Raw genomic sequence first — 285,950 nt, 5'->3', positions numbered from 1 at the left:
ACCCACAGCGCCACCTGCATCCCTATATTCTCAATAACTAAGGGCAGGCATCCTCTTTGCAGCTGCAGGGTAACCCAGTCAAAAATTGGTTGCCTCCTGGGATTTGGCCCTCCCCTTTGCCTCATTGCTCAGGGCTCAGAGGTGGGAACCACTTTTTCTGGGCTACCCTTTCCCCCCCTGCTGCATCACACGGCTGTCTCATGTTAAGCTTGTGGGTCTACTAAGACCCCCTAGGCCCTTCTCCTACGGACTACTTGTAAGTCAGGTGCCCCCTCCCCCGCCAATCTTATATTTGTGCTGCTGGTTCTTCCTGCCTAAGTGCAGGACCATACATTTGACCCTATTGGAATCCCGATTCATACTGGGTCTTAGTAATCACAGCATCCTTTTCTAAATGCTCACAGACTGACTGACCTAGGACCTTTCCTGGTATCAATGTCAAGTTCACCGGTCAGTGCAGCTCATCAGCCCCTGGAGATTTGAATTCATTTAAAGTAGCTATGTGTTCCCTTACCCCCTCTTTCACCATCTTGGACTGCAGCTCCCTCCTTGCATCATTTATGCTGTTATCACCAGATGGGTGATAGCTTTCCCTTTGGATGAAGACAGAGGCAAATAGCATTTCTCCATCCTTTCCACGCAAGGGACCTACTACTCGCTTGCCCCTCCTCTTGGCTTTTAAACATAGCCGAAGAAACCTTTTAAAATTATTTTTAACCTCTTGCAAGCCTGAGCTTATTCTGAGATATGGCCCATCTGGCCTCCTCCCTGCAAATTTTGGCTGCTTGCGTAGGCTCTTCCTTTGGGATTCCCCATTTTTCCATTTCTTACGCAGCTCAGTTCATCTGCAAGCTCATTATGCAGTTTCTTCAGGTGCCTCCCACTTTTCTTTCTTGTTGGAATTGTCTGCTTTTGTGCCTTCAGTATTTCCCCTTTAAGAAACTCCCATCCATCTTGGACTCCTTCCCCCCAGGATGATGAGGACAAGAGGGGAAAGAATCAATTCTAGGCGGGCTCTCCTTGCTCTGTGTGCAGAGTGGTGGGTTGTATTGAATGTGCAGCAGCTTCATTGCGCAGTATAGAAACCATTGGGGCTTGAAGGTTTTTTTTAGCACATCAGAAGGGGGGTGCAGCACCTACTGATGCAGCAGTCTTGATATAAGCACAATAAAAATTGGTATAAGCCCATAATTCTCTCCAAGCTGTACTGCTAAGTGATGACCTTTCCCCATGTCTTGCAGGACTAGCGGAATTATTATTAAAAGATATACGCTGCCCTTCGTTAAGAGATCATGCGGCGCTTTACAACAAAGTGCACAAAATACATAACATGGCAACCATACCCTGAAATAAATCTAGAAAACTTAGCTGCGTATGATCGTTGCATGGTTAGCATTCTATTGCAGAAGTGCATTACGACCTTGCTGCTATTGCTCAGCTGAGTGCCTTTGCTGCAGTTTCATAATCCACAGGCCCACCACTCCCTCTTACAGTGAACTCAGGTGGTCGAGCGCCAACAGAACTGGAACCAAAACTGAGCCGCTGAGAAACTGGAAGGAGCTATTGGCATCCTTGGGAGAAAGCCTCGGGTTTGCAGAAGGAAACCTGGTTGAGGAACGGAATGGAGTACTCTGGCCTGCTGGTTGGAACTCAAAACAAGGAGCTCTCCTGTTAGGAGGGGACAGTGAACTGCCAGTGGCGTAGCAAGGGGGGGCGATGGGGGCGGGTCGCCCCAGGTACCACCCTGGAGGGGGGTGACACTCGGCGCCCCCCACTGGGGAACATTTTTTTTTATTTTCTGTTGCATGAATTTTTTCAACTGTTCTTATATGTTCTTTCAATGCTGATTTCATATCTGAAGTCGGTTTTGTTCTGTAAGCTCTAGGTTTTTTTTTGCAATTCTTGTTTTTCACCAGAGTCAGAGCCGCGGGGGGGGGGTGTTTGACAAAAAAAATTCCGCACCGGGTACCACCTGGGCTTGCTACGCCTCTGTGCACTGCAACATTTTGTAGTGGAGCCTGCTTGCTCAGTCCTGGAGCTGAGCTCCTAACATGCACATCTGCCAGCGCTTAGTCTACATGCAGCCTCTGGACCTTGCTGCCACTACTATTTTAAGTGGATCCTCTCCCTTGATTCGGGAGTACATAAACACCTTAATTTTTACCCACTTGCCCCACAGCGAGGGAGCAAAGAGCCTGGTGGTCACACATGGGGAGGCATGCCCGGAATATTCTCCTACCTACACCTGCTGCCCCAGCGCTTGCCACGAGTGTGCCCTTGGCACCGGCAGCATCGTGATCAACAGTCTCCATAGTTACACAGGCCAGGTTGCCATGGAGACGACTGGAGAAAGGCAGGTAGGCACCAGCTCAAGGTGTAGCAGTGAGTCACTGTGGGGAGCAGAAGCAGGAGCAATCCTTAGGAGGGAGCAGGAGAACAGGACGTGTGTTCAGTAGGTGAACTGGGCGGATTATTGATGCTGATTTGAAAAACGAAAATAAACGTAGGGTTTCCCCCTTCACCACCTTAGAGCAGAAAGGAACTGCATTCTGTGATCAGATCACATTGTAAGGATAGGACCAGAGGGAAATCTCTCATGGGAGCTTTGGGTAATCAAGTGGGCTCTCCTTTTTCTCTCTGCCCTGGCCCTTTTCCTTCCAGGGACTGTAGACAAGGCAGCTCGCCTGCGGATGCTATACAGGAAGAAATAAAAAAGGATGTGAAGGAGTTCCATAGAAAAGAAACCCGATTGGGTGTTTTGGGAAAAGATATTCCACAAGAAAAGAAAGCAAACTTCCTGTATGCTACGGCAGCAGCCAAAACAGTGCTAGTTTTAACTCTACTGAATGAGTTAAACGAGCTTTGAGGCTGACACTTCAGACGTGTGTGTGTGTGTGTGTGTGTGTTGGCTGTCGCACTGAACTCTTCACCCCCAGGATCCTCTTAACATATGGAGAGCCTATTGGATCAGGCCAGTAGCATCCTGTTCATACAGCGGCCAACTGTGGGAAACCAGCAAGCAGGATTCGAACGCAAGAGGTCCCTTCCCTGTTGCGGTTTCCAGTAATTCCAGTACAGTATTCAGAAGCATTGCTGCCGCCAACTGAGCACAGAGCACAGCCATCATGGCTATAGTAGCCCTCGATAGGTCCTCCTCCTCCTCCATGAATTTGTCTAATCCTCTTTTAAAGCCATCCAACTCGGCTGCCCTCACTGCCTCCTGTAGGAGGGAGTTCCATAGTTGTAACTATCAGCAGTCGTGATGGGTCAGCATCCAGCTATCCCTGAGGGCAGCAGGGGAGCAGTGCTCTGTTCTTCCCCCAACAAGGTGCTTGCTGGGCCTGCCCCCCTCCCCCCCCCAGCACTTGCCATTTGAAGCAGCTGTCTTGCTCTGCCCTTATTTTTATACTAAATAAAGCAGGTTTGGGGAACTGTTAGCTCCCTTGACATTGCCCAACTCCCAAGTCCCTCCCATCGGTCTCGGCAGGCACTGCCGGGTGCCAAGGAGGATGGGAGTTAGAATTATAGGGTTGGAAGGGACCCCAGGGCCCATCTGGTCCAACAATGCAGCAATGCAAGAATCTGGTCCAGCAATGCAGGAATCTTTAGATCAGCAATGTCGGGGGGGGGGGGCAAAACGTCCCCCAGACCTCTACTAAAGCATGCAGTGGCGGTGATTCCACTTCCCCACCTGTTCTTCCCTTACTCGCATTAAACGTTCTCTCCATTTGTGCCCACTAAAGTTTATCAGAAGAGGCCTTGCTCTGTCCATTCATGTAGCTGAAAAAGACAGCGATACCACTTGAGGTTGCGATGGATCCCGTAGTTCTTGAAAGAGACTCACCTCTGTAGCAGGGCTTTCAATAAAGCTTTTTCCTGGTTTGTTATATTGTGTGATTGGGATACTAGGGATTTGCTGCATGCTTTTGTGCTGCTTGCTTATGGTTGTATTTTTTTAAAAAAATATTATGTTTTCTGTTTGCTCACTTAACACCAAACGGGGGAATCTCAGGATAGATTTGCATTGTATGGAACCATGTCAACAAGAGTGGAAATGTCAGGTGTGAGGATGAATAAATAAATGTTTTTCTGCATTTAAGTGCAAGAGCAGAACTGGAATGCCATTATGGCAATTGTGTGGATTTAATGGACAGCTTGATAAATGTGAAATAAAAATCCCTGAGCGATTGCAACTGCACAATGGTGAGCTCTCCAGATTTCCTCCCAAGACAGCAGGAAACTGGCCATTCGCTGGCATTCACCAAGCACCTACCTGGGTGTGGAAGGTGTAGCTCCAATTCTGCTCCAAGCCAAGTGAAGCAAACATTTATGGCTTCATCTAATTTTTCAGTCTCTGAAGTTTCTGTCAAAGGCTCAGTGCAATGAAAGCCCTTTGGTTTAACATGCCTGTTTGGTGTTCTTTGTCACATCGTGACGCCTCACTTAAAGCCTGAGATATAGGAATGAAATTTAGTATGCATTTTTCAGGGCACACATCTCTCCTTCGGGTTTTGAACAGCTATTTTCAACCAAAGGGGAAGAAGGTCTAGCAAGTGAGAGAGGAGAGGTGCAAAGGACCTCGTAAGTAATGTCTCCCTTGAGCAAGGACTAATCTCAGTGACACTTGGTGTGAGGGCAAGAATTCCCCAAACTGCAGCTCCACCTGTTGTTGTTGTTGTTGTTGTTGTTGTTGTTGTTAAGGGGCAAGGCAAGAGACAAAATACACTGAATTGTGATAACCAAAGTGGCACTTCTACAACACTGATCAGTGTTCCCCATGCCATTTCTCTCTCACGTGTACCTACCTACCTTCAGGAAAATAAAAATCTGTAAGCAAGTCTACCCATCCAGACCATCCTCTTCCCAGAATCAGTGGCATACATATCCTATCTCCTTGCCTAGGCCCGTGTGGCTTATACTCGGCACTTGGGACAAACTAATTCAGATTAACTAATTTACCGAATAAATTCAAAAACCCAAGAATTAAACCCGAAAAGAGTTTCTATAATTTCTGGGTGGGCTTTATATTGACCTGTGTTTGCGACGTTTTATCCCCTGTTCACCCAGATCTTCCAGGAGCTCTTGGCATGTTGCCTTCACCATCCTGAATAATTTGTCGGTACCTGCAAACTTGGCTGCCTCTCTGTTCGCCTGTAACTTCAGATCACTTATGAACAATGTAAATAAATTATAAGCCCCAATACAAATTGGGGGGGGGGGCAGGGCTGACTCCTCTGGGCTGGATGAGGAGTTCCCAGCAGAAGCTGAGCTAAGCCCAACTCTTTTACTACAGGCTGGCTTCTGGAGCCTACGCCTGCACTGGAAAAGGAGGCGACTTCATCACTGCTTATAAATCGACAGGGCTACTGCTGACAGTGGGAGCATGTACAAAGTATGGACGGAGGTTTTGATTGAAAGGCTGACAGGAGATGTGGTATTTCCCCAACCACCCCTCAAACATTACTGGCAATAATATAAAGAGAGCCCCACTTGAAATGACCAAAGGCCCATCTAGTTTGTTAAGGGTGTTGGGAACTGTAGCTTTCTGAGGGGTAGACAGCTGAATGGGTGTTCTCCTTCCCCAAACAGTTTAATTTATGTTTAGAGTGGTACCTCGGGTTACAAACTCTTCGGGTTACAAACTCCACTAACCCGGAGGTAGTAGAATCATAGAGTTGGAAGAGACCACAAGGGCCATCCAGTCCAACCCCCTGCCAAGCAGGAAACACCATCAAAGCATTCCTGACAGATGACTGTCAAGCCTCTGCTTAAAGACCTCCAAAGAAGGAGACTCCACCACACTCCTTGGCAGCAAATTCCACTGCCGAACAGCTCTTACTGTCAGGAAGTTCTTCCTAATGTTGAGGTGGAATCTTCTTTCTTGTAGTTTGAATCCATTGCTCTGTGTCTGCTTCTCTGGAGCAGCAGGAAACAACCTTTCTCCCTCCTCTATATGGCATCCTTTTATATATTTGAACATGGTTATCATATCACCCCTTAACCTTCTCTTCTCCAGGCGTCCAGATGTCTGTGGGAAGCCCATAAGCAGGGCAAGAGTACAAGAACCTTCTCTTGCTCGTGGTTCCTGTAACTGGTATTCAGAGATACACTACCTCTGATACGGGACGTAATACACAGCCATCATCACTAAGCCGTCATGGATGTGTTTTACTTACTGATCCATAAGAGGGTCTCTCCTCTTATTCTACAATGACAAAGTGTGCTCCAGGAACCTTTGCTGAGGGCCATTGTCAAAAACATTTTGGGAGTCCAAATATACGATGTTAACTTCGACCCAGATGTTTGGACACATTAACACTCTATTAGTGCCAGATTAAACATACCTTTTCTCCTAGGGCATCTGAGGGAATGTGATCACCATGCTTATTGCTGTGTCAGATGTATGCGTGTCGTATTTTACTGTGAAATTTGATGGCTGTTTTTAGTTGTATGTGGAAGCAGCCTAGAGATGTTCTGTATTAGCAATAAATAAATCAAATTATTATTAGAATCAATAGAACAATAGACAATCTCAAATAATTCTAATAGGTTTAACGGTGCAGAAACCTCCCTCTGCAGAAGCCATGCCTATTCTTCATAAGCAAGGCTTATTCCTCCATAATATCCTTGATCATTTTATCTTTAAAAGCTACAGTGTATAGCACATGGGCAGATGTACTGCACCTCCAGGATTCCCTTCAATGTACACCCTTCCCTTATTCACTCATCATGATGATTTTAGGATTAGGCTCTTAACATCTACAGATGCAAAGAAAACCCTTATGTACTGTTATACTTTTTCTTGCAGTCCCTGCCTCAATGCCAGTTCATACAATCTAACTGCCATGACAAGAAAGACTGAGTGGATCCATGCAGAATTCTGCGCGTGGTGAAGAAGCCAGTTCATTAAGTGGCTAATTTATTCCCATTGAGCGTGTTGCTGCTGAAATCTGGCTGAGTGGCGACAGCTGGTAAATGTAAATTAAAAATGGTGAACTGGGAGCTATACAGGCTCTCATAACCTGCCCATGCACCAATTGTTTCACCCTTGTATAATGCCCGAGTGGTGATGGTGAGATTTTCTCAGCTAGCCTCTTTCAAAGACTGGCTCTGATCACCCATTCTTACATATTCCTAAGTGTTTCCTTGCAAATCCATAGTCTGCGACTGGTTAGATCCCCCTCCTCCCCACCTCCAAATCCCAAGGCAAAAAAACCCCGAATAAATCGTGTTGCTCCCCAGTGACGCGACAGGGTTCTGATCCGATCCAATCCAGCTTGAATTTTTATGTTTTCCGGTTAAGGTTTTGTGAAACACTGTATCAAACTTTTTTTTTTTTTGGTACTAAAATACAGATATATATTACAGCTACTGTATTCCCTTCTCCACCAATCTTGCCATTTCCGTCGATCCCATTCCTCCCGCGCATGTCACGTAACGGGCGTAAGGGCACATCTCGCCCTCCCTGCCGCTCCCCCCCCCCAAACATAGGGTAAACTTCCTCTGGTGGCTGACTCAGTATGATCACGAACCCTAGTGGCTTGGGGAGTTGCAGGCTAATGCTGCTCCTTCGCTCCAAGCTACTAGATAACCTTTACCGATTATATTTTGGACTTTCCTAGAACGGCCGATGGGAAAGTTGGGCTGAGAATATTAAGGGTGCATGTGCCTGGGCCTACATGGCTGGGCAAGCCTTTAATCTAGTTTGGCTCTGTCCCTCTCTCTCGCTGAGATTCCCTTATGTTGTGGAGAGCTGAGATTTAAAGGCCGATTGTATCAGTGTTTACTCAGAAGTCAGTTCTACGGAGCTCGGTGAAGTTTACTGCCCAATACATTGAGGCCTGTCACTTTAAAGAGTGGCGTCTGAAGGGCTATATATATATATATATATATATATATATATATATATATATATATATGTGTGTGTGTGTGTGTCATTCCTCCCCTCATAATTTGGCTGCGGCTTTTCTGAGGTCATAGTCACGGAAGGGAGGATTGCTCTCCACAGAGGTTTGTCAAATGAGCCAGCCATTTCCTTTGGCACTTCTGCATAAACCACAATACTCGAGGGCTGGTTATTGGTGCACTTAAGCATAACAAGATGCAACAGCACAACCCTTTTGCTTCCCGTGTTGGCAATGTTTGAGTGGCCTCTTAAGTGTTAAATATTTGGCAAACATAAGTGACATGACCATGCGATGTCGTGCGCTACATCTCCCACACCGGTGAATCTTCCCTCTGTTTCTTATCGTGTTTCCCCACAGTGATTTGTTTCAAACTCTTGTTTTAATTTTAATTTTTAGCGGCTGGGTGGGGCGCATCCAGTTGAGCTCATGGGTGCTGGGGTGGTTAACCCTCTCCTCCGATGTCATTTTTTCTGATGAATATCAACACACCCACCCCCTTACAAAAGCTTCAAATTACTATAGGAAAGGGGGTAAAAGGCGTATTCCCCCAGCGGGACAAAAAACACCTTTGGAGGGAGGAATTGTCACCAGGAAAATAGTATTGGGGAAAGAGTTAGCCGTCCGCTAGAGCCACAGTCATAACTTGTTTCGATCCTGGTTGCTATTAAATAGCTGGAGATCCATTCACAGGCTTCCTGCTGTCCTTTCCTAACCCTCACCCCCAACCCCTGGCCCTTCATTGCCCACCAGCTTTTTGAGCCCATGCACTCCTTCCTACATGCTCTTTTTGCTTGTTTCCAACTGGGTCCCTCATGCCACTAATTCAGGCCCGGCCCTAACATTAGGCAAGGTGATGCAGCCTTCCCCAAGCAGCAGATCTTGGGAGCACCGTTACAGGGCAGGCAAAAAGTCGATTGTTTTATCTTTTTTCACTACTACGCAGGGTGCCATTTTGGATTTTCTTAGGCCCTCCCTCTAGACTTTTTTCTTTGATTTTTAAAATCCAGCCTCCTTTTCTTCTCGCCTTCCTCTTGACCCTCTTGCCCAAAGCAGATTCTTTCTGCTTCTTCAGGCCCTCGGTTCTTTGTGAGGCTGCTCTAAGCTCGCTTCACGGCCCTACAGGCTCCTTATCACGTCAATAGCTGCTGCTGGTGGGCTGTGTGAAAGGAAGGGGCCGGGGGGGGGCTTTTGCACAGGCTGAAATGGCGCGTCCGTCCATGTCACCACCCGGGGACCCCTCTTTGGCTCGCGAGGCAGGGTTTGGCTTCGGCCTGCTCTCTGCGGGTCCCTCTTCCTGGTAGGTTTGAGGCCTAGCTCTGCCCTGAAGCCTGCTTCCACTTCAGCCAGCGAGAGGCATGGAGGTGCATTTTATAGTTCTTCAATGGCTACGCTGGACAGGGCAAGAATAGCTGCACCGGTGGAACTACCTCTCCATTCAGCTCAAACCGCAGGGACTGGGTTAGCTGCTACACTGATGTCTGGATGGTGGGGGCGGCGGGTGGGGGCACAGTTGTCCGAACATCTAAGAAGACCCATTTCTGTCCTAGTCTTCAGCTGCCACCGAGAGCGGGGGGGGGGGGAATGTGAATGGAGGCTCACAGTCAGGGCCGGCTCTACGTAGACCCCCGGTGGCGCGGTGCACCAGGGCGCCGGGCCGGTAGGCTGGGCGCTGCGCGGAAACCATGCTGCGCCCTGCGAGGGCAGGGGCGCTGGAGCGATCTCCACCCCTCAGCGCCAGGGCGCGCGACCTGCCCAAGACTGCCCTGCTCACAGTTCTGGTGGGGGGGTGTTGTGAGGTTGTTTGCTGGCATTACAACGCAGAATACCAATACCAGAGCGGGGTGGGGTGGGGTGGGGGGCTGGGCACTAATTCCTGCAGCCAGAAATTCCTCCCTGCCTATGGGATTATATCCCGAGTTAGGGGAGCTGAAATTCTGCTCTGACCCACTTCCTGCTTTGCCTCGCCCTCCCGAGTTGTAATATTGGTTCCAGCCAGGGAAGTAAAGCATTGCCCCCCGCCCCAAGCAGACACCATGTTCGAGGAAAATGCTCTTTGGCACGAACCTCAGAACTCAACTGGAAAGGTGCCGACCCTGCTGGCAAGCAAGAGGGGAGTTTTGCTTCCCACCCTTGCTGCCACTGGCTGTGAACCCCCTTCCACCTCTCGCTCTCCCGGCCCAAGGGTTACATTCAGTGTTAAGAGGAGTCACCCTACAGGCGGAGATGTTGTCGCACCCCACGACGGCGGCTGGAGAGAGAAGCCAGCTAGCCAACCCCAAATTCCCCCACCCCAGTCCCCCCCTTCGGCGGCACCCTTCGTGGTACGGCTGCATTACCTGGGCAGGATGAGTGGAGAATGCAAAAGTTTTCTGGTGGCTGAAATCCCCAAAGGGAAACGGGGTGGGGATTCGGGCTCACCTTACCCTGTTCAGAGACAATTTAAATTTACATGTACAAGTATCAAATGGGCCAGTCTCAGGCGCCGGGTGGCCCCCTGTGGGCCGGAGGGCAGGCAAAGTTGCTGAAAGGTTTAAAATGGAGAAAGACTTGGCAAGGAGGTGGCCCTGGCAGAGTCTGTTGCAGCAGTAGCGTCTTGGCACCAGTTCTTGGTTGGTTCTTGGGAAGGAGGGTACCGGGAAACGCCCTGGAAGCTTTTCCCGGAAAGGCTGGGATCCCTTTGAAAAGAACGCGTTAAAAAGTCCCAGGGGCGTAACTTCTTTGAAACACCAGGTCAGAGTGCGTGCATCGCCTCGTCCCCCGAAGTGGTAGGTTTGGGGTAAGGTTAGGGGTACCAGTGTCACACTCTCCTCCATCGGCAGCCAATCAGCAGAGGGGGCAGAGGCCAAAGCTGGCAAATCATGAGGGATGGACATGTCTCCGGAAGTGGCACGCAGGTGAGGTCTGCAGATTCTGAGGCTTCGAGTTGGACGTTTCCCCCCCATTGGCAGCAGTGAAGGAAAGGCAGTGAGGGAGGTGGGGAGGGAGGAGGAAGGATGAGAGAGTTCAATCCAGATACCAATGAGAGAAGGGCCCTCCTGCCTCTTCTACATTATATCCTCTGCGGGGGAGAAAACACAAGAATGTCACCAATATAAACAAGACTGCACAAAAGCCGGCAATAGGAGTGCTGTATGGACTCTTGCTTGGGGCGGGCGGTGGAGAGAACAGCTAAAATTCTGCATCCAACAATTTTAAAAAGCTCTGGGTGACTTCAGGATCCCCCCAGCAGCTGTCGTTGGGCCATAACTGGACTTCGTGGGCTCCGTGAAACCCATGGGGCTGTCTCAGACGGTCCTTGGTCCATCCTATCCGGCCTGGTATAGTCTTTACCCCGGGGCTGGTTCACATTCTGAGCACTGTATGTGTGCAGATAGCCTGGGGAACAGGGCTTGCAGCAACACAAAGAGCCCGCGAATCTGCCTACCTGTAACTCGCATTTCCCCAGACAAAGAGGAGAGGGGTAGACGTGTGAGACAGCATGGAACATAAATGTGTGTCCATACACTCAACTCTCGCACTCTCGCTCTCATTCTCTTAAGACAAAAAGTGGGGTAGTCTCCTCCTAACACAGTACAGATATGTGGACAGGGACATGACAGAACTAGGCTAGGCCTCCACTAACAGGTGTAGCACAGACCAGGCCGTGAGGCCACACTGACACACAGAACTTACCGCAGTGCCAACAAAATCTGTTGAAAATATAAAAAGAGAAGGTTAGGGTTGAGCGCTGGCTTCCAGGGGTTCCCTAGCAGACTTATTTCATCACTCAAAAGCTTCCTCGGCTGCTCTGATTGCCTTATGGGGTGTGACGGAGCAATTGTCACAAGAAGCACCCCTTGGATGCTCTGCAACTTTCAGCCTAATCATGGGCTATAAATGTTCAGAAACAGGCACCATTGAGTTCAATGGGATTTTCAGTTTATTATTATTATTATTATTACTATTACTACTTCCACTCTGTTTTAAATAATTCTGCCGTTTGTGTTTTAGTGTTGAGGCTTTCTGTTTCTGTTTTATTACTTATTATTAAGATTAATTTAATTTTTCATTTGGGAATACTTTTCTGGGGGAGACTTTATTCTGCTCTATAACTCCAGCACGGAAGTGTGCAGCTATTCCTTAAAAAAAAAAAAGCAGGGGGACAGCAGAAAGGACATCACCTGTCTTCCTGCTGCTGCAGCAATATTTATTTTTCTTTTCTCCCTTGCCCCATGGCATGTGAGGTTGGACAAAGGTTGCCAGCTCTTCCAACCAGCTCTTGCAAGCCCTGCCTTTAAAAGCCACTTGATCTGCTGGAGAAGCAGCCTTGCAAATTATTGCTGGCTTATTGCTGATAAACGCTTGGGAATAAGAAGTCAGCTGCAAAGCTAGCGAACAAAGGAAAGGATATGGGGCTGCTTAATTTGGATTGGGAAAGGGTTATCTCCCACTTGGACTACTGCAATGCGCTCTACGTGGGGCTACCATTGAAGGTGACCCGGAAACTGCTATTAATCCAGAATGTGGCAGCTAGACTAGTGACTGGGAGTGGCCGCCAGGACCACATAACACCGGTCCTGAGAGATCTACACTGGCTCCCAGTACGTTTCCGAGCACAATTCAAAGTGTTGGTACTGACCTTTAAAGCCCTAAATGGCCTCGCTCCTGTATACCTGAAGGAGCGTCTCCACCCCCATCATTCAGCCCGGACACTGAGATCCAGCACCGAGGGCCTTCTGGCAGTTCCCTCATTGCGAGAAGTGAGGTTACAAGGAACCAGACAGGGCCTTCTCGGTAGCGGCACCTGCCCTGCGGAACGCCCTTCCATCAGATGTCAAGGCAATAAGCAACTATTTTACTTTTAAAAGACAACTGAAGGCGGCCCTGTTTAGGGAAGTTTTTAATATTTGATGCTGTACTGTTTTTAATATTTGGTTGGAAGCCGCCCAGAGTGGCTAGGGAAACCCAGCCAGATGGGCGGGGTATAAATAATAAATTGTTGTTGTTGTTGTTGTTGTGACTATAATGTGGCTTATTCATCCCTTGTTTGAAAAAGACCTGGGGAAGGTAATTGTTCTTGGCAGCCATCACTGTGGGGCCACAGAGGACAGGGCCGAGGAGTGGCGGGTTGCTGCAGGATCAGGACAAGTGTGCACGAGGAATATTTTGCTTTTTCTCTCTGTGCATCAACAAAAAGCAGGGATTTGCTTGGCTCGCGGTTCCCTCCCAGCATCACTGAGTGCTGCTCAAGCACTTGGGTTCCGGCTGGCGAGACTGCCTTGTCTTGATTCGAACAGATGGACCAAGCCCGGAGGCCAGGAGATTTATTATGATTAATTACATTTCCAATTAGGCACCTTCGGTTTCCCTGGCTTCCACCCAAGCCTCGGCAAGGCCAGGGGAAGCAGAAGCAGAAACAGAAGGTGGCCGCTGTTTTCCCTCCATGGCCTAAAGGACGCAGAGTGGCAGAGGCAGAACCATGGAGCTGGAATGCACCTTGGTCCAAAAGTGGAGGGTTTAAAGAGCACAAATGGTCTGTGTGTGAGAGAGAGATCCTAAGTCTGTATATAGCGATGGGGAAGTCCGTCGATTTCAGTTTCTCGATTTTCTCTAGTCTTAATTGAGATCTCACATTTCCACATCAGTTTGTTATATATATAAATCAGGGCCGGATTTAGGTTTGATGAGGCCCTAAGCTACTGAAGGTAATGGGGCCCTTTATATGTCCAGCTGCCCTTTGTCAACAACAAATTGTCACTGTTTTTTTGTGTTGAATATATGCTATAGCAGGGGGAATCAGCCCTGAGTGCTCATTGGAAGGACAGATCGTGAAGCTGAGGCTCCAATACTTTGGCCACCTCATGAGAAGAGAAGACTCCCTGGAAAAGACCCTGATGTTGGGAAAGATGGAGGGCACTAGGAGAAGGGGACGACAGAGGACGAGATGGTTGAACAGTGTTCTCGAAGCTACGAACATGAGTTTGACCAAACTGCGGGAGGCAGTGCAAGACAGGAGTGCCTGGCGTGCTATGGTCCATGGGGTCACAAAGAGTCGGACACGACTAAACGACTAAACAACAACAAGCAGGGTACCCAAACTAAGGCCCGTGGGCCGGATGCGGCCCAATCACCTCCTAAATCCGGCACGCGGACGGTCCGGGAATCAGCATGGTTTTACATGAGTAGAATGTGTCCTTTTATTTCAAATGCATCTCTGGGTTATTTGTGGGGCCTGCCTGGTGTTTTTACATGAGTAGAATGTGCGCTTTTATTTAAAATGCATCTCTGGGTTATTTGTGGGGCATAGGAATTTGTTCATATATTTTTTTCAAAATATAGTCTGGCCCCCCACAAGGTCTGAAGGACAGTGGGCCGGCCGCCTGCTGAAAAAGTTTGCCGACCCCTGTGCTGTAGGGTAATTTATGGACCTAATAGGTATCTAAAGCCATTTGCCACCATTGCTGTATGTGGGTTTTATTTTATTTGTTTTTTATCTTATATTTTGGAAATGTACATTCAGGTTTTTCTCCCTTAATTTTTTTTTTGGGGGGGCCCAATAGAGTGGGGCCCTAAGCTATAGCTTGTTTAGCATATACGCAAATCTGGCACTGATACTAATACAGTCGTACCTTGGATCCCGAACGCCTTGTGACTTGAACGTTTTGGCTCCCGAATGCCGCAAACCCGGAACTGAGTGTTCCAGTTTGCAAACCTTCTTTGGAAGCCAAATGTCTGACGTGGCTTCCGCGGCTTCCGATTGAGTGCAAGAAATCTCCTGCAGCCGATCGGAAGCCACGCTCCTTGGTTGTCAAACCATTTTCGGAAGTTGAACGGATTTTCCGGAATGGATCCTGTTCGGCAACCGAGGTACGGCTGTAACGAAAACTCAAAAGCATTTTAGCAGGGGTTTTCTCCTGATACACACGTTTGTATACAGTTTTACAACTCTGCACACGTTTTTGCAAAGCGTTTTTGCCTTGTAATGCATTTCTAAAGGGTTATTTTCAGGAATATGTGCATTTTATGCATGCTTCACATTTTTGTAAATGTAATAGAGCACCTTCTCCTGCTGTTCCAGCCCTTGCAGCAGTTACTTCCTTGGGAAGTGGGAGCAGCATTGGATGAAAATGAAAGTTAGTCTGGCCTTCATCATGAAGGTGTGTGTGTGTGTGTGTGTGTGTGTGTGTGTGTGTCAGGCATAGGCAAACTCAGCCCTCCAGCTGTTTTGGGACTACAACTCCCATCATCCCTAGCTAACAGGACCAGTGGTCAGGGATGATGGGAGTTGTAGTCCCAAAACATCTGGAGGGCCGAGTTTGCCTTTGATGTTCCACATGTCGCTGAACTACAACTCCCACCATCCCCGAACGCTGGCCATATTTGCTGTGGCTCAGCAACATTTGGAGGGCCAAAGGTTTCCCAAATCTGGTATATATAATGAACTGCTTCTGTTTGGTGTAAAAAGTATTTCACTTATTGAAGGCACACTTTAATCTGCTATATGCATGATTAAATAAAATCATGCAGCACAGTTCTCTGATCTGAACAGATCGCACATACTAAACAAACATGCCTCTGGTTTCCTCCATGTAGGTCTCCTTCTGCTTATGGGGAGGGGCAATGAGGGGTGCAACTCCTGAAACCCACCCCCTTGCTAGTGTGTATTGGGTGGGTTGTTCTCTTCAGACACCCCGATGCCTTTTGAGATTCCACAAACTACCCCTGGGCTGTCTTTAAAATTATCTATAGCCATGGGAGGCAGAAAGGCGTTCCTTAAAAAATTAGCAGAATTCTCGGCATGCTGAATTCTGTGCTAGATATCAATTTGCAAACTTGCAAAGAAAACGGCACGCAACAACAACTTCTGCCAACCTGATGAGGTGGATAGGGAACCCTCGCGAGCACCAGGTTTTGCGAGGTTGGTCATGTGGCAGGGTGAGGATGATGCCCTTCTTGGACCAGGGATGGAGAAGGTTTGTGCCCTTCCTCACCTCTTTGGACTGTGCTTCACCAGAGCATAAAGGTGAACTTAGAGAAGTTATTTCTCAGGAAAGGTAGGCTCTTTCTATCTAAGGGCAGCCCAACCGTTCATAGCAAGTGGGCCGCAAGAGTACGTCTACACACAACTCATGGGCCACACCCTGCCCTTACCTTCCAAGTCCCGGACTGCAGAATCCAGGACTGGCAGCCATGTGACACCGGAAGTTGCGTCAACATAACTTCCGGTGTCGCTTTGCCCTTCTATGGGCACCAAAAATGGCCACCGCAGACACCGGAAGTCGCGTCTATGCACTTCCGGACATGCGTAGATGCGACTTTTGAAGCCGGCGGCGGCCATTTTTGGTGCCCATAGAAGGGCAAATCGGAAAGAAAAAAAATGGCTGCCGGCAGGAGAAAATAACGGAGAAAAACGGGAGACGAAGTGATAACGGGGGACCACCGGGAAAAGGTAAGTAAAAACGGGGGTTTCCCGGGGAAAACGGGGTACTTGGCAGCTATGATGCCTTGTCACTCTCCCACTTCCTCCTAAAAGCTGGGGAAGCCCTAACTATGCTTTGGGAAGGAGGCAGGAGGACTCAGAGCCCTCCCACCTCCTTTCCAAAGCTCTACCTCCCGATATCTGCTTCATGGCTTGAGGCGGGCAAGCAGAAGGCTGGCACTCACCTTTGTTCTCTGTTTTGAGCTCCTCGTGAAGCAGGTCGTTCTGCCGGTTGCCGAGGACAAAGGCCAGGAAGGAGAGGATGAGGGCATTCAAGATGCCAATGATGGCTAGGATGTAAGCCCAGCGCACGGAGCAGTCGCCCAGCGAGTACTTGCCCGTCTTCTCCCCGCACATGTCCCTGACGGTCTCTGAATCCCAGCCATCTGGGAATATCATGCAGCCCAGCACCAGGCAGAGAGCTGGATGGAACAAAGAAATAAACGGGGGGTGGGGGTGGGGGAAGGCATGTGGTTAACACAACAGGAGGGCTGAAATCAATTGCTCTGCTTTGCAGTCTGGAAAGGAGCAGGGACCTTTCTGTAAGACGTATAACGGGTATATATACAGGTAGGATTCCCCCACAAACCATGTTCCAAGGAGTTCGGCGCTTTACCCAGGTTTGGTTCCCCTTCATACAAGGAGGTTGCTGGAGGCTTTTTCGGCATTCTGCAACGTTTAAGTTTATTTGCAAATATACAGGCTGGACATAGGTGGAGGTGCAGCTGAAAGACTCCCAACAGACAGCTGCAATTCACTGCTTCCACATCACATCTCTAGCAGGAGGGCGAGGCTGCATCCTAAGATAACTCACAGAGCCCAGAGGCAGATCCCTGCTTATCTTTCTCAAAATCATCCCTTGCCCGTTGTTTCCTCTGTAGGTGCATGGAAGGCACCCTCCTTAGTTCTAAGGATTGCACAGACCCTTTTCCTAGTCGTCCTGGACCATTTACCTGTTGTTTTCATGACGAAGGAGGTACCGTACTTGACAGCTTTGCCAAGGGACAGGCTCTAGCCCAGCCGTTCAACCTCCGACTCTCACAACAAGACTTTGTTCTATATAAATTCTCAAGCTCTCTTACATAACCCAAATTCTGCACTGTATCTGCAACTTGCACTACTATATTATGCACTTTTAAGTTTGTCGTGCATGTCTGCATCTATTCTGCCCAATGCTAGGGGGGGGGTGCCAGGAGCTTGGCAAAGAATTCACATCCTGCCCTCTGACCACTGAAAGCCTTATTCAGCTGCCATCCAAGGGTTCAGGTATTGCTCACATGTTTTCAGGTTCCATCCTTACATCCATAAGGCATAGCTGTCAAGTTTTCCCTTTTCTCGTGAGGAAGCCTATTCAGCATAAGGGAATTTCCCTGAAAAAAAGGGGAGAACTTGACAGCTATGTCATAAGGTCTAGAAACTTTTTTTGTTAAGACAGAGTCTAAGCTTCTCAGGATGTCGTTGGTCTGTAGGATATACATAAAATCCTTAGCGCTGGTGGAAAAATGTATGATGAAAGACTAAAATAGGTGCGTTAAGCTATTTAGCAGGAGATATTGAAAGGAGCTAGGACAACAGTCTCCTAATATTTTAAAGGGTCCCCGGAAAGGAGATGTGGCTTTGACCCTCTCCATCAAGACCAGCCCAAGAGGAAAATCCTTTTAAACTACAGTATAGGAAGGCAGGTTTAGACTAAATACCAGGGGAAAGGGGACGGTGACAAGATAGATTCTCCTTCCTTGGATTGCTGCTGCATTTCTGAAGAATGAGGAGCTGAACCCACACTCGAAGCAGACCCCACTTTCCCCATAGAAACCCTCTTGTATGGCAATGAACCACGGCTACTCATTTGCAAAGGAAATGCACTCTCTGTGTGCTTAGGGGCACTTAGTTTTTAATTACTTCTGCAGATTGCGGACCAGCAGCCCCGATCTTGGTGGATTGCAGGAGGAAAAGGTGGGGTGATTTGCATAGGCATCTGTCAAGAGATGCTGCAGGTATAGAATATTCTGTCTCCCGGACCACGCTTTTGTCTGCATAATCTGATTTGCCTGTTTCCACTGTGTGGGATCCTACAGCCAGAGGCTTTTTTCCCTTGCATGACAGCAGCCAAAGAGTTCCTTTTTGTTCATTCATATCGAGGTGCTTGATTGACTCCAACTCATTTGCAGCTGTCGGTCAGACTGTGTCACGGGGTTGAGGATAAAGAAGAGAGGAGGCTGCAGTTTCCCCATCCTGTGAGGTGTTGTGTATACACCTTCCTCTGTAGACCACCCTCTGCTTTTGCAGCACAACATAGGTTGTGGGACCTCTGCCTGGGCTGAATGTGGAGGGAGGAACAAGCCTGGTTGGAGACATATGAAACATGCACTGGGTGAAGGGAAGGATGCTCATTAGATAGAACCAGACAGGAATGTGAGTCATCATCCCAGCTTTTCTTACCTTGACAAGATGCTTTTATACACACACACACATACCCAGGTACAACACAGAGCAAGGGGAGGAGGGGAATTCTTTTAAAATCTCAGCTAAGAAGGTGCGGGTGGAGGCTTGGGTGGGAGAGGATGGGAGAGGTTTAAAAACCTATAACTAAAGAAGACACTGTATTTTCCACTTTTAAGTCGACCTAAATGGCTCTATGGGACGCAGGTGGCGCTGTGGGTTAAACCACAGAGCCTAGGGTTTGCTGATCAGAAGGTTGGCGGTTCGAATCCCTGCGATGGGGTGAGCTCCTGTTGCTTGGTCCCAGCTCCTGCCAACCTAGCAGTTTGAAAGCACGTCAAAATGCAAGTAGATAAATAGGTACTGCTACAGTGGGAAGGAGGAGCCAGGTGGCGCTGTGGGTTAAACCACTGAGCCTAGGGCTTGCTGATCAGAAGGTCGGCGGTTCGAATCCCTGTGATGGGGTGAGCTCCCGTTGCTCGGTCCCAGCTCCTGCCAACCTAGCAGTTTGAAAGCACGTCAAAATGCAAGTAGATAAATAGGAACTGCTACAGCGGGAAGGTAAACGGCGTTTCCATGTGCTGCTCTGGTTTGCCAGAAGCGGCTTTGTCATGCTGGCCACATGACCTGGAAGCTATACGCCGGCTCCCTCAGCCAATAATGCGAGATGAGCGCGCAACCCCAGAGTCAGTCACGACTGGACCTAATGGTCAGGGGTCCCTTTACCTTTAAATGGCTCTATCCCACCCATCTAGCTCCGTTTCCCCAGCTACCCAGCCACTCTGGGTGGCTTACAGCATATATAAAGACACAGCTACTCTATTCCGAACCTTAAAATGCTAAGCATAATGCTGGTGGTCAACAAAAGAGGTTCAAAGACTCTCTCAGGGCAAATCTTTAAAAATGTAGTATAAACACTGACAACTGGGAAACACTGGCCTGCGAGCGCTCCAATTGGAGAACAGCCTTTACCAAAGGTGTCATAGGCTTCAAAGACGCTCAAACTCAGGACACAAGGGAGAAACGTGCTAAGAGGAAGGCACGCTTGGCAAATCCACACCATGATCAACTCCCACCCAGAAACCAATGTCCCCACTGTGGAAGGATGTGTGGATCCAGAATTGGCCTCCACAGTCACTGTTAAACCCGGAAGACAATCTTACTCGGCTACGAGTTAGCCAAAGAATAATAATAATATAAAAACACAACAAAACATCAGACATTAAGAAACAGAATATCATTTTAGCCAACAAACAAACCAATAAAGCAGGGGTCAGCAAACTTTTTCAGCAGGGGGCTGGTCACTGTCCCTCAGGCCTTGTGGGGGGCCGAACTATATTTTGAAAAATATATATGAATGAATTCCTATGCCCCACAAATAACCCAGAGATGCATTTTAAATAAAAGGACACATTCTACTCATGTAAAAACATGCTGATTCCCAGACCTTCCGCGGGCCAGATTGAGAAGGCAATTGGGCTGCATCCGGCCCCCGGGCCTTAGTTTGGGGACCCCTGCAATAAAGCAACAGAAACCAATAAAATAATAATAAAAATAAATTACCTAAGCAAGCAAACAAATCAATATGGATGCTATTTTCCACAGTGCTGCTATTTTGGGTTGCAAATTGAGGTGCAATGGTAGCTGACTTGGGAGGTCTAGTGTAACAAAACCTTTTTTCTCAAAGGTTGGACGTTTTGCACGAAGGGAAGTGAGAGGAAAATGCATTAAAAAGCGTGGGAAGGCACTCGCCGTGACTTAACGTTGCTTGAATTTTCCACAAACCCATTGGGATGAATGCTCAACAAACAGGTTGTCTACTAGAAGCAATGCCATTTCATCCAAGCCCACTGTTGTACAGCACCCCCTTCTCTTAACTTAGCTGTTCTCACTCTACGTGGGGCTGCCCTTGAAACTGACCCAGAAACTCCAGCGGGTGCAGAATGCCACGGCAAGACTCCTACGGGGTCCTTACCGCAGGATCACATTCACCTGGTGCTATACCAGCTGCACTGGCTCCCGGTGGAGTACAGGATCAGGTTTAAGGTGCTGGTTTTAACCTTTAAAGCCCATACGGCCTAGGGCCCTCGTACCTACAGGACCGCCTCTCCTGGTATGTCCCACAGAGGACCCTACGGTCTTCAAATAAAAACATCTTGGAGATCCCGGGCTACAGGGAGGTTAGGCTGGCCTCGAGCAGAGCCAGGGCTTTTTCAGCCATGGCCCCGATCTGGTGGAACACTCTGTCACAAGAGACTAGGGCCCTGCGGGACTTGACATCTTTCCGCAGGGCTTGCAAGATGGAGCTGTTCCGCCAGGCCTATGGCCAAGGCACAGTCTGACCCCATCTCTCCTTCTGCAATCCTCACAAAACTCTAGCCCAGTGGTTGCCATTAATTTGATTCTGAATTGATTTTAGAATGTATTTAATTAATTGACTGTATGATTTTATGTACACTGTGCTATTTTTACTTGTTGTTAGCCGCTCTGAGCCCGGCTTTGGCGGGGAGGGCGGGATATAAATAAATTATTATTATTATTATTATTATTATTATTATTATTATTGCTACATTTTACAGATGAGGACGACTCTGAACTCCAGCCGCAACTACATGCCTATCCTAAGTCCAACTACAGGTAGGTAGCCGTGTTGGTCTGATGTGGTCGAAACAAAATAAAAAAATTCCTTCCAGTAGCAGGTTAGAGACCAACTAAGTTTGTCACTGGTATGAGCTTTGTGTACATGGCATCTGAAGAAGTGTGCATGCACACGAACGCTCATACCAATGACAAACTTAGTTGGTCTCTAAGGTTCTGCTGGAAGGAAATTTTTGTATTTTGTTTCGACTAAGTCCAACTTCTTAGAGCAGGCATCCCCAAACTTTGGCCCTCCAGATTTTTTGGACTACAATTCCCATCTTCCCTGACCACTGGCCCTGTTAGCTAGGGATCATGGGAGTTGTAGGCCAAAACATCTGGAGGTCTGCAGTTTGGGGATGCCTGGCATAGAGTAAAACCAACCCAACCGACAGTCAGACCGGCACCCACCCACCCACCCCTCTATGAAAAACCAGCCTCTGCCCTTTCATTTCTCATTTCTCACATCCCTGCAGGTGCCGAGATCTTGTTGGGACCAACCGCCCGAGTTCATCTCCTTAATCGTATTATGTCCAGCTCAGCTGAGCCATAATATCAATCTCAGGGCTTATCCGGAGAGAGGCTCTTAGAGTCCTCCTATTCCGTCCTGATGGTATGTTCCAGGCCTGTGCTGCTATAGCTGAACATTACATGCTGGCCTCGAGGTGACACCAGGACTTAAAAATCAACAAGATTTAGGAAAGCTCAAGATCTGAAAATAAAAAGAAACAAACAACGGAAAGGGAAACAACTAAAACAAGTCACCTGCTTATCACCAGCCATTATAGGTGTGTAGGGTTGTCGTCACCTTCCTGCACATTTAAAATCTGTGGGGCATGTAGAAACCCAGCCAGTGACCTGTGGTGATTGGAGAAGCTCACGAGGTGAATTACTGTTCTTGGAGAACAGGGGTTGGGGTGTGTGGGGGACTTCCTGGTCCTGAATGGGGTAACCGTGCCCCTAAAAGACCAGGTGCGCAGCCCTGGGAGTCATTTTGGACTCACAGCTGTCCGTGGAGGCGGAGGTCAATTCTGTGTCCAGGGCAGCTGTTTACCAGCTCCATCTGGTACGCAGGCTGAGACCCTACCTGCCTGCAGACTGTCTTGCCAGAGTGGTGCATGCCCTGGTTATCTCCCGCTTGGACCACTACAATGTGCTCTATGTGGGGCTACCTTTGAAGGTGACTCAGAAACTATAATTAATCCAGAATGCGGCAGCTAGACTGGTGACCAGGAGTGGCCGCTGGGACCTAAAGGACCTTTACTGGCTCCCAGTATGTTTCCAAGCACAATTCAAAGTGTTGGTGCTGACAGGGCCGGTGCGTCCATTTAGGCCAACTAGGTAGTTGCTTAGGGCGCGAAAATGGAGGGGGTGCTGGCCAGCCTGCCCCGCAAAACCCCCGTGCCACCGCCGCCCTCCCACGTCGCGTGCTCACGCTCGTCCTGCCTATGGAGGGGACGCTGTGAGCTCCTCAGCGGCTGCAGTGAGCGAGCGGTGGCGGTGGCAGCGCCCGTAGCTGAAGCCTTCAGCTATGGGCGCTACTGCTGCCTCCGCCGCTCACTCGCTACAGCCACTGAGGAGCTCACAGCGTCCCCTCCATAGGCGGGAGGAGCGCGAGCCAAAAGGAGAGCTCAGCGTCCTTCCGCCTATGGAGGGGATGCTGTGAGCTCCTCAGCGGCGGCAGCGAGGAGCGCTGAGCTCTCCTTTTGGCTTGCGCTCCTCCCACCTATGGAGGGGACACAGGGGTGTCAGCGATGTTGTGTGTGCGTCATGACACATGCGTCTGGGGGGGGGCGCGCCAGAAGGTGATTTTGCCTAGGGCGCAAAAAGCCCTAGCACTGGCCCTGGGTGCTGACCTTTAAAGCCCTAAACAACCTCGCCCCAGTATACCTGAGGGAGCATCTCCACCCCCAGCGTTCAGCTCGGACACTGAGGTCCAGCGCCGAGGGCCTTCTGGCTGTTCCCTCCCTGCAAGAAGTGAAGTTACAGGGAACCAAGCGCCCTCCCCGTGGAACGCCTTCCCTTCAGATATCAAGGAAATAAACAACTATCTGACTTTTAGAAGACACCTGAAGGCAGCCCTGTTTAGGGGAGTTTTTAATGTTTGATATTTTATTGTGTTTTTAATTTTCTTTTGGAGTCAGCCAGATGGGAGGGGTATAAATAATAAAATTATGTTGATGTTGATAGCTATATTGCAAGCAGGAGATCTTCCCCTGCTCTCCTGCTACCAGGGGTGCCCGCCGTATATTATCAGCATCTCTTCAAGCGAAGCGGGGAAACCGAGAACATTTGGGCAAAACAAAAACGTGAGCTTTTCACGGGCAAAGCTTCTCCTCCTCCTCCTCGCAAGTTTGTCTGTCAAAGGTGTCCTTCCACCTATCCTCCTCTCTGCGAGGTGTTGTGAGAGAGACACCTTTGGCTCGACTTCTTGATGATTCAGCACATTCCGCTTGCAGGAGAGCTGCGTGCAAATGACTAGATAGATCTCCCTCTCCTCTCTCTCTCTCTCTCCTTTTCAGCGGGCAGCAGCCAATTTAGAATCCAGAGCTGTGCAAGCCTCACGGGGGTTCGTTTCCCTATCCGCATCCATCGTTTCCAGTTCCCTATATTCCACCCACCCCCACTTCTTTCTCAAGCTTGGTTCTCTCACTGGGGAGAGTTGAGATGTGCTGGGGAGACAGAGAGACAGACGAGAGAGAGAGAGAGAGAGAGAGAGAGAGAGAGAGAGAGAGAGAGAGAGAGAGAGAGAGAGAGAGAGGAGAGAGAGGAGAGAGAGAGAGAGAGAGAGAGAGAGAGAGAGAGAGAGAGGAGAGAGAGAGAGAGAGAGAGAGAGAGAGAGAGAGAGAGAGAGAGAGAGAGAGAGAGAGAGAGAGAGAGAGAGAGAGAGAGAGAGAGAGAGAGAGAGAGAGAGAGAGAGAGAGAGAGAGAGAGAGAGAGAGAGAGAGAGAGAGAGAGATTGAATGCTGAGGTCTCTGGGTTGGCTGTAGCCAGCGCTGTGTCCTGGAAAACACTCTCCCAGCTCCCTGCAGGAAGGAGTGACATTTACAGAAACGCAGAGCAGAAGTGATGTGGAACTCCTGCCCGGACTTGGCCCAGGACGGTGGCAGAGAGAGGGAAGGCCGCAGCTGGGCTCAAGGAGGAGGGCAGCATGGAGATGAAGGGATGTTGTGCCTGGAGGCCTCAACGCTCTCCCCTCCCCACCTCCTTCCACTCCTTCAATGAGCACATGAGTGACTCAAAATTCACCAACAGCATCCACAGAGCCTGGCACTATAGACACAAACCAGCACCGGGCAATGAGGATCTGGGTTTGAATCCTAATGCAGAAAGGTTGCCAGGTTAAGAAGAGCAAAGCTCTCTCTCCCCTTTTCTTTAAAAGAGCCAATTAAAACGTTCAAGCTGTAAATGACAAAGCTGTTCCTGTCCCATCCTGCTATTCCATCCCTGCCCTATCATCATCATCATTAATGCTACTACTACTAATTTATTCATATGCCACCCATAATGACTGGGTTGCCCCAGCCACTCTGGATGGCTTGGAACAAATAATAAAACCACATTAGTAGTAGTTGTAGTCACAGTAGTAATAGCTATTATTGTTGTTGTTGTTGTTGTTGTTGTTGTTGTTGTTGTTGTTGTTGTTGTTGTTGTTGTTGTTATTACCCTGCCCACCTGGGCAGCTTCCAACAGAATACAGTGGTACCTTGGTTTAAGTACACAATTGGTTCTGGAAGTCGTACTTAACCTGAAGCGTACTTAACCTGAAGCAAACTTTCCCATTGAAAGTAATGGAAAGTGGATTAATCCATTCCAAACGGTCCGCGGAGTACTTAAACTGAAGCGTACTTAACCTGAAGTGAACTTTCCCATTGAAAGTAATGGAAAGTGGATTAATTCATTCCAGATGGGTCCGCAAGAGCACCGGTACTTAAACTGAAAGTACTCAAACCGAAGCGTACTTAAACCGAGGTATGACTGTATTAAAAAACACAACAAAACATCAAACATTAAAAACTTCTCTAAACAGGTCTGCTTTCAGATGCCTTCTAAAAGTCAGATAGTTGTTTCTTTCCTTGACATCTGGTGGGAGGCGTTCCACAGGGCGGGCGCCACAACCGAGAAGGCCCTCTGCCTGGTTCCCTGTAACCTCACTTCTTGCAGGAGGGAACCGCCAAAAGGCCCTCGGAGCTAGACCTCAGTGTCCGGGCTGAGCAATGTGAGTGGAGATGCTCCTTCACGTATACTGGACCGAAGTCGTTTAGGGCTTTAAAGGTCAGCACTAACACATTGAATTGTGCTCAAAATCGTACTGGCCCTCCCAGAACTCTCCTTGTCTGCATGCCTTATTTAGGTTGTGTACGCCTGCAGGCAGGAAATTGCCTTCTGTTTTATTTTTGTACACTAGCAAGTAGATTTTAGGTGCTGTAGAACGGAGATAGGTACTCTGACTCCCCAGGTGTTTTGAGACTCCCATCAGCTCCAGCCAGAATTGCCAATGGTCAGGGATGATGGGGGTCCAATGGCATCTGGAGGGCCAGTGCTTGCCCATCTAGAATATAGTATGAAAGGGTGATTTATAAATAGATTTAAACTAGTGAAAAGGCTCTCCCCTTTCAGCACCCTTAACAAACTACAGCTCCCAGGATTCTCGGCTGCAAAGAGCACGTTCCCCTCCTGTTGCCTCCAGCAACATTCAGAAGCAGGGACGTGGGTGATGCTGTGGTCTAAACCACTGAGCCTCTTGGGCTTGCTGATAGGAAGGTCGGCGCTTCGAATCCCCGCAACAGGGTGCGCTCCCGTTGCTCCGTCCTGGCTCCTGCCACCCTAGCAGTTCGAAAGCACACCAGTGCAAGTAGATAAATAGGTACCGCTGTGGCGGGAAGGTAAACGGCATTTCCGTGTGCTCTGGCTTCTGTCACGGTGTCCCGTTGTGCCGGAAGCGGTTTAGTCCTGCTGGCCACATGACCCGGAAAACTCTCCGTGGATAAACGGCGGCTCCCTCGGCCTGAAAGCGAGATGAGCGCTGCAACCCCACAGTCGCCTTTGACTGGACTTAACCACCCAGGGGAACTTGACCTTTGACCTATTCAGAAGCATCACTGCCTTTAACTGTAGTCAGAGCAGAACTATCATGGCTGGGGACCATCCTGCAGTCTCTCTCTCTCTCTCGGACTTAGGGAGGCTGGAAATGGTTCCCGAGCCCTATGCTACAACCTGAAATTCCAGGAAGTACAGCTGAGGTTTTATGCATGCAAATCACATGCTCCATGACCAAGCTATTATTCCCTCCCCCTCCCAAAAAACTATCCCTGCTCCTCTCTATAAAGCAGAGATGCTGAGCAAAGGCAGGCTATTGAGATACTCTGCATGGCTGCTCTTATACTGGAACGTATTGTCAAACTCCTCCCCCCCCCCCCCCGCACTGTGTACAGGCACAGGATCACCTTCAGGAAGAGATCCGTAGCAAAAGGGGCAAAAGAGAGAAGGATCACAACACAACCCTGTTCTTTAGTTAATCTCCACTGCCTGGTCATTCCTAACTCATCCCTAACTCCCTACAAAGGCACACACCTTCCTTCCACCTCTTATCAGTCTCTCTCAGGATTCTGTTCTGCTCTTGAAGCTGCCCCTCCCCACCAAAAGACCAAATTCATTTGCATTCAAATTGCCTGGTACACCAAGGTTGAGGCTGATGCAGGTGGAGACCTCTCTGCTCAGGAATGTCTGGAATGGTTAATGATATGATATGGAGAGCGGAAGGCATGAGATGAAAGGTCTTCTCTCTCTCTCTCTCTCTCTCTCTCTCTCTCTCTCTCACACACACACACACACACACACACACACACAGGCAGACAAACAGAGGCAGATGGGCACAATGCCTTTCTCCAAAACAAACCAGAACGGAGATAAAATATAATTGACTGTGCACCAGAAACAAAGAACACAGACCACAAATGTCAAGGTAAAAAAAAAAAGGGGGGGGAAGCTTAGATGAAAAATATATTGCATTTTTTTCACCCTCTTATAAAGTCAACTTAACAGCTGCATTGCAAAAAGAAGAAGAAATGCATTTGCAATGTTTATATAAGCATGTGACGAGAGCGGAATTTAAATTGCTCATGAATGCAAGAATTAAAAACGAGGCTAAATTCAACTAACCGGTCCTGCTAGGAGAAGCACATATGGGGATTTCTGCTAGCACCCATGAAGCTTTCCGTCCTCTTTCACCACATTGGCTTGGGGGAGGGGGTTCAGAAGAACCCCCAGAACAGTGCATGGTGGGGAGCGCATCAATGTATGTGGAACTAAGCAAGAGGGTTAGGAGAATAACTAGGCTGCTGATCTATCTATGCTGTAGATCAGCATAATTGGGGCAATTATGTCTGTAGATCAGCATAATTGGGGCAATTATGTCTTTTGCTTGTAGACTAGCCAGTTCCAGCTTCAGTGGTTCTGCCAGGCTATTGGTACCCTTCTTTTGGGAGTTCTCGCCAGCTCCATATTGGAGTCTATCTCAAGTTTAAATTTAATGACACAGAGAGGGAAGGCGCAGGTTAAGGGAACAGCTGCCAAGAAGTCATTCGGCCCAGAAAGTATGTAGACAAAGAGCAGGAGGATCGGAGAGAGTTAGGAGTTAAATAAAGTTCTGAACGATAATTAAGAGAGGAGAGGGTAGATTGGTCTGTTTGCACCAACAACATGTCGAGTTCCTCCCTTAGGTATAAAAATCTAAAACTTAGAAGATACAACCTTGCACAAAACCAGCACAATTCAGAAACTTCGGCTTGTTGAATCCAGGAACTAAAAGATTGTCATAATTGCCATGTATCAACAACATGTATACAAACATGAAGAAAGTGAAGTCAAATATAATCCATGTTCTTCAGTGAAAGTCTATGAACCTCTCACATGCCAGATGTAGAATGGTCATCTTTCCTCCTTGGTCATCCCTTCTTCTGCAGAACACTCTGATTCATGAGTTCTAAATGCCCAAAATTTCAAAAATAGTTCTTAGCAGGTGATTTTGCAACCCTCGGAAGATGGACGACATTGCCTCTTTCACCTTGCTTTCAGCAAGAGCAATAGTTTGAGACATTGGTTGATGAGCATCATATCATTTGAAGTCACACAAAAACGGAAGATGCACCAATGATTAAAACTCTTTTGTTTAGAAAAGAACATTGACGAATACTGACATGTATGCTGCCCTGAACTCCTTGGTGGGATGAAAGTGAAATCATAGGTTACATGTACGACTCGAAAGCACACTTAGTTCAAAGTATGGTTGGAAGAAGAGAACACTTCAAAGTCCTTTTTGTTCAAATCCACTTAGGAGTGGGGCAGAGCAGGCAGGCATTTCTGAGATTGTGATGCGCACAGGCAGTGTGCCTCTAAGAGCCGGTTAATTAGGGGGAGGGCTTGATTTGCATATGTTAATTCATTTGCATAGATTGCCCTGCTGCTGAGCTACAACCAAAAAGTCAGGTTTAAAGCAAACCACACACACACAGAAAGAGAGAGAAAGAAAGAAATGGGGGGGAACCTGATAATAATAATAATAATAATAATAATAATAATAATAATAATAAATTATTTATACTCCGCCCCTCCGTCGGAGTTTCTCCAGCCACTCTGGGTGGCTCCCAACAGAATATGAAAAACACGATAAAACATCAAACAGGGCTGCCTTCAGGTGCCTTCTAAAAGTCGGAAAGTTGTTTCCTTGACATCTGATGGGAGGGCGTTCCACAGGGTGGATGCCACCACTGAGAAGGCCCTCTGCCTGGTTCCCTGCAACCTCACTTCTCCCAGGGAGGGAACTCGCAGAAGGCCCTTGGCGCTGGACCTCAGTGTCTGGGCTGAATGATGGGGGGTGGAGACGCTCCTTCAGGTATACTGGGCTGAGGCCATTTAAGGCTTTAAAGGTCAGCATCAGCATCCTGAATTGTGCTCAGAAACGTACTGGGAGCCAGTGTAGGTAGCCTTTCTCCACAATCTGTACTCTTCCCCCATGCAAAAGGTGGCGTTGGCTTCCCGATTCCAAAAGGAGAAGAGAGTGAGTTTGGGTCACAGGCAAAATGCCTCTTAATCTCCTTCTCCATGGCAACAGCATGTAGGCAGCACGGCCACTTTCATATGAAGCGCCCCCCCCCCCGGTTAACAGGTGTTTCTGCCCGCAGTTGCACTCCGGTCCCCTGGCATGGGAATCTGGAAACATCTGGGAAAGCCACAGGCTCATCGCCAATGCCACATGGAGAGTCCTGCTGGATCAGGCTAAAGGGCCTTCAGAATCCAGAATCCAATATCAGTGGCCAACTAGATGCCTGTGGGAAGCCCACAAACAGATGCCACAGCACCCTCCCAGTAACAGATATTCAGAGGTGTACAGGTAGGGTTGCCATCTGTCCTGTATAATACGGGATCGTCCCATATTTCAATACAGGATGCAGAGTGCCAGGCTCTGTCCCTCAGAGAGCAGCAGGTTTCAGGGCTCTAGGAACAAGGGGGTTTGTGTCAGTGTGGCCTAGAAGCCCCCTAGAAGTTCTGAACATAGTTACCTGCATGGTATTTGAGAGAGGAGGGTGGGGGAGAAGTAGCTCCACACAAGGCTTGCCTTACCCCATTGTTTCCTCTATCTTTCAAACATCTAACATGTGGAACAGGCATAGGCAAACTCCGGCCCTCCAGATGTTTGGGACTACAATTCCCATCATCCCTGACCACTGGTCCTGTTAGCTAGGGATGATGGGATTTGTAGTCTCACACATCTGAAGGGCCAGAGTTTGCCTATGCCTGATGTGGAATAAAGCTTGCCCCCTCATCGGAATGTTGTTGTTGTTGTTTAGTCGTTTAGTCGTGTCCGACTCTTCGTGACCCCATAGACCATAGCACGCCAGGCACTCCTGTCTTCCACTGCCTCCCGCAGTTTGGTCAAACTCATGTTCGTAGCTTCGAGAACACTGTCCAACCATCTCGTCCTCTGTCGTCCCCTTCTCCTAGTGCCCTCAATCTTTCCCAACATCAGGGTCTTTTCCAAGAATTCTTCTCTTCTCATGAGGTGGCCAAAGTATTGGAGCCTCAGCTTCACGATCTGTCCTTCCAGTGAGTCTCATCGGAATAAGACCCCCTATTTATTTATTTATTTTGCCCTGGCCTGTATGTACCTCGGGTTACAGACGCTTCAGGTTACAGACTCTGCTAACCCAGAAATAGTACCTCGGGTTAAGAACTTTGCTTCAGGATGAGAACAGAAATCGTGCGGCGGCAGCGCGAGGCCCCATTAGCTAAAGTGGTACCTCTGGTTAAGAACAGTTCCAGGTTAAGAACGGACCTCCAGAACAAATTAAGTTCTTAACCTGAGGTACCACTGTATTGCATATGTCTGAAATGTCGTACATTTGAGCTCTGGGTAACAAAGTACAGATAGATTTACGTGTGTGTGTGTGTGTGTGTGTGAGAGAGAGAGAGAGAGAGAGAGAGAGGCTATCTGGTTAGGCTGCCATGTATTGTAAAGGATTGCTTTGAAGTCATTTCAGCACTAGGTGGAAAAAATTTTTGGTTCCTAATCCCCCTCCCCTGTATTTTGCCAGAACAAATATGGCAACCCTACAGGGGAGATACAACATCACAATCCTTGACTGTTCCTGTCTGCCCTTCTCTTTGGCTGGAGTTCTGCACAACTTCTTTGGCCTCTGTTGAAACTTGCTTTAAGGAGGAAGACCCAAACCAGGAAACTATTTAGCCTTCCGGATGTTGCTGAACTACAACTCCCATCAGGAAGCATGGCCAATGACCAGGGATGGGGGGGAGCTGCAGTTTGGTGGCGCATGGTGGGCCACACCTGGGCGAGAGGCTATGAACGGGTGTTTCCTTCTGAGACAAGGGCCCCGTCCACATTATGCGTTTAAGGCGCTATTGTGCCACTCTGAACAGCCATTGCTGTTGTTGTTGTTTAGTCATTTAGTCATGCCCGACTCTTTGTGACCCCATGGACCAGAGCACGCCAGGCACTCCTGTCTTCCACTGCCTCCCGCAGTTTGGTCAGACTCATGTTGGTAGCTTTGAGAACACTGTCCAACCATCTCGTCCTCTGTTGTCCCCTTCTCCTAGTGCCCTCAATCTTTCCCAACATCAGGGTCTTTTCCAGGGAGTCTTCTCTTCTCATGAGGTGGCCAAAGTATTGGAGCCTCAGCTTCACGATCTGTCCTTCCAGTGAGCACTCAGGGCTGATTTCCTTCAGGATGGATAGGTTTGATCTTCTTGCAGTCCATGGGACTCTCAAGAGTCTCCTCCAGCACACCACAGCCGTAGCTTCCCCCAAATAACCCTGATAACTGCAGAGTTACAATTCCCAGAGTGGAACCCTCTTCATAGGGAACTCCGGGAATTGTGGGTCCCGAAATCGTAATAGCAGAGGCGGGCCCTGGGTGCAGGGGCCAATGGTGTGCCTACCTAGTAAGTGCTGGGCTTTGGGAAGGAGGTGTGAGGGCTCCGACAGGGTCCTAGAGTCCTCCTCCTCGCTTCCCAAAGCCTAGCTAGCACTTGACCAGCTTTGGGAAGGCTGGAGGGAGGAGGGCAGCGTCAAATTATGGCCTTTCACAACTGGGCACATGAGAAAGGTCTGTCCCTGGTAACAGGGGGGCTCCTAACAACTCACAGCACACTTGCAGTTCTCAGGATTCTTTGGGGGAAGCCACGACTGTTTAAGGTGGTCACGGAATCACAGCACAGTGGCACCTTGGTTCTCAAAAGCCTTGGTACTCGAACAACTTTGAACCCAAGCGCTGCAAACCCAGAAGTTAAGTGTTCCAGCTTGCGAACTTTCCGCGGAAGCCGAATATGCTCCGTTTTGAGTGTTATGCTTCCGTTTTGAGTGGCACTCTTCCTTTTTGAGTGTTATGTTGAGGTCTGTCTGTTTTTGATATTTATTTTGCATTTTTGTTTTTGCAGCTTTTTTGTTTAATAATAATAATAATATATTTTTATGTGTATCCTGCCCTCCCCGGCCAAAACCTGGCTCAGGGCGGCTAACATCATAAAAACAACACAATATGCATAAACACAGATATCAATTAATTAAAATACATCTCAAAATTAATTCAGACAAGTTTTGTTTTAGTGACTGTATGGAACCCAGTTCAGCTACTGATTGATTGTGTGACTGCAGCACATTCTTTATTGCTTTCATTTTATGGATCAATGGTCTCATTAGATAGCGAAATTCATGTTAAATTGCTGTTTTAAGGGTTGTTCGGAAAAGTCTGGAATGGATTAATCAATTTTGCACTACTTTCTATGGGAAAGCGCGCCTTGGTTTTGGAATGCTTTGGTTTTGGAACGGACTTCCGGAACGTATTAAGTCTGAGAACCAAGGTACCACTGTGATCATAGAATCATAGAGTTGGAAGGGAACCCTGAGGGTCATCTAGTCCAACCCCCTGCAATGCAGGAATCCTGCCCAAAGCCATCCCTGGGTGGGCTTGAACCACCAACCTTCTGGCTAACATCCAGACGCACTGATCCATCGTGCCACAGGAGGGCTGATAAGATTTTGCTTTGAATACAGATGGGGCCGGAATCCGACTGCGCTGGGATGAGAAATCAAACCCAAGGTATCTCAGCTGGATTGAGCAAAGCCAGCTGAGCCATGACAGGGTGAAAATTCGCAGCATGAAATCCTCCTCCCCCTTCATCCCTTTAGGGCTCTTTTCTTTAATGCACTGTTGCTCAGCCCACAATCGGATCTCTCCGATGTCCCTTCTGTGACACAGGGTGGCAGCTGCCTCTTAATGAGCGCAGAGCTAACCACACAGAATCATAGAATCATAGAATCATAGAATCATAGAGTTGGAAGAGACCACAAGGGCCATCCAGTCCAACCCCCTGCCAAGCAGGAAACACCATCAAAGCATTCCTGACAGATGGCTGTCAAGCCTCTGCTTAAAGACCTCCAAAGAAGGAGACTCCACCACACTCCTTGGCAGCAAATTCCACTGCCGAACAGCTCTCACTGTCAGGAAGTTCTTCCTAATGTTTAGGTGGAATTTTCTTTCTTGTAGTTTGAATCCGTTGCTCCGTGTCCGCTTCTCTGGAGCAGCAGAAAACAACCTTTCTCCCTCCTTTATATGACATCCTTTTATATATTTGAACATGGTTATCATATCACCCCTTAACCTTCTCTTCTCCAGGCTAAACATACCCAGCTCCCTAAGCCGTTCCTCATAAGGCATCGTTTCCAGGCCTTTGACCATTTTGGTTGCCCTCTTCTGGACACGTTCCAGCTTATCAGTATCCTTCTTGAACTGTGGTGCCCAGAACTGGACACAATACTCCAGGTGAGGTCTGACCAGAGCAGAATACAGTGGTACTATTACTTCCCTTGATCTAGATGCTATACTCCTATTGATGCAGCCCAGAATTGCATTGGCTTTTTTAGCTGCTGCATCACACTGCTGACTCATGTCAAGTTTGTGGTCAACCAAAACTCCTAGATCCTTTTCACATGTACTGCTCTCAAGCCAGGTGTCTCCCATCCTGTATTTGTGCCTTTCATTTTTTTTGCCCAAGTGTAGTACTTTACATTTCTCCTTGTTAAAATTCATCTTGTTTGCTTTGGCCCAGTTGTCTAATCTGTTAAGGTCATTCTGAAGTGTGATCCTGTCCTCTGGGGTGTTAGCCACCCCTCCCAACTTGGTGTCATCTGCAAACTTGCTCAGGATTCCCTCAAGCCCATCATCCAAGTCATTGATAAAGATGTTGAACAAGACTGGGCCCAAGACAGAACCCTGTGGCACCCCACTAGTCACTACTCTCCAGGATGAGGAGGAGCCATTGATGAGCACCCTTTGGGTTCGGTCAGTAATCCAGCTACAAATCCACTGAATGGTAGCATTGTCTAGCCCACATTTTACCAGCTTCTTTACAAGAATATCATGGGGCACCTTGTCAAAGGCCTTGCTGAAATCAAGATAGGCTACATCCACAGCGTTACCTTCATCTACCAGGCTTGTAATTCTGTCAAAAAATGAGATCAGATTAGTCTGACATGACTTATTTTTCAGGAACCCATGCTGACTTTTAGTGATCACAGAGTTTCTTTCTAGGTGCTCACAGACTGTTTGCTTAATGATCTGCTCTAGAATCTTTCCTGGTATTGATGTCAGGCTGACTGGGCGGTAATTGTTTGGGTCCTCTCTTTTCCCCTTTTTGAAAATAGGGACAACATTTGCCCTCCTCCAGTCTGCTGGAACTTCGCCTGTTCTCCAGGAATTTTCAAAGATTATTGCCAGTGGTTCTGAAATCACCTCTGCCAGTTCTTTTAATACTCTTGGATGTAGTTCATCTGGCCCTGGAGACTTGAATACATCTAAACTAGCCAAGTATTCTTGTACTACCTCCTTACTTATTCTGGGCTGTGTTTCCCCTGCTGAATCATCTGCTCCATATTCTTCAGGTCGGGCGTTGTTTTCTTTCTTGGAGAAGACTGAGGCAAAGAAGGCATTGAGGAGTTCTGCCCTTTCTCTGTCCCCTGTTTGCATTTCACCATGTTCTCCTCTGAGTGACCCCACTGTTTCCTTGTTTTTCCTTTTGCTACGGACATACCCATAAAAGCCCTTTTTGTTGCTTTTAACCTCTCTGGCGAGCCTGAGTTCATTCTGTGCTTTAGCTTTTCTGACTTTGTTTCTACACGTGCTGGCTATATGTTTGAATTCCTCTCTGGAGATTTCCCCCCTTTTCCATTTTTTGTACATATCCCTTTTAAATCTTAACTCAGTCAAGAGTTCTTTAGATAGCCAGCCTGGCTTCTTTAGGCACCTTCCATGTTTCCGTCTCATTGGTATTGCCTGAAGTTGTGCTTTTAATATCTCCCTTTTAACAAACTCCCAACCATCATGAACTCCCTTCCCTTTTAGTATTACTGTCCATGGGATTTCACCCAGCGTTTCCCTAAGTTTTCTGAAGTCGGCTTTCTTAAAGTCTAGAATTTGGACCTTAGTATGCTTGGTTGCTCCTTTCCGCTGGATAATAAACTCCAGAAGAGCATGGTCACTCCCACCTAATGATCCTGCCACTTCTACCCCACCAACCAAGTCATCACTATTGGTTAGGACCAGATCTAAAATGGCTGATCCTCTTGTTGCTTCTCCCACTTTCTGGACAATGAAGTTGTCTGCAAGGCCAGTGAGGAATCTGTTCGACCTTATGCTCTTGGCTGAGTTTGACATCCAACAAATATCAGGATAGTTGAAATCCCCCATTACTACTATCTCACTTCCTTTGGAATGCTTGGCCATCTGTTCCAGGAAGGCATCATCTGTGTCCTCAGTTTGGCTTGGGGATCTATAGTAAACTCCCACAATGAGATCACTGTTGTTTTTCTCTCCCTTAATTTTGACCCAGATACTCTCAATTTGGCTTTGAAGTTTTAAATCCTGGATCTCTTCACAGGTATACATATCCCTAACATATAAAGCTACTCCTCCTCCTTTCCTGTTTGGTCTATTTCTCTTAAATAGATTGTATCCCTCTATTACTACATTCCAGTCATGAGACTCATCCCACCAGGTTTCAGTGATGCCTATTATGTCATATTTAGTTTGCTGTACCAAGAGCTCAAGTTCATCTTGTTTATTTCCCATGCTCTGTGCATTAGTATACAGACATTGAAGACCGTTGATCATTCCCCCATGTCTCTTATTTAAGGATATTTTCGTCCCACCACTAGGTCTGCATGCTGCTTGCTCCATTTGGTCCTTGACATTTGGATGATCATCTTCAGCATTTGATAGACTCCTACCTTCAGGACCACTGTCTCCCTCCCCCACCCACATAAGTCAGTTTAAAGCCCTCCTGATGAGGTTTTTGAGTTTTGTGGCAAAAACATTCCTCCCAACTTTTGTGAGGTGCAGTCCATCACTTGCCAGAAGTCCATCTTCAAGAAACTGCAGACCGTGATCTAGGAATCCAAACCGTTCCTGTTTGCACCATTTGCGAAGCCAGTTGTTCACTTCCCCTATTTTTCTCTCTCTCCCTGGGCCATGTCGTTCAACTGGGAGGACAGAAGAGATGACAATTTGTGCATCTAATTGCTTCAACTTCCTGCCCAGAGCCTCATAATCATTTTTGATCTTCTGTAAGCTATGGCTTGCAGTGTCATTGGTTCCCACATGCACCAAAAGGAAGGGGTATTTGTCGGTGGGTTTTATGATTCCTTGCAGCCGTTCTGTTACATCTTTGATCTTGGCCCCAGGTAGACAGCACACCTCTCGAGACATCTTGTCAGGCCCACAGATCACTGCTTCTGTACCCCTCAGTAGGGAATCCCCAATCACCACTACACGCCTCTTCATGGGCTTGGTTGGGATTCTTCTATGTGCTGTCCCTTCCAAGGTTACCTGCATATTTCCAGAGGACTGACTTGGTTGCTCGTCTTCATATTCCTCATCAACTGTGATGAGGGAGAGATCCTCAGGTGGAGTCTGTTCCTCGTCTTCCATGAGCACTTCAAAACGGTTGTGTAATTCTAAGCACTCAGAGCGATCCCTGGGCCTTCTACTTCTATGAGTCACGTTCCTCCATACATCTGGCTGCTGTGTTGGGGAACTGTCCTCCTCCTCAGGGAGATCCCCTGTCTCCTCCTTGGTGCAGACAGTGTGCTCTGCTGCATCCAAGAAAAGCTCCAGCTTTTCTTGGGTTGGGTTTGGGCAGCTGTGGGCAATGGCTGGGAAAACGCCAAGTCCTCATCTGCACCTGGCCACCTAATAGAATCATAGAATAGAATCATAGAATCGTAGAGTTGGAAGAGACCACAAGGGCCATCCAGTCCGACCCCCTGCCAAGCAGGAAACACCATCAAAGCATTATTGACATATGCCTGCCAAGCCTCTGCTTAAAGACCTCCAAAGAAGGAGACTCCACCACACTCCTTGGCAGCAAATTCCACTGCCGAACAGCTCTTACTGTCAGGAAGTTCTTCCTAATGTTTACCGTAGGTGGAATCTTCTCTCTTGTAGCTTGAATAGAGACAGTAGCCATGTGAAATTCTCCCCGTGAAAACGAAGAGGGCCTTAGCTAAGCCCGAAAGCTTGCTCATGGTTTGGCAATGCTTCCCCCCTCCCCCCCAGTTGGTCCTAATAATAGTGTTGCTTTGATGTGCATTTTGAAATAAACTAATAATCTGGACTGTGTGGAACATGCAGCAAGAATCCTTTAAAAAAAAAGATGCCCCTAAACTAGATGTATTATTTTTATTTATTGTCAAGCCGTTTTGAGACTTTTCCTTTTGTATAAAGCAGGTTTTCCCAAACATGGGTCTCCAGATTTTGGACTACAACTCCTATCAGCCGTAGCTGGCAGGACCAGTGGTCAACTCCCTAGTCCAAAAACAGCTGGAGACCCAAACAGTGGTATAAAGCGACCAATAAATGGCATTAGTTAATAATTATTATTGAATTGTGTGTGTGTGTGTGTGTGTGTGTGTGTGTGTGTGTAATATTTATTTATTGATCTATTTAAATTTGTATACCACCCTTCATCCAAAGATCACAGGGTGTTTCACAACATAAACATACAAAATGAACACACATTTTACATTCTCATAGTTTATGCTGTGAACCGCCCTGAGGTCTGCGGATGAAGGGCTGTGTGTGTTTGTATACAAATTAATTAAATAAATAAACAATAGTGGCTAACAATCACGTAAAACAGCCAATAAGAAGAAGATACTTCGAAAAGGATGGCGTAAGAAGAAGCAGACTTTTGTGTTTAAACGACGTGCACCCAAAGCCGGCGAAATTAAAAACGAACGAAATCAAAAGACCGGGCAGATAAAATATCTTCACCCGGCACCATGGAGGTAACAGGTAGGGTAGACAGAGGGGGAAGGGGAGAAAGGGGCTTCTGCAACTCGAACAGGTATATAGAAGAGAGAATTTCAGCAGGTGCAGCTTGTCAAGTGTTCAATGCGTGCAAAAAAAACATGCTTCTTCTTTGGCGGTCACTCGTAGCCGAGTAAGATTGTCTTCCATAAACACGATTTTAACAGTGAGTCTGTAAGTGACTGTGGAGGCCAATTCTGGATCCACACGTCCTTCCACAGTGGGGACATTGGTTTCCAGGCGGGAGTTGATCACGGTGTGGATTTGCCAAGCGTGGCTCCCTCCTAGCACGTTTCTCCCTTTCCTCTTGAGTTCGAGTGTCTTCAAAGCCCATGACACCTTTGGTAAAGCCTGTTCTCCGATTGGAGTGCTCTCAGTGTTTCCCAATTGTTGGTGTTTATACTACATTTTTTAAAGATTTGCCTTGAGACAAGTTTTTAAACCTTTTTTGTTGACCACCAGCATTACGCTTTCCATTTTTAAGTTCGGAAAAGAGTAGTTGCTTTGGAAGGAATAATCAGGCATCCGAACAACATGACCAGTCCAGCGAAGTTGATGTTGCAGAATTATTGCTTCGACACTGGTGGATCTTTACTTCTTCCAGTACACTGGCATTAGTTTGCTTTTCTTCCCAAGTGATGTGTAACGTTTTTCGGAGACACCGTTGATGGAATCTTTCGAGGAGCTGGAGATGGTGTTTATAAGTGGTCCATGTTTCACAAACATACAGTAAGGTTGTGGGTTAAACCACAGAGCCTAGGGCTTGCCGATCAGAAGGTCGGCGGTTCGAATCCCCATGATGGGGTGAGCTCCTGTTGTCCAGTCCCTGCTCTTGCCAACCTAGCAGTTCGAAAGCATGTCAAAGTGCAAGTAGATAAATAGGTGGGAAGGTAAACGGTGTTCCCTACAGTGGGAAGGTAAACGGTGTTTCTGTGTGCTGCTCTGGTTCGCCAGAAGCGGCTTTGTCATGCTGGCCACGTGACCTGGAAGCTGTACGCCGGCTCCCTTGGCTAATAACGCGAGATGAGTGCCGCAACCCCAGAGTCGGTCACGACTGGACGTAATGGTCAGGGGTCCCTTTACCTTTGTAAACAAGCATCTTGGTTTCACTGCTTGGAGGACTGGGGGCAGGTGGGGCAGGGTGAGAAATAAGGGGGGGGTTTCCTAGGCAGACATCCGTGATGGGCCCTGCTCTGTTGTTGCTGGAGCTGTCCAAGAATACTGGGTGCTGACACCAGCCCTGATCACTTGCCCCGCTTCAATCCCCTTTCAGTGCAAGCGAAAACCAAGTGTGCCACTCCTATAGCATTGACTTCTATATATATTGGGAACGTACAGTCAGAATCTGAGCCTGGCTTTCCTACCTCCAAAACCTGAGTCTACATCCCTGCTCTAGAGCTGAAAGGTGTTCTCCCACAGCAAGCTTGCGGAAACCACTAGAAGACCATTTCCGCCCTGCGGCTGACAATCACGCAGGAGGAAGAAAGGAATGGGAGGGAGGAGGAAAAAAGCAAGCTCAACTTCGTAAGGTTCCCATCCTTGTCCTGCAGTCATGCAGCCCCGTCCACGCAGGTTCACCCACCAGCTCCCACACCAGGCAGCAGGGGGGGGGGGAGGCAAAGGTTGTCCAGAAAGGTTTTGAAGGAGGCAGTGGGCTCTAAGGCCCAGGAGGCAAAGGCAGGGACAGGATTATCTGTGTCAGCCCCTGTGGGCTGCAGCTTTTCCTGCTGGAGTCTCTCAAGGCTGCTTTGGTGTGGGAAGAAGCTCAGTCTCGGCTATCTTTCCTGCCCCCCCCCCACTGCCATTCCCTCGCCACCTTCTCAGAGTCCCCTCGGCAAGGAGACCAGCGCACCTCCCTCGAGGGCTTATCTTTTCCTTCCTCGACAAAAAACAAATTAATTGGAGGGGAATGCATCGGCGTCGTATGAGTCAGGCGCAAACAATGGGGGCACCACAAAATAGAAGCAGGGAGGTTCTCTGCGACAAGGTGCCAATTCTGTGATGGAAGGGGTAAAGGTAAAGGGACCCCTGACCATTAGATCCAGTTGCGACAGACTCTTAGGTTGCGGCGCTCATCTCGCGTTGTTGGCCGAGGGAGCCGGCGTACAGCTTCCAGGTCATGTGGCCAGCCATTTACCACGTGCAAATGCCGTTTACCTTTCCGCCGGAGCGGTACCTATTTATCTACTTGCGCTTTGATGGGCCTTTGAACTGCTAGGTTGGCAGGAGCTGGGATCGAGCAACGGGAGCTCACCCCGTCGCGGGGATTCGAACCGCCGACCTTCTGGTCGGCAAGCCCTCTAGGCTCTGTGGTTTAACCCACAGCGCCACCCGTGTCCCATTATGGAACCCCATTATGGAAGGGGTACTTTTTGCTAATTTGGAGCATCTGAGAGGCGTTTGGAGCAATGCAGCTGGAGGCCAGAGCTGAGGAGCAGCAGCTGCACAGAGTGCAGGGAATAAACAAAGATTCCCCGCCTTGAGTCAGAGGACACAAGGGCATAAGGAAAGCCCTGCCAGATCAGGTCGAAGTGCTACCTAGAAAAACAACAAAACAATAGCTCCCCCCCCCACAAACACACTTAAAAGGCCATAGAATGTTAATCAGGCAAAGGCCTGATTGAAGAAGAACATTTTTCGCCTGGTGCCTAAAGCTATACAAGCAAGGTGCCAGCTGAACCTCCCCGGGCAGAGGATTCCACAAATGGGGAGCCACCACAGAAAAGACACCGTTCTTGTGTTGCCGCCCTCCAGGCCTCTTGTGGAGGAGGCATACAAAGAAGGGCTTCAGATTATGAACACAGAGTCTGGATTGGTTCATAGGAGGAGAAGCAGGCCTTGAGGTGTTAGGAGTCTCCTAACAGTTCTTAACACCATTAACAAACTACACTTCCTAGGATTTTTTGGGGGGTGGGGTAGAGCCACAACTTTTAAAAGTGGTATGATACTCTTTAAAATGTTTAGTGCAGATGGGATCAAAATACCTGAAACTGACTTGGGAGTCGGTTTACATATTCACAACAGGAGTAAGTCCATTAAAAACGCGACGGGATTTACTTCTGAGTAGGCATGCATAGGATCAATTGCTAACCTCAGTCTGGAGGGTAAGAAGCGCTAACTCCTAGGAATAATAATAATTACCATCATTAGCAGGGTTATCTGAAGATTTGTAAGATGAAATTGCTGCCTATTTAGGTTGAGTAAAATAATATTTTAGGTAATGATATAACAAGGATAGGAAATGAAGTGAATTGTAAAGGGAGGCTTTTAATGTTTAATAGATTATTGTGTTTTATTCTTCTGTTTATTCTTCTGCTTTATTCTTTTATTCTTCTGTTGGAAGCCGCCCAGAGTGGCTGGGGAGACCCAGCCAGATGGGCGGGGTATAAATAAATTATTATTATTATTATTATTATTATTATTATTATTATTATTATTATCATTAAGATGTAAAGTTTAAAGGGAGGGAAGTTGTTAGGCTCAGTTGAGCCAAAGAGATAAAATAAGAGGGAACGGTGTTACGTAATGTGATTATATGTAAAACCAATAAAAATCACACACACACACACACACACACACACACACACACACACACACAATATAAAGGAATAATAATACTAATAATTTTATTACTTATACCCTGCCCATCTGGCTGGGTTTCCCCAGCCACTCTGGCCGGCTTCCAGCCAAATATAAAAACGTAATAAAACGCCAAAAATTAAAAAAATTCCCAATAGTAGCCAGTATTTGTTGTGGATCAGACCTGTTTTGGATTGTGCTGTAAACCCAGTACAGCTTTCGCCAGCTTCATGCTCTCCCCAAATGTTTTGAACTACAAGTCCCATCAACCCAAGCTGAGTGGCCCCCAGTTGCGACAGCTGGAGGATGATGGGAGTTGTAGTCCACAAACCCCTGAAGAGAGCAGAAGTTGTTGAAGGCAAGTCCAGTAGGCAATGTGTGCTTATTTCCGCACCTCCATAATCTCTGCTCCATCTGAACATTTGCGAAGGGGGGAAATTATCACAATGACACCGCAGATGTTTGTTCTCTGAAGAAACCTTCTCCTGAACTCTCCACGCACCTTTCCCTTGGCGAAAGAGAGAGCACAAAACAGCAAACGGATGCAGCCGTGTTTTTGCCTGGGGGCACGAGTGCCATTTTTTGGGGGGGGGAGACGACCCCACACACAAGCTCAAATGTGCCTTTCCCTGTATGTTCAGACCACATGCCCTTATACCTCAGGGGAACCCATGTCTCTGTTTGTTAGGCATCCTGAAACGTAACCAAAAAAACCCACCCCAGCCGTCTCCTGAGGTAAAAGAAGGGGAGGGAGGGTTCTGTGTGTGGGCGACAGGAGCAGCTTGGGGAGAGGGACTAAGCTGTAGGGAAATGACATTCCGTGGGAGAAAGTGACTTTAGGTTCCAGATGTTGCCAGCCTGCCGAATTAACAGATGTGTCATTAAAAAGGACTAAAGCCTCTGTGTGACGCATTTTAACCCCATCCTAATAGGGCGAGGATTAAAAGCCCAGTTTGGCAGTATGCAGAAAGGGCAGAGGAAAAGGGGGGGACACACACACGATATGGGAGGTGATGGGGAGGAAGAGCCCAGCTCACTAAGACTCTTGGGGGGGGTGGTACTTGGATCGGAGAGTACCCTGATGTGACCTTCCTTCAGTAATAATCACAGCGTCTTTCTTGGCTAGTTTGAGCCCAGCACTGCCACGCAGGACACAGCTCAGCTGGGTAGAGCGTGGTGCTGATTGTGCCAAGGCCGCAGGTTCGATCCCCCTATCGATCCCCCTATCGATCGACATTCCTGCATTGCAGGGGGTTGGACTAGATGATCCTCAGGGTCCCTTCCGACTCTACAATTCTATGAACTCGTATCAAAAGCAGTGCTTATTTAATAGCAGTGGTATCTCTCCCCCCCCATTTTCCTTTTATTTGTGCACAGGCTGTTGATCTTAGAACCACGGGATCAAACAGTTGGAAGGGACCCTGAGATTCATTTAGTCCAACCGTCTGCAATGCAGGAATGATGATGGTAATTATGACTATTTATTTATTTATTTATTTATCTCCCGCCCATCTGGCTAACCCCAAAAGAATATTAAAAACACAATAAAATATCAAACATTAACAACTTCCCCCAAACAGGGCTGCCTTCAGGTGTCTTCTAAAAGTCAGATAGTTGTTTATCTCCTTGACATCTGATAGGAGGGCATTCCACAGGGTGGGCGCCACTACCAAGAAGGCCCTCTGCCTGGTTCCCTGTAACCTCTCTTCTCGCAGTGAGGGAACCGCCAGAAGGCCCTCAGCGCTGGACCTCAGTGTCCGGGCTGAACGATGGGGGTGGAGTCCCTCCTTCAGGTATACTGGACCGAGGCCGTTTAGGGCTTTAAAGGTCAGCACCAATACTTTGAACTGTGCTTGGAAACATACTGGGAACCAATGTATGCAGTTGTACCTTACAGGGATGGATCCTGCAACCTTGGCGTTATCAGCACCACGCTCTAACCAACTGAGCTATCCAGCTGATGAGGCATAGGATTCCTGTGAAGCATACTGGGTGACCTTCAGCCAGCCCCAACCTCACAGGGTTGTTGTGAGAGTAAGCGCAGGGTGCGTGAGATTCCTTACAGGAAAGATCGGAACATAGGAAGCTGCTTTACCCTGAGTCAGACCACCAATCCATTTCATATAATCATAGAGTTGGAAGGGACCATGAGTGGCGGGGACATTTCCAAACCTACCCAGAGATGCCAGAGATTAAACCTGGAACCTTTGGCATGCAAAGCAAATGCCCTACCACTGAGCTATGGCCCTTTCCCAGAAATAAATAAATAAGATAACAAATGGGGGCTGGCAACAAATCCCTGGCAAGCGGCAGGGATGTAGGAGCCTGGAATCTCTCCAGATGTTTATCATCGGACTCCAACCCCCATCTGGGGAGAAGAGGGGCTACTCAGAAGAGTCTCTCACACCCCTACCGGTATGTTGCCCAGCTGCTGTACAACAGCCCTGCATTCTGCCCAGACACTGAGGTCCAGCACCGAGGGCCTTCTGGCGGTTCCCTCGTTGCGAGAAGCCAAGTTGCAGGGAACTAGGCAGAGGGCCTTCTCGGTGGTGGCGCCTGCCCTATGGAATGCCCTCCCATCAGATGTCAAAGAGAAAAATAGCTACCAGATTTTTAGAAGACATCTGAAGGCAGCCCTGTTTAGGGAGGCTTTTAATGTTTAATAGATTATTATGTTTTATTTTTCTGTTGGAAGCCGCCCAGAGTGGCTGGGGAAACCCAGCCAGATGGGCGGGGTATAAATAATATATTATTATTATTATTATTATTATTATTATTATTATTATTATTATTATTATTATTGGTGAGTCTTACCCTGTGGCAGTGGGGAAACTGGGAACACCCAAAGAACTGGTAAATACTGGGATCCCGGATGAGCACACCTCCTGCTTCCAGTCAACCCCTTGCAATTTACACAGAGCCCTCTGCTTCTCCCCAAGGACAGGCTAATTCCTGGCTTTACCCACTGTAGCTGTGGTCTTAAGGCTCCCAATAGCGTGAAACTCAAAAGCGATGTGGACACCTAGGGATTCTCGAATCCCAAAGGTTGCAATCACACACCCCGACTCTAATTGTAAAACTGTACTAGGGATATGTTAGGAAGAGGGCAATTGGGTCCAACAGAAACCATCAAAGCAAAAAGAGCCCAAGGACTCCAAAACCCAACTACTTAGATTCATAAAATTGTAGAGTTGGGCGCTGAGGGTCACCTGGCCCAACCCCTTGAAATGCAGGCATCTCAACTAGATCATCCATGACAGGTGGCCAAACAACCTCTGCCCCCACCTTTCGTGGGAGTCTGTTCTACTGTCCAGCATCTTCCTGATGGCTAGTGTGAACTTCCTTTCTTGTAACTTGAAGCCGTTGGTTTTGGGTTTCTGGAGGAAAAAACAAGTTTGCCCAATCCTCCATGTGACAGCCCTTCAGATACTTGACAATGGCTACCATATCTCCTCTCAGTCTCTAGCTTACTTACCATACTTCTAGGCTACTTACTAACAACACAATGGTCTCTGTCTACTTGTGAGTAGGCAGCAAAAGTGGCCAGCCTCCGCCCAGTTGGTCTAGAACAGGGGTGGCCAACTCCCAAGAGACTGCGATCTACTCAGAGTTAAAAACTGGCAGTGATCTACCCCCTTTTGGGGGGTTCAGGGCAAAGTTGTTGAGTTTTTTCAGGGAGGTAAAATGTTGAGCTTTTTTTAGGGGAGCCACAGTTGTTCAGCTTCTCTGGGGGGAGTAGATCTACCAGTGATCTATTGCAAACGTCCAGTGATCTATCGGTAGATCATGATCTACCTGTTGGACATGCCTGGTCTAGAAGATCTGGCCCAGGTCCCTGATGATGATTTTATTTTATTTATTCAATTTGTATACCATCCTATACCCACAGATCTCAGGGCAGTTCACAATATTAATGATGACAGAGAGAGTTACAGCTTCAAGAGCATCGCACCTTTTAAAGGCTGCCTCCCCTTTCCTAGAGCAAGAGACCCCTGGCTCTTTCTGACCAATGAGAGCCATGGTCTGGGCACCAGGTGGGCACTTAAACACCCCTTTCACATTTTAATAGAACAGGAGGGAGATATGTGACAGTCTGGCTTGGAGAAATGGTGGAGATTAAGAAACCAGGGTCCTGCTTTACCCAGTCAGACCCAGCATGCATCACCAGCTGTGAGGGATTCTGGGAGCTGTAGTCCAGCCGCATCTGGAGGGCCACACATTTCCCACTGGGGATCATAGCTGCCAAGTTATCCCTTGTTTTAAGGGATTTTCCCTTATGCTGAATAGGCTTCCTTGCAAGAAAAGGGAAAACTTGGCAGCTATGCTGGGGATGAGTAAAGACAGTGTGATTGACCCAGGGACCGGCAGCTTAAAGGCAAAGGGAGAAGCAAGCAGCACAGTTCCTAGAAGTGAATCTGTGCGTCAGCTGCAGCACCAGGACATGAAGGGAGCAATTAAGGGGAGAGGCAGACTTATTTGGAGAATGATTGCTTTGCCTTGAGCCACCAAGGACACAGGAGCAAAATGCTGTGCTTTTGTTTTCATTCTCTCCCTGCTTCTCTTCTCCCCCTCCGGTGTTAAAGATGAGGTGCTGTCATAGAACGAAGCATCAAAGCCAATGCTGGACAAATGAGGAATAAGCAAGCTATAAGCCACAAGGGCCGGGGTGGAGGGGAAGCCCAAAAGCAGTGCAATCTGGAGGAATGCAAGAACGTGGCAGGCAGCCATTCTGATTACTGTTCCTGGCTGCTGACCCCTAAACAGGCTCCTGTGGCATTAGCGGCCACACGACAGGATGAGGTTCAGCAGGTAAAAGTAAAGGGACCCCTGACCATTAGGTCCAGTCGCGGACGACTCTGGGGTTGCAGCGCTCATCTCGCTATATTGGCCGAGGGAGCCGGCGTACAGCTTCTAGGTCATGTGGCCAGGATGACTAAGCCGCTTCTGGCGAACCAGAGCAGCACACGGAAACGCCGTTTACCTTCCCACCACAGTGGTACCTATTTATCTACTTGCACTTTGATGTGCTTTCAAACTGCCAGCAGGGACCAAGCAACGGGAGCTCACCCCGTCGTGGGGATTTGAACCGCCGACCTTCTGATCGCCAAGCCCTAGGCTCAGTGGTTTAACCCACAGCACCACCAGCAGGTAAGGCCTGACGTCTAAAGCCCTGGTGCAATACTAAGAGGGGAAAGCAGTTACTGTATTGTCATTCAGGCTTCCTCACCCTTCCTGATTAGGAGCTCCCTTGGAGACCAAGCAGTGCCCATTGCCTAGTATGTTCCACCTTCTCTGTCGGAGGCAGTAGGCCTCTGAATGCCAGATGCCGGGGGAATCACAAACAGGGAGAGTGGCTGCTGCACCCTGGTCCTTCTGGCAGCTTCCCATTGGCCTCTGGCTGGCCACTCTAATGCCAGGGACTGGTTGACGCAGAGGAAAGAGGGAGAATGGTGGAGACTGGTTGGGGGTTGGAGATGAGGGGTCGGGGGAGAAGTCTGGGAGGAGGAGGTATCAAAAGAGGAGAGGTAACAGAGCTTAGTGAGCAGGGGGAGTCTGTGGCAGAGAGGAGTCCAGAATCAGAGGGGGCAGAATCAGGGAGGAGGGAGACTGCCAAGAGGCAAGAGATGAGTCTGGCTAGTGAAGAGTCACAGGTGTCTGTCTCCCCGTCCTGCTACAACAAGCTCCCCTCCCTGCCTCATCTCCCAGAACCAGGAGAGGCATGAAGAGGGCAGAGGAAAAGCTAACGTCATGCAGGCGCTGTCTCAGATTGCTTGGGGGGAAACCCTGGATTGGAGGGGACAGGCAACTGTGGGGAGGAGGGGACCTTCAGTTTCAGCATTGGGGCAAGATCTGCAGGAGATGAGTTGCTGTGCTCATTAGGCCCAACATTCCTGTGCAGATCCTATGGTGGTACGGTCAACTCTGACACCTCAGGGCTATACCAGCTCATTTCTGCTGCATGTGGGAACCGGGGCTTGCAGTCAAAACTTTTACTCAGATGAGTCCTGTTAAAATTAATGGCTCTGACTAACTTGGCCATTTTAGTGGGCCCACCCTGAGTAAAAGCTAGCTGAATACAACCCCAGGTCTTATTGTCCCCCACTAAAAGGATGAGCTCAGATGGAAAGGAAGACAGAGAACCTGGGGAACAGCGTAGGTTACGGTTTTTCTCACTAAAGGTGCCAACTGATCTGGGGGCGCATGACTAGCCTCGCCTGCCCCCAGAGGCTTCAGCCTGATGCACAGACAACAGTAGCGCAACATGGGGATAAATGCCACTGCCTCCTAAAATCTCCACACACCCCTGATGGCTATTGGCGGCACAGCTGCAGAAGCTGCTGGGAAAGCTGAGAGTTCCCCAGAGACACATGATGAGCTGCACCTGTTGAAATGGCTGCTTTTGCCCAACTACGAAGAAAAAGAGATTTGTCCTCTTTTGTATCAGGTCATCCAGTCCGGCTGTCCTTGCTAGGACATTTCCCTCCCGAAAGTAAAACCTCCAGATAACATAGGATGTCATATAGAGGAGGGAGAAAGGTTGTTTTCTGCTGCTCCAGAGCAGCGGACACGGAGCAATGGATTCAAACTACAAGAAAGAAGATTCCACCTGAACATTAGGAAGAACTTCCTGACAGTAAGAGCCGTTCGGCAGTGGAATTTGCTGCCAAGGAGTGTGGTGGAGTCTCCTTCTTTGGAGGTCTTTAAGCAGAGGCTTGACAGGCATATGTCAAGAATGCTTTGATGGTGTTTCCTGCTCGGCAGGGGGTTGGATTGGATGGCCCTTGTGGTCTCTTCCAACTCTATGATTCTATACTGTAGGGCAGTATAAATAATGGTGATTAAGGTATTCCAAGCGTAGCCCTTGGCTTTTCCCAGCATACAGAATAGAGACCCACCCACCCGCCCAGCTACCTGGCAGGCAAGCGCAGTATACTGTATACAGCAGCAATGTGTAATGATCTGGAGCCCCTCCAGGGTAGAATAACCTAGAAGCAAGGGAATGCTGCCTTGCAACCAGTCAGGCTGCTCTAAATCAGTTCCTGACTCTCCCTTCGTCCTGCACACCTGATAATCTTCCTCAGGCCAGCTTTCCCCATAACCAACAGGCATCAATGACTATGTGTGAGTGAGTGTGCATGCTAGGAACCTTTAATACAGTGGTACCTCGGGTTACAGACACTTCAGGTTACAGACGCTTCAGGTTACAGACTCTGCTAACCCAGAAATAGTACCTCGGGTTAAGAACTTTGCTTCAGGGTGAGAACAGAAATTGTGCGGCGGCGGCAGCAGGAGGCCCCATTAGCTAAAGTGGTACCTCAGGTTAAGAACAGTTTCAGGTTAGGAACAGACCTCCAGAAGGAATTAAGTTCTTAACCTGAGGTACCACTGTACTTAAGACTCTCACCAAACAACAATTCCCAGGATTCTTTGTGGCAAGCCATGATAAGTTAAACATGGAACTGAAAGCAACAATACATTTATTATGAAGATATGCCCTCCCTTGGGACCAAACTAGGAGACTGATTTTTTTATTTAATTACCACATTTTGCCCAAACAGGACTCATGGTGGCTCACTGCTTAAAAGAAAAGAAAAGAAAGAAACCTCTAAGAATCTAGTCTTCTAGTCCAACCCCCCCCCCTGCAGTGCAGGAATCTTTTGCCCAGCAATGGGGATCCCTGACATTAAGAGTCTCATATATATAATAAATGCATGTATACATTGAATGCAGGGACCCTGTGATGGGGTGAGCTCCCGTTGCTCGATCCCAGCTCCTGCCAACCTAGCAGTTTGAAAGCACATCAAAATGCAAGTAGATAAATAGGAACCGCTATAGCGGGAAGGTAAACGGCGTTTCCATGTGCTGCTCTGGTTTGCCAGAAGCGGCTTTGTCATGCTGGCCACATGACCTGGAAGCTATACGCCAGCTCCCTCGGCCTATAGAGCGAGATGAGCACCGCAACCCCAGAGTCGGTCACGACTGGACCTAATGGTCAGGGGTCCCTTTACCTTTACCTTTACATTGAATGCATTGGTCGGGAACTTGGCTGAACTCCATCACCCCTCAGGTCCAGTCAGGGGTGATGGGAGTTTGTAGTCTAACTACAGACAATTTGATCCCTCAGATTCCCTACCCTTGGTTTAACATGTTTTGTTTTTACTTAATAAAAGCCCAGGGATGGTGGAGAATAGTGGATCAAAAGTAGTGTGTGTGTGTGTGTGTGTAGGGGGGTGGGGTGGGGGAAGAGAAAGAGAAAAAGAGAGAGAGAGAGAGAGCACTTGGGAGTGGAGGGGGGTAACATTTCACGCCATGCCATAACCACCTGGTGCAGATACCCCACTGAAGCTGTTGTTGTTGTTGTTGTTGTTGTTGTAATGTTACTAATACTACATTCACATGCCTCCTTTTTTTGCAAGGAGCCTGAGGTGTCTTCCATGGTTCTCCCCCTCCTTATTTTATCCTCACAAACAACCCTGCGAGGCAGGTTAAGCTGAGAGACAGCGACTGGCCATCCAGCGAGCTTCACGGCTGAGGGAGGGAGTTTAAACTCTGGCCTCCCGGGTCCCAATCCAGCACTCTGACCACCACACCGAGCTGGCCCTGCTACTTTGTGTTCCAACCTAGACCTCCGCTTCAGGAGTAAACCACACAAGGAGCAATCCGTACCTGCTGCCTTGTGGGTCATCTTTGGGAGAAGAAAAGGCTGAGGAGTAAATAAACCCCACACAAATCTGGAGTGGAGTGCCTCAGACGGCTGGATGGAGCCTTGTATGCTTCTTTCCGGCAACTCCGGCAAGAAAGAAGATTCCACCTAAACATTAGGTCTCTTCCAACTCTATGATTCTATGATTCTATGAACTCCAGCAACCAACCTGCTGCCAAACGTATTGCTCTGTCTTCCTTTGGTCCACATCACTGAGGCTGAGAGATTGAGGGGTCTGGTCGCCTGGGAAGCCCAGAACCTCCATGCACACGGTCCAGTAGAGGCATAGCGTGGGGAGTGGCTCAATTTTGAGAGGGGGGAGCAAACAGGCGTCCCCACAGCAGGCTCCTTTATGGGAGCCTAGCTCTGCGCCAGAAGAAGCTGCGCCTCGGCAGCGCTGCCACCCACCCCGCTCGGCCGCGGCACGCGTTTCGCCCAGTGGTAGCAGCTCTGCAACCAGGTCACATCTGACCTGGCAGTGGAGAGCATCCCACCTCGGCCGCTCCTAGACCGCAGCCTGGCCATAGCAGCTCCACTGCGGAGATCAGGAGGGGAGTGGGGTTCAGCTTCTCTGACCCTCTCCGAACCCTCCACGCCCTGCCCGTGTGCTCACCTCGGGCAGGGCGGACATACACTCTGCCGCTGGCAGGGCACGTGGCCCGGAGATGTCACTTCAGTGCTGCTAACACAGTGGTCTGACACCCCCACCCCACCCAGAGGCACACTCCGTTGTCTCTTGAGACAGACAGATGCCAACAATGATAACAGTGATTTAATTGTTCACAAAGGTAACCCAGAGATGGGGAACCTTTTTTCTTTCTTTTTTTTGAATTTCAACGCTGACTTTTTTTTTTAATAGAAAAGAAGAAGAGTTTGGATTTGATATCCCGCTTTATCACTACCCGAAGGAGTCTCAAAGTGGCTAACAATCTCCTTTCCCCTCCTCCCCCACAACAAACACTCTGTGAGGTGAGTGGGGCTGAGAGACTTCAGAGAAGTGTGACTAGCCCAAGGTCACCCAGCAGCTGCATGTGGAGGAGCGGAGACACGAACCCGGTTCCCCAGATTACGAGTCTACCGCTCTTAACCACTACACCACACTGGCTCTCAGAAAAGAAAACAATCCTTCTGACAAAGTCACTTTCAATTAAATTTGTAACAAATATCAAATAAAATACAAAAGGCTGTAAATTCTCAAGGCTCCCAACAAATGTACAAAAACGGGGGCGGGGGGGGGAGGTTGGGGCCACGGGGTTCAAATACAATCAGAAAGCAGTTCAAGTCACAAGCAGTTCACATGAGTCAGCTGTGTGATGCAGCAACTTAAAAAGCCAATGCAGTTCTGGGCTGCATCAATAGGAGTATAGCATCTAGATGAAGGGAAGTAATAGTACCACTGTATTCTGCTCTGGTCAGACCTCACCTGGAATACTGTGTCCAGTTCTGTTTAGCCTGGAGAAGATAAGGTTAAGGGGTGATATGATAGCCATGTTCAAATATATAAAAGGATGTCATATAGAGGAGGGTGAAAGGTTGTTTTCTGCTGCTCCAGAGAAGCAGACACGGAGCAATGGATTCAAACTACAAGAAAGAAGATTCCACCTAAACATTAGGAAGAACTTCCTGACAGTAAGAGCTGTTCGGCAGTGGAATTTGCTACCAAGGAGTGTGGTGGAGTCTCCTTCTTTGGAGGTATTTAAGCAGAGGCTTGACAGGCATATGTCAAGAATGCTTTGATGGTGTTTCCTGCTTGGCAGGGGGTTGGACTGGATGGCCCTTGTGGTCTCTTCCAACTCTATGATTCTATGATTCTAAGTTCTGTTAAGTCTGGCAGAGGCCAGCAGGGGCGACCCCTCCTGCTTTTGGAGCCTGAGGGCCACGTTCCCTTCTGTGCAACTTTCCAGGGGCCACATCCCAGCGGTGGGCGGGGCCAGAGGCCAGGAAAAGTAGGAAGGTGTGAAGCAAGGCTGTTGAGTGGCTGTAGCCAGGTAGGGGTGTGTGGCAGGGGGAGAGACCTCAGGGTCCAGACAGAGAGCATTTGGTGCATTTGGTCCCAAATTCCTCCTGCCTATGTCACTGGTGCACTGGATAGAGCAGGCCTGTACAATCTGTGACCTGCGCAGGTATGGCCATACTTGTCCCTCCAGCTGTTTTGGGACTACAATTCCCATCATCCCTGACCACTGGTCCTGTTAGCTAGGGATAATGGGAGTTGTGGTCCCAAAACAGCTGGAGGGACAAGTTTGGCCATGCCTGTTAAGATAACTGCAGCTCACAAGCCACAAAAGGAGGCCCACCCAGAGCTCGAGAAGCTCCCTGTTTTCGTCACTGCCAATGAAACCAAATAAACCAAATGAAACCAAATAAACCAAAGGGCAGGGGAGAGTTATTAAGCATCTGGCAGGGAACCCCGCATGGCTGGTGGGGCTGCATTCAGCTCAGTGGATCACCAGTTAAGTCAGCCTAGGTTTCAAATGAAAAACTCTGGGTAGAGACGTTGCCCCACTTGCATTTTTCAAGGTTTTCTTAGGAAGGAAGATCACAACCTTGGTTCAATTTATCCGGTAGCTTCGAAATTCTCCACAGCAAATATTTGTAAGGACACAAATCTACCCAATGTGAAGGGGTGATGCATAGATTTGAGTAATGTAGCTGCAATGGACGAAATATCTAGTTATGTGAAGGGAAGCTAATATACCTTAGATGCAGTCATTTTGGAAGTAAATGCATTTATTTATGGGCTGGATTTTTTTAAAATAGAAAATTCAGAGCGAGTACCGTATATATTACATCTTAACAATGCACCTGCTACTGTTGAGAAAATACTTGGTTTGCTGTAATTATGATGAATGGTTTATTTAGTCTTTGGATCATTTTGGCTTTGTCTTTTTTTTACAATGCTGTTTCATTTTTTCAAAAAACATGAGCCGTCATCAATAAAAATGACATCAGAAATAAAAAGGTATGGGGTTTGGCATTGGGAAACAATAGTGATGGGTGGAAAGCCTGGAGGCCAACAGCAGGTGGCACTAGATCCAACTAATATTGTCCCTGCCGGCAACACGGAGACAAAGCAGGAAACTGACATCCAGTGCCACCTTCTGGGCTGGATGCAAGTAAGAAAGCAAGCAAATAGAGGCTGGCTGAGGGCAGACTTGGTGAGCCGCTCCCCGCAATGGAACATCGACCACCAGGAAGAAGAGTTTTTATACCATCTTCTGCCACAGGCCCATTACGTGAGCTCGGTTGTCAACATGGATAAAGCACAATGCACATTGCAAAGCACTTTGGGTGAGAGTATGTGGCGGGGGGAGACGATCTAAAATGCCATATAAAAAAGCAGCCATTATCAGTGCAATTTGTTGTATACCAGCCCTGTATACCTGAAAGAGCATCTCCATTCCCATCGTTCAGCCCGGACACAGAGGTCCACCTCTGAGGGCTTTGTGATGGTACCCTCATTGTGAGAAGTGAGTTTACAAGGCAACTAGGCAGAGGCCCTTCTCGCTAGTGGCGCCCACCCTGTGGCACAGCCTCCTATCAGATGTCAAAGAAATAAACAACTAGGCAGAGAGCCTTCTCGGTGGTGGCACCCGCCCTGTGGAACGCCCTCCCATCAGATGTCAAGGAAATAAACAACTACATGACTTTTAGAAGACATCTGAAGGCAGCTCTGTTTACGGTTGATGTTTTACTCTCTTTGATGTTTTAATTTGTTGGAAGTGGGCCAGAATGGCTGAGGCAACCCAGTCAAGATGGGCGGCAGATAAATATAAATTATTGTTAGTAGCAATACTGCTATGACTGCCACCAGGAAGCCGCTCACTGTCGACAAAGCCTGAGCTGAGCTCTGAACAGAAGTCTGGCACCCCTTGCTTTACGGGGGAAATTAGATCTCTCTTTGTCGGTTGAGACACCTTCCTGGAAAAAGTATCGGCTTTAACTCAGGGCAGGTGGAGGGGTTGGGAACCACAGAATCTGCAACACAGCAATTCCAGGCAATAATTCCACCACCACCCCGGCCAAACACTCCTCCTCCTTCCTCCTTCTCTTCCCCCCTCCTGTTCTTGCTGCAGCTCCCCTGCTCTGCCAGCTTCCCTGCTGGATCCCCAGAGAGCATCTCCATCTATTGCCTCCCCCCCCCCCCTTGCCACATCCGCCACCAACCTTCTTGTCAGGCCTGCTACTGAGAAGAAAACACAGGCAAGGGGTTCCCGGAGGCTTTATTTTGCTGAGCCAGTGTTCTTGCGTTGGGTCGTGGTGGTGCCAGTTCCTGTAAGCTGCTGATCCCCCCTTCCCAGATCCCTTCTCCGGAGGGTATGATCGACCACCGCCTGGCTACCTGCCTGAAATTGGGCATGCAGTGCTCTGACACAGGGGCCAGTGAAATGCTGCCCGCCTGAGCACAGCGTTGCAAAACCAAAGGCAACCACCGGAAAGCTCTGCTAAAAGAGATTTGCTCAGGCTCTCATCCCTCTCTTCCACCCATCCTCCGAGGTCCAGTTGCCGGCTGTGTTCATCTAAGTCTTTCAGGCTTCTGCTGCAGAGGAGGCTGCCTGACCTCCCTACATACCTGCAATGAAGCAGTCCTCTTGGGGGGGGGGGAAATGCAACAAAGGAAACCCCTTTGCTGATATGACTCGCTGGCTGCTACGAACCTGCTCTGAAGCAGCACACCCCTTTGATTACCAAGTGCTGGGAACAAGGGTCTGAGGTGGAGCAGAGCAGGTGCTTGGCATTCAGGAGGCCCCTAGCATTTCCAGGGAAAGGCCCGTATCTGAAACTCTTTGCTTTCAGTCTACTCAGATGAAAGAGCTTTCCATCTGTTCCATATATGATTTCTACCCCAGTGGGGAGTTTCCCTTCGACAATCTTCACAGAAGCTTACGGGAAACTTGGCCTATCACTCAATCTCCAAAAAACCAAAGTGCTGCACCAACCAGCAAAAAACAACCCCTCTGTGGCGCCACAAATCCAACTTAAGTGTTGATCACTTTTCCTACGTGGGCAGTTATCCTTCCACAAGGGCCTGAGCTCTGCAAGTGCAGCTTTCTCCCGACTGAAGTGCAGAGTGTTTGAGAACCGGGAAATTCCAAGGGGAGCCAAAATGCTTGTTTACAAAGGTATTGTACTAACAACTTTACTCTACGCTTGTGAAACATGGACCACTTATAAACGCCATGTACTGGAAGAAGCAAAGATCACCAGTGTCAAAGCAATGGTTCTTCAACATCAACTTCGTTGGACTGGTCATGTTGTGCGGATGCCTGATTATCATTGTCCAAAGCAACTATTCTACTCTAAACTCTAGAATGGAAAGTGAAATACAACAAAAGAGGTTCAAAGACTCTCTTAAGGCAAATCTAAAAAATGTAGTATGAACACTGACAACTGGGAAACAGTGGCCTGTGAGCACTCCAATTGGAGAAGAAGCTTTACCAAAGGTGTCATGGACTTTGAAGACGCTCGAACTTAGGACGAAAGGGAGAAATGTGCTCACACCGTGAGCAACTCCCGCCCAGAAACCTATGGCCCCACTGTGGAAGGACGTGTAGATCCAGAATTGGCCTCCACAGTCACTTACAGACTGACTGTTAAGACTGTGTTTATGGAAGACAATCTTACTCGGCTACGAGTAATTGTCAAGGTAGAAGAAGAAGAAGAGGAAGAGGAAGAGGAAGAGGAAGAGGAAGAGGAAGAAGAGGAAGAAAAAGAAGAAGAAGAAGAGGAAGAGGAAGAAGAGGAAGAAGAAGAGGCAAAAGGCTTCCCAAATGACAGGGGTGTTGTATATTTATTGCATTTATATCCCAACTTTTCTTCCAAGGAGCTCCCTCCTCATTCAACCCCTACAACAACCCTGTGAGGTAGGTAAGGCTCAGAGGCAGTGACTGGCCCAAGGTCACCTGGAGAGCTAATGAGCAATAACAGGTCACTCAGCGAGCTTCGTGGCCGAGCCGGGATTTGAACCCTGGTCTCCCAGGTCCTAGTCCAACACTCTAACCAACACACCACACTGGCTCTGAGCAAGCTGGAGCCCCAGCACCTAAGTAGCTTCCCAGCTATCTAGAGATAAATGTATCGGCCACATTTTCCCCTGCCAAGGTGTATGATGGTGTGCATTTGCCTGCGGTTTACACCCAGCTCCTCCTTCAGCCCCTCTGGCTGCTTCCTCTGCTGCCAACACCTGCTACGTCGATGTATTTGTCCCAAATGGTTCACAATTAAAGATGACAAGCACCATCTGCGGAGGAAGAGGCTGGGGGAAGGAAGATTCAAGCGTGCACAGCCTTCTTGAAGGCTCTCGCCTTGGGTTCCCCGTCTGATTACTCTGGGGAGACTCAGGCGGCAGAGGCTGGTTCCTCCTGGGGCCGGCAGGGCGGAAGGCCGGGAGGCCAACAGTAGGGGGAGCCACAGCCAATGGGAAACAGAGCCAACTAATTCTGCTTTTGACTCCATTTCCATCCTTGCTGAGTTCTACAAAGGCAAGGCCAAGAAGGAGGTTGACAGTCCACGCCACCCACGTAAGGAGGGCTTGTCAGGGGCAGACTGAGCTTATTGCCCCACTTGAGTCTAGTGGACCAGCCAGCACTGGACTCAAAATTTTGGGGTGAGCTTGGAGCACAGTCATCCATCCACCTGATTATTATGATTATTTTTCCTCTTTCCTGGAACACGTCACAGTGGTTGGTTTTAGAATAGGGAGGTTTTTGTGAAGAAGAAGAAGAAGAAGAAGAAGAAGAAGAAGAAGAAGAAGAAGAAGAAGAAGAAGAAGAGGGGGAATACCCACACTCTCTGCTTCTGATTACAGGTAGGTAGCCGTGTTGGTCTGAGTCGAAGCAAAATAAAAAAAAATCATTCAGTGGCACCTTAAAGACCAACTAAGTTTTTATTTTGGTATGAGCTTTCGTGTGCATGCACACTTTGTCAGATACACTGAAACAGAATCCACCAGACCCTTATATTCAGAGGGTGGGGGGTGGGGGTGATGGGAATGGGTGATGGGCTGATGGGAGTGGTAAACCTGTAAATGGCTGTTAACGACTGCTGATGACTGCAATTGGTCCTGGGGGAAAATTGCAATTGGTCCTTGCTTTCCCCCCCAGGACCAATTGCAGTCATCAGTAGTCGTTAACAGCCATCTACAGGTTTACCACTCCCATCAGCCCATCACCCATTACCACCCCCCACCCTCTGAATATACATAAGGGTCTGGTGGATTCTGTTTCAGTGTATCTGACAAAGTGTGCATGCACATGAAAGCTCATACCAAAATAAAAACTTAGTTGGTCTTTAAGGTGCTACTGAAGGAATTTTTTTATCTCTGGTTCTGAGTTTACTGGGGTTTCCAGGAGGGCAGATGGCTGGTCTTTTTCTATTTGGAATAACAGGAGCCTCTTTTCTCCTAATTAGATCCCACTTCCTGGGGGGTGGGGGTGGGTGGAGGCAGTGCCTCTTAAGCAGGAGTTTTCTGGGAAGCCCTAATTAGAGCCTTCACTGATTTGTTAGCCACTAATTAGACGCCAAAGACTTAAAGTGTTTCCAAACAGAGATGTTGTCTTCTCGGGTTGAGACTGCACTCAACCCTGGGATGCCTGTTCTTCGGCTCCAGTGTGAAACGGCCTCGAACTCGCTTGAAACTGGCTTCTAGCTCCCCTTTGCTAGAACGAGGCTTCGAAGCATACTCCTTTATTTCTCTTTTCCATCTAAGGACAGGTCTTGTTTACAACACAAACCCTCTTGCCTATCCTCGGAAAGGAAGGGGAGAAACACAAACCTTGCTTTAACCTAAATCAGGCATAGGCAAACTTGGCCCTCCAGATGTTTCGGCACTACAATTCCCATGATCCCTAGCTAACAGGACCAGTGGTCAGGGGTGATGGGAATGGTAGTCCCAAAACATCTGACCTAAATACTCCAACTCTCTGCACTCTCCATATTCACAGTGCCTAGATCTCTCCTAGGGAGTGGTGCCCATTTGTTTTGTTGTGGGAATAACAGAATCATAGAGTTGGAAGGGACACTAAAGGTCATCTAGTCCAACCCCTGCAAGGCAAGAGTCGCTGCTAAAGCATCCATGACAGATAGATCTCAAAGCAGCTGTTATTACAGAAAAATTTCAGGAACAGACTGGAAAAAGAAGTTTCTGAATTGGAACTCATTACCAAGCTTAAAACCATGGAGCCACCTGGGATGAACAAAGACATAGGATTCTTATCTCATTATGCATGATCAAGCTTTCTTTAGCGCCTCAGCCCTTGCTTCCCCCCCCCTGCAGGACCAATTGCAGTCATCAGCAGTCATTAACAGCCATCTACAGGTTTACCACTCCCATCAGCCCATCACCCATTCCCCCCACCCCCCACCCTCTGTATATACATAAGGGACTGACTTCTGTTTCAAGTGTATCTGAAGAAGTGTGCATGCACACGAAAGCTCATACCAAAATAAAAACTTAGTTGGTCTTTAAGGTGCTACTGAAGGAATTTTTTTATTTAGCCATCCAACCTCTGTTTAAAAAATAAAGGAGAGTCCACCACCTTCTGAGGGCGTCTGTTCCACTGCCAAACAGCTCTTAGCATCAGAAAGGCCTTCCTGGTGTTTAGTCAGAATCTCCTGCATGCCATTTGAATCCATTGGTTCGGGTCCTACCTTCCAGAGCTGGTGCAACAGCCCTTTAGATACTGTATTTGAAGATGGCTATCATATCTCCTCTGGCAGTGGAGGAAGAACATAGCTAGCCAAACTGGCTACTAATCACCGAAAGCCTTGTCCTCTGTTAATTTGTCTGTGGTTTTTTAAGCCACCCAAGTTGGCCATCACTACATCTTCAGGGAGCAAATTCCATACTTCAACTATGCACTGTGTGATAACTCAGTCAGTGGAGCATGAGACGCTCGATCCCAGGGTTGTGGGTTTGAGCCCCATGTTGGACAAAAAGATTCCTGCATTGCAGAGTGTTGGACTAAATGGCCCATCGTGGTTCCTTCCAACTCCATAATTCTATGAATCCGTCTATGAAGAAGTGCTTTCTTTAGTCTGTCTTGGCTTTTCCAACATTCAGCTTCATTGAAGAAAGCCTTTCTCACTGGGCTGGGACACTGCAGGGCCCAGCAGCCACTAGTGACTGGGAAGCCAGGGAGCGGGTGAGAATAGCAGACTTAACATCTAAGACAGGGGTTAGCAAACTTTTTCAGCAGGGGGCCGGTCCACTGTCCCTCAGACCTTGTGGGGGGCCGGACTATATTTTTTTTGGGGGGGGGGGAAATGAACGAATTCCTATGCCCCACAAATAACCCAGAGATGCATTTTAAATAAAAGGACAGATTCTACTCATGTAAAAACACCAGAGAGGCCCCACAAATAACCCAGAGATGCATTTTAAATAAAAGGACACAACTCATGTAAAAACATGTTGATTCCCGGACCGTCTGCGGGCCGGATTTAGAAGGCAATTGGGCCACATCCAGCCCCCAGGCCTTAGTTTGGGGACCCCTGATCTAAGACAATCCCTCTGCCCCCACCCTCTCTCATGCAGCCGACACACTCAGTTTCCAGGCCCCAATTGATGCTGAGCTATATGGCAGAAGTCCTTTCATCACGGAGACGAAAACATAGCTGACCATCTCTCTGCCTCTCTCAATATACTGACTGCAGAGCTTTTGTGTTGCGAAGGTTCAGCAGTTGGATTTAGTCACAATGCAACGCAGGAAGGAACTAGCCAGGGGAGGCTGTGGCGAGAACAACACAACAATGGAACAGAGAAGAACGCAAAGCCAGAAGAGTGAGCTGCAAACCTCACCCTTCCCTCACTATGAACGCAGGCAAATGTTTCCTTAAATTGCATCTTGTGATGGGATTTGAAATGTAAGCTGCTTTGGGAGCCAATGTTGGACGACAAGGGGAGTATAACTATAGCAAATATAATAAATAAATAATCTGGCAGAGCAGGATGAGGATCCTCCAGCTTGACTGGCCTCAAAACCATTCCCTCTTTCTTTCTCTCTATAGCGCAGTGACCCCCGCAAATGCAATTGGCAGGGATTATCACCTCCTGCGGTTCCTAGTTTACTTCCTTTGAACACGGGGAAGTTTCTAGGCCTCATGATACACCTGGAACATGCAGAAAAGCTACATCTAGGAAACACCTAGGAAAGGTACTACCGTACCTATGAGGCGGAGGCAGAGTTGGAGTTTTCTCCGTAAGCTGATTAGCTAGTTGTTCCTCAGTTGCGACCTCCAAACTGGTTCCTTTATTTGTCTGCTAATTCTCAGGCCTGACAATTAAGTCCAGTCGCAAACGACTCTGGGGTTGTGGCGCTCATCTCACTTTACAGGCTGAGGGAGCCGGCGTTTGTCCGCAGAGAGTTTTTCTGGGTCATGTGGCCAGCTCGGCGAAACCAGAGCAACTCATGGAAACGCTGTTTACCTTCCCGCTGGAGCGATACCTATTTATCTACTTGCACTTTGACATGCTTTCAAACTGCTAGGTTGGCAGGAGCTGGGACCGAGCAACGGGAGCTCACCCCGTCGCGGGGATTCGAACCGCCGACCTTCCGATTGGCAAGCCCTAGGCTCAGTGGTTTAGACCACAGCGCCACCTGCATCCCTACTAATACAGGCAAGCTACCTATTTATGCAGGGCTTACGTTCCAAGGCGCCAGGCGCATATGTGGAATCGCGTATCATTGAAACACCCATTGGAAAATCCTGCAGACACCCTTTAAACCTCTGGGAAACCTTTTAAAAAACCACCAGCACTTACCTGACGCCCAACTCTCTTGCACAACCTCCTTCCTCAAACTCCAACACACCACAGGCCTCAACGGTCAGTGCAAAGGCTCTTGGGATTGCAATGGCAAAGGCCTATGGGATTGCTAGGCTCTGTTTTCGTGCCTTTTCGGACTTTTCTGTGCTCTTCTGGGGATGTTTGGGTGATTTTTAAAATTCACTTCCAGGCTTGGTGTGATGCATATTTACAAGTTGTGTGCATATTGAACATGTGTAAATGGGCAGTTGCCTGTACGCCTCTCCTCCTATTATTTGTTGGATGGGGTGGGTGGGGGGAGGAATCATTCCAGTTTCTGTAGTTTCTCAGATACTGATCTTGGAATAGAAATAAACGCAACTCTCCGGTGAGCCACTTTTCTTGAAGGTCTGCTTTTAGAATAAAGCAAGCAGTTGGGCGGGCGAAGTCTTCAATCCCATCTGTCCATTTCCCCCCTGGGTAACCAGAGGGCAGGGGGCAGTTCGGGGGGGGGGGAATCATTAACTTTATTTTGGGGAAAACTTTATTTTTTGACAAACAAACCAGTTATTCTCGCAGGTTCATCCACATATATTACTTTGCTTATGACACCTGGGCAGCCTTCTATTGGAATGCATATGATTGGTGCAGAATGTGAAAAGGATCAACATTTTGTCTCCGCTGTCCACCAACTTGATCTGTCCCATTCCTTAAGCTAATGTGCGCTTGCTGTTTTGTGCTTTGTGTGGTCATTTCCACAGCCAGATTACCCTGCCCCTGGCCGTGTCTCCATTTATGCATCTGCTTGAATGGGCTACGCAAATTCTCAACCACCAACATGCTCAGGCTATTGCTTGCTTCCTGATTTAGCTAGACGATGAACCGATAAATCAATTACGGTAAATCAGCCCTGTTTAGTTGACTAATTCATTGTAAATAGAACAGAGCTTTGTAGAAACGGTTGTTTGGAGCCTCTGGCATTATTGCAAACAATCTGGGCTCAAGCATTTCCCAGTTCAGATTAAGGTGTACTCGGGTCAGGTAATGCGCTCAAGAGAACATCCCGCCACCTTTTAAATAAATAAATAAATTGGCTGTGTTACTTAGCCAAGATAAAATGCTACCTTTGATGAATAAAGCCTCTGTTGTAAAACTGTTTTATGAACCACCACTGGCTCATTAACCCATTAATTAGTTAGAACAAGATAGTTAATGGGCTGAAAACAGCTTTTATCTGCTGAAAATTCCACTCCTGCCACCACACCATCTTTACACCTTCTCAGTGGCTCTCCAATCAATGCCATTCCCAAGCTCCAGCCTCTTCTGCTCCTTCTGTGCTCTGCTAATTCTTTGGCAGCTGAATCAAGCTGTTTCCACTACAGTGTCTTATTCCTGACTCTCCACGTCAATGGCTAGGGAATGATGCTGCTGGTTTGTGGGTAGAATCTACTGAAGGAATCTGGCAAGGATCCACGGAGGTGGGGAAGGGTTACATACTATCTGCTGTGCCAATTGCTGCTTGGGAGTGGAATGCCCTTTATCTGGAAACTTGGCCGTGCTGTGACCCTTTCCTGCCCACCAAGGACAAGGCATCTAGGTTTGCCATGTTGAGAGCACCAACCTCAGGTCACCTCTTTTCTCGGGCCCTCTAGTCTCATTGCATGATCACAGAAGAGCAGAGTTGGAAGGTACCCCCCAAGGGTCATCTAGTCCAACCCCCGGCAGTGCAGGACAAGGGTGATTATTGCCTTAAGAAAGGTTTGCAGGAACTGCAGTGTGGGCTTTCTGCTACATCAGGGATGGAGAATGTGGACAGCCCTCCAGATGCTGCTGACTTCCAATCCCCTGTTAGCCCCAGACAGCACGGCCAGTGGTCAGGCCTGATGGGAGTTGTAGTCCAAAAACGTCTGGAGGGCCACAGAGTTTCCCCGTATCTGAGCTATACAAAACAGCAGCCAAGGGACGAGACAGCGAGGGACACTGTTCCAGAGCCTTTGATATCCATGGAAGGGGTGGATATGTTCCATCCATACCCTTAGATACTTTTATTTATTTATATTTATAAGAATATTTATGAACCACCAGCTCATTAAATAAAATATCAAGATAAATACATTAAAAACATCTAAACATAATAATGCTATACCTTCAAACATCCCCCCCCCCATATCTAATGCAGAGGGAAAGGAAGCTGGTCAATTGCTTCCCCGCCTGTGTACAAATTGAGGAGTCTTCTCCAACCTGGTGCCCTCTAGATGTTGTGGACTACACCTCCTATCAGCCCCGGCCAGAAAGGCAAGTGGTCAGGGATGATGGGAGTTGTAGTCCAGCAACATCCGGGGGGGGGCATTGGGTTGGGAAAGACTGAAGCAGAGCAGAGGGCGGATTGTATAGACCTCTGTGGGTCTCTAGTAGCCCACCTGATTGACCCATAACCACCTTTGCTTCTCTGCCGACCCACACCTCCTTCATAGCATGGCAGAACTGCAGTGCAATTGAAACTTTGCTGGGATATCTGTGCTTTGTTGGGGAGGCTACAGCATATCCTGGCCCCCATCATTTAAAATGTGGTCCATCACGAGGAAGAGGCACCCTGGCCGCCTTTGCCCCCCACTCCCATCCTTAACAACAACAAAAAAGCCTTATTACTGACCCAACCAGGCCTAGTGGCACTTTTTAGATGGACCTCCTTCCTGCTAATCAGACATTCACTCATCACCTCTTCCTTCAGTGCTGAGCAAGGCATCTTGGCTCATTCAAAATTCAGGTCTTCCATCCTTAGGCTGTCCCCTGCAACTTAGTCCAGAGCTTAAACTTTAAAATGCTTTTACAATGGAGGGGACAACCTTCTTGCACCTATTTGTAAAAGAGATGTCCACCCTTCTTGACCCTTTTTGTTATACACCTGCCGAGATCTCCCCCCCCTTAATTCAGGATAGTGACTTTCAGATCCTACTCAACCAGCCCTTACATGTTCATTTACACCTGTCTCCAGGTCTGCATTACTGTATCTGACCTAAAGTCCAGAAATCTGGGCCCATGCCTTTTGGTTATGACCACGGTCTCCTAGCCTTCCTGTCCATTGCAACCAAACGAACAACATTCTGCACGGTGCAGTCAGTTCCTCCTGTGATGCCTTCAGCACCCTGGACAGAGCCACAGAGGCAGCAAGATCCTCGACCAATCCTCAGGATTATTTCTCCCACTCCCTGTGGTGAGGATTTAGTCTCTGAGCTGGTTTTAAATCAATACATCTTTGGATACATTTAAAATTAAAGATGAAGGAATTTCCTGTTTAAGCTTTAAAAGAGCTCCCAGTAATTTATCTGAATGCTGAGAAAAGGGAAAGGCATGTCAGAGCGTTGTCCTTTATTTCAGCCTAACCCCAGAGGAAATTAGATCAAAATTCACATATCACACTTTGTTGAGAAGCGCCAACAGGCAGATTACTATACATACTGTGGTGTGTTTGTACACACGCACACAACCTCACAAGAACCAGAGACATTCCACAAGCTTAGTGAAACACTTGTGTTCCAGCACTTACCAGGCACTCTGGAGCCTATCTAGGCTAGGAAGTCCTTCTAGGCCCTAATGTTTCCATTCCAATATGGCACCCTGCATATGTTGTTGGACTACAACTCTCACTCATGCCTGACCCAACGGCCATGCTGACTGGGGCTGACAGGAGTCCCAAAATGTCTGGAGGTCACAACATAGGCTTAACATGGGTTCCATCAAACCTTCAGAGAGGGATCTGTTATGTAGATTCCAGCGTAAAGGAGCTTTCAAGCCTGGTTCTGTTGGCCTTCTCCTGCCCTGGAAAAACGGGTATCCCTTTACGGCACAAGACTGCAACAACTAAATGTTCCAAAATAGCCCAACTCGCTGTGTGTCTTCCTCCCATGCCCACTCAAAACCAGGTTCTTCCCCATTTAGCAAAACAACCCGGTCACACAAACTTCTGATTATCCCAATTCTGCCCACTGTATGCGGCTGTTCCGTCCTAGTTGGGGGGCAAGCACCCCACTCTTCCCCATCTCGACACTTCCCCCTCCCTTCTTTGGAATTTGGGTTGGCTTGTGTGTGGGGCGAGGAAGGTCCTTTGGGGGCAGAGGGGGTGCAGTGGGGGCAGAGAGAGTTGTGTATGGGGAGGGGAGAGGGGTCCCCAAGGCCCCGCTTCCCTTACCTGCCAGCAGCTGCATCCAGGCGCAGATCTTGTAGACCGTGGCCGTGTTGCAGAAGAAGAAGAGCGAGAAGCAGGTGATGCAGCCCAAGATCAGCACCATGGAGAGCAGCACGAAGAAGGAGGCCGCCTTGAAGGCGCGCGAGGGGATGCTGCGGAAGTCGGCGAAGGAGCCGTGGCAGGTGAGCTCGCGGTTGTTGCCCTCGTTGCCCACGCAGTAGTGGAAAAGGCCGAAGTAGCCCGGCTTGGGCGTGCTGACGCTGTCGCCGATCCAGTAGGGCTGGATGAAAACCACCACGTTGATGATGGCGAAGCAGATGGTGAAGATGGCCCACAGCACGCCGATGGCCCGCGAGTTCCGCATGTAGTTGTCATGGTACAGCTTCGAGGCCTCCTGCGACGGCAGCATCCTGCGGCCGGGAGGCTCAGAGCGCGGGGCCCCGGCGGCGGAGGCGACACGCGGGGACGGCGGCGAGGAGGAGGAGGTGGTGGAAGAGGAGGAGAGGGGCGCACCGGGGCGCGCGCGCGGACGGCGGCACCAGCAGCACCTCCTCCCTCACTGGCCGAGGCGGAGTGGCCCCGGGAGCCCCGCCGAGGGTAGACCCGAGGGGGCGCCGGCGGGAGGCCAGGCCATGGGGCGGCAGGAAGGGCTCGCGAGGCTGCGGCAGGCAGGCAGAGAAGGAGCCCTAGGCGCGCCCGCTCGCTCCCTGCAGCGCCAGCCGCGCCAGCCGCGACTCCATCTTGGCTGCGGCGGCGGCGGCGCCGGCTGGATCGTTGCTCCTGCTCGGTCGCCTGCCCGCCCGCCTGCCTGCTCGCCTCCCTCCCTCCCTCCTCGCCTGCCTGCCTGCCTGCCTGCCTGCCTGCCTGCCCGCCCGCCCGCTGGCTTGCTTGCTTACTTGCCCGGCCGCTGGCTTGCTCGCGCGCGCGCGCACGAGCCCGGTAGCGCGAGCGCAAGGGAAGGAGAGGGGAGGAGGGCAGAGCGGGAGGAAATCAGGTAGAGAGAAGGAAGCTCCCAGGCAGCTTCCTAAGTGGGGGAGAGGGAGAGGAGGAGGAGGAGGAGGAGGAGGAGGAGGAGGAAAAGGGATCGCAGCGCACATGCGCCCAGGCAAGCAGGTCAAGGGAGGAGCTGAGCGGACGGCTTCCGTTTCTACGCATGCGCCGGGGGATTGGAACCCGGAGCCGGGCTGCAGGCACGTGTGCTGTGGAGCAGGAGGCCGAGATCTTGGCGCGCCGTAGCCAAGTCACCGTAATGCTATAGCCATCCTGAGCTAAGCGGCATATAAGGCAGCCTCCTGTGGGCCAGCGGCTTGGAAGACTCCATTCCGTTTTGCGGTGCTGAGGTTTTTTCTTTCTCTCTCTCTCTCTTTCTCACTTCCCAGAAAAGAGCAGCACTGCAGAGCCCATTCCTACAGTGGGGATCAGCTCTAGTGTTATGATATATAATTTAAGGTCCTTTTAAGCCGCCCTTGTATATATTGCAGTACAAAATGCAGAGGTTCTGAGGTCAATTCTACAACAGTAAACCTATGTGGGGGAAAATCAGCTGACCTTCAGTCTAGGCCAGGGCAGGTCCAACTTTTCATACCAAGTGGGCCACAAATGTACTTCGACACAGAACCCGCAGCAGGCTGCACACTACCTTGTCACGCTGGGGAGGGGGGAGCTGGGGGGGGAATGAGGCCAAAATCTGGTGCCCCTGCAGCCCTCATGTTGCTTTCCCAAAGCCTGCTAAGCGAGGCAGGGATTTGGGAAGGAGGTGCAAGGCTCTGGTGGGGTCATAGAGCCATCCCATCTCCTTCCCAAAGCTGGGAAAGCAACAACTAGGCTTTGGGAAGGAGAAAGGAGGACTCTAGGACTCTGCCAGACCCCTCACTCTTCCTCTCCAAAGCCCAGCACCTCTCTTACATGACTTTGGGAAGCCAGCCTGCAGTGGGTGTGGGTGTGAAATGTAAGGCCACCAAAAATGCATCAAGGGCTGCAAGGAACCCAACAACCACATGTTGGACCGCCCTGGTCTAGGCCTTCCTGTTGTTGATCTAGCCCAGGCATCCCCAAACTGCGGCCCTCCAGATGTTTTGACCTACAACTCCCATGATCCCTAGCTAACAGGACCAGTGGTCAGTCAGGGATGATGGGAATTGTAGTCCAAAACATCTGGAGGGCCGAAGTTTGGGGATGCCTGATCTAGCCCTTAAAGCATTAGAATCATATAATTGTAGAGTTGGAAGGGACCACGAGGGTCATCTTGGTCCAACCCCCCTGCATGACAACCTGGAGATTTAAGTGTCTCATGCTCTACCAACTGAGTTATCTCACTACTCTAAAGCAGGCATGTCCAACTTTCAAGACACTGTGATCTACTCCCACTATATATATATAAAAACAAACTGGCAGTGATCTACCCATTGGATTGACCAAAATTGTTGAGTTTTTTTTAGGAAGCCAAAGTTGTTGAGGCTGAGGCAGCAATGCTTCTGAATACCAGTTGTGGAAACCACAGGAGGGGAGAATACTCTTGTGATTTATCCCAGCTTGTGGGTTTCCCCACAGGCAACTGTTTGGCCACTGTGAGAACAGGATGCTGGACTCAGGATGTCATATGGAGGAGGGAGAAAGATTGTTTTCTGCTGCTCCAGAGAAGCGGACACGGAGCAATGGATTCAAACTTCAAGAAAGAAGATTCCACCTAAAGATTAGGAAGAACTTCCTGACAGTAAGAGCTGTTCGGCAGTGGAATTTGCTACCAAGGAGTGTGGTGGAGTCTCCTTCTTTGGAGGTCTTTAAGCAGAGGCTTGACAGGCATATGTCAATAATGTTTTGATGGTGTTTCCTGCTTGGCAGGGGGTTGGACTGGATGGCCCTTGTGGTCTCTTCCAACTCTATGATTCTATGACTTAGATGGGCCTTTGGCCTGATCCAGCAAACTCTTCTTCTGTGCTTATGAAAGTTTGTAGCACAAGTGTGGATTCATCCTTCAGTATGCAGAAGGTCCCAAGTTCAATCCCTGGCATCTCTAGGCATGGCTGGGAGAGAATCCTGCCTGAAACCCTTGATAGCCACTGCCAGTCAGTGTAGACAACAACTGAGCTCTGTATAAGGCAGCTTCCTATGTTTGGTAGATCTTGCTAAGAATGGAAACAAGGAGTTATTTCAGGAATCCTCCTTTTGATTCTCTTTTTCTCCCTCTTAACTCCAACCGCCTCCTCTGCAAAGGAAGCCTGAAAGAACTTGTAATTTGTTTAATTTTTCTGAAGAATTTCCGACAACAAACACCTCCAATATGGAAGGCGGTTCCAGCATCAGGGCTCCGTCCGAGCATGTACAGAGTTTCCTTCTCTCACACATAGACTACATACTGAGTAGCCCCCATGGCCCACCACCACCAATTTTTTTAAAGCATTTCACCACGCTTGTTGTGCATTGCCCTGACCATGAGCCTGTGGAGCTGCGGTATTGTTGTTTTCAAGTCACAGCCATTTCCATATGTTGAACTGGCAAAACCGATTGGAACAATGGACTTCATCACCAAGTTCAAGCCAAACTCAATGGACCCAACTCGTTTCTCGTTTCTGGGGCTTCGGGGCAGGATTCCAATATCAGAGGGCTCTTTTCCTGGCTAGGGAGCAGATGCTGGGAATAAACAATGGAGTGGTTTTCTCCATCGTGTATTTTGTTTAGCTAGGGTCAGGAATTGGGTGATGGACTTGAGGTTGGAATGCTGCAGACACACACCTGGAAGTAAATCACATAGGAAGCTAGTTGCCTTGTAATAGGCAAGACCATCGGTCCATTTAGCCCAGTATAGTCTATAGTTTTCCCAATAGTGATGTATGGAAGTGACCATAAAGAAGGCTGATCGCCGAAGAATTGATGCTTTTGAATTATGGTGCTGGAGGAGACTCTTGAGAGTCCCATGAACTGCAAGAAGATCAAACCTATCCATTCTTTTTTTTCTTTTTTTTTGAATAATTTTTATTAATTTTTAGAAAAAAAAGAGGGGGAAAAAACACATACAAAGTATACAACATAAACTCTGTCCCTTCATTTTCCCTCCACCCACAAGCCCACCTCTGCCACCAGTGAGCCCCATGGGTATTGGGGAACGAAGGGGTCCATTTTAAGCTGGGTTTGACCTCCCCCCTCCTTCCTCCCCCCTCATCCCCCCCCTGCCACTGAGAGGACAAAGGCGGAGGATCTCTGGGGATTGGCTTATCCCCCAGCTATTTCTTCACTGTACTAGAAAAAAGAAAAACAAAGAAAAAAGGAGAGAGGAAAAAAAAAAGCAAAAATATGAAAAGGGGAAAAAAAGGGAAGGAAAAAAAAAGAAAAAAGGAAAAATATTAATGGCTTCCACGACTCTCCTCCTCCTGGATTTCCCAACCTCTTTACATAGTTATGGCGGGTTTTCTAATCCAATTCAGAATCTTATTCTTATAATATTAACACAATCCTCCTCCTTCTTCATGCTGTCCCCCTCTGAGCCCCCCCCCCTGCCACTGGGGTAGCCCGAGGAGTCCAGCAGTCAAAAGGTTCCATTTTTGTGTCTGGGTTTCCCTCCACCCTTCCCTCTCCCCTCAAGGCACCCCCTGCCACTGGGTACCAAGAGTAAGAAGGGGGAGACAGGCACAAACCTATCCATTCTTAAGGAAATCAGCCCTGAGTGCTCACTGGAAGGACAGATCGTGAAGCTGAGGCTCCAATACTTTGGCCACCTCATGAGAAGAGAAGAATCCTTGGAAAAGACCCTGATGTTGGGAAAGATTTAGGGCACTAGAAGCAGGGGACGACAGAGGACGAGATGGTTGGACAGTGTTCTCGAAGCTACGAACATGAGTTTGACCAAACTGCGGGAGGCAGTGGAAGACAGGAGTGCCTGGCGTGCTATGGTCCATGGGGTCACGAAGAGTCGGACACGACTAAGCGACTAAACAACAGTCTATTCCATTGGCCCCAACTATTGCGATGGGCTTCATTTAAGTCTGTTTCTCTCTATTGGAATAATTTTTAGGTGCTTTAATTCACAGAATCAAAGAATTGCCGAGTTGGAAGGGACTCCCGGGGTCATCTAGTCCAGTGTTTCCCAAACTTGGGTCTTGCTTTTGGACTACAATTCCCATCCTCCCTGACCGCTGGTCCTGCTAGCTAGGGTTAATGGGAGTTGTTGTCCAAAAACAGCTGGAGACACAAGTTTGGGAAACGCTGATCTAGTCCAGTGCCCTGCAATGCAGGAATCGCGACCATGGCAGATGACCACCTGACCTCTGCTTAAAAATCTCCAGTTGTATTGCTTGTGTGTTTGCTGCCCTGGGCTCTTTTTGGGGATGGAGGGCGGGGTATAAATTAAATAAATAAATAGACAGCAGCATGCAAATACCTTGTTTTAAGAAAAGAAAAATAAGTGGGTCCCCAAATGCATGGTTGGGTTAAAGATGGGTCCCATATCTGACAAAGCTGAAGGAGGTCTGCTGTGACTTGCAGCAGCTTTCTGGGGTCTTCAGTAGAGTTATTTCTCATTCATGCTAGTGGCTCTTTTTAATTGAGAGATACTGGGGATTGGGATTCTATATGCGAAGGAAGCATTCCTCCACGGAGCTGCCACCCCTGCTCTAAGCTTCAGTGCACATAACTTTGATGATTTCTGCAAAGTGAACATGTACAGGTTGCCTTGTCAGCAGACCCTTGGCTAGACTCCACAAAAGCAGTTCATGTTCTCCAGCCCTAGAATATCCTTTTGGGGTTGGAGAGGAGTGGAGGAGGGAGACTAAAACTGGCCTTGTCGTGGCGAAGGGTCATAGCCGAGAGTTTAGACTAAATGTGATCCACCTGGAGAAGGAACTAGCAAACCACTCCAGTATTTTGCCAAGAAAACCCCAATGGACATTAAAAAAGGAGAAGCTTTGAGAAGAAAGTGAGAGTTTCCAAGGCATGCTCTGGTTCATGGGGTCACGGAGAGTAGAACATGACTAAGAGGACTAAACAACATACCCCTCTTCATCTGAAGATCAAAGGGCAGTTCACAACATAAAAATACAAACTGAGAACACAAAGTGCACAATAAAGCAAAAGCAAACTGATAACATCCCACCAAAGACATCCACAAGGCCAAAGGCCTGGTCACAAAGAAATGTTTTTACCTGGTGCCTAAAGATAGGTAAGGGGACACGGGTGGCGCTGTGGTCTAAACCATAGAGCCTAGGGCTTGCTGATCAGAAGGTCGACGGTTCGAATCCCTGTGACGGGGTGAGCTCCCATTTCTCGGTCCCAGCTCCTGCCAACCTAGCAGTTCGAAAGCACATCAAAGTGCAAGTAGAAGGTAAGGTGGGAAGGTAAATGGTGTTACCTTTGCCTTTAAAGATGGGTAATGAAGGTGCCGGGTGAGCCTCCTTGGGGAGAGCATTCCACAAGCAGGGAGCCACCACAGGAAAAGCCTGTTCTTGTGTTGCTGCCCTCCTGGACTCTCATGGAAGAAGCATGTGAAGGAGAGCCTCAGATGACTTATCAGTTCATTTGGGGAAAGGCGGACTCCCCATAGGAAAGTATGTACCCTACATAGGATAGAAACGAAGAACTATTTCATTTATTGATCTATTATGCTTTTCATCCTGCTTTCTAGAGGAAATCAGAATGCCTCCCAAATTAAAATTCAGGACGCAGTACTTGCGGCAGGCACTGTAATTGAAAATGAGACACAGGCGCTGCCCTCAGGCTTACAGAATACATGACAAGGCATACAAGGGAAGAGTGGTTAACAGATATTTATTTCATTTCCTCCCCCTCCCATCCTCCCTCTAAGGAACTTGGATGGTTGAAAGCAGTGATGGCTAAACTCGGTCCTCCAGCTGTTTTGGGACTACAACTCCCATCATCCCTTTCTAACAGGACCAGTGGTCAGGGATGATGGGAATTGTAGCCCCAAAACAGCTGGAGGGCCGCGTTTGGCCATCACTGGTTTAAAGCATTCTCCTGCACCATTTTAACTTCACAACCACCCTGTGAGGTGGGTTAGGCTACGGCCACATTCGCACCGTACATTTAAAACGCTAGGATACCGCTTGAAACAGTCGTGGCTCCCCCCAAAGAATTCTGGGGGCGGTGTTAGAAACTGAGATATGAAAGCTAGGAGCTAAATGGCACCTTAAACCTAGGTTATGGGTGCAACAATAGAATGTCTAGGTGCGTTTTTAAAAATAACAATAATACAAAGTTGAGAGTGAATGAACGGCAGCTGAAATACTATGTTCATTTTTCACATGGTCTATTCCTCCCCCTGACCACCTGCCTGGTATTCTTAAGAGGGTCTCTTCTCCAGGCTTCAGAGAGTAGCTGGAAGTGGGGAGGCAGAAAAAGGTCCTCCTATCCTTCCCCTCTGCAGTTTTAATCCGAAATCTTAGGCGCGGTACTGCGCCCAGAGCTCAGAAACCGCCCGCGCTAATGAAATCCCCTTTCACAAATTGCGCCTGGAACAATGGGAGTTTCGAACACTGTCTGGGAGCTGTAGTTTGTTGAGGGTGCGGAGGGTTGTTAGGTAAAGGTAAAGGGACCCCTGACCATTAGGTCCAGTCGTGACCGACTCTGGGGTTGCGCGCTCATCACGCATTATTGGCCGAGGGAGCCGGCGTATAGCTTCCAGGTCATGTGGCCAGCATGACAAAGCCGCTTCTGGCAAACCAGAGCAGCACATGGAAACGCCGTTTACCTTCCCGCTGTAGCGGTTCCTATTTATCTACTTGCATTTTGACGTGCTTTCAAACTGCTAGGTTGGCAGGAGCTGGGACCAAGCAACAGGAGCTCACCCCATCACAGGGATTCGAACCGCTGACCTTCTGATCAGCAAGCCCTAGGCTCAGTGGTTTAACCACAGCGCCACCTGGGTCCCATGCTGAGGGTTGTTAGGAGACCCCTATTCCCCTCCCAGTGCTACAATTCCCAGAGTGGTTTAACAATCAGTCCTTCGCAGTTCCCTGGGACAGGCAACCAGACATTTGGGTGTCATACATGGAGCTTTTGCATAAGGTTAGGCGATCAGCATGCTTTGCCAGAAACTGTACACACACACACACACACACACACACACACACACTTACCTTCCCTCTATAATTGCATGATCCTGTAATTACGGTGTTATTGTCTGATTGCCCCTCGTTTATTTATTTAGCTTCTCTTGTAATCTTCTAAAATGAAAATCAATTTTTAAAAAGTGTGTCTTTATGCATATATGCAGGTGGGAGTTCTTGATCAAGGGCTTTGAAAACCACAGATAACTTCTGAAAGGATCAACAAGGTGAGCTCAACCCCTATCAGTCTGTAAACAGAGATCAGGTACCGTAAGTCCCAGGTGTGATTTCAGTGCTCTGAAAACCAAAGCTGGCATGGTTCCAGAAACAGGATGGATGGCCAGGTGTACCTGAAGCTTGTGTGTGCCTGATAGCAAAACCTGTTCTCCCTAAAAGCAGCAATGGATATACCCTGTGGCCCTCAAGATGTTGTTGACGCCATCTCCCATCAGCCCCAGCCAGGCCGGCCAGTGGTCAAGGAAGATGGAAGTGGTAGTTCAATGGCCACAGATTCCCCAGGAAAAAGGTAAAGAATAGCTAGGGAGCTGGCATCCAGGTCAATTTCCTTTTTCCCTTTTCTTTTTTAGCGGGAGCTGAATGACTACTGATTTAAACCCATCAGGCACTCTTCCACCCTAGTGGTGGGTAATAACACCAGCTATTGAAATGCTCAGACACTCCCAACTCATTTGTATCAGCCCAGATGTGCACTGCCTGCCTAGCGCTACCAAGCATACCCATTGCATTGGGGGACAAGAATAATCCTGGTTCTCCTGTGCTGGTATTTTTATTATTAATTTATATATCACTTAATGCTAAAATAGGCTCCCCAGCAGAAGTGATCGCCGAAGAAGAAGTGTGAAAATCAACTACATACACAAGCAGTGAAATATAAACATCCATAATTAAAATATGCAATGAAACCATCCCATTAAAACAGCACGGTAATTAAAACGGGAGACTTGGGCTGAGAGATCAAGGGAATACTTGCACTAAAACAGGTGCATCTTCAAAAGCTGGTGGGATTCCAGTAAAGATCCCATCAACCATTATTATTTTTTGTCCATTAATTAGGTAAAGGTAAAGGGACCCCTGACCATTAGGTCCAGTCGTGACCGACTCTGGGGTTGCGCGCTCATCACGCATTATTCGCCGAGGGAGCCGGCGTATAGCTTCCAGGTCATGTGGCCAGCATGACAAAGCCGCTTCTGGCGAACCAGAGCAGCACATGGAAACGCCGTTTACCTTCCCGCTGTAGCGGTTCCTATTTATCTACTTGCATTTTGACGTGCTTTCGAACTGCTAGGTTGGCAGGAGCTGGGACCGAGCAACGGGAGCTCACCCCGTCACAGGGATTCGAACTGCCGACCTTCTGATCAGCAAGCCCTAGGCTCAGTGGTTTAACCACAGCGCCACCTGTAGGCACCAATTTTAATCGGTGTGATTATGAGTGAATATCATATTTGTCTATTTTTCAGACTGTGCTGGTCCTGATGTAAAGGTGGCCTTTTCTTCTAACAGCGAATAGTTGCTCTTGCTTACTGTCACGGTACAGTTCTTTCACTATCTCGGAAAGGCACCAGCTCTGAGGCCTGGTTAATAGCAGATTTGTTCGGAATGATCGTTCTGTGATTATTATGGCTGTGAACAAAGCTGTATTGTAACTTCTGAATTAAATGTTGGCGGGGGGAAATATTTGTTTTAAATTTAATTAACTCATCAATTCATCCATTTCAAAAGTAGGCTTGCAATGTTTGATCTGCTGGATTATACCATGCTTTGAATCTATAATCAAACAGTGGTAGTTTTCTTTTTTAAAACAAACAAACAAACAAACAAACCATGTGTTATCTTTCCTACAAGTGCTGATACAAGCTGCAGATAGCCAGCACCATCTTAAAGAGGTATTCTCTCTTTTTCCTCATGAAGAAAAGAAGGCCTTACTTAAGATCAGGCATAGGCAACCTTGGCTCTCCAGGGGTCATCTAGTCCAACCCCCTGCAATGCAGAAATCTTTTGCCCCGTGTGGGACTCGAAACCACGACCCAGAGATTAAGAGTTTCATTCTCTACGGAGCGAGCTATTTTTGGCCTGTTGTTGTCGAGTGACAATCAGCAGGCATCCCCAAACTGCGGCCCTCCAGATGTTTTGTCCTACAACTCCCATGATCCCTAGCTAAGAGGACCAGTGGTCAGGGATCATGGGAGTTGTAGTTCCAGAACATCTGGAGAGCCAAGGTTGCCTATGCCTGCTTAAGATGCTACCAGCTGCAGCACGTAATACATCATCTAAAAAGAAAGGGGGGAAGCATCGTGTTTCATATGTATTGTTTGAATCAATATACAAATCTGTGCACATTTAATAAATTCATTCAGAAAAAAAATAAACAATTGGTCAGCTTTTTAAAAATAAAAAATACAGGTGATAGGGCTAGTTGAAATCTGTTCTGGCCTTTGGCATCTCGAGCTGGAAGGTCCCAGGTATCAGGTGGTACAAAAAAAACATTTCTGGCAGAGATTCTAGACAGTCGCTGCCTGTCAGAATAGACAACAGTAAATGGACAAATGGACAGATTCAGTATCGCTGCATGCATTCATCTTCATAAGAGTCAGGCAATTAGTCAAGTCAGATTTATTTATGTACCCACTTCCTGCAATTAGTGCACTCTAGATATAAATGCACCAGATATAAATGCATAATCATTCATTCTCTCTAACAGAGAACTCAGGTGGTGAGGGCTGACAGTTTTGCAACCAAAAGGGGGCCAAGGGAGAGGGAGGGAGAGGGAGAAATTGGCATCCTTGGAGTAACTACAAGGTTTTTAGTACACTTTTTTTAAAAAAAAGAAAAAAGAAAAACTACAACAATTTATTTATACCCCGCCCATCCGGCTGGCTTTCCCCAGCTGCTCTGGGCAGCTCCAAACAAAAAACACGACAAAACATCAAACATTAAAAACTTCCCTAAACAGGGCTGTCTTCAGATGTCTTCTAAATGTCAGGTAGTTGTTTATCTCTCTGACCTCTGATAGGAGGGTGTTCCACAGGGTGGGTGCCACTACCGAGAAGGCCCTCTGCCTGGTTCCCTGCAACTTGGCTTCTCGCAACAAGGGAACTGCCAGAAGGCCCTCGGCGCTGACCTCAGTGTCCAGGCAAAATGATGGGGATGGAGACGCTCCTTCGGGTATACCAAGGCCATTTAGGGCTTTAAAGGTCAGCACCAACACTTTGAATTGTGCTCGGAAACGCACTAGGAGCCAATGTAGGTCTTTCAGGACCGGTGTTATGTGGTCTCAGCGGCCACTCCCAGTCACCAGTCTAGCTGCCGCATTCTGGATTAATTGAAGTTTCCGAGTTACCTTCAAAGGTAGCCCCACATAGAGCGCATTGCAGTAGTCCAAGTGGGAGATAACTATAACAAGCAAACAAAAATCTTGTTGTTGTTTAGTTGTTTAGTCGTGTCCGACTCTTCGTGACCCCATGGACCAGAGCACGCCAGGCACTCCTGTCTTCTACTGCCTCCCGCAGTTTGGTCAAACTCATGTTCGTAGCTTCGAGAACACTGTCCAACCAAACAAAATCTATTAAGGGCTAAATCCAGTGGTGCTGGTGCCCATTGGAACTGGTAGTGTGATACGTAGGGAGACAAACAATAGGTGGCGCCACAGCCAATGACAGACGGCGCCAACTGATTCTAAATTTGCCCCCATCCTCCTCTCTGCTGAGTTCCAGAAGAGCAACACCGAGGCTAAGGAGGAAGATTATTTCCGGCAGTGTCACCTCCCAGACTGGTTGTAAGTAAAAAGACAGGAGTTTGGCTGAGGTTGATGGAGCAGTGCCACCTATGCCATGTTAGACCAGCCTCCACTGACTAAATCCCAACAGACCAATGAGAACAGAATAAGGGCGAGAGATGGAATATGGAAGACCATAGCTAACTAGTTGGCTGAAACCATATCAGACTATCTTGTCGGTCCCACTTGTTTCCTCTAATAGCAAACTCAGGTGGTTGAATGCTGATAGAATTGGAGCCCAAAACTGGGCCACTGAGAAACAAGAGGAAGGCACGTTTGGATGAGCACAGATGGAAATATCAATGCTATTATTTTGAAGGCAACCCATGAGCATTTTCTTTCTTTAAAAAAATTAATTTTTATTAGTTTTCGCATACCACATATTCCATTATCAAACATTTGGGCTCGTTACATTCATTATCTTTACAAATTCTCTATAATTCTCAAATAAAAATTCAACTTAGTATAGTAATAATAATAACAACTCTTAAAATTCAAACCTAAAGTTACAAAAATTTCCGATGATCGACTTCCACACTACTTTCTTCTGCTGTTTTTATATTCATGTGTTTGGTTGTGCGGTATAACATTCCTTATCGTTTCAATCTATTTTCAACATTCTTCATATCGTTTTAAAACCTTCATCCTCTTTCTTTTTGTACTTATATTTTCTTGTTTAATCCTCTTTTTGTATATATATAAATATATATATATGCGTATTTATTTATTTATTTTACTATACATTGTACTTGTATTTTCTATCTGTATGTCCAATAAAGATTTCTAATTTGTTGTTGTGGGTTTGTTGAGCATTTTCAGTGGCTTCTGAGACCCACAGAAGGTTGACTGTCATTTGGAAAACCAGGGTGTGGGGGAGCCAATTGGTGTGTTTGGTTTTTTTCCCCACAAAATAATTTTTATTCATTTTCCAATATTACAAAATCACAAAAACAAGAACAAAAAACAAAAATAGAACATTAAAAAAAAATCAATTCATACATTTTTTACTTAACATTGGTGTGTTTGAATGGCTTGCAACCTAACAGCATCCTAGAGGAGGGTAAGAAGAGGCAGCTGGAATCCTGACCAGGAACACTCCTGTTGGGTGTGGGGCATGGGCATAGCCAGGATTTATGTTAGAGCAGTGCCGGATTTACGTATGTAAGGTAAACAAGCTATAGCTTAGGGCCCCACAATCTTGGGGGTCCCAAAAAAATTTAAAGGAAAAAAACCCTGGATGTACATTTCCAAAATATAAGATAAAAAACAAAATAAGACCTACATACAGCAACAGTGTTTTGTGTTGTGTAGGCTCCTATGATGCAAGTAATAGATACCTATGAGGTCCATAAATTACCATAGAGCATTTATTCAACACAAAAAACAGTGATAATTTGTTGTTGACAAAGGACAGCTGGACATATATAGGGCCCCATTACCAGGGCCGGTGTGTCCATTTTGGCGAACTAGGCAGTTGCCTAGGGCGCCAAAATGTAGGGGGCGCTGGCCAGCCTGCCCGGGGGGGGGGGAACCTGCTCTTGCAAGAGGCGGCGGCAGGATGAGTGCCCCGAAAGGAGCGCTTTCGGGGCACTGATCCTGTCGCCACCTCTCGCAGGGGTGGGCGGCCGCGTCTCCCTTCTCCCCGGCTCACTGTGGGGTGGGGGGGGAGGGAAAGCAGCCCAGACGGAGCCCTCCCTCGTGGCTTCCTCCCCCCTCATTTTCTCTCCCCCTTCTTTCTTTCTCTCTCTCTTACCCACCCACCCACCCCTTCCTTCCTTCCTTCTCTCTCTCTCTTCCCTCCCTCCCTCTCTCTCGCTATTTCCCTCTCACCCCATCCTCTCTCCCTCCCACCCTTACTCTCTCTCTCTCCCCCTCTCCCCCCCTGGGGGGGCGGGCACCAGAAGGTGATCTCGCCTAGGGCGCAAAACCCCCTGCCCATTACCTTCAATAGCTTAGGGCCTCATCAGACCTAAATCCGGCCCTGTGTTAGAGGGGCAGGCTTCATTTAATATTTTTATTGATTTACTTGATTGGGGGGGCAGCTGCCCCCCTACCCCCCTGCCCCCCTGGCTACACCCATGGTGTGAGCCTGCAAACCTACCACACTCACATTCCATAATAACAAATGTTCATTCAAAACACAAATAACCAAAAAACACAGAGCAAGCAATGCTAGTAATCAATCCAGTCACAGTACATTTGCCCAAACTAGCATTCTAAACGTTATTTAATTGACTTGACACATTCCAAAATCCCTTTATAAGTATTAGTAGCTGCTTAATGCTTGAAACACTCTCCTGCAGAATGGGGTTTTGCGCATCATTCAACATTAAGAGTTCACGAGCTATGATAATCCAACACTATTTTGGCCCCGACAAACATTCGGATCTAACGAGCTCCTGTTGAAATTGCAAGCAAAATATGTTGGCTACTGGGATGCACATGAATGCCTCGAAAAGAGTCACCTGGGATAAGTGGTGGTAATGGGGGAGAACCTAAACAGCTCTTCAAATCCACTCTCTGTAATATTCACGGGTGAGTTTTCCTTCAATGTTTGCTGAACTTAGCAGTCGCAGGTATCTCTCGCTTGCTTCAAACAGTCGAAACAAAATTTTAAAAATCCTTCCAGTAGCACTGATGGACCTAAGCCCATGTCCCACCCGCGTATGGGGAGCAATGGAGCCAACACAAAGAGGCAAAACGCCAGGCAGGATACAACAAGGTTTCATGGGCGTACCCAGGATCAAAGCTGGGGGGGGGGCACACCAGCCACACCCCCAGCCACCCGATTGGCTAGCTGGCAATGACGTGGCCAGGATCCCCCAGGAGGCATGGTCAACGTGCACGCCCCCCCAGAGGAAAGGGGGCCATTTGCAAGGCAGCACATGGAGCCACCCACGCTTGCACTCCTGCCTTGCCCGCTCCTTTAATGGCAGCGGTGACTAAAACGAGGCGGCAGCAGCGAAGCTGCCTCTGTTGAAGGAAATCTGGACCTGGACCTGGGCTAACTTCAGCCCACACTCTTTCAAGTCACAGCGAGCACAGCACCCCACAATGCTCCACGGCATTCATTCGCTGTGACTTGAAGGAGTGTGGGCTGAAGTTAGCCCAGGTCCAGGTCCAGGTTTTTTTCAACGGAGGCAGTTTCGCTGCTGCTGCTGCTGTTTCGCTTCAGCCAAGCAGGCTGAGGCGGAGCACAGCAGGCAGCGTCCCTGCCTGTCCTCTCCAGCTGCCCTGCCTCTAGGGGGGCAGCTGCCCCCCCCGCCCCATGCTGGGTACGCCCATGCAAGGTTTATTTGTTTAGCATATGCCAAGCAAAGGTGCAGCGCAATAAGCTCGCAATCTGCACAGCCACCGGTGGGTGCGCAATCCTTTTATACAATCACAAACAGGCAACACCTGATTTCCCCGAAAACACCTGATTTCCAGGAAAACGGAACTTATAGCTTACATAGGAATTTGAAACTTATCTACAGAAAGCACATACATTCCAGAAATCCAAAGCGCCATACTCCCTTCTCCCTTCTTATCTGGTCCTGTGAGCCTAGCTTGTACTCCCTTCTTTGTTCTCAAGTAGAAATTACAGCAACAGTTAAAATGCTTATTGATTACTGTAAAATATTACATACATAGGTGAAATAACCGTATGAACTTAAAATGAACTCATGTCAAATGGCACACACTGTTTGATACATTAGAAAAGAATACTGTACTGTAATTCAGGGGTGGCCAACTCCCAAGAGACTGAGATCTACTTACAGAGTTTAAAACTGGCAGTGATCTACTCCCTTTTGGGGGGTTCAGGTCAAAGTTGTTCAGCTTTTTTAGGGAGGGGGAAAGCCCCGTTTTTGGGGGGTGCAGGGCAAAAAAAAATTGAGTTGTTTTTTTTAGGGGAGCCAAAGTTGTTGAGCTTCTTTGGGGGGAAGCCAGTGATCTACCACAGACGTCCAGTGATCTACTGGTAGATCACGATCTACCTGTTGGACGTGCCTGCTGTAATTGAATTGTACTTTATAAGACAGGTATATGATATGGACAAAGCTTCAGTGTGGCATCTTGGAGGTGTCTGTTTTAACAAACAATAAACAATGAGATTATTGAGCTTCAAATACATGACTATATAATAGCAAGGCTTTTCATATGCACAAAGATGGAAAGACTTATACTTAAAATATTGGACAGGAAATCATTATATTGTACAGAATTCTTGAATACCACTCTCTGTCATGGTCCTTCAGCACCTTAGAGACAAACAGAATATTCCAAAGCGATGCCAAATGCGTCTTATGATGGATGAAAATAGAACATGATGGGGCTAACACATTTATTCCTGACTGAGAGGTGCGTCGGCCAGAGCACTGGAGGAAAGTCTGGAGGCTAGGTGCTTTTGCAGGGAATCCAAAGTGTATTTTACTCCTTCCCATGCAATCAAACTTCATCTTTAGTTCAATCAGCGTTTTATTAATTGGTGCAGCAAAATTAATTGCTACTACTCAGTTTTAAGGTGGTGGGGTGCAGTTTTAATTAGTCCCCCCCCCCATCTTTATGTTTTTAATGGAAATTTGTACATCACTTGGAATAGTATTTGTGTCCTGAATTGAATTGATGCTTTATTTAAGAAATAAGTCTTGCATTTTCTTGGGTAACAATTCCTCAGCAGTGCCATCCGCGAGGCAGCATCGGCTTCTGAGGATCTCTGCTGCCTGGTTTTTAAAAGGTAAGGCTTCTAGTCCTTGAAGCTGGAAAGCTGTGTTGGAAAGTATAATAGCAACACACTGTGAAATCTCGCAAACTTGAAGAGAGAGCCGAGTAGGATTTTCAGAAGTCAGTGGGTAGAACCTCAGATAAAATGATGAAAATATGAAAATATAGACAGATTTTCTTGACGGACATGATTTTTGTGGGTTGCAAGGTTCAGCTCTTGGCTCAGAATACCAGTTACCTATTCCGGCGTATAAGATGACTGGGCGTACAAGACGACCCTCAACTTTTCCAGTTAAAATATAGAGTTTGGAATATACTCGCTGTATAAGAAATACGACCCGGCGTATAAGACAACCCCCAAATTTTGAGAAGATTTTCCTGGGTTAAAAAGTAGTCTTATACGCAGGAATATACAGTATTTTGTCCATTTACTGCAAAGGTTCCGCCCCTCTTCTTGTAATACAAGAACTAGTGGGTTATCCCAACACCCCACCCACTCACATCCAGTGCAACCCAACCAACCAACCAAGCTCTGGATCCTCCAATCTCTCACAAGGCCAATAAACACACACACACACACACACACACACACACACACACACACACAGCACAGTCTTTAGCATATGCACCACCAGGGTGCAAAGATCCGCCCAGCACCCTCAAATTTAGTTTAGCCCCCAAATTAACTTTGATTATGCTTATGTCAGACATCACGCTTATGCCTTATCTCTTGTTTACGAAAGATGGGAGGAAAAAGAAACAAACTTTTTTATTTGCTCATTTATTTACAATACCCTTATACTTAAGTATACAACACCACCACACTTAAACTTATAAGTATTGTTTAGGCACCTACTCAGGAGAAACAGTAGTCGTGTCAAAGGTGCCGCTGACCCCGCTGCCGCATAGCAGCTCAATACAAATATTTTGATGTAAGAGTTAATTTCGCGTGCACGGCGCCGTTGGGAATGACAAGCGCCATTGTTGAGTCATGTGCCGCCATTGTGAATGACAAGCGCCGCTGGTGGCACGGCACGTCTTTGGTAAATGAGCGCACAATGTCGAAAGTCCTTTAGTGAAAGAGTAGGTGTACATTTTGGTAATACCTAGGTATATATGTGTTCTAGCTTGATCAACCTGTTATTTCATAACAGGTAGATAGTTAAAAGCTTAGGCGGCTTCAGCAGCGGGCGCCTGACACACACACATACACACACAGAGAGAGAGAGAGAATTCGGCACCCAGGTGCTCTGCACCCCTTGCACCCCCGGGTAAAGACGCCCCCCCACACTACATACATATTTTAAAGGACCTACCAATAGGATGCTGAGACAAATTACTACACTAACCCTATGCAATAGAACGAAAGAACAACCCACCTCACTTCCCTCCCTCCCTCCCTCTTGTTCTTTCTTTCTTTCTTTCTTTCTTTCTTTCTTTCTTGAAATAATTTTTATTTGATTTTACAAGTATAAAAATTATAACAATGCAACCATACACATCCACATTTACAGATTCCTCCGAATCTTTGTACTTCCCACTGTACTCCATGGATCCTGTTATTAAACCCTTTCTACTGCATCTTTTCCAGCAATCTAAACTTATATACAGTACCTCCATTGTCTCCATAGTACTTGTTACATTACAGGTGTTATTGCAATCCTTACAGAGAGAGCCAGTGTGGTGAAATGGTTAAGAGCGGTAGACTCGTAATCTGGGGGACCGGGTTCGTGTCTCCGCTCCTCCACATGCAGCTGCTGGGTGACCTTGGGCTAGTCACACTTCTTTGAAGTCTCTCAGCCCCACTCACCTCACAGAGTGTTTGTTGTGGGGGAGGAAGGGAAAGGAGAATGTTAGCCGCTTGGAGACTCCTTAGGGTAGTGATAAAGTGGGATATCAAATCCAAACTACTACTCCTCCTCCTACTCCTACTCCTCCTCTTCCTCCAGTGGTCTCCAAGATAAATTATACCCCCCCCATTCTTTGTTAAAGTTTTGATCTTCTTGGTTCCTGAGCTTTCCGGTCAGTTTTGCCTTTTCGCCATAGTCCAACAGTTTAATTTGCCATTCTTCTCTGATAAGGACTTTTATCTTCTTTCCGTCTCTTCCCTCCATCTCTCCCCCCCCCTTTCCCACAACCGCAAGATGTCTATGACAAGAGCATCTCATACCAAATGTGAAAAAGACTCCATGGATCGAAAGGGGAGACGTCAGTATGTACTTTTCCTTGTTTATTTATTTTGTTTTTTTGTAACACAAGAAAACTCTTAATTAAAAAAAAACCTAGGAGGGCACCCAGTGAAATGGCTTGCTGATAGACAGGGCCAGATTTAGGTTTGATGAGGCCCTAAGCTACTGAAGGTAATGGGACCCTTTATATGTCCAGCTGTCCTTTGTCAACAACAAATGGTCGCTGTTTTGTGTGTTGAATATACAGTATGCTATATGGTAATTTATGGACCTGTTGTTGTTTTGTCATTTAGTTGTGTCCGAGTTTTCTTGGCAGGGATACTGGAGTGGCTTGCCAGTTCCTTCTCCAGGTGGATCACGTTTAGTCAAAACTCTCCCCTATGACCTGTCCATCTTGGGTGGCCCTGCATGGCATAGCTCATAGCTTCTCTGAGTTATTCAAGCCCCTTCGCCATGACAAGGCATTGATCCATGAAGGGGATTTATGGACCTAATACCGTAGATATCTAAAGCCATTTGCACATAACAAATAGGAGCATACACAACACAAAACACTGTTGCTGTATGTAGGTTTTATTTTATTTGTTTTTAAGCTTATATTTTGGAAATGTACATCCAGCTTTTTTTCCTTTAGTTTTTTTTTGGGGGGGGGCAAGAGAGTGGGTCCATAAGCTATAGCTTGTTTAGCTTATACGTAAATCTGTGATAGATTTGGCACAAGCAAAAAGGTGGTACTTCCTCCGCCAGCACATCATTCGTTGATGGAGTCCACTGCCACCAATTAGGCAAAATCCACAGAGAACCGGCCTATCAGTGGCCTTTAGCCAGGATGGCTACAAAGTTACCTCCAGAATCAGAGGCAGCATGCCGCTGACTATCACCTGGTGGGGATCAGCCGTGGGCAGGGGGCTTTTTGTCCCTTCCCATATCCTGTTTCTGGGCTTCCCAGGAACACAAGGTTGACTGCTGCATAGGAAAGAGGATGTCAGACTAGACCGGCTCTGTGGTCTGATGCTGCTCTGCTCATGTTCTTTTTCAACTGTGCAGTTCAAAGCCAAACGTGCAGAAGATGCTGCTGATGCAGAAAGGTACAATATGGCTTGGGATTGCTGTGCATCCCCTGGACTGAACCATCTGCAGATATAGATGGCAGATCTCTTGCCTGTACGAGATGCCTGGTCCCCTCCAGCAGCTGCATCACGACCCAAGTCATGATGTGCCACAGGAAGACCTATATGTCTGAACTAAAGCCTGCCCTGCTTCCATTTTCACTAAGGCTACATCAGATTGGAAATCACAATTCCCTATACTGTAATAATAAATAATAATAAATTTTTATTTATACCCCGCTCTCCCCAGTCAAAACCGGGCTCAGGGCGGCTCACACCAACAAAACCACAATAAAACATAAAAACAATTAATTAAAATACAGATTAAAATACAGTATTAAAATTTAAAATGCAGCCTCATTTCAAGTAGTCCATAAATCCAGGCCATGAGGGAGGAAAACACAGGGGTCAGGCTAAGTCCGACCCAAAGGCCAGGCGGAACAGCTCTGTCTTGCAGGCCCTGCGGAATGATGACAAATCCCGCAGGGCCCTGGTCTCCTGGGAAAGAGCGTTCCACCAAGTTGGGGCCAATACTGAAAAGGCCCTGGCTCTAGTAGAGGCCAATCTAGCCACCTTATGGCTCGGGATCTCCAAAGTATTGTTGTTTGTGGACCTTAAGGTCCTCCGTGGGGCATACCAGGAGAGGCGGTCCCGTAGGTACGAGGGTCCCAAGCCGCATAGGTCTAATGCAGGTCTAATCAGAAGAAGGCCTCCTTATATTCTCAAATAAGTATACAGAATAATTTTTTTAAAAAAGTAGAATGGACCAATACAGTTACAGTTCTGGAAAGCAAGTGAAAGCAATTGTAATAAAAAGTTAAAATTTATTTCTAATTTTTTTGTGTGTGGACACTCCTCCCCTCTCCAACCACACATATACACAAAGAAAGAATATGGCAGAAGACTACCAATTTGTACTCAGATAGCTGGTGTGTGTGTGTGTGTGTGTGTGTGTGTCTTATTTTCCAGCAACTCATACAGTGGGGGGTCGGGGTGGAGTGGAGGAATCAAATTTTAAAAATCAATTCATTAAATAAAAGATGGCCCTGGTCATTTCCACACCCCACATAGACTCAGGACAAATTGCAAAAAGCAGTATTTAATCCAGGGGTCAGCAAACATTTTCAGCCGTGGGCCGGTCCACCGTCCCTCAGACCATGTAGTGGGCCGGACTATATTTTTTTTGCAGGAGGGGGAATGAATGAATTCCTATGCCCCACAAATAACCCAGAGATGCATTTTAAATAAAAGCACATATTCTACTCATGTAAAAATACCAGCCAGGCCCCACAAATAACCCAGAGATGCATTTTAAATAAAAGGACACATTCTACTCATGTAAAAACACGCTGATTCCCGGACCATCCGTGGGCCGGATTGAGAAAGCGATTGGGCCACATCCAGCCCCCAGGCCTTAGGTTGCCCACCCCTAGTTTAGAGCAACCAAGTTGTGAAACATGATGTATACATTTGAGACTAGAAGGATTTGCTCTGCTAGGTAGGGAATTCTGAATTCTGTCAAGTATTGGGATACTTGATGGAGAATGCAGGACAGATGGACCAAAATTCCACCTGCTAAAGACCACAATGTCCAAGTGTTTGTCCCTCTGGGCCGGATTGAGAAGGCGATTGGGCCACATCCGGCCCACAGGCCTTAGGTTGCCTACCCCTGATTTAATCAGCGAGAGAAAGACGGGGGGAATCAAAGAGGGTAACAAACTGGAAGGAACTGTTGTGAGATGGAATAACGTGTTTTGGGAATGCTTTGGGAAGCATCTGAGGCTGCATCCGACAAAGGATGGGGGGGTTAAGCCCAGGTGACCTCCTCCCTCCAACAACCCCCCCTTCAACGCTACGATAAGACCCCCCCCCTGCGAAGGCCACCTTCCGAGCAAATCACTCCATGCATCATTCAGAAACCCGGCGCGTTCTCCTAGCCTGTTGGAAACGAATCAATGCGCCTTGCATTGCTCATTGGCTCCGGCAGGGCCCCAGGCAAGCAAGGAGGCCTTTTACTACTTGCTTGCGGGAGAGTCGCTCTGTAACAGGGAATCCGCATCGCGTGCACGATTCCCAGGCGGGCGGCGGCGCCCTCCCTCCCATCCTCCTGCGCAGGGATGATGCCGAAAAAAGAAGCAGCCCGGGTCCTCCCTGGCATATTAACCAATCGCCGCAGCAGAGACGTCTCGGAGGGTGCTCTGCAGCCAATCCGGCTGCGTCATGATGCTTCTGCTACCTGCGTTGCTCGGGGAGGGAGCCCACCTCGGCTGCCTGTGCCAAAAGCTGGTGGTGGAAGCTGCAGGCAGGCAGGGAGAAGGCAAAGCGGAGCAATGGTGGGAAGAGGAGCGGCTTCTTCTTCTTCTTCTTCTTCTTCTTCTTCTTCTTCTTCTTCTTCTTCTTCTTCTTCTTCTTCTTCTTCTTCTTCTTCTTCTTCTTCTTCTTCTTCTTCTTCTTCTTCTTCGATCACTCTCAGCCGAGTAAGATTGTCTTCCATAAACTCGACAACAACAGGCCAAAAATAGCTTGCTCCGTAGAGAATGAAACTCTTAATCTCTGGGTTGTGGTTTCGAGTCCCAAACGGGGCAAAATATTTCTGAATTGCAGGGGGTTGGACTAGATGACCCCTGTGGTCCCTTCCAACTCTACAGTTCTATGATTCTGAGCAAAAAGCAGCTTCCACCCTACCCCCTGCTTTGATTTCTTCGTCCTCGGTACTTCCTTTGCCGTTCCCAGCACGGGTTTCGCCAACCTGGTGTCCTCCAGTGGATCGTTGGACTACAACTCCCATTAGCGCCTCCTGCCATGAGCAGGTGAACTGGTTGGGGCTGATGGGAGCTGTAGCCCAACAGCAATTTTAGGGCATTGCACAGGGCTGGGGGAGGGTAAGATTCTTTCTAGGGTGCTGAAGGTTGTAGGAAGCAGAGCTGAGCCAAAATGTCTCACCATAACTTGATGAGGGTGGTGGACAAAATATATCTGTTTTTCTCCTTCCCCACCCAAAGAAAGACCACATTTCAGATTTTCCTCCAAATATTCACCATCTCCCCCCCCCAATGGCTTCCCATTTTTACCCACAATGCCCTAGAACAGGCATAGGCAACCTTGGCTCTCCAGATGTTTTGGAACTACAACTCCCATGATCCCTGACCACTGGCCCTGTTAGCTAGGGATCATGGGAGTTGTATTTCCAAAACATCTGGAGAGCCACGGTTGCCTATGCCTGCCCTAGAATGATACTAGGTCTGATGCATTAGGATGGAAAATGCTTCCCAAGCTGTCATGTCAACACAGTTACTGCTGCTCTCAGTTACAGCCTTGGATAAAGGAGGGCGAGAGAAAAACAATGGTTCTGCCACCGGAATTGGGGAACCCCAAGCTGCTGGGACCTTAGAATAAAGGGCAAGTCATAACAATAATTCCTTCTCCCCCCGGAGCAATTCACTCCAGTGTTCAGGGCACCTCCTATAAATTGCATTGATGCTCCTCACGACAGCCTTGCAAGGCAGACCAGTGTCACCATTCTCCCTGTTGCGGTGAGGGCTAAAGGAATCTGAGCAAATAGTGGCTTCCTCAGTGAGGCTGAGCCCAGGGATTCCCCCAACTCGCACTGTATGCGCTGTGTCAGCTCTCCTACAGCTGCTGCTCCATGGAAATCTATTAGTAGTAAGGGGGACTACGGAGAGAGTTGCATCTGGTAATAATCCAAGCTGTGCTTTCCTAAAGTGGCAAGGGAGACGGGAAAACAGAGCGAGAAGAAAACAGAGCTCTAGCACCACCTGGCGGTTGCAATCCAAAGCTGGACTTGTCTTTTAAAAATTATTATTATTTGCTTTGTTTTCCTCGGGGCTAGTTAACAAACCTACTTCCAGTTGGGTTCATTTCCACAACAGGATCCTGTTATCCAGAATTGCAACCTAATTCTTACATCACCATGTCAACATGGAAACCCAACTTCTGTTCCCTCTGCTACCCTGATCAGTCTACGCAGCCTGCCCTATCACTAGACAGAGTGAGGCCATCGCCTCGGCTGGTGGATGCAGGAGGGGAGCAGCAACAGCCTCCTGTTTCTTTTCAGTCCCCTGGTTTGTGCCATGTGGCCTGTCTTGCACCTCAAAACTACTCTGCTGCCCTCAGGTGAGATGGAAGACACTGACCCATTGCCGGTATAGGAATTGTTGTTGTTTTGTTGTTTAGTTGTTTAGTCGTGTCCGACTCTTCGTGACCCCACAGACCAGAGCACGCCAGGCACTCCTGTCTTCCACTGCCTCCCGCAGTTTGGTCAGACTCATGTTCGTAGCTTCGAGAACACTGTCCAACCATCTCGTCCTCTGTCGTCCCCTTCTCCTAGTGCCCTCAATCTTTCCCAACATCAGGTTTTTTTCCAGGGAGTCTTCTCATGAGGTATAGGAATAAGAAGATGCAATTGCCGGCCTGGTTGGCTTCAGTATGTGTCCTGTTGTGAGGCAGCAAAATTTATTGGCCTGGCCCCTGTCAGCCAGCCGTTGTTCTGAAGGGCCACGTCAAGAAAGGAGAGATGTGAGATGGGCCTCAACCTTTATCTCCTAAGCCTAACGTTAAAAACACAAGTTACGTTGCCACAAATTTCTGCTTTTCATGGTTGGCAATTGGGGAAAGAGGAGGTATGGTTTTTCTGGAGAGCTGGATTTGGCCATGAGGTGCTCAGTTTCTGACTCCTAATGTGCTGCACAAGTCCTTGCTGGGAAGGATGACTGTCTGAAACACTGGATAGTTCCTTCCAGTCAGTGCTAACAACCCCATGGTCTGACTCAGTATAATGCCTCTTCCAACATAAAATAACAGGCCTCCGTTTCAACCTTTCGAGGGTGTGGGGGGGGGGCTATAACCCTATTTGTTTGACATGAATTATTTTTATCTAAGTGTGGGATCTGAATCTTCTCAGATCACAATTTGAATTACTTCAGCACACCGGGGACGTGTACATGGCATACATTTAAAGCAAAAGACTTTCCCCGAATAATCCTGGGGTCTTTACTTTGTTAAGAGTGCTGGGAATTGTAGTTCTGGGAGGGGTAAACGACAGTTCCCAGCATTCTTGGGGTCTTTTGCTCTAAATGCATGGTGTGTACAGCTATCTGCTCAGTGCTGGCCTGACCATTGGTTAGCAAATGGTTCATATTGGGGTTTTTTTCTTTTGAAATTTTATTTATTACTTTTTAGATATATACATTTCACTGATTTTACAATCATTTTGACATTTTAAAACTTGACTTCCTTCCCCCTCTTTCTGCGGTTCCTTAAATTTATTTTTAATATGTTCTGCATATCCAGATTAACTTAACTTACTCATTTATTCATCTTCTTTATATACGTACTCTTACATAGCTGCAGGTTATTACACTAATCCTGCCAGTCTTTTTATCTGTTTACAATTTATCGGTAAATATTCCATAAACCATTTCCATTCTTTTATTTTTTAAAAAAGTTTGTTCTCTTGATTTCTTCTTCTTCTGTTAAGTTTCGCCTTGTCTGCATATTCCACAAGTTTTTGTATCCATTCTTCCTTTGCTGGGGCTTCTTTCCATTTGGGGGCAAGTAACATTCTTGCTCAGACAGTTCATAATGCACTGTGGTTAAACCACTGAGCCTAGGGCTTGCTGATCAGAAGGTCGGCGGTTCGAATCCCTATGACGGGGTGAGCTCCCGTTGCTCGGTCCCAGCTCCTGCCAACCTAGCAGTTCGAAAGCACGTCAAAATGCAAGTAGATAAATAGGAACCGCTACAGTGGGAAGGTAAACGGCGTTTCCATGTGCTGCTCTGGTTTGCCAGAAGCGACTTTGTCATGCTGGCCACATGACCTGGAAGCTATACGCTGGCTCCCTCGGCCAATAATGCGAGATGAGTGCGCAACCCCAGAGTCGGTCACAACTGGACCTAATGGTCAGGGGTCCCTTTACCTTTACCTTTACCTAGCATTCTTGCTCAGACAGTTCATAATTCAAAGTATTTTTTATTTATTTTTACAGCAGGGGGGTGGGGGGAAAGAGAGTTAAGGGTGAGGCTTTCTGCTTCAGGTGCCACAATAACTTGGCTGGCTTTGGATACGAGGCGCTTTGACTTACTGGGCATGTGTGTGGCATTTGCTTCTCCACCTCAAAAAATATCTTCCTCCTGCTGAAGGCTATGGAAAGGGGAAATGCGGAAGGGTTCCCAGAGACTTCTTGCGAGAGACTGAGCTCAACCCCCATTGCTGCGCGCTAAGCCTGCTCGCTGGAACTGGAAGCCTGCCGAGGCATGAAAAGGCCTGGCAAAACGGCCTGTCTGGTTTCCACCACCCTGTAGGACCCTCTGCTGAGCCTTGTAACTGGCTAGCACTTCAGCACGTAGCTCGGAGGGGAAACAGCTGACCCTGTCAGGTCTCTGAAAGGGAAGCTGCTCCACAATGCAATGTGACAAAGGCGGGTGGCAGCCACTAGGATGGCCCCAAGAACAGCTGTGGCGGTGGCAGCAGCGTAAGGAAGTGGGTTGCTGGCCCCCATCACTTGCAAGCACTGCCCTGGCTGACTAGCCTTTCATGTATAAACCAGCACTGTATTAAAGGATGGGGAGATCCCTAGGCGAAGCTATATTCCTTTGCCATTCCCCCAGAAAAAGCTAGGGTTGCCAGACTCAATAGAGGACAGGACTTCTGTGCTTTTAATTGCCCTGCTCTCTTTTGAGTTTGGAAACCTTAAAGAGAAACCAGCAGACCCTTTGTTTAATTTCCAAGCAACCCTAGAACATAGCTGCCAAGTTTCCCCTTTTCTCGCGAGGAAGCCTATTCAGCATAAGGGAAAATCCCTTTAAAAAAGGGATAACTTGGCAGCTATGCCCTAGAAAAAGCAGGGACGTGGTCAGTTACTGCAGGTCAGCTTCCTAAGGAGAATTCAGGAAACATAAGAAGAGGGGGGGTGAAGGTGACTCGGAAACTACAACTAATCCAGAATGCGGCAGCTAGACTGGTGACTGGGAGTGGCCGCCGAGACTACATAACACCGGTATTGAAAGATCTACATTGGCTCCCAGTACGTTTCCGAGCACAATTCGAAGTGTTGGTGCTGACCTTTAAAGCCCTAAATGGCCTTGGTCCAGTATACCTGAAGGAGCGTCTCCACCTCCATCATTCTGCCCGGACACTGAGGTCCAGCACCGAGGGCCTTCTGGCGGTTCCCTCGTTGCGAGAAGCCAAGTTGCAGGGAACTAGGCAGAGGGCCTTCTCGGTGGTGGTGCCTGCCCTGTGGAACGCCCTCCCAACAGATGTCAAAGAGGAAAACAACTACCAGACTTTTAGAAGACACCTGAAGGCAGCCCTGTTCAGGGAGGCTTTTAATGTTTAATAGATTATTGTGTTTTATTTTTCTGTTGGAAGCCGCCCAGAGTGGCTGGGGAAACCCAGCCAGATGGGCGGGGTATAAATAATAAATTATTATTGTTGTTGTTGTTGTTGCTGGAAAAGGCCTGTTTTCAGTTGGTTTGGTCTTCAACACCTCTGCCGGATGGATGGATGTGAGTGGTGGATCTCGTGGTGGAGGCGGGGTTTGTGGGTGTGGTGTAGATTTCACAGGAAGGGAGGGGTGTACTGTGGGAGGAAATCCACTTGAGGGCGCTGTTTTACTTTGTGGAAAAAGAGGTTTGTACCTGCGGAGGTGTGAGATTTGAGTGACTTTTTTTTCTAACAACGCTCGGGGAGTGGCCTGGATCGTTGTGTCAAAATTTCAGGACGATCGGTCAAGCGGTTATGGAGAAAAGTGGATCCTGCACTTTCATGATTTTTACATTTTTATATATATAGATGCATCCCATCATGAATCTGATTAAGACAAAGGTGGGGAACCTTCTTCAGCCCACATTACCCTCCAAGTGTAACTGAAACTGGAGAATCAACACCACCTTCTCCAAACATCCTTGTCCCCAAAGGGGATTTTCACTAGTGGGCAATCCAGGGAGGTCTTGTTAAGGCGGGCATGCACCATGGCCTCCTTCAAGGCAGATGGTACTTCCCCTCTTCCCTGGACCCATCCAGTCAGTTCCCTACGGCCAGACCTAAGGAACCACATTGCTTCAAGCAGCTTATCCACATCCTCAGGCCACAAGAACTGAAACGGATCCAGCATGGATGGAACAGGGGAACAGGCAGTGCTCTGCATGCCTCCATCAGACTTGCTCTAGGCATGGCATCCAACACTATCCAAATCTGTAGCCTGGGGAAGGGGCATGCAGTTTGGGGAGAATCGCCAAGCATGGGTAGAGAGAACCATACTCATCCCCTGGGCCTAAAATCCTGGTCCTTAAGTGGACTCCTGCTCACATGAGAAATCTCTTAAGTCCTCAAGGCGTTGCCCGTTTCTTTCTCTCGTTTTTTTGCTGCAACAGACCAAGGTGTTAGCCTGTTGCATTAACTGGTGAAAAGCCAGGGCTACAACCGAATTACCTGAAATCCAATCTTCGTGCTGTTTTTTTTTTACGGTAATAATCAGTGCTTTTTTCTAAATAAAAATAAAGATGTTTAGGGGTACTCTCATTTTGACTCGAGAAAACCACCATTTTATAGTTCAAATCGGGAAAAATAATACAGTAAATGGATAGAAGTACAAAGATTCACGAAATGTATATGTCCCGTCCCCCCCCCCCCAAGAAAAAAAGCACTGGTAATAATATACATTAGCGTGCAGAAACCAATACAGTACTGTATTCTTATTGGCAAAGCATTACTGGGTATTAATAGTATTATTAGTAACAATAATAACTGATCCACGTGCACGCGAGTGGTCAGAGCTTCCATCCTCCAGTCTCTTTTCGCTTTGGGCGCGCGCGACAGCAAACACACACAAAAAACCCCCGCCGCTGCCACCAAAGTTCCACGCGCAGCCATTGGCTCGCAGCCCCGCAATTCCCAGCTCCTTCTGCCAACGACCCGGAAAAGAAGCAGCCGCCGGCCCCGCCCACACAGCCCCACCTGAGGGCACGCCCCCTCACATCTCCTCTTCCTTCTCCTAAGCCCCGCCCTTCCGCTTCTTCTTTTCTTCCCCTGGAAGAGGGAGGGGGTTGTTTTCGCGCTCCCTTCGGGCCAATAGGGAAGGGATATCCTTTCCGGGCGGCCGGTGGGTGGTGGTGGTGGTGGTGGTGTTCGCTCTTGTGTCGCACTGTAATGACGGCACCGCTCTCCTTTCCCGGAAGCGGAAGGCAGTTGGGATGGAGAAGGCGCTGGCGCTGCAGGGGCGGCGAGTCCGGGGCTCGGGCCCGTGAGTGCGGGGCGGGGATGGCAGGAGCCCCGGGCGACCCCACCTCCTCCCTTCAAGGGGCAGGTGCCGGGGAGCGCGCTTTGGCGGAGCTGCTGCTGGAGTTCTCGAGGGCGCAGTACCGGGCCCGGGATGGAGGTGGCGGTAGCGGGGGAGGCGGTGGCAGCGGCGGAGGCACCTCTGCAGGTGGAGGCAGCGGCAGCGGCGGGGCCGGCAGCAACGCCAAGGTGAGCCTGAGGGGTGGGCTGGGCCTGCCTCGTTCAGCCCCGCTCTGCAAGGCCCTTGCCTTAAACGGTTCCCCCAGGTTGCTACTGATCCCTCTCCTCTGAGAAGTGCATGACTGGCACAAAAACAAAAAAAACACTCCCACTGGTGAACAATTTCTTCCAGCTTGGAGATGCCTTTTATTATTATTATTCCCCACCGATCATCAAAGGCATAAGCAGGACGGCAGCTTGACATTCCTCTGCCGTGCCTGCAACTGAGAATTGTTGTTTTGTTTTATTATTTGTACCCAGCCCATCACACTGGGTTTTATACTCTTGTCTTTCCTCTACCCAGCGGGTTCAAGGCACTCGCTTACAGATAAGAAAGAACTGCTAAAAGCATTGGGGGGGGGGGGAACAACAACAGTTAAGCACTGGTTGAAAGAAAGCTAAAAATTTGGAAAGTGTTTTTTGTTGCATTTTAATTGCCTTCCAGAGAGGAGGCCGTATTAGCAGCAAAAGAGGACATACAGTATTTAGAGAGATGTGGCAAATCCATTATGGCGTAAGCTTCTGTCTGTCTGTCTGATATGTGAAGCGTTATCTGTGGTTGGGGGTCAGTTTGTAATTTATTGTGAACCAAGTTTGGAGCCAAGCTTTGGCTGAAAAGAGTGGATAGGTGAATCAACATCTGTTCTCTGCTGCGTGAAATCGCTGTCCATTAAAAGAGATCCCTACACAATCCCTGTTAATACTGCAAAGCTTCTCCCTTATTTTAGTGCAGTTGTTTTAAAATGAATCCTTATATGGGAATTTTCTGGGTTTCTTGTACTGTATGGTGCTTCATGCAAAATAAGCCCTGTAAAAACAGATTAGGAAAGGAAGGTGGGGTGGAGAGAGAAGGTACAATGTTGCATGAAGTCATAACTTCCCTAACACGGACAGAAGTAGACAATACTAGCATCCCTGGTTACTCCATGTCTATACTCCCAAGTGCATAATCGGATTCTGCATGGCCTTTGTGGGTTGGATGTGCTTCATTGGTGCACCTTGTCCTCATTTATAGAATAACCTAATGCTCACGTGTTGAACATTGCGAGTCATGTGTTTCCTCTGTCCAAAGGTTGCCAGATAACCAGAATTTTAATGATAAGCATTTCAATTGCTGCAAGTCCATGGGATAGATGCCAGCTATACAGAGGGTCTCGTTATTGGATTTTTGAGGGAGCAAGGTTTTCCTTAAGATCAAATGTTTTGCTCCATACTTGCATTTATTTAACTCATATATACAGTGTTCGTACAATGTACCAGACCTTTGGTTTGGATCACAGTACAACCAACTCCCCACTTGTGCGCAGTCAGCACATGTGCAGCTACTGGCATGTGTGCTGTTAGCGGGTGGGGCAGGGGCAGAACGGACTGGAAGGGATTTAGACTTGTCCTGCTGATGTGCACAGCGGCCGAGAACGGAACCCCCGCTTATAAATAACAATAATTCTGTAATAACTGTTGGTTTGTTCTTTTGACTTGACTAGATAGAGCGCATTGAGAAATGCTGTCTTGAGTTGTTCGGCAAGGACTACAGCTTCAGCGTGATCCACAATGGGAATGGTGAAATCTGCAGCCATTACCCCCGCCTGATTGTCTTCTTGGAGTATGAGAGCACAGATCAAGAGAGGCACACGTAAGTTGTGACTGCTTTTGGGAGGACTGTGTCTTACCCAAATTAACCTGAGCACGTGTGTGGCCTGCAAAGTGTGTCACTGGTTTTTTGGGAGATGTACTACTAGCAAGTTACTAATCAGTCTTTTCGTTCCATTTACTTGGCTCTAAAATTGGCTGCTCACATAAAGGGCACAAGTATTGGGTGCTGCCCTTGTGTTTTTTCTTATGAATGAGAGGCTACTGTGGTGTGCAAGTTAAGTAGCAACCAGTGAATATAAAAAACCCTGCTGGATTAGACCCATCTAGCATAACATCCTGTTAGCACCGTGGCTAACCAGATGCTTGTGGAAAGCCTGCAAGGCAGGACCTGATTATAACAACACTCTCCCCTCGTGTGGTTTCCAGAAAATGGTATTTAAAATGGTACCACCTCCGACAGTGGAGGTAGAACATAGCCATTAGAGATAGTAGCCACTGATAGCCTTATCCTCTGTGAATTTGTCTACTCCTCTTTTAAACTCCCATGCTGGTGCAGCAAGATGGCCTAGATTGGTGGTGTTGCCATCACAAGTGACATTGGGGCTGGCTCAGGATTCAGCAGGTCCTACAATGGGCCTTCCTGATGCTGTTTCAGGGGTTTCTGTTGATGGGAATGCTGCTGTAGGCAACTTCCATCTACCTAATGTTCAGGCAGTGCATTGAGGTGCCCCTTGCCAGTGGGATACCCCCGCAGTGCTGGGTAGAGGGACACATCTGCGCTATTCAAACCCTCTCCAGCACAGTGCGTCAGTGGCTTGAATTGTTCTGCCTTTGCACGTCATGGGAGTCCATGAAGTGATAGCCGAGTAGAAATTAAAGCATATGACAGATCTGCACAGTTGGATGTTTTCACTTTTTTCACTGCTGTGCTTTGAAACACTTTAGAGCTGCTTAATACAGAACTCAATTCCCATGCAGAACTTGAATCTGCATGCAGATTTTGTCATATGTTGCATGTTCCTTGATAAATTTACCACTATTTTTTTATAATAGCGAGCTCTGTAAGCTTGTTTATAATCCTTTGCATGCAGTGAGGCCTAACTGCACCACTTCTTGTTGTTGGTTAATTGTTTAATTGTGTCCGACTCTTCATGACCCCATGGACCAGAGCATGCCAGGCACTCCTATCTTCCACTTCCTCCCGCAGTTTGGTCAGACTCATGTTGGTAGCTTCGAGAACACTGTCCAACCATCTCGTCCTCTTCTCCTTTCCCAGCATCAGGGTCTTTTCCAGGGAGTCTTCTCTTTTCATGAGGTGGCCAAAGTATTGGAGCCTCAGCTTCAGGATCTGTCCTTCCAGTGAGCACTCAGGGCTGATTTCTTTAAGAATGGATAGGTTTGATCTTCTTGCAGTCCATGGGACTCTCAAGAGTCTCCTCCAGCACCCTAATTCAAAAGCATCAATTCTTCGGCGATCAGCCTTCTTTATGGTCCAGCTCTCACTTCCATACATCACTACTGGGAAAACCATAGCTTTAACCATAGCTTTGTCGGCAAGCTGATGTCTCTGCTTTTTTAACTGCCCTTACCCTCTAACAACCCTCAGTGTAGCCATAACCAGCTTGGGAACCAGGTTGCTGATATTTCCAAGGTACGTTGATGTGATCACTAGATCTCACAGACCACCTCTCCCCAGATAAACCAATCCGGACTTTGCAATCATCATCCCAGGCCCTTCTCTTTGTGTGCCTCTTCTATGTCAGGTCCAGAGAGTGGCAACATGGGAACGGGCCTTTTCTGCAGTGGCTTGTGGAATGCTCACCCCAGGGAGGTTCGCCTGGCACCTTCATTATACACTTTTAGGTGCTAGGCCAAAACGTTCCTCTTTAACCAGGCCTTTGGCTGATTGACATCCAATGCCTTTTTAAAATGGGTGGGTGGGAGTTATTGCTTTGTTTTGTTATTTGTCTTGTTTGGTTTTTGGTCTTTTGTTATGAACTTTGTGGTTTTATTCTGTATTTTAAAGTATCTTTATTCTGTGAACCTCCCTGAGATCTTTGGATGAAGGGCGGTATACAAATTTAGTAAATAACAACAACAACAACGATGACGTGGTATCCAGGAGTACCCCCACGATATGCACTTGCTCCTTCAGAGGGAGTTCATCCCCATCCAGAAGCCCTGCCCTGAAGTCTCAAATGCCATTCGTCAGTATAGGTGGACTTCTCTTTTTCCATCTTTAATGGCTAAGCTAGCTGCAGTCAGTAAAGTTATTTCCGTTTGCAAATTTGACTCATGCACAGCAGTGCTGAGCTGTGCTGCTGCTTAATGTGCCCACCAGCTGCAGGGTGTACCCATGTGATGTTTGCGTGTTTTTCATGCCTGGGTAGCTTTCATTGCCCTTTTGGTTCCTCTGAAGTTTTTTCACTTCAGCTTTCTTGCTGCTTTGAAAACCAAAACGATGACTTGGGTGTAAACTGTACCGTTTGATAATACTGTCTAGATCAGAAGGTAGAAAGTGGCTTCTGACCCTGAAGAGATGGGAAATGAGGATTTTGCAAACGCAGTTGAAAAATCCTGAGCTTAGTTTCAGTCCCCTCCTATTCGTAGTGAGAACTCAGAAAGATGTGGCGAGTTGCAAAATTCAGTGTGTTGGAAAGGAGGTCTGTCTTGTCCAGGAGTTGACAAAAGTATTGGTTCTTGGACTGAATCAATGCATCAACTTGTCTCTTCAGCTACCAAACCTTTGCCTGCTCTTTCTGAGATTGCACTGAGAGAGGAGAGGTGGAGACTGCAGCAGCGTCAATTGAATGACGCTTTGTTTTTATTCGAACTTCCTATTGGAGATTTAATTCAAATTTGGATTGGTATTTCGGGAGGTTGCCAAACCATGATGCATCCTGCCTGGTTAACCAAACCACTAAAACACTCTGCTCTGCAAGTATTCGGGGAGGGAACACTACTTTCCTGTATTGCAGCTTTGTGCTTCGCTTCTCCTCCTCCTGTGTTGCACACCTCACCTGCTTTGCCCCAACACCAACTTCAGTATCATAAAGGAGCTAACATGATTCCCAGCATTGCTTATTGCACTCCATTTGCCCTTGCCTGTTTAGCTAAGGGCACAGAGTTTATTAACGGTGAAGTGGCTTTTCCAGACAATGTTATTGTTGGAAAATCTTCCTATGCTTACTTTCCCCCCCTATAAGATACTTTCCCCCCTATATATCCTAGGGTTGTGCTTGTGAATCTCTAGCCCACGGGCCCAATTAGTCCTGCCAAACTTCTGAGGCTGGCCCGCCAAGCCATTTTTGGCAGGCTAAGATCTGTAGGGAATATGGCAAAATGATGTTGATATGATCTTCAGACATTAGCATTTTCACCCATGGCATTGAGTTCTTGACCCGTTTCCAGGGCTTAGATCAGTGCAGCCGTGGAGCTCTTTGCTACCTGATATCTCTTGGGGCTAGTCTAAAAATATGTAATAACGAATATTTTCATTGACGTTTCTTCTTGCTAAATAGTGCCATTCACCGCTCTGAGAGATACTATTGATAAAAAACTCAGCCACCCTTTCAGTTACTTCCAGGTTAATGTCAGAGAGATAGAATCTGATATTTTCATTGTGCCATGATGTTGGACTACTCAAAAAGCTCAATAACACGTGTTTGCGTAGCTGGTTGTACAATGGACAGTAGAAAAGAATATGTTCTGCCCTTGACAAAAGCTGAGGGGGAAACGTTCAGTCGGGCTAACAAAGGCCCTGCTTTGGATTGGAATTATTAATTTTGAAATATAAGCACCCCTGTTACCTGTTGTATTTAAACCATAAAACCTGGGGGAGCAAAATTTATTTACAGCTGACTCATTGTTTTGTTTTTCAATGTCCCTTAATCTGATTGGAATATTATGATAAATATATTGCTTACTTGAATTATTCAAGTGTTCCAAGTCAATACCAGTAGATCTGATTTTGCTATGTAAGAGTTGGAACCATCTAGATTTATAAGAGTCCCTAAAGCAGACTTGAAGGCTGGCAACGGAAATGGCAACACAACCAGTATTTTATTTATAATGCTTGCCCACACCCAGTATTCCATCGTGTGTATTCCTAGTTCTGCACACATAATTTTATACTTGATTGAATTTGGGAGCTCCAGGATACATCTCAAGAAACTTGAGTGTATCTTATCTAAATCACTATTATATAAAGGTAAAGATAAAGGGACCCCTGACCATTAGGTCCAGACGTGACCAACTCTGGGGTTGCGACGCTCATCTTGCATTATCCATATTGGGATCCCAAAAAGTAGCTGGGATGACACTTTCGCTTGAAAAAAAGTAAATAGCAGCTGGTATAAATCGGCTACCTTTCTGAAAATAAAAGCGAATTGCTGCTGAGGAGTACATTTTGCCTGCTTTATAGCACTTCTGCGATGGTTTGGCCAACCTGAGTTGCTCTGGAATAAAATTCCGAGATATTTGTGCGTCTTTACTTGCTGGATTTCTTGCCCTCTTATTTTCCATTTCTCTAATTTCCGGAAGAGAAGACCAGAATTTTTGGTATTCTCATAATTTATTGAGAGCTTATTGGTTTCACAATAGGAAATCGGGGAGAGTAAAAGACGTTGCAGACCTATCCTAGTCAATGATAATAAGGCCGTATCATCTGCTTGCCATAACAGTGGGACCGGGTTTTGATTGATTGGGGGGGAGCATGTGAATCTGTTTTTTGAATGTGCTCTGGAAAATCTGATAAAAACAAATTAACAAGAAAAGGGGTGAGAATACACCTTGTTTATGACATTCATAAATCTGGCCATGTACAGCTCCATGTACTGAAGACAGGAGGACCAGCGGAATATGGAATAGGTTGCACAGCATATCAAAACTACAGCTGCCGCTTCTAATTTAAACTTGATTCCGGGTTTTTAATCCATGGTGTGTGCCCTCCCCCACTGCTGTGTTACAGCAACCCTGTGAGGCAGGTAAGGATGAAAGCGTTTGTGAATGATCCATGGTCACTCAGAGGGAATTTGAACCTGCATCTCCTTGGCCTTAAGCGTTGAACCCTAGCCACTGTGCCATACTGGCTCTCGAGAAGAGGCTGCTGCTCGTCCTTCCATTTTCCCGTGAGCAGCTCTTAAGAGTTTATGTCAAACCCTGCCCAGTTCCGACGCCAGTGAGGGATTACTAGCTCTGCTCAGATACTTTGCGCACGCCAACAAATGCTTGCAGGGTTCTCTGCAAACAGAACGTTAGTGCTCGTTTTGTGGTGGGGGAGGCAGAAGGCACCTTTCAACGCATTCCCATCTTCCCCATCCAAAATAAGCTGAGAACTGATTCAGCCCTTCATTCTATGACCAAATCATATAGTCCTTTTCCCTCCTTGCTTTGGAAATTCTGCTGCTGCAATCCAGAATCCACCCTACTTTCATTTGCAGATTACTTAGCTGGCAGAAGAACTGAATCATCCCAGCTGCTAGTGGGATGGGGAGTGTGTGTGTGTGTGTGTGTGTGAGAGAGAGAGAGAGAGAGAGAGAATGAATGAATGAATGAATGAATGAATATATTGCTGATAAATATCTTGGAGGGGCCAAACAGCTCATGTAGATCCAGATATCCAGATCTGTAGTGAAACAGCAGAACAAATGAATGAACCACAGGACCACATAACACCGGTCCTGAAAGACCTACATTGGCTCCCAGTACGTTTCCGAGCACAATTCAAAGTGTTGGTGTTGACCTTTAAAGCCCTAAACGGCCTCGGTCCGGTATACCTGAAGGAGCGTCTCCACCCCCATCGTTCTGCCCGGACACTGAGGTCCAGCTCCGAGGGCCTTCTGGCGGTTCCCTCACTACGAGAAGCCAAGTTACAGGGAACCAGGCAGAGGGCCTTCTCGGTAGTGGCACCCACCCTGTGGAATGCCCTCCCACTAGAGGTCAAAGAGAACAACAATTACCAGACCTTTAGAAGGCATCTCAAGGCAGCCCTGTTTAGGGAAGCTTTTAATGTTTGATGGATTTCTGAATTTTAATGTTTGATGGATCTCTGTATTTTAGAATTTCTGTTTTGTTGGAAGCCGCCCAGAGTGGCTGGGGGAACCCGGCCAGATGGGCGGGGTATAAATAATAAATTATTATTATTATTATTATTAACTGCAATTCCGTTGGCAACTACTGTAATTTTTTTTAAAGAGTTCCTGTTTTAAATGAGGAAGGGCTGAGGGGGACAAGGAAAAACAACCCTGCCCTATGATGCATTCTTGCACAAATCAGAATTGGCTCCTTTCCTCAAAACCTACCTTCCTCCTTCCCAGAAAGCAAAAACGGACATGGCCAGGGCGATTGCTTGAAAAACAGAGTAAGGATAGGAACGTAGACAGCTGTCTTTGTGCCAGTACTTCAAAGAGCTTTGCGGCTACTAGCTACTAGCTTCATAAGTAACACAGGAAGCTGCCCTGGGCAGAGTCAGGCCGTTGATCCATTTCGCTCAGCATTGTCTACACCAGAGGTTGCGAAATAACTAAGTACTGCAGACCCCCTTGTTTTTTGAAAGCCAATCCATGGACCCCCCTCCTTTGTGAAAATGTTAATAATGTTAATAATAATAAATTTTATATTTATACCCCGCCCTTCCCGGTTTAGAAACCGGCCTCAGGGCAGCTAACAACAAATATAAAACATCAACCAAAGACAACTTAAAAACAACGTAAAATACACATCAATATAGCATCACCAGGGCAACTGGCCAAGTTAGTCCTGCTAAGGCCAGCAAGGAGACCAGGGAAATTTTTGATGTGGGGACCCAGAAGGGTTTCTTCATAAAAAAAAAAGGAAAGGAGAAAGGGGTGACAGATCAGGCTAAATTGAAGGCCAGGCGGAATAACTCTGTCTTACAGCCCGTGCGGAAGGAGATCAAGTCCCGCAGGGCCCTAGTCTCATGGGACAGAGCATTCCACCAGGTCGGCGCCATCACTGAAAAGGCTCTGGCCCTTGTGGAGGATAGTCTGGCTTCTTTAGGGCCTGGGACCCTTAAGCTGTTACTATTTGTGGACCTGAGGGTCCTCTGCGGGGCATACCAGGAGAGGCGGTCCCGTAAGTACGAGGGTCCTAGGCCTCTCTGATATTTTGGGTCATGTGAATGGTGCTACAGCACCCCCTGGGTGGGTTTCATGGATCCCCAGGGGGTCCATGGACCACCAATTGGGAGCCACTGGTCTATACTGGCTGGCAATGACTCTCTGGGATGTCAGACGGGGCTCTTGCTTAGCCCTACCTGAAGATGCTGGGGTTGAACCTGGGACCTTCTGCACTGAGCTATGGCTCTTCTGCTGCTCTGCAGCTGGATCCCCGTCATCCCAGACCATTTGCCATGCTCTCTGAAGGGCCACGGATTCCCCACCTCTGACCTGTCCCTCTGTTTTGAGCAGGATGGATAAAAATAAATGATTTTGGGGGGGTGGGGGAATTGGATTTTTAAAAAATGTAAATCAGATTTTTTTAAAATATCGGATTTTTAAAATAAAATGCTTTTGGAGGAAAAATCTAAAGATAATTTTCTATTTAAGTTACATTATGGTCCAAAGGCTATTCATCAGGAAATAAGGATTTGTTTTAAGTTTTTCATGTGTGCTAAAACTCAGTCTAGGGACGCGGGTGGCGCTGTGGGTTAAACCACAGAGCCTAGTGCTTGCCGATCAGAAGGTCGGCGGTTCGAATCCCCACGATGGGGTGAGCTCCCGTTGCTCGGTCCCAGCTCCTGCCAACCTAGCACTTCAAAAGCACGTCAAAGTGCAAGTAGATAAATAGGTACCGCTACAGCGGGAAGGTAAACGACGTTTCTGTGCGCTGCTCTGGTTCGAAGCAGCTTAGTCATGTTGGCCACATGACCCGCAAGCTGTACGCCGGCTCCCTCGGCCAATAATGCGAGATGAGCGCTGCAATCCCAGGGTCGTCCGCGACTGGACCTAATGGTTCAGGGGTCCCTTTACCCTTTACCTAAAACTCAGTATAAGTTTGTTTTGTTTTTAAATTGTTTAACCACATCAGTTAACAAACATAGATGCATATGCTATAATGCTATTGTATTAGTTAAATAAATTGTTTAAATTGTTATTAAGGAAATGATTATTTTTCTCCTTCCAGTAAAGTACAGCAGAAAAGTTATCCAAATATAAACCGTTAACTTATTAAACCTCACAATAATTTCATAATTATCTTGTCAATGTATTTCTAATAGTATAACCAAAGCAGTAATTTTTGATATAACTGCAAAAACAACTCTGAAAATTTATTATTCCAAAAATGAAACCTTCATCTGGTTGTAAATATTAAGATTATACCAGCAAGAATGAATCTTTCTCTAAAAAATCGATAATGATTTAAATCAAGTTTTACTGACTAGTGATTTAAATCATGATTTAAATTGATTTGATTTGGTTTTGAGCATTCTACTGTTCCTTTAAGGGACGCGGGTGGCACTGTGGGTTAAACCACAGAGCCTAGGGCTTGCCAATCAGAAGGTCGGCTGTTCGAATCCCCACAATGGGGTGAGCTCGCATTGCTCGGTCCCAGCTCCTGCCAACCTAGCAGTTTGAAAGCACGTCAGAGTGCAAGTAGATAAATAGGTACTGCTCTGGCGGGAAGGTAAACGGCGTTTCCATGTGCTGCTCTGGTTCGCCAGAAGCGGCTTTGTCATGCTGGCCACATGACCTGGAAGCTGTACGCTGGCTCCCTCGGCCAATAACGCAAGATGAGTGCCGCAACCCCAGAGTCGGTCCCGACTGGACCTAATGAACAGGGGCCCCTTTACCTTTACTGTTCCTTTGCACATACATGCCCCATGTGTTCAGGGAATTGGCTATCATGGTCCTCTTTGCCCATCCAACTGAATGGGGCAGGGCAGTGGTGGTGGTGGTTCTGTGAACCCCCCTGGAGGAGTTATTGCTTTGCCCCTTGTCCTTAATGGCAGGGGGTGGTTCTGCAGCAGCAGCAGCTACGTGACCAGATAAAGCAGACTGTTTTACGGGCTGGATGTGTGAACTGCACAGGGTAATAGAATATTCTATGGGACTTTAAGCTGGCGGTACTTGCTTCCTCGCTCGTCCTTAAAAGAGGGTTTTTTAAAATTTAAAAAAACATGCAAAACTGGAAATGTTGTACTTTATGTATTTTTCATAAGCAGGGGTCTGGGTTGCCATAGCAACCCCTTGGCTTACAGAGGCTTTTAAGAGGGCTTGGGAACTTTAATGGAGTTGGCATAAAATCATTGCGCTTTGGGCACGGTTCTCGGCTGGGCACCGGCTCCTGCCTGGCATAACCGCAGCATTCTCCTGTGTGTCGGAGGGAACTGCAGCCGCGAGTTCAAAAGCGTCCAGTTCCCTGGCACCATTAGGTGGCCGGATGTGTGTTCCTGGCACCCTCTGGCTGGGCAGGTGGCAGGGCCTTTCTCCTGTCCCCGAGGTTGGAACGCATAGAGAAGGTGCCCAAACGGCAGCTGTGCCGCGCAAAATGTTCCGTGCTTCTTCTTCTTCTTTTTTAACGAACGCTACGCCGACATCCGTGGAGAGAAAGGCACTTGCTCACCCCCAATAAGCAAGAGCTACAGTTCAGGGATCGTATGTAATGGGGTCATATTATACAACTCATTGGCTGCTGGTGCAAAATAGAAGGATTATTTCCAGACGCGATTCAAAGTTCCTGGTTATTTCGTTTTGTGAAGCCCCGAAGCAGGCTTGGGATCAGAGTACTTGAAGGAGGATGGGGCAGTTATCTTGGATGACCACCAACTGGGATGGCTTTGAGAGACGATCATCAGACAAATTCATGGAGGATGAGACTAGCACTGGCTAGTAGCCACAATGGTTGTGCTCTGCCTCCAATACTTCTGCATACCAGTTGCTAGAAAACCTGCTTTGATCCTCAATATTGTCAACTTCCCCCATCCTGCTAAAAACAAGAACAATTCTCATATTGTTGCATCCCTTATTAAATGCACACAGGCCGTCCAGGTTTCCTAAAGTGCCAAGCACCAATTATAAGCATATGTTATAATGCATAAAATACGTTATAACAGTGGAGAAAAATACATATGTGTTATCAGCATATACATAAAATTATATGATGCAGAAATATCGCACTACATGCAGCTCAACACTTTTGCATTGCTGTTTCTAAAAACAGCCAAACTGTACGCAAAATTAGATGCAAAAAAATCATCTTACACAATACATAGAATATGCTTCTTGTTCTTTTTCTTTTTTCAACAACAGCAATGCAAAAGGGGCTTATAAGCAGGCGCCTGATGCAAGAGGTGGTCCAGTGTGAGGAAAGCAGCACATCTGGTATCTCTAGTATTTGGTCTAACTTAGGCATAGGCAACCTTGGCTCTTCAGATGTTTTGGAACTACAACTCCCACGATCCCTCACCTCTGGCCCTGTTAGCTAGGGATCATGGGAGTTGTAGTTCCAAAACATCTGGAGAGCCAAGGTTGCCTATGCCTGGTCTAACTTGTAGATGAGTTCCTCTCCCCCTGCCCCTCCCCTGGGCAATTTTTGGCGGTAGCAAAAAATTGAGAGGTGGATTGTTAAAGGTGATCGTTTCAAGGAAGACTTTGGCCCTCCAGACATTTTGGGCTATAAGTCTCAAACATCTGGAGGGCAGCAGGTTGGCAAAGACATTTTAAAGACCTATCTGGAATATTGTGGAGTTGCAGTGTATCTGTCAGAAAGCTTCGTTTTGCCACTGTGAGGCACTCAAGCGAACCAGAGTAGCTCTTGCGAGACAAGTTCATTTGAGAGTGCTTGGCACTAAGGTGAAGCTTTGAGCCAGATGCTGTACCAGGGAACCTCATCCTGTGCAGTGTCTCGGTGATGGAAGGGGGTGGGGATGTGTGGTTTGGGGTGGATCACAGCTTATTTTGTGCTTCATATATCGCAGTTGCTTACTCAGGCTGAACCTTTGAATTAAATACAGAGGGACCAGGAGCCAACTTAAGCCTCATTAAGGTAATAGAGTGAGGGGCCAGATCTTTTGATCTGCCTACTGGAATAAATTTGAAACCATCAAGTGTTAACTGGCATTCCTTGGGAACTGGCTGCAGTTGACCCCGCCTCTCACGTGCTCCTTCCCCTGGACCTTGGGAGAGTCTCTCAATCAAGCCACTGTTTCTCCAGTGTCTCTCAAGAATCGTGTAGTCAGCGAAGCCTTTCATGGGCAAAGCTACCGTATTTCTCCTCAACTGCTCCTCTTTCACTCTTCTTTTCATCTCCCATCTTTGAATTCATATAGCAAATACAGTCCTCCCTGGGGGAAGAATTTTTAGCCCTTGTGTTCTCTTATGCAGGCTACATTCAGGTGATCATGCCATAGCTTATTACAGTGGTACCTCGGTTTAAGTACACAATTGGTTCTGGAAGTCCATACTTAACCTGAAGCGTACTTAACCTGAAGCGAACTTTCCCATAGAAAGTAATGGAAAGTGGATTAATCCGTTCCAGACAGGTCCGCGGAGTACTTAAACTGAAAGTACTGAAACCGAAGTGTACTTAAACCGAGGTATGACTGTACTCACCAACTGACTTTATGTGCCGCTGATTTCCTCCTTGGTGTGCCACAATTAAACCTGGAATTCTTCAACTAACCACAGTTTCCCATTTCATCTGGACCAGGAAACAATGGTTATCAGATTGGAACAAGCCAGGATCTTAAACCACAGGCCTAAATAGGTTTAACAACCTGGCTTGTGAAAGATTTCACTGAAATGGGAAACTAGGCTTAATTTGAAGACTTACTGTCTTATTGTGTATTATGTGGTGGGGAAGAGGTGGTATGAGGCTGGAGCAGTTAGGCAAAAGGTTTAGGCGTATCTCTGTTTATGAAGCCAAGATATGATGATCCAGGCCAATTGGTGCCTATTAAATGCTGGATTTGTTTTTATCCAGAAATAAAGCAGCAGGTACTCAGACCAAAGTGGAAAGTGTGGCATTGGAGGTGTGTTAGATCCCTTCCCAGGATTTTTGGTAATCCTCAGATCCTGCCTCATCCTGCCTCCCCATTAAATACCCACTTTGTTGAGAAGGGATCCAGGCTCACTCATTTTCCGTTCTTGGGCAATGTGCTTGAGCATATGAACACATCTCTGCTCCAGATGTTACTGGATTGTCAAAAAAAGATGGCATTCAAGGCCTGGTTGTCGGGCAGACGACTTTGGTAGTATGTCCTAGTTGGTTCTGCTGGACCTCTGGGAGGCTTTCAGTACTATTGACCATTTATTCTAGACCAGGCATCCCCAAACTGCGGCCCTCCAGGTGTTTTGGCCTACAACTCCCATGATCCCTAGCCAACAGGACCAGTGGTCGGGGAAGATGGGAATTGTAGTCCAAAACATCTGGAGGGCCTACGTTTGGGGATGCCTGTTGCAGACCACCTGACTGGGGTGGAACTTTTATCATTTTTTTTTCATGGTGGCTCCAGTACCACTTTGAGGGACAGTTCAAGAATGTGGCGCTGGGAGGCTTCTAGGGTGTCCTCCCATCTCGTCTCCCGTGCTGTTCAACATCTAGATGAAAACACCGAGAGAGGTCATTCAGGGATTTGGAGTTCAGTCTCATCAGTATGCAAATGACACCCTGTGTCTCCTTTCCACCCAACTCCAAGGAAACCATTATCAGTTCTGAATCGGTGTCTGATATTAGTGGTGGTGAACAAATTGAAACCTGATCTAGACTGTGGAGATCTGCATTTGGGTCTCTCCTCGGTAAGGCCACCAGCCTTGTAGCCATTGCCATCTCTCTGCTTGCTTGCTTACTTACTTACGTATGCTATGCTATGGTGCTGGAGGAGACTCTTGAGAGTCCCATGGACTGCAAGAAGATCAAACCTATCCATTCTTAAGGAAATCAGCCCTGAGTGCTCACTAGAAGGACAGATCGTGAAGCTGAGGCTCCAATACTTTGGCCACCTCATGAGAAGAGAAGAATCCTTGGGAAAGACCTTGATGTTGGGAAAGATGGAGGGCACTAGGAGAAGGGGACGACAGAGGACGAGATGGTTGGACAGTGTTCTTGAGGCTACGAACATGAGTTTGACCAAACTGCGGGAGGCAGTGCAAGACAGGAGTGCCTGGCGTGCTCTGGTCCATGGGGTCACGAAGAGTCGGACACGACTAAACGACTAAACAAATGCTGGTGGGGAGAGCAGGGTTAAAATTTCCTTCTATTTGTTAGCTAATCTGAGTCTGGATCCAGGATCTGTTATATTTGTGGCCACTAAGCCTTTTAAACAAGAAGACAGTCAAAGGTGAGGTGCACATCCTTGGTGGCTGTGGAGTTAACAAAACCAAGCCTTTGGTTAGTGGAAGTCTCTCCCCACCCCCATTCCCCCTGAGCTGTTGGCTTCAAAACAAGATGACAGAAGCTATCAGGCTTTTCACTGAATGTATGCCAAGATGAGATTTTGCAGTCACTTGTAGCCTGGGAAGCACATCCAGGCAACACCTGTCCCCTCCAATCTGCAATTGGTGCCTGTGCAGGTAATGGCCTGTTTTGCCTCCAATAGATTCGAGAGCACCGTCCAAGTTGGCAAGCTGCAAGACCTCATCCACCGCAGTAAAATGGCCAGGTGCAGAGGGCGGTTTGTCTGCCCCGTCATCCTCTACAAGGGCAAGGTAAAGCTGTTTGACTTTCATGGTTTGCTTTTCTTATGTGGATGTCTCATTGTAGCTTTCGCACGATTTTACTGGAGGGTGCCTTCACCCATGAGCAGAAGGCTCTAGAAAGCGGGTGCAACAGTCTCTTGACAACCTTTCTTTGTTGCTCCCAAGTCAAGCGGGCATGCACCTGTGCAGACTGAGGCTGGGCTGACGCGTTTGATAAGCTGCTCGGTAACTTGCAGATTTGTTTCGGCTCTGCTACTGATAGGTGAACTTAAAGAGGATCCTGCAGGGACCAGCCTAATCCCGCTCATTAACGGTTTGGGGGAGAGACGGTTCAAAGAGCATGCTAATGAAGCGCACACAGCTGATATTAGTTAAAAAGGAATTGCAAATAGTGGTGCAAAGTAGAATCATGGGGAAATGTAGCTTAGCAGAGGGTTGGGAAGTAATTAAGCCTGACCTGTGAGCCATGCAGACCTCCATCCGGAAGGCACAGCGCAGACCATGAGTGCAAAGCCCAGACTCTCTTGAATTCGGAATGGGAAAAGGCTGGGAGGAGGAGGGGGGTCCATTGCTTCTCTGTGCTTTGATGGTCATTTGTTGCATCTCTCTCTTTCCTCAGCATATATGCCGATCGGCCACCCTGGCGGGGTGGGGGGAACTTTATGGGCGCACAGGATACAACTACATTTTCTCAGGTAAGGGAGGTGTTGGTTTGATAATAGTTGCCATGTGTTATCTCTGTTTTATAACGCTAGTTGGGGGAGCGTCCTTGAAAATGGGTGTGAGCAGCAGGCTTGAGCTGCCATTGAGGACAGTGGCTTAGTTCAAAACGGAAACCAAACTCATGTTCCCTAGAAAGCCAAAGCTGGCAAGTTCTGCAAGGAGAGGAATACGCAAAGGGTATTGTCAGGTGGTGGTAACCATTTGTGGCCTTGTCTTTTGGGTCCGCAAGCTCCTCCGTAAGCAGAGGCTTCCTGTTTCAGTATTGGAGTCTGCTCCCCAGGGCATCTTCGTTGCATGTCTTAAGTGATGAAGCAATTGCGGGAATCCCTGGTCACACAGGAGGACTGAGACCAGGGTGGCTTTTTTCATTCCTTAGACACTGCTGCATAGATTCTGCATTTCAGAAACGAAGCAAAACCTCTGGGCCAAGGGAGCTACATGTTGCACAAAGAAACTCTGATTTCCAACTTTCAAGTTATGCAAAATATGAAATTTAGATAATTGTCCTCTTAATTACGGGGAGCTGCACTCAATGCTAAGACTCCCCTCCCCTGTTTTCTGATTGCCCGTACACCTTCAGGAGGTCATCACAGCATTAAGGTCTTTAACTTGGGTGGGGAACCTCTGGTCATATTTGGTCCAGCACAGGTCCCAATCTGTTGGGCGAGGCTGTTTCCCCCAAACCACACCCAGCTGCCCCACAGCTGACGTCACATATGAGGAGTCAAGTGTAGGGCAGGTACAGGTACAGGTGCAACTGGATTGGCCACGTGACAGACTTCTTTGTGGGCACCCTGATCACGCAGCTTATCGCTGCAGAAAGCATTGAAGTCCCCACCCATCAGCTAAAAGGGTGGTGAGGTCATGCCTGTTGCTATTGGCTGTGTCACCGAGTTGTGCTGATGGCCGATGACTGCAGCCCAGCTTTCTGCAAAGGATCCGCTGCATGACTCAGTTTCCTGAAGGCATCTCTGTTGCATTGCTGATCTCTGCAGAAAGCGGCTGAGCCACAGCCCTGTCCCTGGTGTCTGGGAAGCACTGAGCATGTGAGCTGGAGAGGCCACATGTCAATCATCTGACATCATTGTGATGTCAGGTGGTTGTCAGGTAAAGCTATACCATGAGGTGGGAGCAGATAAGGATCTGGCCCACCGGGCCAAAAAAGTTCCCCAATCCTGTCTTTTGTTTTGTTTCTTTAAATAAAGAGTTGAAACTGTTAGTGTTACTGCATGCATCAATTTCTTCACCTAGACTAAATGAACAGTCTTGATTTATGGCTAGCACCACTTGCTTTACCATGCAGGAAGCAGGCACCCGTTCCTTATCGACTCGATATGTTTCACGTATGCGCGTAGGATTCTGATCTCTTCAGAGCCATGAAGTCATTGAGTGCCAGTGTGCTGTAATCTGTGTCATTTTAGCTGCAATATCTCAGCCTAGCCTACCTCGCAGGGTCGTTTTGGGGGTCTGCATCACCTTGGAGCAATTTCCCAACCCTCCGCAATTCCCCATCAGTGAAACGAGAGGTGGGGCTGAAGGGAAAAGCTCTGTAATAAAGCTGGTCCTGTTGGTAGTATCCTTCCAGTTTGTGAGGCGGCAAGCGAGTCGCTTACGTGGGACGAACCTGGTGATCTTAGGACTCGTTCATCATCACAAACAGCATCTTACATTACTGGAACACGCAGGAAGTCCAGAACCATGCTTTGTGGGAGAAGTGCTGAGATTCTTCTGCCAGCTGACCCAAACTGTTTAGGGCAGAGGCTGTTGGCTACCAATATGCTGAACTTCTCTTGGTGTCTTCTTTGCAGGGGGCACAGACGATGCCTGGGCAGATACAGAGGACATGTCAGAAGAGGACTCTGCCTACAGGTCTGTTTGACCCAACCACCTACAAATATGTCAGACAAAGTTTAGACTCCTTTTCCTTCATGGATCTGCTTTACACCAGTGTGGTGTAGTGGTTAAGAGCGGTAGACTCGTAATCTGGTGAACCGAGTTCGTGTCTCCGCTCCTCCACATGCAGCTGCTGGGTGACCTTGGGCTAGTCACACTTCTCTGAAGTCTCTCAGCCCCACTCACCTCACAGAGTGTTTGTTGTGGGGGAGGAAGGGAAAGGAGAATGTTAGCCGCTTTGAGACTCCTTCGGGTAGTGATAAAGCGGGATATCAAATCCAAACTCTTCTTTACGCTGGCATGGCAGGGAGAAAATGTAAGAGGGACCTTTCCTGCCACCATGGAGCTGCAGTAACAGAAAAATTTGCACTTCCATAATTTCATCTCTCTCGAGGCAGGGAGGTACTTGGCTGTTGTGGGTCGCAAAGCAGTGTTTGGTGTTCTGTGAGAACAGGCCAGTCCAATGATGCTTTTTCTGGGCTGCAGAGTTTGGGTGGGGTGGGGTGGGGTGGAGGAAGGATCGTATGGGAGGTGGACTGAGAGCAAGTCCTACACATTTGCTGCCAATATTTCTTCTTGGGTTTGTTTGGGGTTTTTTTTTTATTCCACAAACATATAGCCTGGCTGTACTACAGTAAGGCACTTGGAAGTGCTTCACAATAGAATTTAAAACAAAACTGAAGAACAACTCATAAAAAGCAGTCCTAAAATCTGAGCATAGAAATATCAATAATAAAGTATTTTCAGACTTCATCAAGATCAAAAGAACAGTTTGAAGCAAAACTTTAAAAACCCATCAGCAGAATGGGCTCCATTGTTAGTGCATAGCTTGCAGTTTTAAGATTATTCCTTCTGGTAATTTTAGGCCAATTAAAATCTTCTCTCAAGGACCTGCTTGTTTGCCACTCACAGGGCAGTGTTGGATGTGTGTGACTTCTAAATTTGATTGTATAAGTGGTTTGGCTTAGCTCCCCCCCCCAGTTAATTCTGGAGGCCTTAATTCTGGAAGTTGTTGGGGACCTTTTTGGAGTTCTCAGTAACCCCTACAGAACCACCCCCAGAATAAGGAGTTAGGACAGGACACCTAAATCAATGTACGTTTTCATAGTAGATGTGCTCCCTTACAAGAAACCCCCTGCTTGGCAGGGGGTTGGACTAGATGGCCCTTGTTGTTGTTGTTGTTTAGTCGTTTAGTCATGCCTGACTCTTCGTGACCCCATGGACCATAGCACGCCAGGCACTCCTGTCTTCCACTGTCTCCCGCAGTTTGGTCAAACTCATGTTCGTAGCTTCGAGAACACTGTCCAACCATCTCGTCCTCTGTCGTCCCCTTCTCCTAGTGCCCTCAATCTTTCCCAACATCAGGGTCTTTTCCAAGGATTCTTCTCTTCTCATGAGGTGGCCAAAGTATTGGAGCCTCAGCTTCACGATCTGTTCTTCCAATGAGCACTCAGGGCTGATTTCCTTAAGAATGGATAGGTTTGATCTTCTTGCAGTCCATGGGACTCTCAAGAGTCTCCTCCAGCACCATAATTCAAAAGCATCAATTCTTCGGAGATCAGCCTTCTTTATGGTCCAGCTCTCATAGTCCAGCTCTCATAGTCCAGCTCTCATAGTCCAGCCTTCTTTATGGCCCTTGTGGTCTCTTGCAATTCTATGATTCTAAGAACCTCCAGAGATTTGGATAAAAAAATGTAACCCATTTTCCTAAAGAGGTTCTTCAGATGCTTTTACTACTGAGCTGGGACACCATCCATCAGGGAAGCTCTCCTGCAAAAGCCACGTTGAAATCAACGGGTCTTGCACAGGAGAATCACCCGGCTTATCATGTCCTTGGTCTTGGCCATTGTAGAGCATTAGGACTGCTGTGTGAAGCGTTTTGTGTTAGCTTGTCGGACTTGCTTATGCCGCGATTCTGCTAATGTGAGCCTTCTGCATTTCTTCCTCGGGGTGGAAAAACCTCGTCCCCTTGTCCTGTATTTCAGAAATGCAGACTCGCAGCTGTTCGACAAGGTCCGAGGTCATGACATCAAGCTCTTGAGGTACCTGTCGGTTGCGTACATCTGTGACTTGATGGTGGAGAACAAGAAAGTGAAGTTTGGTTTGAAGTAAGTATGGGTGCCATTTGTGTGTTGTGCGTCCCAATTGGCTGCCGGCAAATTTTGAGAAGCACTGCAGGTGAAGGATGCTCCTGAGAGCAGGTGTAGGACCGCGGTCAGTTTAGATCAGGGATACTCCACAGTAGTTCTCACTGTTTGCCTAAAGCAGGCATCCCCAAACTGCGGCCCTCCAGATGTTTTGGCCTACAACTCCCATGATCCCTAGCTAACAGGACCAGTGGTCGGGGAAGATGGGAATTGTAGTCCAAAACATCTGGAGGGCCAAAGTTCGGGGATGCCTGGCCTAAAGCTTCCTGAGTAACTAACCGTGAGCAGGTCACTATCACTCGGCCTCAGCTGCCTTCATGCAGTATTGTGAGGATAAATACAGGAGGGTAGAGTCATGACGGGGAAGCTGTAGCACTCCAGATATTGAACTGCATCTCCCATCATCCCTGACTATTGGCCATGCTGGCTGGGGCTGATGGGAGTTGGAGTTCAGTAACATATCAAGGTTTCCCCATCCCTACTGCAGAGAAAGGGGTGGGATAAAAATATATTGAAATGAGTTTTAAAAAAGTAAAGGAAGCCAAGTTATTGCTACTATCTGGATATAGCAACCAGGTTTCATTTTCAGCAGGCGTCCCTAGGGTCGTTATCTCTCTTTTGGCTTCTCTTCTCCTGCCTTGCTGGAAAGAGCCCCCAAATGAGGCATGTGCCGAGTGCCTCTCTGTGTTTTTGGCCCAGGTTTGTTTTTCCTCTAGCATAGAGCATCCTGAAGGGTGGTTGCAGAGAGTTGTTCTGCACATAATGCAAGGATAGACTGCCAGGTTGCAGCACTTCAGAATGCAAACGGGTGAGGAAATTAATCTTTTTTTTAATGGTCCCATAGAATAAAATGCAAAATAGGGATGTCAGGGAGAAGACTACCCTGAACTTTTCTCTTCTGAGTTTGCTCACTATGTGCAGGAATAATGTTTTGTATGGGGTGAGGGAACATTCAAAAGTGACCCCCCCCGTCCTTGTGTGCAGTGTGTTGATCAGTCTCTGCCATAAAATGCTTGCCTAATTAGGCAGGGTGTTGTTGTTGTTGTTGTTGTTGTTGCAGGGAGCTCTTCCAGGTATTGGCAGGATGCCTGCCCCTTGGTAGCCATGAGCTTAAAAAACTTGGCTTGCTTCATAAATGAAATTGGCTTGTGGCGTTCTGCATTCAGCGTGATGCCATTTCTAATTCCCCACCCCAGGCTCATAAAAATTAAAAACAAACAAACTTCTATTGGAGAGTAGGCGTGGAGGGTAATCCAGCCAGGTACTGCTTTGTAATCTTCAAGAAAAGAAAAAGAATGCCAGATGGGATAATTAAGCACAAAGACTAGCTCATACCTTAATTGGAAGGAGATCCTGAATGTGCAGTTATTCTCTGTAAACTTAAAACATGTTGGTGAAATGCTGAGATTATTCAGGGTGGGGGGGTGGGGAGCAGCAGGCGAAACTGGGCTGACTTTGTTGAGGTTGGCCCACGGTTGCCACACTATGCCAGCCAGCTTCACACATGTGTCGTGCATTTCTCCGTTTTCCTTCCTCAGCGTGACGTCTTCCGAGAAGGTGGATAAAGCACAGCGCTATGCAGACTTCACCCTCCTCTCCATCCCGTACCCAGGTAGGAAGGAAGCGTTCTGGGGGATGAGCAGCAATTCCGCACGGCTGTCTAGTGCAGCCTTCCCCAGCCTGGTTCCTTCCAGATGTTTTGGCCTACACCTCTCAACAGCCCCAGCCCAATGCAGTATGTCTGGCCCTGGGTCTGATGGGAGTTGTGGTTCAAAACACCTTGAGGACCGTTAGGTTGGGGAAAGGTTTCCTACTGGGAAGAGGGCAGAATGAGTGGTTTCTCCCACAGTCAAATAGGAGCACCTCCAATATCCAAGGAGGCAAAACTCTTAAGGGGTGCGGAATAAAATCACCTCTTTCATTTACAAAAGTGTTCCAGTTTCTTTATTGCACCCAACATATTTCAAGAATTGCACAGTCTCTTATCAGAGGTACCGTAGTAGTCCCTGCTTATCTCTGGATGGAGGAACTCTTTAGTCTTTTGGGAGAAAACTCTGGAAATATAAGGCTCCTCAGTCAGAGTCTGTTGTCTCTTCCCGTAGCTTTTAGACTGGGTCTGTGTTGCCCTTCCACGCTCCCACTCCCACAACCCTCCCCCCCCCCGGGAACGTACCGGTAGCCAGTAGCGCATCAAAATGGATGTTGCTGCAAATGGATGTCGCATGCCGGGATAATGGGTGACTGCAGGAAGGATGCGTCCTTGAATTTGGCAACGCCACTTACCCGCCATGCTGGAACTCAGGCTCCCCCTCCCCTCCCTGCTATTTCCAAGCCTGGGTTTCTGCTGCTAGGAAACTGCGAAGAAACTCACGGCAAGCAGGTGCTGACCTGGAAACTCTGCAAAGTCTTGAAATGCTGTGGGATGTTCCTCGAGAGGCATTACGTGGGGGGGGGATGAGCACATGCTTAGGTGCTCAACATCTTCTAATGGATGGGGGACCCACACTGGGAGTGTTCCAATTAAGGTTGCATCAAGCCATGGGTGAATTGTCACCACCAGAACATGGCTCTGTAATTGCCAAGGTTGTTTTTTTATTAAAGTTTTTGAAGGCTTCTCAAACCAATCTAGGAAGTGCCTTTTTTGTGTGTGTGTGTACGTACATACATACACACACACATACATACATACATACATACATACATACATATATATTTATATGAGAATCCATTTTGAATTGAAGCGGCATGATGCTCTAATCGCAACTGGCCCAAACCTTGTCCCAGTTTGGCATGCCCAGTATGCTTCATATAGCCTAGCTTAAAGTCACATCCACTCGAAACATTTAAACCACTTTCAGCAGCCCTGGAGGATCTCGGGCACTGCAGTTTGTTCAAGAGTGAGCTGGGGACTTGCAAGGTTAGCACCCTTAAGAACCTACAGTTCCCAGGGTTCTTTGGAGGAAGACGTGACTGTTAAAGTGGCAAAGGAGTTCTTTAAATGTATGGCATGGTTGGAGAGGAGCTGCACTCTCATTCTGAGAGACTGTTGTGGTTAAGAACCCGCGTTCAGATGCCCACTAGTCATGAAACTCACTGGGTGACCTTGGGCCCAGTCATTACCTACCGCTCAGCCCTAAGCTACCCGAACCTACCTCGCAGGATTGTTGTGGGAATTAAATGAAGGGAAGAACTCTGTACACCACCTTCAGCTCCTTGGGAGAAAAAAGTGGGGCATAAGTCAAACAAACAAACAAACAAATTTATTATGATGATGATGATTAAAAACAGACACCCGGTCCTTCTTCCCAAAGGAACCCGAAGACATTTTCATATGGCTGTCAGGGGGTCTCCTTACAGAGAGCCCCCACCCATCATTTTCACCAGCTCATCACCCAGTGTCAGCACTAGTAGCGAGTCAGAGGAGAGGAAGTGAGCGGAGTGGAGAGAGGGCTGTCGTATGCTACAGAGCCATTGCACCACTCTTGAGGGAGAACTAGGGGAGGAGGAGCTGAGACAGCCATTGGACACAGGGCGGCCGTTTTCCCCGACGCCTGGATTGAGGCGCGCTACGACCCGTAGGGCAAGGGGGCGGCGTTTTGGGGTCCCCAGGCTCTTATGCTGGGCGAAGACCAGGAAGAAGCCATTAGAATCATAGAATCATAGAGTTGGAAGAGACCACAAGGGCCATTCAGTCCAACCCCCTGCCAAGCAGGAAACACCATCCAAGCATTCTTGACATATGCCTGTCAAGCCTCTGCTTAAAGACCCCCAAAGGAGACTCCACCACACTCCTTGATAGCAAATTCCACTGCCGAACAGCTCTTACTGTTCTTCCTAATGTTTAGGTGGAATCTTCTTTCTTGTAGTTTGAATCCATTGCTTTGTGTCCGCTTCTCTGGAGCATCAGAAAACAACCTTTCTCCCTCCTCTATATGACATCCTTTTATATATAGCCATTGCGAGGTTCTGATACGGACTGAGCAGTCATGTCGCCCGATACTCCTGCACTGTAAATAGTATGCACAATAAAACTCTGAAAGAAACGACGGAGTGGAGCGTCTTTACTCATGAGTAGCCGCAACCTTCTCTGACAGCTACATACAAATAACCTCTGGGCATGCATATCGCTTTGCAGGCGTGAATATTTCTGTTGTGGAATACAAACTGTTAAGGAACAAATGCTTTAAAACATGGTTTGAAGAACCAATGTGTCCCGAACCGTGTTCCCTGCCCTGTGGCCTCCTCCTCTTCACTGCCAGCTATTCCAGGCGAGGGGATTTCAGGCTTCTCCCTTGCCAGCAAACACCGTTTCAAGAATCTCTCTCTTTTTCGAACCAGCTTTGGGGGGCGGGGTGGGGTGTGTGGAAGCGGGTAGATGAGAGCCATGTGCTGATGCATGAAATGCACTCACTGGGGCAGAGTTTGAGAGCACGTTCCCTTGGCTGGTTTCAGGTTCCTTGCCTGCTGCCTGGAGAGGGCTGCCAGTCCCTGCTTCCTTGCTTGCCGTTGAGCCTCCTGTGACCCCTTGGAGTGGTGGCGGCGGCGGCGATGGTTTGCAGCCTAGTTGCTGCAAACCAGGCTGACTGCTTGTCTGACCTCTTTTGACCCAGCACCCAGCTCTAGCCCTTAACGCACTGCTTGTTCTGGACTCTATTCTGGAGGAGAGACAGAGTATATCCTCCCTCTAACTCAGAAGTGGCTGAGTGGCAGGGTGGATAAAAATCAATGGCTTTTTTGTTTTTTGTTTTTTTAATGGATTTTTTTAAAAATTTAAATTGTATTTTAAAAATAAAATGCTTCTGGAGGAAAAATCTTTCTAAAGATAGTTTTCTATTTAGGTTACAAAGGCTATTTATCAGGAAATAAGTTTTTCATGTGTACTAAAACTCAGTCTAATTTTTTATTTATTTTTAAGTTTAACAAACATATGGATACATATGCTATAATGTTATTGCTTTAGTTAAATAAATTGCTTAAATTGTTATTAAGGGAATGATTATTTTTCTCCTTCCAGTAAAGTACAGCGGAAAAGTCCGAATATAAACAGTTCACTTATTAAACCTCACAATCATTTCATAATTATCTGTCTATGTATTTCTAATAGTATAACCAAATCAGTAATTTTTGATATAGCTGTAAAAACTACTTTGAAAATTTATTATTCCAAAAATGAAAACTTCATCTGGTTGTAAATATTAAGATTTTACCAGCAAGAATGAGTCTTTCTGTAACAAAATATATGGTTTAAATCAAGTATTACTGATTAGTGATTTAAATTGATTTGATTTAAATCAAATCCACCCTGCTGAGTGGGAAGTCAAGTCTGGATACTACCCTGTGCACGTTCACTCACGGATTCCCTCTCACCCTCTCCTTTTTCTCTTCATGCAGGCTGTGAATTTTTCAAGGAGTACAAAGAGCGGGGCTACCGGGCGGAAGGGCTTGTTTTTAACTGGAAGCAGGTACGGGGGCAGGCCATGAAGGAGACTTGCCGCGGAGCTGTTCCAAGATAAACTTTTTCCAGGGCTCTTGGTTTTTGCCGATGGCCCAAGCTGTTTGCGAACCAACCTTGGGAGCAGAGACCTGGTGTTTGTTTCTACGTAGTCACCGGAATCTTTTCGCGGGCTTAATTTTTGCGCCAGAGTCCAGCCCAGGCATCTGTTCCCAGTGCTAGGACTCAACCCTGGAATGTGAAACAAGGGGGGTTTACAGCTTTCCCAGGCTCCTCCATTTCCTTTTCACTTCTAAGGGCCCCAAACACTTGGTTTCTGTGGCCACTGAGCACTGGGTTCTTTTGGGTTCTCCTTTTGGGGAGTGGGGCTCAGTTTTTTGCACACATTTGCAGTGCCCAGGGGTTCCCCCCTCCCCCCAAGCCCTCTTGTATGTGGATAGTTATGCTTTGGCTACATAAGGATTGTAACTTGGCGAATGAGTTACCCATTAGTATGTACAAGTAGGGGGTCACTGCAATTCAGGTTTCCATATTCCCTATTCCAGGCATCCCCAAACTCTGCCCTCCAGATGTTTTGGGACTACAACTCCCATGATTCCTAGCTAACAGGACCCCAGTGGTCAGGGATGATGGGGATTGTAGTCCCTAAACATCTGGAGGGCTGAGTTTGGGGGTGCCTGCCCTATTCCATCCCTTCCCTCCCTGGGTCCTCTCCTCAACAAGCAGGTAATTCAACAGATAAATCAGCATTCTGTGCCTGATGAACATGCTCAGTGGGCTGTTTTGTGCCCCCTTTTTCTTAAAAATAAAATGGTGAGGGGTAGTCCATTGTGAAGCTATCCAGACAGTAAGATGGTTCATTTGACCCTTTGCATATGTCTGTGTTTCTGTGTCCTCCTGTTAGCTATTCCAGTGTGTTCTTCCCTTTCTAGTTATCACCTCCCACCTCAACATTCCATGATGTTGTTGTTGTTTAGTCGTTTAGTCTTGTCCGACTCTTCGTGACCCCATGGACCATAGCACGCCAGGCACTCCTGTCTTCCACTGCCTCCCGCAGTTTGGTCAGACTCATGTTCGTAGCTTCGAGAACACTGTCCAACCATCTCTTCTCATGAGGTGGCCAAAGTATTGGAGCCTCAGCTTCAGGATCTGTCCTTCCAGTGAGCACTCAGGGCTGATTTCCTTAAGAATGGATAGGTTTGATCTTCTTGCAGTCCATGGGACTCTCAAGAGTCTCCTCCAGCACCATAATTCAAAAGCATCAATTCTTTGGCGATCAGCCTTCTTTTTGGTCCAGCTCTCACTTCCATATATCACTACTGGGAAAACCATAGCTTTAACTATACAGACCTTTGTAGGCAAGGTGATGTATCAAGTATTCCATGATACTTGAGCTATTAAGGGATTATTGGGCTTTTTTTATGGGGGGGGAGGGTTCTCCCCCTTAGGATTTTCCTTGCTGATTTTGTGCATCTGTTTTGGCTACACAAACCTGAGAAGGCTCAGATTGGTGTAGAGGTTGTCCCTGAGCAGTTAAAAAGATTCATTTCATTCACCAGGGAATGGGCGGAAGGAGCTGTCAGGTCAGAGGGCGGTGTTCCCGGGGCAGATGAACCTCGGTGCTATTTTCCTGAAAGTCAGAGAGTGTCTGTTCAGGTGATTGCCGATCTTGGCGGCACCGTCGCAGACAGCCCCACCTTCGCACTTGCAGCCACAAGAGGGCCGAGACTCTGCAGCAGTTTGGGGATTTGCTGCTTCTCTCCTTCCCCATCCCCGCTGCTGCTCAGACGGTCCTCTCTGAGAAATCCTTTTGGAAGCACTCAGCCGAGAGGCTCGTTTCCTCCCATAGAAAAAGACGCCACAGTAACGCGGTTCGCAACAGGAAGACGTAACGCAGGTAAAATACGGTCGCTGTGAAAGCTACCAGGCGTGCAATGCCACACTCCACAGTGGTTTTCCTCAGCACTTATGAACCACTATAAATCAGGATTCGCAGCTCAGGAGGAAGGCTTTGAAAGCCGCTTAATTGTGGAGAAACGGGGCCATTAACTTAGGCAGGGATTGCCAGCTTCTGTATTCTAGGCAGCCAATGATGTTTCCCCCCACACACCAGGCTGGTCTTGGGAGGGGCAGAAGGGCATATTTTGCTACACAAACTGGCTTTTTCAGAGACGTGTGGAGCTGAGCGGGACCTTGGGGGTCATCTTAATAGATAGATAGATCTGTTGAAGGAAAAGCTAGACACTTCGTAAGCCAGCCTTTGTCCAACTGTCGAACACCTTTTACCAGGAGGAAGCTTCTAGTGCTTAGCCGAAATCTCCTTCCCTGCAGACTCCAGCCATTTGTTCTACGGGAAAACAAATTTGCACCATCTTCTGGGGACTGAGCATGCTCAGTGGACACGGAATGCTGACTGGGGCAGAGACCCAGAAAAAGACAGAATGAAATAGGAAAGATGGAAGCCTGAAGACAGCCCTTCAGATATTTGAAGATGAACATGTTTCCTCTTAATCTTTGCTTCTCCAGGCTAAACATACCCAGATCTTTCAAATGTTTCTCATAAGACCTTGTTTCTAGACATCCTGGTCTTCCAACTCTGGGCATGCTTCAGTGTGTCAGTGCCTTCCTTAAAATGTGCCCAGAACAGGGTAGATTACTGCCAATGATTAGCCAGAATAGTGCAGTACATAGCAGAACTCCTGCTTCTCATGATTAGAGCACTATATGTCTATTAATGTAGAAGTAGTGCAGGTACCATAATAAAGCCTGTGCCATCTAGTCATTGGGGCTTCTCAGGAATGAGATACATGTTGTTAGGCTTGGCACTGTACACTTAAAAATGTTTCCCGTGTGTAAACAAACGAGGGACAGGAAGGCGATGTTAATGTGTTATTTTAAAAAAATCTGAAAACACTGCTTTGTATATGTGGAACTGAGTTGAACTTTTGACCCTACCTCATTTTAAATTTTGTAGGACTGTCAAAATTTCTCCAGGGCTGGATTGATGACCATGGGAGGAGTGGGAAGCAACTGGCCATTCTCAATTTAGGTGATGAGAAAAATTCAGTGCCTGGGAAAGTCGTTGAGATGCATAGAGAAGTCATTGGGGGAAATGGATATCTTGGCTTACAATGACAACTGGCGTGAGACAGCCAGCATAGTGTATCGGCTGTAACATCATACTAGGACTGGGAAGACCTGAGTTCAAATGCTACCCAGGTACGAATCTTCAGGAGGTACCTGGAGCCACCCACTGTCTCTCAACCTAACCTTATCTTAACAGGGTTTTTCTGAAGATAAAATGGGAAGTCCCATTTGTATCAGGCAAGAGGTATAAATGAAATAAGTAAATGATACACCAGGATACAGCTAAGGCTGCAAGTGGCCTTGGGAGCACATTCCCCCTGAATTCATAGGGACTTAATCACGAGCAAATCTGCTTGGGCTGAAAGTCTTGGACCCAAAGCTAAGCTTTAGATGAGAGGAATAGAGGAGTAAAATACACAGACCTGTTTGTAGTAAAGGATTTATAGTACATCCTCCATCACATCATCCTACCCCTGATGGACCTTGTGCCTCTTTCTTTGCAGGATCATGTTGATGCTCCTCTCAGCATCCCAGTCTCTCTTACCGAGCGGTTGAACATTGACTGGAGTGAGTATCAGGTAAGATGGCAGGTCGCAAGAACCAAGTTTTCCCCTGATCCCTGGATGGTAGACGGGGCATAATGTCTTACACCATAACCAGTGTTTCTGAAACTTGGACCCCCAGCTGTGTTGGACTACAACTCCCATCACCCCTGACCACTGGTCCTACTAGCTAGGGATGATTGGATTTGTAGTCCAGCAACAACTGTGGGGGCCCAAGTTTGAGGTATACTACCATAAACTCACGAGGATGTTTTGTATGGCTAATGTTCTGTGTTTGTGTTGATGTGATTCTCTTTCCTGTTTACTGAAAGCTACTTAATTCAGTTAGTTTATTTCTGGTGTTAACGATGAACTCTAGTAAGTTTTTGAATTACAATCCTTTTCCACGTGGTACGTTGAGAACCATTTTGGGCACAATTTTGCGGGAAAGTTCTACGGAAATCAACAAAGACATGATGCTTCAGTAATTGTTCCACGTAAGAGTTTCCAGAGGTGATCTGTGGACTCCTGGGGGGGAAAGTTGGTGATGGTTGTAAACAGCATGCACATTTGAAAAGGGACGCGGGTGGCGCTGTGGGTTAAACCACAGAGCCTAGGGCTTGCCGATCAGAAGGTCGGCAGTTCGAATCCCTGCGATGGGGTGAGCTCCCGTTGCTCGGTCCCAGCTCCTGCCAACCTAGCACTTCGAAAGCACGTCAAAGTGCAAGTAGATAAATAGGTACCACTGCGGTGGGAAGGTAAACGGTGTTTCCGTGCGCTGCTCTGGTTCACCAGAAGCAGCTTTGTCATTCTGGCCACATGACCTGGAAGCTATACGCTGGCTCCCTCGGCCAATAACGCGAGATGAGCGCCACAACCCCAGAGTCGGTCATGACTGGACCTAATGGTCAGGGGTCCCTTTACCTTCACGGTCAGTATCTGAGTTGAGCGCCACCACCCTGTCCCAATAACCTTATGAGCCTACCATCATAATAACTTCACCTTACCTGCTTTTTCTCTCTGGAGCTGAGAACAGTTTAATTCTTGGTTCTCGGGCAGTCTCCCACCCAGGTAGCTAGCCCTGCTTGGCTTCCTTCAGTTGCAAAACTTCATTGTCCTTTCTAGCCATTTTCTGAGCCGATTGGGGTAGAAACAGCAGTGAGTCCACTTAAGAAGGAGCCCTGCTGGACCAGAGAGAGGCTACTTCCAGTGTAGCACTCTGTTTACAATAGTGAACCCCCAGAAAAGTACACACAAGGCACAAAGGGAATAGCTCTTCTCTTGGCACGTCCCAAGCCCATGGTATTCAGAGGTACGCAGGTGTACTCTTTCAAGCCGGGACAAACATTTCCAGGGTAAATTTGCAGCCTACTTTCCTGACAAGTAGTTTATATCCAAAGTGCTTATGGTACTTCTTAAAAAATGTATGAATAGCATGTCATAATAATAATGATGATGATGATAAATAAAAATAATACTGTTAAAACAATTTATGTGCTACCTTTCAAACAAACAAAAGGCACTTTTCAAACAAACAAAAACCGACAGCAGAAAAACCGGTACAAAACGGGACTCTAAATCAGGAATGTATAAATAACCCTGTTAAAAAGTTTCAAGTGCCTCAAAACACAGAGCGGCACCTCTTTAATTGCAAAACGCGGCGAAAACAGGCTCACGATGGAAGAGCATGTTATCAGAGAGCAGCATTCCATTAAAAGCCTGCATAAATAAGTGGTTTTTTCAATTCCCTTGTGTGGATTAAGCTGAAGCCATTCTGTGTATGTATATAACAGGCGTGTAGGTCAGAGGGGGAGGCGCACTTGAGAAGCTTTCTCAGATGTGGCCCGAAACTTGTATGTGTGTGGAGAGGAAACGGTTCTGCTCCACCCAAAGAGATGGAGATCTGGCATGACCCCGCGTTTTGCTTGCTGTCATCTGGACAGCATTGGGAGAATGCTTTTCTGAGCACTCCTGTGCTTGTGAGTAGTGAACTTTAATTCACGTTATGGGAATTGAATTAAGTGTGTGGCGGCTTCTGTGTCGAAGTACAGTACTCTTGCGGCCCACTTGGTATGAAAGGTGGGACCGCTCTGTTATAGAGCAACAAACGTGCCTGAATAGTTGTGATTCCATCCTGCACTGCCTTCTGGGAAACAGGCTTGAGAAAACTTTTCGGAGGATCCTGTCTGTCTGTCTGCCTCTCACTCTCTCACAAACACAATTTCCGCATGTGTTGTTCTGAAACAGGCTTGAAGTACCAGGGCATTTTTGTTGCTCACTTGCACCCTTTTGCCTGTCTTCGAAGATCTCATTCTGCATTCCCTCCCATGCCTAAACCAAGTATTTCTCACCAGCCCTTTCCCACCCACTTCCTTTTAACACACACAACATTTACGGTTGGAATCAAGGTTCTCTTTATTTCTGTCCTAGTCCTATCTTCTGAAGCAGGACTTCCCTACTTAGCCTTAAAGAGTTTTCAAGATACAGTGGTGCCTCGCTTAACGAATGCCCTGCTTACCGAAATTTCCGCTTAACGAAAGGAATTTTCGAACGGAGGTTGCCTCACTAGACGAATTCGTTTTATGAAAAATTCGTCTAGCGAATCGCGGTTTCCAATAGGAATGCATCGAAATTCAATTAATGCGTTCCTATGGGCAAAAAAAACCAATGCATTCCTATGGGATTCGCTAGACGAATTTTTCGTTATAAGAAAAGACCCGTGGAACAAATTAAATTCATCTAGCGAGGCACCACTGTACATGCTTCCACCCAAAGACACATGCTAAAGCAGGTGTGAGCGCCACCATGTCCCAGAACAGGAACAGCATGCGTCTTCTTTGAAGAGAAACAAGAGAGGGCCTGGAACTGACTAGGCCGTTACAAGGCTAGGTGGACTGTGTCCCCCACCTCTCGTAGGTGACTTCCTTAAAAATAACATTCGCTGTAACATTCAACACATGCAGGGTAGTGTCTCTGCCCTGTGCTGAAAATCTGCTGACAACAAAGCAACGGCCTGCAGCGTTCTGCTGGTGCCCTGCAATTTCACCTCAATTCTGCCAAGCGTGGCTTGCCGTTAATTGCATTTTTGAGGCACATCCTTGCCGGCGAGAGCTTCGTGGCGGAATGTCAGTCATTTTCTTTTGATTCCTCAGCAGACGGTTGGCGCTTGCAACTTGGTGCGGGAGAGGAGATAGCCCACCTGTTCCTGTGGCAGGTTAGGCCTTCAGTCCCCGCCCACCAACCTGAGATGCTCTTGATTGGCATCTACAGGTTGTTAAAAACAAAAGGAAACCCTGCTATGCAGAACGTGAATTTGTTTAGAGCTGAATTGTGGAGACGTTGAGAGAATTTGTGGGAAATGAATGGCCAATAATATGGATGGCCAGTAATATGTCTTATGTGGCGGTCTAGGGTGACTTCTGAGGATCCACCTGTCCCGAGCCCCCTTTTTCTAGAGCATTGATCAGTGCTTTGCAGCTTCCACCATTCAAATTCCTAAAATAGTATTGCGTCCCTAAAATAGTATTGCTCTGGGGGAATTGTGGGAAACTTCTTCCCCCTATTTTTTTTTTTGTGTGTGGACAAAGTTGTTTGTTGTTTAGTCGTGTCCGACTCTTCGTGACCCCATGAACCAGAGCACGCCAGGCACTCCTGCCTTCCACTGCCTCCCACAGTTTGGTCAGACTCATGTTGTTGGCTTCGAGAACACTGTCCAACCATCTCGTCCTCTGTCGTCCCCTTCTCCTTGTGCCCTCCATCTTTCCCAAGATCAGGGTCTTTTCCATGGAGTCTTCTCTTCTCGTGAGGTGGCCAAAGTATTGGAGCCTCAGCTTCACGATCTGTCCTTCCAGTGAGCACTCAGGGCTGATTTCCTTAAGAAAGTAAATCAAGTATGATTATTACTTTGTCAAGTAAATTTGACAAAGTAATAATCATAAATAAACAAGAATAAAAATGTGCCTCCCACCTCCGAGACCATTCCATTGTAACTATCCAACCTCCCAAATTTTCAACACGGCTTGCAATGGTTTGACCCTTTTCCGTTTTAACAGTACAAATTCTGCAAACACCTTCCATATCTCCTCAAAATCATTTCTCCTGAGTATTCCTCGTCTTCCCTTAACGGCACATGTTAATTTATCATTAATAGCTGGAATTGTGGAAAACTTAAATGGCAGAAGTTGCCCGAGTCTGATCAGAGTGCTACAGATGCTAATTGCCAGTGCCTGTATTATTACTGTTGTTATTTATCTTTATTTATAATACCGCCTTTCATCACAAGATCTCAGGGCAGTTCACAATTGAGCCCAAGGAAGCCTATTAGCGTAAGAGGCACTTTTTCTTAAAGGCTTGGTCAAACCTGAAGCAGTAGCACCACAGGGATCTATATTAGTGGGGCAAGGAAGCAGGCTGTAAAGAGATTTCTGCCTTAGGTACCTTGTTAGTGCAAATGTGCTGCCCCCATTCCCCCCCCCTTTTTGCCGTAGCCATGAGTGCTGTTATTATCATTCATTTAATTTATAAACTGCTTCCCATGAGGAATCCCAAAGCGATTTGCAATAGAACAAAAACCTGTATGAGTAAGTTTATTATAGAAAAAACCAGGGTGGATTTGATTTAAATCAAACTGATTTAAATCACGATTTAAATCACGATTTAAATCACTAGTCAGTAAGGCTTGATTTAAATCATAGTTGATTTAAATCATAAAGACTAATTCTTGCTGGTATAACTTTAATATGCAAGTAGATGAAGATTTTTAGAATAACAACTTTTCATATTCTTTGGAGGTCTTTAAGCAGAGGCTTGACAGCCATCTGTCAGGAATGCTTTGATGGTGTTTCCTGCTTGGCAGGGGGTTGGACTGGATGGCCCTTGTGGTCTCTTCCAACTCTATGATTCTATGATTCTATGATATTAGTTTTTTTTATCCCCAGTTTAATAGGTTAATCATTCATATTTGGACAACTTTACTGTTGTACTTAGGAAGGAGAAAAATAATCATTACCTTAATAATAACAATTTAAATAGATTTATTCAACTGAAACAATAACATTTCAGCAAATGTTATTTGCTTAAACAAACATCCATGTTTGTTAACTAATTTGGCTAAACAAAAACAATATATATATATTTTAAGAAACTTAGACTGTCAGCCCAGCCTACACATGAAAAACTTAAATACTGTCCACTCCAAACAATTAGAAAAATATTGTTTCTATTCTATTCACTGAACTTCTTGAAACTTAACACTGGAGGGGCTGTTTCTGTATTCATAGGTTTGTAGAACAATAGGATTAAGGTCTTTTTCTCAACTCTGTTCATGTTATAACATTTTTGCTGTGAAGAAGAGGCATGTGATCTCTGTTGAGTCAAATTCAGTTTTGAGAACTGCAAAAGTAAACCAAGTACCTGTGATAATATCTTGTAGGCAGAGAAACTGCCCAATAATCTTACAAAAACCTCTGGAAGAGCATGACATTGTGAATGGATTAATGGAATTTATTTACCCCCAAAATTAAACATATACAACCTTATACTACAAAATTAAAAAACTAATCTTTATTTCATGATGGAATAACCTTTGGATGGTAATATGTTTTCCTCAAAAAGCATTTTATTAAAAAAAAACCAATTTAAATCAAAAAAATCGATTTAAATCAAAAAAATCCGATTTAAATCAAAAAAATCCGATTTTTTTGATTTTTTTAAAAAAATCATTGATTTTTATCCACCCTGGAAAAAACAGTTTATAGCAACAGCACATACATAAAATCAATTCAGGTGCAGTACAGAGACCAAGTGAGATAAAGACATCCATTTAGAAGGCTACAGTCATACCTTGGTTGCCGAATGTCTTGCGAGTCGAACGTTCCGGCTCCCAAACGCCTCAAACCCAGAAGTGAGTGTTCCGGTTTTCAAACGTTTTTCAGAAGCCGAATGTTTGGAGCTGCTTCCGCGGCTTCTGATTGAGTGCAGTAAGCTCCTGCAGCCGATCGGAAGCTGCGCCTTGGTTGTCGAACGTTTTCAGAAGTCGAACGGATTTCTGGATCAGATTCCGTTCGACAACCAAGGTACAGCTGTATTTGAAAAAGGGAGTGTTGGGAGTGGGGGCATACCTGCCAAGTCTCCCGCTGAAAAATGCAGGATCAGCAGCAGCGCGGCACCAGAAGTTGCGTAGAAGCAACTTCCGGGGCCGCTCTGCCCATGTGTGGGCACCGGAAGTTGCTTCTACGCATGCCCGGTGGCCATCTTGGTGGTGGCTGCATGGCGGCGGCCATCTTGGTGACGGCCGCCGCCATGCGGCCACCACCAAGATGGCCACCGGGCATGCGTAGAAGCAACTTCCAGTGTCGCTCTGCCCTATTTCCGGGGCCCACACATGGGCAGAGCAGCACCCAAAATGGAGGTTCCCTGACAGGTAGGAAATCCAGGGGATTTCTGGGATTTTTCTCCATTCGGGAGAACAGCGGGAAACGGATTAAAATCCGGGGGTTTCCCGTGAAAAACGGGATACTTGGCAGCTAAGAGTGGGGGAGTTTCAAAGGGTATCTGCCACCATGATTGGTTGGGTATATAAAAGCTGAAAATACCTTTTGAGTCTCATCATCGTATGTAAGACCCACGCTCAATTGCAGCTTACAACATGATTGCATCATTGCCAACAACAAAAGTAGTCCTAGGCAATAAGGAAAACACAGCAAAAGCTATACCACAGTTTCCACATAAGTCATAATAAGATCTAGGAATAAAGGTAAAATGAATTAATACCAGTAGCAGCAGCAGCAACAACAAAAACTCAACGGAAACTCCTAAACAATACCCTGGCTTAAGAAATCTGTTCAGCGGGCTCAGCTTTTGTAGCTGGAGTCAGTCCAGGGCTCCAGGTTGGGGGGGGGGAGGCTAACCTGGCCCCAAGCCACATAAGGCTTTATGCACCAAAACTAGCACCTTGAACTTAACCTGGTAGCTGATTGGCAGCCTGTGGAATTATTCCAGCAGAGGGGTAATGTGGGATCGCTGTTCCCAGTGAGCAGATGAGCCGCTGCATTTTGCGTTAGCTCCAGCTTCCGTGTCCGCCTAAAGGGCAGCCCCACATATAGTGCATTGCCGTAACCCCAACCACTAGAGAATTGCAGTGGAAAGTTTTCCAAAAGCGCTAACCTCCAGGATATAAACTTGTATGGTGGATTCCGAGTTGTGCCATTCTTTACCAGCCCAGCCCATCACCACTAGAATCTGTCTGTGCGTGTGTCTCGCTCTCCACAGTCACCGAGTGTGATGCAAATTGGGTGAGAGAGGATGCCCTTTCTAGTCTTTGACCAAAGCAGCCGTTCTTCATTCCCAAAGTTTGATTGATCCCTGTTGTGTTTGTCTTCTAGCTCTCTCGAGTCACCTCTGAGTTATACATGACAGGATCTTGGGGGTGGGGAGGAGGCGGGGGGACAGACACTGCCTGATAACATCCGTGGGGGCGTGAAGACGCCTCTCCCTCCTGACTTGCTGTCCTTGGGATCTTGTTGAGCCAATCCCATGCCAGTTGCTGAAAGTGGGTTAGGACTCTGCAGGCAGCTCGGTGGGGTCGTTCCGAGACCAGCGCATTGTGAAATTTCTGGCCCAGCCACCCCAATTACTCAGGGAGGGTGCTGTTCCTTGGAGGGTAGCGGTTTTCCCTTCTCCTGCCCATTCCAAGGCCCTCCTGTTATTCACACACTGTATCTGTTTTCCGCTGTGAAGAGCTCATGGACTGAGCTTCCCCAATTTTTTTTTGGGGGGGGGTCACTTGCTGAAGTGGGTCGGGACGCAGCAGGGCGTTCATAGACTCTAATCAATGTTTCAGAATGCGCTCCGCTGCTGGGCTATAACAGTTCTTTACTTTAGGGGGTCCTGAATGCACTCTGTGATTCTGTAGGAACCAAATTCTCCTGAACAATTGAGTAATGAGTCAGAAATTAGAGCTCTGTTTCCTTCTCCTCCCACTGCATTCTGAAGTTTGTTTCCAAATTTCTTTTGGGGTACTTAAAAAAAACCAAACCCCAGTTACGCAAGCGTTCCATGCTTTGCTTCAAATCCAAACGTCCCAATTTAACTGATGTTGCAGCTGGACCAAGAGTTGCAGCATTGTGTGGCAATCTACTAAGTAGATTGTCGAACTTGCAGGATAGGTCCCTGCTCAGATATAGGATCATCGAGTCGGAAGGGACCCTCAGGATGATCTAGTCCAGCCCCCTTGCAGTGCAGGAAAATGCAGCTGCCCCATATGGGGATTGAACCTGCAACCTTGGCGTCATCAGTACCACACTCTAACCAGCTGAGCTATCAAGGCTTGGGCACATCGCTGTACTTCAGCCCAGCTTAATACAACCTTAAATACAAAATCCGCTACCGCCACTACTTGATTACTTTTCTCTCCTTCCCTTTTCTTGAATGTACTTAAGCCCAGCCTCCCTCCACCCTGGGGCTCTCTAAATGGTGTTGGACTCCAGCTTCCATCATCCCTCACTTTTCGGCCGTGTTGACTGGAGCTGATGGGAGCTCTAATCTGAAAGATTTATAGGGTTACAGTCGTGCAAACCTGACTAAAGTTGCAACATGCAGGGCTCTGCGTGGTTTTGGACAAGGAAAAGGGTGGTGTAGCATGTTCTTTTAGAGGGAGCACAGGGAAGAGAAGAGAAGGCCTGTTTGTGTACGTTCTAGTTCAGGGGTCGGCATTTTTTTTTAGCTGCAGGCCAGTCCACTGTCCCTCAGACCTTGTGGTGGGCCGGAGAAGCAGCACCGGGGGGGGGGGAGGAGCTGGAAGAAGAGGCGAGGGGGGCAAGTAATTCTCCTCCCCACCCCCCATCCTCAGCCCCAGCAGCTGTGCTTACCTTCCCTGGGGCTGCCACCACCACCACCACCGCTGCTGCTTCTCGTGGGTAGGCAGAGCGAGCTCATCCGATCCGCTCTCTGGGCCACAGGAGCACCAGGGCGGCGGTGGTGGAGGGAGGATCAGTGGTGCAAAAGGGCTGTCTCTGGAGAGGGGCTGCTTAAAATGGCACTCAGCCAGCTCAGCCCAGCCCCCTTCCTCCTCTAGGCAGGCCGGGGTGAAGCCAGGAGATGGGAGGGAGGGAGGAGGGGGGAATGGAATGGTGCAGGGGGGGAGGAATGGCACAGCACGAATGAACAGAATCCCCACGTCAATCCATGAACAGTCCGCGGGCCAGATCCTGAAGGCAAGTGGGCCTGATCTGGCCCACGGGCTTAGTTTGCCGACCCCTGTTCTAGTTCCTGAGCCTCCTGCAGAAACCAGTTGGCTTCACTACCACGGAGACCAGAAACATTTCCATCTTTCTTTCAAAATGAAAACAGGGGGTCCTTTTCTAGGTCTTGCAGATGCATGTGCCCACCAGAGCCTCTGCCTTTCCCAAAGTAGCCCTTTCCCCCCTTAACGTTTGCGTTGTGACCTAGAGAGCATGCAGCCTTCTTTCCCTTGTGATCCCATGGGTGAAGATGGTGGTTGCTGTTGTTGTAGTAAGAGTGCATTGTAAATTTCGTTTGGGGTACTTGGCAAGTGGAGAGGTTTAAGAGTCTGCCCCTAAGAACAGAGAGCTTAAGATGCACATCTTCCATGCAGGGCTCTATGAGAGCTGCTGCAGAGAAATGGTTTCCTGCAAATTAAAGGCGGCTCTGCAGTCTCCCACTTCTTACTTGCATGCCAGTCCTCCCTAACTTGCCTCTTCATGGGGGAACAAAATGTAGAAACGAAGCAGGTTAGCACAGGTAATAAAATGCGGGTTAAGTGGTCCAGGTAATGAGTGTTGAGCAGGATTGCAAAGATGCTCCAATACGCATCACTTTATTTCATCTGTTCTCTTTTTTCCTCTATCCTCTCTTTCTCACTTATTGTATTGCCCTCCCCTCCCCTGCAGAGCTGGGACCTGGTGCAACAGACACAGAACTACCTGAAGCTCCTGATCTCCATTATTAATGGTGACGGTGAGGTTCTCTTCTTGTTATGGAGAAGGTGGGAAATGCGGGGAGGGTACCTTTTTGGGATGGCTTATTTGACTACTTTAGAAAACTACCGTGTGTGTGTGTGAGAGAGAGAGAGAGAGTGAGAGAGAGAGTGAGAGAGAGAGTTTTGAAGAAACCTCATGGCTAAAAGCAGGGGAATTGAGGGTTGGGCTTCTAGACCAGGCATCCCCAAACTTCGGCCCTCCAGATGTTTTGGACTACAATTCCCATCTTCCCCCGACCACTGGTCCTGTTAGCTAGGGATCATGGGAGTTGTAGGCCAAAACGTCTGGAGGGCCGCAGTTTGGGGATGCCTGTCCTAGACTTAAATATTGGCATCCCCTTCAATAATCTGAGCGTGTGAGAGATGTGTGAGTAGAGAGTGGCCGGGGGGGGGGGGGGGCTGCATAGTGCTTCTCCCTAAGCATTTGACCTTATGAAGGGCTCTGTCGCCTCTGGCCTCCTTTTGCACAGTGCACCCTGCATGTCTCCCAAGAAAGCTCTCGTGAAACTTCTGTGGTTGAGACTTTTGGACGCAGCCACTCTGTATATTTTCAGAGGCCTCTCATTTCGCTTTGCTCGGTGAGATTTGAGATGCCGGTTGCGAGCTCTGCCCCTGTAGCCGACTTGCCTCCCCATCTGACACCTCTTGATTCGCTCACCAGGGCTGAATATACAGGGCAGTTACAGGTGAAACTCGGAAAATTAGAATATTGTCGAAAAGTGCATTTATTTCAGTATTGCAACTTATTATTTATTATTTTTCTTTTATTTTTTTACAAATGCTTTCTTTTGGAGATTCCACAGTAATAAAACAAAAATAAACATTGCTATTACATTTCATTGATTGCATTCCACTTATAATTGACCCGCCTAACGACAAATAATTACAATTACAACAAATAAAGGCTTCACATATCTTGCTTTGCATGTCATGCATCTATCTTATATATTGGTTTCACCTTTTAAGTTGCATTACTGAAATAAATGCACTTTTCGACGATATTCTAATTTTCCGAGTTTCACCTGTATTTGGCTGAATTTTACTCATAGTGGAGACCTACAGTATTTAAATCCACAGGACTAACTCAGTAAATTTTCAGTGGGTGTTTCTGCTGTTTCCTTTCCTCCGTCCCCCAAGCTTCATATAGTCTCTTGTTGCCTGCCTTGCGGAGCCCGTCCCTGGAGAACGCTGTGCCTTGTGCATCTGGCCTGCCATATGCCATTGCATCCCCTGGGGGGCTAGCGGAGCCCTTGGTGCCCCGGGGGGCTTTTCATCCTGAATGCCATGCAACTAACACAGCCTTTTCCCCTCCCGCCTTTTCCTTTGCCTTCCTGCTGGCTCAGCGCAGATGACAGTGGGCTCCTGATACACTGTATATCCGGCTGGGACAGGACGCCTCTCTTCATCTCCCTCCTGCGCCTCTCCCTGTGGGCTGTGAGTACCAATGGGCATGTTTCAGTAGGCGAGGCAGTCGCCAAGGGGTGCAGCCAGGACGGGGGCAGGGTGGGTGGAGAGGGGGCGGTCGCTTTTCATTCGTAACTGGATTTGCAACATCTGTGGTTCTTGCAGTGATGCTTTCCCCCGCTTTCTTCTTCAAATGCGCGAATCTGCTAATAGAAAACACAACGTTCAGCATGTTAAATTACATGGGGCGCTTTCTGCATTGCTGGTACGGTTAGAAGAGGCAGCAGCTTTCAGAACTGAGGACACCTTGCCCCGCTATTCGATTGGGGAAGAAGATGGGGGTTTGTGGAACAATTAGGGCTGCCTTTGGGGACAGAGGGGGCTGGAGGATATGGGACAACTTGAGTTGCACTGAATTAAAATCTTGCACTTGCACTTGTCTGCTAGAGCCTCCATACAGAGCTAATTCCAGAGGGGCAGGGAAGGAAGTGAGGTCAAGCATTTGCTGGTACCTCCAGACTGGCAAGGGAATCACTTGGCTTGGTTTGTGTGACCTTTATTTTCAGGTGAAGGGTCCCCCGCTGTGGACCCCCGAAATCCTTAAACTTAATATTCTCTCCCATTTTGGTTTCTAGGCTGTGTATAACTGAAACTTTTACTCCTCCCTTCCCTGTGACCTTAGAGGCCAGAATCTCTCTCTCTCTCCCTCTCTCTCTCCAAAAACTAAATTCCTTGATCCACATCCCTTATTCTTCGTTACCGTTCCTTGTTCCGCAGCAGGAGCAAATTATGTTCGCTGAAGCAAAAGTGCATTGAGTCTATTGCATTTGCATAATTTTCATTTGATGATAAAACTGGGATGTCAGGAAATGCAGGGGGGAAATCTCTTGAATGAGAGGTGACAGGAAGGGCGGAGAAGGAGCAAAAAAAGAGGGGGTGCCTCTTAAGAACTCTGGGTGTCAAATTTGTCCCATGGTGTTTGTAAAATGTCATGGCTTTTCTTCTCGTATAACACTGAGGACGAGAAGCTTGCTTTTTGAAAACTGCTTTCAATCTGGAGCTCCCCTGTGTCTCGATTGCATATGACATAGCTTTGGAGAGAAGAGCTGGCATAGCTTCATTGCGTTGACAAGAAACCATTTCTCAGTCATAGGAACACAGTGCTTTGGCTTATAACCTGTTTGGGTCTCTCTTCCGCGCGACTGCAGGGGGAAATGCAGGACAGAATGTCATTGTCATTTGTGATGTATTGTCAGTCTTTTGCTCCTTAGGATGGGCTGATCCATGCGTCCCTGGAACCTGCGGAGATCCTTTATCTGACTGTGGCCTATGACTGGTTCCTCTTTGGGTAAGCATGCTGGATGCTAGAGCTGCCTTGGCTAGAACCGGGGAGGAAACAGTAGGGCCAGCTTCAGATTTGATCAATGCAGTTTCCCTTAACTCATTTGAATTTGAGGGCGGGGGCTCCCTACACTGCACCAGCCATTTGTTTTGCAGGTGAGCGTATAGAGACCCTCGCACACAGTTGCACCTGTGCACCCAGCCTACAGCTGTGAGTGATAATCTGTGTACTGGGGCACTGATCAGAGAAGGGCATCTCTGGTGTCCCAAGACCATGCAGATAGAAGGAGCGTCTCCACCCCCATTGTTCTGCCCGGACACTGAGGTCCAGTGCAGAGGGCCTTCTGGCGGTTCCCTCACTACGAGAAGCCAAGTTACAGGGAACCAAGCAGAGGGCCTGCTTTCGGTAGAGGCACCTGCCCTGTGGAACCCCCTCCGACCGGATGTCAAAGAGAAAAACAACTACCAGACTTTTAGAAGACATCTGAAGGCAGCCCTGTTTAGGGAAGCTTTTAATGTTTAATAGATTGTTGCATTTGAATGTTCTGTTGGAAGCCGCCCAGAGTGGCTGGAGAAACTCAGCCAGATGGGCGGGGTATAAATAATAAATTATTATTATTATTAGTGTAACTTAAAGCTGCCATTCAAAGCCCTGTCCTTCCCAGATTAGTTTGGGATTATGCGACCAGCAAATCCAGCATTGGCAAATCGGAACCTGTTTGCCAGGAGACCTTCAGTCCAACCTACTTCCCAGCTAGCAAGGGAAGGAAAGCTCAAAGCTAAGCCTGTCTCAAGGTCCTCCCCTCTTGTGTGAATTCTGGTCATCCTGGACAGTCTGGAGAAGCATTGGGTGGGCAATGGAGAAACAGACTTCCACCCTCTGTTTCCTTGCTTGCTCTTGAGTTTGAACGCTACTCGGTTTCCCTCTTTCTCTTGCAGGCACATGCTAGTGGATCGACTCAGCAAAGGGGAGGAGGTGAGTGTTGCTGGCGGGGGCCGGCAAAAGAGAGGCAGTGATGTCAGCGTCCCATGGGGGGACTCCGCCCTGGCAGGGAGGGGGTGGGGTGAGGGAACAGTAGCCGGAGGTGCGCAGGTCTTATCTGCGCCCGAAATTTTAGCAGGATAAGCTTAAACATTTGCATCCTGTGCCACGGGAAGCCAAACAGCTTCCCACAATGGCCCAGAGCAGAAACCTCCAGCAAGCCTGTAGGCAGTAGGCGTCGAACGGTGCAGCGTTTGGGGAGCAAAAAGGCAAGTAAATTAGGCATGATAGCAGCGTAGAGAAAGTGGATAGATGGTTTTTCCTCCTTCTGCAACGTAGAGAAAGTGGATAGAAGCTTTTCTCCCTCTCTCATAATCTGCATAGCTGTCAAGTTCTCCCTTTTTTTTAAGGGAAATTCCCTTATGCTGAATAGGCTTCCTCGCGAGAAAAGGGAAAACTTGACAGCTATGATAATCAGTTGAAGCCAGAATTAACCCCTGAAGCTGGATGATGGCGATTCAGCACAGGAAAAAAAGGAAGCACTGCTTTGCCCTGTGCCTTAGTTAAAACTGCGGGATGCACCACCCCAAGATTTAACAATGTCTGCCAACTTGGATGGCTCTGTAAAAAGAGTGTTGGGCAAACGAGTGGTGGATAAGGTTAGGTCATAACGAGTACTGGTTGCTAGAGATCACAAACGGGGAAATGCTCGTGGCATTCATGTCTTGCTTTATGGGCTTCCCACAGGTTGGTAGGATGTTTGACTGAAATTTGGCTGCATTGGCCACTGAGTGCAAGGGTGGCTGCCTAATCGTCCTTGGATGGTTCTTCCTCTTCAGATAAAACCCCTGTGCCATGAATTGTTCGTTTAAATTCCAGGATGCCAAAGAGATTTGTAACTCTGTGGGTCCCTAGATCAGGCATCCCCAAACTTTGGCCCTCCAGATGTTTTGGACTACAATTCCCATCATCCCTTACCACTGGTCCTGTTAGCTAGGGATCATGGGAGTTGTAGGCCAAAACATCTGGAGGGCCGCAGTTTAGGGGTGCCTGCCCTAGATCTTCCGGTCATCTTGACTTGCACATGTGCAACACCTTTCCATAGCCAGGTCTCCTCTTGATTAATGTCAGTTCCGTCCCTTTGTGTTTTTTTGCCTTCTGACAAGCAGCACTCAGGCCTGGCCAGCAGGAGACCCCTGGAAACCCCAGAAGTGTTGGCTTATGAGGGGGGTCTTGCTAGGCTTGTGTGGTGGCGATGGCCCCCTTCCTGCAGAGATGAGGAAGGTGTACAGTATGACAGCTGTCATTTACCAAGTGCTGTCGCCCCTTGCTCTCTCTTAAGCTTTCTTCTCTCTCTCGGCTCCAGATTTTCTTTTTCTGCTTCGATTTTCTGAAGCACATCACCTCCGAGGAGTTCTCTGCCGCTAAGCCGCCGAGGTAAGGAGAGCCCACAGTAGGAGCTTCCTGCTACCAAAGGCAGCGTAAAAGAACGGAGAATCTTGTTAGCGCACGCTCTTTCTACTGGGAGATGGGAGACCCAGGTGCCTTGGCCCAATTTGCTTTTAATTTATTCTGCACTCGGAAAGCAGCAAAAACGGGGCCACATCACTTTCTCTGAAGAGGTTTGGGCTGCAAAGTCCTACATAAGAAAAAAAATGGCCACGAGTTTTGGTCTGCGCATGGGATGGGTTAACGGGTGAAAGGGCCTCTCGCCTTGTACCAGTTGCTGTTGAAACAGCACTGCAGCTGTGGCAGTAGCATCACACAGGGGCCGCCCCTTGGAGATGGTCCAGAAGCAGCAAGCAGTACAGAATTTGGCAGCCAGGTGCCACAAAGCGGAATTGTGTCACCGATCCTTAAAAGAGCTACCCTGGCTGTCTTGTTCCTTTCTGGGCCCAATTTAAGGTGTTTACCATAGAGCCCTATACAGCAGGGGACCCAATTGCATTGCATGCCAGCCTACCCCTTAGGGCAGGCACCCCCAAACTTCAGCCCTCCAGATGTTTTGGACTACAATTCCCATCTTCCTCAACCTCCGGTCCTGTTAACTAGGAATCATGGGAGTTGTAGGCCAAGACATCTGGAGGGCCGCAGTTTGGGGATGCCTGTCTTAGGGTCTGAAAGGAGATATCCTGCTTGCAGTTCCGTCAACAGTTGTGGTTCGCCGTGTGACAGGACAGTGCAGGGCCTTCCTTGGCTGTGAATGGCCCCTGGGATGTGGAACTTTCTCCCACTAGAGAGAACAGATGTCCCTCAGATTACCTTTTTTTCCAAATTAAGGACACGTTTTTCCACTAAAATTGCTGGTTTTAAGAAATGATTTATTCGGCTATAAGATTGCTTGTTTTTTTTAATGTATTTTTAAATGGTGTGGCTGGTGTTCAGCGTTCTGTCTCCAAATGGTGGCCAGCAAGAGATTTCTGGGCAGAGCCCATTCAGAACAAACTCCTATTGTTCACTGGCCCAACTATGAGGCAGGGTGAAGCCCCCAACACCACGCTGGCAGCGGAGAAACAGCGCCAGCTTCCAGTGAGCTCTCACAAGATCATGTCAAAATCTTGCAAGTTCTTGTGGAGATCACACCTCCCCTTGTATTTTTTTTTAGCCATATACTTCCAAAAATTGCTTTCTTCTGTGGCAGGGCCAAATCCCCTCCTGGTCAGTAGTTGTTTAACCAGTCAGGACCTGGAGGAATACTGTTTCCAAGTCGGTTTTCCATTGGTGGTTCAGTGGCATCTGATGACTGTCATGTTTTGTCTCTCCCCGCCCTAGAAGGAAGAGCCTGCCACCCGGATTTACTTTGGAAGAGATCTATATGCTGAGTGAGTGTTTCTTGCCGCCTCCCAGCCAGTCCCCCTCTAACCTCAGCTGGGTCTGCTTTCTGATGGCTGGGGTGGGGGGTGGGAGCAACATTTCGTTCACTAGGGGAATTTGGGAAAAGCCTTTGAGAGCCCATAGCTCATCACAGTTTCACAGGAAGGTGGCCAGGTCACTGGATTCAGATTCCAGAAAAGATCGGTGTCTCTAGTTCACACAACTGTAACAGAAATCTACTCCAGCTGCTGATTGAAAATTAGGATAACCAATGGGGTCTGCAACAAAATGTTGCAGCGTAGAGCACTCCCCACTTCCAGGGTATCTTCCCCCTTCTCCCCCTGCCCCTCACCAGTTTTCTATTTCCTCGCAAACAGTCAACCAGCCTCCCTCCCCAAGCATGCTCAGTCATCACCTGGCTGCTTGGAGTTCCTTCCCATTTCAAGTTTTCCCCTCCATAAAGATTTTTGTACTAGTGCAATGCCATCCTATTAGCAAAAAGACTTCTGTTAGTGCAATGGAACTTTCCCTCCTTCCCTGCATACCCCCTCCCCTCCCCAAATCTGCCCCCCTGAACTTTTTTCTTTTTGGGGAGGCGGGGGGACACATGGGGAGAAATTTGATTCCACGAACAGTGTGCATGGGATGACTGCTGTATACAACCATGCGTTTTACATAAGCGCCTGTGGGACAAATCCTTGAAACCACTGAGGGACAGGTGTGTGTTCTGAGATAACCAGACAACTGTAATTAGTGTGCATGTGCTGCCGCAGAATATGGCAGTAATTCGATTTCCTGAGAACGTATCACCCTGATCAAAGCACATATACACAAACTGCCCGGTCCTCTTAGATGTGAAAGACCCAAGAGTTATGTGTTTAGTGCCTGCTGAAATTTCAGGATGCAGAGAGGTGGCAGAGTCAGGCCCCATCTACCCTAGGTGTTTAAAGTGGTATTGTATCACTTTATAAACAGTCATGGCGTCCCCCAAAGAAGCCTGGGAATAATAATAATAATAATAATAATAATAATAATAATAATAATAATAATTTATTATTTATACCCCGTCCATCTGGCTGGGTTTCCACAAGCACTCTGGGCGGCTTCCAACAATACATTAAAATACAATAATCTATTAAACATTAAAAACAGGGAACCGTAAGGGGAGCCCTATTTCTCCTCACCGAAATACAGTTCTCAGAGTAACCTCAGAAGAGGGATTGAAACCACTGTGGGAATTGCAGCTCCTAGCAACTCTCATGACCCTTAGCAAACTACAGTTCCCAGGATTCTTTTTAGGAAAAGCCACGACAGTTTCAAGTGGTCTGGTACCGTGCAGATGTGGCATAAGATTTCCAGTGATGGTGGCGGGAATTGACTTTCCTGCCTAAGTCCTCCTTCCCCTTGACACTCCCGGCAGCAGTTTTTTAAAGTTACGCAAAATCAAAGCAGTCGTGCAGATGTGCTTAACATGCCTAATCCACTGGGCTGCAGCATTTTCCGGTCAGAGAACTTGCCACTAAATTCTGTGCCCAGAGTATATACATGCCCCTGGCTATAATTCTTAAGGGGGGGGGGAAATCTCACATCACGGGTGAGAAGCGTAAGATGCCGCTTCCTCCCGTTTTGCAGGTGGGGAGCTGTGCTTGGAAAGGTGGGGGGTTGGTTGCCCCAGGGAAACCCAGCAAGTTTGTCGCTGGGCTGAGATCTGAAAGCAGGTCTCAGTCCTCAATGCTCTCAGATGGTGGGCAAAGGCCTGCTTGCTTCTGACTTGTAAAAGACGGCCTGTTTATCTTTAAAAAGAAAAAGCTCCGGTGCACCAAGAGGATATAGCAGCTGTGATTCCTCCCTTACTATCGGCCCATTTATTACTTGTGACCCACGCAGTGGGTAGGAGAGGAGAGTGGGCAAACGGGCACAATGGGGAAGACACTGCCATGGCGTCTTCTTAGCCCTGAGTAGTGAGCCTATGGTCCTTCCGATGTTGGACTACAACTCCCATGAGCCCCCTCTTTGGGGAGAAGCTGCGACTCTGTGGCAGAGCACATGTTTGACCCCTGGCAGGCACCAGGCAGTTCCCTGGTGTTCCCTATTCCTGGCTTTGCTGCCCTGGGGCTGCTACGCATTTGGGAGTTCGGCAGCATCTGGAAGGGCCACAGCTTCCCCACCTTTTCCTTGCCCCTCCTGAGCTCTTAAATAAACAGGTGCTACCTCTGAATGAGAGCCTGGCAACGCTTGCGCTCACCACTGCAGGTGGTAATGCTCAGCCTTGTGACAGATCACTGAACTGACATCTTTGCTAATAATTTAAAAAACCAGACAACCCCCACCCCACCCCTTTAGTTCTGCCGTGCTTTTCTCAGCTGCAGCTTGGAAACGGTTTTGCTGTTTCTGAGAAGTGCAGAATTGGAGCTACATATATTCCGTGGCAAGAGAGCCAGCTTGGTGTAGTGATTAAGAGGGTAGACTCGTAATCTGGGGAACCGGATTCGCGTCTCCGCTCCTCCACATGCAGCTGCTGGGCTAGTCACACTTCTCTGAAGTCTCTCAGCCCCACTCACCTCACAGAGTGTTTGTTGTGGGGGAGGAAGGGAAAGGAGAATGTGAGCCGCTTTGAGACTCCTTCAGGTAGTAATAAAGCGGGATATCAAATCCGAACTATTCCTCCTCCTCCTCCTCCTCCTCCTCTTCTTCTCCTCCTCCTCCTCCTCCTCCTCCTCCTCCTTCTTCTTCTTCTTCTTCTTCTTCTTCTTCTTCTTCTTCTTCTTCTTCTTCTTCTTCTTCTTCTTCTTCTTCTTCTGTGGTCTGTATAAATAAGCAAATGTATAAACAGCTCATGCTCTTCTCGTTATGGATATGTCTGCTGATACCTTTTGCACCCATCTCTGGTTATGATGTGGGATACCCGAGTCCCATTTCTGACCACATGGAACCACATTATAACATTGTCTCACCTTTCCCCACCCTTAAAAAAAAATACTCCAGTTTTGAAATCTCATCAGGCGATAAAGCTTGTTTTCTTAATTTTTTTTTTAAAAAAACTTTTGCACCCGGTAATCTTATGCTTCTTCAGCTTAACTGCACAATGTACATGCAATCTCGTGCGATACCTGTTTGCATAGAGTTCATAAACAAGCTCCTGTTCTTTTTGCAAGGCTACAGTTAGACTTGTATGGACTGTACTGAAAAAACTGAATCCAAAATATGCCTCCGAACCCCCTGCCTATATCACATAGGAGCTACGTATTATGACTAAGCAAACAGATGTTTCTCCTTCTGATTGTACCTGTTAAGGAATGACAAGGTGGGAATTACGGGAGAAGCTTCCTGGTTTCTGAGTCTTTGCCAGCCACTGCAAAGTGGTGAGGAACCTTTGTCTCTCCCGATGTTGCCGAACTGCAACTCCCCATCCGTCCCAGCAAGCGTAGCATATGGCAAGGGATTGTGGGAGTTGTAGTTTAGCAACAGCTGGAGGCCCAAAGATTCCTCAAACCTAGCTAATGGGAGTGACTTCCTGCAAACATTGCAGCAGCCCCGGCTTCTAACATGATCTGGCAACTTCCGTAAGAGCAGCAGGGCCAGTCTGTTGTAGCAAAATCACAACTCTTTTTGTGGCACTTTGGCATATGACTTTCTGGAACTGCTACAGGAAGCAGGGCTTGTACGTGGGACACATTTAAAAGGACTTGAGCTACATCTGTAGTACTGTGTGTGAACCAGCCAATCCCAGATACAGCTGTCAGCCATTTCTACCATTGCACCGTATTTATTTCAGCTGCCAGGTTTGTGGGGAATTGCTGATGACTGGGTTGATGAACTACTACTTATTGTTTATCAGTTTTAGGGAGAGTGCTTAATTGCTGAAGGGGCTGCTTTGATCTTGAGCAAGGGTCAGCAACCTTTTCCAGCAGGGGGCCGGTCTTCTGTCCTTCAGACCTTGTGGGGGACCGGACTATATTTTGGAAAAAAAATATGAACAAATTCCTATGCCCCACAAATAACCCAGAGATGCATTTTAAATAAAAGGACACATTCTACTCATGTAAAAACATGCTGATTCCCAGACCGTCCGTGGGCCAGATTAAAAAGGCGATTGGGCCGCATCCGGCCCCTGGGCCTTAGTTTGGGGACCCTGATATTGAGTATAAAACCAAGGACAATGTAAACACACACACACACACAACACAAGGAAACAGTTCCATCAGAATATTAAAATGAACAGTTGTGTGAGTTCATATGTGGTGGGGATCTCCGTGTGAGGTTTGTTTGCGAGGATGCTGGGTTTGCTACTTTATAGAAGAAAGGTAGTCTGACGTTGCTCTCTTTGTGTTCCAGAGCAGAGGGACCGGGGCAGCCCTACTAGTCTCAGCAGCGACTTCTCTCTCGTGATGGAGAACTCACCTGGGGCTGCAGGGAGCTTCACCTACGAAGCAGTGGAGCTGATGCCAGCAGGGTCCCAAACGCAGGCTGCTTGGTAAGACCGTGTGTGTGTGTGTGCATGTGCCTTCAACCATGGAGCAGGTGTATGTGGGGCGGCGGGTGCGTGGCTTTAGTAAACATGTGCCACAAAAACAGTCTGTTACAATAGCTTAGACAGGGCCTAAGGGAGCAGCAGCAGCTACATCCAGGCCTCCCACCCTTCCCAATTTTTGAAGCAGTGACGTCGATGGTACCTTGAGCAACTTCACCCTTGGTGTGTTTCTGGTCTGGCTGAGGTTCCAACTTGCCTCACACTACATCCAGGTGCAAAACTAGGCACACACATAAACACAATATTATTGCAGAGGCCCTGGGGAACCCCTTCATTTGGCAGAGGGCACCTGTCAAGTCAGAGATGGCCTGCCTGGTACCCCATACACCAGGCATCCCCAAACTTCGGCCCTCCAGATGTTTTAGACTACAATTCCCATCTTCCCCGACCACTGGTCCTGTTAGCTAGGGATCGTGGGAGTTGTAGGCCAAAACATCTGGGGGGTGCCTGCCATACACACACAGTGCATTCCTCCCACCTCACTGGCTCCTCTCCCAGTACTGACGTAGAAAGCCTCTGGGGCATCATAGAATCATAGAGTTGGAAGGGGCACCCAGGGGTCATCCAGTTCAACCCCCTGCAATGCAAGAATCTCAGCGAAAGCATCCATGACAGATAGCAACCCTCTTGCTTATAACTGGGAATGTTCTTCAGCCTGGGCACGGAGGGACCTTCCAAGCCAAGGGGCGGGAGGCAGGCAGGCAGGATATAGGGTTCTACCCCCCTCCCCCATCTTGACTGCACAAAATCCACCTCCTAGGGCTGAAGTTGGCCGTCCTACATTCTGGAATGCCACTCTGTGATCTGCTGGTAGTTGTAGGGCTTGCGAAGGCTCCTTTCTGGGAAACTGGAGAGCCGCTGCCTGTCACCGTAGACGATGCTGAGCTTGATGGGCCAGATGATTAGCCAGATGGACAGGATGATTAGGAATAAGGCAGCTTCCTCTGTAGAAAAAGCTCTCAAATCCAGGGGGGAAGCTAGCCCACCCATTTTGTCCAAGCATGACATACAACTTGGCCCTAGGATAGGCAGGTGGTAGTATCCTTGACAGTGAAGGTCGTTCCGGGGGGAGGGGGCTTGTCCTCCCCTCCCCTCCCCTCCCCTCCGTTGGCCTGGACCTTGAAGTCTATGCCAGAGAGGAGCTAGCAGGAGAGGAGAAGCTCTCCCACATGACGGGAGGGTAGGGGAGCCAAAGGCTGGGGATTTCGGAGCCTTGCCCGCGGGCCTGCCCTGCTCGGTTTAATTTTTCTTTCTCCTCCCCAAGCACGCGTGCTAATGATATTTTACAGTGCAATTATTCTGAGCTAAATCTGGGCTGTGTTGAGAGGCAGCTGGAAATCCTCTGGGCAACAGTGAACCCTCAGCTTGCTGTTGCATGCCTGGCTTCTTGAAGTGTGGCTGGGAGGGAGGGAGAGAGAGAGAGAGGGAGAGAGAGAGAGAGAGAGATCTGTTCAGAGCATGGGCAGCCCTCAAAATGGTGGCCCTGCCAAGTCTGCTCAGCACCCCAGTCAAGTTGCAGGCGGCACACAGTAGCTGACAGTGAAAACGTTGCAGGGAAGGAAGGGCTGGCAGATGCTTCCGCGGGAGCTGGAAGTTGCTCTGGGTTGCCTGAGCTGCGTGCAGCAGGGCTGCCTGGGATTCTGAGCTGAAAGGCAGATTCTGTAGCCAGAGGACTTCTTTGTGTGCACACACCGTCTCTGTATTTCTCAGCTTACAGCATGTGCAAGGATAATCCCGGTCTCGTGAGGGCTGCTGTACGTGTTGGAAGGGAAACTTGGAGGAGTGTCGGGAGGCACCAGCTGGGGAACCCCCCAAGAGAGGAAGGCTCAGAGCCAGGGGATTGGCGGTGGGACAACGACGAGTGGCCAGAGGGAGAAGAAGGAGCAGACTTGGGAGGAGGAGACGTCGGAAGCTGACGAGGCAACAGGGTTTAGTGAGCAGGAGGAAGCTGGGGCAGAGAGCAGTCCTGATTCAGAAGCTGGAGAGGAGGGAGGCCAGGAGAGAGAAGAGGCTGGTTGCAGAAGAATACAGGGAGTCTCCTCCTCCTGCTGCTGCAACCAGCTCTCCCTCCCTTCCTGGTCTCCCAGAACACGGAGAGAAATGAAAAGAGCAGAGGAGAGATTGGTGGCGCACAGGCGCAGTCTCTGATTACTTGGCAAAAACGCTGGAGAGGAGGAGACTTAGGCAGCTCAAAGGGACGTTGAGTCCTTGCAACTGCCTCATTGAGGCATGACCTACAGGGAAGAGTTGCTGGGATCACTAGGCCTGCGCTGTTTTGGTTTCTTCGAATAAAGCGTTAACTTCACGGACATCGTGGGGTTTTTTTAATCACTGACCTACACCTGACTCCAGCTGCTGACAAGGAGGAAGTCGGTACTCAAAATAGCCCAGGAATCATAGAGTTGAATGGGACCTCGGCTTATTCAGTCTCCTCTGACCCGGGACCTGCTTTTAACCCAGACGTGCATTTGTGAAAAGGGCCATGGCTCCGTGGGTCGCTGTCTCCAACATGGTTCCCTCCCAGGTGTTGGGACTACAAGTCCCATCATCACTTGCAGCAGCATTGGCCATGCTGGCTGGAGCGCAACATCATCTGCAGGGTGCCAGGTTGGAGAAGTTTGGCATAAGACGTCGGCCGTGTAGGCGGTTTGGCACAAGCCCATGGTACACTCTGTCCCCACAATAAGAGGCACCAGTCCTCCTGGATGTCAGTTGCTGGAAACCGCAGGATGGGAGAGAGTGCCTTTGTTGTGCTTGGATCCTGCTTGCAGGTTTCCCACAGGCATCTGGCTGGCCACTGCAAGAACAGGATGCTGGGCTAGATGGCCAGATCCTGCAGGGCTCCTCTTGTGTTCTTCCATGCAAGGGAGAAAAATCCAATCTCTTCCATGCAAGGAAACCCATTTTTAGCTGCCAGTTCTGGACCCCTCTCTCTCCCCCCACCACATGCTCCCCCCTCCCCACAAAAGCTGGGACGGTTGCAGAAGCTGCGGGGAGCCCTGTCCTGTTTTTAAAAGCCTCTCTCTTTTTTTAATTGCCTCTCTTCTCTGCCTGCCTGCTTGAGTGCCTGTGGCTGTGTTATTAGGCACTTCATTAAGTCGCAGCCTTGTGCCCGCGCACAATGCAGCAATCACAAGGCAAGGGAGCGCATAAAGGCTCTCGAAAGCCTGGCCCCGCTGCCTTGGCGCTCTGGAGAGTGAGTGGCTGAGGGTCTTGCGAGGAAATCCTGGGGTTTCAGGAGAGCCCTTATTAACGTGCACAGCAAGGGGTAATAAGCCAGGCCTCTGATAATCGCTCAGCAGGCAGCGAGGGAAACAGAAAGCATTGGGGCAGCAGAGAGAGGGGGAGAGAACGGCTGCGGAAGGTTCAGGTCTCCCAGCTGCTAAGGGCTGGCTTGCACCAAACCTCCCCTTGAACACGAGTAGCCCTACAGCTCTTCCAGGGCTATGTGTGTCTGCAATTGAGAGGGGTGTTGTTGTTTTTAATATTTGTGCAAATCTGGCCGTAGCTAAAGGCAGCCTGCAGGTGTTCCTGTGATCACAAGCAGCTGGGGAGAAGGTGCCGCTGTGCAATGGCTGCAGCCCACCCTCCCGATGAACCTAAATGCTATCCTGCTTAATCCTAGCAAGGTCTACGTTAGACGTAGGAAACCCTTTGTGAATGCACCCTTTTGGGCAAAGAATTCCTGGCACCTCTCCTTGGCAATGGGGAGATGGCTCCCAAGGCTGCATGGTAACACCTGGGAAAGCAGAACGAGATGGAAGAGAGAGCAAATTTGTCACAATTCTGCTCTTAAGCCCCCCAGTCTTTTTTTCTCTGCTGAGAATCAGTTCGGCAAAGATTTTTTATTTGTTGGGCGCTCTTTAGCTTGCTTCCAAAATGTAGCCTGTCCTCAGAATTGAAGTATTTTTGGAAGGGCTTGAATGATAGAAGGCGAGGGGACGATTAATATGAAGAGGGGGAAGAGGTTAAAAGTCCTGAGGTTTTTAGGTCGTGCGGGTGATAAATGTCATGGAAATGTCCAGAGTGCACAAATGGCACCTGTCACTCAATGCAAGCTTAGCCCAGTCAAGTTTGGGTCTATCTCACCCTTCTCAGCCCACGATCCAAGCATTGCTTCACAATAGCAGGTGCTTGGAAATCAAAAGAGTGAATCTCCATAGTAGTAGCAGCAGCAGCAGCAGCAGCAGCAGCAGCAAAGCCCCATTGTCTTGGGAACCTGAATTAAGAACTGCAGAATAGGCAGCTGCTGGAAATGCTTGGGGCCTGGCCCCGAGAGAGCTGCTGTAGCAGCATAGAGACTCAGAGCAGGGGAAGTGAGCTGGAAAGTTTCCTGGTTCAGATCTTGCCCCAAACATAAACCTGCTGTGCTGACTTTAGGCTTATCATTGTTCTCTTGGGCGTAGCCTTCCCATCTGCGAAATGGGAATAATAGCGACTTTATAGGCTGCTGCATGCAAAGCGCTGTGAATACTCAGAGCGCTGTGTAAATGCCCACTTCAGCAGTCTTTCACCTGACGGCTAAAAATCTTCTAATAAGGCTTTTAGGGTATGAATAGCTTTAAGCTCCTGTTCTGATTGTGATTTGCTGTGTTGCTGGAGGGTGATTGTCCCTTTGTATTCTGGGCTTTCTTTCTTTTTCTTTTTATGACAGTGTAACTCTATAAGTTCAGTAGATTAACCTATTGTTAGCCACTGTGAGCCATTTCTAACAGTGAGGTGGAATAGAAGTGTGATATATATATATATATGGGACCCAGGTGGCGCTGTGGTTAAACCACTGAGCCTAGGGCTTGCTGATCAGAAGGTCGGCGGTTCGAATCCGTGTGACGGGGTGAGCTCCCGTTGCTTGGTCCCAGCTCCTGCCAACCTAGCAGTTCGAAAGCAAGTCAAAATGCAAGTAGATAAATAGGAACCGCTACAGCGGGAAGGTAAATGGCATTTCCATGTGCTGCTCTGGTTTGCCAGAAGCGGCTTTGTCATGCTGGCCACATGACCTGGAAGCTATACGCCGGCTCCCTTGGCCAATAATGCGAGATGAGCGCGCAACCCCAGAGTCGGTCACGACTGGACCTAATGGTCAGGGGTCCCTTTACCTTTATATATATATATATATATCTTTTTCTTGTTGTATAGATTGTTTTTTAAAAAGGAAAAAAGATCCACAATTATGGGAATGGGCGGACCCCCCCCCCCCCGTTCTCTTTGGAGAGGATGGTGAGCTCCAGTTCATAGTCTGAGCATCCCCAAACTGCGGCCCTCCAGATGTTTTGGCCTACAACTCCCATCATCCCTAGCTAACAGGACCAGTGGTCGGGGAAGATGGGAATTGTAGTCCAAAACATCTGGAGGGCTGAAGTTTGGGGGTGCCTGTTGTAAACCTTTGGCCTGACCACCCAGGAAGCCTTTTTGGTGGAGAGGGGGTGGAGCAGTTCGGAGGCAAGGAGGAACCTGCCTTGATGTGGCCTAGACTTCCCGACTCGCAGCCCAAGTAAGTGCATTTCCTTATTTTTTTTCTGTACTACCGCTTTTTTATTTATTCATATTTTTTTTGCAGGAGGAAAAACTATGCCTCCTCCCCACAGACAGTCCTGTGGGCGCGGCCGCAACAGTCCGAGGAACGGCTGCCCGTCCAGGGCGTGCTCGAAGCGAAGTCCTCCAGCTCCTCCTCTTCCAACCACTCGGAGAACTTCTCAAGGCTGGGCAGCAGTCCTCTGGAAGTGCCCAAAGCCAGGTGAGAGACGGAGTGAGGGGTTGTATCACTTTGGAGAGGGGGGTGGGGTAGGTTGCCAAGGAGCGCAAGGCAGGGGCGACGGTCTGCAGGAGAAGCGATGGTGGCAGCATTCAGGCAGCTGCACACGAAGGCAACCCTCCTTTTCCCCCTTTTAGAAAAAACCAGGCGTTAGGAAGGAATCGATCGTGCGAACGTACACAAATTTCCTTCTCAAGTTTGGGAACTTTTCGCCAAGTGCCGCCACAAGGAAAAAGCACCCGCTGCCCTTTCCCTTGCAGTAGAAATATAATTAAAGTGGCAATTTGCTGCTCTTTAGTTCCACCCGGATTCTGCCACCTGAGATGCCTGCTCCTGCTGCCTCAGTTCTGGGCCTGGTGCCGACTTAGCAGAATGAGGAGAGGAAGAAAACCACTGAGTTTGGGGGATGGCAGCCCTCTGAGGCTGGAGGAGGGTCAAGAAACTTTACTGGGTTGTACTGGCTGTACAAGAAGCAGTACGAGGTCGAGCCAGATATCCCTGGAAATTTCTGCTTAGCCCTTTTACGGCTTTGGGGATTTCCCACTGTCCGCAGTTTTCAGTTTGTCCGTGAGGTCTAGAATCTTTAATTCTGAAAAAAAGAGAGCGGGTTGACATTTTTGGCGGTGCCAAAAGTTCTGTTTCCAGGCGTGTGCCCAGCAAATCCAGAGACACCTAGCAAAGTGCCCTGTTTATGTCTGTTTGCAAAGCACCCAGAGGCACTCTGGTACTTTCTCTGCATCTTGCTTTGGAAGGGAATGCTAGAGGGCTGTGTTAAAACGTAGGCATGGCTAGGAGGGGGCTGTGCCCATGAATGCTGGAATTGGGGGCTCGGGGAAGGAGGTGCCATGCCATCTGTGAACAAGAGAAGCTGGGCCACCTGAAGGAAGTTTTCTGCATCATGCAGGTATGTCTCGATGCAAAATTATTGAACAGTTGCTCCAGGTTTGACTCTGTAAGTGTGTCTGTCTTCTTCCTCTCCTGTGGCGTTGAACAAACCCGCCATAAAGATTTATTTTCAGTGCTTGAGCACGTTTGGGTGGGTAGGGAGTCTGGGAAGAAGGCAACAATTGGTTAGTGCCATGTGAAATCGTTTCGGGACCAGGATCTGCAGTGTCTTAAGAACTCCATGGTCTCGCTGTTGCTCTGTTGAATTTGAAAAGACGTACTGTCTTATGCTGGAGAAGTGGTCGGCGTTATGTCAGATTTAGTTGTGTTTAGAGGAAATGCAGACGAAAAGATTTTTTTGAACTAAATTGCAATCAATCAAATTGTCATTTATGAATCAACGATGGGCGCCATGATTTTTTCTTTTAAAGTACATACTTCCAACGAAAGAGGGCGGATTAGGTGGTGCATTCGTTAGCCTCGGCATATGTATTAATAGCAAAATATTGGGGGGGAAACTGCAGATCCCGTCAGTGAATGGGGAAAAGCAATGTGGTTATTTTAAACGTATAAAAAAACTCTCTCCTGTGGCTTGAAGCCCTAGAGTGTTACTCCCAACCCTTAAGCCAACCAGAGGCCTCTTGAGTCATTAACCAGGCAAGTCTTGAACTATCTGAAGTGCTTTTCTAAAAATGTCAGGGTATTGATTGCAATAAGAAACTAAAACTGGCTCGAATCAAATGCAGTTCTTGTCAAGGAACATGAGTTTGGAAAGGCAGAGAGATGAAAAGCATAGAAGATTTAAAAACTCTAGTTCTGAACCAAAAAAGATCTCACACACACCCTCAATCTGTAGCAAGTGAGGAATTGGTTATACAAACCGAAAGCGCATGGCAAAGAAAACCACAAAGCTGAAATCTAGATAACATACAAGTGAGATAGTGCTGAATGTTTCAGAATAGTGTTTCAAATTTCAGAAATGCGCTCTGCTCACTTTCTCCCCTACCCCACCCTTGGCTGCAGCGAGAGTTGCTTTAGAGCTGTCTGTTGTTCTGTCCATTGGCGTAAGAGGAGACTTTGCTCGTGCCCCTTCCATTTGAAGAGGAAGGTCACTTGTGCCCGTGGGCAGATAATATCTTTTTGCGATGGCTCCCAATTCAGGAAATTAATGTACTTACAGAAATTTATCTCAAACTATCTTTGGCAGCACTGTAAAGCCTTTCCCCCCCCCTTAATTCAGGTGTGGTGTTGGCTGATCTTCCTCCAGCACCGTTTACGCTTTGTCACTTGTGCAATTGTCTGATTTTGAGATTTTTACCCTTAGGTCTTAATTGTATGTTGCATTTCAAATGAGATGGTGCCGCCCTCCCATATCCACCCTGCCTTGGAGACGATACCTTGGTTTTATATCTTCCCTGAGTATAGAATGGTATCATTTCCCCCTGCCGTCCTATCACGGTGTGGCCCTGGCTGTTGCATTTGTTACTTCTGCATACTTTAAATTGCAGTGTTTGCAGGCGTAGTTTGGGCAGCGCGCTCCCATCGCCTCTCGAGACAGGCGGATCTGAGCAACAACTAGGGCTAGAATTGCCAGCGAATAAAACCTGGGGCCCCTCTGCATGAAAAACTTGCACTGTGCCTCTGAGCTGTGGTCTCCTCCTCCTCCTCCTCTTTCTTTGGAAAAGGCATGTTCCAGTGTCTTCTGCTTTGGGGGCTGCTTGCCAGGGAGGATCCAGCCCCCTTATCCCAAAGGGTGATGACATTGTGTGTTTGGAGTTATAAGGGTCTTATCCTGGGAGCGTATGGCTCCTCAAGCCCAGCAGCTCTGCCATTGCCAATTTATTTTGGGGAGAGCTGGGGGCAAGGTAGCCACGCAGGCGGCTTTCGCTCTTGAAAGTTCCATGCCGGTGCCAGGGCAGCACTTGGGGGGCCCTGCCACGCTGGCAGGCTCAGCTGTGCCCCTCGTATATCTCGGCTCAGGGGCCGGCACAGAGCCTTGCCAACCCGGAGGAAGGAGGTGGCTGCGCTGCGCATGGCTTTCAGATCTTCTGGACCCGTGGCCATGGCAACAAAGCACTTAGTGTTTGCCGCAGCGGAGGAAGCGGGCATTCCGGTGGGCCAGCAGCTACTACAATAGGTAACTTAATTGGCTACCTGCCACTTCCCGAGCGCACTGACAGGCAGGAGGCAAGCAGGGCAAGTCACGCTGAGGCCGCTGGGAGTAGGAGGAGGGCGTGAGAGGAGCTAGCTTGGGAGAAGGAAGGGAAGCCGGGGGGGGCATTGTTTCTCTTTCCCTCCCTTCCCCAAGATAGAGATAGAGGAGCCTGCCAGTGCATGGGCAAACTGGCAGGCCAGGCAGAAGGAAACCCCCGCGGTTGTCTGTCTCTGCAGACTGGATCAGGGAAGCTTAATTGAAGCCAAATAGGCATATTGGTAGTTAAGCTGGCAAGCACACGCATCCCTGCACTCCCGATTGCCTGAAGCTGTGAATGAGCGGAAGGAAAGGGCATCGCTCAGTATTGCCCTGTGGGGGTTTGTCTGCTTTCTTAACAACAGGGCCAAGGAAGCCTCAAGCGCCTGGATCAGGCCTTTCCCACCTGTCCCGTGCGAGTGCAGCCAAAGAGCTTGCCTGCTAGACCAGTGTTTCCCAACCTTGTGCCTCCAGCTGTTTTTGGACTACAACTCCCATCATCCCTAGCTAGCAAGACCAGTGGTCAGGAATGATGGGAATTGTAGTCCGAAAACAGCTGGAGGCACAAGGTTGGGAAACACTGTGCTAGACCACCCGTTTGAGCGAGCGACGTTTCCCACCCCCTACCATCTCAATCTAATCAGCATGTGCCCCGTTAACAAACGAAATCTGCCGCAGCAACTTATTTACCGGCCTATGTCACATTTTAGTGGGGGAAGCTGTATGTGCTCACACACACACACACACACACACACACACACACACACACACACACACACACACTTTCCCCCCACATGGATACTTATCTCTACAGTATTGTGTTAATATTGCACATTAAGGTAGCTAATCTCAAAACGTTCTGCAGAAAAGCTGGGGGAGTGGAGCTAGTCTGGTACCGTGAGGAAAGAATCTTGGGAGCTTCTGAAGTCAGAATTGCACCTTCTGCACCTTATTATTACGATCGGCTAGGCTGTGCAAAATGGGCCCTGGGGTGCAGAGTCTGTTCCACTGTTGCCGTTTGCCTTGGGAGCAAGGCGCGTGGGGAGGGGGGGGCTCTGCTGCGGAAGCGTTCCTGGGTGTCCACAGGCGGCGGGATTAACGCCGTGTAAGACGCGCGCAGGACAGTAATGTGGCTTAGCCAACTGTCTAAGCCGCGCCTGAATGCGCTTTTGCTAAACCCATTAAACAAAGCTGGCACAATGCGCTCGGATCCGCCGAGGAGCTCTGGGTCTGGAGGCAGCTTTGTCGAAATGCATAAAGCACAGCGGCAGCTCCTCCCGGTGGGCAAGCGAGCAAGGGGAAGAGCCGTCGGGGTGGGGTTGAAGCTTCCCCCAGAGCTTCGAGATGCTGTGGTTTCTGTACTTCTGTTTAGGGAAGTTTTTAATGTGTGACATTTTTAATGTATTTTAATCTTTGTTGGAAGCCGCCCAGAGTGGCTGGGGAAACCCAGCCGGATGGGCGGGGTACAATTATTAAATTAGTAGTAGTAGTAGTAGTAGTAGTAGTATTACTTCCTCGTTTCCCTTGTATGTGTGCGAGGTGGTTCTTTAGCCACTGAACCCACCAGGGAATAAGGGAGCTACTGTAGTTCTCTAGGTCTGCCTTTTGGCAGCTGAACCCGACCTCCGTTCCCGTGCAGCTATTTCGCAGAGTTAACTAGACCGCTGGAAGGTTCAGGACGCCTGAAAACAAGAGCTTCTTTATGCAGCACGTAGTTATCCTGTGGAACGCCCTTCCACCAGAGGCAGCGATGGATGGGCCCCCAACTTGGATGGTTTTTTAAAAAGGATTAGACTCATTCATGGGGGAGAGGGCTGTCGAGGGCTGCTGGCTGTGATGTCTGTGCTCTTGTTTCCACAGTTGGAGGCAGCAATGCTTGCTGGAAACCATGGGAGGAGTTCTGCCTGAATCCAACTTCCTGGTTTCCCTCTGGCATCTGACCGCCCCTGTGGGAACAGGACACTGGACTGGACGGGGCATTGGTCTGGCACCATGGGCTCTTGAGTTCTTCTATCCCAGCACTTCTCTATGCTCAGGGGAAGCCCATGATGTCATCCCGATGATCTGCTGGTTCCCACTGCTTGAGGTTGTGGAGGAAACTGCTGCTGCTGTGGGCTTGTGAGCAAATGCCCTTCTCCTTGCACACAAGCGTCCTGGCTCTTGGCCTTAATGGCCCTGTAATTATTACCCTGGGTCAGGCCGGTAAATGCTCTAATGTGACAGCAAGCAGGCATGGCTGAAGCCGAGTGCTGCTGGCTGCCAAGTGTGTCGCTCACTTGCCGGCTGTGCTTCTGGGCCCTGCACAAAGATCTCCTGCCATCCAGCTGCTGTTAATAGAGTAATTATTAGCTTTCTGGTCTTTATGGTTAAATATTTATGTCCTGGGAGCGCTCCTTAACGCCGTGCCTGCTTTTTGCAGGCAGCTGATTAAAGCAGGCAGGCACATCCAGGCAACTGCCAGCCCAAAGGTGGTGGTGGCAGTCGTGGGGGAAGCGCGGTACTAAGCAAGTGAGCCAAAATTCTGTGCCTGGGCGATCCAGATTCCCCCACCGCTACCACCAAGGGAAGCTAGAATTTGCAGTCTGTACAACTGCATGGAGGAGTGCGTGAATTGCACCAAGGGGATTTTTTTTTGCAAATTTATTCGGCTTATTTTTAATGCAGAATTTAATTCTGTGTTTGTACTGTAAATCACCTTGTGATCCGCAGATGAAGGGCAGCACATAAAGTTAATACACAACAACAACAACAACAACAACAATTAAAAAAACTGCTAGGAGCTGGGCATGCACAGTGCAAACTACGGAGAACCTCAGAGGGAGCTCTTGAGTTCATAAATTTTGGGCAGTGTTGCTTGCCCACTTTTTTCCCAAGTGCCCTTTTGCCAGTTGGAAGAATTCAGTTCCCCCCCCCCCTAAATTAAATGAAAGTGGAGATTCTTTGGAAATGTAAATCTGCCCCTGTTGCCACGTTCTCCTTTTCTGCATTGGGGGTAGTATTATGGTATGGATATGCATATAGCTGACGCTGCTGATTATATTGGCTGCTTCTACATCGGACAGCTGATCTAAGGAAGAGAACAGGAGAGTGACTAACAAGCTCAGTACTGTAAAGAGGTCCAGCGACAGGGCAACGAGAACCTTTCCATATCAAGGATCTAAAAGTGGGTAAATTTCCCCCCAACCTGGTGCCCTCTGGCCATTGTTGGACTACAGACCCCAGCACCCACAGTCAGCATGCTCAGTGGTGAGGGAGTTGCAGGCCAACAACCTCTGGAGGGTACCAGGCTGGGGGAGGCTGCTCTAAGCCAGGCATCCCCAAACTCGGCCCTCCAGGTGTTTTGGGACTACAATTCCCATCATCCCTAGCTAAAAGGACCAATGGTCAGGGATGATGGAAATTGTAGTCCCAAAACACCTGGAGGGCTGAGTTTGGGGGTGCCTGCTCTAAGCTATGGGGCTGGCCTCAAGCTAGGACTCAATTCTGGAAGAGAAGGTTCAAGCTGTGAAGCATGTCATGCTGCTGCCATGGAGTGTAGACAAAACTCTGCTTCTTAGGTACCCTCTACCCTGAGAGCTGCACAGGGACGCAGGTGGCGCTGTGGGTTAAACCACAGAGCCTAGGGCTTGCCGATCAGAAGGCCGGTGGTTCGAATCCCCATGACTGGGTGAGCTCCCGTTGCTCGGTCCCTGCTCCTGCCAACCTAGCAGTTTGAAAGCACGTCAAAGTGCAAGTAGATAAATAGGTCCCGCTGTGGCGGGAAGGTAAATGGTGTTTCCGTGCGCTGCTCTGGTTCGCCAGAAGCGGCTTTGTCATGCTGGCCACATGACCTGGAAGCTGTACGCCGGCTCCCTCGGCCAATAATGCGAGATGAGCGCTGCAACCCCAGAGTCGGTCACGACTGGATCTAACGGTCAGGGGTCCCTTTACCTGAGAGCTTGCTGAGCTGCCGCCAGTTAGAGCAGCCAATATAGGGTAGAGAGGGGTGAGGCATAGTCGCGCCTTCACATGCAGAGCTGATTCAAAAATTAAGCCTAAACCGAACCCTGCACCAAAGCCAGAATTCCATTCTTAGGCCACCACAGGTTGGTATTTGTGGATTTTAGGTTCTCTCCCACCCCCGTTCCTAGCTGGCTTGAGTGACGGATGTGAAGAAAGAGAAGCCAGAGCTGTCAGAAACCTATATAGCTCTTCCTGGGAGGGAAGGGTGGTGCAGTGGAGAGGAGTGACCTAATTAAATGAAGCCCTTTCTCCGGTGCTGTAGCTTGAAAAAATCTGGGCTGCTTGAAGACCCAGCAGGTCTGAACGTTCTTCCTCCTAGAGGAATGGGCACCAGCAAGACTCTCCCTGCCTGTTTTGCCTTGCCTTTTATCCTGCTTTTTCTTCCAAGGGGCTGACTTCCAAGGAAGCTGCCTTATGCCGAGTCAGACAGAGGCCCATCCAGCTTGTTGTTGTCTGCATGGACAACTCTCCAGGGTTTCAGATGCAGGATATTCCCAGCCCGACCCGTAGATGCTGAGCATTGAACCTGAGACCTAATTGCGTGCAAGGCAGCCTGTGCACTGCCAAGCTTTCGCTCTTCCCCTTCCTCCACTTTTGAGAGCTGTTTGAGTATGGCGCCAGGCATCAGGCATGCACAGCTGGGACATTTTTGGGGAGGTCCCAGTAAATATTTCTCGGCTTGGTGGATTTCTGGAGTTTGGTCCCCTGTGCTCTCTACCTGTGCTGCTAACGAAGCATCGCCGACTCTGCTTTTTATATATAATTTTTATTACATTTTCTCTTTTACAATTTGAAGTACACATTTTAACATCCTTAAAATATCAGTGACTTCCCTTCTTCTCTTTCCATGGTTCATTTTACATATCATATATCCCTGCATCTGTTGAATTTATCTTAATGCTGCCAATGTTTTCATGTCTACACAGTTTCCCCCCATATAGTCAATAAGCATTTTTCAATCTTCTCTAAACGTATGTTCTTCTTGTTCTCTTATTCTATATGTTAAGTCTGCAAGCTGAGCATATTCTGCCAGCTTAAGTTGCCATTCTTCTTTGGTTGGGACTTTGCTCGTTTTCCATTTTGGGGCTAACGAAACACGGGCCACAGTAGTAGCATACATAAAGAACCTTTTTTGACACCTGGGAATTTCAGTTGGAATTATCCCCAACAAAAAGGACTCTGGTTTTTTGGGGGGAAAGTACTTTTAAACATTTTTTTTCAATTCATTATGGATTATTTCCCAGCACTCTTTTACCCATTTACAAGTCCACCACATGTGAAATAACGTTCTCTCCACCTTCATCTCCAGCACTTATCTGATTCAGTCGCCAACCCTGTTCTGATTCAGCATCAAAGTAGTTGAGTTCTACTTGACTCCACCACCCCAGGAAAAGGCAGCAATTTTCCACCTGTGTGAGTAAGAGAGCGTAGGTGAATCAGGGAAGCAGAAGCGTCTGTGAAGGTTTACGTATGGGATGCCGCCTGGCGACACAAGAAGATTGCATGGGCAGTAGGAGCAAACAAGTCATTCTGTTTCCTGAGCTCAGGGATAGCCAACATGATCCAATCCAATTGCTATTGGACTCCAGCTCCCATGAGCCCCCAGCCAATGCGGCTGAGGATAATGGGAGTTGGGGTCCAGCCAGAACATCCAGGGGTGCAGCACCACATTGGCCGCTCCTGCTTTAGTTAACAGAAACACTAGCAGAAATACCGTACATTGATACCTCGCTAGACGAAAACGCCTCGCACAAAGAAAAACTCGCAAGACGAAAGTGTTTCGCAAGTTTTTTGGAGACTCGTAAGATGAAATTTCCTATGGCCGTGCTTCGCAAGACGAAGCAGCGCAGGCGCGCGAACGGGAGAGCGGCCGTCTGGTTGGGAGTGCGAATGGCTGCTGGGGATGGAGGGAGGGAGCGGGCAGAAGTTTCCATTGTTGTCCCGCCCGTGCCCCTCCCTTACTCACTTACTCGTCGGTGCTCGCGAACCACTGGCTGCCTGTCGCCACTGTCACCAAGTAGGACGGCATGGCTGCGCGGAGGCACGCAAACGGGAGAGCTGCTGTCATTGAGCAGAGCGCGGGCTGCCGAAGCGCTCCATCCGCCCCCGTCCAGTCCAGTCCCACTGGCTGCCTGGTTGGGCACGAGCGGTTGAGCGCGAACGGCTGCTGGGGAAGGAGGGAGGGAGCCTCTCCCTGGCCCTCCTCCTGCTTCCCCCTCCCCAGAGGCTTAAAAACTTCCGGAGCGGCCATGGCGGGTGAGTCGGCGCCTTTTTTGCGCTTTTTTTTTTGCCCATAGGAACGCATTAATTAAATTTCAATGCATTCCTATGGGAAACCGCGCTTCACAAGACGAAATTATCGCAACACGAAACGACTCGTGGAACGAATTAAATTTGTCTTGCAAGGTACCACTGTAATTCTGACACGGCTCATGAGGTTGACTGTAGAGCCACAGCAGCACATACATTTCAGACAGGCGGCACTACTTCCTAAAACATTTTTTTGAAAAAAGATTTCACTACCAGTTGGGTCCTTGGTATTAAAAGGTTCTCATTGCCCTGCCAGTGGGCCTCTTTGCAGTTAATTGGCTTGTTAGTCACTCTGCTGTTCTCTTCCTTAGATCAGCTGTACTCGAGCACATCACTGAGGCCTTTTTTGTCCAGCATGAGTTTGGAGTAGAAAGGGAAGATGAATCCATGGTTTGAAGTGCTGGCTAGTCTTGCCATCTCGCCTCCCACCCCCCTTTTATTGTTGTTCTCTTGGCTTTCCGCTTTGTCCAAGGACCGTAAGCCAAATTAATCCTCTGTATCGGCGCTCTAGTGTCTGTTCTTGGTGGAAGCCTGGACTTGAAACTCTAATAAGGTCGTGTGGGATGAAGGCTGGAGAGCTCTGCTTGCCAGGGTGAAAGGATTAGAGCTGGAGAGTTTCCGGAACATTCTCCCCAGCAGAAGAGGATGAGTTACTCTTCGGATATATAAAGCTACTTTTGTGTTGACAACGCCGTTGGCGTTATCTGCTGCAGGCTTCCCCAACCTGGTGCCCTCTAGCTGATGTCGGACTACAGTTCCCATTGGCCCTCTGGCTGAGGCTGATGGGTATTGTCGTTCTACAGCATCTGGAAAGGGTACTGTAAGGGGGAGGGCTTATAGAGAACCCCCCCTTCATCTGAAGCAGCCCGTCTCCCAGCAGTCATGAGAGCGAAGGGTCTGATGGAGGGAGTCAGGGAACGGAGAGGCAGAGCCAGGGCTCTGGCAGCATCCAAGAGCCCCTGCTCCATAGGCAGGAAGAAAGGGAGGCGGACAGAGAGGACAGGAATCGGTCAGACAGAAGACCCCCCCCCCCGACGCCGGAATTGAGGAGGAGGAGGAGGAGGAAAGGGAGGCGCTTCTCAGTTCCGAGGCTTTTATGTTGGTCCAGAACGCGGAGGGGGGCAGTGCAGGAATCTGACTCGAGCGGGTAGACATGAAGTCAGTAGTTCGTTACACTGTAAATAATGTGCACCAATAAAAACGTCTGAAAGACAAGCATGTGAAAAGTCGTTACTCAAGAGTAGTCGCCACATCCTTGACAGGTACCTTGTAGGTTGTCCTGGTCTACCGTGATGGGCAGTGGCTTTCCAGTGCCTTGGATGGAAGTAGCTCCTCCTGAACTTGTGTCATGGGCTGGATGGATACGGAAGAGCTGGAGAACCCCAAGGGGAAGAAGGCTCAGAGCCAGGAGATTGGTGGTGGGATGATAATGCGTGGTCAGAGGGAGAAGATGAGAAGGCATCGGGAGCTGAAGAGGCAACAGGGCTTAAGGATCAGGAAGAATCTGGGGCAGAGAGCAGTTCAGAATCGGAGGCAGAAGCAGAGGCTGGAAAGGAGCGGGCCAAGAGGCAGAAGAGGAGAGGCCTCATTGGGGTCAAGACCTCCTGGGAACAGTTGCTGGGATCACTAGGCCTCCTGTGCTGTTTTGGTTTCTTTGAATAAAGATATTGCTAACCTGCTCCTGACATCCTGCCATTTGCAGTCCTTCAACCTGAGACCTCCTTCATGCAAGCCATGCAAGAAGGGCCTTTCACACAAAAATGTTTCAGGCACTCTGGCATGCTGACATCCGAGGGATTTAATATTCTTCACAGAGTTTGATTCTAGGCGCTGCTGGTGCTGCTCACAACTCTTCACGACCGTTTTATCCTCTGCTCCCAGATAATGTCACTGGTTCCTGCCCCTTTTGTTTCCTTTCTCTCTCTTTCATAGGTTGTCATAAACAAAATATCTCTCCTGACATCTCCAAATTTAGAAACAAAATAAAAAAATTCCATCCATTAGCACCTAAGAGACGAACTAAGTTTGTCATAGGTATGAGCTTTCGTGTGCATGCACACTTCTTCAGAGTCACTGAGACAGAAGTGTATCTGAAGAAGTGTGCATGCACATGAAAGCTCATACCAACGGCAAACTTAGTTGGTCTCTAAGGTGCTACTGAAATGATTTTTTAAAATTTTGTTTCGACTACGGCAGACCAACACGGCTACCTACCTGTAACTAACTCCAAATTTATGGAGGTTCTCTTTGCATTTAATATGTAACTTATTCAGTGACCAGCGTGACTACAGTACTATGCTTGCATCAGTTGTGTCAATCATGTGCCCTTGGAAAAATTGTTTAGTTTTCACAGTGGAAGTTTGCAGGAGTTGGGCTTTTGTGCAACTTTGAAGAAAGAGGTGGCAAGAGAGCAAGGCAAGAAGTGGTATTTCAAGGAGTAGGCACAGAAAACTGATGGACACCCTGCCCAAATCACTTTTTTCTCAATTCTTCTCTGATGCACTAAGGGCTGGAAACTTGCTTTTTTAAAAAACGGAAGCAGAAAATGAACTCTAAATCAACCAGTAGAGTCTTATCATCTGGACCCCACAAGTGGTTGAAATTGCAGAGTCATTGGGTAAACCCTTGGCTTTGAATCCTTTCTGGCTGTGTCTGCAAACTTCATGGCTGGCTTCGTGCTTCTGTGGCCACTCCAGGTCTCTCTCTATTTCTGGCTTCCCTCTTACCCTTCTGCTTTGCTGGCCAAGCAACCGGCATATCTCTCCTTCCTGCACTCCGCTCTTGGCAGCTGGCTTCCTACCGATTTCCAATCCCTGGTCCGGACGCTTCATTGGCGAGCCGAGTTGTGTGAGCTTTGCCAGAGTATACAAGAAGGCCAGACTCCCCAAATCTCTGGAAACATGATCCACCCAGAGCAATATGTGTTGAGGTTAATTTAGACTCGAGGCCAAGAGTTCCTGAGTCCCATTCTCTCTGCCCAACATAGTAAGTCTTGCTGCTGCTGCTGCTCTATCTTGTTGTTTAGTCGTGCCCGACTCTTCGTGACCCCATGGACCAGAGCACGCCAGGCACTCCTGTCTTCCACTGCCTCCCGCAGTTTGGTCAAACTCATGTTGGTAGCTTCGAGAACACTGTCCAACCATCTCGTCCTCTGTCGTCCCCTTCTCCTAGTGCCCTCCATCTTTCCCAACATCAGGGTCTTTTCCAGGGAGTCTTCTCTTATCATGAGGTGGCCAAAGTATTGGAGCCTCAGCTTCACGATCTGTCCTTCCAGTGAGCACTCAGGGCTGATTTCCTTAAGAATGGATAGGTTTGATCTTCTTGCAGTCCATGGGACTCTCAAGCGTCTCCTCCAGCACCATAATTCAAAAGCATCAATTCTTCGGCGATCAGCCTTCTTCGTGGTCCAGCTCTCACTTCCATACATCACTACTGGGAAAACCATAGCTTTAACTATACGGACCTTTGTAGGCAAGGTGATGTCTCTGCTTTTTAAGATGCTGTCTAGGTTTGTCATTGCTTTTCTCCCAAGAAGCAGGCGTCTTTTAATTTCGTGACTGCTGTCACCATCTGCAGTGATCAAGGAGCCCAAGAAAGTAAAATCTCTCACTGCCTCCATTTCTTCCCCTTCTATTTGCCAGGAGGTGATGGGACCAGTGGCCATGATCTTGTGTTTTTTTTATGTTGGGCTTCAGACCATATTTTGCGCTCTCCTCTTTCACCCTCATTAAAAGGTTCTTTAATTCCTCCTCACTTTCTGCCATCAAGGTTGTGTCATCTGCATATCTGAGGTTGTTGATATTTCTTCCGGCAATCTTAATTCCGGTTTGGGATTCATCTAGTCCAGCCTTTCGCATGATGAATTCTGCATATAAGTTAAATAAGCAGGGAGACAATATGCTCTATCTTAAGCCTCCTCAATTCCCGCCCACTAAGATGGACAATCTTCTGCACCTTACATTCTCTTGTTACAGGGCAATTCCTCTTTGTCAGAATAGTCTTTCCTACCAGCTAGCCCTGTATAAGGTCTCTCTACCTTCTGCACTCCACTGTGGAGATCTGTGTCCTCTCATCTTTTTCTCTCCCCAGCCCCTTATCTCCACATTCAAAATGCCAATGCCCTACCAGTCATCAAGAATATTCTTTTTCTCCCCTCCTTCAACCATTTGCTAAGCCCTTTCTTCTGTTCACATGAAGGCTTTAATAGAAGAGTATAAAGCGCCCCATGATCCTCGGATGAGGGGTGGTATGGAAATTATATAATAAAGAATTAAAAGATAATAGAATTGTAGAGTTGGAAGGGACTCAAAGGGTCTAGTCTAGTCCAGGCACGTCCAACTCCCAAGAGACTGCGATCTACTCCCAGTATAAAAAAAAACAACTGGCAGTGATATACCCATTGTCATTGCCAAGAGTTGTTGAGCTTTTTTTTAGGGGGGAGTGACCAGAATTGTTGAGCTTCTTTTGGGAAGGATGATCCCAGAGTTGTTGAGCTTTTTGGGGGTGGGGAGTGCCCAGAATTGTTGGAACTTTTTTAGGGGAGGATGCCCCAGAGTTGTTGAGCTTTTTGGGGGGATCGGTAAGGAGCACAACAGCGATCACTTAAAATAATACCGCGATCGACCAGGAGATCGCAATCGACCTGTTGCACGTGCCTGGTCTGTTGTTGTTTAGTCGTTTAGTCGTGTCCGACTCTTCGTGACCCCATGGACCATAGCACGCCAGGCACTCCTGTCTTGCACTGCCTCCCGCAGTTTGGTCAAACTCATGTTCGTAGCTTCGAGAACACTGTCCAACCATCTTGTCCTCTGTCGTCCCCTTCTCCTAGTGCCCTCAATCTTTCCCAACATCAGAGTCTTTTCCAAGGATTCTTCTCTTCTCATGAGGTGGCCAAAGTATTGGAGCCTCAGCTTCACGATCTGTCCTTCCAGAGTGCCTGGTCTAGTGCAGCTGAAAAACCCCGACAGGTGGGCCAGTCATGTTGCCCTCCAGACATCCATTGTCAAAGATGGGGAAATGATGGCTGTGACCACGATGAAGGAAGTCTCTGTGGGAGTTGCTTCAAGGAATCACCAATGCTTGATGCTAACCGATAAATCTCTTCCTTCCTCCCCCCCCCCCTTTCACTTGCCTTGTACCACTAATTCCCCCACATTGCTGATTCTCCTTGCTTCCACATCCTTGTAAGAGAAACTTGCCAGCTGCCTCCCTTTTCATGTCCTGTCCTGCTTTTTGGGAACTCTTGCTATAAATGCCTTCAAAGCTAAGAGCCAGTAGGCGTCTGAGTAGTCGTCCTTTTCTCCACCCCACCCGTCTTTGCTTCAGAATGCTGTGAGTGCACCTGTGGGTCCCTCTGCAGTAAGACAGCCGGGGATTGCAATGATGGAGTCCCATTTTGTCTTTATTCCTGGCGCCGTTTCTCTGATGGGAATCCGCTTCGCCACCAAAGTTGTCGGGAGAAGGGAAAGAGGAGCCAACGAGTCTCTTTGCTAGGCATGTACAGGCGTTTGGAATGGGAGCCATCAGCAGTTGATTGACGGCCAACGTCTAGTCAGGGTGGCTCTCTAGAACTTCTGTGTTCAGAGTATTTTGTACGTCCCTGGGCACCAGAAGGGGGGAGGGAGTGATTGTCTTCATGTCCTGCTTCTGATTGGCCACTATGGGAAGAGTGAGACTGGCATAGTTGATGCTTTTGCATGACCCAGCACAGCTGCCCTTAATCTTTCCTAAACTCACAAGAGACAGCATTATCCCACAACCCTTGCGCAAGGCTAGGGGGGTTGGTCCTAAAAACTGAGATTGGCTTTCTTTAAAAAAAATGCTGGATTGCAAGATGCTTTGTAGACTTTGTGGCTGAAAAGGGCAGGGTGTAAATAAATTTAAGGTGTGGAAGAGCATCCTCTTTCCCCAAGAGCAGTGGCCTGTTGTGCCCAGTCGGTTGGTGAGCCCGTTCTTGCAAGAAACCAGAAAGCAAATCCCCTTTTGTTCGCCTTTCCTTGTTCTCCAAGGTAGCAACGAGTTTTGGGGACAGAGAGAGGGGTGGGGATAGGCGACGGCGCCAAAAGTGGAAGTCTGTTTTACCCTACAGCATTGTGCCTTTCCCCCAAAAAACTGGAAATCTGGATTATTCCCCGTACGTTGAAATGACCTTTTCAGGTAAGAGGGGGGGCCTAATGCTTCTGCAAAACGCCAGCAGCTGCTGGTGCTCCGACTGAAAGCAGTTTGCCTGAAGGGCCTCTTTGAAATAAAATAAATAAATAAAGGGCTTCCTTGTGAGCTAGGCTTGCTGCCTCGCAGCTGACGCTTCTTTGCTCCCATCGGATTCATTTCTTCCAATTCGGCCAGCTTGTCGTATTGCTTAACGCTTAGCGCTGCGTGTCACTCCTGAGCCACCAGCTAAGCATTCTGGGACCGTGGAGGAAGGACGTGGCATGGGGCTGAAAGGCTTGCCTTTTGAAGGAGGACGAGAACAGGACTGCTGCACGGTTTCTGCTCTGCAATTCGCTGGGGGATCTCCTCTCTGTCTTTCCGCTCTGCTGCCCCCTGGGCCATTTTCTTCGATTAAATGCTACTGCTGCTTTCTTGCTTTTCTACCAACTCTCGACCGTTGTGGTCCCACGCCGCCTCTCACCTTCCAGGAAAAGAAAACCGGGATGTTGTGTCAGGATCTGAGCACTCCACTGGCTGGAAGGGCCAGGGAACAAGTAAACCTGAAGTTCCTCCCGGAAGCACAAATCTCATAGGAACCTTAAGAAGTTGCCTCGTACCGAGTCAGATCCCCACCCTCCCTGGAGATGCCATTGGGGATTGAACCAGGGACCTTCTGCATGCAAAGCAGGTGCTCTGCCACCCTTCCCTCTTGCGTTGCTCCTTGCCCTCTGCAAACTTCCATTGGGCCCCAGCTGGCCTGCATGACGACCGCACCTTTGGGAGCACCGTCGGGGGCTCTCTTGGCAAGACGGTTCTTGGCTTTTGCAGCTCCTGCATGACATTAACTGCTGGTTTGCCTGCCACGGCGATTCAGCGCTTTCGCCCTCCTTAACGAGCTTGGCATCTTCTTCCTGCTTGCTTTAGAAAAGGAGCCGTTTGAGGCCTGCTGTAAGCCGTACACCCTCGATGCCATTCTTGGGATGCTGATGCCAGTGTAAACTCTTGAGGGGCAGGAGACCAACGAGGGCTTGAGCAAAAGGGACGTTCTGCTGAACAACGCCATTGACTTGCACCGTCTCCTCTTTCTCTTTCTTTCTCTCTCTCTCCCCCTCTCTCTGCCCCAGATCTGCAGACCATTCTCTGCCTGGATCCTCCATCTCTACAGACTTTGGCAGCTGGCAGATGGTAACGGGGAATGGCAGTGTACAGGAGCAAGCAGACTCCTCCCTCCCTTTCAGCTTCCCGGATGAGCTCCCTAACAGTTCCCTGTAAGTGTGCTGAGAACGACGCGTTGGGAGGGGCTGCGCTGTGCATAACCCGATGCCTCCGGTTCGGATTTCCGGCATCCGGAAACGATAGTCAACCGGCCTGGCCAAGGCCTCTCTACCAGAAGACCACAAGGACCATTACTGATTTGATCATACCAGGCTTAGCTAGGTCCAGCTGTCTAACTCAGTGTGACAGCTCCTTATAGACCTTCTCCCTAGCGAGAACATGCTGGTGGCTGGCAGTGCAAGCTGACTCTTCCCACCCACCCACCCACCACTCAAACACTCCCAGGGCGCAAGGGATGCAGATATGTCTTCCACAACGCACAGGGATGCCTGCGAACTTTCCCCCTTTGCAGCCATCACAGGTACTTCCATGCTCTTGTCTCCTCTTGATGTGGGTCTGGGTGCTTTTATCAGTCCTGTTGTTAAAATGCTCTGTAGATGTGAGCTGGGCCCCTCCAGGGAAGCACAACCAGTTCTGAATCTTGATCGCAATGTGCTCTCTCATTGGGCTGGTCTTTTTTCCATTCTCGTCCTCTTCAGCAGTGCAGCACACGGAGCCGTGGAACTTGGCCTTCCATGATTCAGTTAATTTACGCAGAGGTTTTCGAAACGAACTTTTGCGCGTTGTTGTTTTCCCCCACTCAAGCAAGCCTTTTGTTTTCCATGGAGTTCCTTTACCTTGCGACTTTTATTTACCAGGCGGAGACCAAGGCGCTGTCATTTGATCCCTCTTTCCTCTGCTCCAACAGTCCAATCCTAGGAATTCCTGCCAAGAGGCTACTGTTGCACCCACTGAACCAAGGACAGATCAGAGTGGTCCACAGCCTCTTCATTTTGTCTTCCTCATTTCGGAAGTTTTCGTTTTAATAACGATAATAGTAATCTTTATTATTTTGGGCCCCGCCCATCTGACTGGGTTGCTATGTGGACTGGGGAGATGCACTGCTTTTGCAATTCTGTGGGGCCGGCCCTATATTCTTGTTGCCGTACAAGTACTCATGTCTAGCTGTGTCCCTCAAAGTGTGTTGGGACTTGAACTCACTGAATGCACCAGAACTCATTGATAGACCTCACCCTCTTCCTAGCTGGCATCTTGTGGCTTCTTTGGTCAGCGGTCCATAACCCTTTATGTTAGTTTCACATTCAGACCAGTGCCAGCTGAATCCTTGGTGGTTTTGCTATAAGAGGACTGTGCTCGCATTGCCCCTCTATAGCCGCTCCCTCATTTGCCCCTAGCCCTTCTCACCAGGCTCGGGCAGGACCTTGCACCACAAAGTTGCTCAGTTTAAAATGCCACACTGGCGATAGTTCCCTGGGGTATTGATGCTTCTCCTCCTAGCATCGGAGCGAGGACGGGTCTGCTGTACAGCTGGCAATAGAGTAGAAGTTTTGGGACATATTTGGAATGGGGCTTTGGCTGAAGTGGTGTCTCCTGGAGGCACAGAAACGAGAAGAAGGAAGCTTAAGGAGCAGTAGTCCTGTTGGTTTAGTATGGATTCATTACTTCCAGAAAAGCTAAGTCAATAAATTGGCCAGTGTAGGTCTGTAGATAAAAGACGTTATACCTCCAACAGATGGCTGTTGTTGAGTAGAATTGATCTGGCTTCTAACACTGAAACCTGGGTGGAATTGACCTCTCATCTACGTCCACCCAAGGACTCAATTCAGCACCAACTAGGGAGGTGATGTTGCCATGATCTACAAGAATTGCATCTCTCTCTCCCCCTCGGCTTCCTGTCTGGGTTGCAGTACTCTTGAGTACTGAGTTCTCTTGAGTATCCTTGTGTTGCACAATCAGGGCAGGCTAGGGGTTGTGCTGTTTACTACCCAACCTGCTGCCCACGGGGAAGGACCGGTTAGGAGCCAGGCTCAGTCCAGACAACATGGAGGCACTGTAGGCAAGCGGTCCATCTGTTCAAGGAAATGGCTAAAATAGCGTTCTACCTGAAGTAACAGGTTTGCAGCTTAGGGTTTGTCTTGCCCAATCTTCCTCACTTGCGGCACAAGTTGCTTCTGCGGTATAGAGTGCCTTTGAGCGACTTAGCCTGGCGAACCACTTGTGGACAGGAAGAAGCCTACCCTTGCTTGCTTTCAACAGACCTCCAGGGTAGACGGCTGTAATGTGCGCTATACATGGGGCTGCAAAACTGTTCTGAAACTGCAATTAAGGCAGAAAGCAGATGCGGCTGTTGGATTACTCCCTGAGACTGGAGGTTGTGATTGTATTTTACCTGTTGGTGTCATCTGCTGTGGCTTCCACATTGTTTCCAGGCATGTTTCAAAGTGCCTTTCACGGCTTAGAACCCAGGTTACTTGAAGGCCTGCCTGTCTCTATATGTACCTACCCATACATTAAGATCTTCAGTGGAGAGCCTCCTAAGGGTGCCATCACTTATTTGAGGTGAAGCGAGTTCCCTAGGGTGAAACACTCCACGGAGGTTTCCTGTTTGTTTCTTGCTTTCTTGCCCTTTTTCTCATCGGGCAAAACCTCTTCTATCTCCCCAGAGTTTTTCGGTGCGGTTTTAATCCCGCTGACTCTGTTGCGCTGCTTGGCATAATCACGCATTTTGGCTTTTATATTTACATTTTAAGTGTGTTCTTTCGGTGAACTGCTGTGGGAATAATTGAAGGGCCGTTTTTGTTTGTTTTTGTTTTAGTGCTTCAAATAAATGAGTTGCATAGGAGGAAGGCAATGGTGGTACTTTTTAAGTTTGTTCCAGGTTGCATGTATTCCCCACCCCCCACCCCCAAGAAAACAGAAATGGAGTGCAATAGCAGACAGGATATAATAATAATAATTTATTATTTATACCCCACCCATCTGGCTGGGTTTCCCCAGCCACTCTGGGCGGCTCCCAATCAAATATTAAAAACACGATACAGGATCTGCACAAGGTGTTAGTCTGCTAAGTTTCACTCAGAGTAGACCTATTGAAATTAATGGGCTTACCTTGGTCAGCGTGGTCATTAATTTCAATGGGTGGGATTCAATGTTCCGCTGTGACAAATGATCCATCCACACAACCATTTGAGCTTGCCAGATGGAACAATTCCTCCCTCCTGCTCCCAAGCTCTCCTCTGGGGTTGTCCTGAACCCTGCCCCAGCCAATTTTGGGGGGGCTTGCAGAGGAGAGGAGAGGGAAAGGCCCACTGCACAGTCTTCTATTGATACGGCTTGTGGGGTGAATCCCGTCCAATGGGTCTAAACTTAATTGAATAACATGGTACAAGGTGAATCCTTTAAAAGAGGCCCTGTGGATACAGAGTATACCTGTTCCACGGGGCCTCTTTTAAAAGACTCACCCTGTGTGCATGCACACAAAAGCTCGTACCAATGACAAACTTAGTTGGTTTCTAAGTTGTTTCACCCTGTATATATCAGGCATTTCCAACCGGTCGATTGCGATCTACCTATCGATCACTGGGTGTCCCTGGTTGATCGTGTGATCCTGATGGATCACCCAAGGGGAAAAAAAGCTCAATAACTCTGGTCAGTTCTCCCCCTAAAAAGCTCAACACCTCTGGTCAATCCAATGGGTACATCACTGCCAGTTTATCACAGTCTCACAGTTTATCACAGTTTATACACTGAGACTTAACAGAAACCATATAGGATACTTCCAGTGTTTTGCTTTAAAAACCACATATTAATAAATGCTCGTAATTTTTCATTGGAATGCATCTTAAAATATAAGTGCAGGCTTAGCGCCCACAAACAAAAAAGAATCTTAGCCCATTTCCCCCCCCCCAAAAAAAATATATTCTAAAAGATATCAGTTCAGCCCTTACTGCGAAGTCCCACAATTTATCCATTCATTTATATTTGGGAATTTCCAGTATTTAGCATGGATTATCACAGCAGGTGCTGTCATACAACTAGTCAGTTCACGATGTTATTTTTGTATTAGATCTTAAGTTTAAATGAGCAAGTAAAGGAGTCCAATATCTTATCCGTTAAAAGCTTTCATTTTCTTCTGATATTTAGTGTGAGGGCATGTTCACCACATGTGGCAGAGGGACCTTGGCTTCTTCTTTTTTTAAAGACACTTACAACAACAGATATTGCAAATGCTTGTTTTATTTACCATGCCATCTTGTTAGCGGCACAGGGGAAAATTATTTCTGTTTGATAAGCTGCAGCCGTCCAGTTGTTAGAGACTTGTACCCACTTCTCCATGTGCAGCGGACTAAATTATGCTAAGTATTTTGAAATACGTTTAACTCGCGTTAGGCAGGCAAGATTCAACTTTTCCTGGCACGGAACTCTTGATTGGAGTGTTTTTGTTTAAGTTAATGACCTATCTTGACTCATGAGCTTCCCAAAAGGCAGACATAGCTTGCAGGGGTGCAAAATCAGTGAGTGAGGGTTAACCCTGACCTGCCTGCCAGGTCTCCCCCTGCAAAATATCCCATAGGCCAGGCATCCCCAAACTTCGGCCCTCCAGACGTTTTGGACTACAGTTCCCATCTTCCCCGACCACTGGTCCTGTTAGCTAGGGATCATAGGAGTTGTAGGCCAAAACATCTGGAGGGCCGCAGTTTGGGGATGCCTGCCATAGGCCATGCCTTGCCTCCAGCTAGATGCCCAGACCGGCTTGGTGGAGAAACTGCCCACAGAGGGGAACATTTGCAGAGAAGAATTGGCAGACATGGGGTTACTTTTGTCTCCTGCAGACCCAGGATTGGGAGTATGCATGTGCTCCCAGATTGTGTAGGGTGTGTGTGTGTGTGTTGTTTTGAAGATAAGGTAACAGATGCCTCTGGTGTGAGCGAATTCCTTCAAAGGACATGGAATCCCCACCCTGAGCCATATCCTGGGGTCCTTCCTCTCCCACCACCGCCATGTCCGCACAGAGGCAGGATACTGCTGTCACTCCTTTTCTTTTTCCTTCCCAGCCTCCCCCCACTTCCATGTCTTTGGTAGCTTTTCAGGCTGCCAGGATCTGAATTCTCCTACAGCTGGGCAAATGGCCACAGCCTGGGCCTTGCAAATGAAGGAAGCAGCTGCTGCGTTCAGAGTGGCAAGGAATTTTTAAAGGAGCAGGAGCTGTATCTCTGGAGGAAGTCGCATGGGGGCGGGGGGGGGGGCGGAGAGGCAGCTTTTCTACGTGGTTAATCCAGGCCTCTTTCTCTGGCTGACCCGTAATTGGAATTATGTAGGCCAGTCTGTAATGAGGTTGGTGTGGTTTTGTCCATTGAGAATCCTGCCTTTATAAGGAGTTTGGGGGGTGGGAAGAGATTCTCCTATAAGCAGGCGTGGCTAAGCTGTGGTTCACCAGATGTGGCCGAACTACAGCTCCCATCATCCCTGCCCATTGGCCATGCAAGCAGGGGCTGATGGGAGATGGAGTTCAACACTGCCTGGAGCCTGTAGGTTGGTCACCCCTGCCCTACAGCTTCAGATACATTGCGGCCCTTTGACTTCTCCTAGAATTGGGGTGGATGGGAAGAATCATGCAAGTGTGTTCTGCTCATGGGGGCCACAGTCAAATGCAGTGTGTTTTTATTTTTGATGTTATTTATTTATTGCATTTATATCCCACCTTTCTCTCCAAGGAGCTCAAGGTGGCACACTTGGCTCTCCCCCTCCTCCTCTAATCCCCCACAACAACCCTGTTAGGTAATGTTTCCACCTAAACATTAGGAAGAACTTCCTGACAGTAAGAGCTGTTCGACAGTGGAATTTGCTGCCAAGAAGTGTGGTGGAGTCTCCTTCTTTGGAGGTCTTTAAGCAGAGGCTTGACAGACATATGTCAATAATGCTTTGATGGTGTTTCCTGCTTGGCAGGGGGTTGGACTGGATGGCCCTTGTGGTCTCTTCCAACTCTATGATTCTAGGTAGATTAGGCTGAGAGGCAGCAACTGGCCTCCAAGGCCACCCACTTCATGGCAGAGTGGGGATTTGAACCCTGGTCTCCCAGGTCTGACACACTACCCACTATGCCACACTGTCTCCCTTGTTGGTGAGAAGGGGTATCTATGTACATGCACCTACACAGCACCAGGTGCAGATCAGGGAAGCCGGAAACTAAGAAACGCCGAGTACAGAAAGGGGTAAGAAAGTTAGATATGTGTGTACAGTTTTCTTTTAAGCCTCCTGCAACCCATCTTCAATAGATGCTTTGAGTTCTAGGAAGTGCATTTTTATGGCAGCTCTTAGCTTAAATCTGGGAGATATTACGAATGAGCCTAATGACTTCCTGCAGCAGAAGGAAGAAGCAGAGTAAGTGAAGCTAGCTTACAACCCCTGCAAGCCAGTGTCCCCTACAAGGAAATGGGCAGTTCTAAAAGCCGACCTTCTCTGCAAGGCCTGTGGGCTTGTTTCCAAATGCCTAGCAAGGAGCTGCTTCTGCTACCGACTTTTCTCCCCTGCCCGCCCCATCCAGTTTGGAGAGCTGCAGTGTCACTAAATGGGTAATTTCACCCAGGAAGCAGCATGGGGCCAAAGCCAGGGCTTATGCCAAAGTCTTGTGTAATCTCCTGATAGCGCTGTTTGTGCCTTGGGAGTTTCTCGGGGGAGAGCCGCTAGCTTATTCGTAGTGGGACAAATAAGCAGGGATCTCTCCTTGCTCACCGAGCCACGTGGGTAGGTTTTTAGAGCTTGGAATTAGGTGGGTTATAATAGGGTAGTGGTGGCAGGGGGGGGGGGGGGGAGAGAGCACAACTTCCTACTCTCCCTGCAGTTGTTCTAGTTTGTGCAGCCTCTCACACATTCCCGGGCCTGGCAGAGTCCTGCCTCAACATGCAAACTCTGCCGTTTTTTATTGGGAGGGGAGAAGGGGGGAGATCATAGAATCATAGAGTTGGAAGAGACCACAAGGGCCATCCAGTCCAACCCCCTGCCAAGCAGGAAACACCACCAAAGCATTCTTGACATATGTCTGTCAAGCCTCTGCTTAAAGACCTCCAAAGGAGGAGGAGACTCCACCACACTCCTTGGCAGCAAATTCCACTGTCGAACAGCTCTTACTGTCAGGAAGTTCTTCCTAATGTTTATGAGATGGTTAATGAGATGGTAGAGTGGGCTGCACAGCTTGGAGGGAGGCATGAGGAGAGGCCATGAGCCCATGTGGGATCCATACCCTAAACAGGGAGTGGGGGAACCTGCAGACTCCACCTCCCATCAGCCCCAGGCAGCATAGCCAAATGGCCAGGGATGATGGGCATTGTAGTCCAGACCCATTTAAATAATAATTACCCTGAGATTCTTGGGGGTCCAGATTTGGCAGTGAATCTGATGAGATTCAGACCAAATCTGATCCCGGGTTCGGGTTCTGTCGGGAGCCTGCCCGGTGCCAGGTGGAACCGCAGGAGAGGGGCAGGAGCATCCCTGGATGTGGGGAGGAGGAGGAGGCCTGATGTCTCAAGGGAAGCCAAGGACAAACCCCTGCAGCCCCCATCCCTACACATGCTTCTTCAGAATCTAGGGTACAGAGCCCTGGGCCCACCTAACCTGGGAATACGTCTCATAGAATTCAGTGGGGCTTGCTTCTTAGCCAGAAAGGTGGCCTTTAGGGCCAGATTCAGCTGTTTGGTTCCATTAGCAGAAGAAGCCAAGCACAAGGCTCCTCTGCTAGTGCAATGGTGCAATTTCCTCCGTATCCCCTGGATACGGAGGGTCGGGAGGACTCCCAGAATATAGCAGGTGGCGGAAGGAAAGACAGAGGGGTCATTCCAGCAGAGCAGCAGAAATGTTTGCACTGGCGGAGCAATCTCCTTCACACTATGTCAAATTCCACTGTTCAACAGGGCTTACTCCCAGAGGAAATACAGATAGGATCAAAGCTTTTGCTGTAGCTCTCTGCTTCAGATCCTGCGATCCACCTTTGGGACTGGTGCAGAAGTTTTCTTTGTGAACTTCCTGATGCCACTTAGTCCTGGACCTTTAAAAAGCATTTGGAGGAAGACTCAACAAACTTGTGCTTCCTTGCTGCGGTTTCGGAGTCTCTCACCCCTATTCAGGCGAAACGGCAACGTTTATCTGCTTTTGCGCAGTTTCATCTTCAAATATGCATTCCCTTCGTTGACTCCTCAAGCCCTAGTCCTGTGACATGGAGTTCCATGGGCTAGTCCTGGGGGGGCGGGGCCACCGGAAAGGCCCTTTCTGCCATTCCCTCCCAAACGGTTCGCTCTGCGAGCCAGGCTCTTGTGTTTTTTGTATTTTATTTTATTTTTCCTAATCCAAGCCTTTCCGCCATGTCCCCTCGCTGCTCTTTCCGGACTCGAAGCTGGTGGCAGTGGGTGGCTCTCTCCTGCTTTCCATTCAAATTGACGGTGCCAGTTCCTAAGCCGGTGAAAACACTGGGGAGATAAAAGGGAATGCTTGATGGGCAGGTTTGTGCCGTGCCCTTGGGACGACCTTTTTTAAAGGGATGTCTTATTCTCTTTGAGAGAGAGAAAGAGTGAGTGTGTGTGTGTGTGTGTGAGAGAGAGAGAGAGAGAGAGAGAGAGATGCATGTATGCACGACAAAGATTTGTTTTTCTTAAGACAGCTCTGAACAGATGCCTTTGAACAGTAATCTCCCTTTGCGCAGCTCTCATCTGGAATGTCTTGTTTGCTTCTTTCTCTCTCCCCCCCCCCCCGGCTTCCTCCCCACCTTACCATAGATCAGATGGAGAGGAGGCTAGTCACAGGGGGATGCCTTGCCCTACTCTACAGGATGCATCGCTCTTGCACCTCTTTTTCACAGAATGGGAGGGTGGGGAGTGGCAATGATGTGTGTGTGTAGGGGGGGGGAATAGCTTCCTGCTAGCAGGCACAGCCAGAAGCTTTTGGTTTCTACTCTTCCCCCACCCCAGCTCCCTTTCTCTCCATCTCTGGAGATTACACTCTCAACTTGGACCCTGTGGAAGGAAGGGAGGGAGGTGGGAGTTGGAGGAGGAGGAGGGGGACGAGGAGGCCAGCAAGTGTAGTTGGGGTAATGGAGCCGGAGGAGCGTTACTAATACAGAAGCTCTTGGCCAGAAGGCTTTATCCCAAAAGCACTTTGAGGAACGGCTGGCAGAATGCAAGCACAGAGTTCCTTCTCCTCTCTCTCCTCCCTGCAGTGGGCTTTAGGGATGGGGGAGGGAAGCTTAGAAGACAAAGGTCAAGGAGAGAAGGTGGAGAGATCGTGGCCTTTTTCTTTGCTCGAATGTTGGCTTTGAGGTTCCTTCTCAGCGCAGCAGCAGGAGACGGCAAGTGGGGCGGGCGCTCTAATTGGGGCTGGTGCAGCAAGCCGAGAGGCGGGAGGAGCGGAGGGGATGGAATTCTTTTCAGCGGAATAATGATCTGGCCTTATGGGCGGTGGAGATGCTCTCCCACCAAGGGAGGTGCGGGCTCTGACATTCCAAAGAGTTTGGCCTTCATGGCTTCCTGAGCCTCCTCCATGGCTGTGATTCTCCCCACCACACACACACACACACACACACACACAACACAAAAATTCTGGGCCCTAACTATAACCGCGCGGCCAGTTTCCCCTCGTTGCCTCTCCTTTTGCCTTCACCTCACTCTCCAGCCAAGGCGGCCCAAAAATACTTCGGTGCAAAGGCAACTGAGCATAGGAAGCCGCCTTACACAATCAAACGCAGCTCAGTATTGCTGACACGGACTGGCAGCACCTCTCCAGGGCTACCAGGCGGGGCTCTTCCCCAATGTCCTACCTGGAGATGCTGGGGATTTGACTTGAATTCTTCTGCGTGCAGAGCGGGTGCTCTCCTGCTGAGCTTCGCCCCTTCCCCAAACCGGCATGGAGTGCCAGAGTTCAGGCAGCCCCAGAAGCAGCTGCCTTGAGCAGACGCTGCTTCTGTTCTGTTCTGAAGCCCTGTCAGGGACCGGGGGAGTATTTGCTTCTGACTTGGAAGGCCCTGAGCAGCTTTCTTCCGCAGCCGACCGGGTTCCAGGACTCGTGCTTTGGTCACTGTCTCCTCGTTCGCATGGCGAGATGCAGGCGGTGAAAAGGTGCAGAAGCCGGTGGGCGTCTGTTTTCCTTTCCCCTCCGTGCCACCAGAGGAAAGGGAAGCCAGCTGGCTTTGAAGTGTCAATCACTCTCGGAGCCGTGCGAAATGAAGTCGCGCGTTTCCCCGGCATCTTGAGAGAGCTGGTGGCCAAAAGGCCGAGCTGCGTGGACTATGAAGTTTAGAACTTGTGAACTTCCCCTGTGCAGAAAGGCCTGTAGCTCAGCGGTAGGACACCTGCTTTGCATGCAGAAGGTCCCAGGATCAATCCCTGCGGTCTCTAGGTAGGGCTAGGAAGAGGTTCCCCATCTGAAATCCTGGAGAGCCACTGCTGTGGAGTGCAGACAATATCGAGCTAGGAGGACAAGTGGTCTGGCTCTGTTTTAAGGCAGCTTCCTATATTGCCAAAGGAACAGGTTGGTGTTGGGGGGGGGGGGATGGTAGAAAAGGTTGCATAGTGTTCCTCCTCTCTGCCTTGCAGGAATAACTCCTTGGGACCAAATCCTAGCTGGTTCTCGCTAGTCTTAATCTGGCTTCTGCTGTGAACTGGGCAAGCCAGTCTGCAATATAGGACACTGACACACTTCCGCAGAGGATATGGATTTCATAGAAATGGAAGGGACCCCACCGGACAGCCAGGCCTGCGATGCAGGAGTCTCTACTAAATCATCCATGGCAGATGGATGCTAGCTAATGGGATTTTAAGGGGAGCCCTTTGAACAGTTCCCCAAATTGCCATTTACTTCCTTGTCCTTACAGCCTGGTGTCACTGACGGAGAGGGAGACCCGTTTGGAGGATGTGCGTTCGGCGTTCCTGGCGGCCTACAACAGCACGGTGGGCCTGAAGCCCGTGATGCCCAGCCCATCGGGAGCCATCGGTGGCCTTCTGGAGCAGTTTGCCCGTGGCGTTGGACTAAGAGGAAGCAGCGTTCTTTGAGACCCGCCTCCCACCACCACCACTACCAACAACAACGCTGCCCTGTCTGGGTTGCTTTCTAGTCCGGAAGGTGAAGGAACCTCATAAGCCATGAGAGCCCAGTTGCCAGCTTCTGGCTTGGGCCAGAGCATCAGGCCATGCTCTCCTCTGTACGCTACCTGACTGCCAGCCCTTCTGGGTCCATCACAGACTGACTGACTGACTTGACTGGTCACAGCTTTCAGCTGCCTTGGGCTGGGCTGGTTTCCACTAGAATGATGATCTGGGGGAGCGGTTCTCCCTCTCCCCTTCCACTCATACAGGATTTGGCTAGCTCTGACAAATCACCACAGTAAAATGTGTCAAACACCCCGTCTTCTGGTTCTGTCTTTGTGTGTTTGATTTCTCTTTGTGTTAGGCTGTGAGCTCTGCACAAAGCCTTTAGACAGGCCTGGAGGGGGGTGGCTTGTACCTTTTGCCACCCCTGGCCCATCTAGAGCTGAGGAGGAGGAGGAGTCCAACCACATCTGAAAGACTGCTGGGTCCCCCACCCTTTCTTTTAGGTAGAGGCCTGGTTCCCGAAGTGGTAGGAGCCTTTAAAGGACCACTAGCAGTTACTAAGGGAAGTTGAATCTATCCATCCCACTCTGCTCCATCAGATCTTGGGCAAAACTCCCGCAGCCCTAGTTGGGCCTGTGAGCTTAAAATTAAGGTTCTTGTCCTCCATCGATCTGAATTGAGCTTCTGCATTCTTCCTGTTTGCATAATTCTATACCTTTTCATATTTTTTGCTGGGGATGGGCTCTTTTGTCATCTGAAGGAGATCCATGCCAGCCCAGTCTAGCTGGCTTTCGAGGTGTCTCACCAGACAGTGCCCAGGCAAACTTCCCAACAATGTTCCTTTATTTAAATGAAATCAGATTGTCAGGAAGCAAGTTCTCTCTTCACCCATACTCTGCTTTAGAAGTGCAGGCAAGGGCAGCCATGGACTCAACTTTAGACATTGGGGACCTCTCCCCACTAGGCTTTGCCTTTTCTTCCGAGTGCTGTGTGCCAGCAAATGGGTGGAGCCAGAGCCCTGAAGGTACAGCTCGCGAGGGATGGGCAATTTGTACTGCAACAAGCGCTTACATGCACACCTCTCCATCCAGGATACGAAGAGCTCCCATTATAATCCCAGGAACCCATCCCTCTCCATCAAAAGCATTGAGGAACTAAGACGTAACTCTGGGGAAATCCCAAAGGCTGCTGGGCGGGTCACATTGGAGGTCGCATTCTGCAAATTGCCCACCTCTGGACTGGATGATCCATGGGTGTCTTCCAGTAGGCATGGGTGGTGCCAGGGTATTGGCTGTTTCTCCACTAAAGCATACCGATGTTTTCCTTCCACTGTTCTTAGGAGTTAGGAATCTTCTTTATGCTGCATCAAACCATCAGCCCAGGGCTCATCAATGCACTTCCACCTGTTCTCTATCCCTTTCGGTCCTCTTTCTCCTCTTACTTTGCTGATACAAAATAAAAAAAATCCTTCAGTAGCACCTTAAAGACCAACTAAGTTTTTTTTTTTGGTATGAGCTTTTGTGTGCATGCACACTTCTTCAGATACACTTGAAACAGAAGAGTCAGACCCTTATGTATATACAGAGGGTGGGGTGGGTGGGTGGGAATGTTTGATGGGCTAATGGGAGTGGTAAACCTGTAGATGGCTGTTAACGACTGCTGATGACTGCAATTGGTCCTGCGGGGGGGAAAGCAAGGGCTGAGGCGCTAAAGAAAGCTTGATCATGCATAATGAGATAAGAATCCAATGTCTTTGTTCATCCCAGGTGGCTCCATGGTTTTAAGCTTGGTAATGAGTTCCAATTCAGCAACTTCTCTTTCCAGTCTGTTCCTGAAATTTTTCTGTAATAAAACAGCTGCTTTGAGATCTTGTATAATTGCTGATACAGTTTCCCCAAAACTTGTGGTGGGGTTGGCAGGGCCAAAATAGCATACTGTGTGTGCATGACTGGCTGAGCTCATTTCTGTCCTATGGGTGAGGGTGGAAGTGCTCAGAAAGAAGAACGAGAAATCAACTTGTAGGACTGCCTGCCTCTCCCAGCAATCTATGAAAGCTTCAGAGAAGGGTGGATAAATAAAACGGGGGGATATAATGTTGCCTTTCCTATGGATAGCTGGGGCTCCCGTCTTGAAACCTGCAATAAGGAAGCTAAGCGAAGTATTAACACTTTTGAGCACTGTAGCGCCCCCACCCCACCCCACAAGCCCTTCAAACAAACTGGATCTTGGGCGTATCAGGCTTCGGGTTTCAATCAATTTGTACACCCTGGAAATTAACCCCTCTGAACTCAGTGAAACCAATGGCTCCTGAGTAAACCAGAAAGGGGAAATGCAATGTTTTGCACCCCATTGCCAGACCGGTTCCGCGAAAAGGAGCCCCCGCTCCGCCTAGAAAAAAACATCAACTCACTCCGATTAGCTTGGAGCTGCGCAACCTCTCTCCAGCTTGGTCGCAGAGTCGAACAAGTTTCAACTTCCCCTTATACAATCGTTCTCATATTTTTATTTTAACTTTTTTGTGGGGATCACGCCTGATGGTGCCCCAATCCCCGCCACCCCCTCGCGGCGATGGGCGAGCGCTTCAAGGCAGGACCCGGGGTCGCGCTGCGCCGCTCCTCCGCCTTCCTCTCCCGGTCTATAAATAGCCCAACCCACGCATCGGAACAGCGGCGGAGCTTTCAAACTGGCCCGCTTTACTGAGAGCCGGGGAACCGGGAAAGAGAGAGAGAGATCTATCCCGGTCCCATCTCCCATCTCGCTCTCTCTGGCTCCCATCTGGGCGGAGCCGCAATAAAAAGGGCGCCGAGGGAGGGAGAGAGGGTGCGAGGGGCGACCCGCTGAAAGGCCGAAAAGGAAGCGAGGAGCGCCTTGGACAGCCCTGCGCTCCTTTGGAAAGGCAGCCGCGGTCCGGTTGGATTTCAGCACCTCGGACGGCTCCCCGCGCCTCTCCGACGGGCGTCGGCGCCTGAGCACGAAGTGCGCCTCCTGGGGGCGGGCAAAGGCGGGAAGCAGGAAGGGCGGGAGAGTGGGGAGCCCGCCCTGCCCTACAGCGGTCCCTCCCCACCCCACCCCACAACATACACACGTGCTGCCACCTGGAGCGGGAGCGGACGCGGCTAGAAGGAGCGAGCCAGAGCGGCGATCGAAGGAGCCTCCTGCGCTTCGGTGCTTCCGGCTGCCCGCCCCATGGAGCGCGCCCCGCTTCGCCCCTAGCGCGACTGGAGCCCAGCGGGGATGGCGTCTCCCGGAGATATGGAGTCCGCGCCCTCCAGGGTGCCGGCCACCAAGGTGGAACTCACCGTCTCTTGCAGGTGAGAGGGGTGGGTGGGCGGTGGGCGTCGGGGAAGGCAGGCAGGGAGCGAGGAAGGCAAGGAAGGAGGGAGCGCCCCCGAAAATCCCATCCACCCCGCTCGCCCCGTTATTACACCCCGCGCCTGCATCGGGTGCATCCCTTCTCTTCTCAGGGCTTACAGTACTTCGGGGAGGGAAACCTGACGGAGAGAGAAACGCCTCCCCGCTTGCGAGCCCTGCAGGATGCGCGTGGATTTGTCCCGATGTAAACAGTGCCCGGGAAGCGCCCGGGGTGGGCGCACGCTTGTGCAGAAAAGTGCATCACGATTGTCCAACACTGTGTGAGGGTGGGTGGGGGTATCTAGGAGCCTAGCGTGCAAGTCATGTTGCTATACAATTTGCACATCTCACGAGCCCAGTGAATTGGTGCCGCGGAGAGGTGTGGGTGTGTGTACAGTTTTGTGCGTGCCACTCTGGGCACAGCGAGGGCACATGAATTTGTGTGTATATACTGTATGTGTGCATGCTGTAGTCAGGTGTTACGCATGTCATTTACCTGTGTGTTTGTGTATGTGTGTGTGTGCATGCAACGCTTAGGCTCTTGCAGCCTTCAAAGATTTCCCCCCAGCTGTATGTGCTCTTTCAGGTCAGCAATCCTGTTCCATTCACATATTGCAGTGAGCGTGGAGGTGCCCGTATGCATTTGGTACATTCGCTGTCAGCAACCAGCGTGTGTTTGTATCACCCTTGGAGTGTGCTTTTCAAACATGATGTCCTTGCTCCTTCCTTTGCAATATTGTTCGTGTTTCATGTTGGTGCTTGAATGGACCCAATCTCCATATAACTTTAATCAGCATCTAAATGTGCATAGCACCTGCTTTGCACTGGTGTCATTGTGTAAGTGCAGTGTGCTTGAATCACAGGTTTAGAAGACGCCAGGAGTTTCTGTTGAGTCCAGCTGCTTGCCCTAACAAAGTACCTGGAAAGGGAGGGTGTTCATTACTGGACAATTACTCGCCTTTTAGAACTTCTTAATCACCTTATCTCCCCCCCACCCCTGGCTAATTTGTTTCTGGTTAAGCTTAGCTTGATATTACCATGTACAGGTTCCTCAAAACTCATCCTCACAGCAAAGCTCTGGATTTGGTCGCAACACAAAATCCAGTACTTTGGGCAGAATCCTAACATCCTCTTAGCAAAAGAAGCAGGTTTCTAGTCCTTGTGAAAGATGTGCAAAGCTGTCGCTGGTTGCTCCTGCAAGCCTAGAGAACAGAGAGAGATACTAGGTGGGGCTTCTGATGGTCTGGAGATAAGAGTTTGTTCCTCCTTAAAGCTCTACTGTTCAGGAAGATAGGAGTTGGCCCCTGGCACTCTGCTCTTACATATCTAATTCTTTTCTCTCTCTTCATTTTAAATTTCTGTTTCCCTTACCCTTACTGTATTTTGATACTCAACACATAAACTCCAAACCACAAATTTGGGCCGAAAACATGTTCAGAGAGATTCAAGCCTACTTATTAATGGTGCTTGTTTTGGGTAAGCTTGATAATCGGAATGCAAGTTTTGCTTCTGGTTGCAGAATTTGAAACCTGTGTAATAAATAAAGTGCTGTATTTTAGACCTATGGAGTGTATGCAGATAAGGTATCTGGAAAACAGGCTTCCTCCTCCTCCTCCCTTTCCTGTGGGCAGAGTGTTGGGAGGATGGGTGCGAGGATAGCTAGAAGGGTGGAGGGGAACCTGGGCTGCAGGGAGAAGGCCTGCGTACCGCGGCAATGCCTATAAGCCAATCAATCCAAGCCCCTGGAGGCTGTGTTTAAAAATAGACCTGAATGGACACAGAAAATAAGCCTTCCTCCTGTCAGGCAGAGGAGAGTGGTTACCACAGGCGATAAGCATCACCCACTTCACTTGGAGAAGAGCAGAAATCTATGTCCCACGGTGAACAGAAGGGATGTCTCTCTTCGCAGCGAGATGCTGGGCTGTGTTGCTGAGAAAGACGCCAAGTCTGCTTGGGGGCCAAGGCATGAAGCAGAGGGTGCCGTGCCAAGGAGGGTAGCTCCTCGGAAATCCTAGCCACGATGGTAGAATGGAGCCTCCATGTTCAGCAGCAGTAGGCTGCCGAGCCCCGGAGGCTGGAGACGAAGTACAGATACGGGCTCTCGCCTTCATGCCCTGCTGGCATCCAGGTGGTCACGGAATGCAAGACTTTACAGGCATTTCGGCCCATCTAGCCAGGCTCCTTTAACACAAAACCAGAAAGACTTAATCCATGGGGGAGGGAGTCTTTAAATGGTCCCCTCCCACCTGTTCTGTGGCTTAGTCTTGCTACCTGTGACCACCCAACACAGGGCCGAGGATGATGTGGCTCTCCAAAAGTCGATGGATGACAACACTCATCCTCCCGTGCCCTAGTTACAGGTAGGTAGCCGTGTTGGTCTGCCGTGGTCAAAAGAAAATAAAAAAAATTCCTTCCGGTTGCACCTTCCGAGACCACCAAAGTTTGTCATTGGTATGAGCTTTCGTGTGCATGCACACTTCTTCTGCGAGTCAAATCTCAACAACTCCCAGAGGGCCACAGTTTCCCAACACTGATCTGATCCGTTGCCCCCCAAATAGGCTTTTCTTCATGGTTCGTTTCTGACGCTTTGGAGTTTGCACGCACCTTCCTGCTTCTCCCGACTACCCCTTTCAGATTTCACCAGTTTTGGGTCAACGTGCCTCTTCCTAGTTACTTATTCGTTAAGCTTCAGGTGTGCTACAATCAGCGCTACATTCTACCCAGCTGAGCCTGGATTTTTGCTTCAGGCCTGGAAGCAGTTAATGAAAAAGTCTGCTCACAAGCCTCATCTCCACCTCTTCCTACCTATCAAACTACACAGGAATGTAGGAAGCTGCCCTGCACCGTGTGATCCACCCAGCTCAGCATCTTCTACACTGGCAGGCAGTAGCTCCTCCATCGTTTCAGGAAGGAGGAATGGGATGGAACTGGGCACTTCTTTTCTGCATGCAAAACCGATTCTCTTCCACCAAGCTGCAGCCCTAATCTGGCTTTTGTGGGGTTTTTTGTTTTGTTTTGTGAAGATTTAGAATCGTAGAGTTGGAAGGGACTACGGGGAGCATCTAGTCCAGGCGTAGGCAACCTAAGGCCCGTGGGCCGGATGCGGTCCAATCGCCTTCTTAATCAGGCCCATGGACAGTCTGGGAATCAGCGTGTTTTTACATGAGTAGAAAGTGTCCTTTTATTTAAAATGCATCTCTGGGTTATTTGTGGGGCATAGGAATTCGTTCATTTCCCCCCCCCCAAAAAAATAGTCCAGCCCACCACATGGTCTGAGGGACGGTGGACCGGCCCACTGCTGAAAAAGGTTGCTGACACCTGAATTCTAGTCCAGTCCCCTGTAATGCAGGAATATTTTGCCCAATTTGGGGCTTGAACCCACAGCCCTGAGATTAAGAGGGCTCCACCGACTGAGCCATCCTAGCTGAAGCTCATACATGAGCTATTGTGCTTTTCAGACTATGACCTGTGAGGTCCGGGTTCAAATCCTGACAGCACATTTCCAGACCCTTCTGAAGAGAGGGGTCTTTCCTATCACCTGCTATCGCCCGGTATTTATTTATTTCTAACATTTAGATCCCACCTTTCCCCCAAGAAGCTCAAGCTGGTATGCCTGGTTCTACCATTCCCCATTTTATTCCCAATAGAAGTCGATACAAGGGGAGTGGGAATTAATACGAGTGATAACTGTGGTACCTATAATGTTTTGTGAGATTTTCCAAAAGGAGAGCCCAAAATGAGAAAAATGGAAGAGATTAAAGAATATGTGTCGGACTAGCTAAACGATCATCAGGCTGAGAAAGTACAAAATTCAAAGTGTTGGTGCTGACCTTTAAAGCCCTAAATGGCCTCGGTCCAGTATACCTGAAGGAACGTCTCCACCCCCATTCTTCTGCCTGGACACTTCTCGTTGCGAGAAGCCAAGTTGCAGGGAACCAGGCAGAGGGCCTTCTCGGTAGGTAGTGGCGCCCTCCTTGTGGAACGCCCTCCCAGCAGATGTCAAAGAGAAAAACAACTACCAGATTTTTAGAAGACATCTGAAGGCAGCCCTGTTTAGGGATGCATTTAATGTTTAATCGATTATTTTATTTTATTTTTCTGTTGGAAGCCGCCCAGAGTGGCTTGGGAAACAGCCAGATTTAGCGGGGTATAAATAAATTATTATTATTATTATTATTATTATTTTCCTGAGTGAGGAGTTGAACCCAGGTCTTACAGGCCCATATGCAACACTCTAAAGCACTACACTACACTAACTAAGGATGCCAGGGACAGAAGCTGGGAAGACCAGTGGGGTGAGGGGGGTTGCAAGACAGTGGGTCTCTGGGGATTTTTTTTCAGGGCAGGAGCAATTGCCTCCTGTGCTGGGGCACCAGGGTAATTGATGGCCTCCTGCTCTGGAAAGTGAATGAGGTGATAACAAGGCTTTCAAGTTGGTCGGTAGGTTGGTTTGACAGATATTGAGAAAAGTAATCCAGAAGATGATGGAAACTTGTTTCCTTTTCTTTGGTGGCATTCCTGAGTCGTGTACTGTTGTTGTTTCTTGTGAAGCTTACCTGCAATGTCGGATATTTCTTGTGGGTTCGGCTATGGGGGCAGTTAATATGAGTTCCTACCCCTCGAAATGTATCACGACGCTACTGCCTGGGACCTTCTGCATGGAACCCTTGAATTTATTCATTTTATCGATCACATTTTGGGGTAGGCATCCAATGGATCGCATATAGGGTTCAAAGGTTTTTTTTAAGATCAGCAAAAAATACAAAAATTCACAAGATCAGCAAAAATTCACAAGATCAGCAAAAAATACAAAAATTCAAAGCAGTTCCAAAACAATTGTACAATGAAAGGAAGCTGAAAACAACATACACTAAGCAGCAAATGATGCGAACTTAAAAAATTCAGAGTGCAAAGCAGACGCATTATGTAAAAACACATGTTGATAGCATGTGGTCTGCCGCTAATAGCTATGGTCTCGCCATTTCAACCAAAGCAGAAATTGCAACTGGGCATCAGAAGAGCATACACAGGATTCAGAGAACTGTGTAAAAAGAAGGGGAAGCCAGCCTCTTACAACGCCAAGGAGGCAATAAAAGGTTTATTCAAAATTAAAATCAAAATTAAAAATTTATAGTTCGGTTTTATGTTGCAGTTCTCCCCTCCTGCCCATTTGTAGCTTATTAAACTATTGAGTTAGACACACTATTAATTGCAACCATTTAGGACAGACTCCTACCCTGGGGGCCCATTCCGTTGCAGAATTGACCCAGAGGTAGACGAAGGTAGCTGCTTAAACGTCACCAAAAAGAACAGTGCAGAATTGGACACAGACCTGCATAAAGTGCAGCTGGTGCAAATTCAGAAATAAGAACTATAATTCAAATTGAGAGTGCGATACATCTCACAGAAGCAGGCAGGGCGACTTGTCTGCTGCCAGGTGCTGCTGCCAATGGTCAGCTTCAAACCCCCAAACCCTGCTCCCCCTTCTAGGGATCGTTCTCTTGAAAGAAAGAAAGAAAGAAAGAAAGAAAGAAAGAAAGAAAGAAAGAAAGAAAGAAAGAAAGAAAGAAAGAAAGAAAGAAAGAAAGAAAGAAAGATCTGGACTGGATAGCTCTTGAAACAAGAGGACTCTTTCAAATCAAGGGCTGGCCCCTGTAAAGTAGGGCACATAGAATTGTAGACTTGGAAGGGACCCTGAGGATCATCTAGTCCAGTGTTTCTCAAACTTGGCCCTCCAGCTGTTTTGGGACTACAATTCCCATCATCCCTGACCACTGGTCCTGCTAGCTAGGGATGTTGGGAGTTGTGGTCCAAAACCACCTGGAGACCCAAGTTTGGAAAACACTGATCTATTCCGATTCCCCACAATGCAAGAATATGCCGCTGCCCCATATGGGGATCAAACCTGCGACCTTGGTGTTTATCAGCACCATGCTCTAACCAACTGAGCTATCCAGTTGTTAGTAGCCGGCCTAAAGTAGAAACCTACCACATAGTAGTCCTAGGACGAGCTTCCCTAACTTGCCCTCCAGCTGTTGTTGGACTGCATCATCCCCAGCCATCATCCCTAGCCATTGGTTATGCAGGTTGAGACTCATGGGTGCTGGAGTCTCACAACATTTGGAGGATTGCAGATTAGGAAAGGCTGTCGTAAGATCCCTGCAAATATTGTAGTAAACAATGCCTCCGAATTTCAGCACTAGCCATTTCCAGTCTTCTTCCTCTGTGAGCAAAAAGGAGGTGGAACATAACATATTCCAAAAAAATCTATTGGTTTTTGTTTCATTTTGTTTTTTTTGCCACTGGGTTTTTGCTTTTGTTTTGTCCTAATGAACGTAAAGTGTTAGGGTGAAAAATGTCCTGGCTGGGTTGGAATGAGGGGAATCGAACAAAAGCTGATCTGGAAAAGCAGACGACATGATGTATAGCTCAGTCGGTAGAAGCATGAGACTGTGGGTTCAAGTCTCACATTGGACAAAAGGTTCCTGCATTGCAGGGGGTTGGACTAGATGAACCCTCCTGGTCCCTTCCAACGCTACGATTCTGTAATTCTACCATTAGGGCCATGGCTCAGCGGTACAGCATCTCAGTTAGGACTCAAGAGAGAGAGAGAGAAAACCCTGGCTGAAGCCCCAGAGAAACACTTCCCATCAGCGTAGAGACAATATTCAGCTATATGGACCAATGGTCTGTCTCGGTGTGTTCCTATACAGTAGAATTTGACTTGGGCTTGTAAAAAGTCCCTCAAACCATCTGTGCTGAGTTACTGTAGTTTTGTTGTTACGTTGCGGCTGTGCAGGACAGCTATTCTAAGGACAACCTTGGCTTGTCGATGGCTGCAGTGCCTCAGGCCGCAAAAGGTATTGGACTCTGCCCTGTGCAGAAAGGTGTACTGTCATCAAAATGTTCTCGGGAACTCCTTATTTGATTCTGTAATAGCAACATATAAAAGAAAAGAGCCTGATTTCTGCCTGGTGCAGCCCATAATGAGAGAATTTGTGTTTCTGCTTCGTTTAGCAGCAGATAAAACTCCTTTGACAGCTCCGCGTCTACAGGCAGAAGTTGTTTTGGGGGAAGCGCCCGTAGATTAACTTGATATGGGCTGCTGTTAAGGAGCACACAGGGGCCAGTGAAGGCAGTCAGGGTGGCCACGGAGCAGGCTTGAGCTGCATCTCATCCGATTGGAAGCGATGCTTGCAATCTCCAGGGGATTCTCTCTCGCCTTGCTTCATGCTATCCACCTTCTGCATCTTGGGCCCAAAGTGCAGAATGCTGTAGAAGGAGAATCATCAGCAGCGCAGATGCAGTGCAGCAAGAAAGTGAATCCAGCAAAGAGGCCGATGTCACAAATTATTATTATTATTACTTTCTTTATTATCATTTTGATTTATTAACCACCTTTCGCCATAAGGTCCCAGGGCGGGTCACAGCAGCGCAAACTTCCTTAAACCCTCTGAAAGCTTATTCCACAATAAGCTCGCTAGTCCTCTTTTTTTCAGGCGGGATTGAAACACACGCTGAGAAATTTAGGTCCCGTGCAAGTAAAGTGAATTCAAGCACCCTGTCACCCAAGCACAAGAAAAGCACTTAAAACAACAGCAACCGGACTTTTTGCTGTTTAGAAAGTGACTGGAAGTCCTCTGAAAGGTGTGGAACGAACTAATGAATTAATGAGGCGAGAGGTGTAATTCCCCAGGATGAATGCAGAATAAACATTCGCCGTGGTATAACTTCCCCGCATACCAATTGGAACAAATACTCAGTAAAGACCAGATCTAACATCTGTGGATGTTTTGTACAGTACAAGCAAATCAGGAAGAATGTCAGCCTGGAGGAGCCTTTAAGGGGATACAACTCTCCAGTTTTTTCGATGGAGGAGCCCCTCATTTTGTGCAGGTCTTCTTTAGAGAGCCAGTGTGGTGTAGTGGTTAAGAGCGGTAGACTCGTAATCTGGGGAACCGGGTTCTCGTCTCCGCTCCTCCACATGCAGCTGCTGAGTGACCTAGGGCTAGTCACACTTCTCTGAAGTCTCTCAGCCCCACTCACCTCACAGAGTGTTTGTTGTGGGCAAGGAAGGGAAAGGAGAATGTTAGCCGCTTTGAGACTCCTTAGGGTAGTAATAAAGTGGGATATCAAATCCAAACTCTTCTTCTTCTTCTTCTTCTTCTTCTTCTTCTTCTTCTTCTTCTTCTTCTTCTTCTTCTTCTTCTTCTTCTTCTTCTTCTTCTTCTGACCAAAATAGACACGATGCTAGGTTATCGGAAGTGTTAGCCTCTTACAGGGATAAGGAAGGAGTGCTGTGGCACACTAACAAATTTGTTGAGGCATCGTAAGGTTTAATGGATCGCGCTCTATTTCATCAGCTGCATGTAGCATTATACGGAGTTGTGTGGTGTTGTAAACAGTGAGGTCTGGAGGGAAAGACATGTAGGAAAGTACCGACTGTGATCATCGGGTTATTAGCCATTGACACCCCCACAAAATATAGTTATTACACAGATGTCATAGCATTGGAAAGCCAATTATAGGCAACTCCCCTTTTGAGTGGACTTAACCGTCCAGGGGTCCTTTAAATTTACCTTTACGTTCTGATGCTCTGTGCATCTGTAAGTGAAATTATGTATACTGGGAACACCATTGAAAAAGCCTGCAAACACCCTCCAAACCTCCTTGCTCCAACTCTCCACAAACCTCAAAGGTCAGTGCAAAGGCTCCTGGGATTGCACTCGCAAAGGCTTGTGGGATTGCTAGAGACTGTTTTCACACTTCCGGGTTTGTGGTAATGGTCGCGTGCATGTTCATAGGTGCCTTGAATGTGCATAAATGGCGAGTTGCCTGTAGTTATATGTTTTTTTAATTAATCATCTGTTGTGCCAATTCAGTCCAACACGAGATAGCACTGAACCTCTTTGATGAACTGTATTTCATCAGTTCCACAAAATTCCCTCTTCTATACAACTCGTAAAGACGTAGGAGCGCTGTTTCCCACCCCCACCTGCGTGGGGATGAACTACAACTCCCATGATCCATGATGGTTGGCCATGCTGGCTGGGGTGAATGACAGCTGCTGCCCAGCTGCATTTGCAGGGAGAGGGGCCACAAGTTTCTCAACCCTTCCCTTGAATAAAGAGCACAGGAGTGGTTCCTCTCACACAGCCCTGGCTCTTGGCTTTACACAGGAAGGGCTAAAAATGCTTCCTGTTCAGGCTGGGCCTTTGCCTGGGGTGTGGGAAATGTCCTCCCCAACCCACCCACCGAGTTTCACCTGATGGCTACCTATTGCCCAGCTATGAGAAAAAGACGAATCAAGTGTGATGCATTTAAAGCAATATCATGCCACTTTAAACAGTCACGGCCTCCCTCAGAGAATCCTGGGGCGTGTGGTTTGTTAACTAGGCTGAGAGTTGCTAAGACGCCCCTATTCCTCTCAATTCTCTGCAAGGGACTCTGGGAATCGTAGTTCTGTGAGGAGACGAGGGGTCTCCCAAGAAGTCTCAGCACCCTTACCAAACTACAGCTCCCAGGATTCTTTGGGGGGGAAGCTGCAACTGTTCATAATATGGCTTCAAATATGCAATGGTGCAGACAGGGATTAAGGATCAAAGTTATGAGCCTGGGATTTGAGCCACAATTCCCAGAGTCCCCTGGGTTTGTTTTTTTATATAAAAAGGTAAAGGACCCCCTGGACAGTTAAGTCCAGTCAAAGGCGACTCTGGAGTTGCGGCGCTCATCTCACTTTCAGGCCGAGGGAGCCGGAGTTTGTCCACAGACAGCTTTCCGGGTCATGTGGCCAGCAGGACTAAACCGCATCTGGCACAACAGGACCATTTCCCTTCCCTCTGCAGCAATGCCTGTTTATCTACTTGCACTGGTGTGCTTTCGAACTGCTAGGTTGGCAGGAGCTGGGACAGAGCAACATGAGCTCACCCCGTCACGTGGATTCGAACTGCCACCTTCCGATCAGCAACTCCAAGAGGCACAGTGGTTTAGACCACAGCGCCACCTGCTCTCAGTAATCCCCTGGGAAGAGGGATCGACTGCTAAGCCACCCTAGTGCAGATGGTGCCTGACACAGCTGCCCCGCTGGAATTATTGAAATGAATGGATGGATGCTGCTGGTCAGGGTGGGGAGCCCACAGAAAGTGCAGCGTCGCCAGCCCCAGCCCAGCCTTGATATCCAGCTTCCTTGGGCTGTCCTTTTGTGGGAGGTCAAAGCATCTGCCCTAAAGCTGCATAACAGCGTGTCAATTTAGTATACGTTGGGAGCTGAGGGGGGAGACGAATGTCGCCCTGAGAGCAGGCACCATGGCAGGCAGGATACACTCGGCATCGAAAGCCTCCCGACTTCTGTTCCATGGAAACCTCAGATCTGTACTCAGAATGAATTATGCAACTCGGGTACATCTGCATATATCCAGTTTGGCTACATAATTCATTCGGTTTCTAAGATTAACAGTTTCAAAGAATGGGAAAGTTTTCAGCAAGGGCGGGGGGGGGGGGACGACAGAGAGTGCAAGGAGATGAGAGGATGGCTCGTGGGGAAAAGGCATGAAAGAGAGATGTACTCCCCACCCCCCGCATCTGGTTTGCCAGACTGCACCCACACCACAGCCAAGGGTTCCCAAGCTTTTCTAACCCACCAGGATGGCTAGCGTTTCTAATCAACCATAAGGGCTAGCAAACTTGCTTTTTTTAAAAAAAAACAGGTTTCCAATCTTTTCTAACCAACCATTGGCATCTTGCTTCTTCTTCTTCTTCTTCTTTTTAAATGAAAGAGTTCACAAGCTCTGTATTAAATGTGTGATTCTGTGTACAGTAAGCCCACAATTTACACAGGGGTTACGTTCCGGGGATCATGCCTAAAGCAAAAATCACATATAATCACTTTGGGTTCAACGGTGGGTGGGATTGCCAAAGCCTTCCCCCCCCCCGGACGTCCACCCCTTTCCTGCCCCTGTATTATTTCTTTTTGGGATGCGGGTGGTGCTGTGGTCTAAGCCACTGAGCCTCTTGGGCTTGCCGATCAGAAGGTTGACGGTTCGAATCTGCGCGACGGAGTGAGCTCCCATTGCTCTGTACCAGCTCCTGCTAACCTAGCAGTTGAGAAAGCACGGCAGTGCAAGTAGATCAGGGGTAAAGCTAAAGGGACCCCTGACCATTAGGTCCAGTCGTGACCAACTCTGGGGTTGCGGCGCTCATCTCGCGTTATTGGCCGAGTGTTAGGTTAGAGCCGATAAGTGAGGAGGCTCAGCTGTCGGACTTGGCTGATAGCCCGGAACTGGAAGGGAGGCATGTTTTGATAAGGGCTGAGGAACTGGCTGGGAGGGGTGAGCAAATGCCAGAAGCTCATCAAACCTCAGAAGAGAGTTTGTCCGAGCCTGTTCCTGGGTCTTTAAGGTTAAAAGAACGCAGGAGGGGAGGGTTACAGGATAAGAGGAAATTGCAATACAGACGGAAGCAGAGGGAGGTGTTTGAGCGTAGGGTTAAAAGGAGACGGAATCACGCTAGAGAGCTAGATGAGTCATCATCTGATTAACTAGTGGCCTTGAGCATGATGTGGCAGTCTGCCTTTGTTTTTTCTATTTGGAATAAATTTCACTATTCACAAAAAGACTGTGTACTAGCCATTGCTGTTGCTCACAGCATGACTCATCTAACTTGCTGCTGAAGAGGAAGCACGTAGTTTTAAGCAAGAATGGAAGAGAAGGAACCGGCTGGGGATTTATCAGCAACAGCACCAGCAACAGCAATGGAGATGAAGGTAGAAGATACTACTCAGGCGCTTTGGGCAGAGAACCAAGAGTTAAAGGCAAGATTAGCGCGGCTGGAAGGAGTGACCTCAGAACAAGCAAGACAGCTCTCTGATTTATCTGGAAGGCAAGTGGCAAAGAATTTAGTTCCCCTTCCCCCACGTTTTAGTGGGAGCAGTGCAGAGTATGATTCCTTTCGGGCTTCCTGCTTGTATTATTTAAGGCTTAAGGGAGAAGAATACAGAGATGATGATGCCAGAGTGGCCCTGGTGGTGGGGCTTTTGGAAGGGAAGGCGCGGCAGTGTATTGCCCCTTACCTAATGTCTAATGACCGAGTGCTCACCAATTTATCAGCCTTCTTGAAGCTTTTGGATAGCATGTTCAGGAATCCTGCACAAGAGGCAGAGTGGGAACAGGAGTTCTTGAGCCTCAAGCAAGGAAAGGGAACTGTAGCGCAGTACTGGTCCTCTTTTGTGAGGCTTGCTAGACAACTGGGCTGGGAAGGAAAGGCCTTGGTTGGATTGTTTAAGGCGGGACTCAGTGAAGAGATTCGGCTGGAGTTGGCAAAAAATCCCAGGGTGAATACCTTGGAAGAGGTGGCACAAGTCGCCTTACAACTAGACCTGAGGTTCCAATCGCTGGACAAGTTGCGTAGGAGCCAAGGAAGGTCAGAGAGCCACAGGACATTTGTGCCCTTAGAGACTCCGGAATCACGAAGGGTGGAGGAAGAGGTACCCATGCAACGTAGTTCTATCAGAAGGGGTAAAGCACCTAGTATTACACACGCTGAGAGAGAGAGAAGGTGGAGAGAGCGGTTGTGTTTTACCTGTGGCTCCCCCAATCACGTGGCTCGTCAGTGTACTGTGGGAAGAAACCGAGGTGCGCTGTCTGGCACAAATGTAACAACACCTGGAGAGGTCAGAGTGGAGCAGTCGGGAAACGAGATGACCCAGCCCGTTCTGGAGGCCTCGGGTTGGGAGGAAAGAGACCTGAAGGGCTTCCACCTGGACCGATCTTACCAGTAATTACAGCAGTCGCAACGCTACGACTCCCCGATGGAAGGAGCGAGTGTGTGGAAGTTCTTATTGATTCTGGAGCCTCGACTGATTTCATAGATGTGGACTTGGTGAGTAAGTTGGGAATAGAGACACAATCATTGGAAGAACCTTTAGAAGTAAGAACTATTGATGGTAGGGTGTTACTGTCTGGCTGTGTGTCAGAGGCCACGATGCCAATTGGTCTAGAACTGCCGGGACACCGAGAGGTCATTGCATTCCATATCACCAGGTTGAACTCCTACCCCGTGATTTTGGGGATGAGCTGGCTATCCCGTCATGATCCGATGATCTCCTGGGGCCAGAGATCGATTACCTTTTCGTCGGTGTATTGCCGACTTCATTGTTTGGGAATCAGGGCGGAGAGGAATGGTGAGGCCAACGGTACGACAGACTGTGGTCCTCTCACTGGAGAAGAGAGTCAAATACCCCCGCAGTATAAGTCTTTTAGGGACGTATTCTGCGAGAAGGAGGCAGATCGGCTACCACCGCATCGCCAGTACGATTGCAAAATAGATCTGGTGCCAGGGGCCGAGATACCCGCCAGTCGTATATACTCAATGTCAGAAGCGGAGTTGGTAGAATTGAGGGAGTTCCTGCGAAAAAATTTGGAACGGGGTTTCATACGGCCTACCAAGACTCCGGGAGGAGCTCCAATTTTCTTTGTGGATAAGAAGAACTCTTCTGAGAAAAGACTTGTAGTTGATTATAGAAAGATCAACCAGCGCATGATTCCCAGTCGTTACCCGTTGCCGCGAATTGGGGATTTACTGGAGAGATTGCGGTCGGCTAAAATTTTTACGAAACTGGACTTGAGGGGGGCATATAATTTGATACGAGTAAGAGAGGGGGATGAATGGAAGACGGCCTTTAACACCAGGTACGGGACCTTTGAATACCTTGTGATGCCGTTTGGCTTACAGTCGGGCACGGCCACCTTTCAGGCATTTATTAATTACGTGCTGTCCGACCTGTTGGATCGTTCTGTCCTCGCTTATTTAGATGACCTATTAATCTATTCGGAGAGTCTGGAAGAACACGTACAACACGTGAAGGAAGTGTTAGAGCGTCTAAGAGATCACCGATTGTACGCTAAGTTGGAGAAATGCCATTTTCACGTAACGGAAGTAGAGTTCTTAGGCTACAGAATCACCCCAGAGGGGGTGCACATGGACCCAGCAAAGGTACAGGCAGTAGTGTCATGGCAAAGACCCAAGACTCGAAAGGATGTACAAAGATTCTTGGGGTTTGCCAATTATTATCGGAAGTTTATACCAAGGTATTCAGGACTTACAGCACCGATAACAGATTGTTTGAAAGGCAAAAAAGCGTTTCAATGGACTCAGGAAGCCCAGAGGGCTTTTGAGAGGCTTAAGAACTTGTTTGTGGAGGAAAGATACTTGGTTCACCCGGACCCGTACAAGCCGATGGTCGTGGAAACAGATGCATCAGACAAAGGGATTGGGGCGGTGCTTCTCCAGGAAGATGACAAAGGGGAACTGAGACCATGCGCCTTTCACTCAAGGAAGTTAAACTCTTCAGAACAAAATTATACTATATGGGAGAGAGAGTTGTTGGCAATAAAGGATTCTCTACAAACATGGCGGCATTTCTTGGAGGGGGCGCAGCATCAAGTGGAGGTACGCACTGATCATAAAAACCTGGAGTACTGGCAGACGGCTCGTCACTTGAACCAACGACAGATTAGGTGGGCGCAATTCTTCGCCAGGTTCAATTTCCGGATAAAGTATGTGTCTAGTGCTCAGAACCAGGGGGCGGATGCATTGTCCCGAAAACCGGAGTATTCCGGAATAGAGACCGGGTCAGAACGGAGATTGATCCTGAGCCCCGAACAACTGCAGCTAGCAACAATGACAGCACTAGAACGGTCAGACTTTCTGCAACAAACGCAGGAGGATGGGTTCGCTAGAGAGAAGAGGAAGGCAATACGAAAGGGGGAAGTCCAGGTGAAGGAGTTTACTGAGAGAGGAGGGCTGCTGTACAAGGGAGAGGCTCTCTATGTGCCCGAAGGAGAACTTCGTGCTAGGGTGCTGAGACAATGCCATGACAGTCCAACAGCAGGACATTTTGGGCAGTGGAAGACGGAACGTCTGGTATCAAGGGATTTTTGGTGGCCACGGATGCAGGAGGAGGTCAAGGAGTATGTCCGAGCATGTGAAGTGTGCCAACAGGCCAAAAGACCTCGCGAAACACCAGCCGGGCTTCTTCAACCACTGCCCACGCCACAAGCGCCGTGGGAAGGTATTGCTATGGACTTTATCACTGATTTGCCCGAGTCGCAGAAGCAGACAGTGGTTTGGGTGGTAGTAGATCTGTTCTCCAAGATGGCACATTTTGTTCCTTGCAAGAAATTACCATCAGCACAGGAGACCGCTCAACTCTTCATAGAACATGTGTTTAAATTACATGGATTGCCACAGAAGATTGTGTCAGATAGGGGAACGCAATTTACCTCTCAGTTTTGGAGGCGACTGATGCAACTGCTGAAAGTGGAGGTGTGCCTCTCTTCGGCTCGGCACCCTCAGACAAACGGGGAGGCCGAACGGACGAATGCGACGTTGCAACAGTACCTACGTTGTTACGTGAATTATCAACAGGATGACTGGGTTGGGAAACTAGCGTTGGCTGAGTTCGCTTATAATAATGCCGTACACACTTCTACACAGCAGACGCCATTTTTTGCCTGCCATGGGCGACATCCACGGATGTTTCCGGGTCAGGGGGACAGTCTGGCAGTGCCTGCAGCTGAACAGTTCGCAGAAGAAATGGAATCGCTGCACAGTATTCTGAGGGAACAGCTAGAAAAGGCGAAGGCTCAGTATAAGGCCGAAGCTGATAAACACCGACAAGTGGGCAAGGAGATACGGGTAGGGGACCAAGTTTGGCTATCCACTAAAGATTGGCCGAGCAAGGGACGTTGTAGGAAGTTACTGCCGCAACGGGTAGGGCCATTCAAAGTGTTGGAACAAATTAATCCTGTTTCGTATAAGTTACGCTTACCGGCTTCAATGAAGATGTACCCGGTGTTCCATCGATCACTCCTATCTCCAGTAACGCCAAGACACCAGTATCAGAAGAGGAAGGAGCCACCACCCTTGCCCATCTGGGTGGAGGGTGAACCGGAATATGAAGTGGTTGAGCTATTAGACTCTCGTAGAAGAGGCAGGGGGGTACAGTATTTGGTGGCTTGGAAAGGGTACGGACCAGAGGAGAACTCGTGGGTGAATGCGAGCGATATACATGCATCCAGGCTGCAGAGAGAGTTTCACCGTAGGTACCCTAATAAACCCAAACCCCCGGGTTGGGTAGAGGAGCAGGCAGAACAGGCAGATTGGGAAGCTGAAATGAATGGTGGGTCTGAAGAGGAGGAAGAAATAGAAGAGCCGCAACCGGGTTGCAGTTATTGGGGAAGTGAAGAGGGAGAATGGTGGGGGGTATCTCATAACGCCCCAAGTAAGGAAGTACGAAGGCAGGAGGAAGGAGAAGAGGCCCCTAGAGGGGGGGATGATGTTAGGTTAGAGCCGATAAGTGAGGAGGCTCAGCTGTCGGACTTGGCTGATAGCCCGGAACTGGAAGGGAGGCATGTTTTGATAAGGGCTGAGGAACTGGCTGGGAGGGGTGAGCAAATGCCAGAAGCTCATCAAACCTCAGAAGAGAGTTTGTCCGAGCCTGTTCCTGGGTCTTTAAGGTTAAAAGAACGCAGGAGGGGAGGGTTACAGGATAAGAGGAAATTGCAATACAGACGGAAGCAGAGGGAGGTGTTTGAGCGTAGGGTTAAAAGGAGACGGAATCACGCTAGAGAGCTAGATGAGTCATCATCTGATTAACTAGTGGCCTTGAGCATGATGTGGCAGTCTGCCTTTGTTTTTTCTATTTGGAATAAATTTCACTATTCACAAAAAGACTGTGTACTAGCCATTGCTGTTGCTCACAGCCGAGGGAGCCGGCGTACAGCTTCCAGGTCATGTGGCCAGCATGACTAAGCCGCTTCTACCGAACCAAAGCAGCGCACAGAAACACCGCTTACCTTCCTGCTGTAGTGGTACCTATTTATCTACTTGCACTTTGACGAGACCCGGGTGGCGCTGTGGGTTAAACGACAGAGCCTAGGGCTCCCGTTGCTCAGTCCCAGCTCCTGCCAACCTAGATCAGGGGTAGTCAACCTTTTTATACCTACCACCCACTAGTGCATCTTTCTTGGTGGTGAAATTTCCTTACAGCCCACCAGTGCTCGATGGAAGGAAGATTCAGCTCGTGCCGTAGAACCCCCTACCGCCCACCTAGAATCCTGAAACGTCCACTAGTGGGTGGTAGGGACCAGGTTGACAACCCCTGGAGTAGATAAATAGGTAATGCTGCAGCGGGAAGGTAAACGGCGTTTCCGTGCGCTCTGGCTTCCATCACGGTGTTCCGTTGCACCAGAAGTGGTTTAGTCATGCTGGCCACGTGACCCGGAAGCTATCTGCAGACAAACACCGGCTCCCTCGGCCTGAAAGCGAGATGAGCACCGCAACCCCATAGTCGCCTTTGACTGGACTTAACCACCCAGGGGTCCTTTACCTTTTACCGGTATTAGTTCTTTCTACATTTTTTTGCCACGTGTGCAAAGCAGAATGCACACAAGTTAAATGTGCGTAAGTTGCAGGCTTACATAGAACAGGAAACTGATAACTTTTGTTTGGCTTGAATGTTCCCATTTGTCCATCACTTCAGAGATTGGAGTGGTCTATGTATAATTACCTAAAATTCTGCCCCTGACCTCTACAATCGCCCCACTGGGACTGTATTGATTTTGATTGATTTAGGGGGGCAGCCCTCCCCTCTTGACTATGCCTATGCCCTAAGACCCCTGCACATGTTCAAAATAATCTTCCTTCTTGACTAGAACCTTAAGGAAGCTTTGCTTATGTTATTTTCAGGGGGAATAGTTTAAAAAAAACCCGAATAATTACAATAATGAAGAAGATAATCAATTAGCTGGAAGCTTGCCCAAACATAGGGAGCTGCCTTAGATTGGGACAGACTTCTGGTATTGTCAACACGGGCTGGCAGCAGCAGCTTTCTGAATGGTATATGTCTGTGACCAAGCGAGAGAGATTTAAATTTCAGTTGCTTATTCGAGTTGTTTGCAGAGTTCTGGGCTGAATACAGAACTGCTGGGTTTTCTCACCCAGTTGGAGTCAGATCTGTGACAAGAGCCTGGCTGTTAATTGTACTTAAACCTCAGTTGAAGTGTCCTAGCAACAGAGGGGAAGGGATTCTGCATCCAATAAGGGCACAAGGTCTCGCCACGAGGGGGGCCTGTAGGTAGGCCCACCTTGCCCCCTCATCTTCCTTGTTTTCCTTCTCAGGTCTACTGCTCAGAAATTCCTCCCTGAGGATTTTCTCGGGGGCAGAGAGGGCTGTGAATCGGCTCTTTCCTCCTCTCTCCAGCACGAAGCTGGGACTGACTACAGATTTGATTGCCTCTTTTAATGATCTTAATTCAGATGCATTAATAAAGCTAACAACACAAGAGAAGGGAAGCGGCTGAGAACGCTCAAGGTGACTTTGCTGTCGGGGGAAACAGAAGGGAAGGGAACGAATCCCAGGCTCATGACTTTGATCCTTAAGCCCTGTCTGCACCATTGCATATTTGAAGCCGTATTATGAACAGTCGTGGCTCCCCCCCCCAAGGAATCCTGGGAGCTGTAGTTTGGTAAGGGTGCTGAGACTTCTTGGCAGACCCCCGTCTCCTCACAGAACTACAATTCCCAGAGTCCCTTGCAGAGAATTGAGAGGAATAGGGGTCTCTTAGCAGCCCTCTGTACCCTTAACATGCCACACTTCCCATGATTCCTTGTGGGGGAGCCATGACTGTTTAAAGTGGCATGATACTGCTTTAGAAGCATAGTGTAGATGGGACCTCTACCCCCCCTCTTTCTCACACACACACACAGCCCACTTCGCTTCACTTCACTTCACGTTCCGGCCTTTCTCTATTTCCAAACTCACATTCTTATCTTTCTTTCTACCCCTTTGCTTATCGATTTCCCCAGGAACCTGTTGGACATGGATACTTTCTCAAAGTCTGATCCTGGTAAGTGTGCCAAGCTGTCAATATTTGGTTAGGGGGGTGGGGTGGGCGGCAGTATGTCACTGTCGTCAGTGGGAGGTGACGGATCTAGTCAAAAAGCTAAAAGAAGATTTGTCAAGTAAGTAGGTTGGCTGCTATAATACTATTTGCTTCACCACCTGGGCAGCACGGAGGGACAGGAAGATATTCTTGTCCACCTCAAAGCGCTACTGAAGTGAAGTAAAATAATGGCAGCGCTTACAGAACAATTAAAGCATTTGCAATAGCAATAATATCTTACTTGTTTATCGCACTACGAGAAAGCAGAAAATTGGCTTGAGCCTTAGAAACGGCCGGTGGAAGGTGGCCCATGAGGGCGGAAGGGGCACTGCCCCATCAACCTTCAGCCTGCCCTCAACCAACCCCACCTGCCTGCTTTCATATTCACAGACAATCAGGGGGCGGCTGTGCCTACCGTTGGCTCTGGCTCCCCCTACTGGTGGCCTCCCTGCCTTCCGCCCAACCAGCCCCCACTAGTCCCCAGCAACCACTAGATGCTGCCCAATTAAATCTCGCCGCTGCTGAAAATGGATTCTAACGCCTTCACATCTGTCGTGGGGCTTTTTTCCTAATATAGCTAATGGGGAAAACCTCGTTCTCATCAGAATTAATCCTCCTCAAATGGACAATGGGTAGACAGGCAGACAGCTCATTATGCCTGCAAGCCTGGAACATTTCTCATGCCGTGAGGTTCCCCCCATTGCTTAAATGCCAACTTCTCGTCTCATAGCCTGCTTTTTCTCCCGTCTCTTGTCTACAAGAACTGAGGCTGCAATCTTTCATGGCACTCACCTGGGAATGGGTTCCATTGAGCTCAGTGGGGATTACTCCTGTCAGAGATGGCTGCGGCTACTCTTGAGTAAAGACGCTCCACTCCGTCTTGTCTTTCAGGGTTTTATTGTGCATGCTATTTACAGTGCAAGAACATCAGCAAACATGACTGCTCAGTCTGTGTCAGAACCCCGCAATGGCTTCCTGCGGGTTTTCGCCCAGCATAAAAGCCTGGCTCTACGGGTGGGCAAGCACCTCAATTCAGGCGTCGGAGGGAAGGGTTCCTGGCTGCCCTGTGTCCGAAAGCCTTCTTTGCTCCTCCTCCCCTATCCCTCTTTCGGAGGTGCTGGGGCTCTGGTACATGAGACAGACAGCCCTCTCTCCACTCTGCTAACTTCCTCATTCCTTTCTCCTGATTCGCTGCTGGGCGAGGAGCTGGTGAGGATGATTGGTGCTCCTGAGTAGACATATAGCAGATGTGACCTATAAAATAGGAAACTGTTGCACCCTTGGTACACCCATCTCTGTATTGTCTACGTGCAGGCACGTCCAACAGGTAGATCGTGATCTACCGGTAGATCACTGGACATCTGTGGTAGATCACTGGTAGATCACTGGCTCCCCCCCCAAAGCAGCTCAACAACTTTAGCTCCCCTAAAAAAAAAGCTTAACATTTTTGCCTTGCACCCCCCAAAAATGTGGCTTTCCTCCTCCCTAAAAGAAGGTCAACAACTTTGACCTGAACCCCACAAAATAGGGCTTTCCTCTTCCCTAAAAAGCTCAACAACCTTGACCTGAACCCCCCCAAAAGGGGGTAGATCACTGCCAGTTTTTAACTCTGTGAGTAGATCGCAGTCTTTTGGGAGTTGGCCACCCCTGGGATGGAGACCCATGGCTGGCCAGGAGCAGCTCTCTGGGGTTTCAAACAGGAGACTTCCCGAGCTCTACTTAGAATCATAGAATTGGAGAGCTGGAAAAGAGCCGTAGGGTCATCTAGTCCAACCTCCTGCAATGCAGGAATCTCAATTAAAGCATCCATGACAGATGGCCACCCAACATCTGCTTGAAACCCCCAAGGAAGGAGAGTCTACCACCTCTAGAGGGAGTCTGTTCCACTGTCGAACAGCTCTTAAAGTTCTTCCGTATTTTCAGTTGGACTCTCCTTTCTTATTACTTGAAGCCACTGGTTAGAGTCCTACCCTCTAGAGCAGGAGAAAACAAGCTTGCTCCATCCTCCACCTGGCAGCCCTTGAGATATTTGAAGATGGCTTTCATCTCTCCTCTTAGTCTCCTCTTTTCAAGGCTAAACATACCCAGCTCCTTCAACTGTTCCTCACAAGGCTTGGTTTCCAGACCCTCCCTTGATCATCTTGATCGCCCTCCTTTGCACATGTTCCAGCTTGTCAACATCCTTCTTAAATTGTGGTACCAGAACTGGACACAGTATTCCAAGCGTGGTCTGACCAAGGCAGAATACAGTGGTACTAATACTTCCCTTGATCTGGACACTGTACTTCTGTTGATGTAGCATTAGCCTTTTCTGCCATTGCATCACACTGTTGATTCATGTAGGTAGCCGTGTTGGTCTGATGCAGTCAAAACAAAATTAAAAAAATCCTTCCAGTAGCACCTTAGAGACCAGCTAAGTTTGTCATAGGTATGAGCTTTCATGTGCATGCACACTTCTTCAGATACACTGAAGCAGAAGTCACCAGACCCTTATGTATAGTCAGAGGGTGGGGAGGGGTATTACTCAGAAGGGTGGTGGGAATGGGTGATTGGCTGATAGGAGAGGTAAACCTGTTGATGACTGTTAACGACTGCAATTAGTCTTGCAGGAAAAAGCAAGGGGTGCTAAAGAAAGCTTGATCATGAATAATGAGATAAAAATCCAGTGTCCTTATTCAGACCAGGTCCCTCCATGGTTTTAAGCTTGGTAATGAGTTGCAATTCAGCAACTTCTCTTTCCAGTCTGTTTCTGAAATTTTTCTGTAATAAAACAGCTACTTTGAGATCTTGTATAGAATGTCCTGGGAGATTGAAGTGTTCTCCTACTGGTTTCTCTGTCTTGTGATTCCTGATGTCAGGATTCCTGATGTCATTCCAAGCGGGAAGGTAAACGGCATTTTTGTGCACTGCTCTGGTTTGCCAGAAGCGGCTTTGTCATGCTGGCCACATGACCTGGAAGCTGTACGCCGGCTCCCTCGGCCAATAATGTGAGATGAGCGCCGCAACCCCAGAGTCGGTCATGACTGGACCTAATGGTCAGGGGTCCCTTTACCTTTTTATCCTTTAGCGTAGGGTTTGGCCTGTTTGTCCAACTGTTGATTCATGTTAAGCCTGTGGTCCACCACTTTTCACATGTACTACTAGTAAGCCAGGTGTCCCCCATCTTATATTTGTGCTGCTGGTTCTTTCTGCCTTAGTGCAGAACCTTACATTTGCCCCATGGGGTCTAAACCTAGGATGTCCTAGGTTCAGATGTTCTGCCACCGAGCTAAGAGGCCAACCCCCTTGGGTTTCTAGTGTAAATAGATGGAAGCCCTGGAGAAATTTAATGCCCCACCCCGTAGACAAGCACTCAATGTGAAGGGCATTTTACAAAACAGAGGATGACAGCTGCCTGCCCTGAGGAGCTTACATGCTGTACTGTAATTTAAAAGTGGGGAGGCAAGAGAGGAAGGGGATAGAAATGGAGGCAGGGGGGAAAGTTGCCATTTATTTCAGTTGCGCAAACAGTGGGCTCATCCACAATTACAGTTGCCTGGCACCTAGAAAGCACGGGTCCAATCGGCTTCCCACTTGTCTCGTGCTTTCTAGGTAGTGCTTTTATTTCAGCTGGGGTGCCCCAGAGTGCCGTTCCGGTACCTCTCAGGTGTGCGTCATAGCGAGCCGGTATCACGGTGCTTTAAATGTATGGCATGAACGTAGGCTAGGTTTCCTTGAACTGAGTCAGGCTTAGTTCAGGGACACAATGTAGAAACATGTCCTGAAGAAACGTGGGAAGGCACTCAACGACGAGGTGGGAGAAAGCAAGTGTTAGTTCTGAAGCCACTGTTTGTTTGATGTGGTCTGTGCAATGATCCAGCTGTACCTGCTTGTGCGGCAACAGCAGCCTACATAATCTCTCAGCAGATTTGAGGCCCCAGAGGCTGGATTCAGACATACACAGACACATACAGAGAGAGAGAGAGAGAGAGAGAGGCTGTCTCAGAGGAGCCCTCTGGTGAGTGTCCAAAAGGAGTATCCAATTATGTACAGAGAGTCTCTCTCTGCTGGTGCCTGAACCACAGAAAGCCCCGGTGTCCCTTTTAAGTGGTATCAGCCTCATAATGACTGTGAGGCGAGCAGAGACTTTTTGCAAGGGCTTCTTTCGAAGGGCACTTCCAGAACCGCTACGTGGGATTCAGTCACAGGGCAACGGATTCAGGCTGCGCGGTTAGTCTTGCAAAACAAAGCGGCTTCCTTAAAACGGCGGACTATTTTTGCCATAAGGAGCGTGACGGGAAAATGCACCAGGAAGGTGCGGGGTGACACTCACTTTGCCACAACATCATCTAACCTCCCTGCAAGCAAATCAGGATGAATGCACAGTAAACAGGTCGCCTAGAAACGCCCAGTATTTTAAAACATATGGGGCTCAAGGAGGGATGGCTCCAGGCCTTGTGGGATGCTACAGTTGTGGTGAAGTTAACAACACTGACACATACCGGTATCTAAAAAGGACTTTTTAAATAGACTTTTTTAAATGGCTTCTAGTTAATTACATGGGGAGGAACCTATTCAGTAGCTAGAATGTGAATTTTCTGCATTCACTGTGTGGACAATGTGTTCCTGAAATGACCTAGTTACATTTTATTTTATCAGCTGTTGTACATGAATATAAAATCAACAATGCTTACATAAAATCCTTTCTACGAACGTGTGCCTTCTTAATGATCTTCATAAGCCGCTCTGGGAGCTTTTTTTGGCTGAAGACTGAGTTTAAAAGGCTTTAATGTTTTTTAATGTAAATACTGTTGCTAAATATTTGGCTTTGAAGCAACGTGAAATAATCAGTCTGCCTGGTTTTTGTTTTTTTACTCCCCTCATTTTGTGCCTCTTTTCTTTTCAATGGGGCCATCTCCCTCCCTCTCCAGCCAACTATATGGCCCTGTGACCCCCCCACCCCCCATGGCTCACAACCCTTGAAGAGGTTTACTCCCAGCCAAAATGCCCACTTCCTTCACAACAGCTATATTGATTGTAAACATTCCGTGACCTCAGGATGTTTGTGAACATCCCATTACGTGAACAGCAAGGGAACTCCTTTTGGCCAATGAGCCAGATCCAGTTGTGGGCTACATTTGGCAAGTGGGCCGGGCTGCCCACTTGGCAATCGCCTGATGTAGTGAAACATTCCCCCAGATATAGCGGTGCAGCTTGCATTAAGCACAGTTTGGTGCCAAAGGCAAGTCATGCTGGCAAAGGCAAGCCGCTCTGCTGTGGTCAGATACACAAGGGAGCTCCTCTTTGAAGGAGTTCCTGGTTGGATCGGATGTTTGCTAAAAGCAGTGCTGCTTTTAGCAGACTTCCGATGCAGTAGGAAACTCCCAAGTGCACCCAATCCCAGCAGAGCGGTTTGCCAAGTTTAAATTTTATTTATTTATTTCATAAAAGGTATGCCCTGCTTGATTGCAAGCAAACACACACACACACACACACACACACACCATACCTTAGAGCATTGATGGGCAACCTTTTGAGCTTGGTGTGTCAAAATTTGCCAAAAAAAACCGAGCATAACTCGGGTGGTGTGTCACTTTGAGAAAAAACCCCATAATTTTGCGATATTTATAGTTTAAATAGCAAAAATGTATAATTGTAATATATAACTGTATTTAATAAACCAAAAAACTAATTATTTAACCTAACCAAACAAAAAAACCCTTATTTATCACAAAGTGCCCAGAGTTGATGAACTTTTTGGGGGGGGGGAGCTGCTGACCAAAGTTTTGGAGGTTTTTTGGGGGGGGTGCAAAAATTGTTTTGCTTTGGGGGGGATGCCCCAAAGCTGCTGCACTTTTTTAGGGGGAAAGAGAACAGAAATAAATGACGAATAATACCTTCACTGGAACTAACATGTAACACCGACATAGTCTGCCAAAGCGCCAGAAAAAACAGCACAGAAAGGGTTAAAAAACCAATCTCTGGCTACCAGCAGCAACAACAACAAAGGATCCGGGTTTTAACAGCGGAGACAAGCTCTAGTGGAGACAAGCTGTAGGAGGAGCTGGAGAACAAATGGGGGGGGGGACAACAACAGCGTGAATGGGCCGATGGGGCGTGTGCCAGCAGTGAGGGCTCTGCGTGTCACGTCTGACACGCGTGTCATAGGTCCGCCATCACTGCTTTAGGCAAACAGTGAGAACCACTGTGGAGTATCCCTGATCTAAATCTGACCACTGTCCTACACCTGCTCTCAGGAGCATCCTTCACCTTAGAGCATCAAATGCCAGCTGAGCTCGCAAAGGACTGGCCTGGAGTGTACTTTTTAGTCTCCCGACTCTTCCTTTGCAGGTGAGTAGCAGGTGGGTGTGGCTGGGAGGAAACAGCCCCAGGGGCCTTAATCAGGACCTCTGGCAGGCTTGTTTGGGCCTGGAGGCCAGTGGTTCCCTGTGGCTGCATCATATCATTGCAGCCTGAGCATGTCGATGTGGAACATAGCACAACACTCACTGAAATAAGACAGCTTTTCCCAGACGCATGCTGCACTACATGGCAATCTTTCTGTTGTCTAAAAGACTGACAGGTGGCCCTGCCATTATGTAAAGCGAAGTGGCCATGTCAGATGCTGTGTGGTCCCTAGCCAGTCCTGCAAAAACCTCAGGCACAATAGAGAATGTTGTCTTGTGGCCAGTGCCAAAGTAAGCTTACGCCATTCCAGAAAATGGTGGATACTTTCCTTCACTGGAGGTTTCTAAACAGATGTTGTATTGGTCAGGAGTTCTTCAGCTGTGATTCCACCACAGCAAGGGGCCTTGGGATCCCTTCCAGCTCTACAGTTCTAGGATTCTGTTATTCTGTGTTTATGGACCAAGAGAAGGCCCCTTCTTGTCTTTTGCCTCAGGAAGCAAAATGACTTGGGGCAGCTCTATCTAGAGTCCAGTTTCCCAACCATAAAACCATTGACTTGGCAGGGACCTTGAGGTCCTCCAGTTCAATTTCAACCCCATAGTAGTGCTGTTTTAAGGTTTTTGTACAGCGGCATTTGATAACCATGGAAACTTGACAAAATCTACCTGCTGTGTTCCATTTGTTGGTGATGCAGTCATGTAAAGATTGACTTGATACATACATGAATACAGACGTTTTGGTCCCAGATAACTGATTGGAAAATGAAATATCTGCTGATTCTGAATCCTATTGTTCTAGGATTCAGCTCAGTACATAACAGAAAATATTACAGATGTGGTCTGGATCCAATGAGAGTACTGTTAGGCTATTTTAAAAAGCTAGATTCGGAGCAGGAAGCTGAATAAATTTGCTATCCATTAATGACTGCAAAAATCTTAACAGTCCGACTTTCAGCAGGAATTGAGAAAACGTATGTTGTACAGCGAGGCTGATACCCAACTAAGATGCTTATTTACGAAAGTCAGTTGATTTCAATGGGTTTACTCTGCACATGACTAATATCAGATATAACTCGGAGAAATTCTGTTGATCAGTGATCTGGCATTTAAAACTGTCCTTTTAAAAGTTCAGAAATGGCAAAACCGTTCAGAGAAGATGGGCATGATAGCGTTCAGCATTTGAGCAGAAATATTAATCTCGCTGAATTTAATTGTGTTGACATATTGGATCAGGTGATGATAACGGATGCCCAAGATGGATAAACGTTAAGGCAGGATACGGCACTGTCATATTAAATCTTTGCCTTGATATTAATTGCGATTGCTATACATACAATATTTATCGTATGATTCATTAGCCCGCTTTTGTCATAACCCATGTGTAGTTTTGATACATTTCCCAATAAAACAATGGTGACAAGATGTGTAGACAAGTTATTAAATGAACGCCGTCAACCGCTTTGTCTAATTCATGATACTGCAGAGCAGTTTCGGGCTAAATTGCAAAAGCAGCTCATGGAGAGTTTGCTTCGCCTGATCTTAAATGCCAATCTCATTGTTTAGGAAATCTCTGTGATGAAGGGGCAAGCGAGGACTGTCAACAGATTAAAAGATATTGTAGCTGATGGATGATCAATAACATATAAACAGACATCACAGCAGGTTCTGCTCCTGCAGTAGAAACCTGGCTTCCTCTCAACATCACAAATTAAAGGAGAGTTGCACAACAGACCAGTAACTCAAAGGCTGTCTTGTCCATCACTCTTCCCCCTCGCTTCATGCTTCAAACAGGCTACTGACATTTTTTTTAACTGCCATGTGCACCTTTACCTAGCTACAGTTAATGCTTGCCTTGCTGTTGTTTTTAATTACTGAAACTATTTTTAAATAACTGCAGAGAAAGAGAGGGTTAGTGACGTCACCAGCGCCAGCCAGTTAGTACTCAGTACTCAGGGAACATAGGGAATGTTGCTGTATCCCAGGTTAGACTGTCCGGTGTCTGGCAGCATCTCTCTTGCGTGTCTTTTCCGGGCTCACCTGCAAATGCTAGGGAGTGAATCTGAGAGCTTTGCATGTGGCCAAGGAAGATCTGCCGCTGAGCTACAGACAGGGATGTTGGAGCATTAAAACTCCAATATTGCCTAGTGTTGCATTTGCAGCTGGCATTCATTGGCTGTTCTTAATTTAGCTTATAAAACAGAAAACCATCTGCAGAACAATGGGAAATTATTATTAATTAATTTACATATGTATATAGCTTAATGCCACGATGGCCATCTAAGCAGTTTACAAATATAAGAACAACTTACACTGCCACTGAAATATAAACATCCATAATTAGAATACATAATGAAACCTAATGATAATTACAACAAACCTAGCAATTATGTAATTAAGCTGCCTGCACTCCAGCTATTTAAAGCACATCCCTGCCCCAACAGAATCCTGGGAACCGTAACACAACCTACAATTCCCGGCACCCTTAACAAACTACCGTTCCTGTGATTCTTTGAAGGGAAAGTGTGCTTTAAATATAGGGTGCCTATAAAAACCTTTGGCTAAATAACTGCAGAGAAAGAGAGGGTTAGTGACGCTGCAAAAGGTGCATTGGGAATACAGTATGACATGGAAAACACAAGTGCATGTGTAAAAAATGCAATTGTATGGAAGGAGGTTTCTTTTTCTGTGGGTGGGGAGGGGGCACACTCTTCCTGCTCTGAATGTGTTCTTCTGACATCTCTCCTTGCAGTTGTGATTCTTTACATCCAAGGAACGGCGGACAAGGAATGGCGAGAGGTGAGCAGCCCCAGGCGCGCGTGCGCGCACACCCACCCACACCCTTCTGCTTCCAACGCACCTGTTACATCAAACCAGAAAAAGACTCTTGTTGCAGGATATGGGCCCAGCACAGACCCTCATTGGTCAAACCTGCTGGGAGGCCAGCCAATGAGCTGCCTGCCTCCCAGCATTCCTCTGTCAAGTCCAATCCACATGGTCACCATCAGTCGTACTTGGCCGGTGCTGGAGTTGCATCCAGGAGATCTGAACTCTGACTCTGAGGTCCTCCTCTGGAGTGGGAGGCGTGGCAGATGCGGTCTGTGCTTGCCGCTAGATTTATTTTAGAGCCTGGACTTGATGGCCTTACATCCCACCCTGCCTGCCCCGTTTGGAATGAGAATGTGCCATTTGCTTCAAAATGTGGTACAGTGGTGCCTCGCTTAACGAATGCCCTGCTTAACGAAATTTCCGCTTAACGAAAGGATTTTTCGAGCGGAGGTTACCTCGCTAGACGAATGCGTTTTACGAAAAATTCGTCTAGCGAATCGCAGTTTCCCATAGGAATGCATTGAAATTCAATTAATGCGTTCCTATGGGCAAAAAAAAAATTCAACGCATTCCTATGGGATTCGCTAGACGAATTTTTCGCTATAAGAAAAGACCCGTGGAACGAATTAATTTTGTCTAGCGAGGCACCACTGTAGCTGGTAGGCCAGCTCTGCTGAGTTTCTTATCCTGGGGCCTGGTCCTCCAACCCAGATCCTGCCCAGAAAACAACCACTGGGTGTAGCTTCCTTGGCGCTCAGGCGGCAAATTGCTCCCCAGCAGCTGCCGCTTCCACCGAACCTTGGCTTTTTGTGGAGGGACAGCCTTGCTTTGGCCAGAGGCATGTGGGGTGGGAAACCTGTTGCCCTCTAGATCTCTGGTGAGTCGGGACCCATCATTGGGTCTTGTATAGACCAAAGTTAGTGAAGTGTAGGTGGGTTCCCACAAGGCAAGACACAGTGATAACAGCAAGAACCTTTCTTGAACTAGATAACTGGGAAACAGAATAAAAAAATTCCTTCAGTAGCACCTTAAAGACCAACTAAGTTTTTATTTTGGTATGAGCTTTCATGTGCATGCACACTTCTTCAGATACACTGCATTCTTCAGATATAGCGTATCTGAAGAAGTGTGCATGCACACAAAAGCTCATACCAAAATAAAAACTTAGTTGGTCTTTAAGGTGCTACTGAAGGAATTTTTTTATTTTGCTTCGACTCAGACCAACACGGCTACCTACCTGTAACTAGAACTATGGGAAACAGAAGCAAAGCAACTGCTTATATACATTTCTGAAAGCCTGGGCCACTCCCACTCCCAACGTGATTGGCTGTCTAAACTTCCAAACTGTGAATCATGACTCAGAGTTCAAGGGCCAATGGCAGAGGCCCAAATCCTGAAATGTTCTGTGATTGGACAACATGTATCGAATCAGAACACAGGAGCTCAGAATCCTTAGTCCAGACTCAAGCTCAGACCACTGAATACATAACCGTCGGGGCTTGGCAGCAGGACCGTCACCATACGAATGTATGTTTAGAAAAATAAGCAGTGGGTCCCCAAATGGGTGTTCGGGTTAAAGGCAGCTCCTGGATCTGAAAATGAAAGACTGTTTATATCCCTGGACTACAACTCCCATCATCCCTGACCGTTTGTCATGCTGGCTGGGGCTGACCAACACCACCTGGCAAGGCCACAGACTCGCCATCCTTGATCTAAGCTTTGGATTGGGAGGGTTAGTGAGTCAACAGCCCAAGAGCCCTGCCAGTCCTGTCCTCCATGCAAACCTACAAGGATTGAGTATACACCAAATATGCAAAGTGCATGGCTTCCCCCAAAGAATCCTGGGAACTGCAGCTTACCCCACCACAATGCTACAATTCCCAGCACCTGCAACAAACCAAAGTTTCCAGGATTATTTCCCCCACCCACCCAAGGAGGGTGCTTTAAAGGTGTGGTGTGTTCGCAGCCCATATATGCAAGGGGTTGCTACTGCCACCTCTTTAACCTTCAGCATTTCTCCTTCTGGTTTTTTTTTTACCTCCCTGTCCCAGTTTGGTCGCACAGAGGTGATCGACAACACGCTGAACCCAGAGTTTGTCCGGAAATTTGTGCTTGACTATTACTTTGAGGAGAAGCAGAACCTTCGTTTTGATGTGTGAGTCGCTTCTGGTCCTTCCCCCCCCCCCACTTCTGCCCCTGCCCTGACCCTTTTTCTCTTACCACCCCTCTGCTTGCTTGATTCCTGGATCTCTTTTCATAGAACCATAGAATGGTGGAGTCATAGAACCATAGAATGGTGGAGTCGGAAGGGACCCTGGGGGTCATCTAGTCCAACCCCCCTTGTGGGGCTCGAACCCACAACCCTGAGATTAAGAGGCCCGTTGCCAGGGGCATCGCTGGATCCTTAAAAGACTTTTGGCACAAGCCCATAACAACTGGGGCTCCATCCCTGGCACAGCTGAAACTTTAGATTCGCTTCCAAAACTTAGGTTTTAAGAGGAGAGGAAGGAAGGAGCTCTGGGGTCGGATACAAAAGGGTAGGGCTCAGCTCCCATGGTCCACCTCTGGCAATGCCCCTGCCTTCTACATTCCTGTCCCAGGTTGCAGTGCTGAGACCTGCCAAACCCTATTCCAAACCAGACCTTGAATATTTTCTAACACCAAGGCAGTAATGGACTTTCTCTGTGCTTTTCCCAGCTACAATGTGGACTCCAAGACTTGCAACCTTCCCAAAAGCGTGAGTACAGTGTTCTACCTCCCTAAATACATCTGCAAAGGGGTTTGCTGCAGAGATGGGACCTAAAAAATGCAGTTAGTTGAGGTCCTGGAAAGTCTGTTGCAAGAGGAAGGAAGGAAGGAAGGAAGGAAGGAAGGAAGGAAGGAAGGAAGGAAGGAAGGAAGGAAGGAAGGAAGTGCTGTGTTTTCCAAAAAAGGACACAAAATGTTGGGCAGGAAAATAACCATCTGCCTTGGGCAATGAGCATTAATATCTGGAGAGACCATGATATTTTAGAATTGTAGAGCTGGAAGGACCCACAAGATCCATCTAGTCCAACCCCCTGAAAATGTAGGAATCTCAACTAAAGCACCCACGACAGGTGGCCATCCAACCTCTGCTTAAAAACCTCTAAGGAAGTAGAGTCCATCACCTTCCAAGGGAATCTGTTCCACTGTCAAGCTGCCCTTGCCGTCAAAAAGTTCCTCCTGATCATAGAATTGTAGAACCATAGAGTCGGAAGGGACCGCAAGAGTCATCTAGTCCAACCCCTCGCAATACAAGAACCTTCTTGCCCAACGCGGGACTCGAACCCACGACCCCAAGATTAAAAGTCTCACGGTCTCAGTCGGGATCAAATTTTGTGCCCTTTGCTCACACTTCATGACCTCCAGTGGGTTCGGGGTCTCTCCAGAACAGATTTTTGGGGGGGGGGCGCGCTTTGAGCCGAGAAACCAGCCACAGTGGAAATTTGGGGAAGGTGGGGGAGCTCTTTGGGGGTTCCTGAATAGTAGCAGGGAGGGTGCCTCTAACTCCTGTGTCTTGAATTTTATTTCCATGCTGCCTTTCCCATAATGACCTGTATAGAAGGTAAGCTGCCTCCCGCCCCTTGAAGTGGCCACGCTGCCCTCTGCTGGTGGAGCTGGGTAGAGTGTGGTTGGGCTGGACCAAGCCAGGTTAGCAACATAGGAAATTGCCTTACGACAAGGCAGAGGATTGCATACCCTCCAACATGCCGCAGAGGAAAATTGGGGTGTGGGGCTTTTGGAGCCACGCTCCTGCATGAGACACGTGACTCACACAAGAGCACGCCCCCCCTTTTTTTTAGGGTTGCGATCTTGCGGGAGCCAAACGGGACATCCCAGGATCCGGTCTGAAGCTGGGATGGCTTCTATATTTCTGGGATGTCCTGTGATCGGCCCATTGAACGCAGAGCATTGTCGACACGCTGCCTGGCAGCAGCCCTCTGATATTTCTGGGGGGGAGTCCATCCCAACCCCTACCTGGAGACACCAGCAATTGCAAGTGGGACTTTTTGCATGCAAAATAAATAAATAAAAAATCCTTCCAGTAGCACCTTAGAGACCAACTAAGTTTGTCATTGGCGTGAGCTTTCGTGTGCATGCACACTTCTTCTTCTGCGGCCCTTGCCACGGGTTGGGGGGGGGGTCAGCGGTGGGACAGAGCACCCGTTTCAGCCAGATTTTGTGTACATAGACCCCGCCTGGTGTAAAAACAGTCATCACCCTGGCTCCATGCCTGAGCACAGCGACTCCAGGGCATGGGCAAAAAATAGCAGAGCAGTGGACTGCCTTAAGCGCAGCTCTCGTGTTGCTGAGCCCAAAGAAACACGCACAGGCAGCAGAATTCACCAGTAATAGTTTGCTGAGGTTTAAAAGAGTAAAATGGTTGCAAAGTCCAAGTTCTTACTGGATTCCCCAGTAAGGCTCAAAAATACTTCTTCAGCTCACAAGAGTGCATCCAGTTGCAGAAACAAAAGAACAGACAGGATATAGTAGTAGTAGTAGTAGTAGTAGTAGTAGTAGTAATAATAATAATAATAATAATAATAATAATAATAATAATAATAATTTATTATTTATACCCCGCCCATCTGGCTGGGTTTCCCCAGACACTCTGGGCGGCTTCCAACCGAATATTAAAAACAGTACAGCATCAAACATTAAAAACTTCCCTAAACAGGGCCGCCTTCAGTTGTCTTCTAAAAGTAAAATAGCTACTTATTGCCTTGACATCTGCTGGGAGGGTGTTCCACAGGGCGGGTGCCACTACCGAGAAGGCCCTCTGTCTGGTTCCCTGTAACCTCACTTCTCGTAATGAGGGAACCGCCAGAAGGCCCTCGGTGCTGGATCTCAGTGTCCGGGCTGAATGGTGGGGGTGGAGACGCTCCTTCAGGTATACAGGACCGAGGCCGCTTAGGGCTTTAAAGGTCAGTACCAACACTTTGAATTGTGCTCGGAAACAGATAGACCAGGCATCCCCAAACTTCGGCCCTCCAGATGTTTTGGACTACAATTCCCATCATCCTCAAGCACTGGTCCTGTTAGCTAGGGATCATGGGAGTTGTAGGCCAAAACATCTGGAGGGCCGCAGTTTGGGAATGCCTGAGATAGACTGTACAGAACAGCTCTGCAGGTGGAAGATATATAGACTCACCTCTGAGCAGGGGCCTTGGGTCTCACAGATTCACCCGATAAACAACAGCTTCAGGCTTGTCTGTTGAGAAAGTTCGAGAGAGTTTTGCACCCATAAAACTCACAATCCCTGACATATTCAGAGTTGGGCCATTTCCATGTTTCGGGTGCTGCTGTACAGCATCTTTATGAGGCCGGGTGCTCCCATTCAGAAGCACCTGCCTGCCCCCACCACCCCCGCCCCCAGTCCTGCATGCAAAACACTGTGCCTAAAAACCCACGCTGCTCCTCTGGTCTCCGACACTGAGGGTGGGACCAACTGCAGGATGCTCACGTCCTTGCAGTGCAGTTGGGATGAGAGGGTGCATGGCGCTGAGTGGGAAAGTACCTGCTAGATCTCTCAGTTGCCGCAGAAAGCTGGTGATGCAAGAGGGCAGAAATGGGCATTGAATTACAAAATTGCTGGCTCTGTAATGAAGGGGGGGGGTCTCCCTGCCCATCCTCTCCAACCCCCGCAAATCATCTGTGATATCTCTCTCTCTTTCTCTCTCTTTCTCTCTCTCTCTCTGCTTGGCAGGGCTTCCTAGGGCAGGCCTACATAGCCCTGGGCGAGGTCATCGGCTCCCAAAGGGGTCGCCTGGAGCGGCCCCTCACGTGAGTCTTCATCATCCTTTATGCTTTTAATTATTTCATAAAACTCATACACCGCTTGATTGTTGTTGTTGTTTTGCTTTTTAAAAAAGCACCTCAAAGCGATTTACAAAAAGATGAAAGGAGATAATCAGGGGGGGGGTTGGGGTAAGGAATACAATGATACTTTTAAAACATACCAAAAGTTAGAGTACTAAAAGAGATTTAAAAATTATTTGAATGCCACCTTTCCGTGGTAAACTGTCCTCAAAGACCACTCCCTCCCAGCTGGGCAGTAATTATTTGGGAAACAATTCACAAAAAGCGAGACTTCCCTCCAGAGTGAACGGTGGTTTGTTTGCTTCTAGGACGAAGAACCAGATTTGTTTTATTTAGTTTGTTTTGCCAATATGTCTTTAAAATGGGGAAGGAGAATTTGTGTTGAACTCCAGGTCAAGGATAATGGGAATTGTAGTTCAGCATCGACAGTAACAGGTTCCCCACATTTCCTCTTTAAAACACGGAGCTTCCACAATCATGGTGGTCCTTGAATGTGCTTTTTTTTTTAATACCCATTTTATGCCCACCTTGGCTCTGGTTTGTTATAGAATAGGAAACGTTTGATATCCCCAAAGGTAATGAGAAAGAAAATATTCATCAAGGCCTTTCAGTGCTGTAAGCTTTCGTTTGTTAAATTCTAAACACAGGGAGACTTTTCAGCATTCCCACCCCCACCCCCCGCCAGAAAGGGCACCTTCATTCAGCTCTGAATCGTGTGTTTTAATTTTTCTTAAAAGTGAAGTAATTGACGAATGAGTCCAAAGCATCCTCGTTAATTGATTTATTAAGACGTTTAATTGATTGGCAGCCTAGTGAAAAGCAGAATCCAGCTCCCTAGAGGGGCTTATGCCAGCCGAGTGGACAGAAAGGGATGCTTTTCTCAAGTCTCCAAACCCGGAGCTACGTTCTGCTGACCACGTGAGCTGCAGGGTCTGAGTAGCCAGTTTGAAGATTTGAGTGGGAAGCGTTAAGGTTGGGGGCGTCCCAAAACGAAGCCCGTTGGCTCGAAACACCTTGCTCCGAACGCCTCCTGCTGTGACGCAAGGCCCCCTCCCCCCAGAACAACCCATCTCCCCCTTTGGGGCTTTTTAGCTAGAAGCAAGGGCAAAACGGGGGCTATCAGGACCTGTCGTTCCTTCCATCACTAATTATTTTTGACAGGGTGTCCTTCTCACTGCTGCCTGTCTCCCAAATACACAAAGTCAGAATGGATTAGCCGCTGCCACACTGATTAAAGTCAATTTGCCATGTTGCAAAGAGGGAAGCAGGGCTTGTCACTGCCATGCTACCCAGCCCTCTGCATTGCTCCCATCTCCCTCTATGTCTCCTCCAAGCAAGGGGTCTTGATCCCGCTAATAAGGCTCATGCCAGGGATGGGGGAAGCTACGGCCCTCCAGATTTTTTTGGACTCCTACTCCCAATAGGTCCAGCCAGATGGTCACAGAGGTGTAGCAAGCCCAGATGGTACCCGGTGTGGAATTTTTTTGTCAACCCCCCCATAGCTGCCAAGTACCCCGTTTTCCCTGGGAAAACCCCTTTTTTACTTACCTTTTCCCGGTGGTCCCCCGTATCACTTCGTCTCCCGTTTTTCTCCGTTATTTTCTCCTGCCGGTGGCCATTTTTTTTCTTTCCTATTTGCCCTTCTATGGGCACCAAAAATGGCCGCCACCAGCTTCAAAATTCACATCTATGCATGTCCGGAAGTGCATAGACGTAACTTCCGGTGTTGGCGGTGGCCATTTTTGGTGCCCATAGATGGACGGAGCGACACCGGAAGTTGCGTCGGCACACTTCCTGACATGCGTACAAGCGACTTTCGAAGCCGGTGGCGGCCATTTTGGGTGCCCATAGAAGGGCAAAACGACACCAGAAGTTACATCGACGCAACTTCCAGTGTCAAATGGCTGCCGGTCCCGGATTTTGCAGTCCGGAACTTGGAAGGTAAGCCCCCCCCCCCGGCAGCTCTGGCTCTGGTGAAAAGTGAAAAGCATGAATTGCCCCCCAAAAACCAAAAACTAGACCTTACAGAACAAAACCGACTTCAGATATGAAATCAGCACTGAAAGAACATATAAGAACAGTTGAAAAATCTCATGCAACAGGAAAAAAATGTTCCCCAGTGGGGGGCGTCGAGTGTCACCCCCTCCAGGGTGGCACCCGGGGCAACCCGCCCCCATCGCCCCCCCTTGCTACGCCACTGGATGGTCAATGGTCAAGGATGATGGAAGACTCAAACAACTTGGGGGGGGGCACAGGTTTTTCCCATTGCTGGTTTACACCCTAGGGATGTGGTGGGGGGATATAAGTGACTTTCCATATCATGCTACCCAAATGGCAGATTTCAGGTAGGTGCCGGGGGTTCTTTGTCAATCTAATCTCTCCTTACCGCTTTTGTTTTCTAGTTCAGGGGAACTTTTGACTTGAATGTTCAGAAACTACCACGGTGGCTCCTTGTTGTTCTGAGGCAATGCATTCTGGGAATTGCCTGGCACTGAGTGCGGAGGAGTTCTTTATCTTGTGTTTTGCCAGCCACACACAGAAAGTCACTTTATGTGGATTAGTTACATCTTAGCACCTTGTTAAGAGCCCGTTATTCCTTTTAGTTAAGGTGATTACAGAGGGATTAAAATATGGGAATTACCAGCTCCGCTAAAAGGCTGGCTTTCACTTTCTTGCTGTATTTCAGGGATGAGGAACCTAGGGCCTTCTAGATAGCACGGGGCTCCAGCTTCCATCAGCTCCAGCCAGCATAGCCATTGGTCAAGGACAATGGGAGTTGTAGTCCAACATCTGGGAGGGCTGCTGGTTCCCCATCCTTCTTGCAGCGCCAAAGAAGAGGCAGCCAAGTTATTGGCTGACAAGGCCTTGCACTTGTTGGTGGTTCAGAGTAACATTGGATCTTTCTCCCCGGAATCCTGTCCAGTTACTCCAGTAACGTTACCACACGTGTGTCAGCAAAGCCAGCATGAATGAGGCCTTTCTGTGTGCAGCCATGGGATGTAGAGTACTTTCGAACTAAACCTGTCTCTCTCTCTCTCTCTTTCCTTTTAGGGGGGTTCCAGGGAAGAAGTGCGGCACAATTGTGCTGTTCGCTGAGGAGCTCAGCAATTGTCGGGTGAGTTGCCTCCCAAGGTTGCTGGGAACTGTAGTTTCTACAGCACAAAGCTACCCTTCCCAGCATCTGTAGCAAACTAGAGTTCCCAGAAATCTTTGAGGGGGGAGGTCACGTGCTTTAAATGTATGTGGAATACGGCTTAAATGTATAGCATGCATCTGCACTCATTGAATGCAGCAGGGCTTTCTTCAGAGTAGAAATGTATAGGATTGCACTATAAATCAAACATGGCAGTAATAATAATAATAATAATAATAATAATAATAATAATAATAATAATAATAATATATTCTTTATAACCCGCCCATCTGGCTGGGTTTCCCCAGCCACTCTGGGCGGCTTCCAACCGAAAAATAAAACACAGTGATCTATTAAACATTAAAAAGCCTCCCTAAAGAGGGCTGCCTTCAGATGTCTTCTAAAAGTCTGGTAGTTGTTTTTCTCTTTGACATCTGTTGGGAGGGCGTTCCACAGGGCGGGCGCCACTACCGAGAAGGCCCTCTGTCTAGTTCCCTGCAACTTGGCTTCTCAGCGATCGCACCTAAAGCCGAAACAGGCAGCGACTGTTTTGCACACATCCAATGGATGCGCGATTACTGACGCCAGAGGACCCAGAGGAGGGCACAAAGGGGGCGGAACTGGGTGGGGCAGGCTTACGCCCTTTTAAAATGGTACATCCTATGCCCCTTTTAAAATGTGGGGTTTTTTTGAGGAGGGGTTATTGGGTTATTGCTTTTATTTTGACAATATATCTTTGGTTTTGTATTTTGATTTTGTTCTGTGAACCGACCGCCCTGAGACCGCCAGGTATAGGGCAGTATATAAATCCAATAAAAAATAATAATTATGGGTCCTGCGCCGATGTACACAGGGACCAGTAACAAACCCGCCCGCCCCCCACGCAGAGTGGTCACCACCTGTATGGTCAAAATACACTGGGTTCAGTGGTGGGTGGGATTGCCAAAGTCAGTTCCCTAGAAACCCCGGGCCCTTTCCACCTGCTTAAAAAAACAAAACCCACATGTATAAAGCTGAATGCGCTCAAGGTTAATGCGCAAAACTTGCAGGTTAACTGTCCTGCCTCGCTACTGTCTTCCCACACTGTTCTCGCCATTTCCTCCACACTTGCAGTGCTGTGCCCAGTAGAGGTAGGTGCATGACTGCAAATGGTGGCACTGCCTCGCCAACCTCGCCCTGCAGTGAGCCAGCACCCTGCCTACTTAAAACCAGGCCACGGGGGTTGCACTTCCTCCTCCTTGGTGTCAGTGTTGCCCTTGTAAGGAAGAGGAGGTTGGGGACAAAACAATACTTAGTTGGCCCTGCCTACGATTGGCTGCGGCTGTGCCTCTCATGGGCTCTGGCGCCACCTGCTGTTGTCCTCCTGCCTTACGCTCTGCCAGTCCCATGGGCTATGCATATATTAGTCTTGATGACGTACCCACCTCAATCTGATACAGCTTTCCCCTTCCAGGACATTATCACCATGCAGCTGTGTGCGAACAAGCTGGACAAGAAGGATTTCTTTGGCAAATCCGACCCCTTCCTTGTTTTCTACCGCAGCAACGAGGATGGCACGTACGCAAGAAATACCTGACACCCGCCTTAAGTGTAATGTTTGTGGCAGAGCCATTCCTTGACCCAGAACACGAATTCCAGAATGCTCCGGAGGGAGAGGGGAGTTTTGAAAGGAAGAAGGTCTAGCCTAGGCACCCCCAAACTTCGGCCCTCCAGATGTTTTGGATTACAATTCCCATCATCCCTGACCACTGGTCCTCTTAGCTAGGGATCATGGGAGTTGTAGGCCAAAAACATCTGGAGGGCCGCAGTTTGGGGGTGCCTGGTCTAGCCTGCATGTAGCTGTAAACAAGGAAGGATCTCTAAAATATACCTCCTGCCTAATAAGAGTGGCCTGAGCCCAGGTTCTTATTTCCCAGGACTCTGAACACAAACACATGTAGAATCATAGAACTGTAGAGCCGGAAGGAACCCCAAGGGTCATCCAGTCCAACCCCCTGCAATGCAGCAAACGAAAACATCAATTTCTGCGCTTTGCTCCTCATATTACATTTGACATTGTGGCCCCATGTCCATGGTGTGTTTACAGCAGTTTCATACCACTTCAAGCAGTCAGGGCTCCCCCCCCCCGCCCCAATGAATCCTGAGAACTGTAGTTTGTTGAGGGTGTTGAGAGTTGTCAGGAGACCCCACCCCCACCCCCATGGTCCTCACAGAGCTACAGTTCCCCGAGTCAAGAGCCAATCCCTCTTCCCAGTGAACTCTTGAGAATCATGGCTCTGTGAAGGGAATTGGGGGTCTCCTCACAACGCTCAGCTCCAGTTCCCAGGATTTTTTTGGGGGGGGAAGCCACGTGCTTTAGAAGCAAGAGATGGGTAGACACTCAGGCCGTCACCAAAGCACATGCTTTTTAATGTGTGTGTAGCATACCTGCCAAGTTGCTGTCAGAGAAATAAGGGACTGGGCCGCAAATAGCAGACCGGAAGTAGCGCTGCCTCCATTTTGGAACTGGGCGGAGCATGCTCAGAAGTGACTTTTGATGCTGCTTTGCCCAGTTCCAAAATGGCCACCGCGCCAGAAGTCGCACTGCAGCCATTTTGGAACTGGGCAGAGCAGCATCAAAAGTCGCTTCTGAGCATGCTCCGCCCAGTTCCAAAATGGCCACCGCGCCAGAATAAACCGGGGAAAAACAAAAAAATCTGTTTTTTCAGCTAGGAACAGCTGGAAAAACAGGGATTTCCCGGGGAATACGGGAGACTTGGCAGCTATGGTGTGTAGTAGTAGAAAGGAAAATATTTAGATCTGCAGCTAAACTCGACGTGCTGAGATTTATGGTTTCTGCTTAGATGTACTGTAGCTAAAAAGCACAGGACCCTAGTGCTGCGGAGAACCACTCATGAGATGAATCCCTAATGTAACATACGACCTGCCCAAGTCATAACCCTTAGCCACCCATATTTCCCACCGTGCTTATATTGCCCACAAGCACACAGACACAGCAGCGCTTCCTGTTCTCCTGTGATTGCCATGACCCCTTTCCCGGTTCCAGGTTCACCATCTGCCACAAGACGGAGGTCGTGAAGAACAACCTGAATCCTGTGTGGCAGCCATTTTCCATCCCTGTGCGGGCCCTGTGCAACGGGGACTACGACAGGTCAGCGTTTATATACTGTTCTGATAATTATTGTAAGGTTCTCACACACATTACAGGCCGCACTACAAAAAAAAAAAAAACTTCCTTCAAAATTGGGAAGTACAGTGGTACCTCGGTTTTTGAGCTGTCTCGGAAGCCAAACGTTTTGGTTTCCGAACACCGAAAACCCGGAAGTAATTGCTTCCGATTTTGGAAACGTTTTGGAAGTCGAATGGCTACCGCTGGATTCCTCCCCCCCATTTTCTCAATTGACTTTACCGACCGCCCTTTGCGCCTCAGCTGTCGAACATTTCAGAAGTCAAACCGTCTTCTGGGACGGATTACGTTTGACAACCGAGGTACCACTGTATTCCCTTGGAAACAATAAAGCACTTTGTTTTAGCACACGGAACGATCCTGAAGCCATCTTGGCTGTCTTAGTGACCCCAAATATTTCCTCTGAGGTAGAAAGATGTGCCTTGAAGGGGGGTGGGAAACCCTTTTCCAATCGTTCTTTTCGCTTACAAATCTTTCAAATCCTGTTGAAAGAGCACATTTTGTGTATGGATAGGATGGGGGTCGGCGGGTCTGTGACAATGGTTTCAGAAACTAGGGTATTTTTACCATTTCAAAAGAAATGGCCCTGACTGGCCATGATAATGCAATCAGCAACCGTTATCAGGTATCTTGACAAACAGGAGACAGAATCTCCACATAGGGATGGGAGAGACCCTGGCCTGTAATTCTAAAGAGATATTCTGTCTGCTAACAATACTAAGCTACATGCAATATTGTTGGGTTAAGGCAGTGGTCTGTGTTCCTGTGTATGGCATCAAGGCTAGTTCCAAGGGTTGAGCATTTCTGACAAAGGCCCGCACAGAGCACCCAAACAGATCAGAGGTTGTGGGAAAGCATTTCGCGTGCACAAGCCCCGCTAGTCGGGGACCTTCTCAGAACCGTAATGTTTCTTTCAGCCTTGGTTTGTCACTTGCATTCCAGGACAGTGAAGATTGACGTCTTTGACTGGGACCGGGACGGCAGGTGAGGTGGTGGGGTCTCCGTTGTCTAGAACATTCTCTAGTTCTGCGGGAGAACCAACCTAAGGGTCACTTTGAGGATCAGTCACTCAAATCAGGATATAAATCACATATAGGTGTGATTTTGTAGTGCAGTCCTGTGCACATTTACTTGGAAATATTTTCTTTCTTAGAATCATAGAGTTGGAAGAGACCACAAGGGCCATCCACTCCAAACCCCTGCCAAGCAGGAAACACCATCAAAGCATTCTTGACATATGGCTGTCAAGCCTCCGCAAAGACCTCCAAAGAAGGAGACTCCACCACACTCCTTGGCAGCAAATTCCACTGTCGAACAGCTCTTACTGTCAGGAAGTTCTTCCTAATGTTTAGGTGGAAGCTTCTTTCTTGTAGTTTGAATCCATTGCTCCGTGTCTGCTTCTCTGGAGCAGCAGAAAAAAACCTTTCACCCTCCTCTATATGACATCCTTCTTCCTTGGCGATCACTCGTAGTCGAGTAAGATTGTCTTCCATGAACACGGTCTTAACAGTGAGTCTGTAAGTGACTGTGGAAGCCAGTTCTGGATCCACACATCCTTCCACAGTGGGGACATAGGTTTCTGGATGGGAGTTGAACATGGTGAGGGTTTGCCAAGTGTGCCTTCCTCTTAGCACATTTCTCCTTTTTATCCTGAGTTTGAGCGTCTTCAAAGTCCATGACACCTTTGGTAAAGGCTGTTCTCCAATTGGAGCGCTAGCAGATAAGTGCTTCCCAGTTGTCAGTGTTTATACTCCTTTTTTTTAAGGTTTGCCTTGAGTCTTTAAACTTCTTTTGTTGACCACCAGCATTACACTTTCCATTTTTAAGTTCGGAATAGAGTAATTGCTTTGGAAGTTGATAATCAGGCATCCAAACAACATGACCCAACAAAGTTGATGTCAAAGAATCATTGCTTGGAAATATATCCCGTTGAAGTCAGCGGGGTTTGTTCCTGAGTACGTGTGGATAGGATTGCAGCTATTTAGGCTTGAATTAGCCCAGGCATCCCCAAACTGCGGCCCTCCAGATGTTTTGGCCTACAACTCCCATGATCCCTAGCTAACAGGACCAGTGGTTGGGGAAGATGGGAATTGTAGTCCAAACATCTGGAGGGCCGAAGTTTGAGGATGCCTGAATTAGCCTCTGCCAACCCTGTGCCCTCCAGATGTTCAGGGCCATAATTCTCATCAGCCCCAGCATTCACATCACATGCTGGCTAGGGGGTTTAGAGAGTCACAGCCGAGGGTGATGAACTCTGACTTTAATAATAAAAATAAAGAAGCAAGAGAAGAAAAACCCCAAACAACACCATTTTCAAAGTATTTGAGTTTTTCTCTGTTGAACTGAGGCTGGAAGTAGCAAGGAAGGCTTGGCCAGGGCTAAGGGAGAACCATCCCAAGACATCTAATGTATCAAATACGACATTATTAGCAAATAGGCACACAGGCCCCAAAGGTTTACAAGCTAGTGAGGAAAGTACTGTGTGAATAGAATAAAGGAACAGAGCACTTCAGAGCACTCTCCGTCTGCCCTAGGGCCGGAAAAGCAGAGTTGCCCTGAAGCAACAGAGGGATCGGCTTCTGCGTTAGGGCTCCCTGAGAGCACCCTCTCTGCTTCTGTTTGCAGAAATATTTCCGCTCTTCCCCTTCCCGGCTTCCAAGGCCCTTTCAAAAGCATTTGATCCGAAAGTGCTTTCAGCGCTACCGTTTTTTGTGCAGTTCTTTTTTTAAAAAAATAATAATCTCAGCCTCTGTTTTCTTTCTGAATAGGCCCCCAAGATCCCATGCATGAGAAAGGGGGCAGAGTGAACTGTACCACTTCCAGCTGCAGGTGGGAGATACCATTTGTGGAGAGAGAGAGAGAGAGAGAGAGAGAGAGAGAGAGAGAGAGAGAGAGAGAGAGAGAGAGAGAGAGAGAGAGAGAGAGAGAGGTTTTAGCTCAGTACACTCCCTGCTGTGATTAATTCCCTGCTTGCAGGTTTCTGTTTCTGAATGCAGGAGAGCATTCAGAAACAGTACAGTATCTCCTTCCCCGCCTGCTTTCTGGACTGGTACATTTTACCATCTCAATCTGCTGCAGCCTGGAGGGCACTAAGTTGGCCAAGGTTGTTCTGTGGATATATGTAGATCTATGAAGCAGGGGTGCAGAACATGTGGCCTGCTGCTGCTGCTAGGGTTGCCAGACTCAATAGAGGACAGGACTTCTGTGCCTTTAATTGCCCTGCTCTCTTTTTGAGTCTGGAAACCTTAAAGAGAAACCAGCAGACCCTTTGTTTAACTTCCAAGCAAAGGGTCTGCTGGTTTCTCTTTCAGGTTTCCAGACTCAAGAGAGAGCAGGGCAATTAAAGGCACAGAAGTCCTGTCCTCTATTGAGTCTGGCAACCCTAGCTGCTGCTAGACTCCCAGATCTCATCAGCCCCAGCCAAGATGGGCATTTTGTCTGGGCCCGATGGCAGCTGAAGTCCAGCAGCCTTTCACAGAAACATAGTGCTGGAAGGGACCACATGGGTCCTCTAGTCCAACCCGCTGCAATGCAGGAATCTTCTTGCCCAACATGGGGCTCGAACCCATGACCCTGAGATTCAAGGCCCATGGGTATACCACCCTTCCAGAAGAGCAAATAGGATCTGGTGAGAACTGGAATGGGTGAAGTAGCCGAGATTGTCTTGGGGAGTAGGAGCTCGATGTGTTCTGGAATTATTATTAATATTATTATTATTACTACTACTACTACTAGGGACCCAGGTGGCGCTGTGGTTAAACCACTGAGCCTAGGGCTTGCCAATCAGAAGGTTGGCGGTTCGAATCCCCATGATGGGGTGAGCTCCCGTTGCTTGGTCCCTGCTCCTGCCAACCTAGCAGTTCGAAAGCACGTCAAAGTGCAAGTAGATAAATAGGGACCGCTCCGGCGGGAAGGTAAACGGCGTTTCCATGTGCTGCTCTGGTTTGCCAGAAGCGGCTTAGTCATGCTGGCCACATGACCTGGGAGCTATACGCCGGCTCCCTCGGCCAATAATGCGAGATGAGCGCGTAACCCCAGAGTCGGTCACGACTGGACCTAATGGTCAGGGGTCCCTTTACCTTTACTACTACTACTACCCATCCTTCAGCCTAAGGTCCTAGAGCACATTTCAACATTGAAAATCAACATTGAAACACAATATAGAAACAATTAGAAACAACTTTCAGTTGCAGATTTTAGGTGGCTCCCCAAAATATGCACCTCATGGGTCAAAAGCCAGGGCAAAGAGATGCATATTCAGCAAACACAGGAGAAGCTGTATAATAAAGATGGCAGGATGTAGCATCTGTGCGATGGGAGTTCCACCACTTAGGGGCTGCTACAGAGAATGTCCTCTCCAAGGATGCCCCACCTCAAGCTTCTGAAAGTGGAGGAACTACCAACAGGGCTCTCTCTGCCCATCTTAGCACCCAAGAGGGTGTGTAGGAGAGGAGACAGACTTCCAGGTGTTTGGTGCCCGAGTCATTTAGGGCTTTGCACACTAACTTGAGCACCTTGAATGGGGTGCTTGAATTGACAACCAGCGCAGCTGTTTGAACACGGGGGTGCCTTTAAGCAGGTGTGCTTAAGTGGCTGAGCTCTGACATGAGTGTAAGACTATGCCGGAACCAATTGGCTGAACTGCTTTTTCCTCTTTGGCCCAACAGCCATGATTTTATCGGGGAGTTTGCCACGAGCTACAGAGAGCTCTCTCGTGCCCAGAACCAGTTTACCGTCTATGAGGTAAGCTTCTTTCAGCTGAAATACTTAACCCTGAGCAACGCTAGTTTTTGTTTGTGTGGGTTTTTTAAAATTATTATTATTTTATTTTTTTGTTTTGCATAGCTAGAGTTGTAACTTGAATCAACAGATTGTGTTTCTAGAGTGGGATCATGTGAATGTACCAGATTGTAAGAGTTGTGAACGGTGTTGCTGTTGTTGTTTGTAAAACTTCATATTTCTAGTCCTCATTGGTATGGGGGGGGGAGCTCAAAAGAATGAAGGCCATGGACAGGATTCAGTTTCCACTGTGGGTTAATTAAAACACACACACACATATAACCTCTTCAGATCTCTTTTCCAGGCTGTGTACACACTATACCTTTAAATTACACTCTTTCCCTCAAAGAATTCTGGGCACTGTAGTTTGCTAAGGATTGTTGGGAATTGTAACTCTGTGAGGAGTAAACTACAGGGCCCAGAATTCTTTGAGGGAAAGAACATGCTCTGAATGTGTTTTAAAGGAATAGGTGGTGCACAGCCTTAGTTGCCAGCTTTTGAACTGGCCCCTGTCACTGCCCCTCTAATGGTGATTTGATCCACAACAATTAATAGGTGATAAGCTTCGGCTCTTTCCATGCTACCATAGGCTTCAGGGCTTGATTTCTGCTGATCAGACTGCTCAGTTGAAGGCAGAAGAGGGGCCGCAAGCTGAGAGTCAGAGCACATACTTTTCATGCATAAGGCGCCAGGTTTAATCCTTGGCAATTACAGCAGGCAATAGGAAAGAACCCTGGGGAGCTGCTGCCATCCAAGTAGACAGTATTGGGCTAGGTAGACAAATAGCCTGACCTGGTCTGCATTTGGAAGCTGACTTCTATTGAGTCAGACCGTTGGTCCACCTATCTAGCTCAATATTGTCTACACTGACTGGCAGCAGCTCTCCAGGGTTAAAGGCGCAGACACTCCCAGCTGTTCCTGGAGATGCTAGGAATCGAACCCGGGACGTTCTGAGTGCAAAGCAGGTGCTTTACCACTGAGCTCTTAGAGTTTCTTTTCTTTTCTGGCCAGTTGGCAACCCAGTCATTAATCCCCAGCCACCACTTATTGGTTGTCAATATCTGAAGAATCCCATTGTTCCTCCCCCGCCCCAGCTGTTTGGTACAAACCATGTACAGTGGAACCTCGGTTTATGAACACCTCGGTTTATGAATTTTCGGTTTATGAACGCCGCAGACCCATCTGGAACGGATTAATTCACTTTCCATTACTTTTAATGGGAAAGTTCGCTTCAGTTTATGAACGCTTCAGTTTATGAACAGACTTCCGGAACCAATTACACCCATGTTTCAGTTTATGAACGCTTCAGTTTAAGTACTCCGCGGACCCGTCTGGAACGGATTAATCCACTTTCCATTACTTTCAATGGGAAAGTTCACTTCAGTTTATGAACGGTTACTCTGCGGACCGTCTGGAACGGATTAATCCACTTTCCATTACTTTCAATGGGAAAGTTCGCTTCAGTTTATGAACGCTTCAGTTTATGAACAGACTTCCGGAACCAATTGTGTTCATAAACCGAGGTACCACTGTATATACCCACCCTGGATGATGCTGTCTTAATAAGTATTATTACCACTTTGGGTGATGTTGCACAGTTTGCGCCTGCAGTTTAATAAAATCCAGCATCTCTGATCTGTCAGAGGGAATAAATAATCATCCTGAATCTGTTCACAGCGAACTTCAGCTTGCGGTGTTATGAGAAATAGGGGAGCATTAGGGGCTGGCGCAGTTGGAGCCGGGAGGTGGGATACCAAACAAGATTTCTCTGGGATGCCTTGGCAGGCAGATTCTGCTCATGCTCAAAGTTGCTTCGGATAATATATTTAGCATGCAACCACGTTGCACGGTATATGCTAAAAAAGTAACCATTGTGTTCAAAACCATTGTGTTCAATTCGACCTTGGAAGTCGAATGGAATCCGTTCCGGAAGTCCATTCAACTTCCAAAATGTTCAGAAACCAAAGTGCGGCTTCTGATTGGCTGCAGGAAGCTCCTGCAGCCAATCGGAAACCGCGGAAGCCCCGTTGGACGTTCAGGTTCCAAACAACATTCGCAAACACTAACTTCCAGGTTTGCAGAGTTCGGAAGCCAAAACATCTGAGTACCAAGGTGTTTGGGATCTAAGGTATGACTGTATATGGATGTATGAAGGAAAGAATTTTTCCCACAGCTGCTGCTCCCCTCCCCCCCAAAGATGCCACCTGCCCATCCCAATCCCTGGGCACTCTCCCAATTTTGTGGTGCTCCATCTCCCATCAGCCCCAGCCAGAACGGCCAATGGCCGGGGATGGCGGGAGCTATAGTCCAAAACATCTGGAGGACACCAGGTTGGGGGAAAGCCATAGCTCAGCTGGCAGAGCATCAGCTTTGAATGCAAAAGGTCCCAGGTTCAATCTCTGGCATCTCCAGACAATGGCTGAGAAAGACTTCCCTGGAGAGCAACTGACCGTCAGTGTGTTTTGTTTATTTATTTCCTATCCCACCCTTCATCGAGGTGATCTACACTGTTCCCTTTCTCATTTTATCCTCGCAACAACCCTGTGAGGTAGGTTAGGATGAGAAACGGCAGCCGGCTCAAGCTCACAGGGAGCGTCGTGGCTGAGCGTCTTAGTCCAACACTCTAACCACTCCACCATGCTGGTTCTCAACACTGAACTAGACCAGGGGTCAGGAACCTAAGGCCCATGGGCTGGAAGCAGCCCTTGGAGGTCATTTGACCAGCCCACAAACAGTCCCAAACTGAGCTGCCTGCTTGCGCGTTGTGCTAAACTGGCGCGTCACAGGGAACTCGGTTCCGTGGCGCCGGAAATCGCGTCTGCGCATGCGCAGATGCTGGAAATCATGGGTGCGCGTGGGAGCTCATGCACACACACAATCCAGCCCATGGAGGAATCTCCACGGGATCAATTTGGCCCAGGCAAGATAAACCTTGCCGACCCCTGAACTAGATGGTCGCAGGGTCTGTAAGGTGGCACTCAAGGAGGTGGGTTGGCTAGTGACTTGTGGGGGAGCCAGGCTGGAGTGCATATTTCCTTGAATCAGGGCCCCGGGATCTGGAACTTTTTCCGCATATAAGCTATTTGCAAGGAGGCAGCTCTCCGCTTGTGGCAATCTGAAATGACCAACGGATATACAGTGGTGCCTCGCTTAACAAATGCCCTGCTTAACAAAATTTCCGCTTAACGAAAGGTTTTTTTCTGGAGGAGGTTGCCTCGCTAGACGAATTCGTTTTATGAAAAATTCGTCTAGCAAATCGCGGTTTCCCATAGGAATGCATTGAAATTCAATTAATGCGTTCCTATGGGCAAAAAAAAAAATTTCCAAAAAAATTCAATGCATTCCTATGGGATTCGCTAGACGAATTTTTCATTATAAGAAAAGACCTGTGGAACGAATTAAATTCGTCTAGCGAGGCACCACTGTATGTGTGGTGCCCACTCCGTTACTGAGACAAAAAGTGTGGGCACACGCCTTCATGAATTCCACAAGGCCTGCCCCTGTCTCTTGCCAGATTTAGCCCAATCATCCTGCCTCGTGTAGCATTCTTAAAATGGTAGCTGAGTGCGGCATCTGCCTGTATTCCTAGCACCGCTCTGGGGTCACACGGTGTATTTTGCCACACAAACAGAAGAGGGTCGGGATGCCCAAGGAAGCTGCCTGCGGGCCCCCTAGAAGGAAACACATTGCGATCAGTATTGCACTGCAATCTAGATAATTGCCCTAGACAGGAATTTAAAGCAGAAACAGTTGCGGGAGAAAAATGACTGGATCTGAGAGGACGTGCTGGTCTCATCTCTCTCTCTTTTTCTTTTGCTGGCAAACCAGACTCACAGGATCACTTTTGAGTTATCTGGATTTCTAGTAGTGGCTTTGTCTATTAAAAAGGAATGAGCCAAATCCCCTATGATTGATTGCCAGCATGATTTAGAATAATGAAGGTGGATGAAGGATGTCAGATAGGAAGGGGACTGTCGACTTTGTTGCTAAAGTGTTGGGTCGAATTGTAAATGAGCAGGATCCTTTTATATTTATTTTTTGGGTAGTGAGAGTTACTGTACAGAAAAAGTTCTGTAGTTATTCTCCTTGCAGAAGATCCCGCATGGGATCAGATGCTGCAACATACACTGCACTCTTCTTACTCTGTTTTCATTATATTTTGAGTGATGTTGTTGTTGTTGTTGTTGTTGTTGTTGTTGTTGTTGTTATTTATTATTATTATTTGATTTGGCAATAGCTCTTGAATAAGCAATAAAAGTTTGATTTGATTTTGAGTTATAGATCGCTTTACATACAAGATCCCCAAAGAGATGTGACGTTCAGAACCTCTGGAAAAACACATTTGTTTCCCTTAAGTGAAACTACAAGCAAACTTTGAGCCATACCCCATTTGCTTCTGTCCCAGCTATCTAGTTTGGAACTGACAGCCTTCCTTTGGGCTTCATCATCCCCTCTCTCCACCCCTCAAAAAAGCCATTGCAACACCCAACATCTGCCCTGCTTCTTACTAAAGTTTCCTGTTCCTAGACAGGACTAATTTTTGAATAGAAATTATTGGAAAATATTGATCATGGGGACAGATCTTCCTCCTCCTCCTCCTCCTCCTCCTCCTCCTCCTCCTCCTCCTCCTCCTCCTCCTCTTCATTTTATTTCATTTCATTTCCATACTACTTTATATTTTTAAGGGGAGAAAATCTCAAAGCAGTTTACAACCGACATTAAAACAGCAAATAAAACAATCCAGAATAAAAACCTTACTGAAGAAAGCCAAATACAAAGTATACATTTAAATACAATTAACATTCATTCAAACGTAATTTACAGGAAACTAAAATATTATCCTAAACGTTGTTGTTGGGTTTTTTTTAAAAAAAACCACTACTGCGGAATGCAGGTTTAGCAGAAGAATTCTCTTAAACATTTCCAAAAGAAAGCATCGCTAAGTGAAGTCAAATATAAAACAGCATAACTAGCAAAAGAATAAAATATTATCACAAGCACAGAACATGTCGACTGCTATAGCTGCAAATCCTGCCAATGGTGGTTCATGGCGGGCTGTGGACGCTCATGCTATATGAGCTGGGTCTGCACCAAAAGGCAGCCAAGAGAGTCTCTGTCCTCTTCAGCAGCCTCAGCTTTTGTAGCTGGAGTCAGTCAGGGCCCTGCACTCCCAAGCCAGATAGAAAAAGCGCCTGCAAGGCAGGAGCAGGTCTTCCAGGGCTCACAGCCAACTTAGATGAGCAGTTATTAGGAATGTAGAAGGCTGCCTTTCTCCCTCTTCTATATGACATCCTTTTATATATTTGAACATGGCTATTAAATCACCCCATTTTGGTTGCCCTCTTCTGGACACGTTCCAGCTTGTCAGTATCCTTCTTGAACTGTGGTGCCCAGAACTGGACACAGTATTCCAGGTGAGGTCTGACCAGAGCGGAATACAGTGGTACTATTACTTCCCTTGATCTAGATGCTATACTCCTATTGATGCAGCCCAGAATTGCATTGGCTTTTTTAGCTGCTGCATCACACTGTTGACTCATGTCAAATTTGTGGTCTACCAAGACTCCTAGATCCTTTTCACATGTACTGCTCTCAAGCCAGGTGTCACCCATCCTGTATTTGTACCTTTCATTTTTTTTTGCCCAAACTTTACATTTCTCCCTGTTAAAATTCATCTTGTTTGCTTTGGCCTTATACAGTGGTACCTTGGTTCTCAAACTTAATCCGTTCCGGAGGTCTGTTCCAAAACCAAAGCTTTCCAAAACCAAGGCACGCTTTCCCATAGAAATCGTAAGGCAAAACGGATTAACCCGTTCCAGACTTTTCAAAACAACCCCTAAAACAGCAATTTAACATGAATTATACTATCTAACGAGACCACGGATCCATAAAATGAAAGCAATAAACAATGTACAGTACTGCAGTCACACAATCAATCAGTAGCTGAACTGGGTTCCACACAGTCACAAAAACAAAACAAAAAAGCTGCAAAAACACAAAAGAAATAGCAAAAACAGACGGACCTCAGCAGAAGTGTGGCACTCAAAACGGAAGCATAGCACTCAAAATGGAGCACGTTCGGCTTCTGAAAAACGTTCGCAATCTGGCACACTTACTTCTGGGTTTGCAGTGTTTGGGCTCCAAGTTGTTTGAGTACCAAGGCATTTGAGAAAAAAGGTACCACTGTACTTACTTATTCCTGCATTGCAGGGGGTTGGACTAGATGACTCTTGGGGTCCCGTCCAACTCTATGATTCTATGACTGAGGCCGTTGGCCCACAGTGCTCAGAATTGTTTACATTGATTGGCAGTGGCTCTCCAGGGCTTCAGGCAAGGGATATTCCCATCCCTGCCTGGAGATACCAGGAATTGAACTGGCAGCCTTCTGGATGTTGGTGGATAATGTATCGCTATACTGTGCTGTGTTGGACCTTCATGTGATCTCCTTTTCCAACTGAAAAGTGGCGACTCAGCAGCATTGAAGAGCGTGCAAGCAAGCAATCCACTTGCAAAATTTGACCAAGCCGGAACAAGTTAGACCAGGGGTCAACAAACTTTTTCAGGGGAGCCGGACTACATTTTGAAAGGGAAAAAAAATGAACAAAGTCCTATGCCCCACAAATAACCCAGAGATGCATTTTAAATAAAAGCACACATTCTACTCGTGTAAAAACACCAGGCAGGCCCCACAAATAACTCAGGGATGCATTTTAAATAAAAGGACACATTCTACTCATGTAAAAAACACATCTGCGGGCCAGATTTAGAAGGCGATTGGGTCGGATCCAGCCCCCAGGCCTTAGTTTGCCTACCCATGAGTTAGACAGAAATGAAACCAGGGGCAAGACTACAGAATGTCAGTTGGTGATTGCTAGTCTGAAATTACTTATCATTGCTGCTGTTTATTGAATTTATAATGCTAATACGGCAGTTCCCCCTTGGAGGTGCCCTCCATTGTCTGTCTCTCGAGACAGATGGATGCCAACAGTGATTGCTATCCCGCCCTTCCTTCCCACAGATCCCAGGGTGGCTAGCAAATGCACCATTTAAAAATAAAAATGGAGCAACAATATTCTAAAACCGCTAAAACACGCTAAAAGCAATTTGCAGTTAAAAATATCTAAAAGCCGTTTCAGTTAAAAACATTCTGGAAGCAACTGCACTTATAAACAACATTCTATCCATCATGGGGTGGGGGACAGGAATAACTTCAAGTTCTTCATGCAAGTTAATAATGATGGAGACAGGCACACCTCACTAAGGGAGGGCATTCCACAACTGGAGCCACCACTAAAAAGGCTCTGTCACTGCTAATCATCACCCAGGCAGCCCCCAGTGGCAGGACCATCCACAAGACCTCACCTGGTGATTATAGTGCCCAAGATGGTTGGTAAAAGAAAAGATGGATAACTTTTCCACTTCAATCTCCCAGGACATTCTATACAAGATCTCAAAGTAGCTGTCTTGTTACAAAAAGAATTTCAGAAATAGACTGGAAAGAGAAGTTGCTGAACTGCAACTTATTACCAAGCTTAAAACCATGGAGAGACCAGGTCTGAATAAAGAGATTGGATTCTTATCTCATTATACATGATAAAGGTATCTTTAGCCATCTCACCCCTTGCCTTTTCCTGTAAGACCAATTGCAGTTGTTAACAGTTGTCAACAGCTATCAGTCAGTCAATCACCCACTCCCACCACAAGGAGGGAGTAATACCCCTCACCACCCTCTCACTATATATAAACATCTGGTGACTTCTGTTTCAGTGTATCTGAAGAAGTGTGCATGCAGACGAAAGCTCAAACCAACGACAAACTGAGTTGGTCTCTAAGGTGCTGCTGGAAGGATTTTTTTAATTTTGTTTCGACTACGTCAGACCAACACGGCTACCTACCTGTAACTTTTTACTTTGTATAAGGGATTGGATTTGGCTTTCCGGACTGTTTTTCTGTTTGTTTGTTTGTTTGTTTGTTTGATTGATTGATTGATTGATCCTTACAATCCCACAATCTGTCTAGTTGCTCAGTTGAGGTTTTGATAATGGCCACAAATATGAAGTACAATGGTTGCAAAGGATACAACTTCGGTGACGGTTGTTGGGAGGCAAAATGGTGGCTGGGGAGGTGACAACAGAGTCACTTTTCCTTGTTCTTCTGTTTCGACCCCAGGTTTCTAATCCCAGGAAGAAATGCAAGAAAAAGAAATACATTAACTCTGGGACTGTAAGTATGGGGAATGTTATGTTCTTCTCCTCCCCACCCCTAAATTGTTTAGCGCCAGCTCCAGTTGCTGAAGGGTTTGGCTTGAACCTGTAAGACGGGGGATAGAGACTCTCATGGCTTTCCGGATGTTGCTGGACTACAACTCCCAACAGTCCTCAACCACTGTGGGTCAGTGATGAGGGATTAAGGAACTTTGAGGAGTGTCAGTACCCTAACCTGCTGCAGAGCATAGATCAGGCACCCCCAAACTGCGGCCCTTCAGATGTTTTGGCCTACAACTCCCATGATCCCTAGCTAAGAGGACCAGTGGCCAGGGATGATGGGAATTGTAGTCCAAAACATCTGGAGGGCCGAAGTTTGGGGGTGCCTGGCATAGATGATCGGATGAACTGGAGTGGGTTACTAAGATTTCTGTGTTATTTTGGGAGGTGGGACAAAATTCCCACCTGTACCACCAGTCCTTCCTTCCGGTCACGAGGAAACTCATCTGGATCAGGACTGCACGGAGTGGGCATAGGTTTAAAGCCCTCTTTCAACGCTCCCCAGGGTCCAGATTCCCCCCCCCAACTTCCTATTTACATTTCCAAAAGCGGCTTGCACAGTTGCTCATTGGGTGAACAGTGCAATGAAAACACATTGGGAGAAATTCAGCTCAGCACTATGACGGATGTTCTGCCGCACAAGCTTTTCAGGTTGCCGGATGGAATGCCCCCCCCTTCTGCCCCGCAGGCTGTTCTGGGGGTTCCCCTGACCTTCCCAAGCCAATTTGGGAAGGGGGAGAGGGGTGGAATGCCCCGTTGAGCTGGCAGATACCCTTCTGTGGGCTTCCACTGGCAGGACTTGTGAGTTGAACGCAGTGGGGAGTTTAGACATGCAAAGGCAACCCCACAAATTTTCTGGTAGAAGAAGAAGAGTTTGGAGTTGATATCCCGCTTTATCACTACCCGAAGGAGTCTCAAAGTGGCTAACATTCTCCTTTCCCTTCCTCTCCCACAACAAACACTCTGTGAGGTGAGTGGGGCTGAGAGACTTCAAAGAAGTGTGACTAGCCCAAGGTCACCCAGCAGCTGCATGTGGAGGAGCGGAGACGTGAACCTGGTTCACCAGATTACGAGTCTACCGCTCTTAACCACTACACCACACTGGCATTCCCCCTTCACTTTCCCTATCTCAAATACCCTCAATCTTTTTTTTGGGGGGGGGAAGCAAGCTCGTTGTGCAAGGTCAGCCGTAATTCTGCAACCTGAATTTGCCAGCATGTGATCAAATCCCACTCCCAAAATAGCAACAGTCTAGAAAAGGCATCCCCAAACTGCGGCCCTCCAGATGTTTTGGCCTACAACTCCCATGATCCCTAGCTAACAGGACCAGTGGTTGAGGAAGATGGGAATTGTAGTCCAAAACATCTGGAGGGCCGAAGTTTGGGGATGCCTGGTCTAGAAGCACCTTTAGGTTGCTACAGAACAGAGCCTCTCTGACTACATGTGTCTCTCTGTTTCCGGTAGGTAACGCTGCTGTCCTTCGCAGTACAGTCGGAATTCACCTTTGTCGACTACATTCGAGGCGGGTGCGTTGGTTGACTGTGGAGGGCCAGGGTCTGGCTGCCCTGTTATTGATGGATGGAATGCCCATCTTTCACCCTAAGGTCCCAGGTTGGGTTACAACACTGAAGCGCCACTTTGCAATACAATATGAAGTCCTGAAAGACTAGCATTGGCCCCCAGTACGTTTCCGAGCACAATTCAAAGTGTTGGTGCTGACCTTTAAAGCCTTAAACAGTCTTGGCTCAGTACACCTGAAGGGGTGTATCCACCCCCTTCGTCCAGCCCGGAAACTGAGGTCCAGCTCTGAGGGCCTTCTGGTGGTTCCCTCACTGCGAGAAGCCAAGTTACAGGGAACCAAGCAGAGGGCCTTCTCGGTAGTGGTGCCTGCCCTGTGGAACGCCCTACCCACCAGATGTCAAGGAAATAAACAACTATCTGACTTTTAGAAGACACCTGAAGGCAGCCATGTTTAGGGAAGTTTTTAATGTTTGATGTTTTATCGCTTTATTATTATTATTATTATTATTATTATTATTATTATTATTATTATGTTGGGAGCCACCCAATATGGCTGGGGACACCCACCCAGATGGGTAGAGTATAAATAATGGAATTATTATTATTATTGTTATTGTTATTGTTATTACTGTATTAGTCATTTAAAACACCATTGCAGAAATATGTATCCTAAAAATATATCCGAAAATATATTCCAAAATTATACACCTCAAGTGTCAAAAGCCAGGGTAAAGAGGTTCGTCTTCAGCATTCTTCGAAAGCTGTATAAAGAAGGTGCAGACACACTTTTGCAGGGACTTCCACAGCTTGGGGGCCACCACAGAGAAGGCCCTCTCGCAGGTCACCACTCCCACGCCTAAGCCTCTGATGGTAGAGGAACTACCAGCAGGGCCAATCTCAGCACCTGAGAGGATCTGTAGGGAATGAGGCTGTGCTTCAGATATTTGGTCTCTGAGTTGTTTAGAGCTTGAAGCACCAACGCCAGCCTTCACAGCTTCTCGGGTATTGCCCAGGAGGAGTCTTGAGGAGGGTGGCCTAGGCAGGAAGGCAGAACAAGACAAGCGCGTGAGGCCTAGAGAGGATGACATGCCTGAGGTCTGGCAGAGACCTTTGAGGTTGGGCTCTGTTTTGGGGGTACCGGCAGGATGCTGGTGGGGTTAACCTATGAGGAAGAACACAGCTAAGGGCGTTTTGGGGGGCTCACAAGAATGGCAGCATCCATTTCTCTCTCTCCTCCATCCCACCCCTTAGGACACAGCTGAATTTCACCGTCGCCATTGATTTCACCGCCTCCAACGGTGAGTGCGCAGCACAGCCGTGAGTCGCTATGGGAACAGAGGGAGAGTTTAGCTGCCGGTAACCAGGCAGCCGAGGACCCTTGGGCTAAAGACAGATCTTTAACCTTCCACCTCTGTGGGGTTGCCTGCCCCCCGCCCTCAAATGTGGGGCTTTCTTCCACAAAGAACTTCCGTACTTCCATACCAGAATTAGTCGCAGGACCGGGAGGGGGGGGGGAATGCCATTGTCCCAGTGCCTGAGGAGCCAAGGAAGAGGGGGATTCACCTGTGGGAGAGTGAAGTGGAGGCATTGGGCCAATCAAGGTGCTGTTGAGGAGAAGAAGGAAAGTATGAAGAACTACCTAAAGGTGCTGTGAATTCCCAGAGGAGGGAGAGAGCCGAGCCGAGCCAAGATGGCAGAGGGTCGCTGGCTTTTTGGTTTCTGAATGCTGCGTGTACGGCCTGTGGGGGCTGAATTGCTGGGGGAATGGGGTGGGTGGGGATGAGGGATTCTGGGGGCTGACCAAATGCCTTTTCACAGGGATTCCCTCCCAGCCCACCTCCCTCCATTACATGAGCCCCTACCAGCTCAGCTCCTACGCCATGGCTCTGAAGGCAGTGGGAGAAATCATCCAGGACTATGACAGCGACAAGCTTTTCCCTGCCTACGGCTTCGGAGCCAAAGTCCCGCCGGATGGCAAGGTGTCCCACCAGTTCCCTTTGGTAGGTGGAAACCCCCCCCACCAGCTGCAATGATGGGAGGGGCCTGCTCTGTGTAAGGCCCCAGATTCAACCCCTGGTGTCTCCATTTGCACGCATCTGGAGTAGCAAAGATACTGCCAAGTCAGGAGGGGCAGGACTGGGCTAGAGGGGGTCATTGGCTTGACTATGAGGCAGTTTTTTGCAACCCTGTGGAGTCGGGTTTTAGGGGAAATCTGGATTATTGTATCCCCAGAGGTCCAATCCCTGCTTGGTCCAATCCCTGCCACTCCCCACTTTTAAGGGCTTATGCTTATACCTGAAGGAGCGTCTCCACCTCCATCGCTCTGCCCGGACACTGAGGTCCAGTGCCGAGGGCCTTCTGGCGGTTCCCTCGCTGCGAGAAGCCAAGTTACAGGGAACCAGGCAGAGGGCCTTCTCGGTAGTGGCACCCGCCCTGTGGAACGCCCTCCCATCAGATGTCAAAAAGAAAAACAACTACCAGACTTTTAGAGGACACCTGAAGGCAGCCCTGTTTAGGGAAGCTTTTAATCTTTAAGAAATTAGTGTATTTTAATATTTCTGATGGAAGCTGCCCAGAGTGGCTGGGGAAACCCAGCCGGATGGGCAGGGTATAAATGATAAATTATTATTATTATTATGCTGGTAGTGGTGTAAGGTCCACTGGTCTTAGCTCTAGCTAAGCCAAGATAAGGGAGCTACGACTGGCATAGCCTGGAGATGATAGGAACTGGGTGGCTGAGCCAGAGATCTATCAGATCCTATCTTGCAGATCTCGGCTTTGGGTTTATCTGTTACTGGTTGTTGTTGTTGTTGTTGTTTGTTGTTGTTGTTGTTTTGGCGAAAAATATTCATGTACCACCCTTCCTATGAGATCTGTCGTGTTTGCTAAACAGCACTGTTCTTTCCTTAGAATCACAACCCAGACAACCCCAGCTGCGAAGGCATCGAGGGAGTGCTGGAATCCTACTTCCACAGCTTACGCACAGTGCAGCTATACGGACCCACCAACTTTGCGCCAGTCATCAACCAGGTGGCACGGTAAGTGGCGCTGGAAAAGCAGTGCGCGCTGAATCAGGTCCTGCCCTCCTTCCTCTCGGGAGCCTTGCGTTGGGCTGTGGGCAGAACGTCTCTGAGTTGGTCTTTCCAAGACCACCTCTGCCTTCAAAGGAGCCCACTCTGGCTTCCGGGCTGGCATGTTTTCAGTGGCGCCTTAGGGAAACTCCCCCATTGCCTGGTCGATCCGAGCAGCACGATTTGAACCAGCGAGGACAGCGGTAGACAAAGGTGGAGGAACCGCCAACCCAAACCTTCTCAGTAGTGGAACACCCTCCGTTCAGATGTCAAGGAGATAAGGAATGACGTAACTTTTAGAAGACATTCTAGAGGCAGCCCTGTATCAGAAGGTTTATAAACATTTGATGTTTTTAATTAAGTTTTTAGATATGCTGCAAGCCGACCAGAGTGGCTGGGGAAACCCAGCCAGATGGGCAGGGAATAATAATAATAATAATAATACCCTCTTTTTCAACTCTCCGGCTGAGAACTCTGTTTGCTTGGCGGGCAGAGGTCCATAGTGCAGTGGGAAGCGGTGAAGAAGCAAGGTATGTCTTGGTCCTCTCGACTCTCCCTCTTCCCCAGGTTGGCGGCCCAGGAGACCGACGGGTCCCAATATTACGTCCTGCTCATCATCACGGACGGAGTCATCTCTGACATGCTGCAAACCAAGGAAGCCATTGTCAGCGTGAGTCCAAACTCTCCCTTCCCATGCTGGGAGAGGGGTGGGGAAGAAAGCTGGTCGACCAGCAGCTCCCAATGTCACCTTCAATGCCTTCTTGAAGAAACCGGTGGCCTCCACCTGCCCTCACTGCCTTCTCGATTGAATTTGCAGTAAAGCAGTCAACACAGGCTTCCTCATTGCCCCCCCCCCATAAAAAGGCCTTCTTTACATAAACGATGGTGTGGACATTAACCGCCGGCAGAATGAGGCCGAGAGGTCCCAGCACGGCCCTGCTGTGCTGAGGGATATCAACAGCTTTGCAGTCAAGATATGTAGCAGTGTCCATTGCTGTTGTACGTAACATGTTTTTGCATGTGTGCATACACAGCTGCAAATGTGTGGATTTAGATTAGCCCAGGGCTCCTCGCAGGCTTGATCTGGCTTTGCAGGTGCATGTCCACGCTAAACGCCACGTGGGATGCATTTCAGAAAATGCCCTTCTCCCCACAGGCCTCGTCTTTGCCAATGTCTATCATCATCGTGGGAGTAGGGCCGGCTGATTTTCTGGGTAAGTGTTGCCTCGTGGAACTGGGCATGAGTCAGCAGTGTGATGCAGCAGCTAAAAAAGCCAATGCAATTCTGGGCTGCATCAATAGGAGTATAGCATCTAGATCCCGGGAAGTAATAATACCACTGTATTCTGCTCTGGTCAGACCTCACCTGGAGTACTGTGTCCAGTTCTGGGCACCACAGTTCAAGAAGGATACTGACGAACTGGAATGTGTCCAGAGGAGGGCAACCAAAATGGTCAAAGGCCTGGAAACGATGCCTTATGAGGAACGGCTTAGGGAGCTGGGTATGTTTAGCCTGGAGAAGAGAAGGTTAAGGGGTGATATGATAGCCATGTTCAAATATATAAAAGGATGTCATATAGAGAAGGGAGAAAGGTTGTTTTCTGCTGCTCCAGAGAAGCAGACACGGAGCAATGGATTCAAACTATAAGAAAGAAGATTCCACCTGAATATTAGGAAGAACTTCCTGACAGTAAGAGTTGTTCGGCAGTGGAATTTGCTACCAAGGAGTGTGGTGGTGGAGTCTCCTTCTTTGGAGGTCTTTAAGCAGAGGCTTGTCAGGCATATGTCAAGAATGCTTTGGTGGTGTTTCCTGCTTGGCAGGGGGTTGGACTGGATGGCCCTTGTGGTCTCTTCCAACTCTATGATTCTATGGGTTGCATGCAGGGGGAAAGTCCTTTCGTGGGTACCCTGTACTTGGGCAGCGACCCAAGGAGGAAGGCAACAAATCTTAGCAGTAATTCATTATTGTGTGGTCCTCAGCTATGGAAGAGCTGGACGGAGATGAAGTGCGAGTCTCCTCCAGGGGGCGCTATGCTGAGAGAGACATTGTGCAGGTAACTTTTCCAGAGAGCATGGATGGATCAGGAATGCCAAAGGGTGGGGGTTTTTTGGGGTGGGTGGGTGGGGGCAGGATCTGGCCAAGCACCCACCCCCTTCTTGTGAGCTGTGAATTGTGTTATATTATTTGTGGCTTGTACGAGTCCGCTGTTTTATTTGTTTTGTTTTGTTGTGTTGTGTTTTATGATGGGTGTAAAGCCGAATAAACATCTTTGTTTGTTTGTTTGTTTGTGCCCACCCCCTTCTCTCTCTTTCCGCCCAGTTTGTGCCATTCCGGGATTACGTGGACCATTCTGGGAACCACGTGTTGAGCATGGCACGCCTGGCAAAGGATGTCCTGGCCGAAATCCCCGAGCAGCTCCTCTCCTACATGAAGACCCGCGACATCAAGCCCCTTTCTCCTAGTCCGCAGTAGCTCCGCCCTCTGCCGCAGCCTGAGCCAATGAGGACGTTCCTCTCCAGCTGGGACTGAGACGACTCCTACCAATTGGGTGTCCCCAATGGGCTGGGTGGCTGGGACAGCTCTCTCTGTGGGAGGTGGGCCGGGGTGTGACCTCCCTGCCTCGCACAGGTGCCCTCGGAGATGCCAGCACAAAAGCATGAACCCACCCAGAATCTCCCAACGGATGGCACCAGAGTTCACAAACCAGCCCTTGGCAAGGGGCACGGACCAAGAAGGAGTTTGCAAGGAAGCCTGCATTTCACTGAGGGCACCCAGGGACGATGATTTTCTTCAGGTTCGCTAAATAAGGCGCCACCGAGTTCTGTTTCTGCCTGGTTGTCGACAATAAACCATCCTTGGCCCCAGGTTCTTTTGCGTGTGTGCGTGTGTTGTTGTTGTCGATGAGGGATCCTGGAAACCAAGCCTTGTGAGGAATGGTTGAGGCAGTTGGGTGTGATTAGCCCGGATAAGAGATGACCGAGAGATGATAGGATAGCCATCTTCAAATATCTGAAGGGCTGTCAAGTGGGAGATGGAGCTCGCTTGTTTTCTGCTGCTCCGGGAGGCAGGACCCGAACCGATGGGTTCAAATGACAAGGAAGGAGGTTCCAACTAAACATCAGGAAGAACTTTCTGGCGGCAAGAGGGTTTTAAAACAGAGGTTGGGTGGCCATCTGTCAGGGATTTGTTAGCTGTGATTCCTGCACTGCTGGGGGTTGGGCTAGATGACCTTCAGGATCCCTTCCAACTTTACACAGTTCTATAATTCTATGGTGTTCCAGGGTAGTTGTCCCAGTGGGATGAACCAGCTGTGGGGTTGTAGCTTTCTGCCATCTCAGGCTAAACTTCCCAATTAATGACCAGCTCAAGAGGTAAAGGTAAAGGGAGCCCTGACCATTAGGTCCAGTCGTGACCGACTCTGGGGTTGCGCGCTCATCTCGCATTATTGGCCGAGGGAGCCGGCGTACAGCTTCGTCATGTGGCCAGCATGACAAAGCCGCTTCTGGCAAACCAGAGCAGCACATGGAAATGCTGTTTACCTTCCCGCTGTAGCGGTTCCTATTTATCTACTGTACTTGCATTTTGACGTGCTTTCGAACTGCTAGGTTGGCAGGAGCTGGGACCAAGCAACGGGCGCTCACCCCGTCACAGGGATTCGAACCGCCGACCTTCTGATCAGCAAGCCCTAGGCTCTCAGTGGTTTAACCACAGCGCCACCTGGGTCCACCTGGCTACCTCAAGAGGTAGGCCTCTGCTTATCCCACTTTGGGAACTAGTAAAGTTGCAGGGCTTTTTAAAGATTCAGTTTACTGATAGCAACTCCACCGCAGCCCTGAGTACAAAATGAATTGCTAATCTGATGAAGCCACCGGGATGTGGGGATTTTGGACAAGAAACCAACAGCACTGGCAACAGAGACAAGGAAGGCAAAGCTAAACTATTATAGCTTAATTCAGAAAAGATCAGAGCTGAGGGTAGAAACATAAAGCAGGCCATTGTGACATTTCAAATGGCATACAGTTTTCTAGCCATACAGGCACCTGCTTTACCAAGCCCTTTGAAATAGAAGCGTCTTCCATGCCCAGAGCCCAGGCCAAATATCCCATTTGCCCAATGGCACCTTGAGAATAGCAACTGAACACTGCTGGGGTCTTCTTTTCCAGACTAAGGATATGCAACACCATACCATTAAAGCACATGAAACACATACGGCTTTCACACACACACACACACACACACACACACACACACACACACACACACACACACAACACTGGGAACTGTAGTTTGCCCCCCACAGTGCTACAATTTCCAGCACCCTTAACAAACCTCAGTTCCTAGGATTCCTTGGTGGTGGGGAGCCCACGTGCTCGAAATGTTCGAAATGTTTGACCTAAGTTTTAGGACAAATCTTTCATTTCCCTGACAGATGGGGAAACCCTGATATTGTAAGCCTATAAGCTAGGAGCTTCTTTCCACCAATGCAGCAATTCTCCAGCCCCCCCTAAGACTCCCTCTGCAAACTCTCCAGGAGGGATATTTCAGTGCACAGCAGCGGCGACTGCCCAGCCTGGTGAGGTTCAATTGTTTGAAGCCAGCAAGCAGATGGGAAGGGAGTATTCCCGCAGCAGGGCATGTGGCCTACTTTATCTCTGCTCTCAGGAAGCGAAAGCACAGCCCAGGGCTGAGCCTGCCTGAATAAAACATGGAACAGCAGAAGCTGGCAGGATCTGATGCGGCGGGAGGGCCACCCTTCAAAGGCTTCCCATCATCGCCATCACCCCCCCCACACACACACACTCCTCCTGCATCCCAGGCTGGGCGTCCACCTTTTGTCTTTGGCCAAGAAGGTGCAGGTAACTTGGGTGGGAAGGGGCTCGATTCCTGGGCAGCTCATCGTGGCAGGCAGGCAGTATGCTTAGCAAATGGCCTTGGCAGTTTGTAAACCCTTAACTGCGTAGGAAGCAATGATGGCAGGTGACCTGATAGGGCAGAATGCAAGGAGGCCAACAGCAGGGGGCACCACAGAGCCAATGACAGGCACAGCCAACCAAGGGTGTGTTCACACTACCACTTACCCCACACCCAGTGTGCTGCCATCATGGCTACTTTTTCAAGTCACATTCACACGGTCCACATCGGTCCTGTGCTCTCTTGACAAATACTGTTGTCGGATGTGTGTGTTTTTCCTTCAAGCCAGCTTCAATCCAGCTGGAAAATTTAAGCCCCGCTCACTTTGGGCTTCCTCACAGTGTGAGTTTATTTGAGATGGCCATTGGCTTAGGGAGCTGGGTATGTTTAGCCTGGAGAAGAGAAGGTTAAGGGGTGATATGATAGCCATGTTCAAATATATAAAAGGGTGTCATATAGAAGAGGGAGAAAGGTTGTTTTCTGCTGCTCCAGAGAAGCAGACACGGAGCAATGGATTCAAACTACCAGAAAGAAGATTCCACCTAAACATTAGGAAGAACTTCCTGACAGTAAGAGCTGTTCGGCAGTGGAATTTGCTGCCAAGGAGTGTGGTGGAGTCTCCTTCTTTGGAGGTCTTTAAGTAGATGCTTGACAGCCATCTGCCAGGAATGCTTTGATGGTGTTTCCTGCTTGGCAGGGGGTTGGACTGGATGGCCCTTGTGGTCTCTTCCAACTCTACGATTCTATGATTCTATGGTTGTGCATGCACAGACGACAGCTTCCTTTGTGCAGTGCATCCCAAACACCTGAAAGCCAGCTTGGTGGGCATGGTTTGGAGTAAATGGCCAAACTGGGACCCATGCTGGGCCAAATTTGGCCCACGGGCTTGGGGGTCCTATGACCCAATAGCCTGACTGTAAAAGGCAGCATCCTATGTTCCAATTACTAAAAATAGGAGCGAAGAACAGGCTAGAGTGACAAAGAGCTGTTCTCTTCTTGTTCCCATTAGAAAAACCGCAATTTGTGGGGAAGGCGGATGATTCACATAGAGAGAAAGACACTCTGATCCTGCATTTGCCTGGCATTAGTCACCACCACCACCAAAATGGCCACTTTCAGTTAGAGACAGGACATTCCGCGTAAGCGTCATTGTGACGAGGATACCTTGGTTCCATGGCAACTGGTGTCAGCAGAAAATGAAGACCTCTGGGCGAATATAGGAAGTGACCAAATGCTCAAGCACAAATGTTAAGAATGGTCTGCAAGGCTGCTTTTTAGGAACTAACAAGGAATTTCTAGAGCTGCCTAGCTACAGCCACCTAGAAAAGTGTTCCTTAAAGAGATACCCAAGGAGAAAGAGTGTTTCTCCCAGGTCAGTCTTGAGTTTGTCTAAATTTCTGGATTTCCCAACAAAATAAGTTTGTTTCTCCACCCTTTTTTTAACTCGAGCCGTGGTGGAAATTCAGGACAGCCTTTAGGCTGCAATTCTACACATTCACCTTGGAGCAAGGAGCCTTTAACTAAATAGACTAACTCAGGCATCCCCAAACTGCGGCCCTCCAGATGTTTTGGCCTACAACTCCCATGATCCCTAGCTAACAAGACCAGTGGTCAGGGAAGATGGGAATTGTAGTCCAAAACATCTGGAGGGCCGAAGTTTGGGGATGCCTGGACTAACTTCTGAGTAGGCCTTCATAGGACTGTACTATTAGTATATTTGTAATCGGCAACGTCTCCTAAATCTTCGCATACGTCAATAAACAGGGGTGCACAGCTACACACACATAGGCTGGTGATGCTTGTTGTCTAATCTAGGTTGACTGGGCCTCACCTCAAAAACTCCTAGCAACTACGACCTGGTTTGCCCGTAACATTAAACCCTGGTTTAAAAAAACCTTAGTGAGTGAGTTAATCTTACATGCGAATCCAGGCCAGTACCTCAACTATGGTTTATTAATTATAGTTTAAACAAAAAAATTAAAAAAATTCCTTCCAGTAGCACCTTAGAGACCAACTAAGTTTGCCATTGGTATGAGCTTTCGTGTAACTAATTATACCGATAGTAATTAGTTACCTGTAACTAATCATAGTTTTTAAAGGAAAATAAGAATCAAAGAAATGTAGAATTGCAGGGACCACTAGGATCATCTGGGACCCAGGTGGCGCTGTGGTTAAACCACTGAGCCTAGGGCTTGCTGATCAGAAGGTCAGCGGTTTGAATCCCTGTGACGGGGTGAGCTCCCGTTGCTTGGTCCCAGCTCCTGCCAACTTAGCAGTTCGAAAGCACGTCAAAATGCAAGTAGATAAATAGGAACCGCTACAGCGGAAAGGTAAACGGCGTTTCCATGTGCTGCTCTGGTTTGCCAGAAGCGGCTTTGTCATGCTGGCCACATGACCTGGAAGCTATACGCCAGCTCCCTCGGCCAATAATGCGAGATGAGCGCGCAACCCCATAGTCGGTCACGACTGGACCTAATGGTCAGGGGCCCCTTTACCTTTACCTAGGGTCATCTAATCCCACCCCCTGCAATGCAGGAATCTTTTGCCCAATGTGAGCTTGAACCCACAACCCTGAAATTCAGAGTCTTGAGCTCTACCAACTGAGCTATCCCAGAAGCTTGCTGTTGGCTATGGGTTTATATGTGAACCTGGACTATGCCATACCAGGCAAATATGGTTTTATGCTCCTTGTGACAAGGGAGGACAACTCACATTTCTGATTCTCAGGATGGCCCCGTTCCGTGGACATTGTTTCTTAACCATGATCATTCCTAAGAACAGATCCCAGAAGCAAAAACAGTCCTGCAGCAACATCAAGAGTGACAAAACAACCGTGGGCTTCCTGCTTGCTTGCTAGCTCTCCAAAGCCATCTGGTTGAGCTCTGAAGAAACAGGAAGCTGGAGTAGATGGGCCTTTTGGTCTGATCCAGCAAGGGCTGTTCTTATGTTCACATAATGGCATAAGCATTTATCAAAAGAATAAATTGACCAGTGAAGATGAATTCTAGGGAGAGAGAGCCATCCCTTTCTCAAGCGAAATACTCCCCTCCAAAGAGTATTTTCAATGACCAAGTCCTCAGCCTTTGGGTCAAGATAGGCTAGAAATGGTAAATAAACAGCTTGCCTCAGCTCACAGCCTCCACCATGGCTTTATTAAAAAACATCATGTAATAATTATAGATTCTTTCCTTAAAGTTCTGTGATTAATGGGAGTAATTGACTCACTAAGAAGCCCCTGATGTAACAGCAGGCTCCAAGCCTAGGCAGCTCAAATGAAGATCAGGTTGTTTTTCCTACTTTTGCTGACATGGAAATAGGAAGATTTTTTATTTATTTATTTATTTATTTGCAGCACTTGAGTGACGATACAAGATTTTATTACTTATTTTTCCTTAGGAACAAAGGAAGCTGCTTTATTCTGAGTCAGGTCAACAATGGTACAGCAATTATCTACGCAGTTTGGCTCCAGGTCTCAGAGATTTCAGACCAGGGAATGAATGAATGCCAATCTCTGAACCTGGAGCCCGCTTTCCCCCCAATATGTATACGAAACAGGATATCACCACCTATTATCAGATCCCCAATTAACACACTGTCAGGAAACAACAACAGACTCTGCTGCAAACAAAATAAGAGCCTGCTGGATCAGGCCAATGGCCCGTCTTAGCACAGCATCCTGTTGTCACAGTGGTCACCCAGGTCCCTGCAGGAAACCCGCAGGATCCAAGCACAAGAGCCCTCTCTCTCCCCTTCTGTGGTTTCCAGCAACTGGCATTCAGAAGCATTGTAGCCCAAAACTATAGAGGAAGAGCATCGTCATCATGGCTACCGTAGTAGCCACTGATAGCTTTCGCTGCCCCCCCCATTTTGTCCATTACTCTCTTAAAGCCATTCAAATTGGTGGCAGTCACTGCCTCCTGTGGGGGGCAGGTTCGGTAGTTCAGTTATGTGCTGCTGAAATGTAAACAAAATATAAACTTTCCCCCAAGGCCAAATATGCCTCATGTCAATATCAGTACAGTCATACCTTGGTTTAAGTACGCTTCGGTTTGAGTACTTTCAGTTTAAGTACTCTGCGGACCCGTCTGGAACGGATTAATCCACTTTCCATTACTTTCAATGGGAAAGTTCGCTTCAGGTTAAGTACGCTTCAGTTTAAGTACTCCGCGGACCGTCTGGAACGGATTAATCCACTTTCCATTACTTTCAATGGGAAAGTTCGCTTCAGGTTAAGTACGCTTCAGGTTAGGTACGGACTTCCAGAAACAATTACACTCATACTTCGGGTTAAGTACGGTTCAGGTTGAGTATGTCTGGAACGGATTAAACCACTTTCCATTACTTTCAATGGGAAAATTCGATTCAGGTTAAGTCATAGTTGCCAAGTCTCCCGTATTCCCCGGGAAATCCCCGTTTTTCCAGCTGTTCCTAGCTGAAAAAACAGATTTTTTTGTTTTCCTCCGGTTTATTCTGGCGCAGCGGCCATTTTGAAACTGGGCGGAGCATGCTCAGAAGTGACTTTTGATGCTGCTCTGCCCAGTTCCAAAATGGCTGCAGTGCGACTTCTGGTGCGGCGGCCATTTTGGAACTGGGCAAAGCAGCATCAAAAGTCACTTCTGAGCATGCTCCGCCCAGTTCCAAAATGGCGGCAGCGCTACTTCCGGTCTGCTACTTCCGGCCGGGACCCTTATTTCTCGGACAGCAACTTGGCAGGTACGGGTTAAGTACGTTTCAGGTTAAGTACAGACTTCCGGAACCAATTGTGTACTTAAACCGAGGTACCACTGTAGTTTATGAAGCAAACAGAAATTGGACAAAAGTCTACAAAAGAGATAAAGGAAAATAGCTGGGGGTTTTCCTAGTGATTTTTTTATTGGTTAGTTTCTTTGTGATGTGTTGATCGCCTGACCTTTAAATATTTTGGTGGGACTTTGCAGGGTGTGTTCTGCTTGGTTTAGCCATGTTTTGGCTATAGTCAGTTCTTTATCATTTTAATTAAATTTTCTGTTTTATAATTTAGAATACTCCTTTAAACATCCTTAAAATATCAGTGACTTCCCTTCTTTTCTTTCCATGGTTCATTTTGCATATCATAAATCCCTGCGTATTTTACATAAACTACAGTTCTTACCCGATACGGGTAGTTTGGACTTAAATGAGCCCAGAATATTTAGAATACCCACTAACAGAAGTGGCTTTAGAAAGGATTAGGTACGTTCATGTCCCGCACTGAAGCAGCAAGGCTGAATGACAAGGCCTCATCCAACACCATGATTCTATGAAGGACTGGTCTATCGATGACCACTACCCATGAGAATAATAATGTTTCCCCTGTGTTGGTTTTTAGACTGCAGGCTCCTCAGGGCAGGGACCTATCCTCGTGTAATCTGGCAAGTGAATGGACACCAACACCGCTATATACAGTGCCAGAAATGGAGTATCAGAGGTAAGCTGCCTCTGATTTCAGGATACTAGGGACTAACGCCAGAGGGTTGGCTGGTTTCATCAGCCTCAGTGGTGATGAGAGTGAGCACTGAGCTCAGTGGACTTTGATGATAAGCTCCTTCCAGATTCCATGATTGTTCACATTTTCTTCATCCCCTGGATTTTATTCACTCAACAGCTTGAGGCAGAGAAAGATCCTGTGGTTCCTGCATAGCTGCCAAGTTATCCCATTTTTAAGGGAAATTCCCTTATGCTGAATAGGCTTCCTCGCGAGAAAAGGGAAAACTTGGCAGCTATGGATTCCTGGCTACCAATTCTTTATTTTTTTGTTTATTGCATACTGCATCTCAGAGGAATAATCTTCCACCCTCATTACATCACTTGTGTCAAAGGGTTGTTTCTTTTTGAAGTTGCTGTTTTAAATCTCAGATGTGCAGCTTCTTTCGATTGCAGGCTCTCTCTAGAGAAAGACAGGATTATAATGAAAAGCCGGCAGCTGGCAACAGAGGTACATCTGCTACCTTTTCCATCTCGGGGAGGCCCTCTCCTGCTCGAGGCCCTAGCACCAAATGCACCCTTCACAAAGCTGATGTCACAGCGCCACCTCTCGGCCATTTCACTTTCGGAGGTTCCTTAGGTTTTAAAATCAGAATCTGTTTTTTTATTTTTTAAGGAATACGTGTTCCTGTTTCTATGGGCCTGGGATAGTTTAATGCCTTTAAATTAAGTCTGCCCCTTAAAAGCTCTTAATTGCCATTTCATGTTTACACTCACAGGGATTTAATAGTAGTGAAAGTTCAGCTCCCCCCTTATATACCCAATGGTTCACTACTAGGGTGATGACTTTTTTACAACCTCATTTCCCTGTATCATAATTTGATGAGCTTTCATTAAAGATTAAATAAAATCCTACTTTCAAAAGATTTGATAAAAAAACCTCACGCACAAAATGATTTAAAAAATTTTATTCATCAGTTTTTTGACCATTTTTGAAGTCACTGTAAGCAGATATAAAATTGAACCCAAGCTTTAGAGTCACATATATACAACATTATATAGGGTCATCAAACACACAAGGGAGCTTTTTTTAGCTGTGGTAACAGTATAGAGGACGATGTTTTGCTACCTCTCCTGTAGGTTCTTTTCCCAGCTTGCCCGGCAGGGTCTGCTGGCTGAGTTTTGAGGTCCCAAAAAGGGGCTTTTACCTTGCGCAGGTGTGACATTTGTATACCCTATGTTGCTAAGAACACTCCCCATTGTGGAATGTGGTGTTGTGTCCAAATTTGATACGAAATGTATATAGAATTGTTAATACAATTTTATGAAATGGTAAAACGGCATACAAAAAAAACCCTAAAAACGGTTTGTGCATATAACCTTTTTTAATATTTCAATGGAATATACCTCATTTTAGTCATTAATAGGCAATAGTTCATCCATTTGTGCTACAGGAAATAATTTTTGAGGGGAAAAAATGAAGAAGTCATCACCTTATTCACTACTCTCTGCAGGCGAACACCTTGTCAGGAGTTCTATCCTGCAAAGTGTGGGAATCGGGCCTTTAGTGTTGCTGCACAGCAGCCTTTGGAATTCCCTTCTCCTGACTCTTAGGCAAGCGTAGTCTCTGCTATCTTTTCAGCACTTCCACTTTCAAACAGGCTTTCAAGTTGGGAAAAGTGGAAGTCTGATTTTACAAACCTTTCGATTAGATGAAGGGGCTCTCTATCTGAAGTTCCAGAAAGTAGTGGAAGAGATGCTAACCACTGCTTGTAAACTGGGTTTTTTGTGGTAGCAGTATTTTATTATATTTTTGTACAACAAAACCTAAACTGCGTGGATGGTTTCAGCCAAGAACAAAGATCTATTCACTTTCTACACAGCTGTTCTTTGGGTTTTACCTTGAAAAAGAGCCCCAGCCATTCAGGGTAAAATAGTGGGTTGCCAAATAATCCACACAAGCTGTCCACCCTGGCCTGAAAAATAAAGCTTAATTTTATACAGGATTCATTCATTTAATAAAAACTCTTTCAGCATTCATAATACAGTATAAATATTAACAAATGGGTTGCAAATATTGTATAGATCACTCATTTTTATACACATTTGACAATCTCCTTTGTTAGAGGAACTGAAAAGAAGTATATGAAATAGGTCACTTTTGGGTTTTTTTTCTTATATAAAAAAGCATATTAAAATAAAATTGAGGGAGGAAGCAGAACTCAAAGACACTTTTTGGAATGTTGGTATAATTTCATACAATACTGGCATGAAAGAAGGTTAATCACAAAAAGGTTGAAAACAATGTTATGTTGAAATAAATGAGGGATTCTTCTAAAATTATGTTGAGAAATCTGATGTTTTACCTTCCCTGCCCCCTCTTAACTTCCCTGACTGCATGTATTTTATTTAACAATAGCAATAAAAGCAGCAGCAATGCCTCTCTCTCTCTCTAGCCCTCAAAGGTATCCCCAAGTCACACCCCTCACTAGCTTTCCTCCCTACCCAGACAGTGCACTGAGCTTCTGCTGGATGGAGATGGGTGTATAAACTTGAATCATAGAATCATGAATCATAGACTTGGAAGAGACCACAAGGGCCATCCAGTCCAACCCCCTGCCAAGCAGGAAACACCATCAAAGCATTCCTGACAGATGGCCCTGACAGATGGCTGTCAAGCCTCTGCTTAAAGACCTCCAAAGGAGGAGACTCCACCACACTCCTTGGCAGCAAATTCCACTGTTGAACAGCTCTTACTGTCAGGAAGTTCTTCCTAATGTTTAGGTGGAATCTTCTTTTTTGTGGTTGGAATTCATTGTTCCGTGTCCGCTCCTCTGGAGCAGCAGAAAACAACCTTTCTCCTTCCTCTATATGGCATCCTTTAATATATTTCAACATGGCTATCATATCACCCCTTAACCTTCTCTTCTCCAGGCTAAACATGCCCAGCTCCCTAAGCTCCCTAAGCCGTTCGGTCAGTCAGCCAGTTACAAATCCATTGAATGGTAGCATTGTCTAGCCTGCATTTTACTAGCTTCTTTACAAGAATATCATGGGGCACCTTGTCAAAGGCCTTGCTGAAATCAAGATATGCTACATCCACAGCGTTCCCTTCATCTACCAGGCTTGTGACTCTGTCAAAAAATGAGATCAGATTAGTCTGACATGACCTATTTTTCAGAAACCCATGCTGACTTTTAGTGATCACAGCGTTCCTTTCTAGGTGCTCACAGACCATTTGCTTAATGATTTGCTCTAGAACTTTTCCTGGTATTGATGTTGGGCTGACTGGGCGGTAATTGTTTGGGTTCTCTCTTTCCCCCTTTTGGAAAATAGGGACATTTGCCCTCCTCCAGTCTGCTGGGACTTCGCCTGTTCTCCAGGAATTCTCAAAGATTACTGCCAGTGGTTCGGAAATCACCTCTGCCAGTTCTTTTAATACTCTTGGATGTAGTTCATCTGGCCCTGGAGACTTGAATACATCTAACTAGCCAAGTATTCTTGTACTACCTCCTTATTTGTTCTGGGCTGTGTTTCCCCTGCTGAATCATCTGCTCCATATTCTTCAGGTCGGGCATTGTTTTCTTTTTTGGAGAAGACTGAGGCAAAGAAGGCATTGAGGAGTTCTGCCCTTTCTCTGTCCCCTGTTCGCATTTCACCATCTTCTCCTCTAAGTGACCCCACTGTTTCCTTGTTCTTCCTTTTGCTACGGACATACCCATAAAAGCCCTTTTTGTTGCTTTCAACCTCTCTAGCAAGCCTGAGTTCATTCTGTGCTTTAGCTTTTCTGACATTGTCTCTACACATGCTGGCTATTTGTTTGAATTCCTCTCTGGTGATTTTCCCCTTTTTCCATTTTTTGTACATATCCCATTTAAATCTTAGCTCAGTTAAAAGTTCTTTAGATAGCCACCCTGGCTTCTTTAGGCACCTTCCATGTTTCCGTCTCATTGGTATTGCCTGAAGTTGTGCTAGGATCTAAGAGTCTTGGTAGACCACAAATTGACATGAGTCAACAGTGTGATGCAGCAGCTAAATAAGCCAATGCAATTCTGGGCTGCATCAATAGGAGTATAGCATCTAGATCCAGGGAAGTAATAGTACCACTGTATTCTGCTCTGGTCAGACCTCACCTGGAGTACTGTGTCCAGTTCTGGGCACCACAGTTCAAGAAGGATACTGACAAACTGGAATGTGTCCAGAGGAGGGCAACCAAAATGGTCAAAGGCCTGGAAACGATGCCTTATGAGGAACGGCTTAGGGAGCTGGGTATGTTTAGCCTGGAGAAGAGAAGGTTAAGGGGTGATATGATAGCCATGTTCAAATATATGAAAGGATGTCATATGGAGGAGGGAGAAAGATTGTTTTCTGCTGCTCCAGAGAAGCGGACACGGAGCAATGGATTCAAACTTCAAGAAAGAAGATTCCACCTAAACATTAGGAAGAACTTCCTGACAGTAAGAGCTGTTCGGCAGTGGAATTTGCTACCAAGGAGTGTGGTGGAGTCTCCTCCTTTGGAGGGCTTTAAGCAGAGGCTTGACAGGCATATGTCAAGAATGCTTTGATGGTGTTTCCTGCTTGGCAGGGGGTTGGACTGGATGGCCCTTGTGGTCTCTTCCAATTCTATGATTCTATGATTCCCTCTCTCTCTCCCTGGGGAAAGCTGTCAAGAGAGAGAGTGGGCTCCACTTCTCAGCCCCCTACTCCTGCGGCTCCACTTCTCCGCCCCCTACTCCTGCCTGGAAGCCCTGGGAGTTGGGGTGGGGTGGGGTGTGTAGTAAAGTCCCAGTCCAAACCCCCGTGGCACGGACACGGGGCTCCCCCTCCTCCTCCCGGAGCTGGACCGGAGAGGGACCCAGGAGTCCTGAGCGGGAGACCCCCTCCACGCTCCCTCCTCATCACTCTCGACGCCAGCACAGCCTTGCCATTCGCGGCAGCAGATTCGCCCACGGCCGCCGGCCGGGAGGTGTGACCTTGCAAATTGGAAGAAGACGGTGGCGGGGGGGGAAAACCGGGGTGCGTGTGTGGCGAGCCGGGGGAAAACTGGGGGGTCGGTATGTGCCCCCCACATAAACAAACACGGCGGGCGAGCCGGGTGGCGAAAGTGCGGTTGCCAAGGAGCGGCTTTACCCAGCGGGGCCTCCCCGCGCAGGAGCTGCTGCTGCTGCCGCCGCCGCCGCCACCGCCGCCGGAGCCTCCTCCTCCTTCTCCATTGTCCGGGCCGGGCCGGGCTGGGCCCATGGGCCCTGCCGCCACGAGAGCCGCCCAGCAGCCGCCCAGCCGCCGCTGGCGGGGGGCCTGAGGCCGAGCGCGGTGAGAGAGCCTGCAGGCGGGCGGGGAGGAGAAGGGAAGCGGGGAGGGGAAGACGCCCGGCGGGCGGGCGGGTTTCTCCCGCGGAAACAGCGAGGAAACGGGGGCTGCCGCTGCTTCTGCGTGGGTCTGTGTGTGCCTTGCAATGGGGGGAGAAGGCGGCGGGCAAAGCATTGCATTTTCTACGATATCCCCCCTCCCCCACCGCTCCTGCCCCGCCAACCCACAAGCCGCCTTCTCCTCCTGCCCCAGATCCGACCCACACTCCCCCCCCCAACCTCCGATGCATGCAGGGCAGCCGGGGAGGAAGTGCGCGCGCGTGGGAATGAGAGAGATAGAGAGAGCTTGACAGCCCCTCTTCCTCCCATTGCAGCAGATATCCGTGGGGCCCCCAGGGGTCAGGGGTGACGGGTTTGCTGTGAGCCGCCCTGAGATCTACGGGCGAAGGGCGGTCTACAAATCCAGCACATCAGAATAATAAGAATAATAGGAGCAGTGTTGTTGTCCAGCAACCTCTAGGGAGGGCTGCAGCTCTCCCTCTCTTTAGCGCCCACTGGAACAATGTGCCCAACAGCAGGGCAGCAGGGGGATGTGGTGTGCGGAGTTCTCTGTGCCCCCCCCCCTTTCAGAGAGAGAGAGAGAGACGCCTTGGATGCGGCTTGACAGCTGCTTTGCCCAGGTGGCCCCCTACCATGACAGCTGCTGCCCTGCTGTTGGGGGAGGTGACATGGGGCTTGCATGAACTTGGGGGAGCTTGGTGCTTCTGTGTCTGCTCTCCTGCCCCACCCACCTATGCTGGGAAGGTGCCACGGAGGTAAAGAAGGTCCAGGGAGCGAAAAGTGGGTGGCCTGATGGCCGCTACCCATTGCCCTCCTGGTACACCGCAGGGTTCCTTGGACAAAGGTGGTGGCATACTGGGTTGGTGTTTTCCTCTGCCTTCTCTCCTACCCACCCGTTCTCCTATGATCTCTCTGTGGCAGAGGGGTGCCTTGGAGATAGGGAAGGTGGTGTGTGATGGGAGCAGCTTCACGGCCACCTGCCCTCCCTCGTTTTCCCTTAGTTATTGTTCTCCTAATAGCTGCTGGCACAGCGTGGGATGAGAGAGGTAATGTAAGGTTTGCAGTGTGTAAATAAAGCAGGGTAAAGCCTCTCTTATCTGCTTTCCTATCCTTTCTGTGCTAATTCTTGTTCCTTGCTCCAAGCAGAGGATGCCGCAGGTGAGAAAGGCAATGTGGGAATTATCAGGGCTAAAAGGTGTGCTGGGCTGATTGGCGTCCTTCAGTGGCCCTTTTCTGTTTATTCCTGGTGCTACAACAGCAACAAATGCACACACATATACAAACACAGAGTGTACAACTGAAGGGAAAGAGCAGTTGGGCGACATTGTTTTTGTTTGTTACTATGTTGCACATTTTTGTGTTTTTATATTGTAATTTTTTGATCCTCAGATGGAGGGCGGGAAAGAAATGTAGTAAACAGCAACAGGTGCAAAGAGTATTAATTTTCATTTCCTCTCCAGCTAGGGGACACCATGGCATGACAGAGGCAATGTGCGAGAGAGAGAGAGCATGAGCAAGAAGTGGCAAGTGACAGGCATTCTCTCACTTCCCTTTTTGATGTTGCTATCAATTGTACAACTATGGATAGTATTAAGTCAAGGGCCATTTCATGCTGCTAGCCAGACTTCCCTTGTCATTCTCTGCAGCTAGTTTATACTGTACATTAAAAGCCGGGGCGAGCAAAAGCTGGTGCTGAAAAGGAAGAGCAATCTACATCGTGGTGCTTTGCCATCTACCTCACTTCAGAGTGGGCCTTGGGAGGGGGATATATTTAGGGGGAGAAAAAGGTAGCCCTTCAGATACCTGGCTATTCGGAGCCTTAAAGCTGAGAACCAGAAATGGATTGGGGCTGGTCGAGTTGTTTCAGAACTTCTGATACATGCCAGCCACTGTATTTCGTCCCAGCTGAAATTCCAGAGTAGTCTTCAAGGGCAGCCCAGCATATAACACATTTCAGTAGCCCACATGGGATGTTTACCAGATCCTGGATAACGGTGGCCCACCTTGTCTCTTATGCAGCTGGGGGGTAGTGGGAGGATACCATGAGGAATTTGGCTAATGCTAATTCTCTCAAACTCTTTCCCTTCCCCACCACTGCCAGACTCCTGCTGCTTTAAAATTTAGTGGTAGCAGCGTGCCTGGCAAAGAACAGAAAAAAAACAAGTGAGAGGATCCCTGTCTAGAGGGCTTACGGTCTGCCTTGGATGGAGTGGAGAGAGAAGACAGGAACGGATAAAGGGGTAAAAACGGCTTTGAATGTTGCAGGACATCACAGGTGTGAAGGTCACAAAAAACAAAATATGAAAAGAAGAAATAGAGGTGGACACAACAGAGACTTGCTACATGGTGGTTCAGCCAATTGGTGGTATTTTTGAAGCGGCATGCCTTACCTTTGCAGTTTGCATGTCTAACCACGCCAGGCACTATTAGACGTCCCCTGCCGACAAGGCTATATTAGTTGACTCTGTGAGGCTGGAATACAGGTAAGTCAGCCAGCAAGAAAGAAAGAAAGAAAGTGAAGAGGTTCAGGAAAAGCTTTGCTGAAGAAGTGGGCTTTGAGGAGTAATTTGTATGAGGAATGGAGAACAGCTAGACCAGGGATGAGAACCTCAAGGCTCTCTAAATGTTAGACTGCAGCTCCCTTCAGCCATAGCCAGCATGGCCATCTGTCAGAGGATGATAGGAGTTGTAGTCCGGCAACACCTTGAAGGCCACACTTTTCCTGTCCTTGAGCTAGACAGACAGGAAGCCAGAACCTGCTCTGCTCTCTGCACAACCAGCAGAAATTCCTTAGATGGGCCGCATCAGGCAGGGTGAATAGAATAACATCCCATGTTCCTAGTGCCCAGATGGCTGCTGCCCACATCTCTCCTTGCGTGATTTAGCAATAACCCAGGAGAAAGAGGACGAGGTGCAATACCCGGTTAGGGAAAAGAAGCAGTACAGTTCTGTGCAAAATTTTGCACAACAGTCTCTGATGTGATTGTCACGTTTCGGGCCAGTCTGCCACTGGGAACTGGCCTGGTCCCCGTGTGCATTTTGTGCTAAATCAGTTGAGTCGGTCCTGTTATGACATGCTAGAAGCCTGTTTGTGAAGCTCCTGGCTCCTCCCGGCACGGGCATTTTGGGTCTGTGGGGGGTAAACCTTTTTGTAGGGGTGGTGCGCCAGCCCTGACCAATCCGCTCTTGGTTCCCCCTTCCCTACAGAGCTAGCTGGTGCCATGGGGGTGGACTTTGACGTGAAGACATTCTGCCACAACCTGCGGGCCACCAAGCCGCCCTACGAGTGCCCTGTGGACACGTGCCGCAAGATCTACAAGAGCTACAGCGGCATCGAGTACCACCTCTACCACTATGACCATGACAACCCCCCGCCCCCGCAGAGTACCCCCCTGCGCAAGCACAAGAAGAAGGGCCGGCACGGCAGGGCGGCCAACAAGCAATCGCCCAGCCCCTCCGAGACCTCGCAGTCGCCGAGCCGAGAGGTCATGACCTACGCGCAGGCCCAGCGCATGGTGGAAGTGGACCTGCACGGCCGCGTGCACCGCATCAGCATCTTCGACAACCTGGACGTGGTTTCCGAGGACGACGAGGCACCCGAGGAGGTTCCGGAGAACAACAGCAACAAGGAGAACACGGAGACGCCCTCCGTGGCCCCCAAAGCCGGCAAGCATAAGAACAAGGAGAAGCGTAAGGACTCAAACCATCACCACCACAGTGCCTCGGCGGGCAACATGCCCAAGCTCCCAGAGGCCGTGTACCGGGAGCTGGACCAGGACACGCCTGATGCCCCTCCTCGCCCCTCCTCGTATTACAGGTACCACCTGTGGGTTGGGGGCACCCCGTGGAGCTGCGGGTTGGAGGGCTTTGCAGAGTCGTGTTTGGGTTTTGATTGTGTCCTATGTAAGCAACTTAAGAGAATGATTCTTCTTCTTATCTTATGTGGTATGTTGTTAGCATCTGTCTCGAGAGACAATGGAGTTCGCCTCCTGGGGTGAAGTCAAACCACTGGAGAATAGGGCTGGGCGATACCTGGTTTTTCAGAATCACGATATATCAGCAGCTACGGTAAACATCGTGATATACCGACATATCACAATGTCTGAAATAAGGATGGAGCTATGTACAGGCATTGTCTGGATTCACAGTTTCCCACACATTGTGATTTTTGCATAGAACACACGCACAGACATCATGATTTGCAGTACAGTGGGACCTCGACTTACGAATTTAATCCGTTCCGAATGCACACTCGTAGGTCGAAATACTTCGTAAGTCGAGTTTCCCATAGGAAAAGCGGTTTCCCATAGGAATGCATTGGAAACGGAAAAATTCGTAAGTCAAGGAAACCGCATCTAAAAACTCGTAAGTCGAGGAAACCGCATCTAAAAACTCGTAAGTCGAGGAAACCGCATCTAGCTGTGAACGGGTTTTCCGTTCAGATGTCGAAAAAATCATAAGCGCGCGGCCACTTTTTCCGCTCGTAACTTGAAAACGTCGGATATCGAATAGCTCATAAGTCGAGGTCCCACTGTATATCGTGCCAGGTCAAAAACTATGGAATCGATATAGCGATATGGACTTCAAACTGGTTTTGAGCAATGTATCGATATACGTCTCACCCAGCGCTGCTGGAGAATCCCAGCGCCTGCTGTGGCTGTGGAGATTGGTAACTTGTAGCTGTTACCTCCTGTGTTGTTTTTGCTACATTAACAGCACTGAAGTGAACTCCCTGGGGCACCAGCCTGGGCAGTGTGTGAGGAGGTCCTGGGCTGCCCAGACGACAAGACACCCCCCCCCCTCCCAGCCTCGCTGGTGTGGTCCAAAGGAAAGCAGAGCAGTATGTTTGGCACCAGCGTGGCTGCAGGAGTTTCAGGAAGGAGGTGTACAAGATGCCTTAGGGACCTCGCTCAGGATTTGTGTTGGGTTTACTCCTTAGCTTTTTCTTCTCCTGATGGTACCCTGCTAGGCAGTGGTGGTTTAGGATCAGAGTTTTCCTTCTCCTAGATGGGCTAGGTGTCCCCTTAAGTGGTATACAATATCATTAATCATCTCCATCCAAGCTGAGGTTCTCAAATGGGGAGGAGGGCACTTTAATGATGTTCTGCTGAGCATTTCTCTGGGGGCCTCTGCACTTCTCTCTCGCAGGGCATCTCCTGGCTGTGCCTTGTTGCAGCTTGGAGACCGAAGCAGCCCGTTTCCCTTGGGCAAAGGAAGATTTCCTCCCTCCCTAACAGGAGGGGGGTGGGTTGCACCTTGGGAGGAGAATCAGGAGCAGCAGTATTCCTACCCGGTGGTCACAGAATTCCCTGGCATCAGGGGGCAGGGTAGAAAGAAAGTGCTCTTGCCTGGAGAGATGCCTTAACTCCCCAACGCCACCTCCCTACCCCTGACTTTTGAGAGGTAGATTATGCTGAAGTTTGAAGACTCTGTCTGATTGCACCAGTCCGGTTCACTCACCTGTAAGTAGTGCGGCTGCTTGGACGAAAGGATTTTCACAGAGTGACGTGATAGGTTTCTCCCTCCCCCCCCCCCCAGGACAAACAAAAAAAGGGCTTGGGTGGCTGTGACCAGAATTCTCAGCATAGAGGAAGAGGGATGGCATGCAAAGCTCATGCTGCCAAGAAGAGAGCACTGAAGCAGCCAGTCGTGTCTCAGTCAGTACAGCATGAGACTCTTAATCTCAGGGTCGTGGGTTCGAGGCCCACATTGGGGAAAAGATTCCTGCATTGCAAGGGGCTGGCCTAGATGACCCTTGTGGTCCCTTCCAACTCTAGAATTCTATACGTAAAATGGTGCAAGTGAACAAATGACGTGGGACAAACTGGCAACACTTCCTATTAGGCTGCCAGTCAAAATCTGTCCTGTTGTGCTCCTGCTTTCAGGCCTAGGGGTAACAGGTCTCCCTCTGTAGGTCAAAGCAACCAAACCTTAATGTTTTTAAAACAAGCTACGTAGCTTCAGAACTGGGCTAGATGCAGGTCAGCACACAAGGTGCAGAGTTAGGCAGTGTAGTTAATTCTTGATTCGAGAAAACGGCACACAGCTCAGCGACGCATCCCGAAAGGAGTTGCAGTTGCCAGGACAGATGGTCAACTTCTTTACCCCATCTAAGTCTCCTCCTTCTGCCAGATCTTTCCCAAGCAGCCTCAAACTACGTTGGGGCACCTGCAATCTCTCTTCTGTCCTTTGCATTGCCCTGTGTGTCCTTGGAGACAATGAGGGAGAGGAGCTTGTTGCAGCAGGAGAGGCAGATTCCTGGGAATCTCCTGCAGCCTCTTGTTCCCTCTGTGCTTCAGCCTCTGAATCTGAGCTGCTCCCTGTCACAGGCTCTCCTCGCTCACTAAAGCCTGTTGCTACTTCAGCATCCAATCATTCCTCCCTCCCATTCTCCCTCGGACCTCTCCTCAATGTCCAATCCCCAGGCTCGGAGCCTTCCTCCTCTGGGGCTTCCCTTGGGGGGGGGTCTCCCAGCTGGCGCCTACCCCCACTCCTCGTCATCTAGCCAGTCCCTGACACCTAGCACTTAAAGGGCACGCCCGGGTGGAAAGATGCAAGTAACAGCCAGCAACCCTATAGGCGCTCCCACCTCTGTCTCCTCCCCCGTCACTTTTCTCAGTTGTAAAAGCGCTCAGTCGGCCCCGGTCACCGAGCCTTGTGCTTTTGTCCCTTTCCTTCCCCGCTCGCCCCAGATACATTGAGAAGTCGGCCGAGGAGCTGGACGAGGAGGTCGAGTACGACATGGACGAGGAGGATTACATCTGGCTGGACATTATGAACGAGCGCCGGAAGACGGAGGGCGTGAGCCCCATCCCCCAGGAGATCTTCGAGTACCTGATGGACCGGCTGGAGAAGGAGTCCTACTTTGAGAGCCACAACAAGGGGGACCCCAACGCCTTGGTGGATGAGGACGCCGTCTGCTGCATCTGCAACGACGGCGAGTGCCAGAACAGCAACGTCATCCTCTTCTGCGACATGTGCAACCTAGCCGTGCACCAGGAGTGCTACGGCGTCCCCTACATCCCCGAGGGCCAGTGGCTGTGCCGCCGCTGCCTGCAGTCCCCCTCCCGGGCCGTGGACTGCGCCCTGTGCCCCAACAAAGGGGGCGCTTTCAAGCAGACGGACGACGGGCGCTGGGCCCACGTGGTGTGCGCCCTCTGGATCCCGGAGGTGTGCTTCGCCAACACGGTGTTCCTGGAGCCCATCGACAGCATCGAGCACATCCCCCCCGCCCGCTGGAAGCTGACCTGCTACATCTGCAAGCAGCGAGGCTCGGGCGCCTGCATCCAGTGCCACAAGGCCAACTGCTACACCGCCTTCCACGTCACCTGCGCCCAGCAGGCCGGGCTCTACATGAAAATGGAGCCCGTCCGCGAGACGGGGGCCAACGGGACCTCCTTCAGCGTCCGCAAGACGGCCTACTGCGACATCCACACGCCGCCCGGCTCCATGCGGCGCCTGCCCGCCCTCTCGCATAGCGAAGGGGAGGAGGAAGAGGAGGAGGAGGAGGACGGGAAAGGGTGGAGCTCGGAGAAAGTGAAGAAGGCCAAGGCCAAGTCCCGGATTAAGATGAAGAAGGCGAGGAAGATCCTGGCCGAGAAGAGAGCGGCTGCGCCGGTGGTGTCGGTGCCCTGCATTCCTCCCCACAGGTAGGGCTCGTTCCACATCCTTAATGAGATGGAACCACATCACGAAGCGGTGAGGTTGTCTTCTGGGTAACTGGAGGCTTTGCAGGCCTGTTTGTACGGCCCAGGCAATAATAATAATAATAATCCCTGGGTTTTTATTATTTATTACTATTTGTAAAGGTAAAGGGGCCCCTGACCATAAGGTCCAGTCGTGTCCGACTCTGGGGTTGCGGCGCTCATCTCACTATAGGCCGAGGGAGCCGGTGTTTGTCCGCAGACTGCTTCCAGGTCATGTGACCAGTATGACAAAGCCGCTTCTGGCGAACCAGAGCAGCACACGGAAACGCCGTTTACCTTCCCTATCCCTATTTATCTACTTGCACTTTGATGTGCTTTCGAACTGCTAGGTTGGCAGGAGCTGGGACCGAGCAACAGGAGCTCACCCCGTTGGAGGGATTCGAACCGCCAACCTTCTGATGAGCAAGCCCTAGACTCTGTGGTTTAACCCGCAGCGCCACCTGGGTCCCTATTACTATTTGCATATTTGCCCTATACCTGTAGATCCAAGGGCATAAAAGTACAATATAAAAAAAAACACAAAATACATAATAAAATAAGAATAGGAGCAAACCAGTAATAACCCCCACATTTAAAGGGGCATCGGATGTCAAATCAGTATTTGGGGCACCTAATCCAGAGGCCTGCTATGTACAAACTGTCTTGGGCTGCATCTACCTGAGTCAAAAACGTGAGTGCTTGTGAATGGGCTGCCTTTTTATTTACAGTGGTACCTCTACTTACGAATGTTTCTACTTACAAATGGAGCTCCGTTCGCCATCTTGGATGTAGTTTAGATAGGATTTTTTCTACTTACGAAGTTTTTAGATAGGGTTGCTTCGACTTACGGATTTTTTCTCCCAATGCATTCGACTTACAATTTTTTTTCTACTTACGAATGTGTGTTCGGAACGCATTAAATTCGCAAGTAGAGATACCACTGTATTTACGTATTCAGAATAACCAGTGGGATAAGCTCCAGAGAGGCTGGCTTGTCCAAGGCCACTGCGCAAGCTCCACAGCTGATCAGGGGCTTAAACTGGGCTTTTCTGAGACCCTGCATACATTGTTGGACTCCAGCTCCCATCGTCCCTGACCATTGGCCATGCTGGCCGGGGCTGATGGGAATTGGAGTCCGGCTTTATCTGGAGGGCCACAGGTTCCCCATTCGCTTCTCAAGCTACTACACACGTGTCTCCACCCCCACCATTCAGCCCAGACACTGAGATCCAGCGCCGAGGGCCTTCTGGCGGTTCCCTTATTGCGAGAAGTGAGGTTACAGGGAACCAGACAGAGGGCCTTCTCGGTAGTGGCACCCACCCTGTGGAATGCCCTTCCAACAGATGTCAAGGAAATAAGCAGCTATCCTATTTTTAAAAGACATCTGAAGGCAGCCATGTTTAGGGAAGTTTTTAAATATTTAATGCTGTATTGTTTTAATATTCGATTGGGAGCCGCCCAGAGTGGCTGGGGAGACTCAGCCAGATGGGCGGGGTACAAATAAATTACAAATTATTATTATTATTATGTATTTTATTTTATTTTTTACCGTCATGGGAGTTATGTTCAGTAAGTTTGCATGTGACTTTTCAAGATTAAATTTTTAAAAATAATTTAATATATATATTTCTGCTAAAGGAGAAGCACTTTGGGAATAAGTGGAGATGGGCTACTGCTAATGTTGCCATGGACAAACATTTCAGGAGTTGGGGGCTGTGCTTTTTTTCAAGGGTACCTTTTTTCTTTAAAATAATAATAATAATACTGTTCAGGGGTGTGTACTTATTTTATCCATTTTACAAAAATTTATATATCGCTCCGCCGTCATGAAACCTCTGAGCAGATTACGATCAATAAAACAACAATTTAAAAACATTTTAGAAATTGTCCGTAAACAGCACCCCGTTTTTTAAGCGGAGGTGGTGCTCCTGTTTCTTCCTTCCTTTTCAACTCATCTCTCTGTGAGCACAGAAGATTGTTTATGGCCAGAGAAACTGTTCACACAACGGTTTGACGACAAGGTCGGGCAAGACTCCATTCTGTGTTCCCTTGGAACCCCACTTTCGAATTTGTCTCACCTCTGTGGGCAAAATGGCAAGGTACCAAATTGTACCAGGCTGAACGTTGCTTTTGCTGCACGGTGAAAAACGGTCTCCTGCTGGACGGCGGTTCTGCCATCCTGTCCATTGGGAGCAGGAAACAAGCCCGGCAATGGTGGGTGTTTCCTCCGCTGTGTGTCACCACATCCCAGAGGGGAAGGCATTCCCCTTGTTGCTTTGCTTGTGGGTTTATCAGTGTTACGCGGCCGGCTGCGCCTGTTAACAGAACGCTGGTCTCGATGGACGCCGGTCTGTTTTGCAGACAAGGCAAATCTTTAAATTAATTTGTCGTTGCGTACGTATTGAGCACCTTTTTCAGTGTACAAAATGCTTTTTAAAAAATACAGAATTTCATCCCACCACAGCTAATGAAACCAGCCTTGTAGCAAAAAGGCAAATTGCCAGCAAATCTGTACCTTAAGGCCCTTGGAGGATAAGGCTGTCAATAGCTACGAGCTATACTGGCTAGATGCTCCCTTCAGGTTCAGGAGCAACACGCTTCTGAGTCCCAGTTGCACCAGCAGCTAAGAAAGCTGTTGCCCTCATGTTCTGCTTTGTAGGCTTCCCGTAAGAGAGCCAAATGTGGTGTCGTGGCTGGAAGACCAGGGTTCAAATCCCTACTTGGCCGTGAAGCCCGCTGGGTGGCCTTGGGGCAATCACAGCCTCTCGGCCTAACTTAACTCATAGCGTTGGTGCGAGGATAAAATGGGGGGGGCGGCAGAGAACATCTGTGCCCTCTTGAGCTCTGTGGAGAGGAAAGGTGAGATATACATGTAATAATAAATAAATAGAATAACATTACTATTTTCCAGGGCAGGGGCTCCCAGCGGTTCTGTTGCTGCAGCCACCAGCCACTCGTCTTCCTGACTGCAGAGAAGTGCTCTTGTCCCATGCAGGGGCGAAGAGGCAAGTGGCAACTGTGGCTCGGGGTTAAGCAGAGAGACAGTGAATTTGCGGCTTAGGAGAGATTTGAGGCCAGGTCAGATCCAAAAAGTTGCCCACTAAACCTCAGTCATCCCAGGTGCATCCTTGTGCTTTAGTTGGCGGCGCGATGTATTCAGGAAAGGAGTTCCACCCCACCAGATTCTTGATTTTTTTTTTCCACTCTCAGACTTCGGAGGCCAACGATGGGATGCCAAGCGGGCTATTTTAGCTAAGGAAATTCCATGGAGAAAGTTGGTGGGTGGATATAGCCCCCTGTTCAGGATCTAATTGGGTGCCACATCCATTTCACAGGCTTGGGCAAACCTATTTTAGCCTCATCCTTCACCTAGCTCAGGGGTGTGGGGCCTTTGGCCACCCAGATATTTTGCAGGACTCCAACTCCCAACAGCCCCCTGCCATCATAGCTAATGGCGACAGATGATGGGAACTTGTAGTCCAGCAGCATCAGGAAGGCCAAAGTTTCCCTGCTCCTGACCTAGCTCCTTGGTGGCCCTTCCCCTGGTCTCCTAGCGGTGCACAGATGGACGAATTCTGAAGCAGGGCAGAGTGAAAACTCCTCCACTGCAGAACTCTCATTCACCAGCAACGTAGCAATAATAACATTAACGCCACATCTCTGACGTTAAGGTTAGAGAAGGTTAAGGGGTGATATGATAGCCATGTTCAAATATATAAAAGAATGTCATATAGAGGAGGGTGAAAGGTTGTTTTCTGCTGCTCCAGAGAAGCGGACACGGAGCAATGGATTCAAACTACAAGAAAGAAGATTCCACCTAAACATTAGGAAGAACTTCCTGACAGTAAGAGCTGTTCGGCAGTGGAATTTGCTACCAAGGAGTGTGGTGGAGTCTCCTTCTTTGGAGGTCTTTAAGCAGAAGCTTGACAGGCATATGTCAGGAATGCTTTGGTGGTGTTTCCTGCTCGGCAGGGGGTTGGACTGGATGGCCCTTGTGGTCTCTTCCAACTCTATGATTCTATGTTTATAGTTGATGAAAGTGGTGGAAAAGGCTGAGAGCTAGCAACACGGCCAAGCCTGCTCCATGACCTTCCAGTTGCGTAGGAGATTTGAACCCAGGTTTTCTTTCCCCCGTCTCCAAACCCCGCTGTCGGTGTGTTCTGCAGCACAGTGACGCCGCTTAGCTATTTTCCTTAGGCCTGTGGTACAGGCGGAACCACCAGCCTCCCTGGCCTTGCGACATGACCGGTTGACCCTCCCCGCTCCGCCCCCTTCTCCCCCCTGCAGGCTCAGTAAGATCACCAACCGCTTGACCCTCCAGAGGAAGAGCCAGTTCATGCAGAGATTGCACAGCTACTGGACCCTGAAGAGGCAGTCCCGGAACGGAGTGCCCTTGCTGCGCCGGCTCCAAACACACCTGCAGTCGCATAGGACCTGCGAGCCCGGGAGGCCGGCTCCTCCTCCTCCCGTGTCCAAGGCTGAGCAGGTACGTCTTCCCTTGAGGTTTGGAGCCAGGGCGAATGTGGGGGGGGGGGGAAGAGTGGGGTATGACTGCCAGGCGCCTGTGGCCAAGAGCAAGGCCTCTGGTGCCTGGCCACCCGCTTGCCGTCGTTTGTTGGACTTGAAGGAGCATGGGGTTGTGCGGGAGATGCTTAGGCTGATTTCACGGCAAGGCCGGGCGATGCGCTCCCCAGTTTGCATGCAGGAAGGAAGGCCTTGGCTGCTGCTGCAGCGAGACGTGGTGGGTGCGGGGGGGGGGGCTACGGATTTCCTCTGGCCAAGGCCGAAGCCAGCATGAGCTTAACCCAAAAGGACCGGCTTTGCATGCGGAAAGTCCCCGGCTCACTCTCGGCGGGCGGGAGGGTGGAAAGCCCTCTTCCATGACCATAGAGTTGCCGCCAGTCAGGGTAGACAGTCCAGGCAGGGCGCTCTGACTCTGTGCAAGGCAGCTCCGTGCATCTTCCTTCCTTCTGCCAGGAGGGAGGGAGAAGGCACTGGGCCTCCTCTTGCAAACCCGCCAAAGGGGTCCCTGCCCTCGCCGTGCCCCGTTCCGCTCTGGCATTTGCCACTGCCCCCCCCCTCCCCTCAGCTCCTGGCAGCAACCCTGGGCGGAGCCAGCTGCCGCTCTTCTTTTGAGAGCCGTGGAAACCTGGCAGGGGGCAGGGATGCCCCTTCCTCTCATAGACTCTGATGTTCCTGCAGCGAGATAACACAGAGGATAAGAACTGGGCCCTGAAAGAGCAGCTGAAATCCTGGCAGCGCCTCCGCCACGACCTGGAACGAGCGCGCTTGCTGGTGGAGTTAATACGCAAGCGGGAGAAGCTCAAGAGAGAGACGGTAACCGCGGCGGGAAAGGGAGATTGGGAGGGAGGGAGACACGCTTGGCGTGGACTGGCGAGAGGGGAGTGTTGGGTTTCTGCAGCGTAGCCAAGTGGCATGATAAGAGGGGAGCACAGGGCTTTCCTAGGGGAGTTATGGGATGGTGTGGTAGAACTTCCTGCTTGGCAGGGGGTTGGACTGGATGGCCTTTGTGGTCTCTTCCAACAACTCTATGATTCTATGAACCCTTCCTCAATGAGGGGTGTTTGGGGAGGTGCCAAGCTTCTCCAGGTATTATTATTATTATTATTATTATTATTATTATTATTATTATTATGCCGCTCATCTGGCTAGGTTGCTCCAGGCATTCTGGGCAGCTCCCAACGAAATATTAAAAACGCAACAAAACACCAGCCGTTAGAAACTTCCCTGTGCAGATGTGAATTGTTTGCTCTAGTGCGAATTCTGCTCCCCTCTTGTTCGAGCCTAGTTCCCGTTGTCCCCAGAGCTCGCTCCCAGGCCATGTTCCGACACGGCAGGAGCGATGCAGCACCAGGATTTCCCATGATGCACCTCTGCATTCCCGGGGAGGAGTGGGGGGGTAAGGATGTATTACAACAGCGTATTATGGGGGTTCCACAAGAACAAGATCCATAATGGCCGGCCAGCTGCCCCAAAGATGGCTCGGTCTCCCCAAGAGTAAAATTCTCTTACAGCGCAGAGTTTCGGGTTCGGGGGACTCCCAACTTCCAGCAAGCCCCAACCAGCACAGCCAGTGATCAGGGATTTGGTGGGGTGGGTGGGGAGTTGTAGCACCTGGAGGGTCACCGGTTGCCCCCCCCCGAGCCCCTCTGCCCTGTGCATTGGTGCTTTCTCACCCCATGCTACTTCAGAGGTTCCCGGCTGAGGCGCAGCAGACTGTCCTAGGGACCCGAGAGCTCAATGGCTCCCCCTGCTCTGTGTTTCAGATCAAAATGCAGCAGGTGGCCCTCGAGATGCAGCTGACCCCTTTCCTCATCCTCCTGCGCCGGACGCTGGAGCAGCTCCAGGAGAAGGACACGGGCAACATCTTCAGCCAGCCGGTCCCGCTGTCTGAGGTAACAGAACTCTACGAAGTAAGAACCCCTCCACCCCCAATTTATACTTTGCTCTGTTCCCATCCAGCCCTGGCGCTGGGCCTGTCCTGTCCTGTGCCCCCCAACAACCCCGATCCTCCCTTCGCACGCCCACAGGGTTGGGCCGTTGTGTGTGCGAAAGGCACCAGAGGCCCCGCTGGCTGGGCAAGTTGCTTGAATGTACTATGGTCCAAAGCTTCCTAACAGGGTTAGACGCCGTTTCCAGGCCTGGCGTCAGTAGATGGCCTCTTTGCGCCTCCGTGCTGGGACGGCCCACTGCTAACACCTGCCCTGGGCCCTCTTGTATGCAAATGAGGTGCCACAGAGCATTGTGGGGCAGCACTTTCTGTGCTGTGCTCGCTGTGACTTGAAGGAGTGTGGGCTGGTCCAGGTCCAGGTTTTTTTCAACAGAGGCAGCTTCGCTGCCGCTGCTGCTGTTTCGCTTCAGCCAAGCAGGCTGTCTGTCCCTGCCTGTCCTCTCCAGCTGCCCTGCTTCTAGGGGGGCAGCTGCCCCCCTGCCCCATGCTGGGTACGCCCATGCCACCGTGAGTGGGAGGGGGGGCGGTTTGCAGTCACTGCCACCACCAAAAATTGCTTTGGGAATTATCCATTTCTGGGAGTGTTTGCAGGGTGAGGAGAGGAGGGCGACCAATGTGTTAAGTCACCCAGGTCACCAAGGGTTTCCCTTGAAGGTGCAGGGAGGGGGACACAGGTTGGGCCGTCTAAACTCAAGCTAGACTGTTCCACTCCTTTTGAGGATCTGCTTGCCCTACAGTCTGGTCGCCGCAGGGGGAAATAATGACACAATTGTTCAGCTAGATGTGGCCAGGCCACTTTTAGAGCTTCTACACACAGAGAGAGACTGCAGCTAGAGGTTCACAAAGTCCTCGTTCTGGTCATGCGGAAGGCAGTCTCACTGTTGCTTGTTTACGTAGGACCAAGTCATGGTTTAGTGTTACATTCCCAATGTGGCCAGTCCTTCACACTCCTCCTCTGAAAGCGGTGCTGCTATCTAAGGTCATTGCATCATTCATATGATGGAACTAAGAAGATCGGAGTACACATCTTGGTTGTTTTTAATTTCAATAAATACAGAAAGTAGAAAAGCTATGGAAACTCAGCCTTCAAGGGATACCTTGTCTTCATCAGAAAGAGGAAACAATTCAGTCCAGGTTTAGATTCTGCTTCTAGGTTGGGCAGTTGGGAAGGCAAAAAATACACAAAATCAGCACCACTCCATCAAAGTGAATTGTCTACTGTGCAGCCAAAGTGTTGTTGTTTTTTAAAGGTTCGTTTTACATTTCTAACTGTTGATGGAAAAAGAAATTGTTTGAAAAGATCACTGCAGGCCGGGGCAAATGTGTGTGGTAGATTACTGGTTAGTAGATGTCTGGTTATCAGCCCCCTTTTTTGAGGACGCTCTCTTATTTTTTTACTGACCCACTCTCTTTAGCAGTACAAACTTAACCATACGATCAAGCTTGCTCTATTCCATGCAGTACAGCATAATTATATAAAAAGACTGTTTTCCTGTCACACAGCTTTATTATATATGGGAGGAGGATGTAGGAACAGTCTTTGCCTAGGAAGAGGAAGAGGTTTGTCCCCAGCCCTTAGTCAGGGTGGTGCAGGGCCAGGCAAGAGGGGATTTGGAGAACCTCCTATGATGCAGAGAGAGTTGTGTGTTGAGATTGAGACCTATTGAGAAAGGAAATTGAGAGATAATAGGTGGGTAACCAGGTATGCATAGCTGCCAAGTTATCCCTTTTTTAAAGGGATTTTCCCTTATGCTGAATAGGCTTCCTCGCGAGAAAAGGGAAAACTTGGCAGCTATGCAGGTATGGCGAGGAAGTATGCAGGCAGACACTTTTAGACACATTAGGGGACTTGCAGTAGATGCAGGGGAGCAGAGATTGGGAGCAAGGTCCCAAACCTCTTCACGAGCAGCCTGCCAGCTTTCCTTTTGCTCCCCCTTGCAAGCGACCCGCCTTTCTAAATGTTGGTTATTCCTTCTTCGGAAGGTGGGGGTGGGAGGACACTGTTCACAGGGCCTTGGGGGAGGGTGCCCGTCTTTGTGTGCCCGCGCTGAATGGCAGTGCCCCTTTCTCCGTGGGGAAATTGCTCCCAGGTTGGGCGAGAGGCTTTTGGGACTGCTTCTAACTTTTGTTTCGTCTTCTCTTGGAGCAGGGATTCCCCACCCCGGGGCGGCAATCTCCCCAATCTCTTAGCCGTGCTGCTCTTTCTCTCTCTCTCTCTGCCCACTGCAGGTGCCCGACTACCTGGACCACATCAAGAAGCCGATGGACTTCTACACCATGAAGCAGAAGCTGGAGGGCTATCGCTACCTGAACCTGGACGAGTTCGAAGAGGACTTCAACCTGATCGTCAGCAACTGCTTGAAGTACAACGCCAAAGACACCATCTTCTACCGGGCAGCCGTCCGCTTGCGGGAGCAAGGGGACGTTGTGCTACGGCAGGCGCGCCGGCAAGCGGAGAAGATGGGCATCGACTTCGAGACGGGCATGCACTTCCCCATGGCTGGGGACGAGGCGCCTCTGCGAAGCACTGAGAATGGTCAGTATAAGAAACGTCCTCAGCTAATGCCCAGAGATGGTTGATAACTAAAGAAGTTGGGAGTTCTTGATTGAAGCTTACATAGAAAATTGTAGAAAGGCAAGAGCTCTGGCCACAAAAGTAAAATTGTGTTGGACTAATAGTTCAAATGATTCAAATTCTTCAAATAGTCTCTTATAGATGAATTTATTTCTTGGAAGTTTATATGCCAGGTGAAATCGATGCACCAGGACAAGGCCCTGTTTCGAAAATTCCTTCTTCAGCTGGAAAAAGTTAAATGTACATTCATCAGAGACCCTCTTAACATATTAATTATCATATAAGCAATATAAAGTCATCTAAAGGTTTACAAACATGTATGCAAAAATGTATAATAAGAACATAGTCTTACCAAATAGTCTTAAAGTCGACGTGTACTGGTAGCTTAGAGTTAGGTGACTGAGAGTGTGTTTGTAATATATAAAGAAAAGATTGGGTGTGTTCTAATAAAGATTTAAAGATAATTAATATGCTAAGAGGGTCTCTGATGAATGTACATTTAACTTTTTCCAGCTGAAGAAGAATTTTCGAAACAGGGCCTTGTCCTGGCGCATCAGTTTCACCTGGCATATAAACTTCAAGAAATAAATCTATAAGAGACTATTTGAAGAATTTGAATCATTTGAACTATTAGTCCAACACAATTTTACTTTTGTGGCCAGAGTTCTTGCCTTTCAGAGATGGCTGGTGGCTGCCCGGGAGGGACAGGAGTGCCAGAGGGGAAAGCTGCCCCAGGTTGCCTGGGCAGAAGCCGGCATTCACTCGGGCTGGATCCTCTGGGAAGAAAGGGGTGTCCGAAGAGGAAACCCCCCTGCCTTTTCTCCCCGGTGAGATTGCAGCCGTTGCCGAGATGCCTTTATCGCAAACTACAAAAGGGGTTTTGTGGGAGGGCTGAAGCTTCTGGCAGTGTTGGCTGCGTGCCCTAAAGGCACGTAGAGGGGGGCACCCGGCTGCCATGATCTGAGCTGCTGCGATTTTAGAAAAAGGGAAGAAGTGAAAGGAGGGGCTGGGCAAGGAGAGCCTCAGGGAGGAAGATGGAAGTGGTCTGAGTGCGAGAGAAGGAGGTCACAGGGGTGAATTTGGAGAAGAGGGAGGCTAACTAAGGGAGACTTTTTCCAGAGCTGCAGGGGCTAAGAAAGTTGGAGCTTGGGTCGAAACTTTCCCGTTGCAGCTGCCTACCGGCAAGCTTGTATAAGGGCTCTCAAAAATTGCAGTTTGGTATGTTGACGAGCTGCCAGAGGTGGCTTGCAGAATTTCAACTAGTAGAATCCCTCTTGGCAACTTTCCCCTTCCTCTCCCGTGCAGGAAAAGTCCCAAGGCAAGAGGTTTCTTCCTTTTACGGGGCACAAGCATTAAACAATGTTTGAATGTGTATCTAGGCCAACAAACAAGAAGGGGATGGGGTGGGGGTGGGATTCACAAACCATCCTCCAATGGTCTCTCCACTCTCCCTTCTATCCTCCCACCCGGCAACTTACAATTGCCCTGAGCCTCTACGGTTGTTTGTTTGCTATCTTGGCTTTTAGCCAAGAGTAAAAGGACCCGATGTTGCCTTGAATCCTTTTTAGCACTGAGCCCTTTGTATTATGGGGTCAGACTCAAGAAACTGCCCTCCTCTTTGCTTTGTGACAAAGAGGATGCAAAGACAACAACAACAACAACAATTTATTATTCATACCCCGCCCATCCGGCTGGGTTTCCCCAGCCACTCTGGGTGGCTTCCAACAGATTAAAAACAGAATAAAACATCAAACATTAAAAAACTCCCCTAAACTGGGCTGCCTTCAGATGTCTTCTATAAGTCAGATACAGTGGTACCTCTACTTACGAATTTAATGCGTTCCAAACACACATTTGTAAGTCGAAAAAAATTGTAAGTCGAAGCAACCCTGTCTAAAAATTCGTATGTAGAAAAAATCCTATCTAAACCACATCCAAGATGGTGGACGGAGCTCCATTTGTAAGTAGAAAAATTCGTAAGTAGAGTTATTTGTAAGTAGAGGTACCACTGTAGTTGTTAGACGAATGCCCTGCAAGACGAATTTTTCGCAAGACGAATGCATCTTGCGATCTGATGGTGACTTGCGATCTGATGGTGACTTCGTCTTGCGAATCACGGTTTCCCATAGGAATGCATTGAAATTTAATTAATGGGTTCCTAGGGGCAAAAAAAGAAGTTTCAATGTATTCCTATGGGAAACTGCGATTCGCAAAACGAATTGACTCGCGGAACGAATTAAATTCGTCTTGCGAGGCACCACTGTATCTCCTTGACATCTGAGGGCTTCTTTAAGAGCTGTTGGTACTGGTCTTGTCCTTCGGTCTTCAACACCCCTGTCTGAAAGACCTCTTCGATCTGCCCCCTAAAGAAAGTACGGTATGCAGACGACCGTGTTTATCATAAATATCTTCATTGTTTGTTTTTAAATTGCACTTATTTAATTTATTCATTTTTGCAAGAATTACGGACCAGTCTGTTTCCAGTCCATATCAGTTTCAGCCTTTCCTAACACCCTGGATGTTGTTGGGCTACAACTCCCACTATCCCTGGCCATTGGGCATGCATGCTGGGACTGTTGAGGCCTGGAGCCCAAAACATCTGAAAGGCTGAGGAAGGCTGATTTGCATGTGTTCAGCAATAAATTCCTTCCTTACCATCTCCATACAGACCTGCATTTTTTTATATAAAAAAAATCCATATCAACGTGTACTTCAGATGTAGCTTCAAATGCATTTTCTTACAAATACACTATTGTAAACATATTTTGTCTCAAAGGGACATATTTCTACATGTATTTTATTCTTTTTTTAAAAAAAAAAGCACTTTTATGTGTATCTTGATACTTTTTCAAGTCAAGAACCGTGCTGCAAAATTCAGAAAAGTGCAAAATCTGAAGGGTAACTCTAGTCAGATCTGCACATCAGAGAGGTTAACCACCCAAGCCTGGTATATCTGTTTCTTAGAACTTCACATGCTCCTCGCTTTCCCACATCATTGAAACTATTGGTGCAGCTTTCACCGTGCCTTAAGATATTGGCAGCCAGGAGCCAGATAAGAATTATGTATGGATGGGGCAGTGGTGGATAGCTACAGTCCACGGCGGCCATCCTTATAGCTAGACTGTTCACAGTTGGACTCGCTCATGCCAGAGTGCCCCAGAGACAGGTGGTCCAACAAGCTACTTTTCCATGTGCTTGGCTGCTGGTGAGGAGGAGGAAACCGAACAGATCTTAAGATTTATCATCAGAAATCCGGGAAAGTAACAAACTTTCAACGAAAGGAGGCGGGGACAGAAGCTACTTGAATTCCCAGGGATTTGAAATACACCTAAAACTGCACGCATATGGAATTGTGGAAGGCAACTGCCCCCCATCCTTCCCCGTGATGCTTTCCTGCTCTCTATTTCCCCCCTTTTAGGGACTGAGATGCTGCGTAACAATGTCAGGCCTGGGGAAGCTGTGGTCCTCCGGCTGTTGTCCCATCCCAATTCCCAATATCCCTGACTGCAGGGGTTGATGGGAGTTGTAGTCCTGTCTTCTTCTTTGGCGATCACTTGCAGCCGAGTAAGCAACCCATTGTTAAAACCGTGTTTATGGAAGACAAACACGGTTTTAACAATGGGTCCGTAAGTGACTGTGGAGGCCAATTCTGCATCCACACGTCCTTCCACAGCGGGGACATTGGTTTCCAGGCGGGAGTTTTATCACGGTGTGGATTTGCCAAGCGCGCCTTCCTCTTAGCACGTTTCTCCCTTGCGTCCTGAGATCGAGTTTCTTCAAAGCCCATGACACCTTTGGTAAAGGCTGTTCTCCAACTGGAGCGCTCGCAGGCCAGGGTTTCCCAGTTGTCAGTGTTTATACTACACTTTTTAAGATTTGCCTTGAAACAGTCTTTAAACCTCTTTTGTTGACCACTGGCATTACGCTTTCCATTTTAAAGTTCGGAATAGAGTAGTTGCTTTGGAAGACGATCATCAGGCACCCGAGAGCTACAGGTTCCCCCACCCTTGCCTCCTTTCTTTGCCTCCTGGGTTCTGGTCTCTCCTCGGTACATCGGCGGAAGCCTCCTCCTTATACTGGGCTTTGTTTCCTTGTTGGTGTAGATGAGGAGCGGATGCTGCTGTCTGAGAACCAGAAGCACCTGCCCCTGGAAGACCAGCTGGGCCTCCTGCTGGAACGCCTGGCCGAGGTGAGCGCCGGGAAGCAGAGCGTGGGCCGCTGCCGGCGGGCCAAGATGATCAAGAAGGAGATTACGGCCTTGCGGCGCAAACTGGCGCACCAGCGGGAGTCGGGGAGGGATGGGCACGGCCCCCTGACCCGCATCATCCTGCCAGCCCATAACCCCTGTGAGAAGGACACGCAAACCGACAGTGCCGCCGAGGAGAGCAGCAGCCAGGAGACCGGCAAAGGTGAGTGGCGGGGCCTGAGACCGCATGGTAGAACACCTAGGGCTGGGCGATGCCTGGTTTTCAACATCATGATATTGGGCTTGCCAATTAGAAGGTTGGCGGTTTGAATCCCTGTGACGGGCTGAGCTCCCGTTGCTGTGCCCCAGCTCCTACCAACCTAGCAGTTTGAAAGCACGCCAGTGGGGGTAGATCAATAGGTACCGCTGCGGCGGGAAAGTAACAGCGTTTCCATGTGCTCTGGTTTCCATCACGGTGTCCCGTTGCACCAGAAGCGGTTTAGACATGCTGGCCACATGACCTGGAAAGCTGTCTGTGGACAAACACCAGCTCCCTCGGCCTATAGAGCGAGATGAGCGCCATAACCCCATAGTTGCCTTTGACTGGACTTAACCGTCCAGGGGTCCTGTACTTTTACCTTTATTGTGATATATCACCAGCTAAACATTGTGATATACTGATATATCACTACGTCTGGAATAAGGATGGAGCCATTTGGAGGCATTATTTGGCTTTGTGGTTTTTCCTACATTGTGATTTTTGCATTGCACACACACCATGTTTCACAATATATTGCCAGGTTAATAAACTATGAAACCAATATCACAGTATGGACTTTGAACCAGTTTGGAAGATATGTCACCCAACCCTAACACACATCATGATTCACGATATATTGCCAGGTCAAAGATCATGAAACCAATATAACGATAGGGATTTCAAACCGGCTTTGGATCATATATCAACGTATCACCCAGGCCTAGTAACGTCTTCCTTGGCATCAGCCCTAATAGATTCCCAGTGTTTACCCAGCAGCTCATAGAGTGGGACCTGCCACTTCCTATTAGCCTTATCCCCTACTCTGGAACTCCTGAGATCTGTTCAGCGGCTGCTGTGGGTGACTCCCATCACAGGAGAGGGGGCCGCTCAGCGTATAGGGGGAGCAATCCCTCCGAATGAACCGTTCAGCTTCCAAGGATGGGCAGTGGGGATACTGAAGGGAAGTGCTCATGTTCATCCTCTGAGCAATGTCACCACTTGCCCTTCCAGGCCTTGGCCCCAACTCATCCTCCACGCCTGCGCATGAAGTCGGCAGGAGAACATCGGTGCTCTTCTCCAAGAAGAACCCCAAAACGGCCGGGCCCCCCAAGCGTCCGGGGCGCCCGCCCAAGAACCGTGACAGCCAGCTGGCTCCGGGTCATGGGAACAGCCCCGTGGGACCCCCTCAGCTGCCAATCATGGTGTCCCAGCGGCAGCGCAAGAGGGTGAGAAGCCCGCGGCCCAGCTCCACCTCGGACAGCGACAGCGACAAATCGGCAGATGACGGTCCAATTGGTGAGTAAGGAATGGGTCCAAGTTGAGACAGTGCGTGGGCGGTCTTCCTTCCGCAACGAGTCCATGTCACGAGTGCAGATACTTATATTGGAAGGGAAGAAGAAGAGGAGTTTGGATTTGATATCCCGCTTTATCACTACCCGAAGGAGTCTCAAAGCGGCTAACATTCTCCTTTCCCTTCCTCCCCCACAACAAACACTCTGTGAGGTGAGTGGGGCTGAGAGACTTCAGAGAAGTGTGACTAGCCCAAGGTCACCCAGCAGCTGCATGTGGAGGAGCGGGGAAGCGAACCCGGTTCCCCAGATTACGAGTCCACCGCTCTTAAACACTACACCACACTGGCTCTCCAGGGAGGTGGGATTTGCTGCAAACTCCGCATATGTGCAAGGAAGGAATTAAATAATGCAAACCTTTTTCGTTAGATTGTGCCCTGCAGGTGTAGTTCAGCATCCGGTAAAGCGGCAACAGTTTGATAGGAAGGTATTTCCTGTGTCAAGTTAAGCGTCTTGTCCCAGTTAACAAAGTGGTAAAATTAATGTCAGCGGTGAAAAGAGAGGGGCTAGGTCTTCTGGGAAGCCGATGGGGCACAGAGGCTGAAAGTATATTGCTGGGAAGGGCACAGAAAGATGTAAAAAGAATGAGGGGGGAGGAACAGGGGAGGGGACAGAATAGATAAAAAGAAAAAGCTTGTAATGCAGTGTTTCCAAACTTGGGTCTCCAGCTGTTTTTGGACTGCAGTTCCCATCATCAATGTTCTTGCTATGTAGGGATGATGGGGAGTTGTAGTCAGGTGGAGACCCAAGTTTGGGAAACATTGTTGTCATGGATCCCATCTGTGCTTGAATCTACCTTTCACAATTTGTAGTGTAACAATTGACCAGGTAGAAAGCCATTGGAGAATTCAGCTATAGGTATTATGTCGGAGCCTGTTGTGATTTGCCCTCTCTCCCCCCCCTTCTCTCTCTGCAGACCTGCCGGCCAACGGCTTCAGTAGCGGCAATCAGCCAGTCAAGAAGAGCTTCCTAGTTTATCGCAACGACTACAACCTTCCGCGCAGCAGCTCTGAATCCGAGTCCAGCAGCACAACCAGCAGCAGTGCCGCTTCGGACCGTACCAGGTACCAGGAGATATCCTTCCCATTGTGCAGAGCTGTGAAGCCGGGCCTCTTTCCCTCCCCTCCCCCCCTTAGCCTAGGTGCACAGTGCAGAATAATAGGAGTGGCTAGATAGTCCCGATGAGGCAAGTGTGAAATCTCTAAACTGCCCTTCCAGTTATCGAAGGGAATATTGTCAGACAAATGCACCGCCCTGCCACAAGGTCTTAGCACAACCGCTCGCCGGATAATGGTGGGCCAAAAGCAGAAGAACTGTGCCACAAGGAAATGACTGGTTTTAGCAAAAGTAGTGGCTTCGACAAGGTTCTATATCGCGAGTCATGGATCAGGCTGGTGTAAATCCAGGCACTGTTCCAGATGAAGCTGTGTACCCAGCACACCTTTAAATGCTGTTTGTGTTGTATGCCTCTATATAAAGAGATTTACACACGTTTCAAGGCAATGAATGACCAGTAGTCAAGTTGCCTGCATGCTGTTTCCAGTATTAGGTTGGCCGCTGCAGGAAACAGGATGTGGGATTACCCTATTTATCTGTGTAGAACACTCCCCTGTGTATGAGACTACCCCTATTTTGGGGGACTTAAATTTAAGAAAATGGGGAGAAATGGCCTAGAGTTGTTGAGCTTTTTTGGGGGGGGAGGATTGCTCTTAATTGTTGAGCTTCTTTTGGGGGGGGGGAATGCCGAAAATCACCATCCCGACAAACACTGACAACTGCTCGCATCGCCAAAGCCGACGATCGCACGCCCAATTGCCCTTTCAACAGCCGATCCACTGCAGTCCTTGTCGCAGAAAAATCACCCACACAATTATTGCAGCAGCCGCCAATCCAAAGCACCCCTTGTCAGCAGCCGCCAATCAACCACCAAATCGCTGCTGACAAGCTCCTGCTCACGGCTGCACCCAATCACCCGTTTCCCCCCCCCCCCATGCACTATCCGTGTATAAGACGACCCCTGTTTTTTAACACTATTTTAGAGGGGGGAAACGACATCTTATACACGGGAAAGTATGGCAGGTAGGCCTCTGGTCTGCTCCACGAGCGCTTCTCTGACGTATGCCGCAATGAGAGACTGGGGACATTTTCTTCACTTGCCATGCTTGCCCAAACATCTAGTGGCGAGATCAATCCTGGCATCGAATGCAGGAAGTTCCTGCAGTACATCCTTCTTGGACTTCCCAGGGAAGAGGTCTCATTCCCTTCCCCCTTCTGCGTTTAATGCAGAGGTAGCAATCTCCCAGGCTTCTGCGGGAACGTGGAAAGTTAACATGACTTCCGCTTCCTCCCATTTAGCACAACTCCCTCCAAGCAAGGCAGGGGGAAGCCCTCTTTCTCCCGCGTGAATTTCCCAGAGGACAGCAGCGAAGACACGTCAGGAACAGAAAACGAGTCCTACTCGGTGGGGACCGGCCGAGGGGTGGGCCACGGCAGTGAGTATTTGGGGCAGCGTTTCCTCTGCTTTCCTCTCTGGAGATGGGGCTGGCGAGGAGGATGGCAATGACCCCTTTCCCCCTCTCGTTCTGTCTTTGTGCAGTGGTGCGGAAGAGCATCAGCCGATCGGCCGGCTGGCTGTCCGAGGATGAGGACTCCCCTCTGGATGCCCTGGACCTGGTGTGGGCCAAGTGCAGGGGCTACCCCTCTTATCCGGCACTGGTGGGTTTGATGTGCACGCACACATAATACGCACTGATGAGGGTTAAGGAGGGTTAAGGCCACTGGAAACCTCGGTAGGGGTGATGCACCTTTTGAAACAATAGTAGAAAATGTGGTTATGAACCAAGTGAAGGTTCAAGGACAGGTCTTGTGAGATAGGAAAGTTTATGCAGAATAGAAAATGCTACTTAGTGTAGAAACCAACAGAAACACAGTATTCAGCTGTTTTTTTAATGAACTTTTCTAATTCTTGCAGAGAAAAAACAGGGTAATTTTGTGTGGGGGGGGGAGAGAGAAAACTCCGACTCCCATCAGCCCCAGCCGACATGGCCAATAGTCAAGGATGATGGGAGTTGTAGTCCAGGAAAATCTGGATGAGCAAAGGTCCTCAGCTTCTGCCGTACTACCTTCTGTCAGTGCTTTTTTTTTGTTGAAAATTGAACTCAATATTTCAGCCTCCACATCCTTAAACTCTAAACTGTGCATCCATACGACGATCAGTTTGTTAGCTACAATATAGATGGACTACTTGCCTAATCAGTACCTTTTAGCATAAGCCTGGTGTAAACGAAAACGTTAAATGGTTGTTGCATTAGTAATTTATTCTAAACACATCATTTAAGTTTTAGGATTGCACACTTCTCTAATTCCGCTTCACGTTACTATGCACGACACATAATCTAGAGCCTTTGAAATGTTTCCTCCACACCCATGAAGGACAGAAACCTGTTTTAAGGGGAGAAGGGGCAGGAGAAATCCCAGACAGCAAAGGTTTGGGGGAAATCACAATTCTGTGACCGCCAGCAGCACACATGTGCAGTTGCGAGCGGCGGACAACTCAGGCTGTTTCACTTGTAAAGGCCATATTGGTCCTTAAAGCCTCAATGCTGAGTTGCCCAATCTGTTTACTTGTCATATTTCCATCTCCTCCAGGCAGCTCAAGGCAGTCAGTTTGCATGCTGTGTGGGTTAGGGTGAAATATACAGACTTGCACAAGGCCAGCTGGTGAATTTCACAGTTAAATCGGGCCTTGAACCTGAGAGTTTCCCCACTCCAGCACTCTACATACGAGTGCAGCCTTTCCTTGTCTGGTGGGTGGGTGTTCATGCTCAACGATTTCTCTATGGCAACATCTGTGTAGTTGCCCTTCTCTGATGTCTGATCTTCCCCCGTTGGCAGATCATTGACCCCAAGATGCCACGGGAAGGGATGTTCCACCATGGCGTCCCCATCCCCGTGCCCCCCTTGGAGGTACTGAAGCTGGGAGAGCAGATGACTCAGGAAGCCCGGGAGCATCTCTACCTGGTCCTCTTCTTCGACAACAAGCGTACCTGGTAAGGGCCCATGACGGACATTTGCAGAGATGGGAGGGGGGCTGCCATGTCTGGGCTGAGCAAAACCGAAACCTGGTGGATAAATTTGGGGGGTGGAGCTGCCCCATACCGAGAAAGGATGACTGGGGGTGAGACTTGGGAGAACAGGGAAGCCCTCTCCCTTCAGGGGAGGCAAGCACCCCTAGTGAGTTTGGGTCACTTCGTTTCCTTTGCAGGCAGTGGTTGCCCCGCACCAAACTCGTGCCCCTGGGTGTGAACCAGGACCTGGACAAGGAGAAGATGCTGGAGGGGCGCAAGTCCAACATCCGCAAGTCTGTCCAGATTGCCTACCACCGCGCCATGCAGCACCGCAACAAGGTGCAAGGAGAGCAGAGCAGCGACTCCAGCGAGAGCGACTGACCCTCACCGGGGCTCCCGCCCAGGCTGCTCGCTCGGTGCAGCTGGACTGTACGGGAGAGGGGAGCGGGGAGCTCCAGCCTCAAGAAGCCTGGGCCCTCGGTGGCCAGGCTGCGGGAGCTTGCATAGAGCACCCAACGGCCCCTCCAGTGTGCTGAGCACACCCACAGAGCACTGTGCCCTCCGTGTGGGCAAGCCTACCTCTTGTGCCAGCCTGCCGTTCCTTGTTCCATGCCTGGAATTGCCCTGACCAGCTGCGTGAGCAACACCCTGTATAGCTCCCAAGGACAATACCCCACTGTCTGGGTCCTGAGGTCCCCTGGGCCTTTGTAAAATACTGTACAATAGTGGGAGAATGTAAATTATTTGGGCTGCTCCATGAACACTCACCAACACACAGATCCCGGCCCCTCGTTTCCCTGCATCATAGTACCTGCCCTGATCCATTCTCCTTTCCTTGGCCCAGTCCTACCGACACTCTGCAGAGCAGGGCCGCTGTCTTCTCACTCGCACATTTTGATACTATAGCTTTTTGGAACCTGGCTCTGCCTGATCCCCCCCCCCCATGCCCTGTAGGCCCCCGGCTCTTCTTTCTGCTGCAGCCGGGTGGGCATTTGTACTTGTATTTATTTTGGAGGAAGAAGATCTCTATCAATTCTTAGAAAATAAAATGGCTCTTTTGGAACCAACGGTGTCTTGTTTTCTCTCTCTTTCTTTCTTTCTTGTTACCAGAAGAGATGAGGGAAAGTGTTTTGCTTTTTCATGTTCTCCTGCCTTTTCTATACTTTAGTCCATTCTTGGTCTGAAAGCATGGAGTTGTGTAGCTAGAGTCAACTCTAAAGGTAAAGGGACCCCTGACCATTAGGTCCAGTCGTGACCGACTCTGGGGTTGCGCTCTCATCTCGCATTATTGGCCGAGGGAGCCGGCGTATAGCTTCCAGGTCATGTGGCCAGCATGACAAAGCCGCTTCTGGTAAACCAGAGCAGCACATGGAAACGCCGTTTACCTTCCCGCTGTAGCGGTTCCTATTTATCTACTTGCATTTTGACGTGCTTTCGAACTGCTAGGTTGACAGGAGTCAACTCTACTGCCAGGGTAAAAACACCACTGCTGCCATTATTTTCTGTTCATTTAGCACTAACAAGATGTGCCCAAGTGCTGTTGTAGGAGTGATTTTGGTAACCTCATTTCCTTTTTTAAAAAAGTAACCACCAGAAACAACATGGATAAGGTACCTTTTTTTAACAAACGCTATGTTGCTCTTACCCCGCTCACTCCAGGGAGCTCAAAGCAGTTTATATACCGGTGTATATGGTTCTCAAGGGGCCTCCCATCCTGGCAGCTCACAAAACCAGGCGTGGTTAGATTCATTCAGCAGTAGAAGTGCATCAGATCATTCTCTGAGCCACATTTTGGGATAGTGATGCTGAAAGTCACTACAGCCTTTAAAAAATAGCACTTTTTAAAAACCCACTTGAGAGTCCCATGGACTGCAAGAAGATCAAACCTATCCATTCTTAAGGAAATCAGCCCTGAGTGCTCACTGGAAGGACAGATTGTGAAGCTGAGGCTCCAATACTTTGGCCACCTCATGAGAAGAGAAGAATCCTTGGGAAAGACCTTGATGTTGGGAAAGATGGAGGGCACTAGGAGAAGGGGGCGACAGAGGACGAGATGGTTGGACAGTGTTCTCGAAGCTACGAGACATGAGTTTGACCAAACTGCGGGAGGCAGTGCAAGAGAGGAGTGCCTGGTGTGCTATGGTCCATGGGGTCACGAAGAGTCGGACACGACTAAACGACTAAACAACAAAAACCCACTTTATTCTATGGAGAGCCTTCCAATCATCTTAACTAATTCTTGCACACTGTACATGGCGTGTTTTAGGAATTGAATCTCCACATTTCCAACAGCAACATAATTTCTCCTACTTTGTCCCTGTTGTAGAGAATTGAACGCTATACATTGCACTCATGAGATGACAAATGTACAGAGAGGGGAACGCTTCCTTGTCATGACAGGAGCCATTTTCCAGACCAGGGATAAGGGCCAAGGAAGGGTCATTCCTTGAGGGAGGGAGAGGAAAATCCCCAATCCAGACTGTCTCCGGGAAACGCCCCCACCTCCCTTTTGCATAAGTCTCACCTAAGCACCCTTACAATCTCTCCAAATAAATGCCTTAAGTAAATAGGGTCTCGCAACACTGGTATTTCCACCCTCCACCCTCCTGGCTAAATCTCCACGTCAAAGCATTCCTTCCCAAAAAGAAGATATTGGGAACCTAAAATCCTTTTTCTGATCCAATAAAACTATGGTCTTATAGAAAGGTTTATGTTATTGAATGTATAAAAAGAAAGCTATGGCTGTGAATGTATTCTTTTATATATACTGGAAATGTCAAGACTTTTAAGTGTTTCACTCACGTCCATATAAACTTGTATCTGTCTGTATTGCTAAAATGTAACTTGCCTCCTTTCCCATTTACCACAACGCCATCTAGCTTGTCTAATAATAATGACACCAATACACAACTCAGTGAAGAAAAACTATAAAAGTCGGGGAAATCCTTTGTTCTGGGTTCTTCACTCCATCTTGCTACTTGAGAGCGGAACCGCTGTTGCAACAGCTTTTTATTTTGTCTTAGAATAAATCGCTTTTGAATTATGGTGCTGGAGGAGACTCTTGAGAGTCCCATGGACTGCAAGAAGATTAAACCTATCCATTCTTAAGGAAATCAGCCCTGAGTGCTCATTGGAAGGACAGATCCTGAAGCTGAGGCTCCAATACTTTGGCCACCTCATGAGAAGAGAAGAATCCTTGGAAAAGACCCTGATGTTGGGAAAGATTGAGGGCACTAGGAGAAGGGGACGACAGAGGACGAGATGGTTGGACAGTGTTCTCGAAGCTACCAACATGAGTTTGACCAAACTGTGGGAGGCAGTGCAAGACAGGAGTGCCTGGCATGCTATGGTCCATGGGGTCACGAAGAGTCGGACACGACTAAACGACTAAACAACAACAACAACAAATTGCCTTGCTTTTTAGGAAGTCCTGGTGTGGTCTCTGTCATTTCGCTGTCAGTAAGAGCTCCTAATTTGTACCTCTTGCTGAGGTTCTTGGACTCCTCCTGGGTCAGAACCCTTCCTTCTCTGGGTCTTCAAGCCCCCCCCCCCCAAATTGCTATTTCATCCCCCATCTCACAACCTGATCTGCATTCAGGTCTGTGGGACCAACAAGTCTGTGAAAGAGACTTGATGAGAAGCGATGCTTCAGAGTGTCTTTTCAGTGCGGAATTGTATCTTGGGTGGTGGCAGTAACGTGGACACAAACCCCTTTCCCAACGGGGTGTGCACCACAACCTTGATTTGAGAAAAGGAAGCCCAAGTGCCAATTCACACTTCTCTTTCGGGTGGGAG

General features: G+C 48.3%; 4 protein-coding genes across 11 annotated transcripts; 3 read left to right on the top strand and 1 right to left on the bottom strand.

The window, feature by feature from the left end:
• Positions 1–7,224: 7,224 nt before the first annotated feature.
• On the bottom strand, positions 7,225–66,321 carry LHFPL4 (LHFPL tetraspan subfamily member 4). 2 transcript variants are annotated; one of them, XM_088662659.1, is made up of 4 exons: positions 65,538–66,321; positions 16,551–16,787; positions 11,580–11,596; positions 7,225–10,965 (listed from the first exon to the last, which is right to left on the bottom strand). In XM_088662659.1, the coding sequence occupies exons 1-4, from the start codon at positions 65,941–65,943 to the stop codon at positions 10,957–10,959; spliced, it is 669 nt and encodes a 222-aa protein (XP_088518785.1). In that variant the 5' UTR covers positions 65,944–66,321; the 3' UTR covers positions 7,225–10,956. The 2 variants fall into 2 exon arrangements, with proteins under 2 accessions (XP_088518785.1, XP_088518786.1); XM_088662660.1 differs by lacking the exon at positions 11,580–11,596.
• A 28,096-nt stretch (positions 66,322–94,417) lies between these two features.
• On the top strand, positions 94,418–178,851 carry MTMR14 (myotubularin related protein 14). Of its 2 annotated transcripts, XM_035106895.3 has the most exons (19): positions 94,433–94,867; positions 96,382–96,530; positions 110,049–110,157; positions 110,768–110,843; positions 112,680–112,740; positions 114,750–114,872; positions 116,450–116,523; positions 120,303–120,373; positions 123,954–124,028; positions 133,901–133,967; positions 135,338–135,423; positions 136,665–136,741; positions 137,674–137,710; positions 139,083–139,153; positions 140,489–140,538; positions 144,866–145,004; positions 150,619–150,795; positions 167,476–167,619; positions 178,323–178,851. In XM_035106895.3, exons 1-19 carry the CDS (start codon positions 94,550–94,552, stop codon positions 178,498–178,500), a joined length of 2,082 nt encoding a protein of 693 aa, XP_034962786.3. In that variant the 5' UTR covers positions 94,433–94,549; the 3' UTR covers positions 178,501–178,851. The 2 variants fall into 2 exon arrangements, with proteins under 2 accessions (XP_034962788.3, XP_034962786.3); XM_035106897.3 differs by lacking the exon at positions 167,476–167,619 and having other exon boundaries at positions 94,418–94,867.
• Positions 178,852–179,275: 424 nt separating this feature from the next.
• Positions 179,276–242,709, top strand: CPNE9 (copine family member 9). The gene is made up of 20 exons (XM_088662651.1): positions 179,276–181,850; positions 200,755–200,795; positions 209,967–210,013; positions 212,095–212,198; positions 212,741–212,780; positions 215,772–215,848; positions 218,936–218,999; positions 220,471–220,574; positions 222,064–222,168; positions 223,147–223,188; positions 226,872–226,947; positions 235,153–235,206; positions 236,712–236,773; positions 238,020–238,066; positions 238,587–238,768; positions 239,679–239,806; positions 240,407–240,509; positions 240,996–241,053; positions 241,820–241,893; positions 242,160–242,709. The coding sequence occupies exons 1-20, from the start codon at positions 181,774–181,776 to the stop codon at positions 242,310–242,312; spliced, it is 1,638 nt and encodes a 545-aa protein (XP_088518777.1). The 5' UTR covers positions 179,276–181,773; the 3' UTR covers positions 242,313–242,709.
• A 12,664-nt stretch (positions 242,710–255,373) lies between these two features.
• Positions 255,374–283,218, top strand: BRPF1 (bromodomain and PHD finger containing 1). Of its 6 annotated transcripts, none has more exons than XM_088662655.1 (14): positions 255,374–255,506; positions 258,770–259,379; positions 262,255–263,211; positions 267,535–267,733; positions 268,450–268,584; positions 269,535–269,663; positions 271,949–272,255; positions 276,398–276,703; positions 277,751–278,035; positions 279,005–279,152; positions 280,444–280,580; positions 280,685–280,803; positions 281,983–282,137; positions 282,353–283,218. In XM_088662655.1, exons 2-14 carry the CDS (start codon positions 258,784–258,786, stop codon positions 282,534–282,536), a joined length of 3,657 nt encoding a protein of 1,218 aa, XP_088518781.1. In that variant the 5' UTR covers positions 255,374–255,506; positions 258,770–258,783; the 3' UTR covers positions 282,537–283,218. The 6 variants fall into 6 exon arrangements, with proteins under 6 accessions (XP_088518781.1, XP_034962783.1, XP_034962784.1 ...); XM_035106892.3 differs by having other exon boundaries at positions 269,535–269,681; XM_035106893.3 differs by having other exon boundaries at positions 268,432–268,584.
• Positions 283,219–285,950: the final 2,732 nt, after the last annotated feature.

This window comes from Zootoca vivipara, chromosome 2 (genome assembly GCF_965207765.1).
Source record: "Zootoca vivipara chromosome 2, rZooViv2.hap1.1, whole genome shotgun sequence".
Taxonomy (NCBI): Eukaryota; Metazoa; Chordata; class Lepidosauria; order Squamata; family Lacertidae; genus Zootoca; species Zootoca vivipara.
The sequence above is the reverse complement of the archived record's forward strand: the minus strand, read 5'-3'. Positions and strand labels throughout refer to the sequence as shown.

Coding starts and splice junctions, on each gene's coding strand:
- LHFPL4 (XM_088662659.1), bottom strand. CDS start 65,943: ATGCTGCCGTCGCAGGAGGCCTCGAAGCTGTACCATGACAACTACATG. Junction 16,788..65,537: donor CTGGATGCAGCTGCTGGCAG/GTAAGGGAAGCG, acceptor TGTTCCATCCAG/CTCTCTGCCTGGTGCTGGGC.
- MTMR14 (XM_035106895.3), top strand. CDS start 94,550: ATGACGGCACCGCTCTCCTTTCCCGGAAGCGGAAGGCAGTTGGGATGG. Junction 133,968..135,337: donor CTCCATTATTAATGGTGACG/GTGAGGTTCTCT, acceptor GGCTCAGCGCAG/ATGACAGTGGGCTCCTGATA. Junction 167,620..178,322: donor GAGCTCCCTAACAGTTCCCT/GTAAGTGTGCTG, acceptor TTGTCCTTACAG/CCTGGTGTCACTGACGGAGA.
- CPNE9 (XM_088662651.1), top strand. CDS start 181,774: ATGGCGTCTCCCGGAGATATGGAGTCCGCGCCCTCCAGGGTGCCGGCC. Junction 236,774..238,019: donor GTCGACTACATTCGAGGCGG/GTGCGTTGGTTG, acceptor CCCACCCCTTAG/GACACAGCTGAATTTCACCG. Junction 241,054..241,819: donor AGGGCCGGCTGATTTTCTGG/GTAAGTGTTGCC, acceptor TGTGGTCCTCAG/CTATGGAAGAGCTGGACGGA.
- BRPF1 (XM_035106891.3), top strand. CDS start 258,784: ATGGGGGTGGACTTTGACGTGAAGACATTCTGCCACAACCTGCGGGCC. Junction 267,734..268,431: donor CCGTGTCCAAGGCTGAGCAG/GTACGTCTTCCC, acceptor TTCCTCTCATAG/ACTCTGATGTTCCTGCAGCG. Junction 278,036..279,004: donor GGCAGATGACGGTCCAATTG/GTGAGTAAGGAA, acceptor CTCTCTCTGCAG/ACCTGCCGGCCAACGGCTTC.